Source organism: Paramormyrops kingsleyae, chromosome 23, assembly GCF_048594095.1.
Source record: "Paramormyrops kingsleyae isolate MSU_618 chromosome 23, PKINGS_0.4, whole genome shotgun sequence".
In the NCBI taxonomy this organism is placed as follows: domain Eukaryota; kingdom Metazoa; phylum Chordata; class Actinopteri; order Osteoglossiformes; family Mormyridae; genus Paramormyrops; species Paramormyrops kingsleyae.
Genome location: NC_132819.1, coordinates 11,096,239 through 11,371,738, shown reverse-complemented (window position 1 = coordinate 11,371,738; position 275,500 = coordinate 11,096,239). Strand labels below are relative to the sequence as shown.

The window sequence follows — 275,500 nt, the reverse complement described above, 5'->3', positions numbered from 1 at the left end:
CCAGTGCGATCTCTCATTTCCTCTGGACTGACAATTACATTTTTTAATAGCTCTAAAAAAAAAAACCAACAACAACAAGCATAGTCTTAATTCCAGTTTGAACATGTCTCAAGACAAAAACAATATTTTCCACAAATCCATCAGCAGTCAACCTGTTTGGGCAGGATCAGAGTGGAGCATAAAGCACCCAGTTTCCAAATATAACACATACGAGGCTAATTAAGGAATGTATTTGCATCAAGAGACAGAAAACACCAGACATACACATACAGCATATTCTTAAAAAAAAAATCCTCAATGTTTAGTAAACAAAATGCATTTTCCATTTCAGCCATTCTTCCTTACAAAGATGCTTTATTTTAAGGGGAGTTTATATGTTTGTTTTTTTTTTTTAACTCAATAATTATTACATGCATTTGTAATTTAAATAAATTTCCATCTTTTTATTTTAGGAAAACTAAACTTACAAGCCATTGTCTGAAAAATATGTATAATTTCACAAGTTTGTGTAATTTACCAGCTCAACCTATCTTAAAGATGCAAGTTACCAGCAGGTCAAGTGTCAAGTAAATTACCAGCAGGATTAACACTAGATACAGGAGTAATGTGGAAAAAGAAATCATACATGGACATACCAACATTCATTAACAAGTCAATCATGATGTTAATAATGACAATAATAATAATAATTTTATTTATAATGCATTTAAAACAAACCTCAAAGTGCTACAGAGTTAAAAAAAAAATCATGTCCATAGAAATGACATTTTGAAACTAAATAAAATGAATGTAAGATGACTACCTAATTATGTAAACGTTATTTTAAAGACAGTTGAAATTAAAATAAAAATAGGCAAGATAATGATGCTACCGAAACACATCTCTGCAGTGTAATCAATGACATGCATCCCAGTCAGCAAATTGGCCACTTTCACAATCAAAAGTAACAACGTTTAACAATGTTAATTACCAAAAAAACGACAATCATTTATGATTAAATATAGTAAATAGGGGTCCAAAGCACACAGCACTATAGTTTTTGTTAGGGCTTTTCTTATTCTTTTTCTTCCCTAAAATGAAATGGGCAACCTAAACTGTAAGACCTAGACCAACCAAATTTGGTAGGAAGATGTTGGTCCTACTCAGACCATAAACCCAAATCAGACAGTCAAGGGGGCAGTAGCTCCCCCCTTTTACCTTCGTGCAGATATCTCCTGACCTGTTAGTGGGGGGGTCACAATTCTTTTGTTCCCCAGATACAGGAGCCCATGCCCGACGAACTTGCCAAACACACTACCTAGTGTGCCTACCTCTTCCAACCAAATCAGACAAATGTGGTGTCAGAACAAACAAACCCCTGAGTGGGGCTGGGCGATATCATATCAACATTATATCGTACATGCACAATAATCACCGGGGCGAAACATTTGGCCAGACACCAGCTTTTCGGTATTATACGGTATTATTTATGCCCACGATTTGGTAAGAAGATTGGTAGTACGGCTAAAATATTAATGAGATGCATTTTGTGACACCCAAAAGACAGTAATCATAAATATTTATTAATATCTTAAACTTTTTGTACGGTACGAGCAACAGCCACACCCAAACTATACCGTGTCACACCCATCTATATCAGACAGATATATCTCATGCATGCTTCAGCCAATCTTTACCGAACTTAAAGACTGTGGGAACTGTGGAAGGACCCTCCAAATTTGCCACCAATTGGTCAATAGGGGGCACTATAGCAATTGAACATATATCTCTGCACCACAACTGACATTTTCCTCATTTCTTTTTGAATATCATATTGATGGTCAAAATCCTTTTCACATTCAGTTCTGTGACTCAAGCCATCCAAATACATTTACTGCTAAAAGACAGCCACTTCCATTGCCCAGTGATTCAAAAACGGTATCTTTCTATTAATCCTACACAATGTTGGGCAAGCTACTTGTAAAGTGTAGTGAGCTAAGCTATCAGTTACTCAACAATAAATTAAGCTTCACTACACAAAAGCTACCACCCATAGAAATATAGCAAGCTAAGTTACATAAATATGGCAAAAGTAGTTTACTACATCAGAAGCTACTTCACGTTGTACCAACCTAATGCCAGATCAGTGCAAAATGAGTCAGATACACTGTTAAGACATTTATTAAAGAACAACCCATGATTTAACACAGTGTAGACATTGTGTTATGTGAAGCATCGAGACATAAATAAAAGCTTACTTTTGGGAATAAAACAAAAAAAAAAGTTATTGGCCTACTACAAACCAGGGGGGTATTCCATGACAGAGGATTTCTTGCTTAGCCAGATAACTTCTTGGATTTAAGGTAGTCCAGGCTAAACTGACTTTATTTTCATTCCCTTACATTTAGCCCAGACTACCTTAAATCCATCAAGTTATCCGGCTAAGCAAGAAATCCTGCTTCATGGAACAGCCTTCAGTACTCTAGTAAACAAACTATTTATTACCAAATGAAAGCTACTGTGTAGTGTTCGATGGGCAAGACATGGCTATAGGTTTAAATCAATTTAAAAATTCTAGGGAAAAGAAAAACCATATTAACAGCCATCTTATTTCCTCAGGGCCTCCCTTAAAGAGAAAACGTCTTCAGACCCCAATTAAACAAGTCGACTGAAGTTACAAATGAACTTTGTGTTTAAGAACCGTGTTAAACTGTGTTTACGGACGACATGCAACACCATGATTAATAAGCATGGCTCAGAGAGTGATCACTGGGACAATAGCAAATGAAATGGTCCAAACTGAAATGAGAATCAAAGTCCTGAATTACATGTTTTAGTGGTGGGGGGATGGGATTGAAGGGGAGGGGCGGGCGAGGGGGAGAGGGGTAATGGTGCTTGGGTGGGCTCTTATTGTTCTAACAAGTGTTTGTTTACACGGCACAAGAGAAGCTTTTCAAAAGTGGCATCAGAAAGGCGGTTTTTCTTTGGTCTGAAAATATCCTTTCCTATTCTATACTCTAACTACACACTGTGTAAAGAAGTGCTTCCTCAAATTCATTTTAAAATGTTGATGCCATCTCAAGGTCAAATAAAGTCATTAAACATTAGGGATGGAATGCCTCTTAATGGAGAGGGAATCTGAAGTATATTATTTCGTGTAAAAAAAAAAAAGATAAAACCTTTACAATCTGCTTCACCAAATTTGAAATCCTACCTCTCAGGACCATTCTGGGGACAGAGGAAACGACTGGCCATAAATCGTTAATAGGGGAGCTGCAACAAAAAACTTCATCTCATGATCTCCTTGGCAAACCCAAGGGAAATTCAGCACATTCTCTTGCTTATGGTTCTCGCCTACCCTTCCTACCATTGTACTAATTTTATGAGCATTTCTACGGTAATGTCAGGTCTCCATCCTATTACAGCAGAATTTACTGCTGTCTGTAACCAATGAGAGTCAGTACTCCAATTTCCATCAGTACTGATGTACTACCTCTATGCCATGGATGACATCCCTTTGGACCCTTCAGTCACTGCTTGTAGTTATTATAATTCTCATTATACGACTATTCTTCTCAAACATGTTGGACAATATTTTTTAAAGCAAAATAACAGAGGCTGACAAGCACACACTTCATGGTAGGTAATGTGAGGGTTAGTGCATTTATATTCTGCATAAAGGAATAAAGACACCCTGCAGAGAGCAACAAATTACCTTGGAAAATTTACATTCTGGAATCATTAAACAAAACTGAAGAAGTGTTTTGTTTTGTACTTGAACATTCAAGGTAATTTCTTCTTTTGAACAAATATTATAGATGTTATTTAAAAGGTCATGACAGACGACAGATTTTGGCTTTACTTTGTGTTTATCAGATGTGGTCCTGGTAATGTTAATCATACCTTAAGGGCTGTATGATGTATTTCACCAACCTCAACTAAAACTGAATTAGACAGACCCCTTCCAGAGCTCATGTGCTTAAAGTAGCAGGAATCAGGCTATACTGACAACTATGTCTGCACTGACGAAAGTCAGTCTTTTCCCCCATCACTTTAAATCACATTTCCTTTCCCACTGATTCATAGTTATGGTTACCCCGCATGTTCCAACAGATAAGGATTTCATAACACTTGATGCATATTTTCATTTTTCCAAAGTATACTGTACATATCTTTTATTTTCCTAAGAAGTAAGTAGACTGGTAATGATCGTCGTTTTGGTAGGGAGCCAACTGTCTTCTTATCCTTTAAGTGCTGGTTACCCATATTTTTGTAGGACGGATATTTTCCATATTCCACAAGGCAATGAGCTAGAGATAACAAACATTAACTATTAAAACTTGGTATTAAGGCATCACTACCCCCTACTGATAACAAATAATAGCAGGTTAGAAAATTGAGGGTGTGATCTTAATATTTTCTCATATCTGTTTACTTTGGAAAACACTACAAAGGCGCAGAATGAGAAGCACCTAGCAGACGTGTACTATTGTACAGAAAAGTGCACATTCCGCATCACCAACTTAGGCACTGTTTCACAGGCTTGTAGCTACAGAACCCAATTAAAGGGCAACATTAAACAGTTCAAATGTCAGTTTTTACTTTGAATTTTAGGAAAGTGATTTTTTTTCCTTATGAAAATGTAGAAAGCAACACTAAATTCAGATTTCTGCCTACAACAAACACAAAGTAGCAAATTTCTGAACTGTTGCCCATTCTGATTCTAGAAACATTTACAGATTATACTGTGGGAAAAGAAGCTGATATCTGTATGATTTAGAAATTATTTGTAATTATTCCATGCAATATTATCAACTGATCACTTAACCAGCCCCGCTGAGCTATATGTGCTTTGGATAAAAGCTTCAGCTAAACAGTGCTAGAGGTAATTAATCATTATTCAGTATTAATTTAGCATGTCATTCTTCATACAGGATAAAGTTTTTTTTAAAGACTATAAAAAGTAACTTGACTTTGATAAAAGGTGCTTAATTTTGATAAAGGATTATATCTTAACAGCCTTATCTAAATAGTCGTCATCAGGAAATCATTATTTATGAATCTGAACAGAAATGTGATATGATAATCTCAGACATGCCTGAACACATTTTCTGCAAATAGTGAAGTTAGATCCAAATCACTTACATATTCCAGATGAGCATGCAAATTTAATAGCAGCTAATGAAACCCCGGACCAACTGAGTTACACAGACTGCATTTTTAAGTTTTAAGGTCGATAAAACAACCATATAACACCGAACAGATGGGTGGCTAGTTGTGAGCTAGCTGTTTGTATATCCATAAAGTAAATGAAAATTAACATGAAGCAGTGCATAATAACGCCATAATTCTACAGTTCCGTTTTTGTGCTGCGACAAAATATACTTAAAATATCCCTGAGAGAGGTGTACATTTACAAACTGAACCAGCTGAAAAAAAATGTTAAAAACATGACAAATGAAAATGCTTTCCTTTAAATAAAAACCTCTCAAGAAGAGCAGAAACTGTCCCCCTTGCAGCTGCAGCCCCAGACACTGCCCTCTGCCTGGCAAACTGACCATCAAGCACAACTGTCCACACAGTCCCTCCCCTTCTGGAAGACGTGGTAGACGCTGACCAGCGGAAACATAGAGAGCGCTCCGATGAGTGAGCCTGCCTGGATAAAGACCCCACACCACAGCAAGGCAGCGTGTCCCACCTCGTGAAGCAGGGAACCAATGGCCACCTTCAGGTATGAAAACGTCCCCGTGAAAATAATCCAGGAAGTCACCTAATTGGGTGAGAAAACATCACAGTGCACAAATTACACAGTGGTCACGGAGGGTTTACGTAACTGCAGCCAAGTGTATTCTAACTGGGTCAATTATATAGTACGGCCTGACCGATCATGACTTTTCAAATGCATTATCAGATCTATAAGGATACGGATCCATATAATTAGTATTTTAACATGATGTAGTCCTGCTTTAATAGGGCTATTATGTATACATCATGTACTCACCACAAGAACTATCCCAGAAGTGCTCCCCAAAAGTGGAGGACAGGGACTGAGGGCAGCTAGAACCAAGAGATATATCGGAAAGAGCCCCCCTACAGCAGCCAGGACACCTAGACCTATGCTAGACCTACAGGACAGCATGAAGGAACAAGTTACATTATGTAGAAAAAAAAAAACTATTTAAAAACACAGTCTAATATTTCCAAAAGCAATCAACAAAGAGAAATAAATATGGTCAAATATAGCTGTAATGACACAAACACCTGACGTATTTATAGCAAACGAGATGTATCTCTGTTATGTACCTACCTGCAGAGAACAAACATGGCCACAAAGCAGGCAAGGGGGTTGGCAATGTTTCCAAGGACGACAGAGAGGTGATAGGTCATTGTTCCATATGGGAGACACGAAAAGCTTTGCACTGAGGGAAGAACTCCATTGGAAAGAGCGTTGGATACGCCCAGCAACACGAGTAGATAGATGTTATTTGGAGTCCAGAAAGTTCCTTCAGGGACAGGATTTACCACAGCCACCTGGTTGTCAGTCACTGCCATCCCTCCGTTTTGCAATGGAGAACGCTCCTCTGTGTCTCCTTTAACTGGAACATCGGGAAGTTGGAAGTCCGGCGCAGCTGGATCAGCTGTGCCCCTCACCGTCAAGGCCAGGAACGAAAGGCCAGAGATTCCCAGCATGACAAACATAAACCAGAAGAAATTCTGAGCAGGGAAGTTTTCCTTAAGGTAGTGTGGCTTCAGGGTGCCATTTGCTGCAGTGCTGTTCAGACATTCCAACTTCCCGACACCTTGTCCCAGAGCCACAACACAGGGGAAAAGGGCACTGAGACCCTGCCCAACAAAGAAGGTGCGGATAAACTCGGGTGGATACCTATACATGTAGGGCAGGAAGGTAACATTGGAGGTGCAGCAGACCAGGGCCAACACAAACGCCAACAGGAGGTAGGGCACTGAGTGCATCTCCCCCAACACACTAACCTCCCGGAACCAAAACATAGCAAGGAAGGCGGAAGCCAGTACAGCCAACGCCTGAATGACATGGATGACCAATCGCTCATTGATTCTTCCTGGAGCAAAATGGTGCATCAGCGACATGCTCACTGGACCGATATTTCCAAAAGCAACCAACAGGGACAGGTAAGCAGGCAGGTTCCAACCTATAAACAGGTAAATAAACATTCATTTACTTATATTTCTGCATGATAAACTACTGGACATTCTTGTTTACAAAGACGAATAATTCTAGACTATTTTTACAATTAGTTTTAATACTGAGGCAGTTTGTTCTGACAATTAAGCCAAGCTCCATTGGGTTCATGGTTCATATTCCCAGTCTCATGTTTCTATCATTAACAAATAAAGTACAATTATATTTCTACATTTTTAAAACAGGTTCAAATATTTTTGACAATGGTAATACTTACGTTCAGGGAGGACACTGACCACCACAGGAAGCTCGACCCACAACGAGTTCACTGAGACCCAGGAACCCATTCCAAAAAGAGCCACCAGAACATGAGTGATAGGTGTTTTGTTCCACCAGGAATCCATCACAATACCTCTATATGGAGAAAAGAGCAGGTCTACCATGAACACAGAACTGCTCCAGCTGATTTTTGGATGGAAATGTACCGCTAATATTTGTCAAGTGAGCACCAGATATCAGAACATGCAAGGAAATCGGAAGTGAAATATTATTTTGTCTATGGTCATCAAACAGTGCACCCATAGGTCCCTGTTCCTTCAGATGACCTCTCAAGGAATATTTCAACAATGTTTGTAGTTGTTTTCATACTGTTCTACTTAAACTCTCTGTACTCAAAACTACACAAGTATGCTGTTGTTGCTTCTTTAAGAAAAAAAAGCTGAAAAGATCAATTGTGCCCAATACTAGTCCCATGACATGGTCATATCATTAAACTATTCATTTGTCATGTGACTGTTATACATACAGTAGCTACACACATAACTACTCATAGGAAAAAAAATTATATTATCTGATATTATCTGATAAGTAAGCTATAGGGCATATTCTGAGTTTAAATCTGGTCCTCGCTTGTATCATAATTCAATCAGAAGATAATCATGTTTTCTATCTCACCAACGTTCCAAGTTGACATATGCGAGTTACTATGACTACCATGGAACAGCCCTGAGATATCAGGTGTACCCACCACATCGGAAAGGATGAAGAAACTCTATGGTCTCTAGATATCCTTTGTCTTCCAGAACACTGTTCTGTATTTATCTTGCTTTATCCTGATTTTTGCCTATGCTTAATATGTGAAGCTGCGGAGTGACTTGACCCCTTCTTATCCTGCAAACGCCAGGACACAAGGTATATTTGCAAACCCAGCGGTCCTCCCAAACCATAACAGGATAAGTCTGCTACAGCCTATTCACACACACACACAAAACCCAAGACATTTTAAAACCACTGAATTTTATTTGTGGAAAAACAAAACAACTGTAAAACAGCAAGGGACATGAGCAAAGAAAGTCTAAAATCAAGGACTTGATTTCACAAATCCATGGCAGATAAGACTGGAATTAAAAGAAATGCATATACAAATAAGCAAAACAAACACGTGAATACATTTACAAATTACAATCCAAATTAAACATTTGATTTTTGTCAAAAACAAATGTCTAGCTGATACAACTGAAAATAAATGTGTCACATCCAGAAATGGTGTTTGACAGGGGATGGGGCAGAGGAGGGGCAACGTCACTTTAATTGCACAGAACCGATTTAGTTATTTCACATTTAATAGTATTATAGGAAGAAATGCACAAATGACACAAGCAGGTGTCATTTATTGCAGCTTCAATGTGTAGTTAAAAAAATAATAAAATACCACAGAGAATGGTTCATAGAGCTAACAGGCAAAGGATGGAGTGTCATCAAAACTAAAGCTCTCCCTATAGTCTCTGTAATTCTCTACCGTAATCTCTCTCAAATTAATGCTGTCGTGAAGTCTTGTTTGTTTGTAAGGTGGCGCACTTATAGAAATAGACTGTGATGAAACCGCTCTTGCATTTTGCCGATTTACTTTCTCAGTCACCTGCCCACTGGCGTCTTTTTGATCATCTCTGGTTGCCCCATAACGTCCAATCTCAGGCAACACATTTTTCAACTTTGTAACCATGTCTGCCAGAGAGAACCCAACTTGGGTGAGGTCCTTGTCCTTACCAAGCATCATTTTCTGGTAATTTATCTCGCAACGGACTGCTTCCCGTTTCTGGGCAAGACTGGCCTGGTTCATTCTCATCAACAGGCGGTCGACATCCTGCTTGCTTCTACAGGGTCCTCCATGTCTGGTGACAGCAGCTAGGATCGGTGATTTGCTAGAGAGTTCAAGTGGAGTTTTGTTCCATTCCTCAGTATCTTGAGACTCAGCAAAATTCACCGCTGGCGCTGAAGTCAACCCATAGGGATAGGCGTGACCATAGGGATAATCTCCCATCAGATGTGACAGTTGGCAGCTTTTCAGTTCTAAACATTGTTCTATGGAAAGGTGTTTGTTGTCAGTTCCACCCTGCAGGAAATCCTTCAGATTACTCTCTGTGATGTCTGTGATTGTTTTCACAGTCTTCTGCAGACACTTCCGGATTAAGGAACTCAGGTCTCTCTCGGGAGTGGGCGTGCAGTGCAAGAACACTTCCGCAAAGTTACTCTCCTGCAAAGGAAACTGAGAGAAGATGTTTCCAGAGCTTTCAGGCAGCAAGAGCGAAGAAGCATCCTCACTCCACTGAACAAGCTTCTGATGAAGATTGTATACATGCCGGTGGAAGTTTACATACTCTTCACTGCTCTTCAGAAGCTGCCAATATGGACCCAAGATTTTGCAGTAGACAATTGCAAGTACGCAAACAAGAGCCTGAATGAACATGTCATTGGCATCATCTTCGAGGCTTTCCAGAATGATGTTTGTTCTATATGCTGAACTGGACTTCAGATCAGACAAAAATGCCACGATGTCTGTGTAGTGATGAGCCACACCAGTAGCACACTCAAAGTAACTAATAAAGCGATTGGACCGGCATGCAGCCAGTTTCGGCCGCTTGTTTCTCATTTGACAATAATCTAGCCACTGCCCACCACAGCTATACTTTGTTTCACTGAGCGGACTCAAGAAGTCGCATACCATGCGGATGTAACGTGTTGATGCACTTTCAGAAAAGTTCACAAAATTCACAAACTTTGGGTTCTTGTCCCGACCAAGGCTTTCACCAGTAGTCAAACAAACTTCTCTCTCAAAGGTAATTATCTGCTGCTCAACTGCTTCACCTACAGCCAGGAGAAAACGGGCGTTGCAGTCAAGAAAATGCAACGGCGGAGTCACTGAACACAGATCCACTTGATATTTATTGATTTTCTCATTGAACTCTCTTATGATATTATCCTCTTGCAGCATTAAAGTAAAGTGTTTCTGCAGCAGATCCTTAGAAACCTGCTCCGCTTCATTGGTTTTAACTCCATGAACACTTGACAACTTCTGAAGAATTAACATAAACAAATCAAGGAGAGTCAAAACCTCTCCTTTACTTTCGTTCAGATTTATAGCTGTGTCATTCTCAACGTGCGTCTCTGTTTGACAGTGTTCAATACTTGAAGGGTCATGTTCTTCCTTCACGCTTACTAAATTCCTTGTCTGGTCTGGATAAAGAACACTATCTGCCTCAGATCGTACACTGTTCATTCCAAGTTCATCTTCAGTAGTCATTGATAAGGGTGCTTCATTTTCATCTCGACCAAGTACAGATTTTTGATCTATTGTTGAGGTTTCTTTTCGAAATACACTGTGTGCTGCTGGCTTTTTCACATTTTTCGTGGATTTTGAAAAAAATTGGTTCCTCTTCTGTTTTGCACTGTATGGCTTAGTTTGCAAACTGGATGGACCACTATGTAAAACAAATTCAGTCTGAAGAAAAAAATCTCGCAACCAATTGGAGCGATGTCTGTTTCTTTGATATAACTGATACTCGGGTCTTATTTGTAAGAGTTTTCTTTTTAAAGCTTTGTAGGTCTTATCAACATTATCTTTACTACAAAATTTATGATTGAAATTCCTCAGCCAAGCAAGTAAAACCACTAGATCCATCTTTTCTCGTAAAATAAAGCTGTAAAGTTCCATCACAAGGCCATTTGTGATATCAATACCTTCATCTTGTTCAGAAAAGTCTGACATTTTCAAAAGGTCTGATCTTCTAATTCCAGCTGTCTCACATATTGGACCAACAAATTCAAAATCAGCATTTGACTCCAGAAAACTCTGCCTTGCCTCCCCATTTAAACTCATGGATGTTTCAACAGTCCTTTCAATCAAGGCATGAAAATCTAATGAATGGTAAATTGGGAAAATCTTCCGAAGCCACTTCATAACACTTCCCCAAGAAACCTTCCTATCTTCTTTTAACATGCCCACTTGAATCAGGAGCTTGTTCTTGCATGGTGTGCCATCGAGTTGGAGTCTCTCTCCACACTGGGGTCCCAAAAAGTCTTCAACAAGTCTCAAGTAACTCTCGTCTCCTAGAATGAAAATAAAAGTGAGAAACTAGGAAAGTACTTCTCTACATTAGAGAAGAATGTGTGTTTACATGCATGGAAGGCCATAGATTCATGCAGCATTTCAAACCTGAAGAGTAACAATTAATTATAAAAATGTACATATAAAATATCCATACAGCTTTCAAGTTAAACTAAATTTGGACATAAAACAAGGGGCTAACTGGAATGATTTGTTTTACCCAGGTGGCTTTCGTAAACACGCTTTAAAATAATCACAGTTTAAAACATTTTGGATTTGAAATGTGTAGAAATCATTAAATTTACTCACTTAAATCAGAATCAGAACTGGTTACAGACTGGCCTGTATCTTCTGTGAAAACAGAGCCATGTTCTTCCTCCATTACTGTGGACAAAGATTGGTTTGCATTGGAGGTAGGTATAATAAAGTTCTGGAAAGCCATCACGATTGCTTGATTAGTCACGTGGAAGCACTTCACATTGGAAGTGAATGAAGTACAGTCGGTCAGTATTGTAAAGCAGAACTTTAACATCACCACAAGATCACTACAATGCAACTACATCTTAAAGGATATTCAGTTTGAGCATATAGCAACTATAAGCTATTAAACTGTGTGTCTCTGGAGTAGCCTAGCCCCTCTCTGTTATCATTCTGACTTAAACTAGCTTAGTTAACACAGTACTTAGTTTGTGAACAATATGTGTGCATGCAGTAGGTTTGAACAATATTGGAAAAATTTCAGAATGTGATATTCATATATAATAAATACAGTGATACCTCAGTTTTCTAACTCATTAGAACTCGAATTTCTTAAAAGTCGAACCAACCAGTTAAAAAATTACCTAGAACTCGATCTGAATCTCAGAAGTCGAACTGTGAACGCAGACCTAAGATAACTTGTACGCGCGGGGAAATGAGTCACGCGGCGTCTCTCAGTGGAAACAAAGGGTAACGCTTCAGTCTTTGCCTCGCATTCGCTGTGATAGCACCGTGCATGTTTACACAAGCTGAATACATATATTTAGACAGTAAAAATACTGTCTATCATTCTCTAAATGTAACAGTAATTATTATATAATAAAATACATTTTAAAATAAAGATTTCTTATTAATTATTTTAATATTAATAATAAACCATTAATACATTTAATTATAATATATTGTCCTGCCGAGCGGGGACGGAATGGAGAGGGGTTTAATTACAGGTAAGGCAGGCAAGACGCAGACGGACAAAACAATGACCGGACTGGGGAAACAAACTGAAACGCGGACGAAATACAGAGGAGTAATGACAACAACCAGAAGGAGCTGATCACACGAGGATTCCACACTGAGTTAACAAGGGGGCGTGGCACACGGAAGGAGCGGACGATCGGGGCAGGAAACATTGTTTGGATAGATTTATTTTCTTACTTTACAAATTACTGGTTTGATAAATGTGCTCAGCTGTGTTTAATACAGTATATGCTCTAAAAAAAAATAACAAATTTTGAGGCCGGGAACCAATTAATTGGTTTTCCATTATTTCTTATGGGGAAAATTTGATCAGAACTCGCACTTTTTAGGATTCAATCCGGAGTTTTGAACGGATTACGTTCGAGTTCTGAGGTACCACTGTATATCCAAATAGAAATTTTCATTATCTATCAATATAGTCTGTCAAATAAGTTGCTGTTTATCTTGAGTTGTGCCAGACTCAAAGCAGCAACGACACATAACGATCACATAACGATCACATAACGCATCGCAAACTGGTGGTTTTCCACTATAAATCATGCGAGCCATAACTGCACTGACATGGCCCCGCTTACAATAAGGAATGAAAGCATACTGAAACCAAACTGAGCTGGTTGCATCACTACCATTTGATTGGTTGAAATGCACGGAAATATTGGTGTTTGGCACATGGGTTATCTGAAGGAAAAAGGGTATATTTGATATATTATTCATTATTAGTAGCATCGAAGGTATTCATTCATTCCCGATAACTCTTGGAAATTTGAAACATGAAAATTTCTCACTTCCTACTTAAAAAGTACTGAAGAACAGCTAAACGGAATTGATTCATAATGCAAACTGACACATGCAAATGCTAATTCTGCTAGCAATTAATGCTTTCATAACACAGATTCTTACAAATTAGAAAATTACCACATATTAAAAATAATGATGCATACCATGTGAACAGTAAATTAGCGTCTTCTGTTTTACGTCAGTCTCTCTCCAAACCCAGCAATTCTTTACCCGAACTGACACTTCTGCAGTGCAAAACTGAAGCGAGCTGGAACTGCACTATATAGCTAGTTTCTCTTTGTCGTACAGCTTGGTTGTTGTATGGCGGTCACTGAAAAAGCATTAAACCGCTTGTACAATGGCTACCACACATTTAGTTTACACATTTGCGCTTAAAGACACCCATGCTTACGTATCGAAAATGCATTTATTAGCAGCCGTTAGTTCAAAATTGATTTTTGCGGCACCATCACCTGCCTGCCCTCCACAGTTAGGCTTAAATCTTACAATTTGGATTTTGTCATTTTGTTCATCTGACTTCCTCTCCCAGTCCCTGCAGGATGCCCCCCCCCCTTGAGCCTGGTTCCTCCCAAGATTTCTTCCTGCTGCAGAGTTTTTCCTTGCCACTATCACATTTGACTTGCTCACAGATAGCAATAAGACAGGATTAGCTAAAAAAGCATAGGTTTGACTATTCCATTCTTTTAATTTTCACACAATAACCTAAATGATTCATGTTTCTTTTTTTTTTGAAGTACCATCATATACTGGGGTGAAATGTCTTGAAGGTATGATGGTAGGAATAATCAGACACTGTCCAAGTCAAATGCAAACAAAAAAGTAATTGAATGAACAGTGGAAGTACTGATAGATAAGGTTCATCTGCATTTCATTCAAACTTGCTAAAATTAAGTCAGAAAGGCAAACCAAACAATAAGGAAAGTTAAAAAGAACTTATGCATAATTGCAGCTACAATGCCTCACCTGACAAAAAGCAGATAAATACCAAAAATAAACAAAAAGATATATAATGTGTAACGAGTAACAGTAGCTTTATGGCAAGACAAAGGGGTAATGCATAGACAGTGTAGCAGACATCTCCACTGCAGCCCAAAGCTTCAATGTCCTTACACCTCACAACCCTCTAGTACCATGTCTCATACCCTTAATGACCCGAACACCTCCAAACTCATGAGTGTAGCACGTGACATCACACTGTACCATCCACAAGCAAAGACCGTCATCCACCATGCGATATGTTAACCAGCTACCATCAGATGCCACCAGACAATACAAAAGGGGAAACTGATATTATATGGATGGGACCCACAGACACTGAAAGCAGAAAGGTTACAACACCTGTGTGATTCACAGGTGGCTCATAACCTATCTAGTCCTTCAAATGATGTGGGTGATGCCAAAGCAAATGAAAGCAACTAAAAACCTGGAGACTTATAAGTTCTTTATTTCTGGCTGGGCAAAAAAAATCTACAGAGAAACACGTGTAGATGAAATTTAGGTGTAGTCATGGGTAAGCAGAAGCATAAATCATATATTATATATACACACACACACACTCATACTCACCTACATACAGACATGTAACACACTATATATGTGTATAAAGTAAGAAATCTAAACCCAACCATTCACAGTAATAACTTCAGGTCAGGATAACGTGAAATATATGCGACTGACTATATTATTCATATATTTATTCATATATTACTGGAACACATAATTCGGTACCTGTTATATTTGTCAGTGGGATCTCCATTGTATCATTATAATCACCCTTTGGCGTGTGGCTTTCATGTGGGACAAGGGACAGACTGAGGAGTTGTTTCCATTGGTGTTCCTTTCTTGATGTCTGTGATGCTGACAGACTCTTCACACTGCGGCATCCAAGGTTCACGGTTGGCGCCCAGTCAATATTGCGTCTGTCATACGTAGAGGATGGTTTGCCTAATGTGAACAGATAATGGTGTTTAGGGAGTTTTTATGTCATATTTTTCAAACCACACAATTTTATGTAGTCAGTTTACCTCAAATTGTGGCACAAAAGCCATCAGATGAATAGCATTCACAATGGGTTACATCAGCTGTCACGACCATAAACAAAATGAGAGGCATGAGATGCAAAGATGTTAAGGCATGCTTCACTTTCCTGTATGCCGTTACAGACTGTGCACAGGGTGATGTAAATTTAGTCATCAGGGATGTCCGGCGCACTATTGATGCGCAGCATGGATTTTTTATGTCCAGTATCGATACAAATAATAATTGGAGGTGGGGATATAATCTTATCACTAAGATTTCACTTTAATAACCTCCACACTTAGTAACAACTAAGACTTGGACTGTGCATGTGCAGCCCAGATTTGTGTCTCTGGAGGACATTTTGGGTGCCAACTGCGCATGTGCAAAGAGAAATTGACTAGGTGTATCCGTTGTGTGGCAGAATAAAAGTGGTTGTAGTTATGGACATCTTTGTTAAGCAGCTGTGTGAGGAGGTGCAGAAGTATCTGCAAACACACCCATTACTCAAGGAGCACAAAGATGTATTCCAGTTAACGAACTGACAGAATGAAACTGCTCAAACACTGGGCAAAGAACAAAATTTCTAATTCTACTGGCATAGACAGAAAGCATATTAAAAACTTAAATTAAAAAGCCTACTACCTGTTTTTTTTGCAATACACCTGCTCAATACTGGTACAGTGGAATATCACTGCTGTACACATGCGCCAGCCGCGACCATCTGCGTCCATGGATAAATGATGTACACAACAAGCATGTACAAGCAGGCGGAAAAGTGAAGTATGAATTACGTTTATTAAGCCAATGTTCACTAGCTAAAGAAGCCCAGCACGATTATGGAGGAAAACAAGCACATGGAAAAAGTAGTAATCATCTAATATTTACTTATTCTTACCACTGACAAAGTGATCTCCACAAACTCTGCCGCCGTTAATGTTCTTCTCAGTGAGATCTTCTCTTGAGATGTTGCATAACCATTGTTGGCGGCGCAAGCTGGATAAAACTTCGTCTCTCCTCTCTGGGTCGCTGTTTTTTATAACTTTGGGAATCCTAAAGAATCCCTTGCCTTTGTCGCGAACACTGTTGCTGTGACAGCCGACAACAGCACAACCGACCATGATGAACGCAACAAAAGAGCACGGTACACATGTAGAAGTATCACGCACTAGACGAGAAGCTATGCACCAACATGGCGGATGACTGCCTTTGCTTGTTTTGGATGGCGCGTGACGTCAGGCGCAACCCTCCTGTCGTGATGACGTCCCCCCTCCCCGGCGAATCATTCCCCATGTGAAAATCGAACAGTACATCGGCGGTCCTACATTCAATTTCAAGTAAACCCTCGTTATTTATATTACATACATAAAAAAACTTTCCCTTTTACTTAATTTACTTTTTTTTTTTTTACAGAAATAGCTACTTAGCCCGATAGCAATTAGAAGGTAGCTTTCTACCTACATCTGTAATTATTACTGGAATGTTAACGTTTCTGCGAAGGTTCACTTATCACACAACATAACTTTCTTGTTACGTGTATGCACAATATACATATTATACGGATGGATCATAAAATACAACAAGATAGTACACAGTCCTTACCGTCGTGAAGTCTCAAAGTAAAACAAAAATTAAAAATTGCGCCCCTTTAACCTTAAGAAAAACAGCCAACTTTCTTTCCCAGCACATGCATCCTACAGGAAATAACTTCGTGTCCCACGTCGCTGATTGGCTAATCTCATCCAATAGTTGAAGCGGTTGTTTGCGCTGCACTCTGGGAATTTGGTAGTCGGAAAGAAAACAAAAACTGTCCGGTATGGTTGCCTGTTGTTAAAAAGAGCCCATGCATTCGCTTGAAAATAAAAATGTATCTTTAATAAAATATATTAAGTTCACTACTACGAATAACAAAGAATGGTCTGTATATTTGTACAGCACATTGATGTGTAATTTATATTTTCTCTGTCGCTAATCCTCCGATTTTTCGGAAAACAGCCTTTTGTGTTGTAATTATGTAGAATTTATCTGATATTGAATCTGTTAATAACCGTCTCTGTCTGCAGATATGGAGGATTTATCTGCTACGGGGCATCAAGACACAGGGGGAGATGCCTCGCCGAAGGCTGGGGGTAGCTCCTCTGGGCAGAGAGCAATGTTTCGGATGGATCGTCACATGACTAATTCTGGAGAAAAGAAGACTCCAAAAAAGGAAACCGCCACATCCAAAGATTCCCAGAAAAAGAAGAAGAAAACAAAACTGTACAGACGACCAAAGGTCAATTACACAGTCCAAGAGGGTGAGGACATGCTTTTTGTTATCTCCAACATAAACAACTATGACAGCATATGGAAGCCCAAGAGGAAAGCCCGTAAGAGGAAGAACACTTCAGGTGGCAAGACCAAACTCCCTCCTGCAAAAATAAAAACACAGATGGCAAAACCTCAAATGAAAAAAAAGGTGATGCCTGGCCAGGAAGCTGCACTCGTACCAGTTCGACATTGTGCAGAAGGGGAGGATGACAGCTGGAGCAGGAACCTGCCTGTGGAGCTTTTGGTAAACATTTTCCAGCTGGTGCTCAATCAGGAGGGAGCCATACCTTTTCTGTGCAGGTAATGTACTTAAGTTCTTGTAGTCAGCAGAGAAAAATTACAATATTCCACATTGTTTTATACAGAGTTTCTGCTGTATCTTTACTGTTATCTGCAGTGTGATATATTACACTTCTGAACTTGATATGCTTATAACAACATTACTGCCTCATCTTTTAATGCTGAGTGTGAATAAATGTAGCGTAACTCTTCTGTTCTTTGTTTCTAATTGGTTCCACAGGGCAGCCAGAGTTTGTCAGCTTTGGAATTCTGCAGCTGCTAATCCCATTTTGTGGCGCCGTGTTTCGATTGGCTACTGCTGGACGGAGCCTGGTAAGACCCAGTTGCCAAAAACAGAAATGAAGATCAAGAATACTGTAAGCTGGTTAGCCCAGAACAGGTCAGTACATTGGGTACGTTTCAACGGCACTCACCATGCTAGGCCTTCAGTTCTTCTTTTGAAGGCAATTACCCTCTTTTGGGAGGGCATTTATTAGCCATATTTACTAGCCATGTGGGCCTTTTCATTAGTATGGCAAGTACATGTGTCTGCAATGACATTCATGAAGCTTTCCTTAAATTTCAGTGTAGCATATTTGTAACCTTAATTAATGTTATTATCAGGGGTGCACATAACATACAGCTGAAACCAGGGACGATATGCATAAAACTTCTCAGAGTAAAATTTCTCTCTTAAATGCGTCACATTCCTCTGCTGACTGCCTTGTCCGATGTGACGCAGCATTTACGGAGCTTGCAATAGCCTCCTAAGCTTTTTTTGTCCGTGCTTGTAACAGCTGGGTCAAACTTTCCTCGCACTACCTCCTCCCATTCAATAAAGGGAAAATAAACAGTGTATCAGTACTTTAAACAGTTTCTGCACCCAATTTATGTAACATTATTTAAAAATAATTTTGCATTTTGTATTCTTTTTGTGTTTTAAAGATTTGCTCAACTCAGGGATTTTGCTCTTTGTCACTGGAAAAAGCATGTGGACTATGTTGTACAGGTCAGTATAAAAAGCACTTTCAATATCAGATGTGCTTCTATCCAAAGCAAACCCACTGGTGTATTTTATAAAGCTTGTACATTTTCCTTTTTACTTCTTGTAATTCCGACCATGATTTATCCAACAGTGTTTCCTTGTGGGGGGAAAAAAACTAATAGTAAATGTCCTATCTGCTCGGTCAGGTTGTTTCTCAGTTCTGCCCCCATCTTACATCGCTCAAGCTGACTTACTGTACTGGTATGACAGAGAAGGCCTTTCAGGACCTTGGCACCTACTGTCCATCACTGGAGACCATCAATGTGCAGTATTCAGAGGTGGGACTGAAAAAAGTTTCACTTAAAAAACACTCACTGTTTACTTAGAAGCTGTTTATGTGGTAACAGAATTGGTTTATTGTCATCTTTGAATTTTGGTGGGTACATTGAATTATGGTGGTTATATTTCTAAAACATTGTCTTTGTGATGCAGTTTCAAATAGATGGTCTGGTTACTTACTTGGAAACATTCGGGAGCCGATTAAGAAAGATTCTCTTCACCTATGGATGTAAGATTGACAGACTCCTCTCTGTAATTGCAGTAAGTTGTGATTCTGATTTTCCTCATGGTGCACTTGACTGGTTCAATTTAGATACTAAGCACATCTACTTTGGTGCACCTTTGCACTCCTTTTCAGTATGTTGTATACGTTTTGTTACAGAAAGGATGTTGCCCTGGACTGACCTTACTAGAAATAAACACAAAGCTTGATAGTGGATTCTGCCAGCTTCCCATATGCATCCCAAGCTTGCAGAGTTCATGTCCTCAACTACAGGCAAGCATCAGTTGATGATCTCCTTATGACTTTCCATCCAGGGTGAATAAAAGAAAAATATAATATTTGTGGTTTATATTTTGACTGGTACTAGATTTTCAGAATGCTGAATGTCACACCTGTGATGAAAACAACCCGGAAAGCTCCAAGAATCTCAACTGGCTTTCCCCAGCTGATAGAGCTGTGCTTGGCCACTTCCTCAGTGTCTTTCATGACAGACCAACACTTAAACAGTGTGCTTCACGGTTCCCCCAATCTGCGGATCCTAGACCTTCGTGGCTGCACTCGAATCACCACTGACATCCTGTCAGTACTGCCCTGTGAAGGTAACTAGAATATGTTTATGATTTTTTACTGGACTAATGGACTTAGGTGCTTATTATGTATTATTGGATGTGGTAAAGGAAAATCTGGATGCACAAAGAATTTGGCATTTCTAGTTTTGTGTCAGACAGCTACAGTGGAATTACTTGTATCACCTCTTTTGTAGCTGAGAAAGCAGTTTTCTTTCCCAGAAGTTATGCAATGCATCTAAACCTCAGACCAAACAGTAACATAGTGTAACTAGTACAGTTATGAGGAATAGTATTCATGTGCCTGTTGAGAATAAATATGACTGCCATTGAGGCAAAAAAATGAACCAATTTTCATTTGCCCATATAGGGCTGGAGTGTCTGTACTGGGGACTCTACTTCAGTAGTAACAACATGGTGTCCTCCAAGAAAGGCATCCACCTTCTAACACAGAAGTGGAGCCGCACACTGCGTGAACTGGACCTCACCTGCCAGCCTTTCTCAGAGGAGGACTTGGAGATCGCCATGGCCAACCTGGCACATGGCACTGGAGCTGAACTACTCCAGTCTCTCAATCTGAGCTCGACAAAGGTCAGCAAAAGTGCTCTGAGGTAAGTGGCCACCAAGAACTCCGCTGCTACAGGGGCTTTAGAGACTGAATTGCTTATATTTTAAGTTTTAAAAGTTTCTTCAAAGTAGCTGTATATTCTGCATAACGAAAAACAGAGAAGTTATTATGATTAAAATGAGAATATTTTAAAAAGTAATAAAAAAAATAAGTGTATTTAAAAAAAAAAAATCTCTATTATTTCAGGGCAATTATAAGCCAGTGTACGAAGCTGAAGTACTTGAACCTGACTTCATGTCGGTACCTTCCAAGAGGTCTGAAGAGAGTTTACAGATGTCAGGAAGACATTCACCAGCTGCTTGATAAAATTGTATAAAGAGCATATGCAACACACCTAGAATTTATTTCAGGATATACCATAATCCTACAGCAGTGATAGCAACACCCTTTTTTTCCCCCAATGAACTTCCTTTTTGTAATTATTGTGATTTCTAGTAACATTTGACGAGCCGAGTGTAAACAAAGCAATATTTCTGGGACATGTCACCAACGGAAAGCGGAAAGTTTAAAGGCAGCCTTTAATTAATTGTTAAGAGAAGGAGTCTTTAATTGTTCGTACCTTTAGTCAACATGTTTGAGTCTTAGAATGGAAAAGACCCCCTCGAATTGGGGACCAGTGACATGGGAAGGATCAGTATGGGTGTGAATTTCTTCTCATTCTTCAGTCATGCACAACACCCGAAAGACAAGGACCAGCCTGAAATTCACCCAGAAGCAAATCAAAGACATTATACCAGACAACAACAAGCTAAAGAATAGTCTGACCAATCTTTAAAACCAAATGGGTGCTCATAGCAACAGAGAAGATTAAAAGAAATTACATTTCTTCTTGGTTAAATTTAGTTTGGTTTAGTCATTGGTTTAGTCATTCTCAATCATTGTAATATACAGCTCTGTAAAAAATGAAGAGAACACTATATTTAAAAAAAAAAAAAACTACATTTTAAAATCCTGGTTCTGCTAGCAGAACGATACACAGCACGTCAGGCTTCTTCCAGGCTCAAAGTTTCCAAGACAGCAGTACACAAAAACAAGATGAAACAAGAGACACTGGCAATGTTACCAGAAACCAGCCAGGTAGAGGGCAGAAGCAACTTTCTAATGCCAGATATGACCGTCAACTTATCCAAGGAGTGTCTCATAAAGGAGGATGATCTCAAGTGACCTTCAAAAGCAATGGTCAACATTAAGAAATTTGAAGTGCATTGCTAAGAAAATTCCTAACAGGCTCCTACATGCAGGACTGAAGACCTATAAAGCAAAGAAGAATCCTTTCATTAATGAGAAGCATGGAAGAGCCAGGCTGGAGTTTGCAAAAAAAAAAAAGTATATTTTACGCAGGCACATAACCATAAATTGAGAAATGAGTGAAACTGAAAACTTTGCTGTGGTTCTCAATTTTTTTCCAGAGCTGTACAGTGACTACAGCACAATCAATTGGCTGTGAGCTCAGCTCTTTGGTTGTTAGTTTGTCATGGATTGTAAACAGTCAGTGGGTTCACCTGTTTGGACTAACTCATTAAATACAATTGTATAAATGTGTGTGTCAGTGTGTGGCGGGGGGGGGGGGGGGGGGGGGCTTTGGCTAGTTATCCTTTGTTCTTTTGCAAATGTCATATGTGAGTTTCTGTGTTTCAGTGTACCATTCTTAATATTTTCTTGAATAAATGCCAGAGTTTTTTATGCAATTATTTCTCACTAACTTTTGTTAGAGATGTTTGTTGGAGATGTTCAAGTCTAGAAGTCTTACCTACCCGTCCCCAATCTTTATATTGTGAAATACACATGTGAACGAAAAATATAATTTTTTTCTGGTCACATTAAGCAATGTTAATGGTTTTGTTATATATGTTTGGTATTTTCCTGTGCCTGTACAAACAAAATTGGTAAAGGAAGAATACACAATGAAACCAATTAATTTGCGTGGTTCATTTTATTTTTAGAACAATGTATACCAGCTATAAAGCTGCACACTTCATCAATTAATTAACTTTAAGCAATAACATGAGAATAAGTGCTGCCTTGTGCCTATGGCCAAATCACAGCCATGATATATTGGAGTACAACCGCATGACTTAGAGGTTGTTGTTGCTTTTATACAACAGTTCATCGAGTGGCATTTATAGATTAATGCTAATAAGCCACACCAGATAATACTTTGCTTGATTTTTTATTTAAATGGCAACACTTTACTTGACTGCACAAATAATATAGTATACTATTACTTATGTATTAATTAACCATAAACTAAGTCCTAGTTACATACTGATCTCATGTTAAATCATCAATAATGAATCGTGACTCATGTTTTATCCCAAGCAGTTACTATATTTGTTACTATAAACCCATGTGAACCAATGAAGGAACTACTGAAGGAAAAAGTCATGAATAACACAAGTTAAATACTGATCTGATATTTGTTCATCATTAATGAATCATGATACATCTTTCATTTCATCCAGTTACTATACTTTTTACTATATCTGTTAATTCTGTAAAACTTCGTCAACTACTGAAGGAACAAGTAATGAATAACATTACTTACAGTAACAATGAAATACTCATACTTGTGTTTGTTCATCATTAATGAATCATGACACATTTTTTATCTCAAGTAGCAACTACCTGTATATTTGTTCATGATTTTTACTTCAGTAGTAATTGAATCACTACTAAGTTTTTGTGTCCTTTCAAGTAAAGTGTTCCCATTTAACCATGTACAGGCCTCCGCGAAAAAAAAAAAATGTTCCCACCAGCCAACTGTTGACTTGCCAAGCAGCACAAACATTTCAACGCAACACAGGTCACTCATTCCCAACTACATTGCACCATTTAAATTTGACTATGTAACTATGTTTTTAGATACACCTGTAAAGCAACATACATACAGATACATCTGATTGAACTGTTGTATAATTGTGAATAATGTCAATAAGGTAATTAGACCACACAGTCCTGATTCCACCCCCAGTGTTATTGCTAAATAGTGAACAGATACATCAATAAAATGTCACAGTTATCCATTGAAACCCTGCAAGTAACAATGTAAAACTCTTCCCATCTATCCATGTTCTGTAACCACTTGCCCAGTGTAGGGTGGCAGACAACCTGGAGAAGCTGTGTCAGGGAGCATTGAGACACGATGCATTCCAGTCTAACAAAGAACGTGCTTGAGACACCAACCCCCATAAAATGCATGTCTATAGGCTGTTAGAGGAAGCTGGAGTACCTAGAGAGCAAAAAGCACAAAATACGGGAAGAGACAAAAACTGGGGAAGAACAGGGTAAGTGGCAGAAATCAATGACAAACCCTGCAGGCATCAGGCCATTTGCTTTTCATTGCCATAAATTAATTACCAGTAAAATCAACCAACTAAGCATCCACTTTGATTAGTATTGTTATAGTAAAGAAGTAAATAATAATAACATTATAATGATTCACCCATACATTTTTCTGTCCCTGCTTATCCTATTCAGGGTCGTACTGGGTCTGGAGCCTGTCCTGGAGGCTACAGGCATAAGGCAGGGAATGATGCGGGACAGGGCACCAACCCATTGCAGGGTATATACACCATTCGTTCACAAAAATGAACAAATAATAAAAAAAATTAACAGAATATGAGCTGAACTTAATTGAAGAGCGAAGACAAGAGCAGAAAAAAATGCCCTATATTTAGGTTAAAAAAAAAAACTTTTTTTTTTCCAGAAAACCAGTAATAAAACAAATGTTCAAAAACCAAAACATTATTCCCATCCCAGGCTAATTGAAGCTAAAAACTATTAAAAGCATCAGCTTGTAAATTATGTTGTAATGATCAGATTTGGCAAATATTGTACTGTAGAGTCTTTCTGACTTATGACTGGGCACCATCCTCACAGACAGGGAATTGGTATATACAGTACAGTGTACCAATTTCTAAGCTTCAATTTCTAGGCTTCAATTTCTTAGGCTTCAAAAAAGTTTTATGCAACATATATAGTAATTTTGTAATTAAAAAGTATGAAAAATATTGTGTTTATTTAATCTAATGGAAATGGTGTAAGAAAACAAAAGTCATAATCTCCTGTACATTGCATTTCTATTTGTAATAGTAAATTTTGGTCTGTTTTTTTCTATTGCTTTTTTAGCTATAGGCTGTTGTAACAAGTAAATTTCCCTGGTGTGAGATCAAGAAAGCCTCATCTTATCTTGTCTCGTCTCATATTCAGCCAGGACTGCACTTAACCTTCTACTGGCTGAAGCCAACAGATATTTCACACACTTGACAGACGTTTTACACATTTTGTAAAATTGTCTCGTTGGTCATTACACTTGCAATTTATCAATTATACCACACACTGTACTTTTCTGTGGCAACTATCGTACAGTGCGCAGCGCATATTGTGTGATAGTTGCCACAGAAAACTACAGTATATGGCCTAAGAATAGCACTGCCAGGCGTACAGCCACCTGAAAATTTTTTATATATAGTTTGTTCCCTGCCGATATACATAGATCTATTATATTTTACATATATTTTTTAAAATGTCAGTTATATGTGCAAGTGGTCGTAAGTCACATAGGTCGGTGACAGTCTGTATTGTATAATAATTCCAATAAGGACAAATGATTTTCTTTTTAGATTAGGTTTAAAAGTGTTACAAGAGACACTTCATTTGGGGCCAATACTAATATTAACAAATAATAATTCACTTCCTTAAAGGCAGTAAAAAAAGGCCAGTTTCTGGATCCCTCACACATCGGTCTATTAATTGCAAATAGGTGAGGTTCTCCTGAGTGTTGGGGTCAAAAAAGCCTTTAGTGTCATCGCTGGGGTCAGAAAGGATCAGATTCATTTCCTCATCAAAATACTCTCGCTCATACGCCACTTGTACCGGAATTCGATGACTGTTCACTGGGTCAATTATGCCACCAGTGGCGATCTGTGCTTCCAGGAGCCGAATGCCATGATCCTTGACGATCAGATCCTTCTTCATGGCCTGGAACAGGGAAATTGTGTTCCCCGTGTAGGGATCAGTGTAGCCTGTCACTGCTCGCTCTGCAGATAGCAGCTTGCTCTTTAATTCTGAGCCAACCACCCTTGCATCTACACCCTCTTCTACGGAGAGCTTCCTGTTCTTCACTGGGTCGATTATGAACCCTGTGGCAGCTTGTGCTTCCAGGAGCACCAGAGAAGTCCCAGGAGTGAGGAGGCTTTTGCACTTTGCCTCATAGATGCTCATGACCTGTTTTGTGCCCTGAACAAACACACCTGCAATGCAATTTGTTCCCTGCAGGTATTTCCGCACAGAGTCCATTTCACTAACTTGATCGACAGTGATTTTCCCAGCATTCAGATCATCGAGCAACTTTTTGTCAATGATTTCAGATTTGAATAGGTCTTCGGCAGTGATGTTCCTTCTTAAACCTTTAAATTTTCCAATTTTGCTTCCTTCCTTAGCTGTTGTAGTTGTTACCGTCTGTGAAACTGTTGTCTTCTCTGTAATTATTTGCAGAAGCAGCACTGTAAACTGCTCAATTGTAATTACCCCAGATTTGTACTGCTCAACTAGTTCCCTCCTTTTCTCTTCAACTACATACTGGGAATACAGCAGCTCCCAAAGAGACACTTCTTTTCCTGAAAAGTGACCCCCTGCTTTGGTAGTGGTGGTGGATTTCAGAATGCTCTTGGTTTTCTCATCAACGAAGAAGTACTGTTCTCCTTTCTTTACAACAACAAGCAAGCTAAGGCCAGTTACTGGATCTCGCACACATCGGTCCAACAACTGCAAATAGGTGAGGTTCTCTTGAGTGTTGGGGTCAAAAAAGCAATTAGTGTCATCGCTGGGGTCAGAAAGGATCAGATTCATTTCCTCATCAAAATACTCTCGCTCATACGCCACTTGTACCGGAATTCGATGACTGTTCACCGGGTCAATGATGCCACCAGTGGCGATCTGTGCTTCCAGGAGCCGAATGCCATGGTCCTTGACGATCAGATCCTTCTTCATGGCCTGGAACAGGGAAATCGTGTTCCCCGTGTAGGGATCAGTGTAGCCTGTCACCGCTTGCTCTGCAGATAGCAGCATGTTCTTTAATTCTGAGCCAACCACCCTTGCATCTACACCCTCTTCTACGGAGAGCTTCCTGTTCTTCACTGGGTCGATTATGAACCCTGTGGCAGCTTGTGCTTCCAGGAGCACCAGAGAAGTCCCAGGAGTGAGGAGGCTTTTGCACTTTGCCTCATAGATGCTCATGACCTGTTTTGTGGCCTGAACAAACACGCCTGCAATGCAATTTGTTCCCTGCAGGTATTTCTGCACAGAGTCCAATTTACTGACATGATCGACAGTGATTTTCCCAGCATTCAGATCATCGAGCATCTTCTTGTCAATGATTTGAGATTTGAATAGATCTTGGGCAGTGAGGTTCCTTCTTAAACCTTTAAATTTTCCATTTTTGCTTGCCTCCTTCACTGTTGTAGTTGTTACCGTCTGTGTAACTGTTGTCTTCTCTCTAATTATTTGCAGGAGCAGCGCTGTAAACTGCTCAATTGTAATTACCCCAGATTTGTACTGCTCAACTAGTTCCCTCCTTTTCTCTTCAACTACATACTGGGAATACAGCAGCTCCCAAAGAGACACTTCTTTTCCTGAAAAGTGACCCCCTGCTTTGGTAGTGGTGGTGGATTTCAGAATGCTCTTGGTTTTCTCATCAACGAAGAAGTACTGTTCTCCTTTCTTTACAACAACAAGCAAGCTAAGGCCAGTTACTGGATCTCGCACACATCGGTCCAACAACTGCAAATAGGTGAGGTTCTCTTGAGTGTTGGGGTCAAAAAAGCAATTAGTGTCATCGCTGGGGTCAGAAAGGATCAGATTCATTTCCTCATCAAAATACTCTCGCTCATACGCCACTTGTACCGGAATTCGATGACTGTTCACCGGGTCAATGATGCCACCAGTGGCGATCTGTGCTTCCAGGAGCCGAATGCCATGGTCCTTGACGATCAGATCCTTCTTCATGGCCTGGAACAGGGAAATCGTGTTCCCCGTGTAGGGATCAGTGTAGCCTGTCACCGCTTGCTCTGCAGATAGCAGCTTGTTCTTTAATTCTGAGCCAACCACCCTTGCATCTACACCCTCTTCTACGGAGAGCTTCCTGTTCTTCACTGGGTCGATTATGAACCCTGTGGCAGCTTGTGCTTCCAGGAGCACCAGAGAAGTCCCAGGAGTGAGGAGGCTTTTGCACTTTGCCTCATAGATGCTCATGACCTGTTTTGTGGCCTGAACAAACACGCCTGCAATGCAATTTGTTCCCTGCAGGTATTTCTGCACAGAGTCCAATTTACTGACATGATCGACAGTGATTTTCCCAGCATTCAGATCATCGAGCATCTTCTTGTCAATGATTTGAGATTTGAATAGATCTTGGGCAGTGAGGTTCCTTCTTAAACCTTTAAATTTTCCATTTTTGCTTGCCTCCTTCACTGTTGTAGTTGTTACCGTCTGTGTAACTGTTGTCTTCTCTCTAATTATTTGCAGGAGCAGCGCTGTAAACTGCTCAATTGTAATTACCCCAGATTTGTACTGCTCAACTAGTTCCCTCCTTTTCTCTTCAACTACATACTGGGAATACAGCAGCTCCCAAAGAGACACTTCTTTTCCTGAAAAGTGACCCCCTGCTTTGGTAGTGGTGGTGGATTTCAGAATGCTCTTGGTTTTCTCATCAACGAAGAAGTACTGTTCTCCTTTCTTTACAACAACAAGCAAGCTAAGGCCAGTTACTGGATCTCGCACACATCGGTCCAACAACTGCAAATAGGTGAGGTTCTCTTGCGTGTTGGGGTCAAAAAAGCCTTTAGTGTCATCGCTGGGGTCAGAAAGGATCAGATTCATTTCCTCATCAAAATACTCTCGCTCGTACGCCACTTGTACCGGAATTCGATGACTGTTCACTGGGTCAATGATGCCACCAGTGGCGATCTGTGCTTCCAGGAGCCGAATGCCATGGTCCTTGACGATCAGATCCTTCTTCATGGCCTGAAACAGGGAAATTGTGTTCCCCGTGTAGGGATCAGTATAGCCTGTCACTGCTCGCTCTGCAGACAGCAGCTTGCTCTTTAATTCTGAGCCAACCACCCTTGCATCTACACCCTCTTCTACGGAGAGCTTCCTGTTCTTCACTGGGTCGATTATGAACCCTGTGGCAGCTTGTGCTTCCAGGAGCACCAGAGAAGTCCCAGGAGTGAGGAGGCTTTTGCACTTTGCCTCATAGATGCTCATGACCTGTTTCGTGGCCTGAACAAACACACCTGCAATGCAATTTGTTCCCTGCAGGTATTTCCGCACAGAGTCCAATTCACTGACATGATTGACAGTGATTTTCCCAGCATTCAGATCATCGAGCACCTTCTTGTCAATGATTTGAGATTTGAATAGGTCTTCGGCAGTGATGTTCCTTCTTAAACCTTTAAATTTTCCAATTTTGCTTCCTTCCTTAGCTGTTGTAGTTGTTACTGTCTGTGTAACTGTTGTCTTCTCTGTAATTATTTGCAGGAGCAGCGCTGTAAACTGCTCAATTGTAATTACCCCAGATTTGAAATGCTCGACTAGTTCCCTCCTTTTCTCTTCAACTACATACTGGGAATACAGCAGCTCCCAAAGAGACACTTCTTTTCCTGAAAAGTGACCCCCTGCTTTGGTAGTGGTGGTGGATTTCAGAATGCTCTTGGTTTTCTCATCAACGAAGAAGTACTGTTCTCCTTTCTTTACAACAACAAGCAAGCTAAGGCCAGTTACTGGGTCTCGTACACATCGGTCCAACAACTGCAAATAGGTGAGGTTCTCCTGAGTGTTGGGGTCAAAAAAGCCTTTAGTGTCATCGCTGGGGTCAGAAAGGATCAGATTCATTTCCTCATCAAAATACTCTCGCTCATACGCCACTTGTACCGGAATTCGATGACTGTTCACCGGGTCAATGATGCCACCAGTGGCGATCTGTGCTTCCAGGAGCCGAATGCCATGGTCCTTGACGATCAGATCCTTCTTCATGGCCTGGAACAGGGAAATCGTGTTCCCCGTGTAGGGATCAGTGTAGCCTGTCACCGCTTGCTCTGCAGATAGCAGCTTGTTCTTTAATTCTGAGCCAACCACCCTTGCATCTACACCCTCTTCTACGGAGAGCTTCCTGTTCTTCACTGGGTCGATTAAGAACCCTGTGGCAGCTTGTGCTTCCAGGAGCACCAGAGAAGTCCCAGGAGTGAGGAGGCTTTTGCACTTTGCCTCATAGATGCTCATGACCTGTTTTGTGGCCTGAACAAACACACCTGCAATGCAATTTGTTCCCTGCAGGTATTTCTGCACAAAGTCCAATTTACTGACATGATCGACAGTGATTTTCCCAGCATTCAGATCATCAAGCATCTTCTTGTCAATGATTTGAGATTTGAATAGATCTTGGGCAGTGAGGTTCCTTCTTAAACCTTTAAATTTTCCATTTTTGCTTGCCTCCTTCACTGTTGTAGTTGTTACTGTCTGTGTAACTGTTGTCTTCTCTGTAATTATTTGCAGGAGCAGCGCTGTAAACTGCTCAATTGTAATTACCCCAGATTTGAATTGCTCGACTATTTCCCTCCTTTTCTCTTCAACTACATACTGGGAATACAGTAGCTCCCAAAGAGACACTTCTTTTCCTGAAAAGTGACCCCCTGCTTTGGTAGTGGTGGTGGATTTCAGAATGCTCTTGGTTTTCTCATCAACGAAGAAGTACTGTTCTCCTTTCTTTACAACAACAAGCAAGCTAAGGCCAGTTACTGGATCTCGCACACATCGGTCCAACAACTGCAAATAGGTGAGGTTCTCTTGCGTGTTGGGGTCAAAAAAGCCTTTAGTGTCATCGCTGGGGTCAGAAAGGATCAGATTCATTTCCTCATCAAAATACTCTCGCTCGTACGCCACTTGTACCGGAATTCGATGACTGTTCACTGGGTCAATGATGCCACCAGTGGCGATCTGTGCTTCCAGGAGCCGAATGCCATGGTCCTTGACGATCAGATCCTTCTTCATGGCCTGAAACAGGGAAATTGTGTTCTCCGTGTAGGGATCAGTATAGCCTGTCACTGCTCGCTCTGCAGACAGCAGCTTGCTCTTTAATTCTGAGCCAACCACCCTTGCATCTACACCCTCTTCTACGGAGAGCTTCCTGTTCTTCACTGGGTCGATTATGAACCCTGTGGCAGCTTGTGCTTCCAGGAGCACCAGAGAAGTCCCAGGAGTGAGCAGGCTTTTGCACTTTGCCTCATAGATGCTCATGACCTGTTTCGTGGCCTGAACAAACACACCTGCAATGCAATTTGTTCCCTGCAGGTATTTCCGCACAGAGTCCAATTCACTGACATGATTGACAGTGATTTTCCCAGCATTCAGATCATCGAGCACCTTCTTGTCAATGATTTGAGATTTGAATAGGTCTTCGGCAGTGATGTTCCTTCTTAAACCTTTAAATTTTCCAATTTTGCTTCCTTCCTTAGCTGTTGTAGTTGTTACTGTCTGTGTAACTGTTGTCTTCTCTGTAATTATTTGCAGGAGCAGCGCTGTAAACTGCTCAATTGTAATTACCCCAGATTTGAAATGCTCGACTAGTTCCCTCCTTTTCTCTTCAACTACATACTGGGAATACAGCAGCTCCCAAAGAGACACTTCTTTTCCTGAAAAGTGACCCCCTGCTTTGGTAGTGGTGGTGGATTTCAGAATGCTCTTGGTTTTCTCATCAACGAAGAAGTACTGTTCTCCTTTCTTTACAACAACAAGCAAGCTAAGGCCAGTTACTGGGTCTCGTACACATCGGTCCAACAACTGCAAATAGGTGAGGTTCTCCTGAGTGTTGGGGTCAAAAAAGCCTTTAGTGTCATCGCTGGGGTCAGAAAGGATCAGATTCATTTCCTCATCAAAATACTCTCGCTCATACGCCACTTGTACCGGAATTCGATGACTGTTCACCGGGTCAATGATGCCACCAGTGGCGATCTGTGCTTCCAGGAGCCGAATGCCATGGTCCTTGACGATCAGATCCTTCTTCATGGCCTGGAACAGGGAAATCGTGTTCCCCGTGTAGGGATCAGTGTAGCCTGTCACCGCTTGCTCTGCAGATAGCAGCTTGTTCTTTAATTCTGAGCCAACCACCCTTGCATCTACACCCTCTTCTACGGAGAGCTTCCTGTTCTTCACTGGGTCGATTAAGAACCCTGTGGCAGCTTGTGCTTCCAGGAGCACCAGAGAAGTCCCAGGAGTGAGGAGGCTTTTGCACTTTGCCTCATAGATGCTCATGACCTGTTTTGTGGCCTGAACAAACACACCTGCAATGCAATTTGTTCCCTGCAGGTATTTCTGCACAAAGTCCAATTTACTGACATGATCGACAGTGATTTTCCCAGCATTCAGATCATCAAGCATCTTCTTGTCAATGATTTGAGATTTGAATAGATCTTGGGCAGTGAGGTTCCTTCTTAAACCTTTAAATTTTCCATTTTTGCTTGCCTCCTTCACTGTTGTAGTTGTTACTGTCTGTGTAACTGTTGTCTTCTCTGTAATTATTTGCAGGAGCAGCGCTGTAAACTGCTCAATTGTAATTACCCCAGATTTGAATTGCTCGACTATTTCCCTCCTTTTCTCTTCAACTACATACTGGGAATACAGTAGCTCCCAAAGAGACACTTCTTTTCCTGAAAAGTGACCCCCTGCTTTGGTAGTGGTGGTGGATTTCAGAATGCTCTTGGTTTTCTCATCAACGAAGAAGTACTGTTCTCCTTTCTTTACAACAACAAGCAAGCTAAGGCCAGTTACTGGATCTCGCACACATCGGTCCAACAACTGCAAATAGGTGAGGTTCTCTTGCGTGTTGGGGTCAAAAAAGCCTTTAGTGTCATCGCTGGGGTCAGAAAGGATCAGATTCATTTCCTCATCAAAATACTCTCGCTCGTACGCCACTTGTACCGGAATTCGATGACTGTTCACTGGGTCAATGATGCCACCAGTGGCGATCTGTGCTTCCAGGAGCCGAATGCCATGGTCCTTGACGATCAGATCCTTCTTCATGGCCTGAAACAGGGAAATTGTGTTCTCCGTGTAGGGATCAGTATAGCCTGTCACTGCTCGCTCTGCAGACAGCAGCTTGCTCTTTAATTCTGAGCCAACCACCCTTGCATCTACACCCTCTTCTACGGAGAGCTTCCTGTTCTTCACTGGGTCGATTATGAACCCTGTGGCAGCTTGTGCTTCCAGGAGCACCAGAGAAGTCCCAGGAGTGAGGAGGCTTTTGCACTTTGCCTCATAGATGCTCATGACCTGTTTTGTGGCTTGAACAAACACGCCTGCAATGCAATTTGTTCCCTGCAGGTATTTCCGCACAGAGTCCAATTCACTGACATGATCGACAGTGATTTTCCCAGCATTCAGATCATCGAGCACCTTCTTGTCAATGATTTGAGATTTGAATAGGTCTTCGGCAGTGATGTTCCTTCTTAAACCTTTAAATTTTCCAATTTTGCTTACTTCTGCACTTGACATTTTTGCTGCCTTCTTCGCAATTGTTTTAGGGAGGGCATCTCCATTAACTCCCGCTGTCACCTGTTTTTCCAGGTCGATATTCTTTTCATCCAACTTTTCACTAATAACAGACATCATTTCATTCAAATTAAGCAACAAAGTTTCTTTGGGTATTTTTTTTTAATGTGCGGATAAAAATATATTCTAATTGATTTCAAGCTTTTTGTGTATGTTTAAATCATTGAAGTCTAGTAGTATCCTACATTACAGCCATCTCCTCAGTTCATTGTGATTATTACTTAAATTTACTAAATAAATTTTGCTGTATTTCCTTGATTGCTTTTCCTGGTCGTTTTGTTCTCCAACAAAATCTGCAATTAACAACAACAACAAAAATATTAACAACAAAGGTAACCTTACAGTATAAGTAAAATAATCAAATTATATTTGTCACTGCATTGCATTGTTATCTTTCAGTTATAAAAAAAAATATGCTTGCATGTATAGTTCTTGTTTTATTGTGTGCTTGGCTGTGGTTTGTCTGGTAAATTCCTAACATAAGATGGTATGTCAGTACTGTATGTCAGATGGTATGTAATTATCTTTTATATGGAATTTTCTGATTTGTTTGCTTGTTATTTGTAGCCACTATTGTAAATCCATCATCAGCAGGTGCCTCCTTTACCAAAAATATGTACACAACACCAAGGGCAAAACTGAGTATGGGTTGAACATTAGGTGGGTAGAGATCTCCATCCATTTAGGGGATGCATTGGCTGGTTTTACTCGGGGGTTACAACCCCCCAAATTTATGCCATTTAGGCACTTGCACAACACCCTTCTACAGGCTCCACACACTTCTACTTGCTAATTGTTTAAATGTTAGGGAGTGGCTCATAAATTAATCTTTTTAGCTAGATGATTTGTTTGACTGAACGTTTCTGGGGAGGGGCTGGGCCAGTATCTGATAAGGCCAGAGGTCAGATGGGATTAGTTTTACCCTGGGGGATGTGATGTAACTGGAAAAGTCCGTCATTTTATTCCAGTTCAAATCTGCCATGTCTGCAATTATTATAAGTATAGGGTAAAAATTCAGGAACTAATTATCTTCTTTATTTCAACAAAAGCTGACCTCTTTCAACCAGAACATGCCCCCCTGCCTGCCGTCCCCCATTTCTCCTGTACTGGTTGGAGTCCTGGTTCACTCCCGTGGAAGCATGACTTGTAGGCTGCGACTTAAGAGCTGTGAATTTGTGGGTGCAGCCTACGATCTGCCGACTCACACAGACCTGCTCGCAAGCCTGACTCACTAATGCGCTTTGAGCATGTACGCTGCTTTTATTACAGCAAGCCCATTTTCTCTGTTTTCTATACTGTTATCATGCCCGAGTTGGGCAGCCAGTTGACCTTGGACCCCTGAAGTGTTTTTTCTCCCTAATTGGGAGTTTCTGGTTTATCTCCTCTATTTTCTTATGCCTTCTATTGTCCCCTACTGGCTTTTTCTTTTTTATGTACTATTCTGTATAAATGATGTAATACTAAATTGCCATACATCCCTTCTCAAGTACCTTGGGGCAACTCTTATGAAACGTGCAATATAAAAATGAACTGAAGACTTCAATTAAAAACCATTACATTATATTATCTATCACAATCCATTGAATTGATCAGAAGATCTACCATTAAAGGCGGAAACGATACTAATCTATGCACGTTGATATTTTTGTCATTTTTAATTATTATTGACTATATCAGGTAAGGAGCAATTAATTATGCTTATTTTCACTGTTTTTTCTTCTCCCTTTCCACTGTAAACGTTTCCACAACCTGACAACATTTTTTATATTTCCTAATGCAAATGCAGAAACTGTTTTCTTTTTTTGTTTTTGTTCCTTCTCAGTGTCATTAAAAACAGATTCTGACCTAGTACCCAAATAAAATCCTGTGAGTCGTTCCAGAAGCCAAATACGGTTTGAAGTTAGATGCCAAACAATTTGAAAATTCTTGCTTTCTCTAAAGATAAAAAAATCCCACTGAAATGTTTGATGCTTCTAACAAAACACAGGAAGGAGAGGAATTCCACACATTGCTGAAATAGCTACCTATCAGGACCCACAGGCGCTGAGCTCCCTGATCACTCAACTTGGTCAAACAAATGAACGGAAATAACATGTGTGATCACAATCATTTCTTTATTGTTTTTAAAAACGTATACTGAAGGTTGTACTGAATTCAGAAATAAATAGTTCCAAACAATATGTTGCATTGACTGATGATTGGCTGTATGTGGACTAATGTAAATTAGATACATGTTTCTGATAATTCTTTTAAAATATTTGACTATTGAATACATAAAAATGATAGTTAACAGACCTAGTTTGTTATTTGTTTTTCTCATTAAAATTGCATGATCTCAGACCAAAACCAGTGTTATATATAGTTTGTATTACACAAAAGCAACATATATTTAACCCCATTCAACACTTGGAGGGAGATGCCAAGAAAACATAAGTCATAAGTTTTAGTAAAGTCTAGTTTAATTTTTTTGTGAGCCATACTCCACCTATAAATTTGTATATTTCACTTAATGTATTCCTTACAGAACAAAGAAAACTTGTAATGTGAAATTAGTTAGTTTGCTCCTTCTAAGTAAATGTAAACGTTCTGTGGTAAAGAAAAGACGGCAGCAAACAGCTTCCCCCAGCACAGTGATCATGCCCATGATCAGTTATGTGAATATGAGCATACCTGGTCTCCTCAGTGAAGATCTTTTTCCAAATGAGCCAGCAGGGACGATCTGGCAGTGGCCAGAAGTAGCAACTGCAAAACTGTGAGTACAGTCTGCTGTCAGATATAGTGCTCTTCAAGCTCCTCCTCCAAGTGAACACCCTGCTCCACTCCTAGACATTACAAATACGTTTCGGCAGTTCCTGAATTCCTCCTGCTTTCAGCACCCCCAAACATATTTTTCCTCCTGGCCCACAAAGGTAGATGGACAGTCTTTTGTTACAATCCTGGTAATAAGGATATTTATTTTAATACTATAGTATAAATGTTGAGAGGCCATTGTTTGGGTGACTGGGATCCTTCATGATCTTGCTGGCCCTGAACCTACATTGTTTTATATAAATGTTCTGGAGATTGGGCAGTCTGTCTGCTTGTGTGTTTCGCTGACCACCCACGCCTCTGCAGAGCTTTGCATTCTTGCTGTGTGCTGCTCTCAAACCAAGGCGTGATAAAAATTACCTTTTTATCCAGTTATACTCGGAGAATAATACTTCACTCCATACTGATTGCTTGTGTAAACAATGTTTCACAATAGAAAAGATCAGAACATTTGTTTCAGACCATAAAATATAAAAATAACAGTTTTAAGTGGAACTGGAGTTCACTGGCTATAAAAATATCAACACAAATTCTTGACAGTGCACACACAATCTTTATCTAATTAAAAGTGCCCAGTTATTAAGCAAGCAAGAAACAATTGATGGATTGCATGAGGTCAGATGTGTTAAGCATTTCAGCCCTGTTTTGTTAACAAATTTCTTAAATGTATATTTACAGAGTTTGTGCAGACATGTACAGATGAACCTTCTCATTGTAGACCTTTTTTTTGACCTGGACTCCCCAGTGAACTAAAAACAGGAGGCTGTGGTTTTCCTTTTAAGCCCAACCTTAAAATTTTCCATGATTGCGTAACAAGAACCAGTAAGGTGAGAAGTGAGGTGGGATTCTTGAGGAATATGAGTACATGTCCATCACGTCCATTAAGCCATGCGAAAGTAAGCTTGCAGTTAGTCCTTTTCACAAATTTCACACTGCTTTCATCCCAGCGTGTCTTTACTGCAAATAAACATACTGTCAAATAATTCAGTGTTAAGTTTAAAGTGTGATGCAAATCAGTATCCTAGGAAAAACTGTGGAGAGTCTGCCAGTGGAAGGTCACAGGCTGTTCTATAAAAGCTGGAGCAAAACGTGACATGATGGGTAGCATTTTACATTACAGTAACTGCACCTTCGTAATGCCTTTATAATGAATTCATTGAACATTCATAAGTAGCATGTAAGTATGCCAGAATATCCTAGCATACCTTAGCAACTTTAATATACACTAGTAACAAATGTTGTATTCATACAATCATATACTGTTTGTTATTAATTTATATTACAGCGGTAGCATGGGGTAACTTTGCCTTGTGCATATGGATTACCTTGTAATGACTGGGACGGCTGATGATAATGACAGGGGGAAACAGGAAAATCGGAATTTGTAGTCATCGGTGGAGTGCTGAATATGGGAGTTTTTTCAAAATGACAATAGGGATTTCCGAGGTGGTGTGATTTTTGTGCTTGTGAAATTGCCAGGAATACCGTTGCTGCGAGTGCAGGAAGCAAAATAGTTCCGGATGGTTGGTGTGGCTTATATGCAGCAGACGCCAGCAGGTGGGTGGACCCTATATCCATTTCTGACTGAGAACTGGTCGCACCTATCTGCGCTGCAAGACTTCAGCCAGACTCGAGCGTTATGTGGAGAGCTTAGGTGCAGCCAGAATTGGTGGAGTGCCACACATGTGGTAACTACAGCCGGAGAGACCTTGCCCTATCAGCCTGCCATTGCCGGGTCATCCTGTTCATTTTTGACTCTTAACCCAGACATTGTCTAAGAAAAATGCACAAATCTATCCTCCCCTCACATTGTGTAATTGTGTGTAACATCCCTGAGGGCTCAAGCAGTGTTCGAGCCAGAGATGGGTCTTTCATTTACAGACCTGGCACTGGGGTGTCTTGGGTGTGTGTAGTTTTTAACTGCGTGTAGAGTAAACCAGTGCTCTTGGGAAGTTGAAGTGTTTGCATATTTCTATCCACTGAGTGAGTCTGCTGGTGTGTATCTGTGTGATATGAATGGCTGATGGTGAGCCATGAGACTGACCTTCCTTTTTTCATATACCCCATGTGCTGTAATAAATACTTTGCTACCACTTTACAATAAGCCTCCCTTTTGCTAAGTATAAATGGTAGTAACTCATTAATAAAAAGAAAACTGTGCTATAACTTGTTTATAATTGTCTATGAATGATTTCCAAAGTGTTACAACCTAATTATAAATCCGATTATAAATCATTCATAAACCCTTTCTAAGGGTAGTCTTATTGTAAAGTGATACTAATACTTCTACTATTATCAGTAATAACTGTGCGGATCCCAGCATTTTTTGAGTAACCCAGACCAAACTGATTTAACAAAGGTGGTGGTAGCAGCTATACTCCATAAGTATTACTTTTAGCAAAACAAGCATTATATCTTTAGAATTTAGCATGACAGCTTGTTAGGTGGTCTGATGTCTCAAAATATCCTTTGGTGTGATAGCTTGTGCGATGGGCTGGGTACTCTCATGCTATAACCTACTTGGCAGCAACTCCCGCCTGTGACCCTGTACTAAAAAAGCAGTTATGGATGGAAGACTGGCTGAAATAAGGAATTTGGTCACAATTAAACTGATTCCAATTGGACACAGAATCTATAAAGTGTCAGCGAATGTGACATACAGAGGTAAACAGTGAGTGTAGTTTCAACACGGACAATCATGCCAGGAGCAGAAAACAGAAGCTTAGACAGTTCATCTCCTGCCGCAGTTTCCTGTTGCACCTTTATGCAAGATATATAACTTACATTATTTCAGTAAAATGTGTAGCTACATATAAATGGCTTTAGGAGTCTCGTGCTACTGCAATACAGTAAAATACATTGTTACTTACAAATATAATAAAAGTTGATAAATATGACCGCTAAATAAAGAAACCACAAAGTCCATTTATAATCTTTACAGTTTCTAAATACGAAGCTGGGACTGCTTGAACTGTGAAAGCAGTGACCTTTTCTGAGAACCATGTGAATCATATATCTCTCCTATTAGACAGCATGAAAAATGCACCAAAACAACAGAATATTTGCACTGACTGGAACATTTGAGCCTCCACCTAGGCCCTTATCTCTTCATGCATTGAACACTTTCTTAGATAGCGGTCAAAGAAGGAGTGGTTCACATATTTTTCACAGTGTATTGGTAGCTGTCAAACCACTGTATGTCAACTGGAACTCTGATGGATGTTGAAAGCCAGTGTGACCTGATTTCCTAATACACAGTTCTTTGAATTGATGTTTCTAAATTGGCCAAAGCGTGTGTGTGATCCAGCGCGGGGGTGGAATTCCATCCAGGATGTGCCCTGTGAATGTTTTTCACCCACAATCCCGTTCTGGGTAAGTGGCAGGAAGATGTACATGGTAGCTGGCGTTTCTTAAAGCTAGGGAATACTGAAGTATGCACTGTCCATCACTACCTTTACTTAAATTATCTAAAGTATCAGCATTTAATATCTCCCTACCACTACAACAACATGCAAACATAACACAAATACAAACATAACACAAACAGGCTTAAAAACACAAGCAGGCTTTTAAAACATATTAAATTGAATTAAGCGAGCTGGTGGTGAAATGTGATAAATAAATGGAATGACTAAGGTGATCCTAATGAGAGGTTTGGGAACTGAAGCGGTGTTCATCTAGCCACCCAGCTAAATGCCCAGATAAATAACTTTAAACATCCCGTTTGACAGCCAAAGACTTTTATACAGTACTGTATATATAACTGTATATATATGATTTAATGTGATCCAAATCTAATTTAAGTTGACGTTAACATCCACGGTCACTGTCTGCCTGATAAAAGCAGCACCATCAGTTTGGAAGCTTGTAGGCCTGCTAGTTAGTAAGTGCATGATATCGCCAGTTTTCTAGGTGGTGGGCTTATGTACCAGGGCTAATAAAACAATATAACGATAGTGAAAATTATAGCTTGAACCACACATCTTTGATACTATATTACTTAGTATGAGACTGGAGAGCATTAGTTTAAAGTGGCATTTGTGAAACAGACTGTTTTACAAAAGCAGCTGCAAGTTAATGTGAACTAATGTATGAATTTCAAGCCAACCAACATCATGACATCACAGCCTATGCTATACTTGCCTGAAAAATGTTACTTGTATTACTTATTATTTTTTTATCCAATTTCATTGTGTTAAACCTAAAAGGATTTTTAGAGTTATGCTAACTTCATTTTATGCCTGAAGGTCTCCCTGTTAGACATCACGCTCCTTTCAGGTTTGACTAGGTCAAATCAGGTTGGGGAGCATCTACTGGTACAGCGTGTTGCTGCACCCACCATATGACGAAACACCTTGGGATCATGGTTAGTGACCCCCCAGGCGAGGTCCAATCCCACCCTCCAGAAATGGCCATCTTTCGGCCACAACCAGGTGTTATGTGAGCATCCCTTTGGCCTGGGCCAGCCGCTTGGTTCCTCAACATTGAGTATCCCGTGAGTTGGATCAACCTCAGGGAAAACAGCCACATGGCCATAGTGCCGTAACTGTCGTTCCGTCACAATGCAGGTAATGTGCCTCATTCGGGAATTCCTAAGCAACTGCTCATTCGCCATAAAGTCAAATCAGCAGTACCCAAGGATTTTCCAAAGAGACACAGTATTAAAGGAGTCCAGTCTTCGTCTCAGCTCACTGGATAGTTTCCATGTCTCACAGAAAAACAGGGAACGCCAGGATTCTAAAGACTTTGACCTTTGTCCTCATGCAAGATATTGGGAGCCCCACACACCCCTTTCCAGTGACCTCATGACCCCCTATGCTCTCACATTCCATCTACTGACTTCATAGGAGGAGTCACCAGAGACATGCATGTCACTGCTAAGGTAAGTGAACCTCTCAACACAGTTGACATTCTCACTGCAGACAGACACACTGCAGATGGCTGTGCTCTAGAGGTGATTGGTTTTTCTCTAGGACACTCACAAACACACACTCACTCACACCAGAAGATCCCACCATCGTCAAGATCAGTGAATCTCTCCTCACCAAAAGATGTCCCACAGCCGCTGGACCCCAAGACCCTGACCAACACCCAGTCCATGCAAGCGCTGAACAAATTAGGATCAGGAACACACCCCTGACGAACCCCAGGATCACCTGGAAAGAATGCAGAGGTTCTGCCCCCACTCTGCACAGCACTTATTGCACCAGTGTACAGGCCAACCATGATGTCCAGCAACTTTGTGGGGATCCAGTGAAGTCTCAGGATGTCCCACAGGGCAGCTCAATCAACTGAGTCAAATGCTTTATGAAAATCGACAAAGGCTGCCAAGAAACTCTGCTGATATTCACATATGTTCTAAATGAGAACCCTCAGAGAACCCTTAAAAAAGTAATAACATGACTCATCTTCCTGTCCCCCCACCCAAGATTAAAAACAACTATAGTTAGCTGACGTGAAGGAGAGAGAGAAGGGCTGTGTTATCAATATGCCTAGTTTACAATGAGATGTATCTCAGACTCTCACATATTGGAGTAAAATCTTCAAATAATGGGCCCCATATAAGGGAAAACTTTTGTGGAACACCATGGTTGGAGTAGCGTGTCCTTTCAAGTTGAAGGAAGGAGATCATGTCAGGTAGCCATTTATGAAGAGGAGCAGTGGACTTCCACAGCTTCACAATACCCCTCTTGGCTATTACTATGCCAAACTCTAATGACAGCGGGTGCATATTAGGAAGAGGCGTAGCAAGGATAGAGCAGCTGTGTTCCACTCCCGGTAGGATCCTCCTCCCAAACATCCAGGAGTACCAGCAAAAAGTATCCTGCTAGAAATTTGTCACTTTTGAACAATACAAAAAAATATGGGCTGGATTGATCCTCTGATATCTTACACAAAGCAGTAAGATAGTTGGATGTATCTTATGAAGTTTGACCTTGGAGTAGTGCATTCTGTGTATAACCTGGAATGATATATGTTTTAGCCTGACATTTATGGTGCACGAATGTGTTTTTGTGAACTTTCCTTCCTACAGTATCATCCTCAGATAGCATGCCACCAAGGCCATCTCAAAGACCCACACCCACACCGGCCCTCCATGGAACAGGTTCCCCACTCCTGCTATATTTGTTACTATAATGTAAGGAATCCACTTGCAGAGTCTCATTTCAGCAAAATGGTGGTTTATTGAACAGCAAAAATAATATAATGTAATACAGCGTAGACATACACTGGGTACTGAAATTAAGGACAAATTATGGACAGTTCTTTGCCCCAAAAGACCCTCTCCAACAAGATACTGTGTGTAGGTGTTGTGAGTGAATTTGCATATAAAGGGTGACCCCCTGGACTGTGAGGAGCCTGAGGCAGGGAGGGGGCAGGACAGGATAGAGACTTTCTGACGATGGATAAATCAATGACTTCCTTATCACCCTAGTGGGGAAGCCCCATTCTCTCCCTGACTTCCTCCATGGTCATAAATTGCTAACATTGTCTGTGTTCAAATGATCAACCAAGAACATTGGGACATCTTTACTACTTTTCCTTACACTAAGTATGTGTGTGCTGTCATTGAAGTGTTACCAGTAAAGTGTGTGCCATTTGGGGCAAAACTTTGATTGTGGTAGATGTTTATGAGTTTTGAATGCAGTGCTTCATTGTACAGGACATATGAGGCGTTTTGCCCTTTGGGTGTGTGACTTGGTGATTTGTGTTACGTATTCTGAGATCATGCATGGGCAGTTATAAAATTACAGTCATAAAATAAACTGTAAATCCATTGCAAAATAATTTTGTAAGTTGCAATAGGAAAGCCGTTACAACAACCTTTATTGTTAGGAATCAAACCAACACCCCTAGTGTGGATTAAGAATCACACGCACACATGGGAGCATGGAAGAAAATGCAAAGACTCAGGAAAGAACAGGGAGATACTGAAATGCTCATTAAGATCAATCCTCACAGTGAATTGTGGGGGATTGACCAGGCTTTAAGCATGGGGTAGTTGCTTAAACAGAAATGAATTGCAGACGCTTTTGCTCAAGTAAACAGAAGGGGGGGACTGATGCTGTGCCTTACAGTATGACATATTCAAATATCTATGAACAAAAACTTTTTTCAAAGCAATGAATATCAGTGAAAATGGCATAGGAAATACACAGTACTGTCTACTGTACATGGTTAAAATGACTGTTCAGTAAGGGAGGGATCAGCAGGGAGGTGGTGGGGGGGGGGGGGGTTAGGCTTGGATATGGCCACCATCTCAGACCATATCAACGCCACAGGTTATGTTCTCCCTGGATAACAATGGAGAGAACGTCATCTGGAATGCCTTATGTAGGCCTGGATTGCTCTCACATCAGTGTCCCTACAGACCCCATTCATGGCCTGGAGAAGCGGCATGTGGTTGGCTGCCATAGACCTTCCATTGCTATGCAAAAAATCATTCCTCCACAGGATTCAGAACGGAGGTGTAATTTTTTGTTTGGGAACTTAATTTTGCTTTGCGTCATTTGTGATGCTCGCTTAGGGCACCCTGTGGGCTCAGACGGGCCCTGAGTAGAATACCCAGTGAAACGGCCCTGAAGGGTACCATCTTAATAAAGATGATCATCCTGTAGCACTGATCCTATCTGATTCATATAATCGCTGCATGCCTGGCAGACTTCTCATCATGGATGACAGCTCATCAGCTGAAACTCAACTCCAGGAAAACAGCTATTCATCCCAGCTGATCCGACGCCACACCAGGATCTTGTGATCTCCCTGGACAACTCTACGATTTGTCCTTCGGTTACTGCCTTTAAATTAATTAAATTAATTAACCTTGGGGCAGTCATAGACAATCACCTGTCCTTTTCCTCTCACAGAGCTAATCTTTCCTGCTCCTGTCGATTTCTTCTCTTCAACATCACAAGGGTTCGTCCATTTTTTTCCACACAGACCACTCAGGTACTCATCCTTTGTCACTTCGAGACTAGATTACTGTAACTCACTCCTAGCTGGTCTGCCCCTGAGCACATTCGTCCTTTACAACTGATCCAGAATGCAGCTGCCTGACTCATTTCAACCTTCCCAATTTTTCCCACTTGCCACAAGAAAGACTTTAGAACAACTTTCATAAAATAAATAGCCTGTTCATATGCACAAAGCCCTATAGTCAGGAACCACACCAACATGCCTAATCGTGAGAAATTCCACTGAATCGCAAAGGTGAACAAGGTTTCTATTGTAGCACTGTAGCAGTGAAAACAGAATGAGAGCAGACAGGTAGAACATGACTCATGAACAGGACAAGTTCTTTTATTCCATAATCCTTAAAAGGTCAGTGGCAAATCAGCAAGCAAGGTGAGACAGAAGAAATGTGGGGGTGGGTGGCACACATTTCAGTACCACACTAGCATATGGTGGGGGCAGTACCCAGACATCAAGGGACAGGTGAGGAACAGGTAAGCATGTACACAAGTACAGAGGATGGAGATGTAACAAACACAAGCTTAGCTCACATAAAAGCGGAACAGTAATTAGCTAGTGATAGTGTGGAGTGGCGCATAAAGGGACATGAGATGACACATTACAGCTTAGAGATATGGGCTAGTCCTGCACCGCCTGGAACATTCATCAGAATTATTACATAATTCAGTCATTACAATATTATTATTACCTTAATCATTACGTAATGTCATTACGCAATTGGCAGGTTTGTGCATGACACAGGAAGTACACTATTTGTTCAGTAACCCAACAATGTACACATACCCTCTTTGCATCTGCAGGAAACCCACAAAGACATTGGAATTAAACCCATTTGACTCACCCATACTGCCTTCTTTTTAGATCATATTATGCAAATATGTTGTTCATGACATCAGAGCCATCATTGGGGCTATGCAACCAGGGCAGCCCCATCTCGTCCCGCACTCTAGGTGGCCCCGCAACAAAGGGAAAGTTGCCTAAATAATGATGGGCAATTTTTTTCATTGATTATATGTAGGTACATTAAATCCTAACATGTTATTTTGTCTAAATATTAGGCCACATGTATTTATTGTGTAAAGTTTGGCACCTTGTTTTCTGTTCAGTATACACAATGAAATTAATGAATACATTTATTGACATGGGCAGAACCTAAATTCAAAAGTAGATGTTCCACACAGAGAACATTATGCGAACTGTGGCTGTGAGTGGGTTACAGCTAGTGCTGGTTACTCAGTTAAAATCGGCGGTTATGGAAGTTTTTAGTTTCCCAATAAAGTACAGCAGAACTGAAGAGAGTGTAGTTGGTAAGACTAAACCTGTCTGTCAGCTCTGTTATACGGAACTCGCATATGTTGCCAGTCTTGCTGACTTCTTTGGCAATGGAAAGTAGTTAAATCCCGCCCGAAAAGTCAGAAATGTCGCTGGGTGACGACATGCGGCAATTACCATATTGGTGATGTCACTGCACCATATTGCCTAGTGTCAGATGGTGTCAGTCCTTCACATCTGTTTGCTTCTCTCCTGCTCTCTGTGTCTACATACAGAGATGGGCAAAAATACATCAAAATGTATTGGCAGGTTTGTGCATGACACAAGCAGTCCATGGATATTTGTAAGTGTATCAAAATAAACTATAAAATACAGCCACCAAAGAAAGTATCCATCCATTTTATGAAGCCACTTGTCCTGTTCAGGGTTGTGAGGGGTCTGGAGCCTATAGGCGCAAGGCAGGGAACCACCCCGTGGGGGGGGAAACACCCCGTGGGGGGGAGGGGGGACCCACCCATCTCAGGGCACTAACCATTCACACCTCTGGGTAATTTGGTAATTCCAAATTGGACTGTGGGGGGAATCTGGAGTAGCTGGAGGAAACCCCATGACAAAATGGGGAGAACATGCAACCTCCACACACAGAACCCTGGTGGAGATTTAGACTCAGGTCCCAGAGGGGGGAGGCGACAATGCTAACCACCCAATGAGCCGCCCACTACAATATGTTGCATGAATAAATGTGAAACCAAAGAAAAGATCAAATATCTTGAAGTGTCATGTGAATCAACTAAAATGTCAATCAATCGAATGAAAATAACAAACTCAGAAAGAGTTTCTTATTTTTTTGTAATTTTTTTGTAAAAACTGTTTCCCCTTTTCCACCACAGATGCAAACATATGCAAACAAGTTAGTGTCCCTGTGGCATTTAAATGCGGTTTTACCAAGAAATCTGACAAGGCTGAAGAAAACTATAGGCTGTAAGGCTGTTTATCACTGCAGATATGCATCTATACTTGGTTGAAGAGAAAATGCAATTTAGTTCAATATAATTGTTATGAAATGATAGTTTTTTTATTATTATTTATTAGGGGTCGAAGTAGCATTCATAAGTCCTACATTCATAAACTTTATATTAAGGTTTTCAGGCACCTGAGCTGCAACAGATCGCTTCCGGCATGAGCACTTCCACCTACAAAATCTTCTCTCCATTTTGTGAAATATGCAAAACCACTTTTGCATACTAGTCCATGGATTTTTCAGAAACAAATAATTGCTGTTGTTATAATCCTTGACCTGACTACTTCACTTATCACTTCACACATTTCACAAGTTTTTTAACCGTGTCCTATTTTGTCTTTGCGTGCGCGTGTGTGTGTGTGTTTCTGTTGATTATGTTTATATTACATTGTGGGGACCAAAGTCTATTTTGTTTGGTTACTCTTGGTTATGGTTATGGCTGGGTAGGGGTTAAGGTCGTCTTGTTGGGGTTAGAGTTCTCCGCAAAGAAATGAATGGAGATTCCCCACAAAGGTATAATTACAAACCGGTGTGTGTTTTAGTGTCAATTTACGTGAAATGCTACAAAGCACGGATGGATACTAAAAATGGCAGCAACCGTTAAATATTCATTCAGGATGTCACTCCTGGGATGGGTTCCAAGTTTTGTGCAGATTGACCCATGGGGGGCGCTATAACAAAGAGCTGGCTCTGCAGTCTAAACCTTCAGTTGTTGACAAGTGAAATTTGTGGGTACTCTTCATGACACTGGGGTCACACACAAAAATTGAGTTCCCAATGGATCCTTCACAGTCCAACACATGCCAAGATTTTTAGAAGGATGCTGTCTGTCTACAAAGGCCTCATAGGCCACATCCTTCAAAGGATGCAGCCCCTGAATTGGGACACAAATAAAGTCGCGTCAACCCTGTTCACTCCAAAGCACCAGTTTTTAACAGCAGTGGTGGATCTGCTGGACCATCAGCATCCCCACCCAGTAAAAGGCCAGCTTAGAAAGCAGCGATGCTAGGAGGAGGAGGAGCCTGTGAGGATGGAAGTGGTAAGAGAACAACAATATATACAACTGGCTGAAGTGCAAACCCAGCTCACTGTGCTCCAGCAGCAAGAGACAAAACGAGGATTTGGCTTCTTAAACAAAATATAGCTGATATGAGACTGTTCATTCTGATGAAGGGTTTTAAAAACAATTTGTTTTATATATTGGTACTGTTAAGCTAAAACATATTTAATTTTTTTTCTTTTAGTGATTTGTTTTTTTCATAAGCATTACACTTAAATAATATTATAGAAAACAATAAGAATATATAGATTTTATTTGTAAACTGTTTCTTATTTCAGGCAAGAACTCAATTTTTTTGGTAGAAACTGAACTCTTCAGATGCCCAAAATACACCCCCGTTTTGAAATCTATACTGCCATGAAATGGACAAATGTCAGCTTATATGGTTAAAAGACATTGTTAATTAAACTACTTCAAGAGAAAAGTGTTTATATTTTCTAATTGCAACTACACACTTAATACATTGGGTTTTAGAACAGAAAAAAATATGACAGCTATATGCAATTTGCTTTTTTGTTTTGATAAAAATAACTTCACAACAGCATACACCAGTCATGTTCTGATTACTTCCAAGTTAGCTTTTATGTAATTTCTGCATGAAATTTGCTGTTTATCCACCCAAATCCACTGCACTACATAGTATCAACATAATCCTCGTTGGTACTAAATTAATATATATTTTAGCCCAGGGTTTTGAAAAACCTTAATCCCGATTCAATGTTGGATTGGATTACAGAATACAAGTCAAAATGATCAATATCAGAAATTTCAGAGATTCGTTTTGAAAAACGCAATTTTCTGATTTGATTTTATACCTTGCTTTTAGCAAGCAAGTCCACTCTTTCTATTATCTTGGCATGCCGGGGGGTTGGGCACCCAGTTGAACTTGGACTCCCAGTTCCTCTCCTCTGTTTTCATCTAGCTTTCTTTTTCTTTCTTTCTTCATCTTCCCTGTTCCATGTTTTTGCATTATTCTGTTTTACTGATGTTGTAATGTAGCACAACACACCCATGTAACGCGCCTTGGGGCAATTCCGCTATGAAAGGTGCTATATAAAAAGAAACTGAATTGAATTATTTTTGAAAAACTGGCCCCTGATTTATCAGGTTAAATCCTCACATACATGGTGTTTCAAAAAGAAATACAAAACAAGTTGATGCACCCTTTTAAAACATGTCACACATATTATTTTTATTCTCGCAAAACCTGCATACCTTGAATGTTTTGTTTGATAGCACAGGCCTGCGATGGAAAATTTCTTTCCAAAGTTTTCATTGATCCTTATGTTTTTCAAGGCGCTGAATCCAAAAATGGCATTTTCCCACATCACGTAAGGTTTTACCACAAATCAGCATATTCTACTTGGTCATTTGTTTTATTCCCTGATGGGGAATACTTAAGGACCTTAGCATTTGAGAATTCGAGCTGATTCAACTTTTGTCAAAGTTGAAATACAAGGACCATGAGTAGACTATATGCAGGGAGTTAAAAGTCGTATCTATGCTTTTGGGACAGCAAGGAGGATACACCAAGTATCCCTGTTTCTTATGTGAATGGGACATTCGAGACAGAAATCAACAGTGGGCAAGAAGGGACTGGCTGAGGTGAGTGGCTTTAGAAACTGGAAGTAAAAACATTGTGAGGGCACATCTCGTAGACCCAAAGAAAGTACTTCTGCCTCCTCTCCATGTCAAACTTGGGATCATGAAGCAGTTCGTGAAGGCTCTATCAATAGAAGGCGAGTGTTTCAAATACCTCAGAAACAAGTTCCCAGCAAAAGCAAAGTTGATAGAGGGAGTATTCTTCAGTCCTGACATTCGCAAACTGATGAAAGATCCACAGTTTGAGACAAAAATGGACGTGGTCACCAAATTCCTTGGCAACCATAAGGACCCAAACTTTGAAACTATCGTTGAAAATATGTTGACAAAATTAGAAGGACTGGGTAGTTAAATGAGCCTCAAGCTGCATTCGCACCACTCTCAATTAGACTACTTCCTGGAGAACTTGGATGCGGTGAGTGAAGAACAATGCCAGTGGTTCCGTCAGGATATCAAAGACTGGAATGTTTGTTTGCAAGGACCGGTCTTACTGTGCATAAAAATATGTAGAAGAATCATTTGCGCATTTATAAGGAAGCTCTGTCTATGGCCAAATCTGTTTGCTACACTAATCAAATCAGGTTAAGTGAAGGAAATATTAGAACTCTTTTTTCTACTGTAAATAACATTCTCTGGCCACCTGATATTCTTCCTCCTCACCTGTATTCCACAGAACAATGCAACATTTTCATGACATTCTTTAATGCCAAAATTGACATCTACCAGACACTGACCTCTCCAGCAAATACTCTTCATGGTGCATTGAGCCATGAGTTTAGTTAGCCCTTCTTGTTTTTACTATCTTCTTTCAAACTTCCAGCTGGTTCTGAAATTTTCAAAAATTCAAAAATCAGAATCTTCCACTTGTCAGCTTGATCCTATTCCTACTCCCATAGTAAAAGCATGTCCGCCCTCTCTTATTTCATTAATTACTGGTATTGTGCATTCATCCCTTTCTTCTGGCCACGTTCACTTGTCTCTCAAAACAGTTTAAAAAAAAACTGTGGCAGACCCCAGCAATTTAAATAATTTCCGACCACTTTCAAATTTACCGTTTATATCAAAAATTCTTGAAAGTTATTCTTTCACAGTTATATGCACATCTTGCCGACAATAGTGTGTTTGAACAGTTCATATCGTCCTTTTCACAGCACTGAGACAGCACTGATTAAAATCACAAATCATTTATTAATGGTTGCAGATTGAGGTATGGTAACCATACTGGTGCTGCTTGTTTTGAGTGCAGCCTTTGATACAGTCGCACACAGCATCCTGTTAGATAGACTGGTTTCTCACTCTGCTCAGGTTAAGAGTTTGGGCATCATCCTTGACAGCACTTTGTCTTTCAGACCACAGATTTATAATATTAGCCGGTCTGCAACTTTAATGAACAATCAAGGTTATTTCTAATTCAAAATTTGCGGAAAACCTGAGCAACTGAATAGAAAGACACCAAGGAATAATGCCTTGCATATTCTGCAAGAATTGCACAATGAACAAATACTGTTCCACCAGCTCCTTATGGTGCTGGCAAAACACATTTTCAGGTTCATTTCATCTTCCTACCAGATTTTTCTCTTTGAGAGTTATTGTTTAACAGGTTGAACCAGCGGTGAAAGTGCTTTCAATAAGTTAACACACAAAATCTTATAAATCACTGGGCAAATGGTCCCTCCTTACACGCGCACACATATTCAAGCTGCATGTTCTGATCAGGGTCATGGGGCTGTGCATGTTATGTAACTTATCTGATTTACATAAAAAGAAAGGAAATATGTTAAAGCATCTCCCCTCTCCTTGCATGAAGTTTCAGATCAGTTACGATGAGGTGCCATCAAGTCAAAGCAGAATTCGGGATATTATAAAGGTGAAATATTTCCAGACCGTTTTGTCTTCAGTGTGGTTTTTCCAGCTTCCAAATGGCAGGTTAGTGATTATGAAGTTATGAGCCTGTCCATGTTCTTACTAGTAAGGTAATAAACTCCATTTGGTGCAGAATGCTGCCACAAGAGTCTTAACCCGGACTAGGAAATGTGCATAGCAGTCCAGTATTGACCTTGCTCCAGTGCACAGAAACATATACAAGTGTGAAAACATATACTTTATATAGTTTACCAAAAAATAGTGATTATATTAAAATCATCTCTGAAGGGACAGTGCTGTTAAGGAAAGGAAGAAAAGCAGTTTAATGCATCCATTAACCGATAAACTTAATATACCCATTGTGCTGTCCAAAAATGAATAGCAAAAGGAGAAAGGTGGTGAGAGCCATTTCTCTAGATTTATGGTCTATTATGTTCCCAGACCTTACTGCTTATAAAACTGTTTTTGAACTTCTGCCAAAAGCAATCCCGATAACAAGGAGTGGTCCTTGCACCCTAATCTCTAACACCTTTCAACAACTGCAATGGAAAGTTGATTCCACACTTACAGAATATACTCCAGAATATACTCTTACAGAATACACTTACAGAATATACTCCAAAGTATAAAGAACTTAGAACTTAGGTTCTTTATACTTTGGAGTAATGAGTCACATAATCACTATATATATATATATATATATATATATATATATAGATGGATAGATAGATAGATACTGTACATAGATAGATAGATAGATGTTTAGAGATGAGATGGGAAATATGAACTTCAGCCAGACCTGCCAAAAACTGGCCGACATTTACTACACATTTCACAAAAAATTATCCATGCCAACTTTTGAGCATTGCTAGCCAAAATCCTATACTTACCTCAAAGCTCTGTTCAAGGAATTCAACGCTCTACATTTATTATTAGGCGCCTCAGTATTTCTGGGTGAGTTTGATGAATCTGCTTGATTCATATTGCATGTTTTGGATTCACTATATACATAAACTGCTGGTAAATAATATTTTATTGTTCTGGGCCTGTTCAGACCAGCCTTTTGTGCCTCACCTGGTTTGGTCATCTAATACCTTTGGTATGCAGTATTGTTGATAGCATGAATGCATTCTCAAGGCACTCACCGTGTTCCTCATGTTTTTTGGTTTTGCATAAGAAACTTTATTTACCAATCTAGACAGATCTACATCTTCACTGGAATTTGTGATGTTTAACAAAGTACATGTAACTTCTTCAACTCAGAAGATTATCCATTATAACAACTTTTGTAGTTATCAGACTCCTCAGATTGTTTATTTTCTCCTGGTATGTAACTACATCTACAACCAAAAGATACATCAAACCTCTTTTAGGTAAATCATTAACAGTGAATTTATAAGATAAGAGTAGAGTCAAATAAAATGAAAATACAATCTCCACTTTGCCATTTAATTTTCAAAGTCTATGGGCAAAAATCCTGCCGAAAGGATAACAGTCTACAATTTTTTTTTTATTTTTTGAATGGACTTAGGGTATTTTGAGGGTGTTGAATTCAAAAATCACATTACTTTTGCTGAATTGGTTTGAGTTTTTGAGATAATGGACATTCATGAAAATAATGCATTCCCCCAATGCGACTTGTGTGTGCAAATGCAATAGCTTTTGGTCATAGGTAATGAAATGAATGATGAAGCTTTGAAGGTGTCTGAAAATAAAATTAGAGTAAAGTTCACATGTGCGTGTTTGCATGTTCATTTATTGCTGTTGTTACTGTGGTGGTGAGTATTTACCCAGATCAAATCTGCCAAGTCCTTCCAAAGGAAGGGCATCATGGGAACACCTGTCTGTAGTTTGGCCAAATGTAGTTTGGCCAGCAGAAAGGGACTTCCAATGCTCGTTCGACAGCTGGCAAATTTTTGAGCCACTGACAACAATTAATAAGTAATAAATATTGTATTATTTAATCAAATCATACATAACTTTTTCCTGTCACTGTTAGATATTTTTTTATTTCTTTTCTGTAAGATGTTAGACTGTTTACAGTACTTACTAGTTGCAACTAAAATTAAAATATTCTTGCAATTCTGAATGCTTTTGAAACGTGTTGTGTTAATTAATTAGCTATTAAATATCTCAGAAACTAGAGCCAATCTGGCAAAACCGAAGTCATATTTTTAATCGGCACCATAAACTTAATATAAAACTGTTCAGACATCGTTGGCACAAAATCACTGTATACCAATGTAATTTAAATGAAATAGGACCATTTTGCATTTAAATTTTCCATTCATTTAAGTCATATGTGAAAAATTACAAAATTAAATAAAAAACCTTTTTTGTGTTTTCATTTCCTGCTTTACTTTTTCAGTTCACAACATGCAAATATATGTTAATTGGAGCAGGCAGTGGGCGGGGCTATGGATCACTGCTGCGCTTTCTCAGTCTGTTTGTGGATTCCATCATCCTTCTGTTCCTTGCGTATGGTCGCCCATATCACCCAAATTAATGGCAAAGTCTCACACGGTCTAAGGTACTTATTTGTAGCTTCTGATTCTCATTTAGATTCTTATTCAGTGTCTTTTTCCATGGCTTAAATTATTCCCAGCTTCCTTAGCGGGGAATGTTCACAGTGGCACATGGTGCACAGTTTATAGTTAGGACATTCTGAAAATACGACATAAAAAATATGAATAGAATTTTGAAGCTGTACCATGCATATTTATGCAGGTTTTGCCATTGTAAGGAAACACTGAAATTAGCCTGGCCCAGAAAATGAAAAGACAAAAAGGTTTTTTATTTTTCACGTGACACACATGAGTGGAAATGCAAATGGTGCCATTTCATTTTAACTTTCATTTTGGCAGGAATTTTCAGATAGACTTAAACTAAAAGGCAATTTTATGATTTTCATGTTATTCTTTGCGCAAAATGCTTCCCATAATTTTAGACCCATCACTTTATTTACACAGCCTGTTTTTGGGCTGTGAGACGAAAGCACAGAATCTGGAAGAAATCCACACAGACACATTCATGTGACAAAGCTGGAAGTGTGAAGCACATAGAAATAGTAGCAGAGCTAAAAGAATAAGCAAAATGAACCCATCTATTTTTGTGGGTGTAAATACACATGTGGTGTATTTATGCTTTCCACCTAGATTTGGTTACATAGTGACGGTCAAAAATCTCACTCCTATTCCAGTACAGGGTCATGGTGAACCTAGAGCTTATCCCAGAAATCATAGGGTAAAGCAGAAGACACCCCCCAGGACATGATGCCAGTCCATTGCAGAGCACAGTCTGGAGTCCCCTAGGTGCATGTTATTGGACCATGGGAGGTAAGTGGAGAATATGCAAAGAAGCTGGGAATCAAATGCCCAAACATGGAGGTGTGATGCTACAGTGCTAACAGGTCAGCCACCATAAGCCACCAAAAACATTCAATTAAATTTAAGGCTACTCTAGTGACCTCTAATGGGCCATGCTGGTACTTCTCTTTAGTGCCCATCAGATGTGGTATTTTATGTTCATTTTATGGAGATGTAGCCAGATGTTTGCTGTTTAGATACAAACACGTCACTGGTTCATATAAGGCTTGTAATACAACTACACCTGCCTTTTAAGTGCATTTAAATATAAAGCAACATTTACCTCACAGAGAGAAATTAACATTTTGTTAATGGATAAGCAACACAGAGATTGTTGAAGATGTAAATATCAATATCTTATATATTTGTGTTAATCACAACATGACAAATATATGTTTAATCTTTAAAGCACCTTAGTTTATTTACATTATTATCATAATCAAAAATACACAATATTTTTGAACATGCTTTGTCATATCTCTTGATGAGTAGATACACCTGCAATTTTGATTACATTTATTGCCCTAAATACATTTAACTAGGTAAAGCAGAAATCGCTTTGTTGAAAGGATAATATTGAAAAGTTTCCTCTTGCATCCAGTTTAAAAATATGACCATATTAGTAAAACATGCCAAGCAAAAATATATATTTAATATTTTATCAAAATATTATGACAATTTAAATAGAACATGATGATTTACAAAAGTCAAGTTCAAATAAAAAGAGAAAATTAAGAGAAAAAAAGACATTGAGAAAATAAAGACTGGCTAACACTGGGCAAAATGGCAAAGCTATAAGACCTTTTTGGACTGTAATATTCAAGTAGGTGAACTACGTTTGCAAAATAAAAGCCTACATTTCCATTTTAGTCACTGGGTTAGCTGGATGTTTATTTATTTATTTTTAGAAAAAAAAGTTGTTAAAAATGCACACCAACCATGTTTAAAACAAGACAGATCTTGATGCTAAAAGATTTAACAGATGCCTTCAAAAGTTTATTAACACTATACCCTTCTATGGAGCTGAATAAGGTGGAACCAAATCACATTTTAGGTGGAGTATCTCGACCAAAGACAGCACAGCAGGGCTGTTCTTGGCACTTCTGGGCAAAAACAACTGGAGCAAACATCTGGTCATGTTTGTTACAGTCTTCAGCCATTACATTACCCACTAACCCCCTTGATAAAATGATTTTGCTGGGTGACCAAAGAACTGGTATTTCTAGAAGCAAATCATAAAATAACAATAGCAGTAAACCGAGTAATGGCGGTTAAACAAGGGACCTTGACTAGAGGTGATTTGATATGTCAGGTCTGTGGAGTAGACTGAGATGTGTGACAGCCACAATGCAGAGGGGATATCTACTCATAACACGAACATCACAAGCTGGATAATAAGCCCAGTAAAATATGACTGGTATGTTTTGTGGCGGTTCTTTATCAGGCATCGCAACATCACACTCCCTCTGTAACCGAAACGTTTCATGCATGTCAAATACTATGTTCGTTCATGGCCAAATATGTTAAGCCTCTAAATATGTGTAAACAATGTTTCCATTTACAGAGTTGTTACTTAACCCAATAGTATAAATATCAAGCAAGTAAACAGATGGTTGAATACTTGCAAAACTCTATTAAAAAAAAGGTTAACTGTTGTCAGGCTTTAGTGTAAACCACCAAGGAAACATGTCAGCTATGGCAAAGTCATATTCCATTCCAATGGCCCACTATTCAGCAGTGTTATTCAGCAGTGTTATTCAGCAGTGTTATTCAGCAGTGTTATTTATCAGTGTTTTTCAGCAGAAGAAAATCTATAGGGACTCAAGAGAAAAAAGTGACACAGGACCTTAATTATCTTATCAATAAATGAATTGCATGCACATTTATTATTACTAAAGAGTTTTTATTCTGTATTTTTTTTACAAATAGGTAAAACATATATATTTATGGGCCCCAAGCAGTAAGACACATGAGCTGAAAGAGATAACCAGATAAATGTTAAGCCTCAAATAAATTTTTGGGTATTTATTTATGAATCACCTCTAGCTGGATAGGGGTAAGCACATTACATTCGAGCTAATTAGTGTGTAGTTGATCCAGCTGCACTGTACATTTTGGACACCAACTGGAAGAAGAACAAAGTACTCCAACCTCCACACTTGAGTTCAGAGAATTCCTGCTGTTCTTACTGTATAAGCTGTAGTGAAGAGGTGTGAAAACTGCTTCCAGAAAATGCTGGATTCTCTCTCTCTCTCATACAGTGTGTATATATATATATATATATATATATATATATATATATATATATATATATATATATATATATATATATATAAAGTGGCGAATTAAGTGTTGATTTAAAGGGTGATAATACAGTTCAAACAGGCACAAAAAAGGGAAACTCTAAGTACTCATGGCAGTGTTGCATGTCAGGGAAAGCCTTCAGGAGGCTGCATCTTGCAGCATTTTCCCAACAGTGTTAAGCTTTAAGTCTGAACTTTTTTTGTTAGCTTTTCTCTACCATAACTTTACTGAATAAAGCAAAAAGATCAGATGTACAAATTCAGAAACATAAAGCAATATATTATGGATCTGTATCACACTACTGCTCCTGCATCTAACTTGGTTAAGTATATAGACTACTTCCATTACATAACTCAAAAACAGAAGACAAGATATTCAAATACAAATAAAATAATGAAATGCAGACAATAAACTCAGTACAATTACTACAATTTATAAAATAGTATTATTAACCAGTGTTTAACACCCAACCAAAGTTAGCTGCATTAAGAAATAAAATGACAAAACAAAAATGAAATGCAATAAGCAGTATGGTGGTTTCACTGAATGTGCTTACATAATAGATAAAATTGTATCTAAAAAGAATTATTCAAATTTATCCCACAATGCAAAAATAAGAAAGCAAAATGAGAAGGCTTTAAACTTTGAATATTTGTACAAAATGAACCAGGGACTATGTCATATTAAAGCCAAGAATGATATAATATTTACTCAACACTGCAATTTCCCAATATAACAATATGCAGAGCAGAATATATATGTATTTGCCTAAAAAATTATGCAACTGATGAGTGCATCGGTAATACTGGAATCAGTGTTCCTTGTTGCTCTGAGCTGCAATTCCTATTCAGTGCAAGTAACAAAATGGCATTTGTTAGATCATCCAGGTTTAGCCCACTGTGAGGCCCACAATCATATCGGCGACCATAGCTAGTGGAGCTATAAGGGGAAGAGAAATTCATTGAGAAACCAGAACCCGTTGCATCAAAACTACCTCGCCTAGAGCCTGACCTGGAACCAGTCCTGGATCCTGAGCGGGAGCCAGAAGCTGAGCCTGAAGCACTAATGCTGTATGGACTATATAAGCCTTTGCTTGACTGGGAGGAGGCCTCAAGCAGACGCAGGCCAGTACCTTCCTCAATCATGCTTCGATCCACTGCATCTTTGTAGGATATTTTCAATTTTGTTTTGGGACAGGTCAGATATTTGGAGTAAGCACTGACATCTCTTAGTTTCTGTGCGGTACGTGGGTCCAGGGTACCCTTCTTAATAGCATCATCCAATGAGACTCTGCCAGTTACATCTGGCTCAATCAATCCACCAGTAAGGTACTGTACTTCCAAGAATCGCTGACCTGCTTCATAGTAAAGCCAGCCCTTCTTCAAAGCTTGAGCAGCAGACATTTTTGTTTTGGTTCTGGGATCTTCAAAACCATTGAAGGCTTTTTGGGCTAGGTTGATACGGTCAACCATAATTTTGTCAACAAGTCCTTTGTTCACAGCATCAATGACTGAGAACTTCTGCCCAGTGTTGGGGTCAATGATGCCACCTGTGCAAGCCTGGGCTTCAAGCAGCCTTTGACCAGTGATGTTGTCCACAAGGTTTCGATGCATAGCCTCAGTGACAGAAACCTTTTCCAAAGTCTCTGTATCCAAGATTCCAGCAACAGGCCCAGATTCTTCAGTAGGGTCATTCCAAGTAGGTGCAGGAGATCTGACAGGCGGGACAGGGCTCATGGAGTAAGATGAAGTTGATCCAAAAGATGAGGAGCGGGAACGGGAGCCACTTACGTTTCCAGATAACATGTCAGCAAATTCTGTGATCGATAAAGCCCCAGTCCGGTACTGATCCAGTGACGACTGATCAATAAGGCCTCGTGAAATTGCATCATCTATGTCATACTGCCGTCCAGACCGACGGTCAATAATCATAGATTTTACAACACCATCAGAGGATGAGATAGTAATTTCTTCCCATTCACATTCTTGCTCTGCTAATTCCATGTAGGTTTGATGGTCAATGAGCCCTTTGCGATATGCCTCATACACTGACATTTCTTTGCCTGTCTCTGGATCTACAATAACTACTCTGCGTTTGCGGACAGAGGACTTGGAAGAAGTTTTTCTTTCACGCTTCTTCTCCTTCAGAGGCAGTAGAGCAAGGCCAGTTTCTGGGTCTGTCATACACCTCTCCATCAACTGCAGATAAGTCAAATTCTCCTCTGTGTTTGGATCGAAAAAACCTTTAGTGTCATCTGATGGGTCTGTAAGAATGCTATTCATCTCCTCATCAAAGAGGCCTCTTTTGTAGGCCATTTCTACAGGCAACCGATGACTTTCCTCTGGGTCAATGATTCCCCCTGTGGCAATCTGGGCTTCCAGCAAACGAACACCATGGTCTTTCAAAATGAGATTCTTTTTCATGGCTTGGAACAGTGAAATGGTTTTGCCTGAATATGGATCTTTGTAGCCAGTTACAGCACGTTCAGCCGAAAGGAGCTTGTCTTTGAACTCAGGCCCCACAATTCCTAATTTAACAGCATCATTTACTGTCAGCTTCTGGTTCTTTATTGGATCAATTACATATCCTGTCGCAGCTTGAGCCTCAAGCAATTCAAAAGCAGTCCCTGGTCTGATCATGTTCTTCTTCATGGCTTGGTAAATTGAGAGACACTCTTTACTGGACTCTACAAATACCCCAGCAATACAACTTGTACCCTCAAGATACTTCTGGAGTCGTTTGGTAACTTCTTCTACAGTGATAGCACCTTCATTGAGTTGACTGACAGTCTCCTGGTCTATGATTTGAGAAAGTAATAGCTCATCCAATGTGATTTGCTTTCTCAGGCCCTTGAACAACAATTTTCTGTCTGCTAACGACAGCAAATGCAGACCACTATCTCTATGCACTTTACATTTCTTAAGCAGTTGTGCATAGGACACACTCTCTTCAGTGAGTGGATCGATGTATCCTTTTACATCACCATTGGGATCAGAAATCCTTTCATTTGTTTCCTTGTTGATGTATCCACGCTGCAATGCAATGTCAGTTGGTAGGTGAAAGTTATACTCAGGATCCATAAGACCACCAGTTGCAGCCTGAGCCTCCAGAAGTCTGAGAGCATACTCCTCTGGAATAAGGTCTTTTTTCATGGCCTGGAACAGTGAAATTATTTTCCCACTGTAAGGATCCCGGTAGCCAGTGACAGCTCTCTCGGCTGAAAGAAGTTTATCATGTATCTCTGGGCCCACAACTCCCTTACGGACGGCCTCATCAACCGTTAGCATCTCATCTTTCACTGGATCAATGATGAATCCCGTTGCAGCTTGGGCTTCCAGAAGCCCAATAGCAATATCAGGTTTCATTAAGCCCCTTTTCATGGCTTGGTAAATGCTGATCTTAGCAGAGGAATCACATGCAACACCAGCAATACAACCTGTGCCAAATAAGTACCGTTTTACTGTTTGCATTTCCATGATCTCACGGATAGTCATCTTTCCCTCTTTCAGCATAATGTATGTGTCTGAGTCAATGATGCGAGCACTGTACAGTTCTTCGATGGTAATTCTTCTCCTAATAACGTCACATGACATATTTGCCTCACTTCTTGTAATTATTCTTTGTTCAATTATTTCAATAATTATGATGGTCATTCTTTCTTTTGTAATTTTCCCTGAGCGGTATTCTTCGAGTATCCTGGACCTTTCCTGTTCAGGAACCAGATCTGAATTCATGACTTCCCAAAGGGACATTGACTTTCCACTATGTGGTATGTCAACAAGAGTGTTCGCTAAATCCTTCTGGGCTTGTTCTTTGCTAAACTGGTGTGTCTTTTTTGCAGCAGTGGAAATCTCAGCCATTGAAAGAGATAAAAAGCACATGCCAGTTTCAGGATCCCTTACTGTCTTTTCTTTCAACTGTTGGTAAGTGGCATTCTCATTAGTGTTGGGATCAATGAAAGCTCTAGTGTCACCAGATGGTTGAGAGAGACTTTTGGCCAGTTTTTTGCTTATGAAGCCATGCTGACATGCAACATCAATGGGCACACGGTGGCTGTTAATAGGGTCAATTATTCCTCCTGTGGCTATCTGAGCTTCTAAGAGTGGAATGGCATATTCTTTCAGAACAAGATCCTTCTGCATTGCTTGGAATAGGGAGATTTTGTTACCTGTGTATGGGTCTTTATAACCAGTTACTGCCTTTTCAGCTGACAAAAGCTTTTCATGAAGCTCAGGACCAACAACCGCGGACTTAACAGCATCATCAACGGTTAGTTTCTGATTTTTGATCGGATCAATAATGAATCCAGTAGCTGCTTGAGCCTCCAAGAGTGCAAGGCCTATGCTTTGTTTTAGTTGGTTTTTCTTCATGGCTTGGTAAATGCTGACTTTTTCTTTTGAAGGCTCAACATACACACCAGCAATGCTATCAGTGTCCTTCAAATACTTCTTTACAGCATCAACTTCTTTGGGGTCCATTTTACCATCTTGCAGCTGGTCAAAAGTGTCTTTATCAATAATTTTGGACTCTAATAAGGAGATGGCAGAGACAGGTGACCTTAGGCCATCAAACAAAGCCTCTGATTCTTTCTTAGTTTCTCTTTCATCAATAATAGTAATGACAATCTTAATTATTTTTTCGATAGTCACTTTACCAGCTCTGTATTGCCTGATGAGCTCAAGCCTCTGCTCTTCTGTTATATATTCTGAGTTTATGATCTCCCAGATGGTTACCTTTCTTCCTTTGAAGGGTCCAGACTGTAGCTCCACTAATGTCTGATTCAAAGCGTCTTGTGTCTGCACTTCAGAATAAGCATGTTCTTCTTTTAACTTCATGGCTGCTTCTGACAGTGGTAGCAAAAGAAAACCAGTCTGGTTATCTGTAATGCATGAGTTTTGAAGCTCTAAGTAAGTGACATTTGCCTGTTTGTTAGGATCATAGAAAACTTTAGTCTCATCAGTCGGTGTGCTCAAATACTTGTTCATTTCATCATCAAAACAGCCACGTTTAAAAGCCACGTCAAGGGGGATGTGATAACCCTTGACTGGATCAATAATTCCACCAGTAGCTAATTGTGCCTCAAGCAGACGTACACCCTGGTCTTTGTTTATAAGGTCCTTTTTCATCGCCTCAAACAAGGACACAGTCTTTCCAGTATAAGGGTCTTTGAACCCAGTAACAGCTCTCTCAGCAGACAGCAGCTTTTCATGCAACTCAGGACCAACAAGACCTGATTTAACAGCCTCATCAACAGTGAATTTCTGATTTGAGATTGGGTCTATCATAAATCCAGATCCAGCTTGAGCTTCCAGCAGATTTAATGCAGGCCCAAACCCCAAGATGCCTTTCTTCAAGGCCTGATAGATTGGAATTTTCTCATTAGTTGATTCAATAATTATTCCAGCAATAGAGGTTGTGCCTTTTAATGCTTTTTTAATATGTTCAAGCTCAGAGACTTCTTTAACAGATGTTTCACCATTGTGCAGCTTGTTGTATAAATCTTTGCTGATAAGTTTAGAGTCCAGAAGTTCAGAGATAGGAACAGGAGTTCTAAGACCTTCAAAGGCAATTTCATTCTTTTTCTCTTTGTTCTCAACTACTGTGATAACAATTTTAATAATTTTTTCCACTGTTATTTTTCCAGTCTTGTATTGCCGAATTAGGTCCCTTCTTTGCTCCTCTGTAAAGTATTCAGAGTTGATGATTTCCCAGATGGTCACTGTCTTCCCCTTGAACCTTCCAAATGGAACAGAGACTGTGGCTTTGCTGAATACATCCTTGGTTTCTTCGTCGGTGTAAGTTCTTTCATTTTTTGCTGCCTTTTCTGTAATGGGTAGGAAGAGCAAGCCAGTTTCAGGATCTGATGTGCACCTTTGCATTAGCTGCAAGTATGTGAGGTTCTCTTGAGTGTTTGGATCGAAGAAGCCCTTTGTGTCATCAGTAGGATCTGACAGAATTTTGTTCATCTCTGCATCAAACTGACCTTGCTTATAAGCTGTCTCCACAGACACTCTGTGACTATTGACTGGATCTATAATTCCACCTGTAGCTACTTGAGCTTCAAGAAGTCTGATACCTTGATCTTGTGCAATTAAATCTTTTTGCATTGCTTCAAAAAGTGATATTTTAGAGCCAGTGTAAGGATCTTTGTAACCTGTGGCTGCCCTTTCTGCAGATAACATTTTATTATGCAGTTCAGGACCAATTAAACCCTCTTTTACAGACTCATTAACAGAAAACTTCTGGTTTTTTATTGGATCTATCATGTATCCAGTGGCCGCCTGAGCTTCAAGAAGCAACAAAGCTGTACCAGGTGCCATCTTGTTCTCCTTCATGGCCTGGTAGATGCTCAGTTTTTGGTTAGGCTGAATTAAGACACCGCCAATGCTGTGTTCTCCTTTCAGACAAACTCTCAGTTTGTCAGTTTTGCTGAGGTCTTGCACAGTTGTTTTGCCTTTCTTCAACCTGTCATACTCTTTTTTGGACAGCAGTCCAATTTCATATAGCCGACTTGCAGGGACTTTCTCCCGAATACCCTGAAATGCCAAATGTGGCTCTTCATTCCTCATCGGATGGCCTGGAACTTCCCCAGAACCATTGAAGACCTTCTTTGTTTCTATCTGTGCTTTTGCAGTCAACTGTTCATCAGGAACCACATCAGTTTGAATCTCAATTTCTTTTGTATTAGATGCTGATGTTTTTTCAACGACCTGCAGCTCCTGCAATTTCTCACGCAACTTTTTGTTCTCCTCCGCTAGAAGTTTCTCCTGCTCCTGCATTTTCTTTTCAAGTTCCTGCATCTCTTTCTGCTTGTTGCGCATCTCCTCCTCTGCATCTCTTTGCTTCTTTAGTGCAGCGTCCATGGTGGCCTGCAGCTGTTTCCTCTCTTCCTCCATTTGCTTCCTTTGGCGCTCTTGTTCATCTTTCAGAGCGCTGGCCTTTTTAACCTCATCCTCAAACTGTTTCTCCAGCTTCTTCCTCTCCTCCTCAATGAGTTTCTCTTTTTCAAGCAGCATTTCCTTTTCTGTTATGAAAGTCTGTTGAAGAATTGTCTTTTCCTGCTTAATTTGTTCCTGTTGAGCATTAGCCATCTATTGTAAAAAGACAAGAAAATAAGACAATTTAGACCCAATTATAAAGATGTCACTCACATAAAATGACCAGCATTTTATAATTTACATGAAGCTGTCACATATTTACATTTAATATTTACATAAAAATTAACATGAAAATTACATTTTCAGTGCAATAGGCATGTTTATGTATTTAGAATATATTTAAATATGTATATACATTGTGTGGTTATTATTAATGTAGAAACTGGTGCCTATATAATATTAGCAGTGTAATTCAAATAAATACATAAATGTATGCCTAATAAGTTAGCTCCCTCAGAGGGTTACATTTTATTAATTCAATGTAGATTTCAATGATAACATTCTGACATAATACCTCTTTTGACTTATTTTGTAATTCTGCTGCCTCCTTTTTTAATTTCTCCTTCTCTTTTTCAAGATCAGCAATTGCTTTGCGAAGGTCGTCTGCCTCTTTATTGCTCTGTAACCTCTGAACCTCCAATTTCTGCATATCTGTGAGTTTTTCAGCTGTTGCACTCTCTGTTTCATGGAGACGAGCGCTGATGCTATCAGCTTGTTCCTTAAACTTCCTGGCCTCCTCTTCAGCTTTAGACTGGGCGTCACTAAGCTGAGACACTCTCAGCTTCAATTTCTCTGCCTCAGCAATGATCTCCTGCTGTCTCAGACGCTCTACTTCCAAGGACTTCTGAAAACCTTCCGTCTCTTCTTCCAGGCGCTGCTGCATCTGCTGCTTGTCCTCAAGCAGCTTCTTAGCTTGCTCCTGAGCCAGATCCTTCTGCTTTTGGAGCATATCTGCCTCTTCTCTCAGTTTAGTTGCCTCCTGGATAGCTTGCATTTTCTCCTTGAGCATTTTATCAGCAAGTGCTCTCTCTTGTGTAAGGTCAGACTCTGCAAGCAGCCTCATTTGAGCAGCCTCCTCAGCCTCTAAGCTGAGACGGGCTGCTTCTTCAGCCAGATTCTTCATCTTCTCTGCTTCCTCCTCCAAAAACTTCTGAGTGCTGTCCTTGTCTTTTTTAATTAGCTGCTTGTTCTGTTCTTCAATCTCAAGCTTTTTTTGGAAGAGTTGTTCCATCTGCAGCTTGACATTCTGAAGCTCATGCTCTACTTGGGCCTTCTGCTTGATTGCATCACTCACTTCATCCTTGAGGCGCTTTAGCTCCTCATCCAGAAGAGTTTTCTGTTTATCTGTCTCGTCCAGCTGTATCTTCACCCTTGATAATTCCTCTTCAACTTTACCCTTCTGCTTCAGTATCTTTTCAGCAAGCTTTTTGTGCTTTGCCATCTCAGCATCAGCTTGCTGCTTCTGCTGCAGAGCTGCAGCTTCAGCCTCTGCTCTCTTTGAAGCCTCCGTTTCTGCCTCCTTTCTCATCTTTTCCGCACCTTCCTGAGCTTTGGCTTTATTGACAGCTTCCTCCTCGGCAGCTTGCTTCTGGCATTCTGCATCCTCTGCTTTTTGCCGAAGTAGGGCAGCCTCTTTTTCCGCCTTCTCTTTGGCCTTCTCTGCCTCTTCTGCCAGCTTCCTGGCTTTCTCAAACTCTTCCTTCAGCTTCTCCTGAATGAGTTTATCTTCTTTTTGCTGCACAAGCACATCCTGTACTTTCTGTTCTGCAGCAAAGCATTTTTCTGCAGCTTCTTTGGCGAGAGCAATCTGTTTCTCTGCCTCCTTGTCAGCATTCTCTTTCTGTTTGTTAGCTTCAGAAGCTTTCTTCTTGAGGCGTTCAACTTCCATCTGTGCAGCCTTCCGCTGGTTAGCAGCCTCTTCTTCTGCAGCAGCAATCTTTTTTACCTTTTCCTCTGCCTCCTTTCTCAGTTTTTCCTCCTCCAGGGCTAGCTTGCGAAGCTTCTCTGCTTCTTCTTCTGCCTGTAGTTTACTCCGCTGACTTTCTTCTGCAATGCTTTTCAGTTTGTTCAACTCCTGCTCAAGGTCCGTCTTGCCAGCTGAAGCCTTTTCAAAGTTGATCTTGAGAATGTGTATTTCCTCCTCAACTATTCTCTTCTGGTTCAAGGTTTCTTCTACAATTACCCTCTGCCTTTCTATTTCAGTATCTGAGGATTTTTTGAGTTGGGAAACTTGGTCCTCGATGTCTTTCTTATGTTGTGCTGCTTGGTCTTCCAGCATCTTTCTCTGGTACGCTTCATCTTCAGCCTGTCTTCTGAGCCTTTCATTTTCAGACTCCTTCTCCTTGAGAGCAATCTCAGCTTCAGTTTTCAACCGAGTTGCCTCATTAATAGCAGCCAACTTTTCTTTGAGGATCCTCTCAGCTTCTGATCTCTGCCTCGCTGCTTCTTCCTCAGCCACTTGCCTCTGCTTCTTTGCTTCTTCTGCGATTGATCGAAGCTTTGAAGCTTCCTCTGCAAGCTTCTTCATTTTTGCTGCCTCAGTCTCAATAAGTTGCTTGCTCTTTTCAGTGTTAGACAAGGTCTCCTGCTCTGCTTTGGCTTTATGCTCAAGAAGACTGTCCATTTCACATCGCACTTTTGCCAATTCGTCTTCTAGCTGTTTCCTCTGTTGCACAGCTGCATTAACCTCATTTTTCAGGCGGCTGAGCTCATCATCTAGAAGCGACCTCTGCTGCTCGGCATGCTCATAGTCAGCCTTAAGACGGATTAGCTCCTGCTCTGCAGAAAGCTTCTGCTGGGCTGTTTCTTCTGCTATTTTCCTTTGCTTCTCCAGCTCTTGTTCTGCCATCTCCTTCTGCTTCAGGGCAAATTCTTCAGCTTTGGCCCTCCTTTTTGCCTCCCGCTCTGCATCCTCTTTCTGTCTCTCGGCTTCCTCCTGAGCTTGGCTCTTTTTGAGGGCTTCCTCCTCAGCTTGGAGTCTCAGTCGTAGAGCTTCATTAGCCTTCTGCCTCCACTTTTCCAGCTCCTTCTCTGCCATTTCTCTGGCTTTGTCTGCACCTGCCTGCTGTTTCTTAAGCTGCTCGGCTTCTTCTTGCAGCTGCAAAACAGTGCTGTGCTGCTGTTTCAGTGACTCTTCCAGTTCTGTTGTCTTCTCTGCCAGGGATATACGTTTGCTCTCTAATACTGTGGCTGCGCTTTTTTGAGCTACATCCTGGGCCACTTGGATTTGTCTCTCCTTTTCTACTTCGGCCTGCTTCATCCTCCTCTCTGCTTCTTCAGCCTGCAGCTTGAACCTCTCCAGGTCCTCCAGGGCTTTCTGCTTCTGTTTGGCAGCTTCCTTCTCAGCTTCCGCTTTGCGCTTCAGCTCCTCTTCCGCTTTACGCTTCATCTGGGACTCCTCATTGACCTGCTTGCGCAACTTTTCTGCCTCCTCCTGAGTGGTCTTCCTCAGGCGCTCAGCTTCAGTTGCCCGCTCCCTTAGCTCACTGAGTTCTGCCTCGGCCATGGATTTCTGCTTCGTCGTTGTCTCTAGCTGGATCCTGATTAGGTGAATCTCCTCCTCAACCTTGGTTCGGCTCTGCAGGGCCTCCTCCACCTGGTGGCTCTTAGATTTTATCTGCTGCTCCGAGAGGTTTTTGAGCTCATGCAGCTCCTGCTGGATGTTGTGCTTTTGCTTCTCTGCATCCACGGCCACCATTTCCCTTTTGGTGACCTCTTCTTTCATTTTGAGCTTCAGCTCTTCAGCTTCTCGTTCTGCTTTAGCAATAGCTTCTGCGTGAGCCTCCGCTAACTGCTTCTGTTTCTCTAACTCAGCTTGCATCTTTGCGAGTTTCCTCCTCTCTTCCTCTTTAAGTTTCTCGGTAGCTTTCTGTATTAGCAGAAGCAAACAGCAAATAAAAATGTTAATAAAATGGGTTAATTATAAGCTCAATAAATTACAGGTAACATGTAGCTACAGGCAACGTAAAATATAAGCTATCCTGCACTGGAATATTATCAAAGATGCCATGTGACATTCAGTTAATGCATGGAAAACAGAATGAAACATTACTTATTACACAACACGTTCCACAACACATTAGGGTTTACAATGTGAAGTCCGTTTTACTTTTCTGAGAAAAATCTCCTCTAAGGTACTGCCCTCAGTGTGAGCTGTTGTCGAGGATAAATGGCATATATGAAAATACACTAATAAAAAGTCTATGGCAATGATTTTAAAGACAAAAATGTCAAATTAGAATACATTATAAAGTGTTAAAATTTAGTTTTTCTTTATTCTTTGTTTTTAAAGAAAATGCTGAATTGAATGAGAGGAATTTGAGGTTCTGAGCTAAGACGCGATCACCTAGCCAACCCCCAATCCTCTGCCTTAGAAGACACAGCTGAGTGATGCAGCAAAGAAAATAACACGTGGTGGAGGACGACCCAGCTTCACAATCCCATAGCCATGTGTCCTTAGTATGAACCAAAGGTGGTAGCTATTTATTAGTATTGGCTCACCAAGATAGTGTAAACTTGGATTTTATTGTCAAATATTCACCCTAATGACATTTACAGTATACATCTATGGTTTATGTTTATATTAGGGTGACCAGGTACTCAATGTCAGGGAGGACACTTTGAGCTAGGACAGAATTTGTAAACTACCATTTCAAATAAAAGCACCTGGATTTTATTTACGTTCTTGCTGTGTGCTGGTTGGTCAGTCTCCTGTAATCATGCAAGTGTCACTAACATTAATGTGAACCAGCTGAATGAGTCTTTCAATCAAGGAAACAAACCAGTCAAAGCACAAGAAGAGCTGAACTATTTAGCCAAACAGAGGAGCCTTTTAGTTTTTAAGTAAGTTTTGTAAAACCTGAAGTAGTCTCCTCCCTGACATGGAGTATCTGGTCACCACATTTTTTTCAAATATATGTTTTCCTGGTTTGAAAATAGACAACCAGACTGGCTACAATAATGCATGTAACAACAATGTCTGAACCTGACAGACAAACCACATAGCCTCATGAGATGCTGTGCCAAATACATGAGGCCGTTTGCGGAATACTACGTGACGGAGCAGATCATGTTGAGGACCCAAAGCAGGGATTGAAGCCTGGTGATGAGGAATGGAGGAGGTTGATTCAAAAAGAAACTGGTGTTTTGTGGATAATTTACCTCTTTAGCGCCCAAACAAGATTAAAATTCATCATGAAAAAGCACTGGCAAGCATTTTAGGAAAGCAAACAGAAAAAACGGTTAGAAAAGAAACGGGGAAAATATACTAATAAAAAAATAGTGTCAGCTGGAAAAAGTAATTCAGGAAGACATGACACTCAGTTCTGAAGCAGACTCGGTGTGAGCAGTAACACTGAAATCCTATGTCAGTGGGCCAAACAAATAATACATGTTGTTTTCAATTTGTAGAAAACAAATAGTAGGCTGTGAGCTGTAAAGAAAGCTAATGAGAATTCACAGAGAACACCATTAAACAGGCAGGTAATGGTGTTACTCGGAAAGAACATGGTCCACTGCTTAGATATTCTATATCTAAGTTATAATCTGTCATAAATGAACGTGTGGACACTGGGAAATCAGGATGGTGAGTTTGCTTCAGGCTGAAAGGATGCTGCCGCACGTGCATCTGCAAAGGCCCAGTGCCCAGATACGGACTGGCCTGGCATCTCTACACTAACGTATGCAGTGAATGGCAGACAGATACCACTGAATAAAGCAGAGTGGTGCCAGGATAACGGTAAACGTCTCTTTGGCTACAGGTTAGCGCTGTGCTAACCGTGATGAGACGGGATTAGGGTTTGGACAGGCTTTGTAACTCAGTTCAATCAACCAGAATCAAATACTCATATCTAGGCAAATATATTCTCTGTCAGTTCAGAACCTCTAACAAAATACATTTAATATTGTATTTGTAATCCCTTATTTTAATTGCTAATTTTTAATATGTCATCTAATTATTTAATATAAATACAGTGATAATTTTTCCCAGTCTGTCCACCAACATTCTGTAATATGTATGCATGATAATATATATTGCTATCCCTACATTAAACCATAGGTGTGTGATTCGTTTTACAAGGTTAATGCTACTCTATCCTCCGGGAGTGTGTGTAACTTACCTCCTCATCCTCCAGGCGGCGCTGTGAGCCAATAATGAACTTGATGTACTGGCTGGTCAGAGTCATAAGCTCACTATAGCGAGTCCGCAGTGTAACATACTGAGGATAAAAGCATTAATTAGACTTTGCAGCACATCACAAGTATCTAAATAACGAGTATCATCATAACATGTATTAAATCCTAATAGGTACCTTTTTAACCTCTGATTCCAATGAAACACAACACTTACTTCCTGAATGATGTTGTCTGAAATTGACTCCATTTTGGTTTTCTTCAGGGGAGAAGCCAAGGGCTCAATCAAGGCTTTGTAAGCTATCAGCTGAAGCTCATAATCCTGAATCAACAAGATTTTTGGATTGAGCATTCAAATCAACTCAAAATATCATCGAACAGCTTTCTCTGTCATACTTCATGGTCCAGCACATTTCATTTTTATTATATGAAAATGTGAAAGCTCAAGTGCCTATATTCCGGTACTCAGTGTTCTACAGTGAAAATATTGAATGCATTGACTTCCCACAGTCTGCATGGTTACCTTGATAGCATCAATGTAGGCCTTGGCATGTTTCTGACACTCGTCCACCTTTTCTTTGTTTTTCTCGATTTCTTCCAAGAGTTTCTATGTGGGATGTCATGGATACAATGAACACTTAACTTTAAACAACAGTAATGGGTAAAGAATATCCATCCATTCATTTTCTGTAACCAATGAGCTATGGGCGCAAGGCAGGGAATAACCCAGGATGGGGCACCAACCCATCCCAGGGCACATTCGCACACCATTCACTCACACACCATTCACTCACTCACACACCATTCACTCACTCACACACCATTCACTCACTCACCATTCACTCACTCACACACCATTCACTCACACTTCATTCACTCACACATCATTCACTCACTCACCATTCACTCACTCACCATTCACTCACTCACCATTCACTCACACACCATTCACTCACACACCATTCACTCACTCACCATTCACTCACACATGCACACCTATGGAAAATTTGGCAACTCCAATTAACCACAGCATGTTTTGGGACTGTGGGGGGAATCTGGTGTACTTGGAGAAAACCCTAGGACAACATTAATCATTTCAAACTCCATGTAGACACGCAGAAGTCCGGTAGAGGCTCAAATCCTGATCCTAGAGGTGTGAGGCAACAGTGCTAACCACTGTGCCACTGTGCCAGCCAGGCTGAATAATGTCTTCTACTTCAACATCTGGTCCTTCTATTCATTGAGGAGCAGAGATCACAGAAGGCATCTCACCTGCTCCTGAGAGAGCTGCTCCCGGAGTGCCTCGCTATTCCCGATGGGTACGGCCTGAATGGCCTCCTGGCGCCGTTTGGCGTCAGCGGTCCAGAGCATCAGCGCATCGTAGCTGCCACGGTAGGAGCGCATCTGGCGGTGGAGGTGCTCCAGCTCGTTCAGCCGCAGGTCGATCTGGGCGAAGACGGCCTGCCAGCGCTCCTGCAGGGTGCATGCCTGCTGCCGGTAGCGCTCCAGCTCGGCGTCGTGCTCACTGTGCACCCGCGACATGTGCTCGCTGACCACCGTGGCCTCGCGCAGCTCCGCATCCAGCTGGTCAAACAGAGGCTGCTGTTCCTGTGCCTCGGTCTGCATTTTCTGCATGGACACGGAGGGGGCGGGGCCAGAGGGGTGAAAAATCTGTCATTATTATCAAATAACCTGGAGGAGCGAGGCCACCATACCCCCCCCCCCCCCATGAATACTACTGACTCTAATTTATAACCACATTTATCATTGCTATTATCATTGGTTTATACATACATATAAATAATATAATAATATATAATAATATAAATAATACTATGCAATCACACAATGCAATATGATCTGGTATAACTGGTATTTATATAAATTAGGGCTGTCAAAGTTAACGCGATAATAGCGCGTCAACGGGAATTCATTATAATGTGACAATTTTTTTTTGATGCCATTAATGCGTGTTGAGCCGAATGGCACCTTGAGAAAAATAACGAACAAAGAAAAAGGTATTTTGAATGGCAGGTTCAGCTTCAAAACTCTGTCAGATGGGTCCATCGACAAGACCAAAGTTATTTGCAATTACTGTCGATGTGAAATGAGTCACCACCAAAGTACATCTACCATGCAGGCTGCGACTCTTCTCAGAACAATAGACGCATTCGCATTTTCATGTCTTAACGTATTATGATAATACTTTCGTAAATATAAATAATTTATTTATGGGATAATATTATTTTTCATTTAGGTATTTCTTTAGCTATATGTGAATGAGGCGGTCTGTCGCGCGCTTCTGTGTTGTCTTAACTGCATAATTTACATCTTCCTCAAAGTTATTCTTTACGATAGTATGTCTCCAGTCACATGGTATGCTTTCCGGAGTTTTCTTCAGTGTCCGAGATTGGATGTAGGCTTTTTAAGTTAATTGGGATTCCCAATTTTTTCATATACTTTTCGTAGTAAATTGTCATCATGCCTTCCCAGATCTTCGTAAAATTATTATATTTTCTCCGATTTACATATTATAGTCAGCTGAGATCGGAGTGGTGAGGACATTTTGCACGGCTCGGTCAGCACAATGACTAGAAGTGAAGTGGAGAGTGAAGGGCAGACAACTGCAGAGCCAAACAAACTTGGGTGAGGGTGAAGACTATCGCTACAGAACTGAACAATATTGTGATATTAGTCACTTTTGCGCTGTTACGCATCCAAGTGATTTAAAACTGAGAACCCCCACCCCTGAAATTGTATTTCTTTATTTTTTGTAAGTACTTGAAGTTTTGTTTTTGTGTTAAATGCATATATACCGATATTGCATTAAAAAAACATCTGAAACCCTCTTCTCTATCCACTGGGGCTCTTTGCAAATCTTGGGTCAGACATTTAGGATAAAATGGCTTTTTGCTTTAAAAAGGTTGCCGACCTCTGATCTATACTTAGTTATATGACTGAGTAATATGTGTTTAGCAGATCTGTTGTTGGGCTTGAGTTTTTCTTAAGTGATGAAGGGTTTCTGATGACCTTTGGACGATCTTTGTTGTTGTTTATTGTTGGTAATTGATTTCAAGTAACAAATGCATACATTTGCAAAAAACAATCATGCCTTGCCAACTCTAATATTGAGGAGGTTCGATTCATTTCCGGGGGTTCTGAGTTTGTTTGGAGTGTTCATATATGAACAAAAAATGCTGAATAATTGCTCTGAGTTTGTTTTGAAGGTTGAAAGGGACCAAGTTTGGAAACACCATAACTCTATCATGTTTTCTGAACTTAATCCTGCTCAGTCTTCAAAGAACCATTTTTTAATGAATCAGAGACCTTTTAAGTCTGCTAGAGTAAAACAAACCAGCATAGTGTAATCCCACAGCAACAAATTTCAATGCAACACTCAGACATCACAATAAACAGCTATGTTGTGATGTGGAGGCCACACAGTACCTTCAGCTCATTATGGTCGGATTCCAGCTCCTTGGCATCCACAGGCACCTTCTTGACCTCACGCAGACGGCCCTCGTACGTTCTCAGCACCTCATCGGCGCCAAGCGTGCTGCGGATCACCACCTTTATGGTCTTCAGTCTGCCAAGAGAAAAACAAGAAGAGGATGGGGGAGGGGAGAGGGATGTTACCACTAACCCTAAGCCTAACCCTAAGCCTAACCCTAAGCCTAACCCTAAGCAATGCTGTCGCTTTTACCGTGAAACACTTTATGTCGTTTTTAACATGGGTAAACAGGCCAAATTTCCTCATGGAGAGCAGGCAGTAAAAAAGCCCTGGATGAGACTCACTTGTCCAGGTAAACAGAGGACAGGCTGTAGACATGGTCCATCTTCTTTAAGGTGATGTCCAGCTCAGAGCGCAGAACGGGGGCGGAGCTGGGCTGCACAGGGGAAGCCAGCACCTTCTCCGCCTTTGGCACCATCAAGTCCAGATTCTTCTTGATGCCCTGCAGTTCGGTCTGAACTTTCTAAGAAAAAAAAAACAGACAACGTCAACGGCAATATAAAAAGACGAACCAGCAAAGAACAGCATGTGTTAAGAAACCCCAAAGTCGGATAAAACATTAATCATTTCATAGGTATAATGATCAGCCCAGAACCCGAAGTACCCATGGTTGGACACGGTGCTGGTTCCGGTCAGTGGGTCTTGCCCGCCTGAACAGCGTGGCGTGACAAATGGCCTCCAGCAGGTCGAAGTGGAAAAGCAGCGAGAGCACGGCCAGCAAAAGGAGCCCCAGGAGGGACAAGAGGAGGCGCAGCAGGGAATCGAGCAGCGCTCCTATCAAATCATCAGTGGGATCCATGGAGACACGGCATCCCAGAGGAAGGACAGGGAGCTGGGGCTCTCTCTGCTTTCCCTCTGCTCTGCCAACAAGCTCAGGAAAAAGGGCTAGGCAACTGAAGCCACCCCACCCAGCTCCCTTTCCTGACTCCCTGCCCCCCCCCCCCCCCAACTCTGATGGCAGTGCCAGTCAGCAGCTCCCATCTGCTTGTTGATTGTTCTTTTCACCATTTCTTGTCTTGCTCCTTTGTTCTATGTCTCTGTCAAATTCCTCTGCTCATTCTGGCCCACTCTCTCAAGAATGAAACAAAAAATTCAGTCACCCAGACAGGCAGTGTGGCCTTCAAAACCAAATTCTAAATCCTAACTTTTGCCGGTATTTATTTTTTATAATTACTCACATTTTTCAATTGAAAATGAAACAACACCCACAGTCTAGATGTGCCGATGAACACGGAATGATGAACATGCAGAGCGCCCTTTCCCCCTATCAGGCGAGCGGAGGCGGTTCCCAGGGGACGGTACCTCCTGCTCGGCCGCCTTCTGCGTGCAGTCCCTCAGCGGGTCTTTCTCCATGGCCTGGCGGATGCGGCTGACGGTGCGCGTCTCCCACTCTTCCAGCTTCAGCCGCAGGTCCTTCAGCTGGGTGATGTAGCTCTTGCACGCCGACTCTTCCTGCTCACCTGGACACACAAGAGTGTGTTCAAATCTGCTCCCGGAACAGAGCCTCAGTGCAAAACTTCCCCAAGTCAGAATATATCCATTTGTCATGCTGATAATAACAATAATACTTCATCCCCGTGGGGAATTTGTCTTTTCATCTTTCCCACTTGGTTCTCCATAAGACAAACAGACACATACAGAAGTGGGAATGAGTTTTGGAGTCAGGGGGTAGAGCAGAGTGCAGAGAAACTGAGGGGTGGGGTCCCGCTCCCACCTCACCCCCAAGTGCCTGTATCATTATTCTCAGAATCAATCTACATAAAATTAACGTGAAATTAGATATTAGTTTCACACCAATCAAACATTTATAGTTATTTCTTTGAGCTCCTGTCTGCGATCACAGTATATCAAACAAGCAGCAGTATGTCAGGGAAACAGCACTTTTCATTTCAGGCCCAGAAATCACGCCATGCACTGGGCAGTTCACACCATTTCTGTTAATATTCAGCATCAGCAATCATTGCAACTGAATTCTTTTAAAAAGACAGTCGATTCATTTACGTTCCGACAAACAACGTCATCCAAACCTAACTCACCACTGTGGCCAACCAGAGACACTGAAAAGTAAATGTCACATTTACATTTCACTTTTTTTTTTTTTTTTACCAAACTCAGAATATATAAAGATCCACTAAACAAAGCCACAACAATGTTAAGGCTCGTATTCCTACAGTACATAGATAGAAAAATGTGTCTGATGAGTAGAATTTTGTAGAATATAACACAGGCTTTTGCATTCGTAGAAATGAGATCTGCTCTAGTCAGTAAAAAAAAACAAAAACACGAGAGCACTTCGGAATGAGATGAAAAGGCAAAGCGAAGCTCCTCCTGTGGGACGTGGTGATGCACACCTCTCTCCACGGAGCACAGCAGCTCATCATAGTGCTGGGACGCCTTCTTGTAGCTGCCCTCCGCATGCAGCCGGTCGTCGGGCCCAAACAGCTGGCAGTGCTGGCTGTCCCGCAGGAAGTCCTGGTAGTGCAGCTCCAAGCTGCGGAAGACCTGCTTATACTCCTCAACCTTCAGCGTCTTAAACTGGACAGCAGGTGGGAGGGAGAGACGGGGAGGCAGAGAGTCCGAAATGAGCCCAGACGGGAGTACAAACAGCTTTAAAAAGAAAGATCTGAATGTCAGAGAGCTGACGTCAGAGACGTTTTTGCTGCTTAAGACTCTATCTACTTATTCCGGGCCACCTCTATTTAAAGGTGCTTCACACTAATATTTAAAAAACATCTGTGAAAACAGCACATGACAATTGTTTTTTCCAAGAACTATTTTAAATTTCTCAGAATCGTTAATGAAATTAAAAAATACACCCCTCCGATTTATAATGCTGTTTTTAAAAGCACATGTTTTTAAATTAAGTCCTTGCTTTTGCCTGCATGACGATGGGAGGCATAGAATTACTAGAAAAATTCATGCTTGTTATGTTGGTGCAATAGCATGGAAGACTGCTTGAAAAACCCACGTATCGCTTACTAGCTTATTAGCATGGATCACTGCTGAAAAATACAATGGAAATCGAGGGGTGTGGCTAAGGGTGTGGTTAAGTTGGGCTGTGGGTGTGGCTATGAGTGGTCATGGGTGTGGTTAAGTGTGGTCATGGGGTGTCATCGCCAACCTCTGATATACCTGGAACAATGGTGCCCACCCAACACATCCAACATCCAAATGAATTAATGACAGGATGAGATCCTGGTAACATCACATATATTAGCAGCGCTCTCCGTGCTGCATTTTAGAACCGCTTCCAAATGAATTAATGAAGAACTAAATGACTATACCCACTGGGCCCGTGAGCTGAAGCTGAATAAGCAGTTTTAGAGACGGGCGATTATGGTTTCTCACCACGATGGTGTTCCAGGAGTTGATCTGCTGGATGTCCCTCATCAGGTACTGCCAGGAGAGAAGAACCTTCATGTCGAGATGTAACGTCTGCCACAGTGCCATCAGCTTCTGCACGCTGGTGCTAAGCCTGGGGGGGCACGAGCAAGGGGTCAGCTTCGTATGGGCCGGACCAGAGGACACCTGCAGGAACCGGGGCGGCAAGGCTGACCCAGAGACAGAGTCCAAGGCCTCGCTGTTCGGTGGAGGGATGAGGAAGCAGACAGAGGGGACGACGGCCTCGTGCCCAGAGCTGTTCTGCACCTTCCACTTGTGGGGCTGTGAGTTGCTGAGAAGTAGACACTCATCACCCCTGTGAACTGTGATCTGGGACGGGGGAGAAACCACCAGGTAAACTATGTGAGCGCCTTCAGCGGACCGCGTCACTTCTGGAGGATCACTAAGTTAGCAGTAATGAACAATCACAAAAAAACTGTGATGTCATCAGCAGCACTGGCAATCACAACAAGAGGATGTGACTCCCCCCAAGTTCAGATATGTCCTGCAGCCCATAATTTCATCCCATGGCTAAATATTGATTATAGATCCACTTTCAAGAGCAGTGACTGCATCTCACCTCCATCTGTTTGAAGTCACAGCAGGCTTGGAGGGTTAGGTGGTCTTTCAGAGGGCACGCTGGGTTGCGTGGCTTGAGCTGCACAATGGTCTTGGCCCGATTGCTCAGTCCTTCCACCAGAGTCTTGAACTCATTCAGCTGCTCCTTCTCTTCCTGTGGAAGGCAGGAGACGGCACTGAGCACCAGGCTGGCCATGTGGCCGTGGAGCTCTAGAGGAAGACGACGAGGCGGCACGTACCGCTGCGTCCTGCAGGAGGTCCTCCAGCCGCGTGACAGTGATGGAGCGCTCGCACGTGTACTTCTTCCTCATGACATCCTGCATCTTCTTCATCCGGTTTTCGGCCTCGTGGACGTCAGAGAAGAACTACACAGAAACAGGGGGGAAAATAGAAGCCGAAAGTGATACAAAAGCATTTCTTAAAATAGGACATATTTTATTAATGTTTTCATATAAACAGAATCAATCATAATTTTAATAATAATAATTCAATCAATCGATTCATCCATCCATCCCTCCGTTTTCCATACCCCTTTCCCTATACAGCATATGTAAATAAATAAGCAAATAACATCACCACTAGAATACAATAAAAACATGAGTATGGATACTTTGGTGTTTAAATGTAGGTGTAAAATCTAATGCTGAATGCAGGATAAAAAGTGTACATTTGGTTCAAGGTCCAACATAGAGGAGCTTTCAGTGAACCCAGGGGCCTATTTTGGCAGCCCAGGCTCCCAGTCTACCTGAAAGTAGGCGGAGTTCTCCCTAAGGTGGGTCTCGATGCAACAGCACAGCTGCAGGATCCAGCTCCACTGGGTCTGCAGAGCCGCAATAAAAGCCTTGGGGAGGACAGAGGAACAAGGTGAGGAACACGGTATGAGAGCTACCAGCTTTCAGCCATCCAGTGTTCACCTCACTCACATCCACGGTCTTCCTGCCCGGGTGGCTGTCCTTCAGGAGCTTTTCTCCAGTTGCCTGCATAGTGTTGACCTTCTTCTCTCTCAGCTCCAGCTCACGCATCAGACCCTGACCCAGGATAGAGCAATAATATGCAAATGCTACAAAGCTCCTCAAAGAATACTTCACAGAACCGTAAGAGTCAGCTAAAACATGTCCTGTGGCATATGTCATATTTGCCCGCCTGGTTTTCCCTGTACAGGGGGACCCATCTTGAGAAGTCATACCGAGTAGTTGTCTTTCTTGGTGGTCATGTTGGTGTTGCGCTCACTCCAGTCGTAGTTCACCTCCTCCTCCTCTTTCTCATTTAGCCAGATGAGCTCCTTTGTGGCGGCACTGACAAAGGCTTGCAGCTGGTCCAGGTTGCGAAGACGGGCCTTGGAGGAGTTCTGAAGCAGAAGAAGACACTTGTCACCTCTCCACTGCTTACTCTCTGCAAACTGCATAGTATAAACAAAAGGGCATCTTTGGAAAAGAGTGCAATTAAAAGCTGGCACTTACCAGCAGTTTGGCATAATGCAGATCCAGTTTGCCAAGGTATTCTCTGTAGGAACCCTTAGTCGCTGAAGACAGCCGACTCTGGAGACAGCAATAAAACAATTATTCCTCTTAAAGTACAATGAAGCTCAATCACAACAATTGTTGAAGGACTTCAAAACATAACTTAGGAAAAGATCGAAATGAAGATTGGGTTTAACAAAAATGACTCATAGATTTTGCAAAAATGTCACGCATACTCCTGTGTCTTGCTGTACCTCGTCAGCATGTGCCCGCTCGACCTTGGAGCGGAAGTCCTCGATAGACTGGTGTAGGCCACGGTGGCTGCCCAGCTGGGACTCCACCGAGGGAAGGTCGCAGCCCCACTCGGCCCCATCCACATGCCGTTGGTTGTCCTCTACCCAGGACATCAGGTCTTGGATGTAGCGAAGAGTCACTTCATCCACTTCCGGCTTTGCCCTCATGTGGTGAGGCTGGAGGGTTGCGGTTATGGGAATCTGAGCGCTGGTCACTCCTGACTTCAGACGCAGGTTGTATTCGCTGCGCAGGTTCACCAGTCGCTCGTGCAGACGATACACTCTGGTGATAAGCATGAGACACAACAGCTATCGTTTAACACTTTACACATTATATACACTTTAGACACTACATACATGCAGAACTGCAAACCTGAAATTCAAGAGCACACATAAAACAACATTTGATGTAAATACATTAAGTGTCCAGTTCATTAGGTACACATTCTTGATAGTGTATACAGCATGCTCCTACAAACCGCCAATCATTTCATTGCAACACCATACATACAGTACAGAGGGAGGATTAAAGGCTTCAGTTATGGTTTGGTTAAACATTGGAAAAGCTAAGACGCTTGATCTATGTAATTTTAAATTTGATGTAATTGTTGGTGCTGCATGTGATGTAAAGTTTCTCTGAATTAATTCATTGACCCTCAAAGTTATTATGGTGGAAAAAGTTGGTCCAACCTGGTTCTACCTACGTGTACCTAATAAAGTGGGTCCTACCCGATAGCTGTACCTAATAAAGTGGGTCCTACCCAGTATTAGCTAGCTGTACTGTACCTAATAAAGTGGGTCCTACCTCGTATTAGCTAGCTGTACCTAATAAAGTGGGTCCTACCTCGTATTAGCTAGGGGTATCTAACAAAGTGGGTCCTACCTCGTATTAGCTAGGTGTACCTAATAAAGTGGGTCCATCCCAGTATTAGCTAGCTGTACCTAATAAAGTGGGTCCTACCTCATATTAGCTAGGTGTACCTAATAAAGTGGGTCCTACCCAGTATTAGCTAGGTGTACCTAATAAAGTGGGTCCTACCTCGTATTAGCTAGGTGTACCTAATAAAGTGGGTCCTACCTCGTATTAGCTAGGGGTATCTAATAAAGTGGGTCCTACCTCGTATTAGCTAGGTGTACCTAATAAAGTGGGTCCTACCTCGTATTAGCTAGGTGTACCTAATAAAGTGGGTCCTACCTCGTATTAACTAGGGGTATCTAACAAAGTGGGTCCTACCTCGTATTAGCTAGGTGTACCTAATAAAGTGGGTCCTACCTCATATTAGCTAGGTGTACCTAATAAAGTGGGTCCATCCCAGTATTAGCTAGGGGTATCTAATAAAGTGGGTCCTACCTCGTATTAGCTAGGTGTACCTAATAAAGTGGGTCCTACCCGGTATTAGCTAGGTGTACCTAGTACTTAGTATATATGTTTCTACTGAATGTGTTTCCAAGATTAAACCTGATGAAGCAGGTCTCACCTCCTGTACATCTGTTCTGCCTGTAGGTGGCGCCCGTCCTTAAGCAACTGCACGTCATTAAAGAGCAGCCGGATCATCCCCTCTGCCTTCTCCAAGTCCTTCTCCATCTCAGACATGTGCTGAGCCGGCTTCCCTGCATTCAGCTGCCGGACGTCCTGGAGTACAGAACCAAGCGATTTTAAATGCTGCTTAGACGGTCACATGGTCACACATTTTCTGACATTTATATTAAATACATGAGTAAACGAAGGTGTCAATTAGTGTAATGCTTAATCAGACAATTACCAGAGGAACTTTCTGTCAAAACCATATCAGACAACACCAATCATCACCATGTTAACAACTCCCAGCTGCCTCTTTCTGAGCAGTCGCTAGGGATTCGAACATGTTAAAACTGGCAGCCCTCCGTTTCCAAGGCGATGGATCCTCCCCTCTAACTCACCGCCTGCAGCAGGGTCTCCACCTGGTTCAGCTGCTCCTCACACACCCCGGACTCCATCTGGACCTTGCTGACAACCCGCTGCAGGCGCTCCAGCCTGAACAGATTCCAGGAAACAGAGGCCACAGCTCAGAGCATGGAAGAAGGTGCTATGCCGTACAGAGAACAGGCACTAAGACGCTCGGAGCGTGGAAGAAGGTGCTATGCCGTACAGAGAACAGGCACTAAGACGCTCGGAGCGTGGAAGAAGGTGCTATGCCATACAGAGAACAGGCACTAAGACGCTCGGAGCGTGGAAGAAGGTGCTATGCCGTACAGAGAACAGGCACTAAGACGCTCGGAGCGTGGAAGAAGGTGCTATGCCGTACAGAGAACAGGCACTAAGACGCTCGGAGCGTGGAAGAAGGTGCTATGCCGTACAGAGAACAGGCACTAAGACGCTCGGAGCGTGGAAGAAGGTGCTATGCCATACAGAGAACAGGCACTAAGACGCTCGGAGCGTGGAAGAAGGTGCTATGCCGTACAGAGAACAGGCACTAAGACGCTCGGAGCTTGGAAGAAGGTGCTATGCCGTACAGAGAACAGGCACTAAGACGCTCGGAGCGTGGAAGAAGGTGCTATGCCGTACAGAGAACAGGCACTAAGATGCTCGGAGCGTGGAAGAAGGTGCTATGCCGTACAGAGAACAGGCACTAAGAGGCTCGGAGCGTGGAAGAAGGTGCTATGCCGTACAGAGAACAGGCACTAAGACGCTCAGAGCGTGGAAGAAGGTGCTATGCCGTACAGAGAACAGGCATTAAGACGCTCAGAGCGTGGAAGAAGGTGCTATGCCGTACAGAGAACAGGCACTAAGACGCTCGGAGCGTGGAAGAAGGTGCTATGCCGTACAGAGAACAGGCACTAAGACGCTCAGAGCGTGGAAGAAGGTGCTATGCCGTACAGAGAACAGGCACTAAGATGCTCAGAGCGTGGAAGAAGGTGCTATGCCGTACAGAGAACAGGCACTAAGATGCTCAGAGCGTGGAAGAAGGTGCTATGCCGTACAGAGAACAGGCACTAAGATGCTCAGAGCGTGGAAGAAGGTGCTATGCCGTACAGAGAACAGGCACTAAGACGCTCATCGCACAGCACAGGGCTGCCTAGCTTAAGGCACGGATTCAATAAAAACAAAATTATTTAAAATGTGGGAAGAGATCTACAACACTTTTAAACATGGATTATTGGAATTATTCTATGCAATACTGTCAGTATCATGGGAATATAGGGTTTACATACAGTACTAAGTTTTTGAAGAGTTACTTTCAACTTGAAAAATATATTGTAGTTTCGATACATAATTCCTAAAATGCAGTAATAAATTCAATGTAAAATTAAGAAAAAAATGCTGAATATATGAAAATGTATTAATCCTTATGTACAGTCAGACATTTACATGCTAGCAAACATACTGAGGTCATTAGCTCTCATAAACACATAAAAACAGCTGAAAACTCACAGACCCCGGCGGTGAAGCAGATACTGTAAACGTAAGCTGTCATGTGTAAGAGTCATGGCCGAGGAGCACAGGGGACCAAGTCCTTCTGGGAAATGTCAGACTGTGTGGAGGACACCTTCCAGCCTGAGAGGCTAATGAGGGCTGCCTAGCTGTCTCTCGGATGAGAACTGAAAGCAAGGCTCCTCTGCAGCCGGTCTGATTAATAAGTACCAAGCTCATAGTGGTCTTGTGACATAATCCAGCCCTGCCAAGCGTCACACCCTGCTTCTTGTGATATGGGAAATCACAGTTTAATGACACGGATAAAACTAAAATAATCACTGCTTATTTTAGAGCCCACAGTAGCACTGTCAGCAACATTTGCATATTTCCTTCTCTTGACTGTGCTTACAGAGCCCACAATCGTCTGGGTGCTCAGCACTGAGCCTGCTGCTGTGACCGCGGTGCGAGCGGCCGAGGGCGCTATCGTACGGAGGGAACCCTGCGGACTTTGCGTGGGGTGCGGCTGCACGTCAGCACTGAGCCTGTAAGTTTTACAGTGTGTCTTCATAATTGGTTACATTATCAATATGCGAATGATTCCATTTACTCAAACATGTCCCTTGAAGGACCTTGTCCTAGATGTAAAAGTAAGTCGACAAATTGTTAATCACTCTCCTGCTTCTTTGTGAGTAGTGAGGCAGCGCTTTGGGAGGTCTGAGGTTTTAGCCTTTGCTGTTGACTCACCTCTCAAACTCTGTCCTGAGAAGTCTCTCTCTCTCCAGGATGGCCACATGCAGACGGCCCCATTCCTTCTCTATGTCAATGTGGTGGTACCCGGGGGGTACCTTGACCTGGCCGGCATCCACAGCGCCCTGTACAGAGAGGAGCCCAAGCAGAGCCGCTGAGTCTTCCTGGCTTTCTTGCTGTCCGACTGGAGTCAGTATCACTCGGGGCCCGTGACTCACCTCGAAGGACTTGTAGATGTGCCGGGAGCGCTTTTTGTCGGCCTCCTTGGCTGGGAGCTCCGTCTCTTTGAACTTTAAGAACTGTCGCCACAGAATCTGCAAAGTTATGGAGGCCATAATGAAATGGGGCTGCTTTCCCATTAAATATCATGGGGGCAGCATCCAATTAAAGACAAAGGGTTAAGTAAAGACCTTTCGGTTGTTTTTACTGAAACGACAATAAAGCGAGTGGATTATAATGGACTTAGATTAGTCAGTCCCATAATGACAATGGTGAAGTGTGGTTCATGCCTGTGTGATACAGAGGGGTCCGTGCTGTTTGTCACCTTTCAGAAGAAACCGTCAGCTTGTGCAGCTAGCCAGTTTGCTGTAACTTGTTTTTATGTCACATAAATATGACTGAATTGTTAATAATTCTATTCAATATTAATTGATTTTTTTTGTTTTCCTCTTCAGTATCATGAAGTAAACAGATTACTTCGACCAGATTTCTCTTTTAATGTTGACCCTAAACGTCACTGCGCAGCATTTGTCTTTTATCCCTACAAAACAGCAAGTTCCTGTTTGTTTATGAATAATTCTCTGTTTTTCCTAAAGGGGAATTCTAGGCTTTTCCAAGATTCCTTTGTCCTGTTCCTTGCCCACATTAGACTTTCAAATGTAATATATATTGAGTATATATTGAATATGGTGATAAGTGAAAATGCCAGTAAGTATAGAGATATTAATGAGAAACCAACACACCAAGAGCAGTAGAAATTAATTCTAAAATGATACTGAAAGAGATTCAATCATAACTCATCGGGTGGCTATTTTGATGCATGTAAAGATTAGTCATATTCTGATAACTGGCAGGCCAAGGACTCTGACTTTTTCATTAATCCATCATATGCTCCTATAAACTCACATCAATTTCCTCATAGCTGGAAGGGAACTTCTTCTCCTCAAAGACAACGATGTGGTGACGTATCCATTGGAGCAGGAGGGTAACCAGGTCGTGGTACTCCTGCCAGAGCAGCTCCAGCTCCTGTGGAGGACGTTGGGTGTTAACATTAAGTGTGTGTGCTTTTCATAGCTTGCTCCCAGTGCCAGGGAACACAAGACGAAAGAGTCCGAATCAGCACTAAGGAGGGCTTTGCAAAGCTGGACCCAGCTAAACATTAGACAGCAAAGCTCACATTGGCTCTGACGCCTTCCTGGACATCAGGCACGCGTGGCATGACATCATACAGGGAGGAGACGTAGGTGATAATCGACTTCTCATCGGGATGTGGCACGTCCACATCTGCAGAAATGAACAGGGGAAATATCCTTCAGCTCCTTGTAATCAGGAACCAGACTGAGATCTATGAATGGGCAATTGCTGAATCCTGGTAAACAAATGTAGAGAGACAAGTAAGGTGGCTTCTTTCAACATGAAGGCCATGAACAATTTTTCAGCTGAGGCTTTGACCTTGGAGGCCTCAGTCCTGAATGGATTGCGTGTGTCTACTCTTATGGCTTGTTTCCATGGCTGGACATCAAAAAGGAGATCAAACCCAGATTTGTCAGCACCCTCACCCTCCGGGTCCAGCAGGCGTGTGACCCCTAGTTCTTTCTCAGCCACGTTGAAAGCCTGCTCCAGGTTCTCCACGTTGGTCTGCTGGTACACCTTGTTCATATCGATGAGCTGGGGTCTGGGGACACAGAGTCAGAGGGTGTTGGACAGCGGATACAAAGGTCCAGCGAGGTCAGCGTGCACACGGAGTACATCATCAAGCTTATTCAGATCATAAGTGACCACATCTGCATAATGCCGTCCGTCATAAATAAATTCAACTATTAAAAGTCCTACAGGGTTATTTTGCAAGTTATAAGAATCCTCTAACTGTCTGTTCTCTCTGTAAGTATGCAGACATCGGCAGCTCATGGCAGGAAGCGGCCTGCAGACCACTGACGTGTCTCCTGGCAGGTATGTGGTAAAGAGCCGATTCCAGGAGAGGCTGCTGGGAAAAAAATCCTTAAAATGCCCAGAAAGTTCCTGTAGCTCTTCAGATTTAACAAACTCTCAGATGCGCTATAATAATGCAGATAGAATGGCACACAGACATAGGTACTGTGAATTGGCCCCGCTTCAAGCCCAATAAAAAACGCTTGTTGAAAACACCATAGGGTGTGGCACAGAGGGGAAAAAAAACCAAGCCAAATAATAAAATAAGTAACAGGACGTAAAACATTCGTTCCGTTTTGAAAGGGGGAACTCTACTATTAATCATGAGAGACAAGAAAGTTAAAAAGTTTATTCACACTCCAGAACATGTGAGACTGCAGTGCAGGATAACACACCATAGGACAACCAGGGATGGATTAATGCACTGGCAAACATCAGGGCCCTCCCCTGCCTCAGGAGAGACGCAACGCTGTCCATCGACTTTACCTTTTCCGGGGGCCTAGGCAAAGCTTTACATGCCCCCCAACTAAGATAACTGATGATCATTTTGCTTCCTCCGCAGTTCAGGGGGCCCAATTAACTGTCTATTCCGGCTTTGGCTGTAGCCAGCCCTGCTGATGTCAGCCTAAGGTCCCCCGATAATCCACCCCTGAGGATAACATCTAGAAGTACACTGCCCCCCCCCCCCCAGCCTTGCCCCCGCCATGCAGATGCCTATGAAAGCACGTACAGCTCCCTAACGCGCAGGGTGCAGTATTCGCCCGGACTCCTCTGAACACGGCGCAGGGTGAGGGACCCCTCCCGGCTCTGAGGGATTCCCAGCTCCTGTTCCGTGCCGTGGGAGCCCCGGCTGGAGCGGGCCCCGAGGCTGGAGCGGGCCCCGAGGCTGAGCGACTCCCAGCCGGAGTCCAGTAAGGCTTCCGACGGGATGTCGTCGCAGAGCATGAGCACGCGGTCGTCCGGCTCGGCCGGGGAGCTGGAGGAGCCGCCACGCTGGCGCCTTCTCTTCAGCTTCCTCTTCAGACTGAGCATCATGGTGCATGGGGCAGAAGGACAACAAATGGAGAAGCGGCACTTTCTCCTCCTTTCTCCGCTTATCTGTTCATTCTTTGAAAAGATTCAGTTTAACATGTGCTGATATTTCACCGAAGTCCATAAAGGAGTTCAAGTCTCCAAAGTGATATCCCCCATCTTCGGGACTATATATCCGAATTCTCTTGAGCAATCCCAGAACCTGTTTCAATCCTTAAAGGTTCTGCAATTCACTACGTCAAATCTGTGTCCTTGTTAGTCCTTTGGGTTCTGAAGATATTGGTTACACGACAACAACAAATCGGCTAAACAATTAAAAGGGAAACAAAAAAAGAAAAACGCATCAATAAATTCATGAGAGGACGTCTTCGTGCCCAAGGATTGCAGACTCTGCAGTCTTCTGCTTTTAAAATCTGACAGTCTGTACGTGTTCCTGGCAAGAAGCCTTAAGGGGAGCTAAGGCAGCTGGGCGTTCTTACAGAACTCCTACCCTGGAACCGCCACGCCCCTCCTGTCATTTTCATGTCCTTGGGCCACTGCTCATACTTCCACCTTCAATGTTCCATCACCCTTAATTAGCACTCATCATTAAGCTTCTGAATCTCCAAGTCCTGTTAATCCCTTTTTCAAATAATCTCAGCCGGCCATAAATAAATGTAAAAATGTATTAAAAAATGTATTAAAATAAATGCCATTATAAAAAAAAGACAAGTAACATTGTTGTTAGGAAACCTTTGGCCTACATGAGACGGCAGGCCCATATTTAGATTAGTGGAAGGTAGCTGAGGCATTAGGCTCCTATCACATGTGCACAGTGATAGATAGGCATGGTGTGGCTCAGGTTAGGATGCTGTACCTGTGATCAGAAGAGAGAGGGGTAAGGAGCACACGCTGATACAGCATGTTGCCACGCCAAAAATGTGACGAACCATCTCAGGGATGAGAACCCGAGTACAGCCGTGCAGCAAGTGATACCTCAGCACCATACTAGTTTGAGTGGAATGGAACAGTGTGAAGTTTTTGCCGGCGGTTGGAGTGCCAATCCTGCCACCAACCCCCAAAATTTTCCCTGAAAGTTGGAGGACCTGCTTGCAGGATGGGATGTAGGTTAACGTTGTACCCAAGACAAAGCAATTGCAGGTTAAGGGTCTTGTCAAGAGTCCAACAGAGTAGTATCACTCCTGGCATTCATGGGATTTGAACCAGCACCCTTCAGATTGCCAGCACAGATCACTAATCTCAGAGCCACCACTCCACCAGTCGGAAGGTCGATGGTTCAAATTGCATAGCTGGTAGAGTAATTTTACTGTTGGGCCCATTAACCCAACTGCTCCAGGGACTGAACTGAAACCCAAATTACAGTTCTAAAAGAGCTGTCTCATTGGGTGCCATTTAATTAGTAACACCTTTGCAATAATATAAAATGCCAAACGTGTTTAGTATCCTTTTTGGAGCAAATGACTACAATTGCAATTAATAGCAAAATGGCAAAAACAGAACATTATGAGTCAGTCAAAAAATGACCACACTTAATAAAAAGAAAACATCTGTTTGGAAGATATGTGCAGATATGTTAAACATGCTTGTCAGTGGACTTGTGTTATGAAACCAATAAATTAGCATAATTTAACAGAATTAAGCAAGCATCCCAAGACTTTCTGTGAGCACTGTATATCATTTGGATAAAAATTTGATATAAAAAAAAAAAAACGGTAACAGGTTACTTGATGGGGAACAAATAATATAGTATTATACTATTATTTATGAATTAAATAACCACAAACTGACATATACTGATCTCATGTTGATTCATTGTTAATGAATCGTGATGCATATTTTATCTCAAACAGTTAGTATATTTGTTACTATACCTCTTTATTCTGTAACACTTTGTGAACTATTGAAGGAACTACAGAAAGAATTACTAAGGAACTAGTGAAATACTGATGTCATGTTTGTTCATCATTAATGAATTGTGATGGATCTTTTATCTTAAGTAGCAACTACAATATATTCATTCATAATTTTTTCAGAATTTGTACTTCAGTAGTAACTGAGTTATTACTAACTCTTTGCAGCCCATCAAGTAAACTGTTACCAAAAAAATAGATGCAAGAAAATCATGACACTTCACTGGTGGACTTGCAAGTTGAGACACTTATAATATGCACATGTCCACAATGCAGTGATATAGTAATCCTGCATACTCCACTGCAAAATAACCCCTGTGGTTTTACTTATTTTAGTGCAACAACAAATGCTGCACATATAACATGGCAATTGACCACCACTTGTTGTTTTTGGTCTAATGACATTCTTAATTTCTTAACTTCTGTAAGAATTTCATTGTAAAAGTAGATGCGCCAGTGTTTTGTTGACTGGTGAAGTCAGACTAGGATTTTGAAAGTGCACTGCAATACAAGACAGCTTTTATCAAATATATAAACAAATGAAACCAATCAGAACCATTGACTTATAATGATTATTTTTACAGATTGTCATTATATAATCCTTGTAAAGTTGCCAAATTAGTGGAAAAAATTCTTTTTTGCACGAAAGAATTTATGCCTACAAGCGTTGGCAGGTATGATGACACAGATATATGGCCCTTCCACATTCCGGTAATAAAGGTTCCTCACCAGCATTTCGTGTAGACTATTAGGGGAGCGCCTGGGGGGGGGGGGGGTACACCCAATTCTCATGAAGGTAATAAAGGCATTAGAGAACTGACAAGCTTTTTATGCACCAGTGACTTTGTAAAATTCTGTATTTAAGGGCGATATAAATAGGTCACTCAATCAAGATACTATTTATAAAAAATAAAGCAAAAGCAAACTCCTGAGACTTCTGAGATAAATAAAAATATAAGAGCAGAGTCACTTTACTATAAACTATTTAAGAGATATTTATGATAATTGTTTAATGTTTTGTTTCTTTATAATTACATTCCCTGTTTCGCAGTCTTGGAGTTTGGCAAATGAGAATTTCACTGCAAACTGTACTAAGTATATCTTAAATACAAGTCCTAAATACTGAAAAATATCAGGCAAGGTTTCCTGACTTCCATGCTGGCTTGGAGGCAGGACATTGCTAAAGCTTCCGGTGCTGTCCTCCACATCTTGCAGATCGATCGCCTTTCCCAGCATGCTGCTGACTTTGGTTCACCACTGCTCACCTGTGCTTGTGGATGATGGCATTGAAGAGCCTGCCATCCCTCCAGCTGACTGTGAAGTTGTCACAGCGCATGCCCTGGTAGCCCTCCACCATGCGCTGGGCCCAAAGCAGGAGCTTCTCCTTGGCGGTCATGTCATCTGACTGCCCATTCACTTGGATGTCAGAGATCTGCAGGCACGATAAGGACCAACGTCAAAAGGGATGCCAACATCTACAGGGGAAGGTCAAGGGAATGACAACTGCTGGACGGAAACTGAGCTGCTGTGTAACACTGGCCAATTGCATAGTCATAACAATGTAATAATAATGTACTGCGTGAAATCAGCAGAGGCTCGGCTGCGAAGTGCAGTCTTGCTAATGGGGGTAATGTTTACACAAAGGTCTGAAATCACTGAGTATAGTTGTGGTAGAAAAAGTCTCATGAGCAAGAATTGTCACAATACAAAGAATGCACTGATTATAGACATGACCTCTGAAACAAACAAAAAAAAACTCAGACGCCTGTTTGAGATTTTTAATGTGGGCAAACCCAGATTATGCTGTTTACAGTTTTAATGGGAGGAATAATTCTCAGATTCGATTAGCTGAATGTAGGAAAACTGAGGAGTCTGAGGTCTGTCTGCGTCAGCCGAAACAGCCACCGCCAGCAGCTTAGCGAAACCATCGAAGGCACCTCTGTGCAAAGTGAAGCCTGACTGGGTGGGCTTCTGGAAGCCCCCCAAAACACAAAAGGCTCGCAGCAGCACCAGCGAACCAGCAGCAAAGGCCTTTAGTCATAAGATAAATAAGTGACTCACATGAGAATAAAAGCTGCTTTTATGTTGTGGGTTGTTTTTGATTATGGGAGGAAATATGCCGGGTGAGTCACCGCCCGGGCTTCCTTCTGGCGGTGGGCAGCGTGACCAGGCTTCCCGCTGGAAACCTTTTTTTTTTGAGTTTCTTTGAGTCTTATTCATTCTGAGGCTTATTTATTTGCCAATCGGTGGCATAAGAGAACCAAGAGCAGCCCCCACCCCCCACCAGAAACCAGAAAACCACCGACTGCACGCACGCACTGTGACTCACCAGCACCCTAGGGCCTTAACTATCTTTGGGAAAATGTACGCAAATGCAAATTTCCCTCCTCACTGGAAAATGCCCATTGCTTTAACTTCTCCCTTGTGACATGTTGCATAGGCCAGGAAAAACCGTTTCTACTTTCTTGCTGTGCTGTTAGAGTTCCTACTGATGGTTTCCAAAGGCGGCCAACATGTGATATTTCAGATTAGCCTTAAAACTGCAGTAGTTTCTTCCAAGTTTTAGCAGATAACATGCCACAATAAGCTCAACTCCGCAAATGTTCCCAAAGTTCCAAAAATCTGCCATATCACTGAGTGATCTGTTGAGAGATTCATGGTACACAATCAAATAAATAACAGGAAAGGAAAGGTCTGAGGGCTGGTCTATAAACACACACACAGGACTACCATTCTTGCAAGTCAATCTGCTGAAAAAATTAAAGCTAATTTTGCACAGGGGCCAGAAATGGCCGCAGGGCTTGGCAGGGATGGCTGTTACAGGGGTGTGGTGCAGCTCCTGCATCCTTGTCCCTGTTGTCAGGAAATGCTGACTCACCCAATGGGAGGCAGCTGTATCCAACATTCTCAACTTTACAACGGGCAAAGTAAAGGAAGAAAAAATTTGGTACGTTCTCTAAGCTGAGTGTTGAAAATTTAGTGTAATACCTTGCAAAAAGTGAATAATGCAAGAAAATCTTTTGCCATGAGAGTTTGCATGAACAATGAGGAGAAGAAGAACATTAAGTGGAACTAAAGGTGGCGGAGACAGAGTCTGGCACCTGGAAGTGAAGGATGATGGTCCATATGAGCCCGAGGGTCAGCTTGGGGTTGCCATCGGCAATGTCATCATTCCTTATGTTCACCAGCTTGACCTGTGAGTAAGACAGGCACTTAATCCCTGAGACACTACACATGACATGGCAGCGAGTAGCAGCACGTAACGTAAGGGTATGCGTTTGAGTAAGGACACTGTCACTTTAAAAGACTACCTGACTAGCAATGTTCTGTTCAGACTTCTCAATAGCTAAACGCTTGAGAACAAGCTGATTCCTTACATCCTGTATCGGACTCTCGGGTGGGGCGTCACTGCACTTGAAGCACACCATACCTGTCGGTGTTTAAGGAAGTCCAGTGCAATCTGCACGTTCTGCAGTTTGTGGAAGCGCATGCGGCCTTTCTCTCGGGGCTGCGGAGAGAGCAGAGGGGGAAAGGTGAGGTGAGGTAGAGGGATGGAGCTCTGCAGGCATTAAGGGCAGAATTCCCAGATTGTGGGGGGGGGGTATGCTGCTTGGGCATGGCATGAACACAGCCCTGCAGGTGGGTAACAGGAGAGCCTGACCTTCCCAGACAAAAGAGGGAGAGGAACGAATACAGCGAGGTTTCTGCTGTTTTTGTCTTCAAGTTTCTTGGAAGAATGAAGTTATGGCTAAAATATGCATTTTTCCCCTTAGAAACTCCTAGCTGTTCCTCTCTATACAGCCATATACCAAACCACAGTACACCTCATTCTAAAACCTATTAATCTACAGGTTACTTTTAGTTGAGATAAAAACTGTCCTAATCATTCATGTACAATGTACCCTTAAAGAAAAGATCCACCAAAATCCACACCCAATATCACCTGACTTATCTTTGCGCTATATGTAACTGTACAGACGTGGCACAGCACATGCACTACCTCAGCCAATCACAAGATGAACTGCACTATGAGTCGAGCACAGATTGGCTTGCTGTGAATGATGCCGTGACCTCAGTTATGGCTTTATGCTGTTTCTGATGGAAAGACAGATGACAAACCATGGCCAAAGTGGGGTAAATGGCCAAAAGAACAGGAAGAACATGGAAGGTTTAGCTTATATTTTTTATATAAGTGAAAAGAGTCTTTGTGATCTTTTTTAGAATTTTATCATAAAACTAAACTAACGGGCATTTTCTCTACAATGACAAGAAAGCAAGGTAATACTCTGGGTGACCCTCTTTGCCAGAACGAGTCATAAAGACTCATTCTAGATATTTTTATTGCGTTCTTATAACTTCATGTTGTTCAGAAATTAAAATAAGAAAATGTACATGTGACGGTACAGAGTGACATCATGCTCAGCTCAGCCAATGGAAGTGACCCATGCCATGCCAATGAGCTCAAGATTCAGACCCACTCACCAACCGCAAGTTCCTGATAACGTCACGCTCCCGCGGCTAGCCCAGTAAGAACAGTGTAAGAGAGGGGGCAAGGGTGAGAGGGGCAACAGGGTGGGAGGGACAACATGGCGGAGGGGGCAACAGGGTGGAAGGGGCAACAGAGTGGAGGGGGCAACAGGGTGGAAGGGGCAACAGAGTGGAAGGGGCAACAGGGTGGAGGGGGCAACAGGGTGGAGGGGGCAACAGAGTGGAGGGGGCAACAGGGCAGGAGGGACAACAGAGTGGAGGGGGCAACAGAGTGGAGGGGGCAACAGGGCAGGAGGGACAAGAGGGTGGAGGGGGCAACAGGGTGGAGGGGGCAACAGGGCAGGAGGGACAACAGGGTGGAGGGGGCAACAGGGTGGAGAGGACAATAGGGTGGGAGGGGCGACATGGTGGGGCAACAGGGCAGAGAGGGCAACAGACCGGAGGGGGCAACAGGTCAGTGAAAAGGCCAGCAAACAAGAGGCAGAAAGGGAAAATAAGGAGTTAAAAGTACACACAACACACAGAATGAAGGGAAAAAAGTTAATGTGTTAATGAAACAAAGCCAGGTACTCAAAGGTACCGTAATAAAAAATAATCAAGCATATGTTCTGCATATTTGCCTACTACTCATAGGTTTTTAACAATCCCTGGGAACAACTCATGCACTATAAACCCAGTGCTTTAGTGTTGCAGGCAGTGTCGCTCATTCTTAAGAAGTATAAGCAGCAGCCTGGTGCAGAGGTGGGAAGGGGAGGCCGGGGAGGCCGAGGAGGGTGGGAGCTGAGGCTCGTGCTGCCGCAGCCCCCGGGCTCCACTCACCAGCGTCTCCCCAGACAGCACCTCCAGCAGGGAGATGAGGTTGTGTCCATCTCGGAGGTCTTCGTACAGGTCAGAAATATGCCGCTGAGCCTATAAGGGAAAGAGATGGTTATGGGGTTTGTACCACCACTGATGCAGACTTAAACAGCGTGTTACGGGTGCACACTGCAAATTAATGCATACACTGCAGCCACCTAAGCTTGTTTAGCATGTATTAATACAAAAGACTAATAAGCAGAAAGACAAAAACCCTGCGTCAGTTTCTAGATGTCATCATGTAGAGTCAAAGGCAGGGCACCGGGACTGGGACGGCATAAACGCTGCCGCTGGGGGCCAGCGGCAGGAGCAGACTGTCCTCAGTCAAGCCAAACGCTCTTGGAATGACTCGCTGGCTGTACATGGCTATACTTGCAAAGTATGCGGTTATTGAACTGTGGCTATTAGAACAGGGGGCAAAGGATCGTTAAGAAGTTAAGGAACTTAAAAGCAGTTTTGAGCATAGCAGCTAAAACAGGAATTCAGGGCTGACAAAGACGTATGAGCTGAACGTGCCGCCTGCACAGGCAGCCCCTGTAACCTCTGGTTCTTATGGAAGGATTTATAACCAGTGGGGTGTCATCTGCACTTAACACAGACTTTTGGGTCCACTGTAAATTCCTCTGTTAAAGACAATACCAGTGCTGCAAGTAAAGCAAATGGTTGTGTTATCATAGAGAGGAAGAGTGGTTTCTGTCTTTGCCTGAAAATCATATGCAAAACCAGCAGGGTACACTCTCTGTAGGGACGCCGTAACTCGGAACAAACTACTGAAAGGCCGTGTCAGTCTGAACACAACAGAGGCTCCATTTTCGCTTCATGATTTTCAAAAGCACATATGGCACTCAAAAGACTTAAAAGACGTTCATTGTAGCATAATCTGAAATGTACAAAACTCTCTCTCTCCTCTAGTGAGAAGTGAAACATTCAATTTGTGACCAAGGTTAGCAATTGAACAGAAAATAACAAGGCACACAAAGACTAGAATTCTATTCTGTAGCATTGAGGATACAACAGTGTTACATCAAGACTGAAAAAATCACACAGTCCTTGTGACCAGTTCTTTCCCATAATGCCTCAATGCTTCTTATGAATTAAACCACTGAAACATAGCATATTTGTATAATGGTATGTTTTTCTTAGTGGGTCAAATGGAACTTAGTTAAAGGGGCATTTGAGCACCTGAGGAAGCAGGCAAAGAGAGACAGAGACGAGGCACTGGAGGGGCCCGTACAGAACCCACAGAACCCAGCGGGGGGCATGCAGATGAGAATGCGAGCCATTCAGCGCTCTGTGCAGTCCTGCACACAGAGGTCACCTACCTCAGCTCTCCAGTGCTTCGGGGAGAAGAAATGAACGAGAGAATGGAGGAAAGATGAAGAGACAGAGGTATATGCAAAGAGAAAAACAGAAAATGGATGTTACACATGGAGTGGAAGTGAAACAAAAGAATGAGAAAATCAACAAGATAGCAGATGCAAAATAAATACGTTTTAAAAAAATAATAAAAAAAATCTGATAAATATGAATGGAGCAGCATGGGCTGGACAGCATGACAACCTCCCACCTCCAGGGCGGGGGCTTTGGATCCCGTCCCTGACTTTGTCCCCATTCCTCCCACAGTCTGAAAACAGCAGCTGTGTGAATTGGTCTTAAATTGTGCTTAATGTACGTTGGTATGAGAGTTTATGCCCTGCAATGGACTGGCATCCAATCAGGGTGTCTCACACCATGTGCCCTGCAAGGGACAAGCACCCAATCAGAGTGTCCCATGCCTTGTGTCCTGCAATGGACAGGCATCCAATCAGAGTGTCCCATGCCTTGTATTTCCAAGAAGAAGCTCCAGACTTACCCCTGAATCATGGAAGTTGGATGAATGGATAGATGGATAATAAATGCTCTTATGATGTAATAAAAAAATACACTTAAACTGCATGACACTGCATTATTTCCCATTCTTATATTCCTTTTTACTGGTTCTCATTGTAAACAGAGCTTTATAGTCCATAGAAGTAATTTGTCTTTCACTACTGGGGACACAGACACATGTACCAGGTGTAGGTTCAGAGGTAACTGGTGTACCAAAGGGTTGATTTTACTGCCTTAACTACCTTTAATAACATTTCGTAATACATGGTGGCTTAGTGGGTAGAACCACGAATCCCACCGCTGCTCTGTTGGCGGCAGCTGACTTGTTCTACCCAGAAGGGCTTAACTGGTGACTTTAAATTGCCTGTAGCGTGTGAATGTGCCCCCCCCCCCCACAAATCCCTGAACAAAAAAGGTGGCTGAAAGATCAATGGATGTCTCTTAATGAAAGTTTGTTAAATTGGTCACTTAATCAACATCAGTCTACTGGTTACCTGGGACCCAGTCAGAAGACTGCATATGCCTGCTCACGGCCACCATAATGCAATCACAAATAATGGGGACAAATTTCATCAATATTTCCAAGTGATTTAATTAGTATTTCCCAGGATAAGGCTAAACTGAATAAATTGTCCCATTAGACAGAAAGCATGATTTTGCTTTCAAGAACCACATGATCTTGGAATTATGCTGTTTTTTCCCCAATGTAAAATATTCAAAGGAAATATATTAATGGTGAGCAAAGAGAGTAAAAGCTGCATCATCCTGGAGCCATAAGTATATTTATACCTGTATATACCATGTGCTTTAATGAAAAAAAATAGAAATTTAGAGTAGTTGGGAAAGATTATTATATTTATGTCAAATGTCCACACATTAGCAGTGTGGACCAAGGTCTGATAGCATCTGTTTTCACTGCTCGTGCTCAAATGCCTTCATACCAGTGCAAAGACACTTGATTAAGGCCGACAGCTCTGACTGCGAGGGCACAGTGCCCAGCCAAATACAGGGACCCAGTGCCGAAAACGGTCCAAAAAACCCAGGGCTGGCAAGCAGTGATCCAGGAGGTTCCAGACAAGAGAGACATCCCTTACAAAAAAAGGGCTGCACTTTTCTGCAAGGCCTCAGGATCACTGGTCTCTGTGTGCTGAATGAATCCTCCAGATAACCTTACTGAACACACACAATATGCAGTATGCAAGATAAAGACAGAGAGAGGAAGAAGAAAAAGAAAAGGACACTTTAGACGTAGAGCTCCTAAGCACCGTAGGTGATTCTGTATGCAGCTTAGTGCCTAATTTAAAGATCGCACTTCAACTGGGATTAGAAGCCGAGTCAAAAATAATGGGCAGCCAGTCTGCATTGTCAAAAAGCACTTTGATAAGTCAAGAGTTTCTCCCAGGAGAGTGTAGCTGTTGACTCCAAAGGATGATGGATGACTGGATGAAAGGAGCAGGCCCTTACTTTTGTAAAACACTTGCTCCTCTACTTTTCAGCATGTTTCCATTGTGAGAGCCCCACAGGGGACTGTGCTACAAGTGACTGCACTGGGCAGGAATAAAGCAGGATTGAAAGGGAATGAAACAAAGTTCTGCCTCCCTATTGACTCCAATGGAAAGATAAATCCGTCACTGAATATTACCCACTGCCAGCACAACTCGGGTAGATTTAGGAGAGATTATGTTGCTTCCACCAGACAAGAGTTTGGTTTATAGCTCCAAACTCCCAAAGCACACAATAACAAGGGGGCACTATTACAATCTAATTTATTAGCTGATACCTCAATCCAAAGTCACTTGCAAGTTCTTTCCTAATTCTACAGCTGTATATTTTTACATTTTTACTGGAGCAGTTCAGGTTACCTTCCTTTCTCAAGGGTATTACAGTCAGTCTCCTGGATTTGAACCAGCCATGTCCATGACCACGAAGGGACGGTTTAAACCACCTCATTGATTTTTCAGCTTGTATCCCAGAGACTCAATACTTCTGTTTTGTTCATTATGATGATTTTTATACCATAACTAGTGTTAACTGGCTGATTGGACAATTGGGCTTATGACATATTTACTCAAACACAACAAAAACTCATCTGTCAAATAGTGCTCAGTCCGATATTGTCCAAGGGGGAGGTTAGGAATACATATTTGTCTGGCTTGGTCATAAGCCTAAGATTTATGTGATAGAAGCAATTCAGCGAGTTAAAAATTCCTGCTCATTCCTCCAGAACTGAAGAGCCATGGTGTCTGTAACCCAGATGTGCTACCGTCTGTCTGGCTCTGGGACCCAGGAATCTGGTGCTTAAATCTGGAGCAGAAAAACCAAGCCCAGATGTGGGAACCTTACTTTCTCACGAAAAACAAACTGCAGCAAATCATCGTAAGGGTAGCTCAGTAATGAATGTAAACCGCTGAAGGATGGCACTTGTATAGGCAGGATAAAATGACCTTCTGACAAAGCTGAAGGTGAAGCTGGCAGTAAAAACAAGTCCTCATCAAGTCATGTTTACACTAAAGCTGCAGTTACCAGAGTACTGTAAGTGTTTATGCTCTCACTGAATGGATTTGGCAGACTCTATACCAGCCCTCTACCATCTGCCCTGGAGGATAACCACCCTGCCTCAATCTTTCACCTCTAACTGTCCTTAAAGATGCTGTGATAATTGAGAGAGGAATAAAAGAAAACAAACAGGTTTAAGTCCACGTATCTGAAAAGTTGTACTCATTGGAAAATTAATACTTCAGAAGACATACTGTGCACCCTTTCCCTGAATAACATATATTAAGGGTATACTTTATACTTAATACTTTTTAGAAAATCACATCAATTTAGTTTGCATGCAAAACAGTTTCAAAATGCATCTCAGTGAAGCAAGAGGTTAACTAGACTATAAACAGCTATGAGTATAAGCCAAAAATTACACTTGGATTCTAAAGACTTTGGATCCAAAATATAATATTCAGTAAGAGTAACTTAACACTATAAATAAGACAAAGCATTTCTCTCATTTTAATTTGGCAGGACAGTGACAAAAGTGGCTTCCTGGCTTCTCGCCTAGAAAAAAACAACAAAAACAAGGAGGTGATATATAAAGGAGGTCAAATTTAAAGGAGCACTGCTGTCTGGCCTGCTATGGACTGTAGCCCAGAGCCCTCTGCTGCCTGGGTTAGCCCCCAGCCCCCCTGCAAGACGGAAGCACTTCATAGCAGAATATGGACATTTACTTTTGAGCTGAAATACTCTGCTTTCTGATTGGATATAAAAATGAGAGTGGGCAGGACTGAGGAGAATATGACGGCACTGCCTGCTATTGTGTAAAAGCAGACATGCCTTACAATTCTACAGCATCAAATGTAGATACCATGATTTGCAACAGTTTGCTGTGGAACATCCTCTCAAACAACCTAAATATAATTTTAAAAAACATTTTAATTAAAAGTAGAATAAACCACCAACGAGGGGCTGCGGTACATGGGACCACAGGCTAATTAAAATCATGACTCACAGAGCTGCCATTCAGTGGTTTGTGCTCAGTCAAAGAAAAGGCTGGAACACATGTGGTACCACGACAGGGCTGGAAACACTGCCGACAATAAAAATACTACACAGGGACACTGCCAGAAACTTCAGGTAATCTATAAAAATTAATTACAATTAAACGGCTATTTAGCAATCAGAAAATATTAAGATACATATTACTTTGAGAAGTATTTTGCAAACCACAGAGGGAAAATGTTTGCTGCACATAAAGTGAATGGTTTAAATACTAGAACTTGTGGCCATAAGTGGAAATTAGCAGGAGAACATTTTAAAATTAATTTGAGGAAGCACTTCTTTACACAGCGTGTAGTTAGAGTATGGAATAGTCTTCCTGTTAGTGTAACGCAAGCTAAAACCCTGGGTTCCTTTAAGTCAGAGTTAGATAAGATTTTAAGAACTCTGAGCTATTAGTTAAGTTCTCCCCAAACAAGCTTGATGGGCCGAATGGCCTCCTCTCATTTGTAAGTAAGTAAGTAAGTAAGTAAATAAATAAAATCTGAAATCCCTGCCTGAGGAAAGTACAGACTACTGTACGTAAGTCTGACCTTTTCAAAGCTTCTTTATAAATTTGCCCAAGTTCAAGCTGCTTGGGGTAGTTTATGGACAGTCAGTGAACAGACAGCATTCAGGCCAGTAGGGGGCAGTATGTAGGCCATGTAAAACTGTCCTGCTCCTGAAAGGTACGCTTCTTCCCCCAGCTGTAAGCGCTCAGCAAACCAAACAGGTTTTTTCGCCCGTTGTTTCCCTTTGAAGCTGTGCTTGGCTGCAGGGATGGTGTTGCTCGGGTGATGTGGGTCAGATGGGACATTTTCACTCTAAATGCGACACTTAAACCCAAATGTCTGAAGAAGGCGGACTGCCATGGTCTTGCAGGATCCTGTGAGCTTTCACAAACCCTATGCTGGCTTTGAGCTTGTTTATTTTGAGAAACAGCTCCTACCATACTGTTGCGTTTAAGAATCTGAAAACATTCAGTCTTAATCTTCAGTCTTAGAACTGTATATATTTATGGTTCCACAAATATATTTTTCCCCTTTCAAAGGTTTTTGGAATTGTTAGTCTCTTTGAAAGTCCAAATGAAACCCATAATCGTCAAGGGAAAGTGCCTCTCTGTCGGTGAGAGTGGCTTTGCGCTCGCCACTGCTTTCCACAGCCTGCCTGGCGGCTGTTCGTGCTACATGCCAGGAAAAAATCCATCCGTCCATATTTTTCACCAGCAAAACACTGGCAACATGCTTTGAGAAAAAAAAAACAGATTTGGGGAAAAAAAACTGCTTGCACAAACTTTTAGTTTATGGCAAACCTAAACGTGCCTAGTATTATTTCATCCCCAATTTAATGTCTTACATTTTGTTTTTCCAAATTAATATGCATAATCTTAACATTATCAGGCAGAAACGCAATGTAACACATCTAGCAGTGCAAACAAGCAAACATGACTGTTAAATTAAGTTTATTTTATATATATTCCCTACCCCACCAAACAGCAGGCCAAAACTATAACAGCTATAACAAGTGAATTGGGTTCAGTGAATTGGCTATGCTTTTCAAATGTCTGGCCAGTAACATAGTAGAATGACAAGTCTCACTGAACTCTCCATTAGTACGGGGTAACCCTCATTGATTACAGAAAACACTATGCTCAGAAAACACTAAGCCCACTGCCAAATAGCTCAGCTGACAAAGATGGAGGAGGGGAGGTCCTAAAAGTATGGTTTACAATGCAAAATGCCAAGTGAAAATGGCATTTGGTTACATCTAGGAGGTTTCAGAAAGTTTATGGCAGGAAAGCTGTCGCGCAACACTGAAAGGGACCCTTCAGGACTCAGACCGAGGTGGCCATTGTAATGCGGCCAGGAAAACCTTCTACTGGCAAATAGAATGAGATAGTGAAGTTACAAGTCAAGAACAATAAAGCCATCACATTATTATGCGAACTGCCCTTCTGTATAGAAAACAAAAGGCATGTGATCAGAGTGATTCAGTCAGCATAATGCTGTCATAAAAAACCATGTTTTATCCAATAACACAATTTTGTTGATATATCAAAAACACTTTCAGGTATGTCAGCCCCACTTTATCCTTATCGGTTGTTAATCTCTATTTTGCCACGTACTTAATCCTTCTCTTTTAAATATGAAGATCTTTGAGAGGTCATTTCCTGAGGCTGCATGACCGTAACACACTGCTGAGGAAGTCAAGCTTATGTAATCAGTGATCAGCAACAGGTGTGTGACTGGAGCCATATAAACACACAGCTAAGGGTCTTTGGTATGATGGTATCACGTGGGAACTGTCCACCGTAGGGTAAAGGGACATGCGATGATATGAGCTCCGTTGGATAGTGCAGGTAATCGAGAGAGACTGAACATTAATGTTGAACTGGGTGGCATCAGCTGAGGAAGGCGATGCGACTCTACCTTCATCAAGTGCTTGTTGACCCATTTTGTGAAGGTCTTCTTCTGCACCCTGTCTCGTTCATCTGTGGGAAACACAAGGAAGAATGGCATGGTCAGCAAGAGATACAGCATTCTCCTCTGTGACAGCGCCCAGTTTCGGAACAGCCAAGAAGAAGGACATTATCTATATGCAGACAGACAAATTGGCTAAATAGGACATACATGAAGCAACAGAGCAAAGATTAAACTAATGGATGCTGTGGACTGAAGTAAAAATCTCTCTGAATGAATATCATCACCATCTCAGATGTTGTAATGCCTGTGACCATTTAGGGCAGAAATAAAAATGGTAAATTAAAAAAAATAAAGACTAAAATCAGCTTTCATATCCTAAACGCTATGCATTCTTGCCTGAACACACTTTGTGAAATGCACCCTTACAACAACAATGAAGCAATTACATCACAATGGTTATGGCAGGTAGTGGCCTCAGCCAAAGGCACTGGGGCACTTCAGCAGCCCCTGATTTACCAACAGCACACGACGATCCAGTAACCAGCTAAACCTGTTAAAACTCCAAATAGTAGTATTTCTGTGAACTATTTCAGTGAAGCACACAGTTACCCCACAACCTGTGCAAACACAAACACACACACGCACGATTGCATGCACACACACGCATTGCAGTGCCAGCCCAGGACTGTAGGAGTTTTAGGGGTCACCCCTGCACCGCTTGCTTTACTCGTGTTTTATCATTTGTGCAAAGTGCGAGTTGGTGGCTGATTCTTGGAGAGCCCTCTCAGACCCACATTAAAATAGGTTGTCTGAAACGTTTCGTCAGCCAGAGAGATACAAGCACATGCCTCAGAAGACTGCATATGCCTGCTCAAGGCCACCATAACGAAATCACATATAATGGGGATAAATTTCATCAATATTTCAAGTGATTTAATTAGTATTTTCCAGGATGCAGCTAAATTGAATAAATTGTCCCATTAGACACAAAGCATGATTTTGCTTTCAAGATCAACATGATCTTGGAATTATGCTGTTTTTTTCCAATAGGAACTATATCAAGGGTGAACAAAGAGAATAAAGGCTGCATCATCCTGGAGCCATAAGTATATTTATGCTCCAAGACAATTTAACAGCTCCACATCCTCAAAATTGAAGAAAATGTATGTAACTTAACTGAAACAGCTTTCACAGTGTGCCCCAGCATCGAAATGGGGCACTCACACGATCCACAGGAGAGGGACAAACAAAACTAGCGCTTGCCAATGGGGTGCCCAGGCGAGCGTCAACGCTGGCGCCCCCTGGCTGAGGCAAAATGAATTGACCGGCAAGGCTGAGCCCCCTCAGAAGTTAGTACCCTAGGCGGCCGCCTATGTCACCTTTAGGACTAACTAGCCTTAGGGACAAACATCAGCATGAGTTTCTTACATCAATCACAATTACAGACAATCTCATAACCATGGAGGACATCACAGGCATGCAGAAGGACACAAATATGGAAACAACCAGGCCAATATATACAGCAGAGTTAATACGCCATCAGGAGCACAGACTGAACATACCACTGGTCAGCCTGGGCGAGGGGCTCTGCATGTGGTATTAGGCTCGCATGATTGGGGGAAGGGGAGCAATCAGAGATTTCGATTGGTCAGCTTTCTCATTCATGGAAAAGCATAAGTTTACAGTATAATGCCTTACATGCCCAAACTGACCAATCAGAATGTCAATAAAAAAAGGTTTTTGTGATTGGCTGAATACTTCTCGGGTGGGCGCAAGGAAAATCTGAGAGGGCAATGCCCCTCCTCCCCTCAGACTCGGCAATAGTGTTTAACCAGAAATGCTCCAGTAAAATATCCAGCTGTATAAATAGATAGAATTCTTTGTGAGAAAAATAGCTGAGCAATAAAACAATAATAAATCAAAGTTCCAATGGCTTAAATTTTAATTTCACCCTAAAGAAATCTGATTTACACAGCATACAGCAATGACCACTTAAACCACAAAAGCAAACATCTCTACTTGAAACACCAGCCAGCAACATAAATCAATGGTAAAAACTGAGCCGCTGGTCTTTTTTAACTACTGTACCAGTCTAATTTAAAACAGAACACCACAGGAGAACGGGGGCCCTCTCCCAGAGTAACCATCTGCAGATAACACCAAAAGTGGTCACACATACTGGATTTCATTACACGTCCTTCAATTTCCAACCATTTACTAGTTATGCAAGGTAAGGTTGATAATCCCTGATTCCTGCACTATGTTTTCTTTTTGCAATAATTTATATTCAGAAAATAAGGACATTTTTACAGAGAAAAGAAACAGTTCAATTTCTTCAATTCTATTTTTTTTATTTATTTTTAAAGGGTTAAAAGTTAGACACAGTTTTAGACATATACTGAAATACTTTCTCATTGTGTGCATGTTTACAAATAAACCAATACAATTCAGTATTAAATTCATCCATATGTTACTGCCTTGATGATGCAAAGTTTTGATTGGCTGTGCTGCGTTCCATCAGCACAGCAGGTAGCCAATAGGGAACATTAGAGTCATGTTTAAGGGCTTCCCCCTCTATTAGCCTCAATGAATAGCTGTGTGGGGTAACAGAATGGTTGCATAAATAATTTGAACATAGAGAAAAAAGTCTTTTCACACAAAAACTAGGTTAAAAAAAACATTAAGATGTAATATGCACAGCAACATACGTATAGACGGTCACTTTTCCAGATAGAACTTAATCACATAAAATCACTATAGCCACAGCTGTAAAGTCAGCCACTTTTCTAGCTTTAATGAACCATAAAACTATATTGCAAGGGTACCTTTCCTCTCATCTGTCGCCTTCAGCATCATCTGATAATATCCTTCATCCAAGGGACCTTTGTCTTGCCCCAGACTGTTGGCAGAAGGGCTCCTGTATCTCTGCTGTGAAGACATCCTGTCCCCCGAACGCAGTGACACATTCACTTCCTAAAAGTGCTTCTTTCTCTCTGCTCAGCGTCCTGCTTGTTTAGCATCTAAGTCGTCGCTGCTTGTGAAACAGCACGACCATGAAGTCATGTGGTGTACTGAAGAAGCAGCTTCTGGTCCAGCTCAGCCTATAATTTCACTCTCTCTCTCTCTCTCTCTCTCTCTCTCCCCTCCTGCTCTCTCTCTCTCTCCTGCTTTGCGTCTCCCTCTTCTGTCACTATTTTTGCCCCTTTTGCTGCCAAATAGCACCTAAAAGCTACAGTTCAATCTCAGCCTGCCCCCAGGCCCCAGCCAGGCCTGCTCTGGGCTGTGACTGACGCTCTTCCCCGGCTAGATGTCCCTCACTGTGGCTTGTCGTGCCAGCAGTGGACACACTATAAGCTAGCCAAAGGTGGCATCGTAGCCAGCGGGGGGTGTAGCAAATGCAAACAGGGCAGCCGGAGGAAGTATGTCCTCACCAACCAATAAACAGTTCCTAAAAAAGAGCCAGACTCCTGTGTTTTTGTGCAGTTATAGATGACTTTTCTACTCCACATCAACACACCTACGGCTGCCACAATATAGGACCAATGAAGATCCATTAAAAAAAAAAACAGTATAGCTCCTCTATGCAACTCAGTTTCCTTTTTCTTTATATGACACTAATTTTAAATTCATTTATATTATCATTTATTGTGCGCTACCTCTTAGGTACATATTAGGACGAAGAGCCCGAGGACCTCACGCAGTTGGAAATTCACAAAATCCAGAAGCTAAAAATAATGGCTTAATTATTACAGGAAAGACAGGTTGTTAAACCAGGGAATAGTGGAAATCTATCATCATCTGTTCTGCAAGGCAACAAGATTTCAATAAACCCCTTTGTTAATGGGCCCTGGGGCTCAAAACGTCCTCAAAAGTCCAACGTGCGTCACCATCCAGCATGCAGCAATGGTAGCTAGGGATCTGTCTTTGTCTTACTTGAGAAACACATCTGGCTGATGGAACTGAGAAATGAAAATCAGCGAAACCTGTCGAGCCACGTTGACCACAGCAGCTGACGAACCAAAGGGGATGTAAAAAGCGATTGGCTGAGGAAGGCCGTATGAAAGCAGACGGAGGCTCAGTGCACTAACATCATCACAAAGCTTAGGGTCTCATATCACCTATTGTTGTTACTTCCTCCACTTTGGACCACTCACCAGATAACATCTAAATTCTAAATAGCATAAATTATATTGTATTCCCATTGTACTGACCACATTTGTTCCTAAAAACACCACTAAAATGCATTTCACACTTCATAGCACGGATCCTATACAGTAGCTGCTCGTTATGGTGTTCTACAGTCGCTGTAATGGGAAGAATGAACTTCAAACAGGACCACATGCAGGACCCCTGGAACTCAAATACAAAATGGGTTTTGTCTCCCGGTGCCTCACATTCATTCATAAAATGGACTGAAAGCGGAAGAATCGCTGAGTCTCTAGTTTGGGCCGAGTGGGTTCTTTTGGACGAGGCCATCACAGTCAATGCTACTAACAGGAATGGAAGTTATACAGTCATTTTACCTCAAATTTCCTTAGGAGCGATTTCCTGCCTTTCAGTTGCGGTGAGGGATGGACAAAAATAAAACTTAAGTAAGAGGAAAAGAAATAATGTTTCAGCTGAAAGCCAGAAGTGCAACGTCAATGCTGTGGGTGAACCTGGGATGGATGTTCCAGGGGTCACAATGGAAACGTCACGAAACTGCCTTTGGGCAGCTAGAAAACAACCACCACTAAAAAGCTAGATATTAAAAAGGACAGATGGACAGAAACACAGATAAACAGATGAAACATTTGAACAGGAAGTTACTTGCTCTTTCATTTAGTGTAAACCCTATACTTTCCTTCCACACTCAGTGTAAGGCCAAGTTGCATGTAATGCTACCAAGTACATACAAGCTAGACACCTGCTCAGGAGTCTGGTGTTGTAATGAGAAACTCAGCGGGATCTCCCAGCATTCCACATGGGACCAGCAGCCTGCGCTGGGGTCCCAGCACAATGACTCATTGTGCTTCACGGTGCCGATTCTGTTTTCTCAGACAGGCGCTCCGCAAGCAGCACGTCTAGGTGGCCAGCAAGGCTGCATATCTGCCTCCTACCTGAAACATGTAAACGAGCTACAGCCACCATTAAAGCTGCTCACCAAAGACCTACAAATAATGGCTACAGGAGGCTGGAGGTCACATACACTTCTGGGGCCAGGTTTTTAACAAGGACCCCTGTGAAGAATTCCTGTCTAATGAACATCTGCAATTCATTCATTTTTAAAACTTATCTGAAGAGCATGTTACAGGTAAACTTCTGTTCTGAAGATTTAAGAACAAATGTCCCTTTTCTTAATACCACGATAAAGGTGTAAACCGCAGCAGTAACAATGTTTTACAACAGGCTCAGCACGTGTCAGTCTCAGGTCAGGGAGTTACCAGCGTGGCAAAGATTTATGGAGGTTAGTCAGCATTTAAAAACGCAGAATTGTGAAAATGAACAGCCCTTTTCATTTCTCTCCTCCACATCACCGAATAAAGTATCATCCAGGACTGCTGAGTCCTGCGATGTGCAGTGCACATGCTCGTGAGCAGACACGGTGCACATGCGCGTGAGCAGACACGTTGCACATGCGCGTGAGCAGACACGGTGCACATGCGCGTGAGCAGACACGGTGCACATGCGCGTGAGCAGACACGGTGCACATGCGCGTGAGCAGACACGGTGCCCCATCGCAGCTGCAGACGCCCCTCGCAGTCAGGAGAACAGGCATCATCACGGCACTGTCCCTCCTCACCATTTTCACACGCTAAATTCAGCCAGTTCTAAGCTCATCACCCGACCAGTCGCACTCTCCTGAGTTCAATAGCATTTACCTGCATAGCATATGGAGTCTATCACCTTCCTCCTGATTTAATATTCATTTCTAAACTTGAAGTGCAACTGTTGCTTTTTTACAAACAGTAATAATCTGACGTATCCTGGAGTGACGGCTGTATTTAATTGTTTACCCCCACTCCACCCCCCCCATGACTGTGACTCATGCTGTTATTAGAATATATATATATATATATATATATATATATATATATATATATATATATATATATATATATATATATATAGACATCCCATAAAAATAGGCAAATGGAACATAAGTGATAAATGTGTTCTCCCAGACTGCGTGCTACATACCAGGAGGTGCCATGAAGTTCTTGTGTTCCAGCTAAGAGCCGAGTGCCTCCTCACATCTCTACTTGCCATAGGGGCCTGTTTGTATGCTGACCTAAATGCATTCACACGTGAGGAATCTGAAATGTTCCCCAGGTGTTAAGGCACACAGCGTGTGGACAGCAAACCTTCTCTGGTGAAGAGTTTGTTACGGACAACAAGGGTTTGACTTTTTAAAGTGCTTCTTAATGGTGGTTAATCCCCTGAACACTGGCCTGCATGTCTTAACTAAGTCAAGCTAGAGGACGTATCATACACCTTTCAGAATAAATATAGAGCAGTTATTCTGAGTCCTGATCTTGGCTAGACGTAGTCAGTTCAAGGTTTTCCCTCTTTCTTTAAACCAGTTACTCTTTCTAAACCGAGAGTGATGTTAGAGTGGTGTAAATAAGCCCAGTGGAGCTCTTAAAGTTAATGGCCAGCCCACACTGAGACCGGCCAGGATTAGGACTAAGGATCCTTCATCAAGCAGCTATTAACATCCAAACTTGGGAATAGGCCTGCTATTTATCATGTCACGTTGGCTATTTCTGCTGGGAAGGTGAAAAACCTCACTTGCTAATGCTCTGCCTGAGCCTTCTACGGCTTGTCCAAATTGGCCTGCTGGACTATCCAGCCCTTCCTACCCTGTGTCACTTTTCTCAGAGAGGAAGCCGACAGAAAAAGAGATCAAACCGGCATCAGTTTTACTTTATCGGCCTCCTGGTGGCAGCAGACACGCACTCTAGCAAGTACAACACCCTGATCTGGGGCAGAGAAGGAGGGAACCCTAATGCTCCCTACTAGATAGGCCATACAAGGGAATATGCGTGGTACACGTGAGCAGGGGCGGGATACATAAACATGTGTGTACTCAGTACCGTGCCCTGGGACCAGTGTCAGTAAATCATCACATTGTACAGCACATAAAAAAGAGGAACTGCACTCCTATCCTGGTAAAGAGAGAACAATGGCACCTTGGGCGGAGCATCCAAATCCGGTCTGGATTAATGGCACTACCAAAGCAGACATGCATGGCATTCAGACAGCTCATCAATGTCTGTTTGCAGACACTGCTTTGCAACATTGTTTTCAGACTAAACACAATGCACTGGCCCAGTTCTCTCAGACAGTCATGGTACTCTTTTCATTTAATCAGAATGTGTTTGAGAATAAATCCATATGCATAGAATCAGTTTGATAAATTACCTCCCCCTGCTGGTTACAGTGCCACACTCCAGTTAGGCTACTGTATTGCAATAGAGTAGGACTGAAATAACTGTAGTGGCAGTGGTAGAGCCGTTGAGAGGGGTGGCATCAGCTCTCATCAATCACCCAATCAGATTGGCCTCCAATGTATCACCCCCCCCCCCTTTGAGTGATATCAATCAGAGAACACTGAGCACAGTTTTCCAGAATTAACATATGTGATGTAACAATAATTTTAGTAGCTCCCCGAAGTGCAGATGCATCACAACCATTATTACTATGTAATATCTAAATAAATATGTAATTTTCTTACTTTGTGCAATTAGAAATCAGCGACACCCTTCATTTTGCCAATTTTACTGAAAATCATCTAGAAGTCCTTGTCTGCTGGACAGCTGGATTTGGATTCTACACTCATAGTACCCACCAAGTCATAAATCAAGTTATAAACATATGGCGTGCCAGTTAAATACTTGAGTATGAGTAAAACTGAAACGTGAGAAGGTTTCCATGACAACGACCCAAACACACAGACAGAAGCTGGCAGACCACGCAGACTGACACTGTATTTTTAGACCCAGAGTAAAACCCACAGGAGGAATGAACTGCCAGCTATTTCCTTTCTGTGACAAAGGTGTAGTCCCATCATATTTGACTCATACAAGTCTCTAAGAGCTTGCTACTAAGTTTCCTGCATTTTATTGAGAATTAATATCAATTACTTACACAATTAGTACAAAGCAGCTGACATATACACTATATGTGCTCACGATGAGAACATGGTCACGAAAGTGAAGATAAACAGAAAATATGCAGCCTTTAAAATATTTTACGATTTCTTTTTTATGCCAATGTTACAATCATAAATGCACCCATAGCAGGACCAACAACAAGTAAATATGCCCTGCAGAAGCAGTCCTACAGCTCCCATTGTGGGCTGATATATCCCTTTATTACATCTTCCAGATGTGAACAAAATAGCGTCTGGTTTTTGGCAGTCAGTTTGTATTCACGTGGTGCTTTAACACAGAAATCCCACCCCCAAGAAAAGAGCCGTTTTTTCAGTCTTAAGAGGAAGTTTACATGTCTCTAATGTCACTGGAGGCGCTCCAGGTGCACACGCTGATATACTACAGCTTATTACAAAGTGCCAAATTGGATGCAAGACAGCAGTAGGTAATGAAAATATCATACATATGATGCCAAATCTACCACGCAAGGGTTGCATGCAAAGACCACGTCAGAAGCAGGGAGAACAGGCAAAAATAGGGCCGTTTTAAGAAATATCTTTAAAAATTGATGCCTTAGGATAATTCAACAAAACTTGTCTTCTTTTAATAAGTAGAAGGTTCCTTCGAAAAAGAACTGGTAGAAACAACTTGAAGTTTTATTTTTTTAATAAATACAGAGTAGGCGCAAAACAATGCTATGCGCACAGTATATCCCAGCATTTATTTAAATGTAAAGTAAAGCAGTATCGTTTGCTATAGAAGGCACAAACTTCGCAGCCGAGTAGGTCATCGCAATACTTCAGTAGTTTCATGGCCGATTCCAGATGCTAACATCTAAAGGGTTAAAGCAGCAAAAGTCTGACACCCGCCTTTCCCAGACTCCACCTTCCACGTCCATACTCACCTGCGCAGCACATTTTACCCACCAAAAGTGCGCTTCTTTCTTGCAAGCTCATCTCGATCACATAACTAGCCCGTTCATAAAAAAGGTCCTGATTAAAGATGTCATACCGACGCTTCCCTCCGGGAGGCGCAGCAGAATTGCCCGCCATCTCCTAAAGATACAGTAGCGTAAGAAAACTCCAGGCTCGCGCGCCGATTCCTTCGTGGGGCGGCGTGCATATGGGAGGGCAGCCGGTCTCGCGGCAGCGTTTTGTTTTTCCCGAATCTGTTCGTTATTACTAGAGAGGGGAAAAAACACGGAGCTGGATCCGGTTTCAGATGTTGTAATTTCTTCGCATTTGAATGCCCTGCCTTTTCTCCTTCGGGCGCAGACACGCTGCGCACCCTCCCTCTCGTGTCGCCGCCGATCGCACCGAACGCTATTTTTATTTGCGCTGAAACGCGAGCTCTTCGACCAGCCTGACTTAACCTCAGGGTTTGATCTTTGTGTCTGAACAGCCACCACGGGCGAGGTTTCCCGTGTGATCAAAGGCTACCTTCATCATGTTACTCCAATAGACACATAATCCACCTAACGTAATGGGTACATTAATATAAACGTAACCGTAGCACATAGTAATGGTTATAATTATATAGAATGTCTAAATAATTATTTGTATATAAATTTTATGCACAGCACACACACATTTATATTATATAAAAGGTTTTTCGTGAATTTTTAAGGCTTTAAACATATCACAGAGATGCGAGTTCTTTGAGTACATTGAATTTCAGTGTCTAGTTCAAGAATCTAGTTTTTCCAGATGAAATTTCACATGTAAAACCTGCCACACCTGGATTCCATGTTATATACGGGTACATGGGTGCAACCAAGATATTTTAAATATTTTAAAAGACACGCCTCCCTGCCCTGGCCTGGGTGTTTCCTATATTTACATAACATGCTTATTACTACGATGCAAACCTCAAACACCTTTTATTAAATAATAAACATATACTTAAGCATATGATACAAGCGATACAGTACAGTGTTAACTTTTGACTATTAGAGTACTTGCGAACTTTGTCTGCATATTAAAGATGCAGCATTTATTAATTATTCACGCATAATTAATGTATGACAATAAAAAGTATTCACGGACCTCGTCTGACCAGCTTTTGTTATCGTAATCCTGCATTTTTCTTATATTGTCATTCAGGTTTAACTTCCTTCATTACGTGTTTGTAATATTTAAAGAATCCAGCGGTACCAAGTCTCTTTGCCAGGAGATTCTTGTCTCAACGGACATAAACAGAGAATATATATTTCCGTAAAGTCAGTGTGCTGCCTTTCCCGAAACACGTAACAGGCGTTTGTATTGCTAGGGGACTGAGCATGGAGCAAAAACTACTGATCCATTAATCGTATTAGTGCTCTTACAGTTTTTGCACATTTGCCATTGAGTTTCTTTGGATCTCATTTTTGAATGGGAGGTCCAATCGATAAATTATAGAATAAATTCGAATATACTGTATATATATATTTTTTCATAATTACTAGTTTTTTTCTGCCTTAACAGCAAAGTTTTGAACAGCATCAAAACTGCTAAAGAGGAACAGCCATCTAATGTGAACAAAGTGTTTGACATAATAAAATCTTGGGGAAAAAACAATGGACTAAAGACTCACTCCTCAAGAAAAGTCAAAGGGATTGGAACTGCATTATGCTCCAGCATACAATACAAAATGAAATCACTTCCAATGGCAGAAAAAAAGAACATTCTGGATTATAAATAAGAGGAACTAGCAGTGTTTCAGAAACACTGAGTCACCAAACAAAACGTAGCAATATAAAGATATCTCCCACCAAGCACACTTGGAGCAAAGCCTGCCAGATACCTGCTAAACATCTGGCCTCCAGGCAACGTTTGAAGGAATGTCAGATATTTAAAGGTGAAGCGGCCGGGAGTCAAGCTTTGGCAACCATTTTTAACAAGGAGAAGTTCTTCTGTTTTGTTTTTCCTTTATTAAGCATCTGCTTTTAGGGTGTGGCAGCAGACTCCATTATCCATCGCGTGAAGCTGTCACACGGCATTCAGAAGCCTCCACCATAAAGGATTAACCTGCTGAGCAGAGAGATGGGATGGAACACAAGTTCACGAGCTCAACCATTATGGGCTTCAAAACAAAATACATCAAACAAACTTCCCAGGCCTAATCCTCACACATAGGCAACGCAGCTTAATGGTTACATGTTACTTGTCAAGCTTTCTGATACCCCAAAATACAGCCTGTCTGCCTTGCCTGTACATTAATTTGGACAAAAACAGATTCTAAATAAATATAGGTAAATATACAGTAATTTGGCTTATTTACACACTGGCCCGCTAATTCTAAGAATTCACACTACTATATACACTAATCTTGATTTAATTAGTAAATCTTGATTTACTAATTATTTCCAACAGAAAATGTCAGATGCATTGTAATAAAGTTCATAAAATCATAGTCCTGAGGCCAAGCCACAGAAATATCAAAGTAGAAAAGTGCTCCTATACCACCATCTCTCCCACTTCTCAACACATGGCCTGACATTTACTAGTCAAATCATATCCTTCAGGACTTTGACTGAATGGCTTACAACAGAGGAACTGTATACCCTTCAGGTGTGGTAACCACGGGCAACAGTCAACAATAGAACACATTTGACCAAACATTTGCTCATATCTATTATATACTTTTAACCTTGACAGCTCTACTTGCTCTTCTATTAAAACAGGTGCAGTACAACAGGGTGTGCTTTTGTACTCGTAAAAGCACATGGCTCCTGTGTTGTTTGCCAATTTACCTAGAGTCTGTGTTTTTAAGGGGACATCACTCACGCAATCGCTGTAATGACGCTTATAATACATAAGCAGAGTTTCCCTTTGTGAAGTTCAACCAGGGGGAAAATGTTAAGCAGCCAGCACGTTAAGCAGTGTTATGTGGAGTAATGAAACTCCTTCCAAACAATCCAACAAAACTGGAACTTAAACAGTTAACCCCACACACAGTGGGTATCAACAGGAAAGCTGGGAGGGAGTAGAGAGAGAGAGAGAGAATTGCGTGCAGAGTGAAGTGTTGAGAAACAAAGTGAGCTGAGGAGCAGCGAGACACGACAGCTGTAATACACCACAGACTATTAAACCGCCGATTCGGTCCTGCTTCTAAGAGCGTAAGTACACCCCCACACGGCAAAATCCTCCGCTGCGCCCTTACCTTCCACCGCCTGCCTCCTGCGTTTCTTCCACTGCCAGACAGCAAGCAGGGTGATGGCATGCCCCAGAACCACCAGGCTGGGGAACGCACTTTCTAGGGTATTCGCCGACATGGGGACTACAGCTCAGCGGGTCGTGTTGCCGGCACGGACAGGTGGGCGGGGAGCAGCGGGAGGTGAGGATGGAGGAGGAGGGGGGAGCAGGGGTGTGGCGCCGGTCTGGGCTTTTAAGTTCTGAAGGCTATCCTTCTGTCGCCTCAGGACCGAGGCTGAGGAGCTGCCTCTCTCGCTGGTTCCGTCCCTCGGGTTACTCTCTGGCAGGCAGAACCTGTCCGGCCACCTCCCCCGCCCCCAGGGGCCCTCCCTCCTGACTCCGTTCCCCCACCTTTTCCTGTTTCTGTTTGGCTGGCGACGACGGCACAGCGGCACACGGATGCCAGTCGAGCTTCAGGCGGCTCGCGGTCGCCGTAGCGGGCCGGGCATCTCTTCTTTCCGAGGCAGAAGGCGTCGGCTTCAGTTCGGCCGGGCAGATTTAATAAAACATGAGGCTTCCCTTCGTCATGCGCAGTGTCTCGGCCTCGGAGAGGCAGCCCCTGTCACCGCAGTAAGTACGATTCCGCAGATTCTCTCAAACACTACTTGCCTGTTGGTTCCTAAAACACTTTCCCTGGCAAGACTCTTGTCAACACCATCCTTCATTACTTCTTTCTAAATGTATTTCTTGTTGAGCAGACTTTTAGTCTATTTTTGTCTGTCTCTGTCTCTCTCTCTCTCACTCAGTTTGTAAACCTAATTCTTCCCATATGCCTAAGCTCTATTCCCACTCTTTGTGATTCCCTTGAAAATCTTCACAGACCTCCTCGCCTTTTCGTTGTTTTGTGCAGATGTTCAGTTACGTCCATTTCACTGTCTGTCTTCCACTGACTGAATGTAGCGTCTTTTTTTAAAAACCTTTATCGGGACAAAGCACACGGTATAAATGTACTGTATTTGCAGCCTTGTTCTTTAAAGAGCTCGTGACAGCAGCCCGGTGGCGGATGCCTGAGAGAGAGCGGATCCCAAAAGGAGAATGACGTACAGCCCATCACACGCTTGGCCCTGTTGCCAAAACTGCACGAGTCAACAGTTCACCACCCTCTCTTTCTAGTGTAAAAAATGTTTAAATATTTACATAAGTGTATCATTTACCATTTCACCCAGCATAGCGATGTCTTATTTTATCTAGATATTCCCTGGATACATTTCCTTGTATTAGATATTTCCTATCTTTTATCTTTCTGCCCATGACCTTGTTTAATCTGCTAAACTTAGCCGAGAGAGAGAGAGAGCGAAACAGAGTCACAGTTTCTGTAAAGTCACCCTTATGACCAGGCAAACAGTCACACCACACCTTCAACAGCTGCAGGACTATAGACACGTGGAGCACCTGCACAAGCGCAAAGGACAGTGCAGACAAACCCCAGCTGCAGAACCATAGACATGTGGAGCACCTGCACATGAGCAAAGGACAGTGCAGACAAACCCCAGCTGCAGGACCATAGACATGTGGAGCACCTGCACATGCGCAAAGGACAGTGCAGACAAGCCCCAGCTGCAGAATCTGTTTCTGACAATGTTAGCGAGGGAGATGAAAAGCTGATTTTATCAGCTACAGCCCAAACCACTGCGAGTTGTCTAGTGGGCAGAAGAGTGTAGAGCACATAAGTTCTTCTTGCCTGACAGAAACACCTGAGGCAGACTGGAAGGTCTGATTCTGAAGCAGAGGAACGTGGGCCTGGACTTGTAGCAGTGTAGAGATGTGACAGAAAGGGGACAGTGCTGGGTATCTCAGCTCTACCTACCATCTCCCTGACCGCTATGAGACGGCACTTTCCCTATAAACGTACCACGTATGGCACTTTTCTTGTGTCCCGGCTTGCAATTAATGCACGGCTTATTAAAGTCACAAATAAGCACAAATACAATGGTGTAAGGCCAGAAGAGCAGAAACTGAAATTACCAGGCTGCATATACTGTAAGTCTGGCTGCAGCACAAGTTCAAGAGATGGGGAAGACAGATTGAATGACCATGAAATAAAGATGGACAGGACAGATGGACGGCTCAGGATATAGAGACAATGCAGGCCACACCCACACAGGTACAGAGATCAGGTAATGCTGCACCACACCCATTTCAGGAATGCCTTTAGGAAAAATGGCAGCTTAAAGATCAAACGCTTTCCCACGTACACCTGCCTAATTGTTGTGCATGTGACATTTTTCTTAAATTTTCCATATTCCATGTAGCACCAATCCCTTGATATACCAAGTTATATTTTCACAAATAAAGTCTCAGAACATACCCAAGGGTGAATGTGGAAGTCACTGAGTGAAATGTTTTTTCTTTCTGGTTCCATAATGTCTGTGAGCACAGCTGCCTGGTGTTTCAGTGACCCAGTGGTCTCAGAGCAGCCCTGTGCCCCTCCCAGGTCCAGCTGTGCTAGAAGCTCCATGCTGCTGTGCAGGATCACGTCACACGCCTTTGTACCTCATGGAAGTGGCAGAGCTACATCACATTGCCCCACCGCTGAAAACACATCCCTCCGAAAATGAGAAAAGCATATGTGTATGGTGTCACCGGCCAGGAGACGCTTCCGACAACGGGACGGCCGCAGAACCTACCGTCCAACGGGCCGAAACACAGGCAACAGCAGAGGTCCATGTCGTGGTGCCCCTCCTGGCCTTCCCAGCAAGCTGTGCCGCAGCTCAGCTACGACTGAGCGCCTGAATGCTGATCAGCAGCAGAAGGGCGTAGCACAGAATAAAAACGGCAGGAAACTCAAAAAAAAAAGAGGAAAACTACCCCAGACGTGTGTAGTCAAGTGCTCTCCATGACGGAAATACTGCCCCGCTCGCGGCGGCTGTTTGGTCACCACAATCCAAAATGCAGAGGCGCTTCCAGATCCTCCAAACACCAGCGGTCATATTAGATTTCTATAAAGATGGAGCATAGCATTCTAAGCTGCCAGTGTCCCTCACAAAGCTCTCTCTGTCCACAGCCGGACACAGCCCAGGCTGGGCTCGCGTGCCACTGCTCTGTTCGACAGCTGTCTGCATAATACACAATTATTTTGATGTTTCGAGGCAACTAACACAGACTCCACAGACTGTGTGCAAAATGCTGATTGTGTCGTAGATGTGACACACTGCTTTCTGTATAATGTATTTCGTCATAATTATCATTCTGCTTCTGCCTATGAGGATCTGATTAACAACTATATAAAAACACATGACCAGAAAAAAGGCAGCTGAAGGGATACACAAAGGATGCGCAATTTTTCAACTCTATTTTTAAAAAGCTAACTTCACGAAAAACATCAATAAGAAAATCATTTGCTGTTTGATTTATATAGTCAAATAAATATAACTATGGCACAATTTCTTCTTGAACGGGAAACACAACTTAATTTTTTAATATTCTCATAATAATTGCTAAAAATTAGATAATTATACAAGTGTTATTTTTAGAACTTCTGCATAGGAATAGCTCATGAGCATTTGTTGAACCATGAGTGAGGCAGCCACTGCTTTCAAATTAAGATATTATAATAATATCCTTACAGTTAGAATAGTTTGGTTGTAAAATGATGGAGGAAACTGTGAACTTGGTGATGTGGTTAATCTTGATCCTTCAAACCAGTCACCAGTCACATGTACTCACACACACATACTGTGACCAGTTCCACCAAAAATCACTGCAGGTCAATAAGCTCTCACAGCTAGAGGCCTCCCGCCACTTCACAAAGATGGAAAAGGTCCCACCTGACGTAATATCATGGATCTTATTTCACTGGATCTATGGGAATCTTTTTCCAGAAAAATAAGTTCCTACCTTGAGCGTGTTGAATCATATTCTCCATGACAGCTGTACCCTAAAGGACACCACAGCCCGTCTGCGGCTCCCCCCCCCGCGTGGATTCCCAGGCTGAGAGCTTCGCTTGGCTCTGCTGGATTTCTGTGATCTCCTGTGTCTGAAGCTGGGTGCCCACAGGCCCTGTTTTGTTATTGCCCACTTTGTGTAAGAGTGACAAAACTTCTCCTAATACTTGTTTAAAAAGGCAGGAAACAATGATGTGTGAGGTGATTCAGCGCAGGCTCTCCCAGGCCACTTAGTCATCTACATGCACATGGGCACTTATCAGGTGGCTAACTAGGAAAATGAGAAATCCTTGTCCCTTAAATGGGAACCTGTACATCGACTGCTCACAGGAAGTACACCCCCTTACACCTCCTAACTGATGAAGGAGTACTCCTTGCTCACAGGAAGTACACCCCCTTACACCTCCTAAATGATGGAGTACTCCTTGCTCACAGGAAGTACACCTCCTTACACATCCTAACCGATGAAGGAGTACTCCTTACTCACAGGAAGTACACCTCCTTATACCTCCTAACTGATGGAGTACTCCTTACTCACAGGAAGTACACCCCCTTACACCTCTTAACTGATGGAGTACTCCTTACTCACAGGAAGTACACCCCCTTATACCTCCTAACTGATGGAATACTCCTTACTCACAGGAAGTACACCCCCTTACACCTCCTAACTGATGGAGTACTCCTTACTCACAGGAACTACACCTCCTTACACCTCCTAACTGATGAAGGAGTACTCCTTACTCACAGGAAGTACACCTCCTTACACCTCCTAACTGATGAAGTACTCCTTACTCACATACTCACAGGAAGTACACCTTGTTACCGATGAGGTCCCTGTTTTTTTCAGGGAGACTTTTGAGTGTCTGGCCTTTGCGAGCTCCGGACAGCTAAATTATAAGCATGAACCACATCGCAATTAAGGCCATGAATACATCCTGTGTGGATTGAACATAACAACTAATAAAAATGAGTCAGCACTTATAAGACTGCCTCAGCTCTCAGCCTGGCACGTCTCCAGAGCACCATCAATGGAATTTTAAATAGGAATAACGGCAGAAGGCAGACATCCTCTCAGCAGGTGGCAGCATGGTCTCTCAGCAAAGGGCTGGGGTGGGGGCCTGGACATCACTCCTGTAATCATTTATTACATCAATTATAGATGTATAGATTATTATTTATATAGAATATTATACAAATTAAAGGTACATAATGTCTGGCGATTATAATTCATAAAGATATTACATGTAAAATACTGTGAATGTTTGATCAGATCTTTCATCCAGGAAAGGAATGTGGCAATCCTGGATCCCTTCTCAGAATGCTAGGGGACAAGGCAGGGGACACTGTGGACGGGATACCAGCCACATGTACTCACACACACAACTGAACAAAGCACTGTGCTAAATGAAAGTAGAATGACTGAGTGAAATGCTATAGTTTGATTTGAAAATTCAACATTATAACGTTCTGTGAACCATTACCCATCCAGGAGAAGTCCTGACTTATGCTTTGCAGCCACAAAATCTAAGAATTCTTAAATGTGGGTAATTTAGAGATTCCGCTCTGCCTAAACCTGATCAGAGTAAGCAGAGCATCCAAACTCCACAAGCTCCTTAACCCTCCCATCCTGCATATGAGGTCACACAGTTATCTGTCCACTGAACCACAATGATGCCTTCAAAAATTCAGGGTCAGGATAATCCAGAAAATATCCTGTGGGGTATAACAGAGCATTGGCGCATCACAGGGGCCACCATGGACGTAAAGGCACAGATGTACATGTTACAAAATGGTAAGATCACATGCGTAAACAGAGAGGGACTCACATGCACCCACACATAAACAGCTGGATTCACATCAGTAAATCTGAGGAGGCAATGTGACACTCATGAGATCACAGGACTTCCACCAATAGCAAAAGCGGCTGTGAAGCACCCTAACAGGCCACTCATTCTTCTGCTCGCTCAGTGCCCTCTTGATATTTGCTGGCTATGAAAGAGAAGAAGCAGGAGACCTGCATGCCTGCATAAACATTTGCAGCATACATACATTACTGCAGCCTCAAGTCACTGTTGGCAAGCTCACGGATCATCTGACTGCAAATATTCCCCCAACAAACTCACGCAGTTCTGATCCTTATTTGAGCATATTGTAGTTGACAATGCCAACAAAACACTTATAGAGCACAGGACCATCCCTCGCGCAGGGAAGCAAATCTATTTTTAGAAAGCTCTCAGCAGAAGAGCCAGGCTTTAACAGGCAATAGAGACTTTGGGGACTAACAGCATGCTTCACCATTCCCAAAGCTGACACAGTGGGCAGAAGATGTGACTTCCCACCCAATGCTTCGGCTGGATAATACACTCAAGCAGCAGAAATGGAGGAGATAGGGCACTGGCTCCGGGAACAATCATTGACTTAATATAAGGATTCTGTTATAGATCATTTACTTCAGAGCTGTATCTTCCTAGTATTCTGTTAACAATAAGGGTGCTAGGCTCAAAATATAGGATTCATGGTGCCTCAGTAGCAGTGCTGTGGTCTGCCAGCCCCAGGGATGGGGGGCAGAATCTCATCTCTGTTTTGTGTGATTGGAAGTCGCATGCGTCACAGATCACAGCACCACACAAATCAAATCAGGAGAAGATGAATTGTACTACTGTACATATGCTCATTACAACAAATATTTTCTTATTTCTAATATTGATGTAAAATCTTAGTTACTTCTCAAGTGACTCACTGAAATCTCACATATAAATCACAAATTTGTCTTTTGCTTGTGGTTTCTACTCAGAACAGCAATTTAAGGACGGTCCAAAAATGTCAGCTATGACCAGTAAAATTTTCCTATGGTAAATGACTCATAAGCAGCTAAAACCCAAATAAAACCCGCGGAAGATGGCCACAGCCTGAAAGAGAAGCAGAGAAATCACAGGGGAGGACAGAAGCAGAATTGGAAGAGAGAACTGGAAGTAGAACTTGAATGCTTTCAGACCTTCTGTGGTGTTTGGGTGGGGCCTTTCTCCAGCATCCTCCACCTGCACGTGGCTTTTAGAGAGCTCGTCTTCCACAGGTTTGAAGTCAAGGGAGGCCCCCACATGCTTCTCAAGCTGGAAAGGGAATCCTGTCTCAGTGTGCAGATTCTGTTTTTGTGTCTCTTTACATTTCCCAAGAGATTCTTCCTCCTGAGCTTCAGTGTCAGGTGCTGCTGCAGTTGTCATAGGTGCTTCAGGTGGCTCAATGTCACAGTTTTCAGGAATGATCATTTTCTTTGACTCCCCAAGGACTGGCAATGCATCTGGGACAGCTTTAGACTCCCCCAGTTGCGCTTCTTTCAACACGGATGTCTCTACCTCCTGTGAAGATGCTTCAGAAGACTCAGTGATCTCTTTGACTTCAGCAGACTTCATTTCAGTCGTATTTTGGATTTTGTTGGTTTGTAATACTTTTGTCACAACACTTTTGCACTGCTCCTTCACTTTGTAAACGAAGCTGGTATCACTATTTGTGGATGCTGATGACAACGTTAGCTTGCTTTTAGTTCCTTTGGAGGCATCTTGAGCCATTGTATTGGGAAATGGTCCCTCTTTCTCTAACTCTCCCACCAGCACTAGTGGTGCCATGCCAGAGCTTGGCTTTTGTTGTTCGGAAACAGGCACAATTAATTCTCCAGGCTTCTTTGGCTTGTAAGCCTCCATGGTCACACTTAAACAAGCTCCTTCTCTAATCTTTGGCATTTGCTTGCCAGGTACCATAACATTTATTTGTGCTGCTCCAGAATCAGTGTTTTCTTTGGCTAGAATAGGAATGTCCTGGTTGATCAGCACCATGTCTTCATCTACTGTGAAACCGTCTCCAGGTGATTCAGACTGTGGTGACACCATCAAAACTGCCTTGTCAGCCACTTCCACATCACATGTCCCCTGGTGACTGCCTACCACGGGACCATCAGCATGGAATGCCTCCAATTCCAAACCACCAGTAATAGGTTTTGGACATACTTTACAGGCTCTGTGGATATCAGGTTCAGCAGATTTTTCTTCCAAATCATTGATGGCATTGCCCTTCATCTTATTTGTTCCTGCTGTACCTACTCGTACTTCAGACATCAGTGGTAATTCAATGGTCACTGGTTCTGCAGGCATCTCTGGCTTTATTGATGAAGTGCTTTTTTTCCGAAGAGTTTTTCCATCTGGTCTGGGACTCTCTTTATGGAGTCCAGAAGTAAACCTCTCCACTGAAATTTCTTCTGTGTCAGCAATGGCACATTTAACAACAGAAAGAGAATGAGAGGTACTGACTACAGGATTTGGTTCAATCGTGTCTTCTCTATGATATCCTCGTCCACTTCCTTGGACACACTGATCCTGTACATCCAACCCCCTTAAGGATTTAGATGTAAACAGATGACCTAATTTTGTGGTAGCTTTATCTTCTGCTGCATTCTTAGATTGTTCTTCATCCAGAGCAGCATCCCTCCTGCGCTGTTGGTAGGCCTGCCGGTAGGCCTGCCGGTCTAGTGACTCCTGGCCTTCAGAGTGAGTCCTTCCAGCAGGCTTCGGAGTATAAGATGTTGGGCCGTCTATGGACTGGGTACACACAGCTTTGCTTCTGATATCCAAGGTAGTTGCTGGTCGACGCACTCTCTGCAAGGATGACGGGACAATTTCCGGAGGAAGTCGGAGGTAATTTCGCAGATACACGACGCCTTCGTTGGTAAGGTACCAGTAGAAGTGCATCCAGGTAAAAGTCTCCCTCACATAGCCTCTGGACTTCAGGGATACCATGGCCCTCAACACCTGCAGATTGGAGACCCCCTGGATTTCAGAGTGTTTACTCTGGGGCCGCTTGTCCTTCTTAGCCACCAAAACTCCATCTCGAAACAGCAGTTCATAGATCGCCCTTAGGCTCTCCAGAGGCATTAACATTCCGGCAACCATTGTCCTTGCACAGCTTGATGGACAACTAGAAATCTACCGCAAAACACAATGTCTGAAAAGTGCAGGAGCAGAACCAGCTGCCACGTACTCTGAATTTGCTGAAAGCAAAAAGAACACTGTTCCTTGTGCCCTGATCGAAGATAACAGTAAAATTCAAAAACACAAAGCAGTCCTCAAAGGTAATGAATATACAAATGTAACCTCTCAGGATGAGACTGGTCTCAGAGCAGGCACTGGTCTAGTGAGCCGCGTGCTGCATGGGGAGGGCCACAGCAAGCTCGCAGCTCCTCCTACCCAGCGCTCCAGTGGCAGAAGAACTAGCAAGAGGAAGGAGGAGTGGCAGGGTAACAAATGAGTATGCAAAACTGAGAGAGAGCAAACTGGGAAAGCCCAGTGGTGGACCTCTGCACACACTCAACACACTGAGTAGGTTAGCTCGATGGCAATGTATGACATACATCATACAGCCAAATACACACCTACAGCCACATACGGCGGAATGGGGGCGGCCTCACAGAAAAGCAAAGGCAGCAGGAGTCCACCTTGCGACTTCAGGCCCCACGCAGCCCTAACAGGCATCTGCTGGCCTTCCAGCACTAAGCGCCCCCTGTTCCCGCACTGCTGACACACTGACAAATTTAGACTTCTGCAATAACCCCCCCCCCAGCATGCACTGTGCCGTAAATAACGTGCCTGTCCTTGTCCAGAAGCAGGGACAGGTGGATCACACTACAATGCGTCTGATGAAGCCCCCAGAGACCATATTTCACCATGTGTTACTCTCACCTCGGGTATTTCGCAATGACCTGCTGTAAAAATAAATCAATTTTAAACTTTCGCAAACAGTTAATTTCTGTCATATGGGAAGGTCAGCAACTGTTGTTAGAAGGTGCACCACAGCATTTAGAATTAAAACATTATTCTGCTCATCATTTTATTGATGCATAATTATTACTCTATTCAGTTTTATTAGTAACACTTTACTTGAGGAAGCACAAGCAACTTAGTAAGTCAGTTACTACTCAAGTACAAATCATGAACAAATATAGTGACTGCATGAAATACATGAACCATCATTACTGTTTAATGACGAGCGAACACATGATCAGTATGTAACTAACACTTAGTTTATGGTTAATTAATACTTTAAGTAAGAGTGTACTACTGCATTATTTGTGCTACCGTTTTATTTATATATTATTATATTATCAGTAACAAGAATATGCTCTAGAGGTTTATTTTATACAATTAAAAATATATTCAAACATATACAGCTACTGTACAAATACAAAACACTTTTTATATTTATATATAGGGATCAGGTACTGAACAGTCTTCATGGTCCTGCATGCCCCACAATAATACAATAATCAGATAAGTATATTACATTAGCGACCACAATGTTAGTCTTTGGTACAGTATAAGCTGCAACCTGCTGCGGCAGAGTGTTCACATGCAGTCTTACCTCACTGAGGAGGACTGGCATTTGGAGCCCAGGACTTATTATAACTGTGGAATTAGTATAACTTCACTCTATTTAGCACATAAAACTTTGACATCTAGCATATAAATCACCTGCCAATGTGTCCATGTGTTGACGAGGGAGGAATTAAATAAAAATGAAGCTGGAGTGAATAATTCACACACCCTCTGAAGAATCCCACAAACACACACTTCCACGGCGCTTAAACAATACCTTCACACTTCTTTTTTTGGCACAAAGGAAATACTGATCCCGAAGAAGAGATAAGCATTCCCAGCGGAGAACAGACACGGTCATAAATCTGCCACGGCACACATAGATTCTTAGCACAGTGGTAAACATCTGTTATGTCAGTTTATCTGGACAACTGCAGCGTCAGGTCTGATCTTCTCGACAGCACAATGGCTGTGGCAGTACGCCGAGCTGCCCGCTGATCAATGCCCGCTGATCGATGCCCGCTGATCACTGCCCACTGAATACACCCTGGGAAGAGCAGTGTCAGGAGGCACCAGCTACAGCTCAGAGCTTTCACCCTTATTAATGTGCTCTACAGGCAGTCAAAGATTAGAAGCCAATTCAAGGAAAATATTTATTCCAAATTATAATGACTTTATTTGCACATAACTTGCCAGCTTTTCGGTGCTGACACTGAACAGTGTTTGGCAGTCAGGAACCCTGGGTAACTAGTGAGCAGAGTTCAAGCAGAAGGTTAGGCTTTGGCTCTGAGACATGGAAAATGACATGCAACTCTGTCACACCTGCTCTGTCTTTCAGTCGGGTCACCCTCCTCTGAAGCCAATGGCCGGACACCTCTTTCAGTCCCACTTTTTAGGAATAACTAGCATTGAAATTCTGATGACAGCGATGGGCAGATATAAGATTCGATGCAGTGACTGTGGCTGAAGCACCGGTGTATCCTCCGTCATGTCGGCTCACAGTGCCCTCCTGCTACTGGTGCTCAGCAGAGTCATGTTGGTTTGGGTTGGGGGGGGGGTCACAGACCCAAACCAGGCCCAAATATGCAGAGCGTAGGGAGCAGCCTCTGCCCCGATGAATCAGCAGATTCCCGGAAAAAGGTTTGCAATGCATTGTGGTCCATCATTTACTTGGCTGAAATGTGGAAATCTGATAATAATAATTTGAGAGGCATGGACACCTATGCCATCCATCCAACGATCCATGCATACATTTACTGTACCTGCTTGTCCATATGTATTATTTTAACAAGCAGTTACATACTGCGGTGGTTTAATACTTTTTAGGCATTTTGCATATTGCTAAGAAGGTTGGCTTGGATTATTGATTGCCCATCTGAAATGCTAACATTAGCAACCAGATTCAGTTGGGATGATATTAAGAACATGACAATAATTCAGCCCAGACTATTAGTGAACTAATGACCCAGAGAGCTCAGTTAGCTTGCAGGAGCATCTTTAAGACAAGCCTCCAGTGCACATGATTATGACTGAGCTGCAGGATATCCCCAGTTTTGCTTATTCATCCCAGAACTAACACAATCTAAAGCAAGCCATTCAGCTTGCAGATCTCCCATAAGCAGAGAGCAGCCACAGTGCCGTGCTGAGCGCACTCTTCATAAAGATGGCCTGGCAACCACCAGACAGGCTAATAGCTGCTGAGTCGGCATGGGCAGGCACATCAGCGGGAGACTCGCATGCCAGTCCTCCACGCCGCAGACATCTCAAGACTCAAACAGGACTGATTCCATGACGGGCTCACTTCTACATTAGCATGCTGAGATTAGGCTGGCCACATGTAAGATGAGGTCAGTTGAACAGAGTGGTCAATGGATTCTGCCATATCTGCACAATTGTTCTGCAATAGTTCTGGGGGTACCTTGAGAAGGAACCTGTGGTCAAGCTCATTTTGATTGGGTAATCAAAACTGGTGACAAAGTTATAAATACCAATAAAATGCGCAACAAAACATTCATACTCGATGGATAACCATCTCTCCATTTTCTGTACCTCCTTGTCCTATTCAGGGTTGCAGGGGGGGGGGGGTCAGGAGCCTATCCTGGAGGCTATGGGCAAAAGGCAAGGAACAACCCAGGATGGGGTGACAAGACACACACACACACACGCATACACAGATTTGTAACAATCTTTATGGGGAATCTCCATTCATTTTCATGTGGAAAACTGAAGTACCCGGAGGAAACCCCACATCAATTATAATTATGTCAATATCACATTATTTTGCTCCTCTGGGCATGAGGTTATTCATACTGTGTTTCTGAGATAATTTTCACCTTCAGAACATCTTTGCGAATGCAAAAAAACAGGAACAGACTGAATGGCAGAGGGTATCACTTGTGTACTGCAATCCACAAACAGGCTCTGCTTTGTCCAAGAGGCCATTGTGTCCACATGAAATGAGGCCCTTTCGTCTGGAGATACGTCGCATGAGGTACTGCGGAGGCTATAAAAAGCCACTGCGGATGGTTCAAATGAGGGCAACAACAAATAGTAGCGGAGGAGATTAGACCTGGAACAGATGTCTACTTTTAAACAGAGAAAGAAACACCATAAATTTCTGATGGTGTTTGTGCTTCAACACATTTCCACTACATCTAATAAACATATAATCAATGGGCTCTCCATGACAGGAACCTCGACTGCAGTCTTTTCAAACAATATTTTGGAGGACATGTTTAAACCGAAAACACAAAAGCAGCTTGTATGTGGTGCTTAGTCCTGACCCCGTACTACTGTCACAAGTGTCACGGCAGGCATGGCATGCAGCTGCCTGCCAAAGTGCTGACCACTGCAGGCTTCCTTCTGAGAGGCGCCTGATGAACCGCAGAGCACGGCTGAGCGGGAGTCTGGGAGGCAGCTAGCAGCTGTCCGCAGGCCGCGTGCCCCGTCTGCCCTGAATAAGTGTCACAGGAGACCCTGCCGGCTAAGTGGCCCCTGAATGCGGAGGCTCGCCATTGATATGCTGTAGCTAAGGCTTTCCTCGTGCTAATGCCGCTTTAGCAGCTTATCATTCCAGGGTGTCTCCTGCACACGGGAAACGTCTTACAGCCGGTTTGAATTAAAGCGAAGCTGTGCACACGACGCCCATTTCAGTACACAGTCCGGGAAGAGCAGTGACTCAGCACCTCCCCGGGGCCGTGTTCAGCAACCTTCAGCATCTACACGGCTCTTCCCTGTTTTTGTCTCCAACTGTCATATCGGTTGATATGGATTTTAACTGTTTTGTGAATGTTGGCATCGGTGAAAATTGAATACGAATGGTCTGCCAGAGTGAGGTCATGGCCTGGAATGATTACAGCTCTCTCCAGTGGGACTCCTGGTTCAGGTTCTGGCTGATTTATGCCCCACTTTGGACAGCATAGTGCTACTGTATTAGAGAGGGCTGCAGCCAGGCCCAGATTCTGTCACATGACTTCCCCCGCAGAGTCATCAGGGAGCTAATGGGGTTACCTATATAAATGAGACTGACTCCAGTCTTTTGAGGAGTTGTGTGATGGTGTTCCAAGTTCTTCACTGCTGGCTGTGGAAATGTGAGTGTGTGTGTGTGTGTGGGGGGGGGATTCTGACCAAGGTCATGCCATGTTATGTATCTGTCGATAATGGACAGACCCTTTGGATGGAGCATGTAAAGTCCAGGTCTACCGGGGGTCAGCTTCCAGGGCACAGTGCATGCTGGGAGATTTACCAGTGAGTACAAAGTGCAACAGGAGGTAATGGAACAGAGCAGTAAGTCAGTTTTCCAAATTATGCTGAAATCCATTTTTATCTTCCTCCTCGTACGACACGCCTCCAGTCTGGGAATTATTTAGGAGATGCTTTTTTTTTTACCCAAAGCAGCATGCAGTGTTACTGCGAAAGCAGGGTCAGCCTGTGCCTGGAGGACTGTGCCAGATTTTGCCCTGGAACCGTTACTGTTTTGCTCTGTCATAACTGTGACGGGTGCATTCCAGCCGCCCAGGAAGCTGGGTCGCTACAGCCCTCAGCCGGGTCCAGTTACATAAACCAGAGACGTCATAAAATTGAAGATCACAGCCGGCCATCAAGAAGCAAGATCAGCAGTCTTCCTGAAAGGCCGGGACACACGGTGCAGTGCTGTGACGAGAGGGAGACCACACCTAGTGACCTATACAGTGTTCATTTAGTGCGTGGGAGCCACGACAAGAAAACGATAGAGTAAAGAGTGGGAAGGCAAGCAGGCACTGACTGACATTAGACAATAATCCCACACATCAAACTCCCATTTCTCAGTAAATAAAACTCAAAAACTGGAATATTTAATTATCTTAGCTTATCATAATCAGGGCTGTGTATCCCAGGCAGCACATGGCACAAGGCAGGGGTACACCCTAGGTGAGATGCCAGTCTATCACAGGGCACAAGATGGGGGACACCATGGATGGGATGCCAGTCTATCACAGGGCACAAGATGGGGGACACCCTGGATGGGATGCCAGTCTATCACAGGGCACACGGCTGGGATACACCCTGGATGGGATGCCAGTCTATCACAGGGCACAAGGAATGTTTTTTTTTACCCACTATATCAATTCAATTAGGTTTATATCCTCTGTATTTGATTTTCTCTGGAAAAGTGTAGAACAGTGTAGTTGAGCTATTGCCAAGACAACATTAAACTGGAAACTGCTGAGCCTGGCCTGTAAATTCGAGAATCATCCCTCTCACATTCAACCCCATAGGGTCAGACCCCCAGCCCCACCCCCACCCAAAGCTTACTTGCACATATGGAAAGCCCATAAAATGTGCTATGAGAATAAGGACAATCAAACTGGTGTTCTGAGCTACATGAGTCACGGATCAAATCAGCTTTTCCTGTCCAGCATGGAAAGAAATATGAAGGCACAGGTGGCTCATATAAATATGGAAAACCTGAAGGAGAAAAGACTTTTTAACTCACTGCCTTGCTGTTTCTCATATAACTTATACTGTAGAAAGTTCAAAATCACCCAGAGGCAGAATATCTGGTGCACATATGTGAATGGTCCTTTCACTGCTCGTCATACAGGGATGGACTGGCTTCCACAAAATGAAGACACTGCCCTCTGCAGCTCACTGGGTCGGTGAGAGGAGACTCAGAAGGCCTCCACTGGAAATTATTTTGAGGAAAGAAGACTCAGAATATAATTAGAACATGGAAAAAATCAGAACAATATACAAATTTTTTAAATCGCTGCCAAACAGCAGTCAAATGATGAGTGTTTTTTAGAAAAAAAAAAACACTTTGGGGTTCAACAGAACCAGAGAAACACACGCTGCGTATGCTGAAGACAGTGTCTTAAATGAGGGCTGTGTAAATAGGAAAAGGTCCCCATTTTCCCACTGTGAGCAATATATCTGCATGACCCAATTTTGTTTGCTTTGCCCTCGTTCAGCTTGGAGACTTTGTGTTCAGTCAGTGTTCCACTAAATATCTTTCGGGTCGGAACAGTAAGAATGTCTCTACTGTGAAGCCGGCACGATTAATGCACCTTTCACAGACAGTGATTTTCCCGAGCTAAAGCAAACGTGCCAGGAGCCAGGAAGCTGAAGACATTAATTACAGACTAATCACCAAAATCCAATTAAAGAGAAAAGGGAACTTTGGCCAAGTTGGCTCGAGATGGAAGTTCTGCACCTTCATTTAACGTCTGCTAGCTTTAATGCTCTCTAAACAATAGGGATTTATTAGGTATGCATGCCTTGTCTGCCCGGCAAGCCCATGTCATAACTGCATCTGCAACTGTTCTCCATAATATATGGTGAACCCCAGATGAGAACTGGAGCATGGGGGGTGGTTACCAGCAGCACAAAGAGATGTTTTTAACACTCTCCCCCGCCCCTAAAAAAACATCAGCAGTAATCCCATGAATCTCAGCTCCACAAAGCCAGAACGGCTACTGTGTGCTCCTCCCTTTGGCAATAAAAGTCTGCCTAGCATCCATCTCTGAGCCCAGTCTGGAGAATGCCCTGGGCACGGCCTCTAGCTTACATTTAACCTGCTTCACATTCGAATGGGGCACCTCCTGCACGTAAAAATGTCATCACGCAATGCGTGAGAGCGCAGGACAGAGCAGGGATGGCTGTGCAGGAGTAACAGATTACTTATCCAGCCTGTCAGGATCTCAAAGGAAGGCTATTCACCGCGGCTTGTAAATAATGAGCTATTCATGCTTCTCTTTTCGTCAATGCTGGACTACATTTTAATTCTTTACTTCATGGGCTGAAGTTTGTATCACATGAACTCCTTCCAAGTCATTAGAAGCAAGTTGGCATTATGGGAAAGGGAGGAAAAAAGGAGAAAGTTTTGGCACTGAACACAGACAGACACACATGTTATTTATGTTTACAGGCTGTTAGGGATCTATTCCCCCATCAGGTGCTTAAGTCAAAAAAGCGCTTAAAAAGTTGTGCACGTTTGAGTTACACATATTCTCCCCTCTTCAGCATGGACACGCCCACTGCATTCAACCTGAAAAGGAAGGTGCGGCCGTGCAACAAGTATAATTAATTCATCAAGCGACAAAAGAGGATTACGCCCTCTATGATTTTGGCAAAACGTGGATCATGAACTATTTCATTTACATTCACTGAAATCCGCAGAAAGACTTTTATTTTGAAAATGAAAGCGGTAGGCTGCTTCGCTTACACTTGGTCACTCTCAGGAACATGAGAGTCCTGCGACATAAACTGAATTTTTCAGTGAAATAAAGTGTTCTCACTGTCATGCTCCACAAAGAGCAAGTTGAGGGAGGTGTAAAAAGAATTTCCCCATGAGGGACAATAAAGGATTGATTATTATTATTATTAAATGACAAAAAAGTAGCTATGCGCTTTTGTGACTAAGGGATCAGTTCCCCCAGGTGCTTTACTCAATAAGTGGAGTATATTTTAAATATAATTTTAAATAAGCAATATCCATCCAACTCAAAAGTTGCCATTTAAGCAAAAGGAAGGACTGGGAGCAGCTCTGACCCCCGAGGATTCCCAGTACGTTAGAAACTGGGATCCTTGGAAACACCGGCCACAGCATAATAAACTAAAGAAAAGGAACATCCCACCATAGATAGATTACAGCAGCTGCGAGGAGGCAGAATCCTACTTCCTCTTGGGCTGCTGATTCATATTTAGCGATACCTGCGTGCGTCTGGTTCATCTCAATGCCACCCGGAGACCCCAAAGAAGGTGATATTAGCATGAAGCACATGGCCTCCTTGATATCCACCAACAGAAATCATCAAAGAGCACAGACACAATACAGACACAAATAAACAGCTAGTGAAGGGCCACCCGCAGCTGTGATGGATTATTCTCATGCACAGTAATTGATTCGTTTTCTGAAACATTGGCCATTGTACATAGCAATCAGCCATATCGTGAGGTCTCTTTGATGAAGAGTTTAATATTACATTTGTGAAAATCATTCACTCTCTGACAGCTTACATTGGGTCTGGACACAGATAGTGCACTTACAGTGCCAGCTTTCAATGCTTGAAATGAACTACTCATAACCACACCTCCACACAAGGACACGCATGTCCTTGGCTAATGGAAGTTCATGTAACAACTCAAGGAAAACTTCAAGGAAGACATGATGCTGTGGATACAAGAAACACAAGTGCAGCCTGTTCTCACGCAAACATAGTGCACACTCGTGTTACAGAGTATGTTGTGGTGAGATTCATTCAACTGTACCACCTGCAAGTCACAACTCCACAACATAAAGTGAAAAGAAGCCGCTGAACAACGTTACTATTAGCAGTTTTGAAAATTTGCCCAGTAGGGTAATGCCTTTATCCCAGGCGATCATAAATCAGACTGTCATCCAAATATCCAAAAAACATACCATAGTAATCCAGTGTTTTATCCCTGAGGCCAAAAGGGGTTAATTATTCCAAGAATATAATCACCATGACTCAAGGTTTGACAAAGGAATTTACTTGATGTGTCATATCCACACTACAACCGCTTATTTAAAAACTACAGCAGAGAGACACCAAAACTTGGCCAAATTTCACTTCTTGATTTAAGATAAAGAAAAAGTTTAAGAGCAGCATGAATAAAATTGTTTTTTTTTCCCAATGTAGAAACTCATAATTCAATAAAAATGGTATAGATTGACACATGCACAAGTGCAATTTGTAATAAAGAACTTTATGTTTTAAAAGTTGCTGCAAAGGGCACCTGTGCTGTGGAGATGGCATGCAAGGAGCTCTGAAGCAGCAAACCTCCACTGAAGAGGAAGCTGCTGAGACACCGCAACAGAAATGTGGGCAAGCAGATGACTCACGACATAAATGACCTGTTTTCACATTAGATTACAATATGGTTATGATGTTACATTCAAAACAACAGGAAGTCCTCTGTAGCAACAAGGCAGGGAAGACGCATAGAAACAGCGAACGATGGATTTAAAAAGCAGCAGCATAATTAGCTGCTAGGCAACGCACACTGAGAGGAAGGACGCATGGGAAGTGAGTCAACAACTGGACTTCAGGGTGTGGTCACACTGGTTTCCCTGTTGCCTTGGCAACATGATTCAGAGGGTTGGCATAGTTGCAAATGTGATGGTTACCTGGGAAACCGCTCTACAGCAAATTATACAGTGGCCAAAGCCTTATGCTAGAGGTCTAGGAAATATAGCCTGGTTGCCAAGAAGTAACCACAATTACTGTAGGCCGCAGAATGCAAAACTATCCTATTAACAGAAAAACATCAATCTGTTAAAATCATTCATCTGGACACTGTATACAAAACTACTTCTTGTCTCACTAAAAATAAAGCTTTTGAAACTCATCACAACTTTGTACATGTCTTGTAAAGATTCATACCAATTAATGCTTTTTTTTTTTTAGCTGAATGGGTTCCAGTCATGTCACTGGAAATTCGTCATTAGCTCCAACTTTGGCTTGTTAGACGTGTCTGGCTCTCAGTGCACTATTTAAGCTACCAAGGGGCTCCTCTCCAAGTGTGAAATGCAGCAGCAAATGGAATCGGATTGGTCCATCCAACTATGACCCCGGATGTCTCTAGAGGAGGATGAGGAGAAAAATATTGCAATAAACTACAGGAAGCCCTTGTGTAAATGACAGATAAATAGTATACTGGAATCAAGTGCTTCAATATAGATGTAGTTATTACTTAATGAAGTAATTTATGTCCCAGAGTACTTAGGGCCACGTATAAAATAGTTGGGAAGGCCTAGCTGGCCATCATTTTGGTTTAGGCATGTTTATCAGTAACGATGACTGTTCCCATGGAACAATGGCTAAGGTGAAGTTGGCATATACAGTATCTGTCAAAAGTTTGGAAATGCCAAGTCAACTATAAAGGAGAACGATAGTGTTGGATCACATGACCTGGTCACCTGACCTAAACACAGTAGAAATGGTTTTGGAGGAGACAAGATCTAAAAAGGCCTAAACAGACAATTTTATCATGCATAATGCATAATGCATTGAGGGCTCCACAGAGATGGATACTTCGCTTCAGTTTCTGTGCATAAATCTCTCATTACGCTACATGCACTTTTGAGAGTAATGTGGCGCAAAGAACAGCCAGTGGAATAAAGACCAGTGGAAAAAAGTCATGGTCAGATGACTCATCCTCCACTCAGCCCTGGACAAGCAAACAGCAGAACGCCAAAGTACAGTAAGCCTTCACGCTAAAGGGCCTGGCCCTCAGAGTGACGGCTTCTGGCGCCTCTGTGAGGACTGCATTCTCCTGCCATAGTTTAGAACGTTTAAGATGGTTAGATGGAAAAGTAAATGCCATTCAATATAACAGCGTTCTGAGGAGACAGTACTTCCATTCCATTTGGGGAGTGACCATCTGTTGCATGTCGCAGAATGGTCTGCTAAGCATGAAGGCGATGTTTACTATATTGTACGATGGGATTTCTCACAAACCATCCATCCAAATCTCTCTACAAATTAGTATAATTCTTAAGATGAAGACTTACATGAAAAGCACCTCGGTTTCTTAGTATACTATGCCTACATTTTATGTTTCAATCTCAGGTATAATTTCAGGTACACAAACATGCCTTTCCTGTGTTCCCTTGTCTTTAAAATGGTATCTAGACATAATGAATGTTATCTCTGAGGGAAATCATTCCTACTTTTGGATTCATGTTAAACAGCTCACACAATCAAGGAAAAGGCCATCATTTACACAGAGGCAGAGGAAGGAGGTACGTACCCTTAATTTCATTCTCTGGGTGGGATGCCGTTATGCTGTGGGTGAGTATGATTCAAGAAAATATTGTGGACTACAAACAAAAGCTGCTTTGAATGACCAGGATGTCTTATAGCTAACAACTGTTATAAAGGTGTCAAAGGCGCTGAATTCAACCAAAATAATGCCATCAGCCTTAAAAATGAGACTGGGGTACGAGACACACCCCTCAAAGCCTTGCTCTTCTGTGGACTGACACTGCTGATTAGTGAAATGTAAATACCTGTGACCTTCCACCCAGCATAAGGACGAAAACATGCTCAGGTCGATTATTCCATGTGTGAACCCCTCAAGCAACAAGACAGCAGGCTGCTATTAAACTCAGAAATAGTTCCCAAACCTCAGACATAACAGCCGAGCTATCCCATGTCCGTTCCATTTTATCAGTATCTTCCCACAACCCATTCCAGTCCATAACACTGGAAAATTTGGATAAGTGTGGTTTGGTCTGGATTAAGAGTTGGGAGCAGTTTGTTAACATATGGCAGTGCCCATTCTGGGGGAAAAAAAAACTTGAAAACTTGAATGCATCATAAAAACACAATAACAGTACTAAATTTCTTGGAGAAATAGACCTCATTAAAGATTTAACAAAAATGCTGCTTCTTGTATAGTGCTATTAAATTTTAAAGAGCCTTTCACACAATGACTTCTGCGTGAAATGCGCCGACATGGCGCCTCACCTCTGCCACCCAGCCCCGCCCAGCCCCACCCAGCCCCGCCCACCGCAGCACTCAGGTGTCACACTGAGAGGCCGCGCAGTAAAAATACTGCATTCCAGCCCCACCGCGGATTGCATGTGCATGCTCGTCTGTCAGCGAAACGCACTTTACGAGGGGATCGCATAAGCTGTTAAACAAAAGAATAAACTTTAATTAAGTTGGTTAAGATAAAAAAAACACTTAAAAACAATTACACAGAAGCCCAAGCCAGCAGACCTACATCTGAGTCTATGAAGACTGAAAATGGGATTAGGCAGCATTGAAAATAAATGTGTCACATCCTAGAGCACAAAATAGGTGTGTGAGTCAGCACATCATGGTGGGGAGAAAGCAGAACATACACAGGCAGCTTCAGCAGAGCTCAGAACCCCACTGCCTGCTGCATCAAATCACATAGCCTTTTACTGTCAGTTCACTGTATTTCCATAACATACAAGGGAATAGAAATTCTCTCTCATCTTCGTAGTACAATATAAAATATAAAAGTATAAAAAGTGTAAACATTTAAGATCAGTCAGTAGGGCGAAAACAGCAAAAGGCCAGTAACAGTGATGTAAAGTGAGGAGGTGCATTTTTGGAGCAGCTTTTGAGATGTGCAGCGGCACATCTCCTGCTGTATCTCCTGCTCTTACACCGCCTGCTGTATCTGCAGAGCGCCCCTACTGTAACCCAGCATCACACTCACAGACAGCTTCAGCAGACCTCAGAGCCTTGCCGCCTGCTCTTTTATCAGAACAGGCTGCAGCCAAGCTCTCCGACACTAGGAAACCTGCAATGAAATTTAATCACCAATAATGCAGTGTTAATCATGCAGTAATAATGGGTGGCTAAAAGCACGTAGTATTACAATAGCAGGAAATACTTTAAAAAAGAAAATGTTTGGACTCACATTACTCGCATTAACAGATGTCTTTTTATCATTTCTAGATCATTTCTAAACAGAGTGCATTGTTACTGTAGTTTACAGCCTCTGCAACAGCACCACCTGCTGGAGGTTTTGCTAAAATAATTGACCAAAAACGTTATTGCAGCGTTGCCATTCTACTCAGACGCTCGGCATTCTATTCTAAATTCTAGTTAATGGTGCTGCTGGTTGGCTTGGTGTAAGAATATAATGAGTCTCCATCAGGCAGCTGACTAAGAAAGCAAAAATGCCCAGAGAGTCTCATGCAGGCTGGGACAGAATCCAGCCATAGCTGGCTGTTTCTGTTTACCATTCAAACATCTCACTTCACGTCACATATAGTGGTAGATTCTGCACAGTCACCCGGGACGTGTCATAGAGCCCCACCCAAACCAAAAGACAGATTATTGGCTGGCATTAATTCCCAGAGCCACGGTGCTCTCTGATTCTCAGCACAGCACACAGAGGACAGCACGGCACACACAGGACAGCACAGAACACAGGACAGCACAGCACACACAGGACAGCACGGCACACACAGGACAGCACAGCACACACAGGACAGCATGGCACACACAGGACAGCACAGCACACAGAGGACACAGAGCTGCCGGTACGACAGCACAGCCGCTGGGAGCAGGACAGCATGGCACACACAGTACAGCACGGCACACACAGTACAGCACGGCACACACAGTACAGCACAGCACACACAGGACAGCACGGCACACACAGGACACAGAGCTGCCGCATCACATTCTCACCTGCTGCCAATCCACAACAAGCAGAGACCTCATAAAACATGCATGATTACTTGTGGGCCACATGCGGGGCCGAGGCCCTGATCAGTCACGCCCCGTCGGGCCACACTCTGCTTCACCTGACTGCTAGTGCACCTGTGACTCGTGAACTTATTACCTGCTGAGTAATCAGCCCGTGCTGCTGCCTCTTTGTGAGGTTCTGAATGTCTGCACCTTTCTGGACATTTGTTTCCTGATTATCCTCTCCTTTTCAGTGACTTCTGCCTGATATACAAATTTTGCCTCACATCTTGCGTTTCGTTTTTATTACTATTTGCAGTGTCACTCTTTGCTGCTGTAGGATCTACATTTTGAGCCTACAGATTCTGTATTACAATTAGGATGGATGGAGTTAAATATTAACTGACTGGTTCCCCCTTCTTTCCTTCTTGCCTATACAACATGCTGGTTTTTAACGTGGAGTGTAGCAGGTGTGGAAGCACTTCGGTCAGTAGCGAGACCCACGCCACCAGAACCACCTACACGAGTCTGCTCTTCCTCATTGTTTCTGCCTTTGGAGGTCACTGCAAAGTTAAAGTAGAGCAGCCCTGGCTACTCGAAACATGTAAAATTAAATTAAAACTATGGGAGTGTGTTAGCAGGCTCATTCAACTAATAAACGTTCGTCTCTGATTTTACTATGTTCCACAGGCAGGCTTACCTCAAACTTTTCAGTAGTGGTGCTTTGGTCAAAAAAAAAAAAAGATTTCTTTTACCAGTCAGATTTGCAGCAGAATAAAAAGCTATTGTACGAAAATGGACAGAATTACAGAAACAGCCTTTTGTATATAGGTCTTCATGCCCAGTGACTCACACATTTGTCTATTCCCACTAAACCAAGAGACACCTTCATTGACTTGGCCAATCATTCCTAGTCTTTGGAATAATGGATCCCTTCTTCTCTCTCTCTTGTCCGGCACTTTCTTGTCACATCCATTCTATGGTTGTGTAATGATATTGTTTCAGTGTAATGAGGTACCATTATGATCTACAGGCCACCAAGTCAAGTTAAAAGTCTTCTTATGACTAATTTGCATCAATGAAGTGATGAGATCCATGAGGGTAGTCTCCACCAAAGGGCCTTCACAGAAAGGTGACGCCCATCATAATACAGACCTGCCATAATACAGACCTTGCAGGGAAATCTGTGAAGCATCCTATATCATTTTCCTCCAGCTCAGTGCAGACTTAACGATCATACATTCAGCTCCAGCCTACCAGGGATAATTACATAATACATGAAAATGGTTTAAATTATTCAGTGTGATTCTATACATAGTGGGTGATAAATTCCACATATAAATTGTGGGATTAATATAACCTTAGCTGAAGTGATGTCTGACATGGATTCTTCCTACTTTTATACCACCATAATGAGCACCACAGATTTACAAAGGCTGTGTGTTGAATTCCTACAATAAACCTTGTAATAAAATGGCCTAACCCTTTATCTACTTCTTACATCTTCCAGGACGTCTTTGATTGGTTACTTTCCATTACTTTGCTTCAGCTGAGGCACAAAAAGTTCAGGTTTTTGTTAAAGACAATCGCAAGGCATAGCTGTGTTACCCTTAAGGTGCCTGGCTCTCCTCTGAGGCAAGGCCGTCTGAACCCTGCTCATCGAACACTGGGCAAAAAAAACTCATTAGACCAACCCTTTCCATTACAGCAACTTTAGCGTCATATAACCACCAAGGAAACATTGAATTTGAATACCAGGAAAGTACAGTGTATTCCAGACAATCAGGGTGAAGGTTTTATTTCCGTAACAAACCAGCTCCCTACAAGGCCTATTTTACAACATGCAATTCTGTGCTGAAATGACCTAACACTTAACTGTATCTGTTTGCTTATCTTTTAGTACATTTAACAAAATATTTATTACATGTATTGTTACAGCAGAGGCTCCATCTCGAGCAGTAAACAGAGTCAGCACTGTGAATACCATGTGATTACGGATCATATCGTAATGTGGGGAATCTCGCTTCTAACTGGGCCCCGTTAGCAGTGTGTCATTTCCTGTAAACAGACTCTCCCCACAAAACACCAGACGCATGGCTGAAATCCACCTGGCAGAGACAGGGCATTTTGTTAAAAATGGGTCTTATATTCACCTGCATAGAGGTGACAGGAGTCACATGGGCTAAGCCACACCCACACACTGCATCTCCGATGGCAACACTGCCATGAGGTTCCTAAGGGGAACCTGCCCTGAGGGCGGCAGCCATTAGGGGGCTGACAGCGTGGGCATGCTTCTAGTCCTCATACTTCTGTTTCTCATCAGTTTGCTTTATGGGAAAATGTTCTTTATTCTGCCTTACATTGGACTTTCGGTTTAACAAAAGCATTATAAAAAGAACTTTGTGAGACTAGTTTTGATTGCAATTCATTACACGCAGGAAGGAAGGGTGTTTAATCGTCATAGGAAAGCATTGTTACATTTATTTCTTCCAACTGCTGATCCTGGTCAGGGTCATGGGCACACTGCTTTCACAGGTTCAGAAAGAAATCCAGTTACTTTATTAATTATACACATCTCTGTACCAAGAACATGTGCATCACATGTCTAGGAGAAGAAAAAAATGTTTCATATCAACACAAACTAAAAGGACACAAATGACCGTCTGGTATTAATTTCATATCTCATTACTGACTATTCAAAGTAGGCACTGGATCACGCAAAACATCTGCTCCAGCAAGAAGTCAAGCATCCTCAGTTATGAAGGACAGACAGCATTGATTCAGTACAATAAAAGCAACATTTCCATCTGTTATTTCCCAAAGAGAGTACCACTCTCCAATTAACCTATAGCTGACTGTCTGCATTTCTCTCTGCCACCTATTGGGGGCATTAGATCCCTCTTCACCACATGTCAAAAAATAACCATGCCAAAAAGAGATTTTTTTTCAGGGAGGCCAATTTAACCTTTAACCAGGTTTAATTAACATGCAGCCGTAGCCCCGCCCACATCACTGCTGGTCACTCTGGTACCTGAATAACCTGACATGTACTAATGACCTGCACATGCACCAAAAGTTTACAGGCACAACTGCGTTCAGCAGAGTACAGCGCACCTGGGACTGCATGACCCATATGAGTCTCATTAACCACTGATGTGCAGCGGTGCCTGACCCCATACCAAAATAAAGCCAAATAATCCTTTCAAAAATCACCTCAGAGAGATTCCACAAAATTCAGAATAGGAAAGGCTGCATCAGTGAGCGAAACCTGTAGTGGCCTGCCGTGTCCCACCCCGCTGAATGAAGCCTGCAGTGGCCTGCCGTGTCCCACCCTGCTGAATGAAGCCTGCAGTGGCCTGGCGTGTCCCACCCTGCTGAATGAAGCCTGCAGTGGCCTGGCGTGTCCCACCCCGCTGAATGAAGCCTGCAGTGACCTGCCGTGTCCCACCCCGCTGAATGAAGCCTGCAGTGGCCTGCCGTGTCCCACCCCGCTGAATGAAGCCTGCAGTGGCCTGCCGTGTCCCACCCCGCTGAATGAAGCCTGCAGTGGCCTGGCGTGTCCCACCCCACTGAATGAAGCCTGCAGTGGCCTGCCGTGTCCCACCCCGCTGAATGAAGCCTGCAGTGGCCTGCCGTGTCCCACCCCGCTGAATGAAGCCTGCAGTGGCCTGCCGTGTCCCACCCCGCTGAATGAAGCCTGCAGTGGCCTGGCGTGTCCCACCCCGCTGAATGAAGCCTGCAGTGGCCTGGCGTGTCCCACCCCGCTGAATGAAGCCTGCAGTGGCCTGCCGTGTCCCACCCCGCTGAATGAAGCCTGCAGTGACCTGCCTTGTCCCACCCCACTGAACGAAGCCTGCAGTGGCCTGCCGTGTCCCACCCCGCTGAATGAAGCCTGCAGTGGCCTGCCGTGTCCCACCCCGCTGAATGAAGCCTGCAGTGACCTGCCTTGTCCCACCCCACTGAACGAAGCCTGCAGTGGCCTGCCGTGTCCCACCCCGCTGAATGAAGCCTGCAGTGGCCTGCCGTGTCCCACCCCGCTGAATGAAGCCTGCAGTGGCCTGCCGTGTCCCACCCCATTGAATGAAGCCTGCAGTGGCCTGGCGTGTCCCACCCCGCTGAATGAAGCCTGCAGTGGCCTGTCATTTTATGCTATGTCTTAATTGACAGCACAAGCAAAAATGGGAATGTTTTTGATTGTGATAGCATTTCTCAACAAAACAGCCATAAAAACGTCTCCTGTTTGCGAAATTCCAACTGCCTTGGCAATAGATGAAAATAAAGTTTGTGGAGAAATGGGTCCCGGGCAGTCCTTGCCTGCTTAAATTCCAGTGGCCTGTGTTTCCATGGAGATCCACACAGGGGAATTTCACTGCACGGGGAAATTTACTGCCCCTTTTTCACATTAGTCGCCCAGCTTTGTTTCAAAGGGGGCTCTCCATTAAACTTCACCTCAGCTCTGACCCCGCTTCTGCCATCACCTACTTTCCCTCAGATGCCGCATTTCTGAAAACGCGCCCAGCGTGCAGATCCTCAGCGGCGGCGTCACAGGTGGCGTGGGCACCAGGCACCGGGCCCCGGGCCCCGGCTGACAGGGGACACCTACGCAGCAGACTGTCACACAGCACTCTATGTGACGCCAATACACAAAGATAGCCTTGGCTGAAAAAATTAAATGAAAGTAAAGAGAGGGTGGTGAATAACAATTCCATTAATCTTTCAGAATATAGGTCAGACAGGCTTGTTTTTAAGGCAGGAAAAGAGACGGTGAGGAATGTGGCACTATCCTGCGCTCAGTAGCTGCAGCAGTAAACGCTCGCATTCCTTATAAACCTTCAACTTTTAAAAAACCACCACCAAGACCCAGAGAAATGATTAATGACCTGTGGCCTGTACTACGAAGCGGGGTTACTGGTTCATCGGGGTAATTTGTACGGTTTAAGGTACCGCAGCTTAAATGGACTTCACATTCGTTCACTTACACTTTGCCTAGACTACCTTAAATCCGACAAGTTACCCCGATAAGCCAGTAACCCCGCTTCGTAGTACGGGCGACAGGTCTTCCTCTAAACAGGAGCTGCAAGTTATAGCTAAGATATCCAAGGAATAGAAGGTCATGAAGGCCTGTGTGGGCATCTGGGTCTCAGTTACCCAGAATGCCTTGTGGGAGTGTCCCCAACTATAACACACTATATGATCACCTTCATTTTACCATAAAATAAATGTTTTGTAAATACAGTGTCATGTTGTGTGCACTGGTCTGTCACTGGAAAAGCTTCCTTCTACTTACGTTTTATAAGGGATTCCGGTTCCAGGTCCACCTTTTCTCTCAGGCTTAGCCATTTGACAGCTCATGCTGACACACCCAGTTTGGGATGAGGAGGAAGACAGAGGCTAATATACTTAGGTTTCAGTGCTACAAACTCTGACTCTGGAGCATAATAAACAAAACAGGACAGACTTCTGCCCTCACTGTACCCTTTCAGCAGGAATTGATTATGATGTCACAAAGGGGAGCATCTCTTTCAGAGTATTTTACGTTCCTGCAGGGAGCAGTGGAACCACAAAGCTGTCACGTGGACTCAGCCTTCGCAGCTGCATTGCAGTGGTCCGACCCGGCAGCAAACGCAGAGAATTTGGCTGAAGAGTAATAAAATGAAGATTGTTCATCAAACTAGGCGAGGCACTACTATAATCCTACTCCACTGATACCAGCAGCATCCTCAGACAACCCAACCCTCTAATTTCTATTTAATGAAAATCCCTAATGTGTTTGCTTCCATTATGAATGGTTTTCTGTTGGAAACACTGCATACATTTTATATCACAACTTCCTTTATGCTACCTTTTCAATAAATGTGGGCAACAAATCAATTTTCCAATTTTGCTGAACTGATCAGCTAATTAACCTTTCTAAAGAAGGACACAGGCTGCTCATTTACATTGAAATGGTTTGAGTCTTGAATCCCATAAATCATGCCTCTGTCCAGGATGGTGATTCTAAAGTCCACAGACAAAACTCTGGAACAGCTGCTGGAGTCCAAATCTAAGTGCCCCGGATATTCAGGTGATTCACATCTCCTTCACATCCCAAAACAGGATTTACGCGCAGAAAACTATGCATCACTGTTAGCACTGACTAAAACAGAAACAAATCTGCAATGTAATGGAGGTCAGACAAATATATTCCTGATGATCAAATCATTAAAAACAGCAATTCCACCCTGAGGAGGCACTTGGATGCCTCATCTTGCAGTTCCTTCCTCTGCAGTGGCCAGTCTATCCCATTTTTCAGCCTGGAACCCAGCCATGACCCCTAGAGCCTGAAACCCAACCCTCTGTATGTGTATCCCAATCCACCACCTTCTGTCTGCTGGATCAATGTTCAGAGTCAGTCCACATGCTTGCAGTCAGCTACTGGAACTGGGGAGAATCACCCCACCCCCAAACCACCCCCTCCCCGCCTCACCAGGCATAAGGAACATCCAGACCATCATTTCTGATGAAGAAAGCACACAATGTGCTGAAAGAAAACACCATTTGATGGCAAAACATTGATTTTTGTAGTAATATTTACACATCTACACTCACAGACATTTCCACCATGCAGATTATCTGTCATCTCCAAGGTCACACCAGACAGCTCCGTGCACAGAACTCAAATCAAAGTTTCTTGGTTTTATTTTCTTATTTGATATTTGTTTTGGTTTGCTGTTTGACAAGCCCATGTCCGCAGTACTGACTGCACTCCTGGTGAGAGACGCGCGCAGTGGTCCTCGTTCTGAATGCCAAGAGACGGCCCATCTATACCTGGAGACGCTGAAGTGCTGAAGATGCACAAGCATTTTTTTAATCTTGTAAACAGAAATCTTTGGAATTTTCACCTTTTGGACTGAAAATTGCAGCACTACAACATGTAGAGTCATGGATGTTGATAGTGGCACAGAACTTTCCTGGTCTTCAGATAAGTATCTTATCTCTCTGTTCTCCCCCTGCTGAGATAGACTTTTACTGCAGGTTCGAATAGAATGAGGCAAAGAGAAATATTTGCCTACCAGAATCTAGTGTCATAAACAACCTTATGTCTGCAAAAAAAACTGAGAAAATAACATACTACTTCAGTCAATAAAAATGTGCAAAACAATTAATTGGCCCTGTTTCGCATGTTCTGCTTTCCATGAAACACGCTGTGTATTTCCAGTGAGATGAGGGGAACTGGAAAAACGCAGGATAAATACCCAGACAGACCAAATCACCCCCCCCCCCCCCGCCGCAGGAACACTGCAGCACGTTAGGTAACGATGAGCGGAGCTGGGGCTCAGGCAGACACCCCCCTCCCCCCCATCCGAAAGGCGCTGCACTCTGACACAGCCTGAGCCAAGTGGATGCGATATCTCCCAGCGGTAAGGAGAGTGAGCGAGGCCTGGGCAGGGCTGGCGTTGCCGCGGCAATGCAGCACTCTGCAGACGAGCCCCGGCTGCCGCAGCCTCCTGCTCTCTGTGACACGGCGGCAGAGCACAGCGAGCACCGGGACGGCTCCGTGACTGACAAGAGCACCACCTCCTCACCCCGGGACCCCGCCGCATATTACAAACCATATCCGTCCCAAAGAGACGAATGGCAAACGTGCTCGCAGTGACTAAACACCGTCCTGTCCTGATGCGGCGCACGGGAAGCGGGCGTACCTTTGAGGGAGGAGATCTCGTTCTGGATGGACCTGTCCGGGTCCATGCTTACGCAGCTCCTGCCTCCTGCAGGTCCCGCACACGAGCTGCAGCGCCGCCGGCTGTCCCGATGAGGCGGAGCGTGCTCCGTTCTCGCTGCTCCGCTCTTTAGGGGCAGCTGCTCGGCTGCTTGGCTGCTGACTTTGAGAATCTCCTCTTCCTCTGCCCCTCTCTCTCCCTCCGCCCCCCCCCCTCTCTCTCTCTGTCACACACCCTCACACACTGCCTCACTTTTGCTGTGAATGCAGAATGAAAGAGCACAAAACAAGCACCCCTCCTCTGCCCCCTGCAGGCTCCAGCCCCAGCCAGCCACGAGCCCCCAGCTGGGTCTCCTCCTCGCAGCACCTTGTCAGGGGGGGCTGTGCCTCAGATGGGACAGCCCAGCTCTGGGTGGGGGAATAGCACGCAGATGCGGGCGATGGGAAGGCGCTCACCCGCACACTCACCTCATCTTCAGAAGGAGCAAGCACACAACACCCTTATTCACTCCTTATTTACTCCTTAGAAGTAAGGAGGGATTGGGTGAGGATCCGATATGTGTGACCTGTCTGTTTCTTATATGTATACTTCTGGTCATTTTTAAATGCTTGATCACCAAGTGGTAAAATGTAAATATATTTAACAAAGAAAGTCCCTACAGAGGTACAGTAACGTCACCAGACAGAGAATTTGGGTTCTCCCCACCCTGATCATTTTGGCAAGAACTAGGCTTTGCATCAAGACATGCTGACATATACATGGTCGATGAAACAATAAATATTCACCCATGCTGCTACTGCCCTCCAAGATCGATATCTGTACTGTAACTCAATCAGAGAGTTGCGTCACATTTTACAGGAGAAACATGCACATACAGAAACTAACTTAACACTGCAGCAGTTTATATATGTAAATAAAGTACAAATAAATGATTCTACAGAGATACCGAAGACCAGTCTTTTTTTTAATGACTGCTTCATTAAGCCATAACCAATTAGACTTCAGCATTTATTAACTACTCTACCAATCCTTTTACTCAGACGGAATCAGTATCGCCAGCTGTTCCTTCTGAAATAAAAACAATATAGTTCTACAGTATGTAACACACAATAGACTTAAAAAAAACTTAACACTACTCTTTTCTTTTATCTTTTGCTTATAACACAAATGATAAATCAAAAATAGAAAGCGAAAATGGTGAACTGTGAACACTAACGTTTAAAATAAAAAAAAAAGAAGCTATGCTTAATGGGTTTTCTGGCTCCTAGATTTTTGCTTTTTTCTGGACCTATGCAGAGCCATGTTGGATGTTAAATCCCCTTCTTGCAAAAGTATGTCGAACTTGGCAGCCTTTTTCTGACTGTGTTTTCAAATGCAGATTTTTTTATTCTGTCCCTGACAAATTTGGCATCCAGGATATCAGCGGTTTTCATTAAAGAGAGGGGATAAATGGGAAAAGAAAAAGCAGCTCACATAAAGAGGAAAACAGGAAAACAAGCAGAAAGGGACACATCTGCCTTCCATGTCGCATGGTGTTTAAAGAGGCAGGGCATCTGCCTACATGGTGTTTAAAGAGGCAGCCCAGGTCAGATTCAAGCCTAAAGCAGCTTGATTGCTGCCACTCCAGCAGCTGCATGATCATCACCACCACAGGGGGTCTGCATTTTATGACTCAAAATATATTATACATAGTTCGACAGGTATGAGGACAATAATTACATGTTAAATGTCAAACCTGATATCTCATTCCATACAGTTTGTACCATGCTTACAATTCTATTTAGCGATGAAAACGTCATTAGTTTGGCTCCTGTTGATTGTCTTTGCTAAAATGTACTGACTTGTGTTTACCGTGTGTGACTGACATGGTTGGATTTGGCCATTACAGGGTTATAAATTATCCGCAGTATGAACCATATAGCTGGTAATTGCTACAGCCTTTCTTTCTCAGTGCTTTTCCAGACACTCATTTGTGCAGCCCTCCTGTTGCATTACAGTGATTACATCTGAAATGAGAGTGTGCATGAGCTTTCACACTCCATATTTTTGCTCTTACTACAAACCTATTCCCTCCAGCATTCTGTCCACCACATGCAGGCACAAGACAGTACAGACATGCTGAACTGGTCTGAGAAGCCTTTAAGTTACTACAATGAGCTATCTGCCTCAGGGGTGCGCGTAAGCAATCAGCCACTCTCTGGGATGGTCAGGTACTCCAACCCAGTCCAGCAGCATCGAAGGATGCCTTTCTGATTCCATGAGAAACACAAATTATATGGCGAGACGCTGATCCGCTCTTGTCTTGGCCGTTCAGGCAAACATTCCGCACGTCTGAGGTCACACAGGCATGAGATCTCCAATGAAGCATAGGGCTTATAGGGAAGCTGCCTGCGGCACTTTTGTACATCACAGGCAGAAAGGCTTCATGAGGTCAGGAGTCTGTATCACCCAGAATCTGGCTGGCCAATGCGAATGAGAACAGTTCTGCTTCTCCTGCAGCTCGACAGGAAGTCGCCCCCATCCCGTCCTCCATGGTGGGATCAGCAACTCCTTCCCAGTTGTTGGTGCTCAGACACGAGTCTGTTTCTGCAGTCTCGAATGGCCTGGGATCTAACCACAGGCAACACCCAGACCACTAGCAGGGGCTCCACATAAATGCGGGCATCATTAGAGGGTCCTGTGAAGCTGGATTACGTTAGGCAACAACTTGAGCTGTTTTCAAGCTTTTCACCACATTCCTGAACATTAAAAAAATTGTTTTAGGGCTAAGGTTTTGATAAGACTGCCCATCCACCATTGGAAATCCTCTAGCAGTAAAAAAAACATGACTTCCCTAAAACTCAAAGAAATAGCCTCTGCATGGTCACGTTCATAATAATGTTATGAGAGGTGGTTCAGAATCATCTTTGACCTTCAATGTTATCTAGTTAGAATTATGGGAATGTTTGAGAACAAATTATGCAAAACTAAGGATTTATACTAGGGCTGCACAATATCACTGTCAGCATCATCGTCGCAAGGTGTGCATGTGCAATAATCACATCGCAGGACGTGCAAAGTAAGGCAAATTAAATCAAACACGTCATAAGTTTTTGCTCCTTGATACAAAAGGAAAACTGACACTGTTCTCATTTTCCATGATAATCTACAAGAGAAATGTGTGATATAACTGACTGCGATTTAATGGTTTTTGGATAGTTTGTTGTTAGTGAGTTGTTAGTATGGCTGGGGGATGTGCAATAATATTATTGATATTGCATATCATGAACATGCAATTTCACATTACTGGGCCTACCTTCATAAGTACAAGGTTTTTTCAAAACAACGTTATCTTGTAATGCAGTTCTGTTTTTTGGAATGTTGGTGATAAGATTCACTGAGCATTGGGGGGGGGGGGGGGTAAGTTTCACCAAAACATTTTTATTCTGTCATAGCTTTGCAATATTAATGATTGTTCTTTTTCAAAATAATCTATTATCTATATTACTTGTATGTGTAAATATCAGTTTAAAGGTTATCACCACCATTTATGCATGAGCTCGCTATACGCTCTCCAAGCCAATCATAGTCACTGTCATCCTTGCTGTTTAAATCACTCATAGACAGGCTTGTGAGAAATGTATGTTTTGAATTCCATTTTTTTTAAATAACAAAAATAATCACATTGCGATATCTGAAATATTCCAGGAGCTGACAGTATGGAACAAAGTCCCTGGGTTTCCCAGTGGCTGAGCAGTTAGGCTCATAATTTACTTGGTCCCCCTGTCTGTCCCATACAAATGCTCAGGTTTCCCAAATGCCTTCCTCAACACCATCACACCTCATCACGGCCAGCTACGTTTCCACCCACGTGCAGCTGCTGTGCTGACGGAAATATCAAGATGTTTGTCCACAGGATGGACAGATTCACGTGTAACTAATACAACCACCCTAAAAAAGCAGCAGCACACGTACAAGGAATAGGCAGCCATTAAAGATGGGGGAAAAAATACCTGATGATTCATTTTAATGTCATATAAACAAGAATAGTTCTCAGAAGATGGATAAATGACAAAAAGCTAATCAAAGCTTTATGAAGTATTTGTTATTCTATATTCTAATATTATTCTGCAATTGTAGTAAATACTTAAATCAATCACACAATCAACAGTTCTAAATAAAATCAATAAGATCAAAGTACTATGTAGGAATTTTCAGGTCTCAATAAGTGGACCTTCATTCTCTATGCCGACAAATTAACAAGACTCCAATATAACAAGAGTCACACCAGGAAACACTGTTGAACATTTGTCCTCTGTTCTGATTTGAGTCTCTTCATCTCTTCAGCTTAAGGAGGGGCATGTTGTGATTTTATGCTAGATTCCTGCCTTTCTTCTTAAGATAGACATCACATATTGCTAAACTCCCAAGCACAGGGAATGAAAAAGTTACATTTTATCAAAACTCAAGTTCTCCAAAAATGCTTTGAGCTGCTGCCCACGGCTGTTTTCCAGTAAGTTTATACAGTTTCATACTTGTTTGATAAAGCAATCAGGACCCCAGGAGATCAACTCATGTTTTTCACTGTCCATGAAACCCAAAGCTGGCATTTTAGTTACAGGAGAGCAGAAGGTTCATTTTTCATGATCCTCTTTTATAAATCATAAGGAAACTAAAAATTTGACAGAACAAGAAGCTGTGGTCAGTCATTTTAAACTGTAGACTCCTCCTTTGTTCCGACTTCAAAATCCACGAAACACCTTTCCAAGTCATCTGCTAAAAAAACTCAACCTAAGTGAAGGAGCAGTTCTTATACTTTAAAATAAAATTCCATGCAGACGAATTACTGCTATAGATCACAAATCCAATTACCCATCTTGCATCTATCACAGCAATACTTAAAAAAAAATTGTTTCTTTTTCTGGGTAGAAACTACAAAACAGTGAATGTCTCCCTATAAACGTATCAGGGCAGAGGCTCAGACAAACTGATCTTTCTTTTCATTACTCATTCTGGTTTTAGGTACCTAGGAGTGAATGTAACTGGTTCACCTAAGGCTTTGCGGGCTGCAACTTTCACCCTCTATTTGGCTACAGTATATAACATTTGCTTTTCAAAAATGGGCTAATTTACCATTATCTCTTGGCAGGATTAATATAATTAAAATGAAGGTTTTACCCAAATGTTATGCCTTTTTCAGTGTATTCATTTTTTTTTGCCTAAAACTTTCCTTAAATCTATTGATCAAATTATTTCCTCATTCATTTGGGGAGGCAAGACCCCCAGGATTCGGAAATCATTAAAACATAAATGTAGGCTTAGTGGAGGTCTCTCTCTATCCAATATGATGTTCTATCATTGGGCAGCCAACATTCAAAAGTACATCGATTGGCTGAGTGAACCTCATGCAGGGTGGTGCTGACTGGAAGCTCAGTCATGTTTTTCTGCCCCCCTCCCTGCATTATTATTGTCGCCTCTTCCTGTATCCCTGTCACAGTACACAGATAATCCTCTTCAGTTGGCCTCTCTTGAAATATGGTATCAATTTTGGCATCATTTCAAATTTGTTTCTGCCTCTGCTCTGCCCTCATTAGGTAATAATTATCTTTCTCATCCTTCACGTTTAAACTCAGCATTCCATATATGGGGTAAAAAGGGCATTCAAAGTTTAATATGATAATATGTTTGTATACCTTTGTGATGTTCTTTGTTTAGCTAGTACAACCCTGTATGTTGCTATTTAACAATAACATGATAAAGGGAAAAAAATAATAAAATGAAATTCCATTTTCATGATTTCTTTCCAAAGGAGACCATCTCACATGCACCTTGATTAGAGAACTGCCCTGAGGAAATCATAAACTACAGTGAGATTTCTGTATTTCTGCTCTTTTTCTCTCAATCTCATGACTGGTAGAGCACAGTGGAGAGACTAACTGCTTAAGCTCACAATTCCCATAAATCTCCGCTGGATCTAAGAAATACATCTCTGTCAAAACACAGTTTATAGCAATAAAACGAACGGCACAGATGCCAACATCAAAAATAGTAATATTATACTTGAACACCTGATATCAAGCTCCTCAAAATTATATTTTTGTACTTTTTGTAAGTAGGAATCAATTTAAAGTAAAGTATCAGTCATTCATTTCATTAAAAAGCAGATAGGATGAGAAAAAAAATTACCATTTACCAGGGGTGTAACGAAAAACTGATCTGAATTTGGTCCAACAGCATCAATTCAGATCCCCCAATCCAAATTTAAAAAAGAACATCCAAGAAAAAATCTATTAAGCCATCACAAATTGATACACCCTTTGCATCACTATTGCTGAATCACTGTAATATTTACTTCACCTATCTAACTCTGGTTTTGAAGTGCAACATTATTCTAGTGACATTTTAAAAAACATTTTTGCCTCTAAACAGGTCACTTAAATACATGTAATATTCATATAAATTGTATCCAGTCAGACCTGAATAGAACAGCATTGTACTTGAATTAAATCATATAGAATTATTACTGAATTGAAACATATGGAATCTTTACATGCTTAAATGCATCTTTTTTGGATCATAATTATCTACGATGAAGAGATACATGCTTTACTGGTCTAGGATTCAACAAGCAGTAATCTCTGGGAAATTAGGCATTATGACCAACGTTTCCCCCTTTTAATTTCATTCAGTTATTCTAAAGTGGACATTAAAGCATAAAACAGGAACATGTCACATTGCATTTTAGTCTATCCTGAAAATAGAGAAGGACCTAAAATAATGTTTACATTTCTATGTACACAAAAAGGTTAATGATGTAAAACCAGACTAAAGTGATTAGCATTTCTGACGGCCATTAGCATTGTTGCTAGGGGGGCAGAGTGCAGCATAAGGAGTATCAGCTGACAGGGCTAAATTAGTGAGGGCTTTTGGGGCTTGATGGGGGCAGGTCGCTGGGGGGCCTGAGGGCAGCTGCAAACCTGGTGTGGTATTCAGAGCCCCGGGGTAGGCCCAGGCATGCAGGCGGGGATTCCCAGCAGTGCTGCTCCAGACGCCACTGCAGTGGAGGTGGTATTGATGTCTGAGCTGGGAGGCTGCACAGAGCAGGGGTCTGGACTGCGTCAGCCTCCATGCCCCACAAAATCGGCACACGGCTGTCTAACTGACCAAAGGTTAGAAACTACCAATTTTTAATAAGTGCTTATCTGCTCAGGCTATCTACAGAATAGCAACTGCATGGGATGCCAGTCAACTAAAGGTCAATTTTATAGTTTTTATTCTTAGATTTTACATGAAGGGCAGTCTTTCAAAAGTGATAGAAAAACAGGGTAAGGAAAAACCCACAGGAAGGTGTAAACAGAGTGAAAAGCTATAAAGATCCAAGGCCAGAATTCCATCCATCCATCCATCTTCTGCACAGCTCATTGATCACACCTGCATTCAATCATAGAGCAGAAACCTGGCAGCGTTGGTGAGATGGTTGAGTGTTGGTTCTCCTGTGTTTGTTATGTTCATCAAATCAGTTCCAACTCCTCGTTTGAAATTATCCATGACAGAGTCAGTATGGTTTGTATCCATCCACCCAACTTGTAAACCATTATGCTGGTAAGAGTCACAGAGCCTATTCCAGGCATGGTGTACAATGGGGGGGGGGGGGATGACAGTCCACTGCAGGATGCGCACACACACAACCATATTCTATGTGGAATTTTGAGATGCCAGTTAGGCAAACTGCAAGCCATTTAAGGTGCAGAATGAAACTGGAGCACCCTGAGGGAACCTGTGTGACATGGGAGAACATGCAAACTGCACACACATGCAGAGCAGCACAGAAACCTGAACCCCCAGCCTGGAGGTGTGAGGATTCGGTGCTGCCAGTGAGCCAGGCACAGCACTGCTGACTGCCCTGTAAAGCACCACACTGTACCATGGCCCTTATTTCAGTCGAGTCCACAAGAAAGCCTGGGTGAAAGATATCAGCTTATTTTGCAAACAAGTCAGCGACTGAAATCTCACACATATGGCAAATTTCTCATGGTACTGTCCTGTGCACGCAATAGGCATCATCACCTTGGAAATGTACCCACCAGGCTAACATAATTAATCAAGGTCCTTCAAAGAAGTGTCAGTTTCCCAACCAGACTGACTTGAACAAATTAAAAGACCTATAATACGTTACTTAGTGTCTCCGCTTCAGTAGAATGAACAATGGACAAAGCAGACAGCTGCCAGCCTCCAAAACAATTACTCAAAGAGGAAAATGGTGTCCAGTGGGCCTTACGGAGAAAGAGCGGCGTGGAGTTACGCTGTTTTAACTACGAGTAATTCAAACAATAAAAAAAATCACCAAGCATCATAGCTTGCTTAAATTTAGACTCACTGACAATAAAGACTGTGCTGGTTTGCAGTGGTGCTGCAGAAGCATGCAGTGCCCAGAGGTTAGAGGACTGAAGCCATCCTCTGTTAAAAAGTTGCGACTCATTCATCCTCAGGGGTGGCGTGCAGCTCACTGGGTTAGGATCCTGTGCTTGAAACCAGAAGGTCACTGGTTCAAATCCAAGGCTCAGCCAAATGATTTCACCACTGGCCCCTGAGCCCATATATATAGTGCAGCCAAAAACTGGTCAAAAATGAAATTTTTCAAGAAAAAAAGTGTCACAAATGTTACAAGAAAAAATCTTTTATTCAAAATATTTTATGGTATTGTTTTCAAATTCTTTAATTTATTGCCTTCAAAATATTATTTGTACACCTGGCCATTGGACTTGAATGAATATGTAACAATGGGAGGGGTTCCCAGTCATAATAGAGATCATTTAACACGACACATAGCAGCAGATGATTCAGATAGGACACTTATTGGCTGCCCTTAGTTTCTACAAGTAGCCCTGGTGGTCATTCTCCACACAAGCTTTGCAGGGTGAGCCGAGTTTCTCAACATGGCTAAAACTATTGAAATACCCAAAGCATTGAGAAAAAGAGTCATAAAATTTCACAATCAATATCCTCAATTTAATTTCTATTTTGACCATTTTTTCACAGTGTAAAAATTATTTTTGGCTACACTGTATTTCTCTAGCTTGCCATCTAACATTAGCTCGCTCGATTAAGGTTGATATATCAACTCAGCGACCTTGTTTTATCCCAAATATGCAGAAAAGGTAACAAATTATTAGAATTCTCTGATAACATTATACTATTACATTTTTACAAGAAAAGAGTTTTGTTAGATTAGTTAAATCTGTGCCGTTTTCAGCACTTTTAAACATTTTTTGTTACGATGGACCTTACACTTAATGTTAAGTTAGTGTAAAAAATTATGTTATAACTCAGTGCTACATTCAAACTATTTGCATGGTGCAGCCAGTTATTTCTGAGGAGTACATAAAGTGGAAGGTAGGGGCAGTTTAAGTCCACTGTAGGCTAAGATCAAACGTACGCTTAGCTGGTGCAAACCACTGCAGGTATTTTCTTTATTGACTTGATCCTTGCGTAATACAGAGCATTTCCTGAATGTTGCTGTGATGTGTTTTCAAAGTCTAAGGCCATCTAGAAGAATTTTTTGTCAATTTTTTTAATTTTTTTTAACTGAGGAAGCACTGGTATGACTGGGAGCAGCTCAGAGAGATACAGGCCTGCTGGCTGGGCCTTTGCAGTGGCACTGGTATGACTGGGAACAGCACAGCCCAGTGAGATACAGACCTGCTGGCTGGGCCTTTGCAGTGGCACTGGTATGACTGGGAACAGCACAGCCCAGTGAGATACAGACCTGCTGGCTGGGCCTTTGCAGTGGCACTGGTATGACTGGGAACAGCACAGCCCAGTGAGATACAGGCCTGCTGGCTGGGCCTTTGCTCCACTGAAGCTTGTCTGCAGGATGACCTTTGCCTGACTGTTACCTGGCATTACCACCTGTGTGCCCCCTGTGGCACCATGACCTGCATAAAAATGACCTAATTTTTCATTCAAACTTTGCTGTCTGAATCTGCCAGCATCCAGCTCACATTATCGATTCATCGGAAAACAGATACAGGAAATGTATCGCAGCAAACTGGTAAAACGTTACGCTAGTAGATGCCAACAGGTGACATTAATGACATTCAATGGGCTGTACAGCCGAGTAACGCAAAGCATATCCCACACACTGCAGGGCCAAATCGCATTTGCAGAATGGTCCTGCAGCTTCTGCAGCATAACGGCGCCCTTCCCTCGCTTGTCACGCCAGGCGCCCCCTTCAAGTAGCCTCTGCCGGAGGCTCTGGCTAATCTGTTCCAGACCGCTGGACTTACAGGGCATGCTGATCCCACGAAACGCCCAGCACTTGCAACAACACAGCCAGGACTTGATCCCTCTCACAGCTCAGTCCTCTCTCCTCCGTAAAAGCATTTTCCAAAAGTGTTACCTTCTGTTTACTGAAGGCATTGCTTTAAAAAGACTTTAAAGATTAGTGTAAAGGCAAAAAATGACAGTAGAGTAACGCAAAACCATCAACTCAAATGGTTCAAGCTGGTTTTAACTAAAATGTCCTATTACCATTATTTCTAGAAAATAATGGTAATAGGACAGACAGCACATCGGTAAATGTTTATACTTATCTGTGGATGTTTTTCTGTGATCCCTGAGCTACCTGTGGCTTCCCCAGCATTCAAGCCTGAAACCTCAGAATTATAATGTCAAAGCTGTAACAAAGTGCAGAACTTTGCAGTGAAGTCAGTAACAAATCGCCTCCCTGATGGTCAAACTGCCAGACATACTGCCCAGCACTGTAAGCAGCTCACAACTGGATCATACCACCCTACCGATGCATCTGGGAAGAATTCTGTTCATTTATTTAAAATGTAGAAAAGCAGAAAAAGCACGTAGTGTTACAGGAAATTATTGCGCATATTACATGCATCCTTTCGTAAGACAAATGAGTCCAGGACCACCCGGAGAAAAGCCTGTGTGTGCCTTTAAAAGATACTATTTTAGAAAGGACGAGGTTATGTTGCATGAAACCAGAGCCTAGGCAAAAGACTGAAAAAGTATAGGAGAACTTCTGGGGAGGGTTTCAAACTGAGCCATTGGGACTAATACAGGACAGTGATTCACCATGAAAGCAGGTCCTATCCTAAGCAAAAACCATTGCTTATTATTTCTATGAATGATGAATACAGAAATACACTGACAAATCAATTTTTGAAGGTCAGCGTGGTAAACAGAACCTCATAGCTGTTCATCTTCCCAGACATGCTCTGCCCTGATGGGAAAGGTCCTTCACTCACTGTCTCCGGGAAGTGGCGGGCATGAACTACTTGGGGGAGCGGGAGGGTATTGTCACTTCCTGTGTGTCCAACTCTCCCCTGTAAATATCTGGTAAAACACCTGTGATCTCACTCACAGTCTTATCTAAAAACAGAATAAGCAGACTATCCAGGCTGATCATGGACCAGTTACAAGCTCACAATTAAAAACTTCACTCCATAACAACATAGTGGATTCATACATTTTCTATTCCAAAAGGGCACAACTGGTTCAATAATAGTGCTGGTTCACAGCACTAAAAAAAACAAAAAATACTTCAGGTGGCACAAATAACGTAGTAGTAGTAGTACACTCATACCTGATGGATTGTTTAAGTACTGATCCGAAGTTCCTTCATTAATCAATCATGACCGTTCATGTATTTCATGCAGGTACTATATTTGTTCATGATTTCTTCTTGAGTAGTAAATGAATTACTAAGTACTTTTTGCCCCCTCAAGCAAAGTATTACTAAAGCTTTAGATGACCGACAATGCAAAACAGGACTATATTTATCTTGGTTATTTTAAGCAGTTATGAACCTATTTCACTCTAAGGAAAACAAGGAACCCCTTGGCTTTTGGAGGATCCCCAAGACCTGTCACTACACACCTCTGCGTGTAACCCAGCCTGATGGGGACGCAGGAGGGGCATTCGGCAGGAAGTGCTGCTGGCTTGACGCACGAAGCGTAGCCCTGAAAGCTGACCTCCTCCCTCCACTGCAATCTTTGGCTCACCCCAACGGAGATGCACTGCTGGAAGCCAGATGTCTTTTTCAAGGCAGCAGGTGCTACAGATCCTGAAGAAACAGACTTCGAACCGGATAGTCACATGTTCAGATCCCATCAGGGATCCCACGCCCTGGAGCATGGTTCGTAACCCGAATTTCAATAAACTGGCTTTGATTAAACTGACGGCGGGAGTTGTGCAGGCTACAGAGTAAACATGTTAAGCGTGTAAATATCCGGAATTCACAGCAGATGGGATACCAGAAGTGCAAAAAAGTGTGGGACATTCTTCACACCTACGGATCACACTATTACAGACTGTCTGACTTTTTCCCTGGTGTATTTATCCAAAAACATAGAAAAACCAACCCCAAACTAGTGTTACCAACTGCCAATAAACCAGCAGAGATGTTTCTCACTTTCGATTACATTAAAAAATGAAACACCCAAAATGGTTTCAAAAACATGTCCAGAATAAAACCTGTTTACAATACGTTTACACATAATCAGCTGGGGAACAAAAGACCTGGAAAAAAAACAAAAGGAACAAGTTCCTTTAACAGTATACTGTATTAGATTAACACATCCAAAACTGACCGGCAGGGTGTCACAACCCATGATTAATGACAAATTTCATCATGTTCCTGCATATGTATTAGAGGGACTTTCCATTCAACACAAGTATGGAGTTTAGTAGGCAGTATCCAAAAGAGGCCCAGGGGAAGATCAAAGCAGGGACTAATAAAGCGAGCGACTAAGATGCAGGGGAGACTATGGGAGTGGAGCGACACCACGCTCACACAGCAGAATGAGGGGGGCATTATCAGTGAAGTCCTACCACCTCCTCCATAGCCCCTGCTCGTAACAGCGACCGCCACACCCGCATCTCATGTACAAGGAGTGTGTACGATTGCCCCTCACCCCCCAAAAAATCCTAGTGGAGATGCAGAGCTGGCTGGGTGAGGAGAAGCTTTCTCTGGGAAGGACAAGGATCTGACTAAAGCAGGAACGTTAAACAAGGTCCTGTTGTCACAGACACAGGATTCTGCCACCAAAGGTGTGGCCACATAGACGGCCATGCTTCAGCGAAACCTCACGGCTGCGTCTATCTGCCTGCCTGGGAACTGGGCCGGTATTTTTAGAACTCCCACCCATTTCCAGATTTTCAAAATATCAACTCATTCACCAACGATACTCCAAACTTGAGTGAAATGTGTCTGTGCTTGATTGTTCTCTGATTTGATCCTCAAAGCCTGGTGTCTTACACTACAAGAGTAGAAAATGCTTTTTCCCAAGACAACCTTGGAAGCATAAATGAAAGCCAAATTTAATTTTAAAACATTATCCAAGGAAGGCTTTGTGTGTAACAGGGTGTGGTATAATGCATACTTTGGCCTCTGGAGATGCCTGCAAACTTCATGCACAGCTATTTATGTCAAACACATTCATTATGTGCCAGCAGTTACTGAAAATTAATTAATTTGTTTTATTTGACAGGTGTGACATCATGGTCTCAGTCATTTTTTGGATCATTCAAGCTCTGCTTAAAATTTCCTAGTCATAAAAAAAAAATCTTCTTGTTAGAAAACTAACTATACAGCCTTCTCACACATGAAGAAGGAAAGAACACTGTTTGGCTATCTGAGGATTGCCTTCAGATGTCACATACGACTCCATCACCAGTTACCCATGGAACCTACCAGTAACATGACCGGTCAATGCCACCCCATCAGGGTATCACTACATTGCACGTTCATACTACACCAATGTGCTGGTCAGTACAGAACTCCTGCACTTAACAGCCAATGGCTGCCCTGCAGGCATCATGTGTCCTGACTCCTGTCATTAGAGATATTCCTGCAGAGTTGTGGCCATGGTCATTACCTTTATACTTCTCCCGGACATTCTCATAAGCCTGAACGTAGTCCTGCTCCTCAGTGCGACCTGCCTGCTTGGCTGGGTTGTATAAGGCCATGTGCGTCTCCTCGTGTCCTGGCTCCTGTCTGTCCAGGTCCGCTCTTCCCACCGGCTGCGGCAGCCTTCTCAGCCCGCTCTGCTTCTCCGAGTGTGGCGCTCTCTGCCTCCCGTTCAGCTCGCTCGCTCCCTCCCGAAAGCACTGCCTTTCATTCCACACCATCAGCGCTGCCTCCGCAGCCAGGGACGCACCAGCATAGCAGCTGGCCCCGCCTCTTAAAGGCACAGACGCCGCATGCCTCGGGCAACACACACACACACACCAAAACACACACACTGGTATTGCACAGTGTCTCAGGGCTGCAGGGCTTCTGGCATACAGTAACAAAATAAACCAGCTCCTTGAAAACCCAAATGTCAGGCACAGTATTTGATTTTTGTGTGGGTTTGGGTATGTATCACAGATTATCAGATAACACAAAGTAGAAGCTGTTCAACGGACCAGGATGAATTTACATTAGTAGCAGCGGGTTTTCATTACAGTCACTAAAAAAAACTATCAGAACTTATTTTTAAAAATCTATTGCAAATTTAAATAGTAAAATAAAACGCATACATTGAAAGTCATATGGACAACTCGGACATTTAAAAACAAACTGTACTTGATATTTTATATTTATCTATGGGAATGTAACTTATTTAAAGACTAAGTAAGACATGTTATTTAACTAAGCCTTTTTCATTACACCAGTCCACTGCAGGATTACTTGCAAATCTGAAGTCAAGGAGATATAGTCCCATCCCCCCCCCCCCTCCGTATTCCACTGGTATTTACTACCAGTTTCTATGGCGACCACATTTGGATAGACAGTGCAGAAGACTAACTCAGTTTGATGAGAACATAAAGCATCAGACCTTGGTAAACCTCCGTATGTACGTGTATATTAAAGGAAGGAGGTCGCTGTGCTGGTGGTGACGCCAGCGGCCTGGCTGCCCCCTGGCAGCCCCCTGGCAGACCTCGGCCACTCTCTTAGTGCCATAGCCAGTCGTCCCTTTCCCACATTCCTGCTCATTCCTTCTCTATTGACCTCTTCATGGACCCCTGCGGGTAACCAAAACACAGTAAGGCCCAGACAGAATGCGACCGGATCTAGATAGTCAGTGCAGATAAGGGGGTCGAGCATATAGCCTGGGTTAGCTGGGTTCAGAATTCAAATTCTCATCAATCCATCCAAGAGCAGAAGCAGCACAGAACAGTTCATCGATATACAAAAAACCCAAAAGGCCATTAAATAATTACTAATTAAGCTGTTGTAATTCATTTTTGGTCTATCATAGTTGCATTTACTTACTTCACTACATTGGTCTGTATCCCAAGTGTGAGCAAACTATCTTAACAAAGATACTATACTAAGAACACCTTTAATTATGCATATTTGACGTTAATAAATATGATCCCTCTGCAATCTATGCACATGTTGACCCCTAAAAGAATAATTTGTCCTGTCCTGTTAAACAGGAAAGTTAAGCATCAGAAGCTTTTAATCTTTAGTGATCTCACTAATACCTGTATTGCTTTTAGCACAGAGATCTTCTAATTGTTATCTTAAGGACAGCTCTAATGAGAGGTTAAGACTAATGAACAATAGTTATAAATCCTTGTGGTAAAAATCTGAGCTGGAAGCCACAAGGTTCTTTTTGACAAATAAAAAGAACAGCAACTGGGAGAAGGGAGGCAGTTTCACACTCTTTCCTTTTCACTCAGGCAGTGCTGGAGCCTTCAAGTCAAATGTCAACTGCAGTATTTCTGGGTCGACCACCTTAGGGGGGAATTCCACCAAGAAATGGAGTCATTTCATTTAATGGGAAACAAACCAGCCACGTGCAATTTTATGAAACTCTTTTGTTTCCTATAAAAATCATTTTCCAGAGTTACCAGGGTTTAGTCCACAGCTCCCCACAAATCATTGGTGCTACTAAATGAAGAAGGAGATACAGTGTATAAACTCCTTTAAAAGGAAATCCACCACCAAAAACTGAAATCATGAAACAATGTAGGGAATAACTACGATGGGGTGATAACTGATTACAGCAAGTGCTAAAATGATCTTTAGTTGATTCACTTTGATAAGCACAGATTCTCACGTCTTTATGTACCTTGAGTAACAGCCACCTCTGACAATTAAACGTTTAATTGTAGCTGGTAGCTGCCTGTATGGCTGCCTACGTTGCTATGACACACAGCCTGGAGCTCAGTCTGGCTTCCTCTCGAGCCAGCCTGCACTCTGGCAACTTGTCAGGCTTTTTTAATCAGATCCTCATTTGCAAATCCTCCCATTCCTGAATGGCAAACTAGGTAGGCAAAACGAGAAATAAACAGATTATCTACCAGAGAGCAAGAAGCAATCAAATCGTAATAAAGTCTTTTTCCTGAACATAGGACTAGTTTGCAGGAGATGCATGTGTAAGTTCTATACCAATTTATGCTTTGCTGAACCCCACAAGGCTGATCGAACATTGAAACAATCATGTGACTCCCCGCAGGAATGACTGAAGGAAGTACAGCTCAAACATATGGAAGAATTATCAGCAATATGTCCAAAGCCCTGGATGATTCTGGTTTTGGCAAGTCATTTAAAAAATGCATTCATTTCCTCGAACTTCTAAAATGAAACAAAATAGTTATACTCTGAAAATTTAAAACTATCATTTTAAATGTGAATCTAAAAAGTACTGAACCACTGAAACAATACTGTAGCACTTATTTGGTTACTGTCGTGATCAATGATTGATTAAGTCTCCCATTTGTGATTAATTAAAGTAATTAAAGAGAGTTACAGTAGATAGCTTTGCCCCCCCCCCACCCCTTCTGTGGGGTTTACATGTTCTCCCAGTGCTCTGTGGGAATCCAAAGACAGTTTGGTGAACTGGCACTTATAAATTGCCCACTGTGACTGTGTGCATGCAAACGCGAGTCCTCTGATGATCTGGTATCCCCTGCCGTACGGCCTATGCTGCCTAGGATAGACTCCACGCTCCCACATGACCTTGTACAGGATCTATGGTAAAATAAACATAGCATGTGGCATTTTGAACAGCCACGGAAATGATCCCTAGGCGTTGTCCTATCGGTTGTGAACCCAGGATGAGGTTGGTGTGAAAATAGGAAAACTTGCCATATTGGGTTTCAAAAATCTGGACCTGATTCGACCCCAGTTGGAGTTCAGTGTCACAGCCACAGCTATCGCCGGGAGGCCTCCAGCCATCGCATCCAGAGATGCCCCCCCCCCCCCCCCAGCGAAAGGGCCTTCATGTGCACCCCAGCAAAATGACCTTCCAGCACACTGTGGAGAAGCTTCAGGATCTAAACGACTGCATTGCTGGCAACATGCCTCTTCAGCGAAGCCTTGGAATGGGGGGTGGGGGCGTTTCCCCCAAAGATAACACCAACTCACCTTCCTGATCAGAAACCGCTCCTTCTCTTCACTGGTGTCTCTGACTTCAAATGCCCCCCTCTCCCCTTTCAGCTGTAAATCTCCCACAGCCCCCAAACAGCATTCTAAGCACAAACCACTATCGCTCCTAAATGTAAAAATATATATTTGTTACCTAAACGTGGCATGTAATGTAAGAGTGTCAAAACAGTCGGAGAGTGCAGGTCACGCGCATAAAATAGCTGCCGAAAGGTAAAATCAAATAAATTGTCATTATAACCAAAAGCTGTGACCAGGATGGTGTTCAGCAGAATATTATACAACCAGACAAAACAGATTTACAGCCCAGACACCAGTGACTGTGCCCCTCCCACCCTGCATGTTAATGAATATCCAGCATCATCTCGCTACGGGGAAACCGAGAGAAAGACAACCTGACAGCACACAGTGAGGGAATGCTGGATTACAACCAGACCGAAACATTCCTGCCTGCCTGCCCTGCACCCAGCCTTCATCTGTGCGAGGAAGCCGGCCGGCCGGCCGACCGCCGATGAACCTACAGAGAATACATGCTGATAGGAGGTCAATACACAGATGCGGAAATAGTGGCACGACATCATAATACTGGTGTCAGAGTAAATTCTTTAGTGTTATTTCAGTTTCATTAACTGCACTCCAAATACAATTATCTAGTGTGACTTTAACACAGTAAAAAAGTCAATCATAAATAATCTGGAAAAATACAATAAAGTATTATAAAAACTGTACTGTAAAGGTGAGTTTGTGTTTAAGGTGTTAGAGGCCTTATATGAACGCAAACAAAATAAATTAATTATTCATAATGTTTTGCTAAATGACCCCTTGTGGGGGCTGTGAGTACTGCATGAGCGCTAATAGGATCCAGACTGTGAACTCAGCACTTCAGAAAACTGCTGAAAACTACTGATGTCACTGCTAACATTAAACAGAACTCCTCCAGGCTTTAGCCTGAAGAGGACTCCTCATATTGTTGCATAATTACACTGATTTTGCTTCCAATTGCACCATTTCCTCAAATATACATGTTGCAGCATGTTAATAATTTCTCAAAAATGACAAATTACTTTCCTCTGGAGCCTCTGGTGTTTTTCAAAGTTCTTATTTATCCACAAAAGGTCATTAAAAACAATTTGAGACAGAGATCTATAAGAAATGGTACTATTCCAAGACCAGAATAAATAATTCATTGGGTCTCATAATGTGCTTAGCAGACGACGACAGAGAGTAGATATATTGCTATTATTATTCTGCTACAGCACCTGCTGATGTTAAACTCTTTAATTCCACAGTTCATGGACGGCGAGGAAAGAGACATTTTTAAAAATAAAAAGTGCAATGTTTTTGCGAGCAGAATCTGGATTGCACTTCTCAAATAAAACCTCAGTAACATCTCCTTTGTGAATTTGGATGCTGCTCAACGCTAGATAAACATGTTTAAAAAGTTTCACTGGGGTAAAATTAGTGTAACAGCATGGTTTCCTCACTTGCTGATTCATCATGGCTTGTGGGGTAGTTGACAGTCCTTTCCACTGCTAATTTAACACAGTGCGTCTGTTGCATTATGGAGGATTAACAAATAAGCCCAGTGCGCTGAGGAACCTCCCCCACGCAGAGTGTGCCACTTCATACACATTCCCACTTGTCATTCAACATCTTTTAAACTGAGCTAGTGGTTGTTTATTTGAGCAGACCACCCAATAAGCACCAACCCTCTCATTCAGAAAAGTTGGCATGGCATGTCACATCATGTTTTTATACATGCCTGCCATTCCTGCTTCTTCTGGCGGGAGGTCAAACCAGCATCATTCCCATGTGTAAGTCATCAAAGCATATCAAGCCACACCTTCGAAGGAATGATCTGGAACCATCCCCCCCCCAATCCCCCCGCACCCCCGAACATGGCTCTGCATAGGTCAGGTCACCTCATAGGAGCAGTGGGGGCAACGGCCTGGGTCAAAGGTCACCATACATTTTCCATGACACTATTTTTCTTTCTTAATAGCGCAGAAAGCTCAATGCAATATGTGAGACCCGGAGGTCACCAGTTCCCCATTATCCTACCTCTCTCCATGTGGAGCTGCAGTTTGTCATATTAGAACCCATAGTCAAAATGTGAGTGACATCAAGTTAAAGCTGCCTTTCTCTGTGGTCTGCAGGATGGCTTTAGCAGTAATTAGCATCATTTCACACTGACCACTGCAGTGTATTCAATCTAAGACTGCAGCTATGCTCATTACGTTTGTTTTGACTGCACACAGTACATTCTCCCTGCCGTTATACATGCCAGGAAGCTGTGCCAAGTCGCAACCAAACACCATCCTTGGCATGCTCCTTCAAGAGTAACATTGCTGGGGAGTAACTGGGGAGCATCACGACGACCCTCCTTGTTTATGAGAGATGCAGAATGCACAACAAAACCATTTTGCGTCATCTCTGTGTGGGCGACTAGATGATGGACGAGGACAATTGTCACCATCAAACTCCTTGCTTGTTACATTTCTTCCAAGCTCATTGTAAACAACATAGAACCTCAAAAGGACTGTGATGGAACAAAAACTGAAGCATGTTTACAGACACACCAGCGGCTCATGACTACGTTGTCTGTGAGACGCCAGCTTCCCCCTTCTTGGCAAAGACTTTCTGAATTTGTCACTGTGCCAGTGTCCTTTTTTAAAAACCACGAAACCTGTCAGGTTACGGTGATCCAGAGCCAACCCCAAAGAACAGAGCTGTATCACAAGCCAGCCTAATGCACGATATTCACAAAGAGTCACACAATGGATTCAGCTTGGGGTCAGATCTGGCTCTAGTATCTGGGCCTCACCATGTATTTCTAGACTGAGGGGGAAAACCAAACAGCGTCGAGGAAAAAGCTACACAAACGTTCATACCTAAATATGAGGTGTGACAAAATGATGTCTAAATGTCTTTAAGGTGAAAGGGCATCAAGAGAGGCTTCAGGAGGAATGATGTAAAACAGGGAGCATCCCTGACTCAGCTCCTCACAGGGCCCTCCGCCACCTGCTGGCCAGCTGTTGTCCACATGGCAGACCCAGGGCTCTGTCCAAGCCACCCCACGGCAAGCCAGCAGCAAAAGAGCGTGTGGCAGCTCCGGGGAAGCGCTGAGTCAGGGCGGCCGGGCAGAGCCAGGGAGAGAGGGGTGGGGCACAGAGCAGACTGCTGGCTTACATCATCCTCAGCCCACATCAATGACAGAAAATAAAACAGCAGATCCCGTGCCTTGTGGTTTTTACACCGACAGGGTTCTCTTCAATCACAGGCAGAAACAGTGTGTGTGTAGCTCTGTCCTAGCAGCACGAGTTACATGTAATCTAGCATCACTGATTTTACCCAGATATTGCTGTTCATCTCTAATCATACTGGTGTCTGACATTATACTGATATCAGTGCCACCAAAGCAAGGCTATTCAAGAGATTACATTTGCATTTATTACCTGAAATCATATGACTGCATCTGAATGTTTGTCAATGCAAAATAACTGGTCATGAAATACCCATAAAAAGATTAAACGAAATTTAGATCCAGCTGCAGATTCAATAATCTGCTGACAGAATCCACAAACAAAGGGGAAAAAACACAAAAGGAAATACAGACGCTCTTCTACTTACGAACTTTCAGACATACGAACGAAGAGGACTGTAAGTCCAAATTATGTTAGTTGGGCTCCCGTTTCCTGTCCGCAACATCATTTTTTTTTCCGCTCGCCAGTTCCGCCTAGTACAACTTCTGGCCGCTACTCCCGCCGCGCAGCAGTGTAGCGTACGTACTCCCAGCATACTAGCTCTTTGTACTTGCGGAAACCCTTAAAATGATGTTGAATAACGACTTACGAACATTTCAAGTTACGAACGGCCGTTCGGAACGTAACTCATTTGTAAGTAGAGGAGCATCTGTATATAATATCCTAGAATGTTTTTTCTCCAAAATAAAATGTGAATTCTTTAGGTAGCAATTAGATGTCTGTTATGAGTAATTAAAATCAGTGATTAGAAGAACAATGTGCTCCATAACCTGAACACTCATAACATTGCTGTGCTAACGAGATTACCGGTGACAACTATACTACACAGCAAAATACATAACCAGGAGGAAAAGAACTTGCTAATGTTTTTTTTTTTTTTTAAGTAGCACAATATGATAGATGTATGTAGCCATCCAGCAAGTGGAAATATACCTTCCAACAACTTGAAATATAATGGCAATCATCGTAAACCAGAACTGCCACCAGCATTTTCCCAACAATCTGAAATAGAATTCCAAGGTGCACTGCTTGTTCCATGCAAAGCTCTCCGCTGAGATCTACACAGTCTGAGCTTGAGAGAGAAACAGAGGCCTGTATGACCAGATATTCTCGTTCATTCTCACCTGCAGTTCAGCAATATGTGAACCTGTGTCATCTCATACTAATGACTGATGAGACAGACCTAGTTTGTTTTGGGATTTGTGGCTCTCATAGGAAATCTGGTGGTACTTACAGGAATGTTATAATCGAAAACCATTCCAGAGAATTGAAGGTGACATTGTTATCACATGTACTGCAACAGAGCTACTCCTTGGGCAACCATTTTCTCCGGAGTCGGTGCAGCTCGTTGCTCATGATTTACTCTCCGGATGACCGCGGCACGTGCAGCAGTTCACACAGTTCAGATCTCCATCTGTAGTCAAAGTCTCCAAAGCTGCATATGACATTTGAACATCTGTGAGCTTAATATGGGCTTTCAAAAACAGTTTAGCTCTGGTTTTTAACTTTATTTACATTTATTTATTGGGCAGACACTTTTGTCCAATGTGATACACAACTGAAGGAAGTTTGAGGTCTGAAAGCCATTTCAGGCAGCTTTCAGCGACCCTGGGGCAGCTGTTGGGGTTAAGGGTCTTTCTCAAGGGCCCAACAGTGATACTGTATACGCTACTCACCAGTTACAACCGAAACACACAAGTCATACGTTAACCACCACCTGCAGTCAGAAACCATGCTATCCACTACTTACAGTCAGAAAACATAAGCCACATGCTAACCACTGCCTAGAGTCTGGTAACAAGCCACATGCTAAACACTAGCTACAGTAAGAAAACAACTGGCATGCTAACCACCAGCTACACTCAGTAAAAATAAGCAGTATGCTAAAAACCAGCTACAGGCAGGGCTCAATGCACTGGGTATCATGTCACATCACTCCCATCACCATCATTAAAATTACCTGTGATTTGTCTCACAGTGGTTCTTCACTGGGCTTGCACCAGACCAGATGGCCATTGTTCATTCCCTATCATTAGGTCACTAAAGTTGACCTTGCTGGCCCTTGTCACGGTCACTTAGGTCTTTAGTCCTGCCCATACCTTCTGCATTCAACACATCAGCTACAAATACCAAATGTTAGCTTACCGTCTAAAATATCCCATATCTTGACATGCACCATTTTTATGAAACAGTCAGCATTATTCGCTTCACAAGCAAACGATCATAATGTTTTGCATCATCATATAATACATACACGCACCCTCACAGTCAGTGAACGCAAGTCATAGGCTAAACTATCGTGAAATATTCTCATAGCAGTCTCTGAAGCTCAGACTGTAAAGACTTCATAGAAAGGTAGGTAAATACCTGCATACAAATGCACATCTGGCTGTGCTGTGGCCTTACCTGCTATGCGCACGACAGCCCGCTCTGCGGGGTCCAGCACGTCCCCTGAGGTGGACTTGGAGCGCTTCACCCTGTGGTGCTTAGTTAGGTTCCAGGGCAGGGTGTCTCCAGCATTCGGGGAGCCCCCCCGTTCACCAGGGCCCAGCTCCGCCACCTGCTGGCCATTCTTCCTATCCTTAACCTCTGACATGGTCTGTGGCAGAAACAATGGAGGGATGTGGAGTTTAGCAGGGGTCAAGTACAACAGTGGAGCAGGACATCAGATCCTGGTAAGGCTCCCCTTGGCATGCAACTTCACTGCCATTTAGTTAAAGGGAATAAAAGAAAACTATTAATACATCTTCCTCAAGTATATTTTCAGTTCCTAAAAATCACCACAATTCTTTGAGAAAAGACATAATAATGTGCTGGTATGCTCCACCCCTTTTCTCCAAGCCTGTACTGGATAGGCTGCTTGCTCACTGTGTGTGTGCTGACAATATGTAAGATCTTACCAGCACAAACAGTAATACTCAGTGATGCTGCAAAAGATTGTAGGTTGAGTTATTGCTTTGTTACCTCAAGTGTGGAGTGGCAGGTGGAACCATATAATGCAAAATTAATGAGAATATTGTTCATAGGAAATTACACTACACATGAGATATATTTCTTGAAAATCTGGAATTTTGAGAATGGTTTTTGGAGTGTTAAATTCCTCCTTTGTCCTAACTGGCAGATAAAGCACATTCATTTTTGTAAAAACAAGTGATCGGCTTTCAGAGCAGACTGACGTCAGGGTACTCAAAACCACAGGCTGTTCATCAATCCGACAAAAAAGGGCCTTCATGCCTGATCAGCTCTCCGTTTTATTAGGAAAAACATGCAGCCGAGTCCCAAGGCTCACTGAGGCCTCAGATGAACAGAGATTGCGGGAGCAGAGGCGTCCCAGTGACACAGCGAGCTGATGACCTCATTACCACCGTGCTGCGCCTGGCCAGAGCCCATGCCAGACTGTGAGCAGCTCGCAGTGCCGCCACAGAACACCTAGCAGCCCAGTGGGTGCATCTCAGCTGTACAGCCTGCTCCTCTGGAGGCTTTAAGGGTCTCTGTACCGCATAGTCTGTTAGACTTTAATATGCAAAAATCTGACATCACATGAGAAAGCCATTAGATGAGGTTAGGAGAAGGCTATAAGCTTGAGCTGTCTTCTGCAGAACCCAGACACATATCAGAATGGAAAACAGGTTATTCTTTGGCATAAAACCCAATAGTTTTCTTTCAGCCAATGAGACATGTTTATCAGTCAGGATTATCTAAATATCACATCAACTAAATAATTCCTATAATGCAGTCAATTAATTGCAGAGAAGAGCAAAACATATCTTAGCCCAGTTTATAAATACTGATTTCTAAAATTGTGTTACATGAAAAATTCTCTATCCGTTTCTTTCATAACAGTGTCTAATCTCCATTGTGTGATCTTAATTTTTTTTTTGACATATATTTTATGCAATAGACTTGTTGTTTGGTAGATTGTTGTTTTTTGTTTTTATAGATAAAACTATTCCAATGCAAATATATAACTATTTACTCTTATAATGTATTTTACTTTGCAGTCACAAGCTATACAATTACAGAAAATCCCCTATATAGGAACCTTCAAGATGCAAAAGATGCAAATGTGCATGTCCAATAAATTAAAATTAAGATTTTTTTTCTTTAATCTGGCCTTTAACCAATTTACAAAAAATGTGAATACATATTCATGATACAGTAATGTAGGCTCGCGCGCTAACGGTTAGCCTGATCAGCTGACTGAAATAGTAAAAAAAATAACTCATTTGTCAGTTCTTAAAATGCACCCGAAATCAACAAAAACAAAAAAAATTTAAAGCCATTCATTTCTAAAAGCAGTTTCTTCTGTACAGTACAAATAGCACGTTTTCGTTAAAAGTTGAGGATTGGGGGGAGGAGTGAGAGGTAGGTGTTTGTACTGTATGTATTCTTGATAAAGTAACACAGGCTTGCTCGCCAGTCGCAAGAAAGATCAACTGACTGAAAACAATGGAAAAACAGAACTCTTAGTTGGTGTTTGTTAAAATGCACGCGAAACCAATAACAAAAATACAAATATTAACATTTGCTTATGTAAATGTTTTTTACAGGAGTTGAGGAGAGAGAGGTAGGCTAGGTGTGCATGTGTAGAGCAGGCTAGCTCGGTAATGGTAAACAGCGAGATCAGCTGACGAAAAACAATGGAACTTTGGTGCTTGCGAACCCACTCTTGGAATGGAACTGGTTCGTTTCTTGGGGACTTAACTGGTATTTCCCCAGATTCACCTTATTATTTGCTCAATACATTTAAACAACAAAAAAGGTACAGATTAAAAATGCTAAGTGTGAAAATTAATACTATTAAAGTAATTGAAATTCTGCCCTCTGGCTGATAACATTAGTTGTGAGCTATTCAGTGCAAAGCTAAATGATCCTTATTCACTTTATTGGGAAGTTGTCCAAATGAGCTCAAAGTAAAGACAATTATAGTTGCGTATCCAAGCAACCTGACAAAGCTGGAGAGAGCATGTTTTCTTGAAACAGTACCCAGACAAAAGGAAGCCATCAATATTGGCACATTGAAACAGACATTAGCTGTGCTTTAATAATAATAGCCTCCAGTTCTAATGTCATTTGGTGAAGAAACATATGATATGAACTCCATGAAGTACTCTCAGTTGGCTGATCATTCTTAGGTTGTTAAACTTAAACCCCAATAGAACCTGGATACCTCATGAACATGACTAAATGGGAGACTCCATAAGTATTAGAGGTGCACCAATCCGATATTCAGAATCCAATACTTACTTATTTAGTTTTCGGCAGTCTGTAAAAAGATAGCCCCTCTTTCTTCTTAAATCGATTTGTACAATTGATCGCACATCAGCTCGTTCCCATTATAGATGTGTTTTTGCGGAATTCAAGCTGAGCACTAATGCTGCGACACAGTCTATTTGCCCCTCGGTGGGTGTGAGCACAGTGATTCCCACCTGCTGTGATGTCATGGGCATACCCTCTGCAGCAGGTGCAGAACAGAGCATCAGATAAGAGGGTGGTGAAATGCGGCTTGCATGCTAGCAAAGCAAACTAACAAACATGTCTGCAGTCTAGAAGTATTTTACGCTTGAAACAACAACTAGGAGCACATCGATTTGCAATATTTGAGAGGTGGAAGTAGCGTTCAGTGAAAAATCCTACTAAACAAAGTGCATGCAATTGTGCGAGACAAAGTGAGTAATATGAAAAAAGCAATCAATAATTTGGGAGGGGCTGCTATCACCCCAAAGTGCAACTGATGCTGTTGCCAGTGGAAGAAAAACTGTGGGGCATTTTAAGCATTCACATCTTGCGCATGCTCTCTCGGAAGATACTGGAATTGAACTGGAAATGCTACAAAATGCTTAAAACAAGATGGTGGAAGAATACATTATGCATGTTTCTAGTAGCCTAATTAATGATTTTTTTGGCATACAAAAATTTTATTTGTATTTATTAGTTTAAAAAGAGCTCTGGTATTGGATCGGTACTTATATCGGTCAATACCATCTGTTGAAGTATTGGGATAGTATAGGCACTGACAGAGTGGGACTAGGATTCACAGGAACCAGCTTACACAGGAAGAACACTGACCGTCTCTGTCCACCTACAGTATTAGCAGGTATGTGATACTAGAACTGCACCACAAAGGAGCACAAGTGGACTGGCTCACCGCTGGGATCACTACAAGTAATAGTTTGACGGATCATACACTGAGCCATAGTAAGGAGCATGCAGACTCAACATAACGCCTATGTCCAAATCCTGGGATTCCCTCAGACACCCTCAAGGAACATATGTCAGCCGCTGTTGTCTTCATGGGCATGCACACCATCTGAGCCGTCCCCTAACCTTCGCGGCTGGGCACAGGTCCACCTTAGAGCGGATCAGCAGAGAAGCTGAGAGCCAACGGGACGACAAGGCCTTGGCTTGTGACTCTCAAGGTCCCATATGAACAGAGGCCAGTTCTGTCTATTCCGCCTCAAGATAAATTACGAACTGGGTAGCTGAAAAGGTAAACAAAGGTCAGCCTTGTTGGCAAATAATTACACTTGATCCCAATTCACACATCTCTGTGTAACCCTTTAGGAAAGCCATGTAATATTACATATATGAATTAATTATACAAATGCTGTGGTTGTTTTCAGTTGCATCAGAATATCTACATTCATCTCTATAGTTACTTTATGGTATACAGTAAGCAGTCCCACAACATTAAGATGAAAACAAACAGTACAGTGGCCTGTACTACGAAGCGGGGTTACTGGCTTATCGGGGTAACTTGTCAGATTTAAGGTACCACAGTTTAAATGGACTTCATATTCGCTCACTTACATTTTGCCCAGACTACCTTAAATCCAGCAAGTTACCCCGATAAGCCAGTAACCCCGCTTCGTAGTACAGGCCACTGGGAGCACAGGCATAATGCTAAACCGTGCGATTTAACTCCAAGGAACTCCTCCATTTCAGCACTTCCCCCTTCCAAGGAAGTGCCATTTTATTCCGACAAGCATTCAATTACCTAAATCTAGCCCCAAGGTGATAGAGTAACAGCCATAGAGGTGTGAAGATATTATTACATCCAACATGCAGTCTTTTAAAAGAGGTCAACAACGGCACGGGCACAAAGCTGAAAGAATGAATAAAAACAGACATCACAAAGAGAAAGCTAACAAACCGAACAAATATCCTCCTCAACAATGTACCTTGGTCAAAAATGTATATAGAATTAGGTGGTGCAAATGAATGCTCATTCATTGTAACACATTAGACCGTCAATAAACTTTAATATAAGGAAGTATTCCTAACAACGGCATGGCCACCTACTGTTAACTTACCAGAGATGTCAGAAGTAAATGATTAAAGGAAGAGCATGTCGGTACATTACTGCAATTATTTCCAATTTTCTTGGCTCGACGGCCTTCTGCATTTGCTATATTTGCTGTTACCCGATTTAACATTCTTACCCTATCTAATTCAAAACTCATCCTTCCTCTAAAAATAAAGCCAAGCAGCTAAATATAAAGGCTCTGACGGCTGCCACTAATGGTTGAAACATATCACATGCACGGATGCTCAGACAGGAAAAGGTCAGCCACTCCTCTGCTGGACACGTGCACAATGCACCAAACAAACAACAACAACAACAACAACATCATGGCAAATGAACGGCAATTCTAACAGCAAATCACCAGTTCAAATGCATCAGCAAATTAAAGAGTTCCTCAGATCCAAAGAGGTCAAGTCTGTTAACTTTGGCTGCTTCTTAAAAGAAGACTCATAAGGTGTAATGACACTCTGCGCCACCTACAGGAATGTCATAGTCATTGTGATGACTAAGGTCAGGAAATTGCTTCTGCTGTCTCTCAGAGAGAACTGAGAGGCTGAGAAGGAGCTTCTGCCCCCAGGCCATCAGACTACTTAACACTAATTGACAGTAGTAATTAAACTTCCTAACTCATGCACCAAGCACTAACTCATGGAGCCAAGTTGCACATATCTGGTCTTCTTTCTCTTACCACCAGCATAACTTAACTGTTCCTTATTTTTTAAAAACATTGATTATACTGTAACTTTGTCTTACTGCTTTCAGTATTCTTATGTCAGAGTTGATCATCTCGTTTTTCACTGCAGGTTTCAGTTGGACTCTGCACCTTGCATGTGACAAATAAAACCACTGAATCCTTGATGCAGTTGCCTGTCTTTGGCCGCAGTGCACCCTCCCTCAGAGACCACCCTCAGCAAACAGGGGGGAGCCCCAGGACACAGTGCACCCTCCCTCAGAGACCACCCTCAGCAAGCAGGGGGGTGCCCCAGGACACAGTGCACCCTCCCTCAGAGACCACCCTCAGCAAGCAGGGGGGTGCCCCAGGACACAGTGCACCCTCCCTCAGAGACCACCCTCAGCAAGCAGGGGGGTGCCCCAGGACACGCCCATGGCGTCTGATGATAGTTCTGCAGCGTGTCATACATACGGCATTGGCACTGCTGTGGTGAAGAGTGATGGACGTTCACATGCTATACTCCCAGGTGCTACACATGGTCTCATAAACTCTGCGGAATTCCAATCCAAAATCATTTCATTAAGTTTTAAGTCCACTAGGGGATGTACTAATTAAGAGGTGGCCACTGTCTTCAATCCAACACATTACTCAGTGACAACACTCATGAGAACTGTATGGTGCATATTCTATTAAACACTCAGAAAAGTACCCCCCCCCTCCCCCCCAAGTATGCAATCTAAATATTAAATCTAATTTGCATTATCCTTGCAGTAATATCTATATATAAATAGTGCATTGTAATGATTGTTGTACCTGAAAGAAAAATGATCATTAGCGTTTTTCTTTTAAATTGACAGAGTACACATCAGTGCAGCCAAATGTTTTGGCAGAATGAAAGATTATTCCAAAACATGTAATACGCGATGACAGGGTGTTGATTTGGTCTGGTCATTTTGAGTGCGTAAGAACATTTTCATTACAGCATTAATCTCCCAATTGCATACCATTGCTCACAGAGTTAATAACTCTACAGCCTCTGTATTAGTCTGCAGCTATATATAGTCCAAGGCTGGAACACTGCAGCATAAGAAGAGGCTGAAAACGGTATTCGTTCTTCGTGCATCAGCAAATCATTATACTTATCGAAACGCTGTCGTCTCACTTAAACACCCCGTTGTATTTTTCCTGACATAAGAAGCGGAGGAGAGATAAATCAGTGAAAGATGCAGCGAAAAGCATGACATAACAGTTTGAAATCACTGACCGATCGTGGGTCCAGCCGCTCCCCCAAAAAGCTGCCAAAGGGCTATGAACGCCGCTGTCAGACGCACCTGACAGCGCGGTTTACGTGTACGACTCGGCCGATGGAGGCGCACCGGCAAAACTTAGCGAGCCCCAGCCGGCGGCTATGTTTATAAGGTTAAGCGGCCACTCCTATTTGGGAGGCAGGCTTTGGGAGATGACCCGAAACGCGGATCCTGCAGTCCTGTGCTAGAGAACGTGTGCGTATGTATGTATCACACACAAAACCGTCCTCGATCTGCATTACAAAGCATGCAATTCATGGTTTAACGTCATGCAACCACTGATATATTACGTCGAATGCGATTATTTTGGATTATGATGTTGAATTGCAATGCACGCCGAAAATCCATTTTTTATACTATAGCTACAAAAGCCGGGCAGTGAATATAAGAATCCATGTTTCAGTGACGTTACTCGAATACATTGGCTGGAATAAGCAGATGCTGCATCTCTTCCTCTATTGGGTCTCTTCTGATACCTGCATCCTAATCGAAAACGTTAATACTTATACGCTAATTTGTTTGAGGTGCAATTTCAAATACAACTACCTTTAGCAATATTTCCCCTATAACATTACATTTCCGATGTATACTGTATTCACGGAAGTGTTTTTTTTTCTTAAACTACGAACGTCATGCTGCTTTCACGTCACAGCTACGTGAAATACTGCTACGATCCTGCTTAAATGCTGCAGGAAAGTCACCCAGCATCCCCTTCAAAACCGTTAACAAACCATCCCCACATATGTTGAAATGACATTGATTCCATATCAGACAAAAAGGTTGAAACAACGATGATCTTCAATCTTTTACTTTATATCAACATTGAATCAAGGTTTTGCCACCATCAATATTTCAATATTGAAAATCTGACCAAAAATCAAATGTTTCAACGCTGATAATTTAACACTGACTATAATTCAACGCATTTAACTATAATTCAATGTTGAAACAATAGCATGATGCTATCTGGGTCGCTACTACTCTGCATTCCCGTTAAATATAATTTACCTGCTGGCTGATGCATATATTCAGCAACATAATTACCATAGTTTTTAAATGCATAAATTGGAATAAGTTTCAGAACACTGACACGATGCTTCATCGGGGGATTCACACCACCCAGTAAGTAGTGCAATCACCTCCAATGCTCAGGACTCGAGAATCTCCTACAAACCTCGAGCAGCTCCCTGCCCCTTCAAACCAGGGTTATAAATCAGGGCAGAACTCAGAATGATCTAAGGCACCTCAGCTCCTCTACAGCACACATGCCATGGGAAATAGCAGAAGGCAGGCTGCTGTAGTTAGCAAAAAAACAAAAGAAGTGCACACAGTTAGCAAGCAAAAGCAGAATAGGAGCTACACTACAAAACACCTTATGCAGTCCTATTGTACGCAAGAAAAAAAGTCACATCTTTTAATGATGGATGATTTACAACACAATGCTGCAGCTCTGTGTATGGACGGCCTTCAGCCAGCGACGATCCCGTTGAATCAAACTGCTTATGTAACACCTCAGCCTCTTTGAAGTGCCTGCTTGACTGATGCTTTGTTTTTGAGCCACTCTGGTTTGCTGCCCATGTCCAGGCACTGCGTTCAATAGGAGGGCTGTCCTCCCGCCCTCCAGATCCGTGTTGTGAGCTCAAGCTGCCCAGCACCAACAGCAGCCAACTGCGGGGAATGCTGGCCCGATGAGCCGGGCTTCCCGTCCGAGCCTGCTGAACTTCCCGTAAATCTAGTATGGACTCCCAGGACTCCTGCTGAATCGGAGATGGAAGGAGTCTTTGAAAATGATTTTGAAAAAACTTTCCAAAAAGGTTTTCATAATATTGGCATTACTGAGTCCTCTGCTGTGCCTTGTTAGTATTTATGCTAAATTACCACCGTGTGAGCTAAGGTCTGCTGAGGGATTAACTGTCCTCTAGCTAGGGAAACTAGAGGCAAACGGAAAGGATACTTCAGGATCTCATGGCCGGAGGTGGCATGCAATATACAGCTGTTAATACTTCATTACATAACAGGCAAACCCCTGATTTGATTTCATCCACTTTCTATATTTGTTTCCTCCCAGACTGAGCTACTCAGATCACACCAGCCATCAAGAAAAGTCCACACTCCTACCAGTTCCATCACCCACTGTTATTAAACTGTCATTAAGGTCTTATTGGGGTCTCATTGAGGGTCATTAAGTGCCATCAAAACCTATCAAGTAAATCCAATACAAAAGCAAAACACATGACTGAACAACTTATCCAATGTAGTGACAGAATCAAGGAATCAGAGGGAAAGAGGCAGAGAGGAAACTTATGAACACACACACACAAACGCGTATCTTTGTGGGGACCATCCATTAATTTCTGTGGGCATAACCCAATAACTATGACCACTTTAACCCCTATCCAGCCCCAAACCTAACCATAGGTAACAAAACAAGACTTTTGGCATTTTTAGTTTTTTGATTACAGTCAGAGATTTTTATAAGATTGAGTTTCCCCTTGTGGGGACCGAAGCAATGGTCCCCACAACATCATAATAACAGGTTTTTATCAGGTTGTGGGGACATTTGGCCCCCACAATGTAATTCACACATATCACAGAAAAAGACACAGCTAAGGGCACAAGATGTGAAGTCACCATGCCACCCAATAAAATTACTGCTGAATTTGAGCCATCACATTCCGTGCTATTTGTACTGCTGTTGTTTTACAGTCTATCTGAGTGCTTAAAGCACCCAGTTATCATTATGCAGATTGTTCCCGTTTGTCCTTCTTGCGGGGATATGATTGTACATGGTAGCCCCTTAAGTCTGGCTTTGAGAGTCAGCACTGTAGAGGTAGTACCTTACCTTGTGTTTGCCTGCTCTAACCGATGGTTCCAATATTTTCACTGGCTTTGGAACTTTTTTGCTCCATTGTTTCATGGCAGCCGAAGCCTCTTCTCCCATAGACGGCTCTGTGTCATGGGACGGCACAGGTGCAGGTAGGCTGCCCTTTGGCTTTGGATTCTTCTTCTTCTGAAATCAAAGAACAGGATAAAAGAACCTCAACACATGCCTCTACTACAGTAATACTAACGCTGGACCTGCTATCAGCTCTTACTCTTACTCCCTATGTATTATATATACTGTACATACACTATATTGCCAAAAGGATTTGGACATACAACCCCTCAAAATCATTGACTTCAGGTGTTCCAATCACTTTCATAGCCAGAGGTGAATAAAATCAAGCACCTAGGCATGCAGACTGCTTCTACAAACATTTGTGAAAGAATGGGTCACTCTCAGAAGCTCAGTGAATTCAAGCGTGGTACCGTGATAGGATGCCACCTGTGCAATAAGTCCATTCGTGAAATTTCCTCGCTACTAAATATTCCACGTCATAGAGAACTTCATGGAATGGGTTTCCATGGCCAAGCAGCTGGATCCAAGCCTTTCATCACCAAGTGCAATGCAAACGTCGTATAGTGTTGTAAAGCATGCCGCCACTGGATTCTAGAGCAGTGGAGACATATTCTCTGGTGTGATGAATCATACTTCTCTATCTGGCAATCCGATGGACGAGTCTAGGTTTGGCGGTTGCCAGGAGAGCGGTACTTGCCTGATTGCATTGTACCAAGTGTAAAGTTTGGTGGAGGGGGGATTATGGTGTGGGGTTGTTTTTCAGGGCTTGGGCTTGGCCCCTTAGTTCCAGTGAGAGGAACTCTTAATGCTGCAGCCTCAATTTCATACTCCTAGCTTTGTGGGAACAGTTTGGGGATGGCCTGTTCCTGTTCCAACAAGACTGCACACCAGTGCACAAAGCAAGGTCCATAATGACATGGATGAGCAAGTCTGGCCTCAACCCAATAGAACACCTTTGGGATGAATGAGAGCGGAGACTCTGAGCCAGGCCGTCTTGTGAAACATCAGTGCCTGACCTCACAAATGCTCTCTTGGAAGAATAGTCAAAAATTCTCATATACACACTTCTAAACTTTGTGGACAGCCTCCCCAGAAGAGCTGAAGCTGTTATAGCTGCAAAGGGTGGGCCGACTCCATATTAAAGCCTATGTATTAAGAACGGGATGTCATTAAAGTTCATGTGTGTATAAAGGCAGGTGTCCCAATACTTTTGGCGATATAGTGTATATAAGGATTTATAAGGATAAAGATTTCCTATTTTGTCGATTAACTGCATTGTTCTGACGTTTAATAGCAACAGATTACACTCAAAAAAACGCTGGGTTGTTTTTTCAACCCAAATGCTGGGTTGAGACTGCTGGGTAACAAAGTTGGGTTGATTTAACCCAATTTGGGTTGAAAATCAGTCTTGATCTATAACCCAGCATGCTGGGTTAAACGTGTAACCCAACTTGTTGGGTCAAAATAACCCAGCGTTGGGTTAGTCCCTTTTTTACCCAGAGCTGGGTTACTAAAATAACCCAAATTGGGTTGTTTTTAACCCAGTAGTTTTTAGAGTGTACATAATTCTGTACAGGTTGAAAAGAAATGCTTTCTTACCACCACTTAATATATTCTAGTCATTTTTATCCATCTTTTTTCTGTACTCACCTATTCAGGGTCTCAGGAGGTACAGAGCCTATCCTGGAGACTTTGGGCACAAAGCCGGGAACAACCCAGAATGGGGTGCCAACCCATCACATGGCGCACTCACGCACCATTCACTCGCACTCACGCACCATTCACTCGCACTCACGCACCATTCACTCGCACTCACGCACCATTCACTCGCACTCACGCACCATTCACTCGCACTCACGCACCATTCACTCGCACATGCACACCTACAGACAATTTGCTAACACCAGTTCACATTAGCATGTTTTTGGCATGTTGGGGGAAACCAGAGTACCCAGAGAAAACCTCACCAAAACACTGGGAGAACATGCAAACTCCATACACATGGATCCGGGGCAGAGACTCGAACCCTGGTCCCAGAGGTGTGAGGGAACAATGCAGGTCACTGCACCACCCCATTAGTTTTTATATTTATAATAAACCTTGTTGCTAACCTACTCTTAGCCATACTAATAACAATCACAATTTCTAATATTATCTATTAAGTTTGTTCTATACCTACACATAGTAAAGAGTTAGGCCTACCAGTATATAATCTAGATTGCAACGAGGATATGTTGACTCAAAGCCCAAGGTATGTATATGAATTTCAGTATGCAGCCCTGCTTTCATATAAGTAAAATCAGGTGAGATTTACACTAGGAATCCAGCTCTGAAATGCACCCAATGTTCCCAGTCTTATGTTCAGAGGGGAAATGACTCGGCTTCCTCATTGCCATGGACAGACAAAGCGTGTCCTTTGTGTCTTGTCTCATCTTGTACCATCTCTTTGGGTCTCACTCCAGCACTTTATCAAACCCAGAATGCTGTCAGTGGGCCTCCAGCGCCACCCAACAGTAGACACACAGACCAGGCCCATGTGCCCACACAGCTGCCAGCTGTACCTTCATTCCAGGATGGAGCACTGGCTGCGATTGCCCACAATGTGGCGACATGGTGTAGCATGCGTGGGCAGTGTTGGTAGCTTACTAATGATCCAAATTGAGCTCATGCAGACAGGGCCCTGATCCAATCCCGGCTGGAGTTATACACCAAACACGTAGGATGTGGTGCAGGGCTTTCATCCCAGTAATTAGAAATATTGAGCTGTTCTGCTTCTCATTGGCTCAGACAGAGGGCTACTGTGAACCACACTGACATTTTATAGAAATTTATAGAAAGCTCCTCTGCAGCAGGGTTAGCACTCTGGGACCAGGGCTCGAGTCTCTGCCCTGACTCTACGTATGTGGAGGTCGCATGTTCTCCCTGTGTTGTCATGGGGTTTCCACAGAGTTCTTCGGTTTTCCCCCATAGTCCAAAAACATGCTGAGGTGAACTGGGATGACAAAATTGCCCATAGTTGTGACTGCCTGGCGATGAGTTGGTGCCCCACCCTGGGTTGTTACCTGCCTTGCGCCCGTAGTCTCTAGGATAGGCTCCGGACCCCCCCCCCCCCCCCCGAGACCCTGAATAGGACAAGAAGTTATAGAAAACAGATGGATGGATCCTTAGCAGCTTCCATACGTACAGCTGGTGCAGTTATCCTCCTTTAACATATGAATACACCTAAAAAGGTGCCATACCCTCGTTAATAGCACTGCATACAACATAGCTCAGGTTTCATTTAGCGGAGTATGGATATTGTGCAGGAGTACTGTGCATTGCATGGTCCTCCAGCACCCATGTGGTATGTGGCATTAATGCAGCCATGCCCCACCACCAACCCACCATTTTCTACCAGGAAATCGAGACATTGTCAGCAAAATTAAAAACTGTAATGCTTAGATTACACTACTTAATTACAAACATTATTACTCCTGTTAATATTACTACTACTACTACTGTTATGGATTCAGCATTGAAGCTGACTTTTTAGAATGTGGACAGAGAGCATCCCATCAGCAGGCTAAAGCTCCCCCCGGAGGCTGTTAAATGAATAACCTTTTGGATCAGAGAGGGACCGAGTTCATTTTACTGGAGATTGTGTTACTGTAGACTGAAAATATAGACAATATACTATGTTTTATGTCATTCTTATAAAATAGCTACCTGGCTTAGTTGCTTCTTCTTTGACGATTTAGTCATTTCTGGGAAGGAAAAGAAAAAGGTAAATTAAGCATGATGCAAAGTGATTTTGCCTTATATCCACTGTGTGAAAGTACTATTGCTTACATCATGGGGGAACCAACTGAATCAGGCAAATGAAGCAGGGAGAGAAAGAGAGAAAATAATTACATTTCAAAGCATCATCATAACATTGTAAAGAGAAGTGAAACAGAGTTGTCTTATTCACTGAGAAGGGTCTTATGGGAATTGACAATGCGGAGATCAAACAGGTTTAATACTCAGCATTCACTTAAAGAGTGTCCAAGCAAATAAAATAAAATAAGTCACTTAAAGATTGTAAAGTCATAGATAGGGTGAAGTTCTGCTTATGATGTGTGATCCTACGTATACTATTCAGTAACATAGAGTGATACAGCCTGCTAAAGTCTATATGGTGACTTCCCTGGAGTGTAAAGCTCTAGAAAGATTATTCTGTGTGTTTATGAACTGGACCAGTTGAAAGCTGACCACCAATGCATCCCAATGAGTGAGAAGTACAGTGAGAGCGGAGAGCTCCGTAGCATGGGGGGACGCATGAGTGCATGATCACAGTCACAGGAAGGTCAAAGGTCAGCAGAAGAAAACCTCCTCTAGGCAGAGGTAGAGGAGACACATGAGTGAGGAAGAACGAGAGGAAAATTGATTTTGACTGTCAGGCTGAACTTGTAAAATGCAATGTAAAATGATAAGGAATTAATTAAAAAAGGTTTTTACAAGTATTAAGTTCCTCTTGCAACTAATGATGGCATTCAGCATGTCATGGCTGTCTTTGCAGAGCATATATGTACCTACACTCAGGCATCCATATGTGTTCATATCCCACCTAAGCCTTGCAGAAAAGAACAAATGATCCTACTTCTCGGTAATATTTATGTCTGCATCTGAGGTATATGGCACAGCCATCTCACATGCAAAGTAAAGGTTCATTTGTTTCTAGTGATCTGTCAATGATCCTAAAAGTCCTTCTTACTGTATAAGCTCTTGAAGCACATCTAGCCAACCCACACCAGAGGGAAGAGGCAGTTTTGGGAAATTGGAAAAACGTTGCCTGGGAAACCCACACAAGCTTAAAATAAAACTTTTTCCGCAGGAAGATCATTTCTTGAATAGACTGTCTCATGCATTAGGGATATGTTCTGTAGAAGATCCCCTTCATGCCACTGGAGAAACCAGAGATGAACATACCTGTGAGTCGTCTATCCCCGAGGAATGCGGAGTCGTGCTTCCAGGCAGCACAGCAGAAGAACACAGCCCACACCAGGAGGGTGGCCAGTATGAGGGACAGCACCCAGAAGAAGCGAGCTGCCGCTGGGTCCGAAAAGACCCAGTCAGTGCCGGGCGCCATTATGACAGATGTCTGTCTCACTTTCACTCCCTCGCTCTCTTTCTCATTAGTTTCCACCCCTGCCCTGTGTTTCTCTCTCTCTATGGTCCTTCCTCTCTCTCTACTACGCTGAGTCCCGTATCAATCTGGCTGCACTGCCTTAGCTGAGGAGGCAGCGTGAGCAGATGGGCGCCAGCTGAGTGCGACCCAGGCCTCCCTCAGCACACGTCAGCTCTGGCTGGCCGCGCCTCTTCCTCAGCAAGGAATGGGAGCTGGTAGCCACTCCCAGGGCACAATTCGGAGAATTACACAGGCACCCTCTCGTCAAACAGGCGCTGCAGGATGTCCTGTAAATGTTTGAGAATTTGGGGGGTGGCCAAGGGTTACAAAATAGCTCCTCAGGCTAGCCCACATCTCCATGCAGGTATAAGGTGCACTAGCTAGGTGGGTGGGATCTCCATTTGTAGCGAGACCCAGCCACCTGGGGTGATGTGTAAATACAAAGGCTCTCATTCTTCTTATGTTCTTATATTATTTGTGTTGTTTATTCTTGCTGTGCTTCCTCACTTTTCTCATTATTTGTGTTATTACTGTTGTGCTTCCCCATTTTTTCATTATGTCTGTCTATTGGATTGGTTATGTGAACTTATACATAAACATACATTTTCTAAAATGCATTAATTTGCATATCGCAAATTTTAGCACATTCAGTGTGCGTCTTCAGTCAAAATAAATATTTGATAAACAATGAGCTAAAGAAGTAACTGAGCGTTTTCTGCTTCGTTCAATCATCACTGGTACCACACCAACCCTCCGTAAATCAACTGCCAAAAAGCTGAAAACAGGACATACTGCAGAAGAAACAACCTACATACACAGCAGCAGAGGAAATGACGGAAGCGCCGCCTAGATGGCGGTTTGCGGCGCCGTATTTACTCATCTGTGACTCACTGGTCACGGCCGCTCAGTGTTTCCATTTTTACCCAGAATCACCGGCTTCTTCAAACCGCCGTTTCACTCACTCCAGGATAACCAGCCTGCGCCCTCACGGTGACAGGCACGAAAACCGAGCACCGCACATATATAAAACTTAACCAAGTATATTTCACACCTTCAAACTTCATGAAGAAAAGCTGCAACATAAATGAACGACGACAGGGGTCACCAGCAATGGCGGGCCTACAGGGAGGCGGGCTGGCACTAGCGTCCCGAAATCCGATAGGCTTTCCCAGACTGTTCCCCATTTTCATTGGCTCTGAGTGTTGTCATTTGTCAAAGGCGGGACACCGATTTTCAAAAATGTCGATACTACTGATTTTCTTTTCGATCCGATACCAAGTAATACCGTGGTTGGTATCGCCGATTCGGTGCCGACCCAACACTGACGGTAAAAAAAAATGGGTGGGGGGTGGTTAGTATCGAGCAAAATGTCCTTAGTGCTTTGGTTTAAACTAGTCCATTATTATAAGCCTTTTCTTTAAAGGCATAAAAATGCGTCCAAAAAGTTACTTGCAATTATAGTAACATTTTCGTACTCTCTGGTAGTTCACTCTTAGTTAAAATCCTAATAGTCTTTTCATTGTTTGGTATATTAATTGTGGTAGGCGAAGTGATCGGCTGAGTGCCTTATATAAATAGATTTATTTGATTTATTCAAAGTTTAGAAGAAATTAGCGAAATATATTTTACTATAACTTTTCTGGACAAGCACACGAGTAACAAGACATAACCATATAATTACTGTGCAATTTAAAAAATGTTTTTATTTTCACTTTATAGAAAGAAGGCGGTGACGGCTGTAGTATTTCCTATTCCGGTATACCGCTCCTTTTACTGTTGTCCATCCATGCCCCTCCCCTGAAAATAAACTAGAGCTGTACAATAAGTGTGAACTATACTATGCCTATATATTCATTATTCTAGTGTTCATCCATAACATCACCCAACTCAAAGGACACAAACTCTGACTCATCGCCATACTGTTTCACTTGCATTAAGGTATTCACCTTCTGTATTTACAAATCGTGTTTCTGCTTCATTTATACTCACTGCACTGAACTATACACTTTACTGTTATTTATTTATGTCTTATGACGTATATATTCGGGCGGGGTATTGTTGTACAATGGTCTGTATTTGTCGTCTCAAGAGTGATTTAGTCATATTATTATGTAAATGCTGCCATCTAGTGGGAAGCATTGCCTTCTTGATATTGATTGTTCAATTTTAAAATAACACCAAGCTGTTCCACCTGCATTAAAGTTTGCACCTTCTATGTTAACAAAGCATGTGTCCGGTTCATGTATACTTCCTGCACTGAACAATACACTTTTTTGTTATATTTATCATATGGACAAACATTGGAACACACCTCTTAATCACTGAACTTTGGTGTTTCAATCAGACCCATTTCAAGTGTGGTACTGTCATAGGATGTCACCTTTGCAATAAGTCACTTCACTTCGTGATATTCCACGGTCAGCTGTAAGTTGTATTATTGCAAAGTGGAAGCATTTATGAGCAACATAAAGTCAGCCACTAAGTAGCAGAGCACATAAAGTATGAGTGTGGGGTCATTGAGTACTGAGATGCATAAGTGTGTAAAAGTCCCTAAAGCTCTTTTGACTCCATGGCATTAACTCCAGCACAAAAACGGCTGGGAGCTTCATGGGATGGGCTTCCATGGCTGAGCAACTGCATGCAAGCCTCACATCTCTGAGCGCAATGCCAAGTGTCGGATGGAGTGGTGTACAGCACTCTGGAGCAATAGAAACGTGTTCTGTGGAGTGATGAATCACACTTTTCTGTGGAGTGATGAATCACACTTCTCTGTCTGGCATTCTGGGTTTGGCAGATACCAGGAAAACATTACTTGCCTGACTGCATTGTGCCAACTGAAATTTTTGGGGAGGAGGGATAATGGTATGGGGTAGTTTTTCAGGGGTTGGGCTAGACCCCTTTGTTTCAGTGAAGGGAACTATGCTTCCAACTTTGTCGTGACTGCCTTTTTTTTGTTCCGGCATAATTGTGCCCCAGTGCACAAAGCAAGGACCATAAAGACATGTTTGGGTGAGTTTGGGGTGGAAGAACTTGACTGGCCACCCAATCAAATTCCTTTGGGATGAGCTGGAACAGAGATTGCAAGCCGGGCCTTCATGTCTAACATCAGTGCCTGACCTCACAAATGCTCTTCTGGATGAATGGGAAACATTCCCACAGACATAAGCTTTGCTTTGTTACAGCTACAAATGGGGGACCAACTCCATATTAATGCCTATGGATTTAGAATGTGATGTCATAAAAGTCCCTGTAGGTGTAATGGCCTGGTGTCCCAATCCTTTTGTCCATATTGTGCATGTTAAAAGAGCATGATTCAGCCTCATATACAGCACCCTCCATAATGTTTGGGACAAAGACACATTTTTCCTCGATTTACCCCTTTGCTCCACAGTTTAAAATTTCAAATCAAACATTTCGGACATGATTAAAGTGCACATTCCAGATTTTAATTTAAAGTTATTTTTATACAATTTAGTGCACTAAATTAATCAAGCTGGTACAGGAAACTGGTCACCACTCCCAACAAAGAATTGTAAGAAAAAAACCACCACAGACACAGCAGTGACTCAACCCCCCCTGAGTTTCACCAAAATTGTAAATATAACTGCCAATAAACACGTGGTGTGTGTGTTATAAATGCACTAATAAAATTTAGAATTGCTTACCTTATTTAGATTAAATTGACTACTCATTATATACATAAAATATACTGTTACAGCCTGCCTAGGTAAGGTGATAAGTTAAAGGCTGGAACGGCACATTCATAAGTAACTAAGAAAATTTATGCAATTGAAATAAGCTATGTGTTCAGGGTTGGGTAAAGCCAAAATGAAAAACAAAACATATTAACTAAATAAACTTCATGTGAAACAAATATATTACAAATATACCTACAAAGTCCCTTTCCTAACTAAAAACTATCAGCAGAAAAGGTAATAAAAAGCCTCTACCCCCCCCCCCCCACACACACACACACACACACTGTAAAACTGATAAATGACGAGTGTTTAGAATGAAAAAGACCTAAAACACACACAGTAAGGGCACAGATGGGGCTACGATTCCTACAGAAGGTTTAATGAAGAAGGTGAGCTAAGTGACATCAGCATTGCATGAAACTCCCCTGCTGGTCCTCAGTTTAACCTCATTTCCCATGATAAATGTAACATTAAATCCACACTTAAATGTGCATCTTTGTAAGAGTCATTCACATTGCTGCCCTCTGATCCAGCTTCTTAGCAAAGAGCCAGTGCTAGAACTCATAGCATTCTTCATCAGCACTCAGTAGAACAAAACAACCAGTAAACAGATTGTCTTTAAACTCAAGCTGACCGGCATGGAGTGTCTCCCATTTCAGACACTGCATCTTCTTCCCCACCCACCAGTCCAGAGCCGCTGTCACTTTTCAGGCATCAGATTGTCACCTGAATTCCCAAGCTGCTCCCTTCCATCTCCAGCACTGCCTCAGCATCACAAGCACTGCTTCACCATCACAAGCACTGCTTCAGCATCACAAGCACTGCTTCAGCATCACAGGGACTGGCCGCAGCTACACCCAAGCAAAATATATAAAGAAAAGGAAATAATTCCCCTTGCTGTGTTAAGACTCTGGCCAATGAATAGCAATGCAACTTGTTGGAGCCCAGGAGGAAAAAAAACACCAGCGATGAAGAAGTTGCCAATCACTCTCCACAAAGGAAAAATTCAAAAATAAAAAATTACTTGACTTTCCATAGCTACTAATCCAGCGTAGGATCTTATTTACTGAGCCTGGAATCTATCCCAGGAAGGACAGGGCACACCCAGCCTATACACACATGCACACAAACACACACACACACACATACTGTACACACAAGTACAATTTAGAGACACCACATCAGGTATGTTTCATATCTTTGGAACATTGGAGGGAGGTGAAATATCCTAAGTACAGTAAAGCCATGCAAACACAGGAAATCACGCACACTCCACACACAGGAAATCACGCACACTCCACACACAGGAAATCACGCACACTCCACACACAGGAAACAACACACACTCCACACAGGAAGCCACGTGCACTCCACACACAGGAAATCACACACACTCCACACACAGGAAACCACGCACGCTCCACACACAGGAAACCACGCACACGCCACACACAGGAAACAACGCACGCTCCACACACAGGAAATCACGCACACTCCACACACAGGAAACAACGCACACTCCACACAGGAAGCCACGTGCACTCCACACACAGGAAATCACACACACTCCACACACAGGAAACCACGCACGCTCCACACACAGGAAACCACGCACACGCCACACACAGGAAACAACGCACGCTCCACACACAGGAAATCACGCACACTCCACACAAAGGAAACAACGCACGCTCCACACACAGGGAACCACGCACACTCCACACACAGGAAACAACGCACACTCCACACACAGGAAACAACGCACACTCCACACACAGGAAACAACGCACACTCCACACACAGGAAACAACGCACACTCCACACACAGGAAACAACGCACACTCCACACACAGGAAACAACGCACACTCCACACACAGGAAACCACGTGCACTCCACACACTGGAAGTCACGCACGCTCCACACACAGGAAGCCACACACACTCCACACACAGGAAGTCACGCACGCTCCACACACAGGAAGCCACACACACTCCACACACTGGAAGTCACGCACGCTCCACACACAGGAAATCACGCACACTCCACACAGGAAGCCACACACACTCCACACACTGGAAGTCACGCACACTCCACACACAAACACACAGCCACAGCCCTGGGGCGTGAGGCCATAGGGGCCCCCAGTACGCTCAAATATAAATCAGGATAATAGGAAATTCTTGGCTTATTTTTTTTACAAACAGCAGGCTATCCAAGACCAATAATAAGATTGAAGTCTCTTTGCATTTACATTTTCGTTAAATGGCTGCAGCTACTAAAGCTTTTCTATTGAATTAAATATTATTAATATTAAGGTTCTGCTACTGCAGGCATTATAATGTAATTCAGGGCATCTACTAATACCACCTTCTCACTAAATATATTAATGCACAATACACACTCCCTGAAGTCCACTTTTAACTGTTTATTTCTCAACATTATTGTAATATTTAACTGATACAGTTGCAAAAAAAAACTGTACTATCTGCCAAACTATAGACACGGCAGCAACACTTACAGTGAGCTGGGAATGCATTGTCATGCTGTGGTATGAATGTCTTTTCTTGTTTCAAAGATCTTGTTTTTCTTGTGTCAAAGATCTTATTTTCTCCTCTCTTTGTGAGGAATTCCTATTTTGCACAGAATACATTGTTCTTCACACAATCTTGCAATCAGAGATGGGATCTCGCTGCGCTGTGTTACCTGGGAAGGCATCTCCACTGCTCCGAAACCTAATGGCATAAGCAGTTATGAAAATAGTTTTATGTTTAGGAACTAAATGACTTGGGTTTTATTGCCTGCATTTATACATTTTGCCTGAACTGGAAACATAAAATATTTAAAAAATCTAAATTATGAAGCATTAACCATTCTGTTGTTTTTTCTTCTTTGCATCCAAAAGTGTAAATTTTACTTGAAATGTTTTTGCAATAAGTCTTTCATACTATATTATATTTATAATCCACAGTCTTCATAAAACCCAGATATGGTGCTCTGGAAAATACATTTAGAAATAGTGTCTGAATTATTACTGAATCAACCTGTTGTAACAAGTGTATCCAGTCCATGCGGGATTTTGATTTGGCTTTAGAGAAAAAAGAAAAACAAGCAATCACCAATTATTGCTATTCGGTCATAAAAAAAAATAAAATGATCCTACAGACAGGTTTTTATGGAGTTTTATTTCGCAGAAACAGGAAATTAAAAACTGGCAGCATTCTCTCCCTTGTCCTGTGATTCATTCCTTTGCCCTTAGACAGGGCAGACTAATTCAGGACTGTTTTTTTTTCCACTGGCAAACACATTATAACATTCATTTCATTTTACACGCGGATATATTTTTAAAGTGCTGGAGAACCGACAGTCCCAGCACTGCACACATTATAGGTACAGGGCACACATGATAGTTACAGGGCACACATTATAGTTACAGGGCACACATGATAGTTACAGGGCACACATGATAGGCCCTTTTTGTCCTGTGTTTCTTTTTTATTAGATCTACAAACAAGTCTCTTATCTTTCTTATCATGCTCATCAAATGGCTTCAAAATGAATTCCTAGTGATCTAATTGTAGACTGTAATTGAAACCAATTGCCCATGCATTTATGATATTTAGCTAGTTATCCGTTTGACCTAAAACTATTTATATTTGTGTTTCCAATACAGTACCTGAATATTTTTGTTTCCTACATTAATAGTCAAATAGCTACTACCATCAAATGTTCATGCAATATACTGTACATCTTTTAAAAACACAAAACATGAAGACGTGACTACTCGACAGTAAGGGTGTAAATATTGATTGCCCCGCTAGAGGGAGCCAGCGCTCCCTAGCATGGTCGCAAAGGGTATACATCAGTGCTATGACTGAACATGCAGTTTTTTCCTATTTAAAGCATTTTAACGTTTAAGTAGTTATGCTCCTTGCCAGTGGTTGCGTTTGTAGCAATTATAATTTGTTTGCAGCTGCTCAGTATGAACACATTTTGCCCCAAACCACTTCTTCCTCCTCCAGCTTCCTGCCCTTGCCCCACGGTAGCTGTATGGTCAGTGTTTCCACCGACTAATAAATCTACCTCTTAGATTTAGCTGGACAGACCAACAGACACTCTGCACTATGTTCACATTGTGCCTCCCTCCCTGAAAATTTGCATCAGTAAAAATACAGACATTTACCACAGGGCATTTTAAGACCAATTTAAGTTTTATTTCAAGAATTTTCCCGCGGTGAACTTATCTGGTGTCAGAGAAATGACCTTTAAAAGTGAGTCGTAAAGTAGGGAACGTTTGTGGGTAAGTTCAGCTCTTTGGCTTGGCTTTGGGTCTGTATGCTACCAAAGGCCCTTGAGACAGAGGTCTTGCGCACCTCTTACTTTCTGTAATCGAGGGATTTAATCACAGTCAAATTTACTGTTTCAATATGTATCTGTTACTGGAAAAACATGCATGTTTGCAATTATATGATCGCGATCAGCTGACAATTTCTGCCTTTTACCGACGTGGCTGCTTTCGCGAACCTGGCGTATTAGCCAGCAGCAATTTGCATGACAATTATCTTAAGCATTTCGGGGCTCTGCAACATTAACATTTTGTCAGAACGCATAAATGGGCGATGTTTTCAAACTCAGGCATAGCTTATCATTACCCCGCTGATGGTTCAGTGACTTTGCGCGGCGATACGGCCACGTGTTGCGGGGATCGTTTACAAGTATGATGCAGAAAGAAATAATAAATAAACTTACAAACCGCACTTGTTTATGACTCAAACCGGTTGGGATGTCTTGTAATGAACTTCATTTATGGACATGTGGTTCACTAGGCCTGGAAATCTTGAAACTGTTCATTCAGCCGTCTGATATGTATTTATATATAAATGCGCTTCGTGATCTGAGCCGTGTTCTTACGTGTTCGCTGTAAAATGTCTTTGGTTGTGTTTATGAAGGCCACATGTACACTGTGACTCATCGCAGGTCACCCCTGGCAATTATTTATGATTGCGGTTGAATATGACCAAAACATGGTCGTGTGCTTCATAAAATCGAGTTGTCAGGCTATTAGCGGTTTAATAGGCTGATTGATGGCAAATGTTTCCGAAATGTCTCAGGTGTGCAGATCAAAACGTGCATACTTAAGTTGTCAGGTAGTGTTATAGTCTTATTTAGAAAGAAATATAGCAGTATGCAGAATAATATGAATATTTTACAGGCAATTCCATCCATGACCAGTAAAATCTGGCATGTGATGCAAAATGACCGACAATGCACGAAGTTCAACATGAAAAATGTTACGAATTTCTATATAACATTCGGATCGGAATCAACTACCCGTTTTTCTGTGCAAGCTTGATCCGCACTGCATATTATCCTGAAAATTAAAAAGAATTTATGTTCTGAATCATTTATGACCAAGAATGTTTTACGTTTCAGTACATTCAGACATTCGGAGACTTTCACGGGAATGCCTCAAGGAAATGTATCAGTTGCAGTCTGGCACTAAAATAAATATTTAGCAAAATATAATCAAAATAAATATATATTTCTTGTGAATGGGCGTAGTGTATGGAAACCAATACCGCGCTTATATTTGGTCACATGATTTGTGGGAATCTGTCATTTAAACCGTTTTCCCATAAAAACTGAACACACTAAACCACCATCTCCATAAACTGCACATAACATCATTTTGGAACTTTTGCATGGTTTAGAGTAAACAAGCAAATGAAAAAGTAACGCAATCACAAATATTTGTTATGATTGATCATTCCTTCTCTGTAATCAACATTTTCAGAGATTAGTTCCTAAATCAAAATATATTTTCATATGCAGTGACCAAATGGTGTTTTGCCTCTGTGTGTAGAATGTGAACACATAAATCAAAGCTTTATGGCAAAGGAAGACTGAGGACAACAGCTGGCCTTAACACATGATAGTAGGGTATATCAGATACTACTGATGTAGGTATTTGTGTATGCAATCCAGTATTGTCCTATTGCATCTTCATAATCTGTTTCATTTCAATCATGCATATATTTTTCAGTGTATATCTGGAATCATGGGCACTAAGTTGATCGTTTTGGAGGAAATTTCAGAGGAAATGATCAAGTGCCTGTTGTGGATCAGCCAGCCAAGGCTACAAGCCGGTAAATTGAAGAGAGGAAGCGTGACCATTCCAGAGCTGAAGAGCTGCTGCTTCCCGGGTCGTACTGGACAAAAGGCCTGAAAACGTGGTCATACGAAGCAGTCTGTAGTCAATTCAGTGAAAGCCAAACAAACCACTGAATCTTGCCTATGTGGAGATGAATTGTTCATTGGCATGTGCTTTTATGTCAGTCTATGGTCTGCCGCAGACCCACGTGCGACTTAGACCAGATTTACCTGGCAGATGTCGGAAGTGGGTGGCTGATGGGGGTATTAAGACATTCCTACTGCAGTCCATCTGGGCACAACAGGCTACTCAAAATGAACCAAATATACCAAAGTACACAAATATACAAGTACAAAATATACGTCCTTACCAACAAGAATGGCCTTGTTTATAATTGAAACATGTATTCATTATATGTGTATATTGGGGAAGTTTGGTGAAAGTCAGAGGACTGTTTCTCAGTCAGGATCTGTCTGTCCAGGCAGTGAGTAGCTCCTGAGAAACGGATTCTCAGTGAGGCTGAATCGCTTGGCTAGATCCTCGACTTTTACCCACAGCAAGAAAATGGGGGAAAGAAGGAAGAGGAGTGAATGAGGAAAGACAGGCAGACAGAGGAGTGGGGCATGTGCCTCACAGCAACACAACGCCGTTTTGGCATCCAGGGGACAAAAAGCCAATTCCACTACGTTTCTGGCGACGCAGACGCTAGCTAGTCAGCACAGGATATGTGCCTGCTAAAATAATGCTTTTATGTTTTTAAATGACAAAATTTGTTTTCTGCTGTTCTGTGGTGGGAGGCGTGAGGGCGCTGAGCAGAATTTTGCCCCGGAACATCCAGGGCTGGCCCTGCAGTACCATTCCTGAGCACTTCCATTGTCTCCAAAGGGAACGCAAGACGACGAAAGACTTTAACATGGATGGTAATCTCCAAAACATGCGCAGTAGAATGACCATGAATCCAGAAAGTTTATTTTGAGGATCCTGCTGGCGAGTGTGCTAAGATCCGGGGCCCTCCGGCCGTGTGGCCCCCTGGGGGGGTTGGGTACCTGTGGCATGGATGAACGGTGCTCCATCCTGCTTGACTCTGCCCCGTGATCCCTGCATCTTTCTGACTCATAAATTTCGAAGTGCTACGGGCGCACAGGCTAATCCCCGGCGGCAGATTCCCAGACGAGGAGACGGCATTCCCACGTCAGCTCTTTTTTTTTAACAGATGAAACCAAGTGAATAATGGCCAGTAATCCGACTTCTTTGGTTCCAGCTGGCAAGCATCGGCAAAAACAGGAATATACATATTTATACAGTACTTAATTTCTTTTTTCTTCTATTTTTTGGTGGTGGATAATTGATGCATGCTGGCATCAGTGTTCAGTATGTGAGCACTGTGAAGGTTTATTGAGCGAGTTCCAGCGTCTCGTATCGCAGGGGGAAGCTGGAGGTTCAAGAAGAAGACTGGCTGCTTATTCATGGATGCACACTCATGCTCACAAGGGCTTCAGTGTGAGCTGACCACTGTCTCCTATGTACAATATTCCAGTTGATCTCTCAGTGAAAACGCTAGGATAGCAAAGTCCCAGGATATCCCTGGATATCCGCCCGTTTTAATAAACTGTTTTATTATGCAACTTAAAGAATGTTTGATCGCACCCAAGAGTCCAGTGCTAGTACTGTAACTCAAAACACCATTCACTTCAAATTACTGAGCTTCTTTAATCTGGATGTATTTTTTCCCTCATATATTTTGTAATAAAGCAATAAAAATAACGGCTTGCATATAGGATCACTTCTGTTTCCAGGAATTATATTTGAGCTGTTATTATATCTGTATTCAACCTTGAGTAAAGACTACATGAATAAAACATAGTTTATCTTGGTAAATAATCTGTCTAGCATATTGCAAAACATCAGACTTCCATGCTGGAACATCACATCACATCTGCATTCTCACTTTTGGGTTAATTCAAATATAATCATGCATCTGGCCAAGATCGTGCAAATTTTGAGTTTTGATTCAGGGTGAAATAGTACAAAAGTACTTCTCAGCTCATCAATAACCCATTTGAACCTGAACCCAACGTCATGTGAGCTGTCCTTGACTGTACAGGTGGGGCCCACAGTGGAGAAGTGCACAATGTAAGCTTCATAGAGTCTTTTTCAGGAACTCCACCTAACAGTACATGGAGTGCAGCAGCTGTTCAGGAGTGGTGTGGATACTGTGGGTGATTGTCTCAAAGGTCTCCTAGAGCAGTGTTTCCCAATCCAGTCCTTGGGGACCCCCAAACAGTCCAAGTTTTTGCTCTCTCACAAGCTCCCAGATATGGACTGTCTGGCAGGGAGCTCAGAGGGAGTAAATCATGGACTGTCTGGCAGGGAGCTGGAAGGGAGCAAAAACATGGACTGTCTGGCAGGGAGCTGGAAGGGAGCAAAAACATGGATTGTCTGGCAGGGAGCTCAGAGGGAGCAAATCATGGACTGTCTCGAAGGGAGCAAAAACATGGACTGTCTGGCAGGGAGCTGGAAGGGAGCAAAAACATGAATTGTCTGGGGATCCCCAAGGACCGGATTGAGAAACACTGTGTTAGAAGGTCCATATCTGCCAGATTTCAAATCTTAATCAGTCTCTATACAAGCCAGCCCCCATTTCTGTGCTGTCCTGGGATTAGCTGTTAGCTAAAACCCACATTTGTAACTGAGAAGGCAGACATCAAGTAAAGGTAAATGTACCTAATGCTAATGTGCAGATGATTGTTTTCCAGCACTAACCAAAATCAGCAGTGCTTGAGAGATGGAGCAAAACAGCTACTGAAACTCAATGGCATGGTTTTTAAATTAATAAACATTTGAAGAAAGCCGTTAAAGGAACGTGGTTCTATGGTGTTTTTAATTTTATATATTTACATCCGTCACAGTCCCATATGGGAAGCCTCGTATCTCTAGGGTTGGGGTTTGCACATTCTCCCTACCCTTCCTCAGGTGTCCTTCCTCAGTTCAGTTGAATCTCTAAATTACATATAATACCCCACAGTGAACTGCCATCCCATCCAGGGTGTCCTTCACCTCACGCCCTTTGCATCCTGGAATAGACTGCAGGCTCATCCTGACTGTTAGGGAAAATGGATGGAATAAAATTATTCATTGTGTAACATATTACATTTTGTTGATATACAATAAAAAGTTATGGAGTACCATGGAGTGGCTAGCGGTTATAAAGAAAGATATAACTCAAGGAATTCCACACTCACATGTGTTATTTTCGCCAGTGTTGTCATTCCAATCCCTCTGACCCTGACCAGGATAATGGGTTGGCAGATGGATGGATGACATGCCAATCGCACATTGCTTCTAAATACCATGGAAACCACAATGCTAAATTGCTACTATTAATATAATCCTTATTCCGAAAGACCACTGTTTATAATTATTTCATATTTTTACTATAACAATTATTTCATTTCCAATGACATTTCATCTATTCCTGAACAATGTACATTGATGGAAAGTAATTGGAAAGTTTAGTGTTCATTAGCGTTCAATGAATTTAATTAGCAGTCAATAAAATGATCATTGAATAAAATGTCCATTGGAATGCAGTATACGGCAAAGGTTGGTAAAGCAGGAGTGCCTAGCCATACTGATGTTACAATCTTCAGTCAGCAGACACGGTTCAGACATTATTTTCCTAGCGGGACTTTCGGCATCCCAGAGCACGGCAGCGAGCAGGTGCCCATTTCACCGGCTGAGATGGATGTGTCCATTTCTCTGCACAACCTGAATAAATCACAACACAAATAAAGCTGTCAGTAAGCTTAATCCCGTCTCTCTCTGCGGCGAAGGGTCTCGTTTGTGACCCATCCACCTCAAAAAACACACAACATAACAAGATGGACTTTTGCAGGAGCTCACGTGCCTGTTTATGGCCTCGGTCAACTGAGTGTTGTGTGACGCAAATGATTAAAGAATGTTATGTGGTCTGAAACACACAATAGGCACCATAAGAAACAAAGCCGGCAGCCGACTGTCGATCTCTGAAACTATATTACATGTGTTCTCTACTGTCTGTGTGAGCCCCCCCCCCCCCCCCATGGGGGAATGCTCTGTGATGGAATGGCGTCATGTCTACCATGTCCCATTCTACAGTATACCTTCTGGGACAGCCTCCAAGATCATTGTAACCCTGTACAGGAAAAGTTGTGTCGAGGATGAATGGATGGGTGGATGAATGGATTACACTCATTTACTCTATATCTTAAGCAAGGAGTGACATATCACGTATGTCAAATATGCCCATTTAAAGCCATTAACATGTGACCATTTTGTTTAAAGAGGAATTTATACTTTGTCCCAAGTCAAGAAATGTGGTGGAATTCTACTGGTGTGGAGCAAGAACATCTCCCCACTCCTGGTTTGTTCCTACAGGTCTGACACGTGGTATCAATTTAGACAACAACCAGACGAGCAGCCGACCACCATTACTCGCTGACCACATCAGTTAGCTCAGCAAGAGGAATGTCCAACAGGCAACTGGCACAAGTTACAACCAGCCAACAGGTCAACCACAAGTCACTGACAAGCCAAGCAGACACGTTCTTAGAAACCAGAAGTGCAGCCCTCTGTGAAATGTACACCTGCTGACAGATTAGGGTCTATTGAGCAGAAGAAAACAGGAGACGGTCAAACTTTATGGAGACAGGCGTAAGAAAGGTGACGGCCACTGACAGAGAGAGCTGAAGAAGCAAAGCTGACGTTTAACTGTAGACGGATTCCCACGGTCAAATGACCATCCGACCACCAAGCTGCCAGACTGGCCTCCAAAATCTGGCCCAAACCGGCGCTGGCTGGCCTGCCGCCACAGAGCAGAGTCACATGCACGCCTTGCGTGTGCTGCCGCCTGCCAGACCACAGGAAGCATAGAACAGAATGAGCGAGTGGATGTTAGCAGCCCTGCGGTATGCATGGGGTGTTAAGAGTATAAGCATGAACCCCGGCACTCTGTGCATCCATATATTTTTTTCAATATTTTTCTATTTCTTTGTTCTTACTGTTGCTGTGAGATTTCATACACTACACGTTAAAAGCAAAACATGACAACAACAAAAAATCCCGCATTTTTTTCACATACCTGTCAGATGATCATGCCTGTGTCACATGATTCTTGGCCCTTCCTCACGTTCTCCTCCCCTCCCCCCACAAACTCTACAAACAAAACCCTTCTGTGTTCAGCAATTACCTTAATATGCTCTATAATATAAATTTGCCCTCATGTTATACAAGCACATACCTACTGTGTTTCTTGTATAAATCCAGTGCAAAAGCAATTATTTCCATAGCACAAGCTCTTTAAAGAACTATAATATCATCCACCATTCTCTGGATTTCTGAACAGTTACATAATCCCATTTTCCTACGCTTACAGCATGTTTCCTGGTTCTTGGTGTACCTCTTTAGACATAAACCTTTGAAATAAGCCTGAACAGTATGTGATTTCTGGTATGGAGAACAGAAAAAAGTAAGAAAAGAGAATGTGGAAAAAAAACAGAAGCTTTCTCAAGACATTTAACATCAGTTTAGGAAAAGTAACCCAGATCACACATTGATACAGACACTCAGCTCCTTAGTGAAATGTGGGCTGCCTATTCTTGAAACGTTGATTTTCTGTGTAAGCTGCATAACACGCATAATTAGATCTGTACCAGATTAAGTCACAAAACAGCTTTATGTTACTGATATTTTTTGGATTTCACAGCATCTTAAATTTATTCAAAATACTTTCGCCACAGGTAATGTTTGTCAAACATTCACGACACAGGAAATAAGCTTTAGAAGCGACCTTTACGCAATCCACGCAAATTTAGTTTTCCCTTATGAATATTGACGAATTAAAATCATTTAAAAATTTAATTGATAGACAGATGACGTTCGTGAAGCATTTCCATTTCCATTCATGGCACGAAAGTAACACCTGTTGAATAAAAACGTGATGCGGCTGAATTCCTAAATGTAAATAACCTACGAGGCTGTTTCAGTCACATCTGTCACACACATTAATGTGCATTAAACATCTGAAGTGTCCTGAGTCAAACCTGGTAGTCTGTGCGACACCGAAGCCTGCCATACTAACCTAACAGTGCGCCTGACACCTTTCCCTCTGTCCACTTCGACAGAGCACTGACCCCCCCGAGTCCGTGCCCCCTCAAATGTTGGCACCCCAAATGGTTTAGGTCAAGGTTTCTCAACCCAGTCCTCGGGGACCACCAGACGGTCCACGTTTTTGCTCTCTCCCAATTGGCAGGGAATTGGGAGAGAGCAAAAACATGGACCGTCTGGTGGTCCCCGAGGACCGGGTTGAGAAACCCTGGTTTAGGTTATCTGTCAGGCTTTTTGTTATTGCCCATGTGGCTGTGCCCTGCGATGGTGCCCCATCCTGGGTTATTCCCTGCCTTGTGCCCATTGGCTCCGGACCCCCCCTTGACCCTGAATAAATGATGGATGGATGGATGGATGTTCATCTGTGCACTACATTCTTGCTGCTGTATGCACCAGCATTTCCCTCTGGGATCAATGAAGCCCAACTTAATCTTATTTAAGCTGATAGTGTACCTCGATGTACCCGCGGGTATTGCTCTGGTTACCAACCCAGCTCTTCGTCTCCATCCTCTTCCTCACAAAGCAGTGTGCTCAGCAGTTACCGCAGCATGCGACTGTGATGAAGATTTCATATACTTTCATCGGGATAGCAGCAGAGCAAACGTTACGCGTCAGTCTCCATGTCTTTATCGAAAGCGAAGAGAGTCCAAAATGGGTTAAAGTGCGGTTTACTTTCAATTATGTCGAAACCTCAGTATGTGACGGCTCTGCTCATTTAATCAAAGCGAGTGGAAAAGTGTGCCAAAGAATGGTAATCCCAGATTTTTAGTCCATTGCAGCTGCTTTAAGAATTAGCCAAACCAAACTGTGTTTCCACTGTGTTCAGCTGGCACAGGAAAGGAATACTTTATTTTAATGGTTTTTTGCTCAGGTTTGAGACGCATGTTGCCATGAGTCATAAAGAGCACATGCGACTCTGCAGCTCTTCACACTTGCTTTACTTCCAGTAGGATGACGATTAAGCGGTTTGCCCAAGGAAACGGCCCTTGGTCGATAATATTACCTCAAGCGTCTTAGAAAAACATTTTAAAAAGCCAGTGTCCTCCCCTTTCGCACTAATGGAATAAACATCCAGGCAAGACGTATTTCCAAGTAATTACTAGCACCGTGAAAATAGGGGAAAATAGGATGTACGGAGATTGCAGGCTGCCTTAGATTTTCTACGGGACGCAGAGGCCCGGCTTTTCGGGGCTTCATGTAAAACATATCGAGTATCTCTTTTATGACCTGTGAAATGGTAACTGTAGTGTGCAGACTCATAAATTTTCTTATGAAAATGACTTTTCCTCTGATTTACAGGTTTTACTTCTTTTGTGAGGCTCAGTAGAAAGTCATGATCAGATCGGCCATCCTCTCCCGGCTTTCTGTTCCTGGTGATTCCCGTCACACTGCACTGTGGGGAACAATCGCGGCTTTCACGGCACATATGCCTCGCATACAATAGCTTCATTTCCTCTTGCTGCCTCCACAAGCCGTCACAGGCAATTACTCCTTATAAACACATTTATTGACGCGTATAATGATTGTTTTACTGAGTAAAAGCAGCTTAATGAAGCCCGGCTGTGTAACCTGAAATGTGCACTTGACAGCGTTAGCAATCAATAATGAATTAGCGCTGCTTGATGGGCGATTGTAAGCCCATAAGACACATTTTTCTGAATCCATTCATTCATATTCATTCTCATTGCACAATGAACGGGGGTAGGTTAGCATTTTAGATCTCAGGAGGTGTGTGAAAGCACTGTTTCTCCGATTAACGTCATAAAACCCAGGTTCCTCGCTGGAATACAGATCCATCCAAAAGAGCATCCAACGTAAAGACTGCTTTGCAACCTACAATGGATGTCTTGTCTAAACATGGAGGAATTAAAGGAACTAAAGCTAATTCAAATAAATATTAAGTAATCTAATGGAGTGCATTAGGATCACAATGCACAAGTCACAAATCTGCATAGTTGGTATTATTTACCAATCAACAAGTAGCTGGCTTAAGTATACAATGAAACGTATGCCTTAGGCTCCGGAAGGACTTACCTTACTCACTCTCACTCTGTATTTGTATATAGAATTCGTACATGGTTAAAATAGCAGTTAAGCTATGTATTTTTTGGTTTTTAATTTTTTCTTTCACATTTTGAGAAGAGAGAAAGAAAAAAAAAAAACCTAAGAAGTGCCGTATTCATGCAACCTATATTTCTCGATTTCTTTTATTTTATAAACAATTTTCTTGTGTTGTCTGCTGGTATAAACACACTCAACCAGAGCTGCTTTCCTTATATTACTCTCACATTGACTCCTTTAAGTCACTGCAGGAGGGTAACTAGGATGTGCTCATTAAACTGTAGATGTGCAACAATGAGAGGCTGTAATGGGTAAAGCAAGTTTGCACTGGGGAGCACTTTGAAAAGATGGACACCTCCCACGTCACCAGGATGCACGCAAGATTCATTTTGATTTATGCGTTTTCGAGTCTGTTACGTGGAACAGGCTTCCTTTGTACTGGACAAAGGGTCCCACGGCCATGAAAGATTTACTACCAGAACACGGTGATATTATCTCCTGCGGCTGTATCTAAAACAGAGGAAAACGGTACCTGGAATTAGGCAAATCTCACAGGGCAGAAAAAAGGAAAGTATTTTCAGTGATGACCTTTGGCCATTGGGAAGCTGTGCGCGTGAGCTGAGGAGCCTATGCTTTAGTAAATCTAGTCTGTGGGCTGAATTTTCAAAGAAGTTCTGCATGTTGGAAAAAAAAAAGATGATTTATGTGATACTTTCATAAACTAGCTGGCTGTTTGGGCCTCACGTTTTCAAAGGACACTAGTTACTATGAGTCAAGCTTAAATTGGCCGTGGTATCCATTAAACTTTGGCAACTCGGGGGAATAAATAAATTGAGCTCTGAATCTTAAGCGAGCAAAAAAAGTTCAAACTTATGTGAAAAATGTGCAGAGAAAAACTTTTGAAGTGGAAACTGTAATATATAAGAATAAACACGTGTGGATATATTATACATGATTGCTGAGTAATGGATCCCGGGTTTGCCAATTAGCTAATTTTATATATACATAATTACCAGACCTCATTAGACTCCCATGAAATGCACAATCGCAAGACACCAAACACATTTTCTGGCTAATATTACACACACCTAACTGCATTATTGATTTACTATTAACGACACCAGGAAACACTCAGCGCTGCACTGTAAATACTCAAATGAAATTAGCAGGTCGGCTTTAATAAATAAGATTAGCAGGTCTTTTACAGACTTTATTAGACTGATGCGCTGTTCACCCTTGGTGTGGGTTCCAGCAAAATTAGGCGTTGCTGTACAAGAAAGAATGTTCTAGAAACATTCAAAAAAAAAGAACACAGTTAAAAAAAATAAATAATTCCCAGATACCATACAAATGGTATAAATGTGGCTGCTATGTGTTTGCATATTATAATTTTAATGTTTATACATTCTGAACACAGCGGAAGTACTGAAAAAACTTTTCATTTTTAAGAATATTTAAGCACCTACTCAGCACTTTGTACACAACAGAATTGCCATGCTTAGCCAAAGGACAGAATTTCCACAATGTACATTAACAGCAAAAAGCAGTTTGAAGTAATCATTTTAAGTGCTGAGAAAAAAAAAACATACACTGCAGCCTATGGATGGTTTCTGTATACATTATTCTCAAATGTACATATTATTATAAACATAAGGGCTGTATATGAAACTATCTCCATCAGAAAAAATATGTTTATACAAATGCCCCCATTTCTTGGCTCCATTTCGATCCTTTGGTTTCCTGTATGACATTCTGCACTCCCCCCCTAAGTCGCAGTGCTGGGCTTATCAGGCTTCTTCCTGTCCTCATTTCTGATGGGTTATCAGGCCAGCGCTGTTTCGCCGCAATTCACCTTCTCAGAATCAAGATCACAGAGAGCGATGCCGCCGGATTTGTGCGCCACAGATGGACAGCCGGGGCCCGCGAGGTTACTGGGACAGAGGAGCCTGGCACTGAGGGGCGGCGGCCTTGTCCCAGCTGGCGAATCGGCGGTGACGGGGGCGTGGCCTAGCCGTAGACAGGTGAGCGCTGTGCTGGTCCTGTGCCTGGGCCCGTAGACTCTTCTGTGACTTCCTCTTTGAGTCTCTCCTCGTAGAGGAACTGTCCTGATGTTTGGAACGTTGTTTCCCTGACCCTGAGGGGGCGCAGAGATATACAAGTCTGTTTGGTTAAAGTGAACAGTGAGCTGTTCGGCTTGCCACTACATGCCATGTCACCATGCATCTTTTATTCTATACAAGCTGAAAGTAATATCTCACATAATAAACAGTTATGTCTGTCCATCTTCTTTAACCACTAATCCACCCCAGGGTCGCGGTCAGCCTGGAGACTGTCCTAGGAACCACAGCGCACAAGGCAATGGACTCCCTGGATGGGATGCCAGTCCATGGCAGGGGTACTCACTCACAGACTGGACAATTTAGAGACCCCACTTTACCTAACCGCATGTTTTTGGACTGGAGAAGGTAACTGGAGTATCCAGAAGAAAGCCACACATGTACTGGGGGAACCCCCTGACTCTGTACCACTGTACCATAACAAATATATCTGTTCATTTTCTCCTCTATGTGGATCGGCGTTCATGTGACCCGTGCATGTGACACAAGCAGACAGGCCAACGTGTGGGACACGATGAAGAACCATTCATTGTCTCTCAGGCCGTGCACAACAACAATTTCGATAAGCTTTTGAAGTTTTTAAAGAATAGCTAAGTTTTGCTGCCTTGCGCAGGACAAGCAATTCATTTGTCTCATATTTCCAAGCACTTCAGGTCACGTTGTTCAAAAATTTCAATTCCACCTCCATCAGCTCAGCTTAGACAGGGCCCGCCAGCGCTAATTAATGCCTCTCAAATTCCCGTGGCATACACGCGTGCACAAAAACACGCACACGCGCGCACGTTTCATCCCCCGTTCCTTGGGAAGCTTCCCGTAGAAGACGCAGAACACATGGAGCTGCCCTCTTTCCAAGTCTTGGGCGCGAGGTTAATGAAGTCCAGATGGTGCAGGATTGATGGAGATATAGGTGGGGAGCAACTCCAGTTTCAAAATGGATGAAAGTGGGAGAGAGACGGAAAGACAGCGAGGGAAAGAGTGACTGACAGGCCTCCCTGTGTTCTGTGTCTGCTGAAAGATATTAAATATAGTGAGAGAAGAGAATGGACAATGGAGCTTCTCTGTATGGTAAAATCATAACAGGGCTGGAGGCCTTGCAGCTGGAGAGGTGTTGCTGACATTATCATCTGCTAGAATACTGTGCAAAAAGAGCGTTTTGAGGGCACATTTCAATCTCAGGGTCAGCTCGCCCGCGCCATCGCACTCTCGTGTGTCATTTCACACATGAAAATTAGGAAAAGCTGTGTAAACCGCGGTCAGATCTCTCCATACGCCAGGAGCGTCACGTCCAATTACATCGCTCGTGTATTATCTGGATGGTGTAAAGCAACATTTCACAGCTATAAGGGGAAAAACCCAGCTGAACTTATTTTATAGTGCCATGCAAATAAAACTGCACATATTTCTGATGATGTTGTTTAGTGTGATTTATGAGATGCTGGGCACCGCAGGTATGCCTCCCCACCTGTTTGTGCCAAGTTTTCTAAGGGGCTAAGAACCCCAAAATGTATTAACATGCTGCTGATTTTTTACAGAATATTTTCCCTTCTTACTTTCTCTTCTTCCTACAGTGATGGGTTGTGGAGTCATTTGTTAATTTTAGATACAGTACCTCAGTCAGAACTCAACCCAATGTAGACCCCAATGTCGCCTCAGAAAAACACAGATGCTGGCAAACACATGTAACATCAAGCAAATGGAGGCCTCCTGGATGATATCCTGCGTGTCCGACATGAGCACAGACTTAGAATGAAGGTCCGTTTGTTAGATGCGCCTACTGTTACACAATGACTCAGGGCTGGCTACTGCCACTGCTTATTCCAGACTTAAATGGGTGAGTACTGGAGAAATAAACATCGTAAGGAAATGTCGTTAAAATAAAGAAAACAAGACCTCTGTGGGATAGGAGCATAGGCTGCGTTTGGAGTGTCAATGCTCATTGATATATTCAATCCAATCGGATGTTTTATGTAAGCCCTTCAAAATGGCTCCCTCAGTGTTGTGTGTGTATTTGGTATGTATTTGTTGAGTGTGTATTTGGTATGTATTTGTTGAGTGTGTATTTGGTATGTATTTGTTGAGTGTGTATTTGGTATGTATTTGTTGAGTGTGTATTTGATATGTATTTGTTGAGTGTGTATTTGGTATGTATTTGTTGAGTGTGTATTTGGTATGTATTTGTTGAGTGTGTATTTGGTATGTATTTGTTGAGTGTGTATTTGGTATGTATTTGTTGAGTGTGTATTTGATATGTATTTGTTGAGTGTGTATTTGGTATGTATTTGTTGAGTGTGTATTTGGTATGTATTTGTTGAGTGTGTATTTGGTATGCCACAAAAGCTGGTGTTCAACTGCCGGTTACATTAATCTAACACTGGATATACTTGATCCTTTTTTCATTTTTAGAAAAGCCATGTCTTTACAGTTAAAGTGCAGTAATAACAGTTATTATATAATTTTTCCAAATAGCATGTGGTATGTTTTTACACATTATAGTAGGGAAGTTGGGCGGCTTATTGAACGGGACCATGTGACCAAGGGAGCTCAGAGAATAATTTATTTGGGGATTCCCCTTTCAGGGCGGACTGGACGTCCAAAAGCCTCCTAAATAAATGAGTGTAAAATTTCTGTTTGGCTGGGGAAGTAAATACAAGAAAGACATTGCGAAGACCTCAGAGCCCCAGTCTGGGGTCACAGTCAGACAGCAGGTCCCAGTCATACAGGGAATGAGGAGAAGGTGGAGTGGATCAGCGTGAATGATGACAGTCACTTGACTCACTCTCTTGATGTGGACAGTGTCCCCCCCACTGAGGGGAGATTCTAACTTCCAGGGTGTTACACATCACCATGCCCTGGCTGAGCAGCAGTTTTCAGCTTTGTCTGGAATTTTACAGCTAGATGGCATTCCTCACCAACTCTTGATCATCGCCGCTGCTAAAACGCAACTGGCTTAACGGAGCGCCTCCGCAAAGCCGACACTCACGCCTGTGCTCACTGCTGAGGCAGAGCACTGTGACCTTCTCTGTCCACTACTCATTGTGCAGGCATGCAAATTATTACCAAGTATTTTCTCATTCTACCAACAAATCATTAGATAAGTCCATATTACATAAGCAGGAACACAGTAGGGTCATCGGCAAGTTCAAAGCAAAAGCAGGACTTACTGCCATCTATAAATAATTTATTATACAAAACAGCTGCCCTAGTGTTTTGAGTAAGCGCTGCATTCCAGTGTGTCCTTCACACTGGAAAAAAAGTCTTCAGTTATTTTTATTCCACTGTCTACCCCTTTTTCGCTTCCACTGCTTATTAATATATGGTCACAGTGATCAGAATCCAACCTTATCACAGAGATATCAGTCCATCACCTAGGACACACACAACACATGCTTGGATCAATTCAGTCAAAAATGTCATGTGAGCAAGAGGCTTTGGAAGATGGAGACAGACCGAACATACACGTAGGGCTGGGAGTGGATTTGGACTCACAACGAGACGAGGCGCTTACATTTATGCTTTACGTAAACAAACGCAAATGTTCATTTGTATGTTTACATTTAATTTATTTAGCACACGCTTTTATCCAAAGCGACATACATTTTTTGGAGAAAGCAGGAACAGACTTTGAAGCAACTGGGGGTTAAGGGCCTTGTTCAAGGGCCCAATGGTGAAGCCACTCTGCCAACCCTAGGATTTGATCCAGTGACCTTCCCATCATTCGAACAAACTGGAGGATGACTGGCATGAGGTGCTTTAAGAAAAGCGGGCAGTGTGCTAATCAATGTACTCTCAGTTATTCCATGATGGATACCAGTATTGAGTGTCTGGTGTTTACCATCCAGGGAGTGGTACCTCTCTTCCAGTAAGGCCACTTAGAAAGCAAGTCATGTATCACGTGGGTTCTGCTGTTCCTTGCCAATGATGGACAATATGAGTCAGTAGCTTTGTATTTCTCCATTTGGCTCAGGGCTCTACGATATATTGCCGTATCAATTTCAACTCTTGATGCTACAGAATAAATGTAATCACAACCAGTACTCTACAAGATTAGGCATTTGACTGATGGCCTTAAAATTCATCAGCCGACAGCTGTAGCGTGCAAGAAAAGGCAGCGTTCTGTAAATAGAGAAAGTATTACATCTACAAATCATAACTACAAACATACTATCTTGTTGGAAGTTACATGTGCAGGAGGTCCTGGAGAGCAACTTAATCAGGTCTAATCACTCAGGTCTAAGACAGCATCCCATGTCTGTGGTTTGTGGTTCAGGAAAGAAACGTCAGGAAATTATTAAAGCAGAAAGCGATGAATAAATTAATGTGAGCCTGTCAGATGTAGCGCGTCGGAAGGGGGCTGGACTTTGGCATCTTCTATATTGCTTTGGCGATTGATCACCATCCGAGTGCTTACATTCGCCTAATGAAACACAGATAAGCCTGATTGGTCTGATTCCCTTTTTCAGAGGAGCGGGATGGATATTTTAGGGCTCTGTAGCCTGTCCCTGTGGTGAAGATTTGTCTGACAGAATGTTACTTTAGGCTGACGTCCCTTAAATGTATGAATGATTAAAATTCTTCTTTGATAAAAGTAGATCTTTTTAATATATATTTTTATATATACAGGGCTAGGAAACTTATTGTGTTAATGCACTATTATTTCTTTTGATTTAATTGCATGCAGTACTTTGTTACCCAAATGATTCCCCATAGTATGAGCAAAGATTTTAGAGATAATAGGGACCTATAATATTTCTCCATGGTTCTAAACAATGCAAGAGGTTAGGTTCGGGCAATGCACAGAATCCCAGAATTCAAAGCTAAAATGAAAACATTCAGTTAGTGCCTCAAAGGTTTATTTGTCTTAAAAAATTGCCAGACAAAGGCACACATAAAAATCTAATGTGCAGTATTTGTTTTTTTTTATTGATGGATAATACCTTAAAACCTTTCATGTTATTAAGTGCACTTTCAGTGGTTGTCAGGCTTTCGTTTTTAGAGCCATTTGCCAAATAGTTTTAGATTCTATCACGCGGTTGGAATTAAACAGTGTGTCAATCCGCCAGCTGAGTACCTGCGGTTATATGTGCATATATGTGGTAAATGCCTTTCAATGCCTTTTTGAAAGCGCTGAAATTCAGCTTGCACTTGCATTTTTGTTGGAAATAAATAATCTGCTAATCAGAAGTTTAAGTTAATCCATTAAACAAATATTAAATTAAACAAAGCTATGTTACAATGAAATACAGTATTTGTTTTTTTGTATAGAGCAATTGATATTACCTTAGTTTTTAGATATAGAAATACACACACACACATTTATATATATACAGTATATGTTATGTATATACTTTTTTACATTGATTTATAACCTACACACACACACACACACACACAAGTATATATATATGGGTTATGTATATTGCATGTTACCATGACACAACCTATACACATGTATGTATGTGTGCATGTGGGTTAGTTTATGTTACATTGTGAAGACCAAATGTCCTCCATAATGTAATAAATACCTGTTATTTTGATGTGAATGTCAATGCAATCAAAAAGCAAAAAAAGTCTCATATTTTGTTTGGTTACTTATGGTTAAGGTTAGGGCTGAGTAGGGGTTAAGGTCGTCATGTTGGGATTCATTAGAGTTTTTGCCATAGAAATGAATGGAGAGTCTCCACAAAGATATAATTACAGTACAAACCTGTGTGTGTGTGTGTGTGTGAGTGGGTATACCTTACCCTTATGGGGACACAATGTCCCCACAACATGATGAATACCCATTTTTTCCCCTCAGTTTCCTGGTCTCCATAAGGGAAAACTCAATTTACTGTAATAAAAATCTGTGACTGCAATGAAAAAACTAAAAATGCAAAAACTCCTGCATTTTGCTTGGTTACTTATGGTTATGGTTAGGGCTGTGTAGGGGTTAAGGTTGTCATAGTTAGTGTTTGCATTTTTCCCATAGAAATTAATGAGTGGTCCCCATAAAGATATGTTTACCCAAGTTCTCAGTTGGGCCTGCAGATTGAGGAGCATTTTCCTGATCAAAGCTGAAGATTGCTGGTGCTAGCAGAATCTGATTTCCAGAGACTAGGTTAGTCTTCATTGGGGGCCTCACACATTAATATGATACTTATTCACAGCAACTCTATCTGGGCCTGTCACTCTGACTGGGAGTGCAGCATTTTACTGGGGTACTGGCACTAATTATATTAACATGATTACAAAAGAGCAAGGTTGTGCCAAATTACGCTAAAACTATGCTGCTAAATGTCTGAGGGCTCAAAATAAGTGATCTCTTTATGTATATCACGTTACCCTGACACAACGTAAAACACTTCATTAACACAGTTTGAACACGGAGAGTCTCAGTCAGTCCGCGTGTCCCTGTGGTTCCTCTCAGCGTAACGCCATTAATCCAGAGAGCACTGCCTTTCCCGACAGAAAGAGGCTTATGGAAAGGGATTTAAAAAGACACTGTGCTCATTATGCTTTAAAGTGCTAATATTGGGATTAGAGGGGTCATTATTTTCTCATGCACAGGTTCTCAGATATTAAGCAGGATTTGTTTCTGGCTTTGAAGCCTAATTTTCTGACAGCTTAAAAAAAATAAGACGTAACCGTAAGACGGACTCCTGCAAGAACAGATCCAGGCAAAATCGGTACAAGCGACAACCTACAAATGTCCATTCATTTTCCATAAAAATCACTGTTTCCATTCTACAAATACACAGGGTTGAGAAAGGCACCAACCCCACTGAACCGTTCACCAACAAAAAAAAATAAAAATTATAAACCAAAGTTGGTAATGACAGTAGATGCATAATGCTTAGGAAGCAAAGTTTTGAAATTAACAAATTAGAGAAAAATGGGCATCCTGTACTGTCATTTCATTAGGAGATGCTCTAAAAATAGGCCTTCGTCCTAGCAGAGCTCCATTAAGTCAGCCCCCCACCCCCCACCCCGAACATGGCTGGGAAAGCAGCGCCTGAAAATATATTTTTGTAGAAATGTAATACTGTAGCGAGATATGTGAACTAATCTAATTTAACCTCATTTAAAAGTTCTCTTCATATCTGGACTGAAATGAAGAGTTAATTAATGTTCCAGCTTTAGAATACAGTATATAAAACTTGAGTGTCAACATTAAGCAGTATAAAATATTCTTGCTTACCACTTACTAAAGTACCGTATTCTTAGTAAACATACGGCAAACTAAGTCCACTAGGGGAAGGTTTACGGTAAATATCATTTATTTGCCTACTAACCATCCAAACCATCACTGACTTGCTGAGCTCAATAATCTGAGGCCCTGTTGATGCTTCACAGAAGATGAAGTGGAGACCTTGGGACACAGCACTGCACTTCCTATCTCCAGCTTATCTTGCCATGTTTATTAACATAGTCATGGAAATATTGATGGGCATTAACGAGTAAATTAAGTTCCACATTAGTCTGAGACCCTCTCAAAATTCCAAAGGGGCAACTTAAGGTGGAAAGTTCCGGTCCAGAAAGTAACAAATCCAGACCAAGCTTTTGGTTCAACCAACCAACGGAATACTCTGTGATTGTGACTCTTTATACTCAACTGGCTAGTTGAAACAAAAGCCTGGTCTGGATTTTCACTTTCTGGACTTGAACTTTCCACCTCTGCAGGCAACTGTTGTCAGCTTTTTGTTTAGATACTTAAACCAAAAGAAGGTTCGAAGGGGGCAATTTCAAAGGTCCCCTCAAATCTATGCCCTTAAATGACACCATCACATCACAGAGCTGCAGACAGCATCACTAGCTGCGAGTCTTATACTCTTTGGACCATGACAGCTGGCTGCCATCCAGGGACTTTCTGCCAAAGACGGCACGGGTCTAACGCGCTAAAATGTGTGCACAGCAAAACTCACGACAAGGTTCCATCATTTCGAAGAACTGAACTGGCTACACGTGATGTTTTCTTTTGAAATTTAAAAGACTGATAATTTAAAAAACTGGTCACGTTAATCTGTCTCTTCCCGCACTCACATTCATTTCATGCCACCTTGTAATGTGCCAATGAAGACACCCAGTATGCCCAGTATTAACAAAGGGGGGGGGGGCAATTAACAGATCGATTTTTAGGATCTAAAGCAGGGGTCACCAACCTTTTTGAAACTGAGAGCTACTTCACGGGTACTGAGCCATACGAAGGGCTACCAGTTTGAAAAGCCCTCCTAAACTTAGTGTATAATAAACATGTTTTAAATGCTTTTTTAGATATTGTCATTTTCAAATCTATATAAATGCAAATGTGATTAAAGAAGAATAGCAACAGGATAAAATTAAATTTTAGACGCTGCTCACTGGTGAGTTGTGCTATTTTTAGAACAGGTCCGCGGGCAACTCATATGGTCCTTGGGGGCATCCTGGTGCCCGCGGGCACCATGTTGGTGACCCCTGATCTAAAGTGTCTTTAGATCCTAAAAATTGAATACTGCAGCAGCTAGACAGATGTTATTTGTGGCTTGAGCCTGTAAAAGTGCCCATACATGCCCTGCCATCTTAAAAGCAGCTCGTCTTCATTCTGCTCTGCCTGTCAGCTTATAAAATGTTGACGTCACATCCAGCTCTGTCAGTAAGGGGCTGATTAAGAGGGCCACAGCTACTAGGAAAACCAGCAGTAAGAAAAATAACTAATGATGTGCAATTCCTTACTCCACATCACCACCATACTGTATAAACAAACATTTTTGAAACAAAACCAAACAAAACGATGCTCTGTAAATACAAACATGCCAGGGTCCTATTTATTGAATTAACATTGAACTACAAGGCAATTCTTCATTTTCAATGGATCATTTTATTATTAGAACTAAAAACCATTTATAAGTGGCCAGAGTGGAAAGTAGAACTTAATTGCATTCTGTTCCCAAAATGCAGCAGAACAAAAAAATACAAATTAAAATACAGACATTGCCCAGAAGAGAAGATGATCATACAGAAGATGTAGTAAGTGTTGAAAGCAAACACAGAAAAAGCTCTGTGCCATAGAAGATGGGATCCTCCTTATGTTCATTGTACACCCCCCCCCCCCCCCCCCCCCACCACCAAGACGAGACCATCAGCTGGCTCACAGCCCTCTGAGTTTCGAGGTCCACAGCCCTCGGGTAGCTGTGCAGGATAACTGATGGAAACATCACCACCCTGCAAACTTATCATGCGTGTTCACTGGTGTGACATTTATTCCTTTGTAAGGATACTCAGTGCAGATCTCTGCTGAAACAATTAGAGCATATCATTTCATGTAGACATTTTATAGAGAAAAATAAAAGCTCTACTTGGGGGGGGGGCTGATCCAGTCCCTCAAGTCAATTTGCTTTCAGTGAAATTTTCATAAGAGCAACACATTCCAAGAAATGCTTATAGAGACGTTACGCATGTTTTCACAGCCCAAATGCTGCCACAAACATGCCGAGCCAAGCAGACCAGGCGAAGTGGCTTCTTCTGAAGGGTACAATACCCCCAGATCCCTTAGCCTGTAGGGCTCGCGGTGGACCTTAATGGCCGTGTCCGAGCCCCATTCGTCTTCCATGTCAGCTTGGGATTCCGCAGCTTCGAAGGCATCAAGAGCCTGCTCCCAGGAATGCTTCTCAAGCAAGGAGGGAGGCGGGATTTAAGGGAGTGTTGCCGACAGCCCAAAATTGAATGGCTCATTTTCTAACTCTTAAAAAAAAGCACTACAACAACAAAACAACCAACAACCATATTCGGTTAAGAGCCATCGCTGACATTACTCGTCTAGGGTTGAGCCTGTGATTTTCTCGTCTCCACTAAATCCTCAGGCTTGTTCTCACAGTCAGTCGAGTATTAGCACTGTGGCACTGCGCCAAACACCAGCATCATCCCTCTCCAAGCTGCCTCTCCACCAGACCTCTTGTGGTAGCCAGCGCTATCAGGAGAGCGCTGGGAGGTGTCATGCACTTTCCTTTCTCTTCCCTTTTTGGAACCTGCGTTGGCACGTTACTGGACCGTGAACCACAGATGTACTGCTTGGATGTGTCTGGATCAGTGTTTCCCAATCTGGTCCTTGGGGACCCATAGACAGTACAGGTTTTTGCTCAGGGAGGTGGGAGGGAGCAAAAACGTGGACCGTCTGTGGGTTTCTGAGGACCGGGTTAGGAAACACCGGTCTGGATGAATGGCCTCCTGGCCTGTTATCTTCCTCAGCGCTGCAAAAAACATCATCATGTTTCCTGCTTTGTGTTCTTCTAACAAAAATCAAGAGTAGAATATGTCATTCTCAACAATGAATAATTTTTATACCCATACATCCATCATCCAGACCTCAGGGTTGCAGTGAGTCTGGACCCTATCCGAAGAAACATGGGGCTTGATGCAGGGGACACCCTGTCTGGGGCTCCAGTACATCGTTATATCTACAAAGTATCTTGCATGTTTTGGAAACTGCAGTATGACCTTCTGTTACCTCGGCCATCGGAAAATGAAAAATTTTGAAATGTGAGCCTTTGCAATTAAATTATACAGTGAGTATGCTTCAAGCGATAAACGTCAGAATTTTACAATTCGGGAAAATTTCTCCGACACCGGCACAGGCCACAGGCAAATGCAGGCAAGCAGACGACAGGCCACATTGGATACTGTTGCACTGGATCCCTTACGCAGTGTGCAGGTGCTGCTGCAGCCACACAGTCCAGGGAGGGTGGTAGTCTTTGCAAACAAAAAAAAAAAAAGGGACTTCAGAGCAGACGCAGGCCTGAGCAACCGAAAACATTTATTCTGTAACAGAAAAAAAGAGGGATTGGGGTCCTGTCTACATAGAGACCCTGGGAGCTGCAGTGATGGTCACAAGCCATGACTATGAAACGTGCCACAGCCAGCAGGGAATGTGTCTGAGCGCTTGACAGTTTTAATAAGAGCCAGTGAGGACATCTAGCCAATCACTGCCTTCTTGTTTTGGTAGCTTTTCTTGTGTTGTTTTTGCTGCTCAGAGCGTGTCCCCTTTTATCTTCACCAGATGTCAGAGGAAGCTTCCACTGCGGGCTGTTATACTCGCCGTTTTGCTGAACCCAGCAGGACAGTTTCTGTCCTGAAGCTCTCCAGGCGATATCTACCGGCCTGCTGTCACTCAGCCTGACAGTCTCACGGGATGTGCAGCAGCCTTCGAAGCCTTCTGACTCCAGATGCCAAAACGTCGCGTCGTGGAGCGCATAATGGTACGCTCCGACTCGCGGGGGGAATCCGCTCACCACAAGCTTGGCACGGACGCCCCCGACATCCTGGAAGATGTTGACGACAGAGGGTAACGCGGAGCACCGGAACAATTACAAGACAGTGGTGTGGTTTGAATTATTCCTTCAATAAACAATTACAAGTCGTTACAGGCACCAGTGAAGAACTGTGGTTTAGGGAAGAGCAGTGACCAGAAGACACCAAAATACCTCTTGATATAGAGAAGTAATATGATTTTAAAACACCTTTTCCAGCAGAAAGCAGTCGGTCCTTTCACGCAGCCCTCGGAAGCCCTATGTGTTTTACTGTGCTACGGAGCTAGAGCCTCCACCTAAAATCTACCAATGTGAGGAGTGTTTCATACACTATTTTCATGGTGGCAGAAGAGCCATGACCTCAGTCGGACGGCCAACGAGCAGAAAGGCAACGTGACTAGACCAGAGACGTCTGGAGCTGTTCTCTCACCCCCCACAGGAAACAACGATGGTCTGTTCCAAAGGAGCTCCCAATAATGACCGTGTCGCCTACAGATGATGCTCCATACTTCAAAAGCAGGCAGAAAGATTTCAAGTTCTTGGAGGCATAAGACAGGGCACCAGCATATACACAAATACTCTGGCAAATTCAAACAGTTTTCAAAAAGACAGCTGATCAATAAAACAATATAAACGGTCTGGCCCCATGGAGGTAATGCATTCTTCCTGTCCCCGGGCTTGAATGGGATACATTTTTCACCTGCTGCAGAGCTAATGCGATATTTCAGCCCCTCCTTTCCCTCGACACCCCTAAAGCACCAAGGTGTTGTAGACCATAAAAAAACACATCCAGTTTTACTATTTGACCAACACAGAGAGTGTGACTCTGGTATGCATTTGCAGTTAAAATCACTGACAGATAAGGCCCTAAAATATGACTGCAATTAAATAGGATCTGGAATCATGGAAACTGAGCAGCTGTGTTTGGAAAAAGAACCTGCAGTACATGTGTCTCTCCCAAAAATGTTAAAAAACATAAATAAAACATAACTCATTTTAATAATATAGGCAAGATGTGGCTTTGCCCATATCCTCCTTCCTTCACAATTTACATTAAATATTATATTGATTTTCTTATAATGAATGAAAGGAATTCAACCACACAAAAAATGTAAATATGGCAGCTTCAGCTAACACGGTCTTCAAAAAGCAGGTCTAATTAGCCTGCTACCCTGGGGTACAATCTGAAAGCTGCTTCTGATGGACTTTTCCAGTGAGCTACACGCCCCCGTTGGGACCCGATAAGCATGAGCTCGTTTTCTCAGACAACTGGAGCGTCAGGGGTGGATGTCCGCCTGGCCGGCCAAGGCGTCCAGTGCTCACCCAGGCAAAGACCCATCAGTTACAGATGAACGCTGCCCCAGGAGTCCTTCAGCTGGTGCAATTTGTTTAGGCTTCACAATAGTCTATCTAGGTTCCTGCTCATTGGGTCTTGCTTTCTTTGGAAGATATCGTGTTGCTCGTGCTCCTATGGTACTTACACTTCTAACTGGTAATTCATTGGAAGTTCAGCCATGCTGTTCTCATGCCTGTCTGACTGCTTGACAGCTGTACGTTTGTAATGTGCCCTTTGCCCTTCCATTTCCGTTGCTTTAGGCAAAAGCGTCTGCCAAATAAAATACCATGTTAATTGGTTGTCAACTACGATGTTATTAGCACTCCATAAATGAGATTACCACACCTACGGATTCCGTGCTGGACCATCACCGTTCATCGTTTTGCGCATTTTCACCAAGGCGTCTGCCAAAACAGACATGCACGTAAACGTCCTGTAAGGTCAGTGACGTCTGAAAGGTGCGTCTGACACGAAAAATTTATAGACTATAGTTTTGCAAACGAGGTCGGCTCAGCGTTGGCATGCTGAGCATCAACAGGGTGAGAGCTGAACTTTGCTAAAACCAGAAACCGTTTAACCGTTTAAACATGAGTGCAGGGAATCCGTGACACACCGCATAATCGGAGAGAGCGGAGGCCTCGAGACGTAATGTAGACCAGGGGTGATATGTCTGGGTTTTTATTGAATCCCTGTTCCCAGTGGAGACACCAAACAGGGCACTGGGAGGAAACGATTCAGCTGCATTGTGGGAAAAAGACTCTCCTGGGGACAGGGAATCCCCGCGACGCTACTCGAACGCTTTGACGTCCTTGGGAAATGTTGTGCCTGTTCATCGAAGGGCTACTCAAGAGACAACACAGACCTGTCTGCTCCGTTACGTGGGGATAACTGTGTGCTACCACGAATCTGCAAACAGGAACCACCACAAGGAGTGGAACAGGACAAAACTTTTGGGCTAATACATTAGCAAAACTGGCTAAGCATATTAGCCATGTATTTCCTCCTGTTGATAACTGGTTATTTATATCCAAAAATACAGAAATCACACTATTTAATACTGTTTTTGACAACGTACCCCTAGTATAAGCTGAAGTTAAAGGTGTTAAGGGTTAAGCTAAACAGTGGGACCTGAATACTGAGTTTTAGTACAGTATTTTAAAATACTTTCACTTGTCAAACTTCTAGACGTAGCCATATTTCCAGAGATTAAGAAGGTCTTAAATGTTTTGGGGCATTAATACTGTTATGTGATGTATCACCTGGGATGTAACCCAGCTCTTCCGCGCACTGTACTGAAATCAGCGCTGCACACATACGGTAAGGCCATAATCATAACAGGGCACTAGTGAAATTCCTTATGCACGTGCAAAAAAAAATAACTGGAAGCATGAAGAAATGAAAAACGGGCTGTGAGAAACGTTCCCTATTAAATGACTACTCACAGAAGAGGAGCGCTACACTCAATCTGCACGTACAAATAAACACATACGGCCATACATGTCAAACAAAGAAGTGCATTAATTAAAAGCATATCATTATTAAACCTAAATTAAACTTTATTAGCTAAATTCCAACGTACAAAACTAAATAGACTGAGATTTCCTTTTATATTCTGATGGATCCGACAAATTCAAAACACAATAAAAGTGCCTTTCAACTTAGGTAATGTTTAAATAATGAAGCAGGCTTGTTACAGAGCATGGTAGCCAAATTAAGCTTTTCCTTCTGTCAGGTAGGTCCTCAACGCTGGAAGTCTGGTCCATCCTGCGTCACACTTACCTTTTCGGCAGTGTCGTTTGGGCATTCTGCACCTCCGGGACTCGGCTATGGTGGGGCAGGGTATCGAGTCCCTGGGGGGCTTTTTGACGATGGGCCGGGTGCGGGTCTCCAGGCCCCATTTGAATCCACAGGTTCTGTTCCTCCGGGTGCAAGTGCCCCAGTCGCTCCACGGACCAACCTCACAGCCATCTGTGGCAGAGTCAGCAGGGCGGGAAGGTTACTGCACGGGGCTCAGAGACAACAGCTACGTGTTTGTAATAACCTACATTTACTTTGTTACCGGCACTTAAATAGTAATAGCTTGCAGAGACATAGAGTCTTTTTTGCTAACATGTTGCATGTTGGTCGCTTTAGATATTCAGTCATAGACACTGTAAGTCCTACACTAGACTTACAACAGCATTCATATCAAAATCTTACACAGATTAAAGGCAGTAATGAGCAGGAATCTGGAGGCACTGAGGAGCAGATTAGCTGCTCTCAGATACAATCAGTGTGTAGCTTTAGAATAAAAAGGTCAACGGTTACATTATGGATTGTTATTAATTTCCATGAATGTCAATATTTATGCATTCATGAACACTGAATAAAACCTTAAAATCATCTGTAAATAACGAGGCCTCTTGTTAAAGGTACTTATGCCAGGTGCGACTTGCTCAATTGGAGCTTCTCTGGTGAATTTCCAAATGTGCAAATCTCAAAAATAAGTTTAAGCACCATCAGCCACATAGCTAGCTATGAAGGTAATAAAGATTGTCACTCTGAATTTATTTGTCTTGCCTCAAGGTAAAAGATGTTTGGCTACTGAATTTGTCCTGGTGAATAGGAGTAACGCAGTCTGGTTTCTTCAGGACGCTGAGCTGCATCCTGCTGTCTTGCAGTTGCTAGTTTATCAGGTATTACTTATCAGGTCCTTTGTCTTGCACATACATGCACATTTACTTTCTCTTGCCCTCACAGAAAACAAATTGTCCAGATATGACAATTATATCACAGATATACATTGAACATCAGTGTGCATTGTTCGAGGAAACAATTGCTCAGCGTTTGATGTGAGTTACTTTCTGGATAAACAACAAATGTAGGGTTTATCCATTTCGTATTTCGTAAATTTAGTAATATGTTTTTTTTGTAACTGATACTGCTGTACTTCTGATCATTCTTTTATTTGCACAGTATTAAAAACATTGTTAAATTTTATTTTAAGCTTGATTGTTTTAGGCCTAGTGTTATTTCAGTAGTTGCACCAGTAGTTCTTGAGAGCCCCACCCACTCCTGCATATGCTGTTATTCATCATAACTGAGGGAGTGGAATTTAGAATTTATATAATTTATAATATTGATTACAAACTTACACTTACATTTTCTGGCATATGATAAATGATGTTTATTAACATAAGAACATTTTATGATGACTAAACTTTGATATTGTTTTATTCTTATGCTAACTGGAATGTATTTAAATGCCATACAACATTGGGAAGCTTATTCCAAGCTAAAAATCCATTTGTGTAAAGAAAGGCTTTCTTTTAAACTGCCCCCCCCCCCTACAATTTCCTGTTAATTTCTTATTGATGTTGTTGTTGGCTGTGGGCTAAACTTAAAGGTCCAGCCTCCTCTGTCTCCATTATTACACACAGTTTGTAGGTGAGGTCTTATTCTGGCACCGTAAAGCCTGTGGGTGCCAGTGCTTCCTTTAAGCTCAATAAAAGCATTTTCTTTGCCTTTTGAAGACAAGACACTACCTATGTAAACATCTGCATTTTTCTCAGGTAGTACACTTCCACAATCGAATGTGGAGCATACAATCCTACTTCCGAGTCAATTTCCTCTTGATCAGCTAGTATTTACTTTACTGTCTGTGTTGCTTCACATGAATCACTTAAGCATTGTGTCATGTTTAACTGGTTCTAATCTATTTCCATACAGATTAGAAAAAGTAATGGTCCTGTAACAGAACCCTGCATTACACCACATAATAATGACCCTGCTGGAGGGGAAACATTTTTTATTGACACATTGCTTCCTGTTCAGAAAGCCATTCTATATCCAAATGGTCACATTTTTTATTTAAATGACTAGTTTTAACAGCAGTCTTTAATATGGTGCTTGATTAATCTTTTACTAAGATAAATCTAAATAAATGTAACCAAAAATCATAGCACCACCTGGCAGATAACTAACAGACAGAAATTTTCCATCCAGCGAAACAGAGGAAAAACTCCCTTTTCCAAATCCATACAAATCTCTGAAATGCTATTGCTGAACAAGTGGTCTGGTACTTTGGCCTGAAATCCAGCCTCTGCAATTTACCTGTAATAGAAGCAAGGCTAACTTGTCTGCATTTGGCAGGATATGTTTTACTCCACTTTATGAACTGGCAATGTATTTGCTTTTTTCCAGTCTGCAGAAATCTGCTCCCATCTCTAATGAGTTATGGAATATAACAGCTATATTCAGTGATACAGTTTTTGTGGCTGTCTAAGTTAATAGGGCCTGTTTTCACCTCTGAAACCAGGAACATTTCCCCTTACCGCCACACTCCATGCTGTCCTCCAGAGGGGCTAAACCTGCAGGGCACTCCTCAAAGCACCGGCCTCTGTGCAGGTACTGCCCCGCCCTGCACTTCGTGCAGAAGTCCTTGCTGAAGCAGAACTCACAGTTCTCTAGCCGACACCCTGCAGAAGAAGAAGGCCCTGCTTATCAGCCAGACTTTACATCGGCTTTTCCATCTCTCTACTCCATACATCTGATCGTACATGATGATGTTAATACTGTTTGGGAATCGATCAAAATCTGCAATCTGTGTGGTAAGTTTTAAGGGTGAGAATTAAGTGCTGGAAAAAGACATCGGATCGTCGTTAAACGCAAATCGACGTGAATTTATTAAAGTATTTGATCTGAAGAGAAAAGAAAAAAAACAAAACCCAGAGTTTTTGCTCTGAATAAGAAGCTTAGCTTTATCTTCAAGGATTAAGAACATAAAAAAGCTTAACTAAGCTCACGTTTCTGACGTCCGTAAGGGTTTGATTAATACCGCAGTATATGAGCACCACCCAGCAAAACAGTCAGCTAAAAGTAGGAAAGGAAACATTTTTAAACCTGATTATAAAAAGCAGCAAATCATTCCTGTTGTATTGCATAGGAACATCCTTTCCCGCTTTGGGACTCTCTCATGATGTCTCTGACAGACTAATAAGAATTAATTAGGTTACAGAATGGCAAATGTAAGCAGCATGATGCAACTGAAACCATATGATTCTGTGAGTATCATCAGGAAAACAGACCCTTTGCCTTGCCCAGCGACTGGGGGCATCTGGCTGGCATCCCCCCCCCCCCTTTAAGATCACTTTTTCCCCCTTTGCTGCACACAGCTTTCATGTCGGCGGTCCGCAGTGGCCCCATCGCCGCGTAACCGTGAAGGGCCGGTGGCGACTCGCACCCTCGGCTGCGGTTTGGACGGGCAAGCCGTGCAGGCGATTAGCAAATGACATCACGGGGCAGCCAGCACCATGCTCGCTGGAAACTTCCCCCCCACCCCCCCCAGCACCTGCGTCATCACCCTTTCTTTTTTTTCTCACAGTGAGTCACCCGCAAGCGCACACCAGTTCAAGGAAATCCGCAGGGGCTTCTCTCGCTAATAAGGGGTAATTCACCAAGTTGCTTCCAGAGGGTTGTGCAACATAAATGCTAACCTCGAGCACTGACATACAGCACAGTGAAGTCAGAGGGGAGAAACCGCGCTTCCCTCCCGCCGGGCCGTCTGAAAGGGTCGCTGATGTCACCTGCTGGAGGTTCCGGGCGCCAAGCCTGACGACTGACGTGCGGCTCCAGGGGGCGCCCTGGCTCCGCTCCAGGCCCACGGGCCTCAGATTCGCCCACAATCGTGGACAGACCTGCCCCTTGCTGCGCCCCCGCCTGCAGCGAGGAGAGCCGTAATGTCGCCCCCTAGCTGGGGAACAGTGCCGACGCTCCACAAAGTTTTCTTTTGGCCGCAGTCAAGAGCTGTGATGGCGACTGATGGAATGAGCCTTGGAAACTTGTGCATGGGTGACAGCGAGTCACGTCCGCCCACCTTTCACTAACCCGGGTCCCATCAGCATAAACCCGAGAGCGACTGACAGCCCGCGGTAACCGCAAGCTGCTCAGGGTATCAGAGCCCCATTTCACCCATCATTAGCGCCCATTAGTGTCAGGAAGACAAAGAGCTGAGCTCAGAAAATCTAATCACATGCTGCATAAACATTGCCTGTCCTATGCAAACACCGTAGTTTACAAAGACGATGATCTTTGGTACCGATGTCCGAAGGTGGCGACACTTTTCCTAGGGGTCCCTGACTCCCATTAATATTGTTACATGAATCCCCCGAGTTTGTTCTTTTTTGCTTTCAGATGAAGAATGGCCAGAAAGAGCCTTTGGGGAATAACTGGTGCACCTTCAAAATATCATGTCATAGTTTAAATGGCTAGTGGTTTCAAATTCTGTACCTACCAGCGATTGTTTCTCATGCTAAACTGTAAAATGAATTACGCACAGTAAATAAATACAATAAAATTATTTGTAAACTAATTTGGAACTGTGGTTATAATCAAAATTTGGCTTTATAATTTGCATATATTTGCAAATAAAGCAGGTATATTTGTATGCGTATTTATTTATAGTGTCATTATTGACTATTATTAACTATAAATTAACTTTATCAACACATGATGCAGGAGAATGTTTTAAAAGTCATAAATAAAATCTCATTTTCCCACTCTGGACTAGCATCTAATTTTCACACTCTGGACTAACTCATAAGTTAACTGGCAAACGAGTTGGCAGCTTAATGGTCTTTTTGTCTTTATTGACTGGGCTGTGAAGTCACATCCTGACAGGGATGGATCCAGACGGTGCGGCCCACATGAGCAGGCCTCAAGCAGCACCTGGGGGAATGGGACACCTCGCTCTGGCCCATGGTACCGCTCTTCATCCGCAGCGGAGGGGACACATCCGTTATGCCTTTCAGCTACTGGGGAGCCTGAATCCTGGACCCTGGGTCCTCAGCAATGAAATTTTCATGAGGAATCGTCATATTCTCAAGTTAGGAACCCACAAAATTAATCTCTTCCTACTGAACCACCCATACAAAATTCCCTTTGAACACATTTTGTATTTTAGATATAACAGCTGTTTGCCTGCACAAACTTTCAGAGAATTTGTTTATAAATAATCACGCTCTTACAATCACAGCCGAACAAGACCGAAAGCAGGAATGCTACTGGATGATCTCCAGCCCTGAAAATAATTACGTTTTCTCATTTTGATCATGTTTCTCGAATCGCCTGCTATTACGCAAATGGTAGCGATTTACATTCGGATGTACTGACTTGCGCATATAATTTTTCTGGAAAAGAATGGAATATTCAAATTCCCTCTTAATGGGATTGGGGCAAATCTGGGTCCTTATGTTAAAATAGAGCGATCGCGGGATAATGCAGGGTTTTTGCTGAGACAATGGCTCCATTCACCGTTTTTGCTTGAAAAACGGAGGATATCAAGGGGCAAAGCTGGCAAAATGGAAAGTAAAGAGCTCAGTGTAATTTTTAGCTGTGAAGACATAACAGCTTTGGTGTAGCCCTGGCTAATATACGTTAGCTTTGCGCGGTATGGAAACTACATCCATGGCAACCGTTTTGTCACTGCCGGTCTTTTGCGGCTTTCAAGGGCTGTCTGACTTTCAGAAACCTCCAAATGGAGGGTGGAGAGTGAATCCCCGGGTCGCCGTTTCACATGGACCGTCTGGACCTGTCTGTGCTGTCGGCCCCCTGGTCTGGGGCCCGCTCCCCGGTGTCCTGTTGACTGGACCCTGGTTCCCTAGGAGGCCTCATTTCAGCGTCTGTCAGAATCTTGGCTGTTCCTGGGAAACGGCACTTTTTCATTTCACACGAAAAGCCGCAGCCAATGAACCAGGCCGTCTGCAGACCATAAAGGAGATCATTTCATGCCAGATTTAATGTTAAAAATAAACTAATAAGTGAACAAGGGGCCATGCATTTTACTAATTGGAGTACGCTTTTATTTTTTGTTAAGAATGCATGAAATCTTTTCCCCTCCCTTTTGTTTTTTAGACCAGAACACATTATGCTGAGGGTAGAACTGAATGTGTCTTGAGGTTTTGTCTGTTCCATGTTACAGGGGCACACAAAGCTATGTAGCCCAATTAATTCATTAGAGGGCCTTTCTCCAAGTGTCAGCGATGGAGCGCAGGCCGCGAGGCGCTCCGCAGACACACCAGATACCTTTTGGAAGCGAAAACGATCTAGAGCTACTGAAATCTGCCATGGTGTGTGTGAAAAGCCAAAACGCGTCAACCCTTCCGGCGACCAGAGGAATCTTACTGGAGCAGATGCTGAAGTCCGGCCCACGCAGGCCGTAGAATCCCGGCGGGCAGGCGTGCAGGCACTCGCCATATTGCCGCATGCCCTCGCGGCGCAGGAAGAGGAAGAGCCGCGGCTGGCAGGTCAGGCAGCCGTTGTCATTGGAGCAGAAGGCACAGCCCCTGCAGATGGGGGAGGCGGCATTGCTGGCTGCGGAACAGAGGAGAGCGGCGTTGGTGCATTAGCAAGCGCATTCCTGCATGACATTTTGTGAGCTTTACTTAAAACAGGTATAACTGATACACTGTATTTATGGTGAGTGAAGTTACCCACAGGGCACACGGCTGGGGTACACCCCGGATGGGACGCCAGTCTATCACAGGGCACACGGCTGGGGTACACCCCGGATGGGACGCCAGTCTATCACAGGGCACACGGCTGGGGTACACCCCAGATGGGACGCCAGTCTATCACAGGGCACAAGGCTGGGCTCCACTGTGTGCCCTGTGACAGATTGGCATCACCATTGCAGATAATTTCATGTGTTTGTTGCAGTGTCGTTATTTAATTAACTTCAGCACTGATAATAGCAGAGCTCCACCCTTGAGTGGTAAAGCTGAACCCCACGACACTGACGTTATATAGACACATACAATCAGTCGATGAGATAATTGTGCTGCTCAGATTGTCTCCAAGGACCCGGTGAATAATGACACCTCAGTGATTAAATACAAATTTGTTCACTCTCTTTTCCAGGAAATTTCATTTCGCATAATTCACAGTCAATTTCACCCCGCCCTGTGCAAAGAAGAAAAAAAAAAAACACACACCACACCACACACACACCACACCACACACACACACACACCACACACAGAAACGTGCAGAATGCCATCCAGGATGGGAGGAACATTAACAAAAAACTGAGTAAATTGTAGCACCTTCAGTACTTTGGATCTATCAGTCATGAGCATGATTATGTGGAGGATAAGCAGGGGCTAAGGGTGTAGAATGATCAGAAGAGTAATTGTTTTTTATGGAAGCAATTTTCAGTCGAGAAAAAGAGGAATATTCGGCGTGTCCGGGCTCAGCTCCTCGTCCATCCTCCTTTCATCAGCAGGACAGTGAGGCTCTGTTCAAGCCCAGTGATGCTTGGCTGGCTCTCCCAACGCGTGGAGGCCACTGGCACCTCTCCCCAACCGCACACGCACAGAAGTGTGAATCACGCGCGGGATTCCTTACAGCCGCGTCACCGACCCTCAGCTTGTGATGAATCACTGAGTCATCCGGCTTTACTTGAACCAAAGAGATGTTGGATTATGCCTCAGAAAGAATCACTGTCAGCAAAAATGAATGAAGAAATACTGAATTGAGCATCTTGAAAATTACATAAATTTTTGCAGACATTTCTATACAAAGTGACATACATTTATTTGTGAAAGTTGTGTCGAGGACCAATTCTACTGACCCAGGGATTTGAACCAGTGATCTTCTGATCATAGGTGCAGCATCCTAATCAACTGAGCCACACTACATATTAAAATCCATTAATGGGATCAACAGGAAACTAGATTATTAATTGCTTGGCCTGAGAGTGCCATAGATATTAATAAGGCAGAAAAGGGTCATCTGACCACCCCGAATAGCCACCCATGTCAGACCCACCCCCTCTGAGTTCTGAGAGGACATCACTCCATGACACCCACTAAAAAATGGTTTAAAGAAGACGCTAAAAAACAGTTAACCGTCTATTTAGCTGAACCAGACACCTTCTTGAGGGCCAGCAGACACGCCCGAATGTAAAAGCTGGCCAGTCGGGCAGCATTAAGGCGTGACGCTCAGATTGCATTTCCTCGCAGCCGCCGTATCATGATTCCGCCTCGTGTCCATTTGTTACGCTCGTCTCCGCGGCGCTCCGGCTACTCCCCGCTTCATCTTGTCACAGATGCCTCCGGCAAATCTGCAACAGCAACGCAGAGTACTACAATGCACAATGTCTGGATCGCACGAGTCCCACATCCTGTAATGATCTGTGGAAAAACAGAGAGGATCTACAAAGGGACTAGTAAGGCCTTTTACGCAGCTGCTATTATAAGATTTAGTGTCGGGGTCATGTCTAGGGGAGGAATTCTCAGCAAAGCCACAGGCTAAGCAAGCAAGGGGCACCAATTTGACAATTCACCGGCCTCACTGCAGCTCTCAGCTAACCCACCCAGGCAGAATCCTGGGAGCCAGTGGGACACACTGGAACAGAAAAAACCATCTGCTCCGGCCAAAAAGATTCACGGATGAATCCAGCTTAAGCATCAACGCAGGCCGATCGCTTAAAATAATCATCATGCGAGGCAAACAGTAAAAGTAGAGCAACTGCGAGAATGCAAAGCTGCGAGTGACACTCGTAATTAGCTTTAGCTAGCCTAACCCCGCAGATACATGGCTGCGTCGAGTTTGAGAAACTGTACAAAATAAAACACGCCGACCACCGTGTATCGATTTCATCATGTCTAACATCAAACACTAAATGGCTACACTCTCGCTTCATGCTATAGGGTTGCCTAAAAAAGCTGTAAAACCACAGCGCCGTAACAAGTAAACAAACATCATTATAAAATCTTTATTTTTTCCAAATAACAACTGGAGAGCAAATCAAGAATCTGAATCAAAGGGTCCCGCTTAGAGGGACTTAGTTTCCTTCTGCGGCTCAAGGCCGAAAACCCAATTTGGCCCTGGCGTTTAGGCCTGCGTTGACGTGCGAGCTTGTAGAAGTTAACGAAGTGTCGGTGTGTTGTGACTGATGGCAGCCGGCCTCCAGATTACATAAACTGTCATTCGCACACAAACAATGTTATGCCGCCAATTAAAAAAAGACATCTGGACCATATGGGTACTTTGAGTCGCTTTGCTTAGCTTGACCCAAGTGCATAATTTGCTAATTAACATCAATGCCAGTGTGTAACATGAAAGTCAATGATTACAATTATTCCATCGCAAGGTGTGGGGTTTTTTTTCTCGCTAAAAAATCGCAGCACCTTTTCAGATTTCAAAGCCACTAGACGGAACTGTCTGTCATTGGAGATTAGCTACCAGATGATCAGCCAACTATCAGCACTCCACAGCGTTGACCAGACAAGTACCCTCCCCCACACTGTGTCCGTCGAAAGTCCTCATATGCACCACATCTGAAAATGGCAAGCCCTTCTTTTTATTGGCAAATCCCTACGCATTATTTTGAGTTTATTTTAAATAAGGCTTATGTTTTTTTCCTGTTTCCCTCAAAAAAGAAAACGCAATTAGCAATTTCCTAACATTGTTACAGCATGCGGGGTGAGGTGTGATTTTATGGCTTGTTTTTCATGCTGGCTTGTTGCACATCTTGCCATATCGACTCCTGATGCATAACCCCCACCCCTGTCCCAGTAAGAGAGTCCTTTTTTCCTCAGACACTGCTGGGGGCACCTTTTCCATTCGCTAGGTGAGGGGAGCGAGACAGCGACAAGGCGACCAGCAGCAGGGGAGCCGGGGAGGCAAGCAGGACTGACTCCGCTAGCTATGCGGTGGACGTCTACAGCAGAGCAGCCCCGGGTCACTCTTAATGCCTCGGGCTCATTATGGGTTGTTTCAGGACATCCTCCCATGAGTCACCAACCAATCTTTGACCGTTAAATTGAACCTAAAAGTGAACCACAACAAAATAAGACTATCTGATGTCTCAGTATGACTTTTTTACCCCATGGCTGTACGAGAAACACAACATCCACTCTAATCGCTGGATCGAAGCGTGTTTGTTTAAACTCTGTGAGACATGCATGGGACCATGAGGCAGACAGTGGAAAGATGAAAGAGGCAAAGAGCACAGAGCCCTGAAATGGCCCTTGTTTACCATGAGTTGCTCATACAGTCTCATTCACCTTATTTTCATAAACATCCCCCATTGTTTACAATCATAGAAACACTCCAACTTGTAACATGCTTTGTGAATCTACTCGGTGAGGGAAATAAAGTGCATCAGATTAGGGCGGCTTGAATAGACCCGTGGATCAATGTGCAGCCCCCTTTAAGACTGCAAACGCGGCACAAACAGAGCGCAGGTGGGAAGCTGGTCTTACGTCTTGACCTGCCGTGGTGGAGGAAGTGTCGTCCGTAACAGGGTGTCATCGTCCACTTAGGGATGATAAAACGCAGGAGGTCACATCTCACACCAGATGACAACCGTCGCTGTATCAGGCACGTTCAGATTCTGCAAGTCATATCCGTTTAAATAGGGAGGCCGCTGAACGTATAACCCAGACAACAATGACCATCCACCTCAAAAATGACCCACGCTTTATATAAAGATACGATGGCACCTGACTGAACGATGACAATAGTGAAAAACAGAACAGCTAAGACAGACTACATAGAACATATAACAATGACATTCTGATGTGTTTATTTAATATTATGGGTTCATTCAGGACATCACATTAGGATCAAAATAAAATCATGACAATCACAGAAACTATATCCTTTTACTGTGCTGTCAATATCAACTCCACAGTCGAAGACAAAATTGACTCGGAGAGCATAGTACTTGATAAGGCTGCTTTTGAGAGTTTACATTTCAAATTGGCCGAATTAAAAAAGAAAAATTATATGATTTTATATGATTATTTTCTTCACTTGTACTTCTCAAGATATGTCAGAATTGCAATCAGGAAAGATCTGTTTTATTAGTACAGACACATTAGGCATGCGACCTTCGTAAACATCCTGCATTTGTTGTCTAAGAAAAAAAAAGGCAGTAAAATCAGTGAAATTTGCAGTAGTGTTAATACAACAGGAATGCTGGGAAACATTCAGTTAAAATATGAAAATTGTGTAACGAGCTCCTGCTGTACAGATGTCGTCCGTTTCGGTGGAGCGCTACCCTGAAATCGCTACATTTTCCAATCCATTTGCCACATCAAATGAAAATGGGAAAAATATGTTTGGTAGAGTTTCTCTCGGCCTGCTTGTGGTCCCTTGGGAGGCAGTTGATGAAATGTCAAAACGCACGCTGGTCCCGTCTGCCACGCCGGTGCAGGGCTGCAGGGAGTGTAAATCCTCAAATCGGTCATCCCCACAGAGCGGAAACCGGGGGGCGAATCGCAACTGCGCCGCGGTTCATGTGAGGAAAATGCCGTATCCTGCTTGCAAAGTTCCCCCCCCCCCCCGGAGCGTGAAGTGGCTGGTGCTTATAGACATACACGGGGGACGGGCGATCAAAACAAGAGGAGGATCATATAAACAAAACATTGAAAGGCGCGCACACACACACAGACACACAGACACACACACACACACACACAGACACACACACAGACTCGGTACATAACTGACTGGGAGGCCAGTTTGAAAGCAGGAACTCCGGCATTCTGGGAAGTAGGCTCCTCCACATCCCATGCCTGGTGAATGGGGCTCGGCAAAACTGGGCAGCGAACCCAGTCAACTCGGCGCAGCCAGGCTGCCCTGGCGATCACGCCTCTCGCAGGTGTGAGAGATGAGTACGCCTGCCGTCTAATTTGGCAGAAAATCAGGGCGGACCTCACCTTCTCCCCATCACAGCTGGAAGCAGTCAGGATCAGGTTATATTTCTACCCTCCGATTACTGGAGCAGAAACGCACATGTTTACATTTAAGGCTAATCCTTCAGCTTTTAATGAACCTGCAGCCCTATTCTTCTGAGAAAGAAACGGGTCCTATTTATTTATTCAGAGTGCTGGTGTGAAACAGAAAGCATGATACGGCCTCTGTCCCCTGGTGGGACAGTAGGTTTCCTCAGTGGGGCACCTGGTTTTTGATAAATTTGGGGACAAAGGGTTTGTAGCATCAGTATCAAGCACTGAGCAGCAGGAAGCTGTCCCTTTGTTGTTTCCATGCTAATGGTTCTTCTCGCCCCCAAACTGAACAGCCAACTGAACCCCCGCTTCCTCTAACACAAACAGGTCACATTCATCTCCCTCTCTGTCCTTCTGCTTTAGAGTTACTCAGTAGCTTCTGCTGTCTCACACTTGTTCATCAAACATGACACACGCTACTCACATGAATATCCTCTTACAGCTGTGTCAGCGGAACGCGAACCTGCTGCTGTAAGGCACTGGAACACATCCCACCCATTCTTTCTGCTGATCCGTCTAGGCAGACAAGGGATTCTGTCCAAAGGATAATACACTGCTTTTTATGGACCAGAAAAATGAAATTCCTGAAAATTACAAGACTCATGAGCCCTAACATGGGTGTGTAATCCTTGAAATTAAACTTCATTGTAAACAATAAAATGTTGGCAACATACCACTACAGTGATGCACTACAGCACACGGATGAACTGCAAAGAAATGACAGAAAGTCTGCAAAACTACATGTTCTCTCTTTCGCATTTCTGTTCAACCCACAGCAGGCTTCCTGGGGATGATAAGTGAAGCGTTTCTCACTGAGCCCATCCATTCATCCGCTGACTATTTATCCAGCACAGGGCTGTGGGGGCGTGAGCTGCAGCCCATGTCAGGGAGCACAAGGCACAGAGCAGGGAAACGGCCGGCATGGGATGCCAGTGCATAGCAGGCCTCGCACTGCAGCCCTTTTAGAGACACCAGATCATCTACCTGAATGCCAGTACGTAATGGAGGGAGGCCAGGCAAGGATAGAGCATGCAGACTCCGCAATGCACAGAGTGAGGCAGGATCCAAACCCTCCTTTGTGGGGGTGTAAGGCAACAAGCACCACACCATAGCTGAGTCAATAAATAAAATTAGTCTGCCAATCTGTTATGATGTCACATTATATGCGGAGCCCATGTTAATTAACTACAGCTACCGATTGACGGCCCTGTGACATGATACAGATAGACGCCCAGAATCCCAGCAGCAGAGACACCCTTCCTTTCCTGACATCTGTCTATCCTGGTCCTTTGACGAGGGTTCCAGCCAGAGTTGGGTAATTCAGGTCCAGAGAGTAAAAGTCCAGACCAGCGTTTTGTTTCACCCAACCAGTTGAGAACTCTGTGACTGTGACTCTTTATGCTCAGCTGGTTGGTTGAAACAACATCTTGGTCTGGACTTTTTTTCTGGACTCTCTGTACCTGAATTACCCAACTCCGGTTCCAGCACCGTGAATTAATACTTCCACAAGCTGCAGCCAGTAGGTACGTAAGTATGAAAGGGAAGGCGACTGATGAGATACTTGCCTCATTCATTTTAGCAGCAAATCAGGCAACAGAGGTTCTCACTTTGACAGTTTAATATAAAAATGCATGCTGATGTAGCTCCTAGCTTTAAGTCACAGTAAGACAGTTTTGCTATCACAGGAGTGGCAGAGGAGAGAGTACAGTACTATGCAAAAGTCTTAGGCAGGCAAAGAAAATGCACTAGCACAGCTCATACAGCTAGTCAATCTGTCACTGACTTTTAAAACCAATTTATTTAATCATTTAATTGAGCTGTTGGTGAAATTTAACAAAATCATGGAACGGCTGAGGTGCCCCTGAGGAGAAGTTTGGAAACTGAAGCGGCGTTCATCTAGCCATCCAACTAGATATAGTAACTTTTTAGAAAACAGAAGAAATTATTACTAGTTTTCATTGTCTTACTCTTAATTTGCACATGTTCTAATGTTAAATTGTGTTTTTTGTTCTAAGTAAAGTACACTTGCTACCCAGATAAACAGCTTTAAACATTTCTTTGGACTGCCTAAGACTTTTGCACAGTACTGTATGTCTTTCAGATCTTTACTCCACAGCTGATTAAATTCTTTTTCTCTTGAAAAATGATGACAAGAGCTTAATTAAGCATGTCCAAAGCTCACAGATCGGAAATGAAAAATCCAGAGCAACTCTCTTGCTCTTTTGACTATTTTAAGCAATTTCAAGGCATTACATGAGTCTATTTGACCTTTTTCAGATTTTTCAGGCTTCTTACCACCTGGGTCCCTTATTCTGTGCTGATGTTTCGAGAAATTTCCATCTGCCCCAACTACAGACAATTGTTAGCTCATTCCACAAATCTCTGTGTATCACTACCCCTTTCTGTTTAAACATTCAGCTACATTTAAGACATAGATTTTGAAAACAAAATACCTGAAATTCATAACTTTTAGAGCATGAAAATCTACAACAAATGCACTTTTTACAATATGCAGTAAAAAGATAAAAACTAAGTTTTAAACCTTTAGCCAAAGAGGATTTTCATTATTCTAAGCAAAAAGCATTCCTCAGAAAAACAGGTACCATCCCCAACATCCTAAATCTCATCCAATCAGCTTCAATTAAGCTCATCCGACAGTGATAATTGTCCTCAGGAAATTAGATGACCTCAAATGGCCTCTCATATCCAGGTCCTTTCAGGAAGAGCTGTTTAAAATGGCACTAGACTAATGTTATTCCACTCACCAAGCTTCATATTACACTCTCGAACATCACTTCAATAGGCTCACCCAGCAGGAAGTTTCATATGGGCTTAATGAATCCACAGGAAGAGAACCCAGACTGATCTGGTGCTGACGGGACGGCTCCATGTGCAAAAATCGTCTCCGAGGCCGTCAACACCAGCCTACTCTACCCCACCCCACATTTCTTCCGGAATGGAGAAAGTTAAGCCACAAAAGTTGTGGTGCCTTCCCCATTTCCCGTCACAGTTTTGCATTACAGCATGAGTGTGAAGACCAGCGTTAACTACTAAACCTGAGAAAACAGGGCCTTTCAAAAATGCAGAGCTGCTGTCCTGCAAAGCATGAGTCTCTGAGCGACAAGCGAGGACGGATTCTCAGCTTTCAGAGGGTACCTGTCGTTTCCCAGCTTGGTAAAACAAAGATTTACATCATGAAATCAATTAGTCAAATTCTCAGCGACAACCTCTATCCCAAGCAATGTTTAATATTACAGAAAGTTTAATATTTATAGATGCAATTTAAGTCAAATAACACAAAGGTCCTGCAACAGCACCTCCTTGGGGACTTCAAGCCTTTCACCCACAAGTTCAACCACAACACATCCCTTGCGTGGCGATTCAGAGAACGAACAGGAAACTCGTCTGTGAAAACTTCAAATCCGAACATCTGGAATTAATGGCGGGGGTTCACACAAGCAAGAACCTCACCGTGTGCTACGTTCCTGAGAGATGCATGCCAAACCCACGAGGAGCAAGCGGAATGACTGCTCTACGTCAGTACGGCACCTTCTCCTGCACCCATGTCTTTCTCACCATGGACTGTGAACTTTGACCCTGAGATGTGCAAGATGAGACCATATCCAAGAACTGGCATTCCAACGTCCTCCACAGCGTTCCAGGGGAATTCCGAAGAATCTTCAAACACTCTATGCACTAACGAGGTGACCAATCGAAATCCGAGAGAGAATCTGCTAGACCAGGACATATCTAAGGGAAACCTGCTGCTTTATAGTCTCACAAACGTTTATAGCTCCTTGTCCCTTGGACACTTGCCGATTTATATGTGCAGACAGGGGATCATCGACCTGCAGTGATAGCCCAGTGTGACTCGCTCTTGTGGTCTCCTAGCCAAAGACAAGTCTGCACCAAGCGTGTCCTGTTTTGCCTCTTAATGTCCAGACTAGAAGCTTCCAGCTCATGATCAGATATTATACTGAAGGTCACTAATGATGCAGTGCTGCATGGCCCTATTGAGATCCCATTTTCAGCATTATCACCATTGTCCTACCCATCATCATCCTGCACCTCTTGTCTGGAGGATAACATCATAGTGCAGTATCACCTGAAAGGCCTCACTTTGGCCGGCATTCCTCTTTCCCAGGCCACTGGCCAAATGACTGTTATACCCAGGATGTTAATCTCCTGGCTAGATGTCCATAAGTGAGATATCCATACTAATCACTGCTGAATAAAATATCTGGCAACACTTTCTATGAATACCATGTCTACAAGAATCTATGAACACATTCATAACACATTATAATGCATTCATAAACTATTACAAATATGACTACAAATCTTTATTAAAAGGCATAACACATTATAGCCATGTTTATTATGCACTATTAATGCTTTATGAAGCCCTTATCTACATATTGCAGTACAAAGTCTCATACTGACCATTATAATGCATTATGAAGGTATCTGTAGTGCATTATAGCTGAGAGCTTCATTGGAGCTTATGATTATTTTATAATCAACACTATAATGCCTTATGACTGTCAATGGAAGATGCTGTAATGCTTTATTTATTGTTATACTATTATAATGCATTATGAAGGTATCTATTCCGTAAAATCCATTATAGATGACAGCTTTAAATAAAGTGTTACCAATCAATCTAAATACAGGCATTGCTGCCTCACACCTCCAGGATTGTGGATTTGAATCCAACTGCAGTGCTTGTGTAGAGTTTGTAAGCTCTCTTGGTGTTGCAAGGGTCCCTTCTGGGAATTCTGCTTCCCTGTGCAGCCAAAAACATGCAATGAGAAGATCTGGCATTTATTAGCTTCCTGTAGCATTTCACTGCACTGCAATAGACATGTACTGTACCCTGTGCCCCAGTACAGACCTCAGGCTAACACTATACCGGACAAGCAGCTGGAAGGTGGATATATTAAATATACGGCCAGTTTCCCAGGATGGTCTTAACTGATGTTAAAAAACTGGATTAGAAACCAAATGGTTGCAAGGCCTCAAGGAGACTCTAAGGTCGTAAAACTGGATTCACCTGTTATCAAAGCTCTATGTAAATTAGTCAGATTAATACAATTGAAAATACTTTATACTGGTGATGTACAGACATATTTTTTTATTGTACCGTTTGCTATAATTAATTTCCAACAAACTGAAAATTGTTCATTTTGATTTTTTTTTTTTTTTTGATGAACATAGTGATACTTATAGTTAGTTATACTTATCTGTTTTAAGTAATGAGACACCTTAGGTTCAAGTGAGATTCAACAGACATTCATTACCCCATGTGTGCTTGTAGGTTCAAGGAAGTTTTAAAAGAAACATCATTAACAAAATTCTGTCATGGATTAATTGGATCCGTTTCTGCTCTAAAGCGGCGATGGACTGGAAGGCCTGAGCAGCTCATCATGGAAGAGATCTGCTGAGTCACAGAATGTCACACAGAATGTCACAGCTGACATAGGTGCTTCGTCATCAGGAAGAACGGCAACACACGTTACAGGTCACTTCTTCCTGGGAAGCATTTGCACTTGTGTCCTGTTTTTAAGTTGTCAGCAGGTGGCATCATTAAGCAGGGAATGAGAGGGGGGGCACCCTCCCCTCCCCTCCCCTCCCCCCCCCCCCCCCCCATAGACAGGAGCGCTGTCAGCGCAGGCTAGGAGAGCACAAGGGCATTTAAATACCTTTCCAGTAATATAGGTTAGCTAATCCCTTTTGCCGTGACTCCTAAGGATGACAAATTCTGACAGAAACAGCACTGGCATCGTCAGAATCCATTATGGCCATAGGTGACAGCATTAATAGATGGTACAACATGACAGCTGTCACAAGCTGCCAATACCTGTCATCACTCAGTGTGATGACACATTAACATGAAAGGGCTATGATGGCACCATTGTAACAAATTTAAGGAAAGTAGCATCAACTCAGGTTCTGTTTTAATTAACCATGTGTGTGTGTGTGTGTGTGTGTACAGATCACTACTTCATGTAATTGACCCTATGATTCATCCTGCGGTTTCCTTACTGCTGTGAAATGCCTTTGATTCCTAATATTAGGACACTGAAGACACCATTTATAGACTACAGCTTTTAGATAGCCAGACTAAATAAATCTAATTCCTGTCGTAAAATTTTAAATGTTTGTTTAGGGCTAATTTCACCTTCAAAAGAAAACAGATCCCCTTTGTGAAATCAGCATGACCCGCACGTGACTTGGAGATGCCAAAACAAGCATAAAGTTATAGGAAATCAGAGATTTTACAACAACAGTCCAACACATTTGCTATGGTATGTTTAGAAGGACAGACTCTGGGCTCTGACACGCTCGTTTTCTTGGAAACCCCATCTTTAGCTGCTTCGCTCCTGCAATCACGTCTCGACGGCATCCCGCTCGTGCAGGTTCACTGGCCACTCACACCGGCTCGCCTCGCTCAGCCTCTGCCAGAAGGTTTGATCCCATTAAGAAAATTATGTTATGGAGCATCTGAGATCACACTCAGCCTGGTGGTGGGACGAGGGCAGCCAGGAAAAGGAATGATGCCAGCAGCCTGTGGTGATTTCCTGATTACTGGCAGATGGGCCCTGAGGTACAGGGAGCTGGAGGCAGACGAGTCCGAGACAAAGGTGTCATTTACAAGCCTGGGGACACGCCGTGAGCATCACCATCACCCCCCCTAGAGTGGCACCATTCCTCCACCACTTTTCAACATTTTCAGTGCTTTTTTCCTTAGTGCTGGAGATCACTACAGGTTACTCTCAGGACAAGCAGTGGTAATACTTGGCAAACATCAAAAAGAAAAAGAAAAATACTGATTACAAGTGTGCTGTGAGAAGACAGTAAGATTTTTGCATCTGACAGGGCAATAGAAGCCTGCTTGTTTAATCAAAGTGTCATTATTAAGTCTAGGGCATTTATTTCCAGAGAGTGAAACTAATGACAGTTACCACATGATTAAAGAGCAGACAATATTCACCCAATCGAGCTCGATAAGCCCAGTGGTATGTTGCTGCAGCAACCTTAAGAGCAGCTCTGACAGCCAAAACTCTGGAATGATCACCCACCACCTTGGTCCTAGGGTCACACACAAATGCTGACAGTTGAGCTTTATTGAATTCTTACCGTCATGTAAAAAGATTATGATAATGTAGCAGTAGTACACTCTTAATCTATGAATTAGTACACTCTTACTTAATCTATTAATGAAGCAGAAACTAAGTGTTAGTTACATAGTGATCCAATGTTTGCTCATCATTAATCGGTCATGATAGTTCATGTATTTCATTCAGTTACTATATTTGTTCATGATTTGTACTTGAGTTGTAACTAAGTTACTAAGTTACTTGTGCCCCCTCAAGTAAAGTGTTACCAAAATTAATTCTGGAGGTGCGTTTGTACACTAAAATGTAATAATTAAATGTAACTGTATCTCCAGGGACAGACTCCAGGCTTGTACTGGATAATCAGTGTTGGAAATAGGATAGATGTGACTGTTTAAAATCCCTTACAAATCTGAGCCCCAATTGTTTGTTTGAATATTTGATAGAAACATATTGCATCTGTAAGCTTAATTCACCCCCGCCGTGATCCTGTACTGGATAAGCAGATGGAAGATACTTGGATATTGAACTTGTAACAGTGAAAGATTTCTGCATCTTGTAAGTTTTATTAGCCCCAATGTACTGTATACAAACCCTGCACAAACTCATTAATGCAGAGACTGGCAGGGACACAATGTGCATGGTCCCATATTACCAGGAATGAGGACCGTCCATGTATGGGAGGCATTTGATTAATACCTGACCACCACCTGAAATGATGCACGACCCGACTTACCATCTGTATAATGCATTCAAAGCACTAATCAGGCACCAAGGCTAGAGAATCGGCACACCGTGGGGTGACTGACATCACATCCAGGGTTTGGCACTACAGCAGCGGTCCAAAACCCTGAACTCGTAGAACTTCAGAGGGTTACAGATGTTCCTGCATCTCATTTCTTCACTCATTGGACATAACTAGGCTCTGACTGACTTCTAAAGCTGCTTGACCCTTTCTGGAGTATTTCTGTAGGTGTGTAACTGTAATGGTAAACATGATGGACTAGGACACTGGGCCAAATGTAATTATGGTCAGTTATTAAATGTAATTACTTAATAGTTCAGAACCCCAGTACTATGATTGATTTATCCTGTTTAACTTGAATACATTTTCTTTTCACAATTGTCGAGGGACCTACATGAACCCACATGAGCTCAGATATTACTTTTAATTTTTGTTTCCATTAATATACACATAACAAGCCTCTCAGAGGAGCAGACCTTCAAAACTGTAAGCAGATGCAACATGTACTTGATCTGTTTTATAACAACTAAGTTTACTGATTTTCCTCACTGTGCAAGATTGTGCTGTGATTAACTCCCAAACTCCGCTGACCTTTCCAAATGATACATTTTTAAAGGTAACGATGGTAATCCATAATATTATGACTCATGAAATAATACAGTGCTAAATATAATTATGGTCAGTTATTAAATTTAATTACTTAATAGTCTGGAGTCCTTGTACCATGGTTGATTAATCCTGTTTAAGGTGAATATTAAATTTTTACGACTGCTGAGGGATGCAAACTAACCACATCCATTTCACCTAACACTTCAGTTTTTATTTTCATTACTGTACCTATAAAACTTCTTAACCGACCTAAACCTTAAAACCATAAACAGGTGTAACACTGACATCATTAACTTGTAAGAGCCCAATCAAATGGTAATTTACAGGGTTTTTTTGAACAGAAACTAGCAAACATGCCCAATGCCCCCCTTGGAACGTTATTGCAGATGCTTGGCTTTATGCTGGCCGCAGCGCTCTATGCTTATTTAAAGACACAGTACATACTTTATGGCTAGGACTCCAAGTGGCGGTGCCCCAAAGCCCTCGGGGTGGACCGGTACCCCCAGCGCCCCCCCCGTACCTCATCTCTTAAGTGCTGTACTGAAATAATCTCGCCAGTCTTAAGCAGTCGCACATGGCGTTTTAGGTGTCACTTGGGCGTTCATTAAGCCATATTATAAAACTTGCAGTACTTTGGAGACAGAGCGCTGGGTATCTCCGCTCGGTATAATTATGGCATGATTAAGAAAATACTGGATAAAAGTATGACTTCGAATAAGACAAAACACTTTACAGACTGGATCCTCCTCTAAAATATAACATCAAACAAAAATCCAAAACAAATACAATAAATCAGTCACATATTATGTAGCGGATGATTTACGCATCAATGAGCATTATTGCAAAGCAGTTATATTACAAATATAACCAGTTATACTTATGGTTAATGATGTATTTATTCTTTGATTTGACCTTCATGACGGCAATTTCCATAAAAGCGTTTTCAAGCTCAGGCTTGCCGTCTCTGGTACCGTGCGGTAAAAATGCAACAAGTTTTCACGCTATTAAGCATGTTTTACTATGTGCACCGCGGGCATTTCCATCTCCAAATTACGGGCGAACAGCCTGCGACTGCTGCCTCACTGTCAGCCCCATCAATATATTAACGTCGCAAACTCACCCTAATACATAAGAACATGTCCTGCGCGTATTTTATAATAGTACAGCATCAAATATTCATACTTAGTGTACCTGTCTAGTATCTTCACTTCGGATGGCTTGTCCCTGATACCTTAAAATCACTACATCATCGCCTTAGCTTGAAGGGTTCTCTCATGAGAACACGACAAGTTGTAATAATTCCAATTAAATTTGATAAATGATTTGCTAATATGACTAAACAAGCACTCGCGTATAATGACCTCCTTTATATACCTGGTCACAGCTGCCGTGCACATTTCCTCTACATCAGCAACACGATTTCTCCTAATAAAAATAAACGAGTGTATATCAATACAAAATCATTTGCAGGTAGACTATACACACGGAATACTTCATATAGACCTACTTATTTAAAGAAGCAACTTTTTCCCCCTCGTTCGATGCAGATGTACAGTGTGTGCGATACAACGAATCATACAGTGAATCTTACACTGACCTCTTTTGCTCCTTTTCCAGTGGTGCGGCTGACAGTGACTATGATCCACGCAGTTCAGGACGATAAGAGCCAAAGAGAAAAGTCGAAACTGCATCTGGACAGCTGTGCCTGAGCTCTTCACACCCGAATCACAAGTGTCAATATTACTATAATTTTCCGCTCTTCTTCCTCCTTTTATACGTAGTTTTTATGCAGAAGTCTTCGAAGAAAAAAAAAATCAGATCATATGCGGATTCCAAAAAGTCACAGACGAGCCGCGACAATTTCGTTTAAAGTCTTTAAGGGATAACATTTTATGAGGCGCGTAAAATTGTCCTGGATGTCCCCTCGTTTGCTGTAAAACAAAAGGAACATGCACATATCATGTAGATTCTAGCAACCAAAAGAATTTACCGACTTGATGATGATTCGGCTGAGTTATTGTCCAAAATTTTGCGCTGCATTTAAAACCACATTTTAATCGGGTAGTTACAGGGATTCAGATCATTGCAAGCGATTTTCTTTGCGCACTGTTTAGCACGGCAGATATTTTAATTGCGCAGATTGAATTACCTTTATTAATTAGAGGCGAGTCCGCTTCACTAAGCTGCAGCTCCTTCTGTAAAACTGCGAGCTCGGCGCAGGCAGCATCTCTCCTGCGCGAAAGTTGGTCAACAGATCTGTTTGGAGTACAACCTTTCCCCTCAACCACTCGTTTCAAATAACCCTTTCATCCTCCGATCTCCTGATTGAAAGCTTGTCCTTATTTAGAATCGCGGTCACTTATGATAACCTACAATTAAAACCTTATAGCAGCTTTATTCGCAGCAGACAAATGGAGGAACAAGCATCCTGATTTTGAATAGTTTACATCTGCGCTCGGTTGAGGTTAAGTAGTACCATAGGTTTTCATAGTTTGTCTTTTTTTTAGTTGGGCGTTTGTTCGTCTCACATGAGGATGTGGGGTTCTCTTAGACGACATGCATGTTTTTAAAAACCCCCCGTGGGTCTTGACTCATACTTTTCCTCTCCTTTGCAGAGATTTTTGAAAATGACACGCGTTTCATTGCCGGTCGCCGCGCTCCCCGGGGTCCTAGCGCTCGGTGGGGCATCTCAGCCCTGCATTCATCCAGATACACAGTCCTAGCGCAGACTAAATACCAATTTTTACACCGCCAGCTAAGTTTTCACCTCGATTTATCATCATCTAAAAAGGTATTACGTACATGGATCCACGAAAGAGTGCCAAGTAGTAAATTCTGGGACAATTAGTAGCCTATGTGTAATATTTCCCTAGTGTCACTGTCTGATATTCTCTCAAAATTTACATTAAATTACAACGTCTTTGTAAACGGAAACAGCTCAGACATTGGTGCGTATCATTTGCTTGTTTCTGAGTTGGCATGTAAACCAGTTCTGAATAATGCAGGGATTTCTGTCGGCCGACTGTAACATATCCATTATTTTCCCAAAGAGCCTGATAACAATACAAGAGGAATCAAATATAAAAGCTGCTGTATTTGGTGAATACGTATGAATTAAATGAACCAGTTAAATAAGTAAAAGAAAAACAGCCTTTAAAGTAAATTGAGAATATTGCCATACGACCATCAGTACGGAATATTATATATAAACCAATTAATGACTGTAGATACAATTAAAGGTTTTACACCGTTACTCCTTTACAACTAACACGAGCTTAATGCAAAGCCGGAAGACGTTTTAAATCTTCAAATTATTTTTATTTTTGTAGTACAAGGTTAAAATTGCTTTGCCAAATTTGGCCACTAGATGTGGTGCTCAATCTTAAGTACGAAAGTAGTGTTAATTTCTCGTTTCTCGTAGCCTATTAAGTAACACACAGATGTGTATATATACACATACACACACTTCAGTAAAAAGACACTATATATAACAAGTATTAAGGAAGCGCTTTCAGAAAACCAAAAGGGTGACAATGACAGACATTTCTGACCGGTTACTGTCATACTTGAATTTCATCCAGAAAAATACACCAAGCCACAGAACATATCCATCATTACAGAGCAAGGACATACTGCATCGCTAAAAATGAGTCTTACATTGGAATTCCATTTATTCATATAAAGAAATAAATCAAGGAGACGTCAAACCAGTTTGAAGAAATGTTTATTGAACAAAAAATGACCTGGTGTGAGAAACTACTGTCAGATGTACCAAAAATGCAAGCTTCTGCTGCCTGGATGGTCTGGTGGGGGTGGGGAAGGGGGGGGGGGGCAAAGTTCTTCATCCTCATTTACTTAATTTAATAAAAACCAGAATCTTGGGCGGCCCAGTTTGGAGTCTGAAAAACATGACAGGAAAAACAAGATGATAATTCTTTATCCGCAGAGGGGAAAAAAAGAGAAGCTTTTCTTGTTCAGGGCTAAATTTGAAATTTGAATCAGGATTAAGTGTTGCCTAAAACATCTTCAGAATCAGTACAATCACTAATGAAAGCAGCCCTCGCTGTGTTTAATTAGCACAAACATCGCCTTCTTCACTTTTCAGCCATTACAAGATACCCAAAGCCCCTGCAACCCACACATTAAAAAGGCTGCAACTCAGGGCTGGGGGGGGGGGGGGGGGGGGCGGGGGGCGGCAGCACAGATCTGTACTGGGTCTCTGAGAACTTCAAAAAGCATTTCATGCACCAAAACTAGTCTTCAAACTTTACAGATCCATGCAAAGCAGCACTAAGCACGTTGGTTTAAAAAGTGCGTGTGAGAGAGAGACAGTTTTATTTTCGCCTGCTGACTGTCAGCAGAGCCCAAGTTCTGAAGTATCACTGGCAGTGCGATAAAAGCTTTAGTTGTGTGAAGCAGGGACACCAGCAATTCTGCACATTACCCAGGGCCCACTGCAGAGCTTTCATTTAAGAAACAGGACTGATAAGCAGCAGGAAGACCTTCCAGGTCGCCTCTCAGGACTGCAGTCAAAACGAACATTTAATAATAATAAAAAAAAAAAAAACGACACTCGCCTCGTTTCGATTGTTGTGGTTCAGTTTCTTCTCGATGTTCATGGCCAGCATCTGACTGCGGAAGGACAGGCTTTTGGTCTTCTCAATCACCTGCTGATAGGGTGACACGGCGTTGTTCCCCATCACCACGTGGCCCTGAAACGCCGAAGGGAGGCACGTCAAGACGAGTCGTGCAGAGGGTCCGTGCGGTTGCCACGGTTGCACGCAATACCAAAGTGAAGCTGAGGAAGAGCAGGCTTCCCAATTCCATGGAGCACCACCTCTGTGAGAGGGTAAGGCCCGTCTGGCTCGAATTAATCTACTACCACTGAGACTCTTTCTGGAAAAAAACTTTAGACGTCTCTGTACTGTATCCTAGCATGCGTTTCCCCATTATACTCGATTAAGCGTGTGCGTGCATCCACACAAGCCCATCCTTCGCTGCCCTCCTAGGAAAAGACAGAAAACGCCCTGCCAGGACCTAATCTATTTTCCAAGCTGCACCTCTCATAACGAGAAGGCTAGACCCTCCAAAATGGAACATCTCAGGGAAAAGGAAACAGCCTCACCAGTTTGGAGTCTATTTTTGCGTCCAGCCTGGCATTGCGGATGAGGTTGACGATCCATCTCTCTGCCTCGTCGGGGGTCATGTTCAGCTTGTCCGCCAGCATGCTGAAATGTGAGAATCGCCGTGATGCTGGCGTTCAGCGAGACAAGACCAAGCTACTGCCCTCAGCTTTCAGCAAAGCCTACATTTAACTCAATATACACTGAGCTAAGCCATTAAAAAACAAAAAAGAAATTGTCTCTTTAGACCATCACACAATTTTTCCCCACATTATTTAATTGTAACATTTTTTCAAAAAAAGTCTCAAGTTTGTGAGAATGACCCATTTCAACATTTGTTTAATGGTTTAACTTAAACTTATGATGTACAGATAACTTCAGCTAATAATTAAACAGGATATATAAAAACTACTTGTACAGCAGTTAAAACAGCAAAAGGAAAGGCAAGAACACACATCTACACACAGAGTCTCAGCAGAACATACATGCATAACTATGTGCAACAAGGCTGGAATCTTCACATAATTCTGAATCTGTCCATTTCCATCTCTGTTATTCCCCCCTTTCCAGAAACAGAGGGGCGGGGAGGAGATCTCTGACAGCACCATGCCAAGCTGCTCTCACACTCATTTTCCGACAATCGTTCCCTTGACTGGTCGATTCCCGCCGGGATAATAAGAAAGGTCATTTCACGGTGGTTTGGGGCGCGGATTGTTTCCACGAGCTGTGAAGGCAAGGCACTGGGCAGGAGTGTGGGACACGGCGAGAATGCCGGGGGGGGGGGGGGTGCGGCACTGGGCAGGAGTATGGGACACGGCGAGAATGCCGGGGGGGGGGGGGGGGGGGGGCGGGTACTGGGCAGGAGTGTGGGACACGGCGAGAATGCGGGGGGGGGGGGGGGGGGCGGCACTGGGCAGGAGTGTGGGACACGGCGAGAATGCGGGGGGGGGGGGCGGCACTGGGCAGGAGTGTGGGACACGGCGAGAATGCCGGAGGGGGGCGGCACTGGGCAGGCACTCAGCCGTGGGGCAGCTGTCAGTCTCGCTTAAAGAAGATAATGCCAAATGGGGGGGGGGGGGGGGGGGCAGTGTCCTCAAGACTCTAAGAAGAAGGTGGGAGACTCTCAGCACATCCCAATATTTAGCAGAGCGAGACCCTGACAAGGTAACCGAGGAGATATTAACTTAATAACAGACCAGTCACCGCAGGAAACATGCACTGGCAGTTCTTCCAAGTTACACACGGCTTCAGGCGTTGTAGGGCTGGTTTAGAAAGGGGGGGGGGGGCGGCGGGGAAAGCGGTGATAACCTCCACAAAAGGTGGGCAGCTGTGCGGTACCAAAATGGAAAAACTAAATCAAATTAAAGGAAAAGACAACAGATGCTCTGTGAAACGTGGACGGTGTTTCCGAGCTGGATCTCAGGATGTGCATGACTACAGGTCTTTGCAATGAAGGACAGGATGGGCTTGGAATGTTTAAATTCCCATTCTATCCCACCAAATGTATCCAGAGAAAGTTTACAACAAAGCAAAATGGCTCTTTGTCTTTCAGACTCTTAAGACACTGCTTTGAAAACATTTTACATGCTCTGCAAGATCACTTGCACATTGGTGACTTCAAACAAGTTCGCTGTGATGTCAGGACCAGGGCAAAACCCGCTGGTTTAGAGCACTGGTGAAATGCTCACTGGGGACCGTATGAAATGGCCGACTACCAACCGTGATCCATACCAGGAAGGAAAACATGACCAAAAAAAAACAAACACTCATTACCTTATCCATATTATATATATAATAAAAAAAAAAAACACAAAAAAACAAAATGGTGTGGATCTAACCACAGTGAATAGTTTAATACGTATATCTAATTTCCTCTAAGATTATTTACTTGGAACAGTATTGTATGGAAATACCGTTTTCTCGTGAGAATGGAATAATTTTCTTGAGATTGAGAGAATGAATATTGTTTTCTCGTGATAAAATAATTACAAGGATAAACACAGTACCTAATGCTTATCATATTACAGCCACAGTGGGTGACTGGGAGTTATCCTCTTTGGAATGGCAGTAGAGTCGGAATATATTGATCAGCGCAATCAAGGCTTGACGCAGGCTAAAGTAGTTTTATGCCTTGCTTTTGAAAATATTAACATTTGTGTTCATCCACGTGAGCCTGATGTCACTGTGTAATATCGCGTCTCGTAATATTTGATTTAGAGTTTCCTCAGGTCTTTCAAGTCCGTGATGAAGGGATCCATACTGCAACTTATGAATAACACACGTAATCTTTGCTGTCACGATACCATCTGTCCATTTTCTACACCCAATTGTCCTATGCAGGGTCTTGGAGTTCCAGAGTCTATTCCGGAAGCTACAGACACAAGGAAGGGAATAACCCAGGATGGGGCACCAACCCATCGCAGGGCACAGTCACACAACATCCACACACACATGCACACCTACGGGCAATTCGGTAACTCCGATTAACCACAGCAAGTTTTTGGCCTGTGGAGGGGAAAACAGAAGACCGAGAGGAAAATTCCAAGCAGAGCAGTTGGACCCTGATTCTGAAACATCGGAATATTTAACCATGTGTTGCTGCTGACGTAAGACTCGGGTCATTCGGCTGTCAGTCAGAACCAGCCTTTCCTCCATCCTGGGGCTGGTACTGGGTTCGCTGCCCTTTCAAAGCTTGCTTAAAGTGCATCATAAATGAGAGCTTCATAAAGCATTCATAAGGCATAAAACACATGGCTATAACGTTATGCCTTTTTATAAATAGTTATAGCTGTCTTTATAATACCTTCAAAATGAATTCTTAAAGTATATATTACACTTTGAGTAAAGCGTTACCGGAAATTATTCTGTAATCACGAGAATACAATAAAAAAATATAACTAAAAGATAATAATCCATGGCATTTCTCAAATTCTGTAGCATTCCGTAGCATTGTACCCACAGAGGTTAATACATTAATACCATTTACCAGTGACCCATAATAGCCCAAGGTTAGATGACTGCCGGCTTGTATTAAACACAGAACACTTTTACAAATCAAATTCAACACAGAGGAATGCCCCATACCCCATGATAAAACCTGCAGGTCCTTCCCCCTAAGGTCTAACAGGCTGTTCTTATGTGCCTCTTCTGTGAACAAGCTTTGAAAGGGCAGCGAACCCAGTACCAGCCCCAGGATGGAGGAAAGGCTGGTTCTGACTGACAGCCAAATGACCCGAGTCTTACGTCAGCAGTAACACACGGTTACATATTCCTATGTTCGGGCACTCAGAATCAGGGCCCAACTCGTCAGCTTGGAATTTATATTGATTCTTTGAGAAACCAGACTAGATGCACAGTCTCCAAGTAATGCAATTATACTGCAGAATTACCCTTTTCACACAAAGGTACAATTCCAGTGACTGCAAATGAGCAAAATGTAAATGACAGATAGCAGTGAAAGAATGAATCAGCATATAACATGCCGCCAGGCTTCCTGAGGCATCCAAGTTCGACGCCTCATTCTTTGGGTCGAAGAATCCACATACAAGACACACGCAAAGAGGAGGAGCCCTTTTCGGGTTTCACTGTGTAAAGGGGGCTTAAGGTAGTCTGGGCTAAATATAAGCGAATAAAGTCCATCTAGCTCAGACTACCTTAAATCCAACAAGTTATCTGACTCAGCAAGAAATCCTGCTTTGTGGAACACCCCCAAAGAGTCCCCCGTAAGAGGCAGGCAGCACCTGAAGACCCGGCCTCAATGCGACGCCAAAAGCTCCACTGGAAGAACCAGATCCAATAATGCTATAAGGCCGATTGCGTCTTGCAGAGTTCATTTCGTAAAAGGAAATCAAAACCGTAGGAGACTTGCCCATTTTACATAGCGGAAAGCCAAATGATTAAAACAAGGATACAAGGCAGAGTAAAGGAAGGTCTGGAGACAATCAGGCTACTGGTCGTTAGCTCAAATCCTGGTATTTTCTGCCCCGCTTTTAACATAACACCGCCCCACACATGTCAACACAAACTGCATACAAGCAAACCACCTACCAAAGAAGAATCTTATTTTGTCATCACAGTATCATGACTAACAGCAGGCGGCCGACAAATCTTGATTCATGGCCCTTGAGGTTGTACTAACTTCCCAGCATTCAGTGTGATCATCGGACTACAGATGAATCTCAAAATACCCCGTTTGCCTCCAGGTGGTTTGGTACCCAGCGAATGCACCGATAACGGCAGCAGCTTTCAACTCGACCGCTAGCCTACCACAGGTATGCAGTTCCCTGATGAAAATAATGGTTTAATCAGACCGAAAGAAGCCACACATCATAACACTGTGTGTGTTCTCTGTCTCACCTCCAAGACCGATCTCTTCCTATGGAACAGTTTCAGATACAGGTTTAATATTACAATTACGCTTCCACCACTCACTAATGCAATTCCACTAAACTAAAAAAACGAATAGCAGCAATCAGCATCCAAACATATGGGCAACCAAACATCCCTTCAATATCCGGCAGTAAAAGCCAGATTGATTTTTCCTTCTTTAATGCATAATTAACAAAAACCACTCAAAAGCCCACAGCAGATAAATTACTGAGCCAACAGCTTTCAAGTTAAATATTTAGGTTAACACACATCTTGCTCTATCTCCTCTAACCCACTGGCCTGCAATAATTGGATTAGTGCTGCAGATCTCAATTATGAAAGTACAATCATATTTAACACCCTTTGGACTGTTAAACATTTTGTCTAACAGTTACTTGGTCGGCCAGACTGGGGGACCCACAGAAGACCCACCAAAGCAGACAAAACCAAGCACGGAACCTCAAAGCCAGGTCTCAGAACTGCCAAGAACTGCCCACTACAGATGCTGTGCTGGATGGACCCACCTTTGGATACTATGATTTCTTGAAGGTACAAAAAAAAATTTCAGGGCCCTCTTGACATCTAGATAGGACTCACCTGATGCTGATGCACTGGTGGATACGGCAGAAGGTCTCAAAGATGAAGAGGCGAGCGTTCTCAATAAAGTCCTCCAGACAAGCCACCAAGAAGAAGTCGTTCACCAGCACCTGCAGGACAACAGTGACGGAAATGAGCCCAAAACCAGCGGAACTCCATTACAATGCCAAGAACGACATGCACGGAGAGAAAGAACTAGGCTCGGAAGGTTGGACATCATTGTTCACATAAAATTTGAATCGTAAAAAATATTTCTATAAATCATTGGCAAAAATTCATGTTCGAATTTTTAAAGATTCATGTAGGGTACTATTAGTATACGCGTCTTTCCTTATTTTTGTTGTCCCTAAATGGGGCCGCATACTTCAAATGAAATCAATGTAGTTTTAAGAAGCCTCAGCACATCACCTGTGCAGGGCCCCCAAGGCAAAATTTTTTTGTTCAGATCCCACCCACGGTCCACGATAGGATCACATAATGTGACACTGTGGGGTTGATCAGCAAGACCAACCATACAGTCACCGGCTTGCTTTGAAACCACACAATTAAAATGACCTCTATACCTTAAACTGTTAAAAGACATAATGCATTATTTCTTTAATCGCGTTAATGCATGCAGTATTTTGATACCCAAATGGGAGAGTAGTATGAGCATAGATTTTAATGGAGACCAATAATATTCCTTCCTGGTAGCAAACAATGCAAGAGTTTAGGTCATTATGTTGCACAGAATCCCAAAATTCACACCTAAAAAATCCTCTATTCTCCAACCCCACCACTGTGAGAGGAAAAGTGCAGATTGATGATCGTTTTTCCCCTGAAATAAATGTAAATAGCTGTATACAGTCTAAGATGTATTTAAGACGAAGATGCAATCTAATTCGCCAGGCGTCTCTCTGAGTTAGCATCTCACAAGAAAGGTGTGCTGCCGGGTTCAATTCATTTAAGAAAAATTGCCAGACAGAGACATGCATAGGATAAAAATACCACACTCTGCAGTATGTTTTATTTTGTTGAAGGCGTAGAAGTTAAAATCTTAAGATTTTTCATGTTATTACACTTACATTCAGAGGTTATCAGGTTTCCACTTTTACAGGCATTTGGTAATTTCATTTTATATTTTAGATCACATGGTCAGGATTGAATAGTGTGGAGTACATGCAATTATATGTAAATATATATTGCCAGTGATTCACCAAGGTGTGCGAATAAGTAATTAACATCCATATTTATAATACATTGAACTTTTGTTGCCACCTGCTCATTCTAACCTTTTTGAAAGCACTGAAATTTAGCTTGTACTTGCTTGCAATGAGTATTTTTTTTTAAATGAATGATCTGTATGACAAGTTTAAATTAAACCATAAAACAAATATTGAAATATGGGTCAACTTCAAATTTTTTTGAAAAATGTCACAATGAGTTTGTTTTTGTAGAACAATTGATATTACTATAACCTTTATAGATATATTAAGTATGTCCATTTCCCCCAAAATTTTGCCAAAAATCAAATAACTTTTTTGCATGTAACCACAATAAACAATCAATAAACCCATATTTCAATGCAAGATGATTTCTTAAAATGCTTTCTCATGTTCTCATCTCTGTAACTCTTGCCCCGGATTTATTAAATGTTTTTGTTTTAATTTGTGGATTCAATCTATGCATATTCATGATTGCAAAAGTTTTAAATGTTAGGTGCGATTAATCGCAATTAAACCACAAAACACTGTGTGATTAGTTTTTTTTCCCCGATTCACAGTCCTAATAGAGTAAATTAATATGTGCATTCATGTATTCATGTTGTAAGTAGTATATGTCGTAACTAACATTTGTCATGGGAATGAGAGCTTCATTAGCATGTAAACATAAGTCTCAGGTAAATCGATTTCTCTTTGCTGCTGCTAGAATTAGAGTGAAAGAGGTAAAAAAAAAAAAAAAAAATAGAGCAACTTCCATGTCCTTTATCAAAATGATTAACACACTATCTACAATATGTTTATTTGCGTAATGTATGCGGGTCTACTGCATCGAAAACATTCTGTATCTTCAATTTTTTTTTTTTTACCCTCTGGAGTCAACAATGCCACGTGTGGAATAGAATCAAAATCTCACCAACAAGTTTTGTCCTAGAAACATGAAACATGAAACATGCCCCCGGAAACCTTGAACGGACTACTTTTAAAATATATATGCGGCTAAATATGTTTTAGAGCTTTGTGAGGAAAATAAAGAACAACAGAGTCAGGAAGCAGTGCCGATCACCCACCCATTTGCAAATAGTGCTATTCATATGATAACAATATGGTAATCTGGCAATTATTATAACCTGAAAATGCCTGATTTTTACGCCTTTAAATAAAAGCTCATGGCTGGATTGTGTTTACAATAAAAGAGGAGCTACAACTTTTTATTTTGTGATGTGGGATAGTTTTCACTGAGGAGATGCATCTATTCATGACAGGATAACTGCAAATTCAGATAAACAGTAAATTTTGTTATAGTTTAGTGGGGTGTGCCATTTAGGCTAACGCAGTGAACGACGTGGTATATTTCGACTCAAATTTTTAACTGGCATAATTATGAGCGAGTAAACAATAAAAAAGGTGTGTTAACAGCGTTTAGGTGTGTTTACCCTCCTCTACATCCCTGATTGCAACCAGAACACTCTAATCATTTTTAATACTGTTATGTAACAGTCTAGGGTTTTTGAATCAACCCATATTACTGTATATGTAATACAGGATTTATATTTGAAAAGGGAACAACAGTGTTTGAGATTCATGGTATGTCAGGTCCATTTGCCAATCTCTCCTTATTCAACCATGCCGAGGTAGTCAGATTTTCATCTTCATTCTATGGTGCCTTTAAAAATTGTCAAAGTATCCTTTGACCATATTATCTACTCAGTGTTGTGCTATATGTGATACTTAAGTAAAACGGATCAAGCCAAGACAACGGACAGCTGCAAAAGTTTCAGTGTCCGTCTTTGCAGTGTCTGTCTCCTTGGCAATAGATCTGCTCTTCTCTGATTGGTTGCTGATTAAGTGCCTTAATTAGTTGCCCTGTTTTTCACTTTGTTGCTTGTTGCTGGGAACAATGCTCAAAACGTTGCCCAATGTATAATCACCCTAAGGGATCAGTCACTAGGGGCAGACTTCTGTGAATATATTCTGCTAGTCAGATTGGCTGAAGCTGGTTAGTGTGAGGAGTCTGGAAAATGAGCAAATAGACAGATTCAACAACGTTAACATTAGATGTAGCATGAAGCATAGGCAGCATTTCATTGCGTGATGATGTTTTAAGTTTTATCCTCATAGACCTTTGACATTTTATCAGATATCTTATCGTCAGGTTTAGATTGTTTTTCTTGTTGCCGCTATTTTTTTTCTTTAACTTGTGTAAGAAATGCTGTAACTAGCTGCTAATCTCTGCAGATTTCCGTGGATCATAAGCAATAAAAGGTAGAACAGGCTAATACCGGCTGGCTGCCGTTTCTGTCCAGTGGGTTGCTAAATAAACAAAAATGTGTTATTTTATATTATCGTCTCCTCGTCATTTTCCAGTAGCAGTCTAACGTTACAGGTTTCACCTTTCATGGCCAGTTGCACACAATGGGCTTAGGGTACTGCGCAATGATGGGCTGGGTCTGTAGTACTATTGTATAATTAATGTGTGAATTTCTTCAAATGAAGAATCTGTTATAAAAATTGTAATGCTTTTTTTTTTTTTTTAATGAGTTTCTGTGGCCTAGGAAGAACAGAGGAGGAGTTCCCAAATGAAGGTCAAACAGCAGCAAACAGATACTGTTGTGTATAAGCAACAGAAACTCTGCTCCTGTTCAAAACATATTTTAATTATTCTGCTGTGTTATCATAAGTTAATTAACACTGTCACCGCATAGTGTTACTTTAACAAACTGCACATATTTATGCTGCCAAATAGGACAATGTTGAGTCCATCTGGTTCTCAATTCCCCACGGATCACAAATTACCAGAAGTTTAAAAAGACAACAAAATAGTAACGACTATTTCAGTGGCTTTTTCAAGGTTTCTCTGGTACTAGAACGCAATGGACACAATCACCAACACGCCTTGACACATCCTCACATCCTCCGGCCTCGGGGTCTGGATGGAGGCCGGGGCCCTTCGGTGACCTTCTCATCTGCTAGCCAGCCCCCCCCCCATCACACAGCGATTCCACCAGGGCAACGAGAGCAGCGGCAACGCGAAACTGCGGCTGACAGACCCCACAGAGTTCCAGGAGAGAAGAGCCCTTACTTTTCTGCTCAATTACAATAACCCAATTTGTGAGCCAGACAGAATATCAACACATTTGCATATATATATATATATTTTTTTAACAATCAGTCCATTGCAGCACAGAAATTGATGGACAGTTCCATGGTGTTTGTCACGGGGAGAAAATGATCATGGTATGAGACACAAACACTAAATGAAGCCCATCGATCGAGACATTTGCCCAGATTTCTAAAATTTATGGCAAAATATTACATTACAGATGTGTAGGAAAGTGACTTCCTTGCAAATTCAATGCGTGACATCAATACCAGCATCATATGTTATGCACATGCAGTTCTTCATACTGTATAGACATTATAGGGACAGGAACTTTCAATACTGATACTTGACTGGAAGTTAATGGTAAAGGCAAAGTACTGATAGTATGGTAGCAAAAGCACGGTACCTGGCATAGAGTAAAAGTGCCCTTTAACAGGCTCTCCCCAGCAGGTTAGTTCTATCACCCCAGAGAGCACCAGCAGGTTGCTGGATCAAATTCTAGCACCCCCAGATACTAGGGCTGAAACGATTACTGAAATAATTAATAAAAAAAGGATTCATAAAAATCCATGAAGCAAATTCTCTGCCTCGATTATTCATTTTATGATGCACGGAAATTATGCAGACTGCAGCAGTGCATGGACAATTTTAACTGGAGCACCGAAAGCAGCATGGAGGAATGGAGGAGAACCACAGCAGGTTAAGAGCGAAACGAAAAGACGAGCGGTAGCAGAAATTAGGACTGCTTGCTTAGGGCAAAAATCACAATCATGATTATTTTGGTCAATATTGAGTTTGCGTTTTTTGCTTTTTGCACAATTACTCATTGACTTTGACAATACACACTTACCGAACTAAAAAAAAAAAAAAAAAAAAAAAAAAAAAAAAAAAAAAAAAAAAAAAACACATTTCTTTTTAAGCACTAATTATATCCATCACAGAAAATGTAATACTGAGTTGCTTAAATGCATAATACTGAGTTGTTAATGGCATTAAAATTCACATACTATCTACTAGCATTGGTATGGTAAAAATAAGAATATCTTGAAATACTGATGAACACAGTCCCTTCATAAACTGGGGGACCTTACTGTTAGCAGCTAATTATGCTAGATGCTAGCCCCAACAGATTACTGTGCCAACTACAAAATGCCATATTTTTACATATATTTTGACAATGTGGTTTCTGTACATTTTGGACAGTTGTGTGGACAGCAGAGGTGTGCAATAAACTTCAGATTTTGGGCAGAGTAATATTTTACGTGCACTTTTTAATGCTATTTTCTAGATTATGTGACCTGATTTTAACCTGAACACAACCAAATTCTCTCTGTTCAGAGAGACTAAATAAATGGGAAATAAATTCTCTTTTTCAGTAAACCACAGTCTCTTATGGACAACTTTATGAGGATGCCTCAACCATGTTCACCAGTGACAGCATTTTGAACATGCACATGTTGCATCTGTTTACACTTTGTTCTAAAATGCATCTTGGGCGATCGCTTTGCAAGCGGACAGTGTTAAATACAAGTGTAGACGACCACCAAGATGCATTGTGATCTGATCACTCTAACCACTTCCCAAGGTGGTCTGGGGCACATTTCATCACATCTCGTTTGTAGTGTAAACGCTAATGTGTCCTGATGCGTACCCCACAAAAATGTCACAATAACTTTGCAGGGCAGTAACAAAATCTGAACACGTGTTCAGCTATAAGCTTTGCAGATCCATGATAGACACGTGTAAACGGAAAAGTGTCTTGATTGTCTACTTGTGATCCGATTGAAAAAGATGCATTTTAAAACCAAGTGTAAACTGGGCCTACGTGTTCGCTTTTTACATTTTGAACTTTTCAGTAAACTTTTACTTTGACAGTATATACAGATGCAATATGGCAGCAATATGACTGTACTTTTGTTGACAAAATTAGCGAATTTGCGCAGCAAAATTTTGACTTTCATGACACGAAAACCACTATTTGTTTCTTCAAAGACCCGACTGGCTTAAGTTCATTCTCACACTTCAGCAAAATACTTATTTTAAGTGAATACTAGATTATTCATTAAAATGAAAATTGATAGAATACTCGATTATAAAAATTAAACAGTTGCAGCCCTAATAGATACACAAACATAGAGGATCACAGCTTTGCGGCATCCAGTAGGATTCAGAGGACTCACCAAACCATTCAGCTATTTTTATAATGCATCTAGAAGCAATAACATTGCACTAAATTAGTAACTACAATGTAGTCATTAAAATGGTTATAATTACATCCAAAGATGCTTCTCCTTCATTCACTTTGGTGAATGTAGCCTTAGCCAGGAAGAGTTGATGTCATCAGACGGTATCCAATGATCATTGGGTGTTTCAACCCTGAACCGCAACACCCTCAACATTGGTGGGTCAGCAGTGGTGGCCAAATCACTGCCCATCAAGTCCCCCTGGCTTCCAGCTAAACTCCTCTCTCCTGCTCCATAACCAGCAAGAAGCTCTCTCTGCTGCCTCCCCCATCCTGCGAACAGTCATCTTTCTCTCCCTCCCCGTCACCCCAATGGCTGTAAGCATCCTCCATACTGACTGGGCGGGGAATCCTCTACAGCCGACCTCGACTGGGAAGAGCCATGCCTGCCAACCTTTCCCCCTGCAGTTCTGCAAGAGATCCTGGTATTTGGCGCTCTTTCTCTCAAACGCTTGCTCACAACCCTCTTCCCATGGGACTGTAAGTTCGATGAGGATGATCTTCTTTGCCTCTTCAGACCACAATACTGCATCTGGCCTCAGGGTTGTCTGGACAACCGGAGGGAATTGCAATCTTTCCCCCAGATCTACCTTCATTTCCCATGATTGGGCCTTTTGCAGCAGATTGGTTCTTGTGGTTACTGTAATTGGTGGTTTTTGACCCGCTCTTACAAACTTAATTGATGGTATTGCTCTCCCATTTGGTTGATGTTTCTTGCGTCTCTCTTGCTCCAGGGTGTTAGCGAGTGTCATGAGCACCTTGTCATGGCGCCACCTGTATCTACCTTGGGCAAGTGCTGTTTTACACCCTGACAGGATGTGCGCCATGGTACCCCTGTCCCCACAAAGCTTGCACAGTGGATCCTCTCTCAAGCCCCACTTGTGCAAGTTTGTCGGGGTTGGGAGTGTGTCATACACCGATCTTAACAAGAATGAGATACGGAAAGGTTCCAATCTCCACAGATCTCCCCATGTGATCTTTCTCTTGGGTAGGTCCCACTTGGTCCATGCTCCCTGGGACGCTAGCTCCACTGCCCTTGCCCTTCGTCCTTCCTCCTCCAGGTTCCGTACCTCCTCCTGGATCATAGCCCTTCTATTCTTGGATCCAACCTTTCCCCATTGCTGGATATGGGAAGTTCCAAGACCCTGTCTTCCTGTGCACGGCGTTCCCATGATGTCACGTAGCTTCAACATACTTTCAGCTTGTGCAACAGCTGAGTCAGCTGCCCACTTACGTCCTGACCTTGTAAGAATACCTGCCTTCCTGATTTGTTCATCCTGGGAGTCTCTATATGTCATTATGACTCTGCACTTTGCTACCTTAAATTCCTCCACCACAGATGACAGAGGAAGTTGGAGCTGCCCTGATCTTATGTAAAGGCCTACTGAAGTGAAGCTTGGAGGAATTCCCAGCCACCTCCGGAGATACTTGTTGATCTTTCTCTCCACTCTTTCTACGCTTGTCATGGGAACTTCATACACCGTTAACAGCCACATGAGCCTTGGCAGCAATCCATGTTGGTAAAGCCATGCTTTGAACTTCCCCGGGAGCCCTGAATTTTCGATCTTCCTCAGCCATTCCTCTGTCTGCTTCTCTGTACTGCTGATGTTGTTCTTGTCGGTAAGTGTATCATCGAACCACTTCCCGAGGCACTTAATTGGATTTTCCTTTATCGATGGTATTACCTCCCCTTGCACATACAGCGTGACTCTGTTTGTCAGTTTGCCTTTCCTGATCACCATGTACCTGGATTTCTTTGGCTTAAACCTCATTCTAGCCCACGTTGCCATGTGGTCCAGAACAGTTAGTACCCACCTCGCCTCCACATGGGTTGTGGTCGTCACAGTAAGGTCGTCCATGTAACCTCTTATTGGGGGTTGTCGGATTAAAAAATAAATGAACATTTTTACTTTTCCTGCAGACAAACATGTTTGGTGTTGCTTCAATTGCAGAACCATTTAAGACTCAAAACAATATCAAGAGTATGTGTCTTTTTTAATAATTCTAAAAACATCCAACTTTAAAAACTACACTGCCAAAACTCTTATTACAAAAGCGGCTTTTGTTGGCAATCAAACACTACCTTGCCGGATATGTAGCATATACATTTATGCAGTTGTGTTTACTTAATTCTCTTAAAATTGGCAAGAATTTCATGGGCCTGCACTAAATTAAATCAAGAAAAAGTGACATTTTTAAAATAAAAAAAAAAACCTCAGTCTTCAGAATATAGGCCAATTACGTCCTTTTCCAACTTTTTCCTCTTCTCTAAACGTTAACATCCAGAGTGCTGTGGTTTTGGTCACACTACACCAGATACTAAAATTCCACCTAGGTAAAAATTAAACCCATGAAATGTTAATTATGTATCAATTTTGCAACAAAAATTGTCTTTCAAAAGTACATTCTTAATCAACCCAGGTCCTACTACAATGTAAATTGCCATTTGTATATCATCATATAAAATGTCTTATAGAAAATCCACACCAGGTACTCACTATCTCTCTAATTCATGAAAAGGTGCAGGGTGTCACCATTTTTCGTGCAATGTAAGGACCTTGAACATAACATTTGCCTGCCCAGTGACAGGAAACAATCTTAATCTAATTAGTGCTTCTTAAATTGTGGGACACATTTTCTAATAAATGGTACTTTAGTAAAATTCTGGTCAGTTACTTCATAGTTATCCATGGAAACTAAGCTTTTGCCCAAACCATACAAATTTACTTGTAACCATTCATATAAAGTTTAATTAAAATAAAGTCTCCTTTCACTATAAAAAGTAAATGAAACAGTTACACCAGCAGTCGTCAGATAGAAATGCAGTAATCACTTTGGTTTTGCAATGACCGAGAAACAGCATCATTTACGGAGTCAATTATTACTGTCAACTATGGACATATTTTGTAAACGAGTAGATATTTTACTACTGGTTTCCAGGTTTCTATGCCAACTCAAAAATGAGGTGATGGTTGACAAAAATGGTTGACAACAGATTTGCCAAAAATTAAGCTCGTCTACTACGAATTTTGCCACTGAAGCCTCGAAACCTGCAATGTACTGAAGCCCTTGGGAATCCAAATGTCAAACCTCGACAAACAGACAAGCAGCTCAGCTCCCCAACTCAACTCAAGGGCTTCCTGAGCTCAGTCAGCTTTTCCTGTGAGTGGGGGAACCATTCACTCAGTAGCAGATAAGATGTAAGGACCTCTCTCTCCCCCCCATCCCCCACGCACATACACACGCATACACGTCACGTACACTCACACTCTGATCAAAACCAGCACCCCACCATAAACCCCTACTTTCACAAGCGCCCCAAAAGCCCCTAGCATTCTGCTAATGAATCTTTTATTGAGGAGTACCCTCTACATCAGTGTTTCCCGATTCAGTCCTCGGGGACATGAAGACGGTCCACATTTCTGCTCCTGGGTGCAAAAAAGTGAACTCTGTGGCAGGGTGCTGGGAGGGAGGAAAAGCACAGACCGTCTGTGGTTCCCTGAGGATCAGGTTGGGAAACACAGATTTACATAGAAGCCACATCAACTGGCGGCAGCAGAACGGCGAGGGGGGTGGGCTCACAATTTCAACCACTCATTACCAATCTGAAGTGACCGAATACTTCTCCCCGCTTCAAAGATCGATTTGAAAAGGCGCGGGGAAGGGTGGGAGGCATTTAATGAGAGGAAAATGCAAAGAGGGCAAGCTGACAAGAACACATACGCGACAACTAATGAGGCCTGGGTTAGGGGGGGATGAAAAGGGAAAAAGCCTCACAGCTTACTTACAGTTATAGGCAGGGTCAAAGGTCCATGATGCAGACCATGTGTGTGTATATAATTAAATAAGGGGAGCGGGATATGTACATAGACCTCACGCAAATGAGGTCCTCCCTGACTGGCTGCTCAGATCCTGTAAGACGATATTCACTGTCCCACGGACAGTATGTACTCTAATATCACACACTTGGTTTTTTTGTGGTCTGCTTACCCCCCTGACCGCTCCCCCACCCCCCCCATGTAAACCAATATGGAAAAATGTTATAAAAATGTAATTGTTCTTGTAAATGGTCATATACTTCTACAGATGGAGGGCAGGAGGACAGAGTTAGGCCGTGTTTGGAGGGGGGGGGGGCGTCCGCACCCCAACGTTTACAGCAGCGTGGAGGAGGTGCAGCTCTCCGGCTTACCGACTCACACTCCCGCAGCTTCTTCTGTGCACTGTCGAAGTCGAAGTTGACGTACAAGCACTCCACAAACTCCGTGATGGGGTCCTTGTATGTGTAAGACTCCTGACGAGAGAATAAATTCACAAAATCTCAGTGTCCATGCAAGTACATTTACTTAGTTGGTGCTTTTATTCAAAGCGACATAGAATCAGGGTCAGTCAGTCCCTGGGGCAATTGGGGTTAAGAGCTTTGCTTGAGACCCAATGGTAAAATCAATGGGCCGACCACGAGGCTTGAAGCATCCTTCTGATCACGGGCACAAAGCCTTAACCCACAGAGCCACACGCCATAAAAAAAGGATTCACCTCGGCTGGTCCGGGGCTTGAACCCAAGACGTTCCACACACCAACTTAAAGGCATGAGGCAGTAAACACAAGATCTCTGACCAACCACAGCGGTGAGCAAACAAAGAGGAAGCCATTTTTACAGCTCCGTGAGCCTCTGGACACTAAAATCATTGCAGGAACTGTAACTGAACCTAAACACTGCTGACTGGACCCACTCCAAAAGATCCAGCAGCTCAATCATGCAACAACTGAGAGACCAGAAAAACAAGCCTTCAGAAACACTTTGCATACCGACTCAGAACTTTAAAAAGAACCTGTATTAATCATGCCATTTGAAACCAGAGGAAAAGCAGATCTCATCAGATCAAAGGGCTGCAATCCGGGACCAGGAAAGACAGGACCGCTTGGAATGTTGTGTAAAGAAAGATTTTTCTAACAGTCATCAGCAATGTTATAGGGGATTAGGGTGCGTCTCCCAGTCAAAAAAATTACAAAAAAAAAAACAGCCCCACAAATTGTTACCATGTTCTGATTACCATGTCCTGCTGCTCGTTCACTCACAAAACATCTGTACAGCCATCGCCCTCTTGGATTAGCCCATTAGGCAGTCGGCACGCTAATTCCCCCATTTAAATGACCTATGGCAGGAAAGCTACGGGGTGGGCGATCGTGTGCAGATGGCTGAGCCCCACCTGCTGGATGACCTTCACCAGGTCCTTGAGAACCTGTCGCCGCTTCCGAACGTCCTTGTTGGTGATGACGGCGGTAGTCAGGTAGCGCAGTATGTGAGGGCACATGGTCTGAATGGCATTGAGGTACCTGGGAAAGAGGAAACGTCACCTATGATACCAAACATTCGTAATGCATGAAAACCACACTGATGTACATCCATTGCCCCCTCAGATAAGTCCATTATGGCACTTTTCTACAGGCATACAGGAACCGAGCCGTAACGCACCGCGAAGAGAGACTAGTTACAGCACGTTTCCAGCTCACCTCGGTTATCCACTGCGGAAGAGTCGGCTGAGTAAAGGCGTCGCTAGGTTTGGAGAGCAACAGTATCGTTGACACTTATTAACTGCTGACACCACGAACATCAAGAATTACCGCTAACACATATGTGAGAATCGCTGTCTTGGGGTTAGCGTCAAATACGAAATTAGCATTAGTATCAACACACTGATGTGCAAGACTAATAATGAATAATATACAGGTTATGGCCTTTTTCCTTCGGATAACCCATGCATCCAGGCACTGATCACCAGTATCTTTGTTCGACAAAATCAGATGGTGGTCATGCAACCACTTTTAAGCAAAAATTGAGCCTTGAATTATATCGTCATGATTATCAATGATAAAACATTGCTTTATAGCGGCCAGACCTAAATTGGATGCGATTATTTTACATGCTATGTCACTGACCTACTCATTTGAATGAAGCTGAATCCCATTCTGCCAATTAATGGCAGAACTGAGGTTTCCAGATCTGCATCAAACTTAACTTGAACCAGTTACATGTAATCATATTAATGTGTAAAATTGATTTCATATGAGCTTAAGCGCTTTGTCAGCCATTAACTACAGATATGAACACAAACTGTCACCCCAGTCAGCCGAGCTTGAAAGTTGTCTAGAGAACAGTGGGTGCAATATTCTCCTTGTCTGAGGAAGACAGCGCAGCTCCGATTTCACAACGCAAAATTAAATCAACAAGGATGCCCACGTGCAACATCCACCCTGTGCTACAGCGGGCATTGTGTTTCCCATTTGTACCCATACTGCAGGGCATCCTATGACAACGACTATGCGGTTGCCCTTGGAATTAATTAGACGCGATACACAGTGAGATTCAGCTATTGCCTTACTCTGAAGCCTTGTTGTTCGGCTTCTCAGATCGCAGGAAAAAAAATAAAAAAATCAATGCTGGAATGCAAGACCTGGGAGGAGTTGAAGTCACAACACACAATGTCCCGTCCATTTGTATTGCTGGGATCTGTTCAATATCGCATTTGCTCTCACCGTGCCTCATAGACAAGTGGGCATTTCGTAATACAACCGGCTTTAACAGGTGACTCGGGTGCACGTTAAAGTACCCCAAGAATGCTTTCATTACAAACAAAATGGGCTAAAATTAGCAGGGCTGAAGTCAATAAAGGTTTGGCCAGAGATAAATTCGACGTAAGCGAATACGTTCGGCTGCAATGGCAGAGGGCAAATGGCCTGCGCTCGGACAAAATCCAAAGCTGGATGGACGTTGCATCACAGGGGGGGGGGGGGCATGGAGAGACGTCACCCAAAAAATGAAAGACTTCACACCGACAACCAGATTCAGGATTTTTTTTTTGTTTAAATTACACCACATTTACCACAGCAAAGTAGTTAGCTAAGCAAACAAACTGTGAAAGTAGCATGTTAAAAGCGAAAGAACAAGACATAAAACTGTTCCACTAAAATGATCGATGCAAAGACAATACCTTATATCAGATGTACTGGCAAGCAACTCCATAAATATATGATACAATGTGTTTCTATTCAAAATAACTTCTTGAAATAAAATTACATTATTGAAGAGCTAGTAGCATATTACAAGGCTCCTAGCCACATCGGCCTGCTGATAGGGGATCACATTTTCCCCTCGGTAAACGATAACACAGCGAAATGCAGCCTTACAGGTTTCACAACAGGTGAATATGGCTAATTCTGCATTGACCGAGTATCACTGTGCCGTTACGGGGCTGCGAAGGGCGGATCTGAAAGTAGTGCAAGGTTATGGAGAAGTTTGCCCTGTGAGGGCCAATAGAGGATGTGATGCGGGGGCAACAGGCCAAGGGACCGAACGGCAGACATGCAGGGAACTCGCGGGTGGCGATCGCCCAACTCAAACTAGCAGAAAACGTCAAGGGAATCTTTGTGTTATACTCATTCACTTGGGCCGGGGGAAGAAAAAAAAAAATCATTCTTTGTAAACAGGAATCAAAACATTCTTTTCTGAAACGTAGATGCCAATGTCATGGTTTACATTAAGCACAATTTGGTTAATAACATGAAACCGAACTCCAAAACACATTAAAATAGGTGCTTTGATAGTGGACCACAATAAAAGCATTTCCTTTCAGCACGGCATGTGGAATCAATAGCTGGGGATGCAGAAGATGCTTTGGTCCCAAACGCACGAGGCGCTCTGCGCTGGCTCTGAACTCCTGCACCGGCCACGGCCCCAACCTCTTCCCCAGCACCCGCAAATCCTGCTGGCTGTTTAAACCTGCCCACCCCACTGCGACTGACTGAAGAGCTTTGGCGGAGGATGCTTACTGTGGCTGGTAGAGGAACAGCTCGATGATGTTGTCCCGGCCTTTGGGGTGGTTGAAAAAGACAAAGAGGGACCAGTGGATGAGCCAGGTCCTCTGCTGCAGGGACTGGAGTGGCGAGCTGACGGACTTTCATGGAGGAAGGGTGGAGAAGCGGTTACCTTCCCAGCATGCAACACTGCCATTCCCTGCTGTCTCACTGCCACAACTTACAACTACAGAACAGAACGAAGATGCTTGGACGAGTCCACTCGCCAACCATTGCATCAACACCTAACAGCATGACGCAACGCCATAAAGGATAACTTTTCTCCTCAGGCTGAGAAAAAGATCCATTCCAATAAAAAGAAACTGAACACAACCCCAAAAAGGATTCTGCAGATCTGGTAATAAATGCTCAGAGTTAGCAAACAAAAACCTACAAAACCAGAAAATACAGGAAACCCATTATCAAACAAATTTCTATACACTTAATTGGAAAATTAAGAAAAAAAATGATTTATGCCTTATACAAACCAAATGAAACAGGCTTAAGTCCACTTAAAGCCACACTAGGCTAGGCTAACAATAATCAGCAATCGGAGAGCATTTACATTGTTGTCGATGGTCTCCCTTAACCGGGTGAGGTCCTCCATGGCCGCCTCCCAGTTCTGCATAAGTATTTCTGAGGCCAGTTTCCCCCATAAGGAGCTGAGAGCGTTTCTGTCTGTGGAAGGAACCTGTGACAAGCAGCCAATCAGCCAGAAGAACAGACACCTCACAGGCCTAACTGAGGTGCCACCCTTTACTGGGATTAAGCAGGTTCATGACACCCTTTACTGGGATTAAGCAGGTTCATGACACCCTTTACTGGGATTAAGCAGGTTCATGACACCCTTTACTGGGATTAAGCAGGTTCATGACACCCTTTACTGGGATTAAGCAGGTTCATGACACCAAAGTACATGTAACATTAGCTTGGACATTCACATGTGAGGTAATGCCAGGAGGTGAGAGTACCAAAGAAAATCAGATGCAACAATAAAGTCAGTTTTTCACACTGAGTGCCAATAATAATATTTAGTTATAATATTATGACTAAACATATTTTCCCAAAAAACTGGATGCAGAATTATGAATTTACAAGAGTGTAACTCCGAAGCATGACAAAGTAATGTTTAACAGTACAAGGAAGACTGTAGCTAGGCAGTTGTTTGCCATTTGGTCCAAGAACTGGAGAACTTACCAGAACACGGAAGAAGTAGAGATACTCAGCAGCTCCTGAGTAGTTTCCACACTCGTACTGGAACTTGGCATACCTATACAGAGTATCCAGGTACTCCTGGCGAAACTGAAATACACGATTCGGAATGAGGCGAGATTTAGCTAAAAGATCACTACTGGCTCCTCAATAATGATGGTATTTAACAGCTCATCATCTCAAAGTTTCACTAATGTTACTTCCTCAACCACATTTAAAGATGCACAAAGGCTGCTGACGTCTATCCGACACATAACAGAGCCTCAAATTTCTAGTCTGGCCATGTACTTGGGCTTGCGGTTGGACCGCTTAGTCACGAATATTACCCAATCAGGCCTGCAAACGTAAACACCAAGCATTCGTTAAACCAACACATGACGCGACGTAGAGGGTGTGAGTGAACATCCCAACAGATCATTGACTTCACAAAGGAACAAACAGAAGGTGGGCGCATAAAGAACAGATCTGTTGGTACTTACGCCATGCTTCTCAGCCAGATAATCAAACAGCATCCTTCCATCTCTAAAAGAGAGAAAACATCCTTGTAACTAAAGCTGAGACTTCTACTAAATCATAAATTGCACTCAACATAAAGCACAAAACCAATTTTAAAGGACAAAAAGCAATCAAGAAATACAGCTCTTGAAAAAAATTAAGAGACCACACCAAAATTTGTAGTTTCACTCTTTTGTCAATGTATGGGTACACGTCTGTGTAATACACATTTTTCTGTAAACTCCAGCCTGGCTCTTCCTTGCTTCTCATTGGATGCTTTTCCACCGCACCAAGTACGGTGCATGTGGTACAGTACTTTAACTTTACCATTGACTTCTGGTGGAGTACCAGCACCAAAAATGCCAAACCCGCTGGGGTACGTCATTGGTATTTTGGTGTGGGTCTTCCTCCACACACACAGACACACACACAGACACACACACAGACACACACACAGACACACACACAGACACACACGATCCAGATGAGACGTCAAGAGTACAAAGGATGAGAAAAAGTATTTCGCTGAATATACTAACACAGAAAATAACATGCTTCCCTAGCAATGTGATTCTGTTATAATTATAGCAATGCAATTTTGTTGTAATTAATACTGGGGCATTTATAAAACAAAAATTGAGTTAATAAATTTCTCTCAACGGCAAGGATGAAAATGATTACGATTGTCTGAGGTAAACTTTAAGCATACAAGAAAGGAATAATTAAAATTGCAAAGCTGGCCACGTTTTTTTCAATAACAGTGTAAAAGAGTAAAAATATTTAAGCGAAACTTTAAGCTCCTGCATTATAATGTCCATACGGATTTGAAAGTAAGAAAAAGCCTGATCTTAATCTGACTAGCGATGTAACAAATTGGATTTGTATAACATGCAATATTGGTATTAATACTGCACGTCGTCCAGTCCGATACTATACTATACCCATTATTTGAATTCAGTACAAAATACCCCGTCTCACACTGATGTCATTTGGTACCGGTACCAGTTCTTACACCAGTCAAAAACCAAAACCATGAAATACCGTACTTTTGGTACTTTCTCAAAGTACCAAAAGTATGGTAGCTGATACAATGCAAAAGCGCCCACTGATGAAGATCTTCTTCCTTGCTTTATGGGACTTCCATCCTGCTTCTAGGAGCCTGATACACACTGTCCTAGCCGTGCACTTCATACCACTCGATGTCTCCCATTCCTCTTGAAGATCACTTGATGTCATCCTGCGATTCATATATCTGCTGAATAATCTGCCAGTCATCTCTGGCATTAGAGAGTCACTTCCGCCATCGACCTGGCTGGTTTAGGGGTGTTCCCAGGGTCTCCTGCTTCAACTGCTTCTTGCATACTGTGGTCTTATAAATTTTGAGCCTGGAAGTCATGTGCCACTCAGAGTAGCCTTCTGCCAGCAGAACCACGATTAAACCAGGATTTAACAATACAAATTAGGAAAGAAAAAAAATATATAGAGTGGTCTCAATTTTGTTCCAGAGCCGTATATACACTCAGAACTAAACGAAAGCGATCTGCTGCTGCTCATTAATATTTTCTAACAAAGTTAGAAACGTTGATTCTAAATGCATTCAACAGAAAAGGCTCATGGCCAGAAGACTGGGGCATCACAGATTAAAAGCTCCTCACCTACAAAGCTCAGAGCAGCTACAAAACTATATATTTTTCTCATCTTAAGCTCAGATGTGGCCAAGACAATATATGCTACTTTCATGCAGTACTATACGGTGAATGTCGGCTTACAGTTAAGTCAACCTGCATGAGAGGGCTGGTTCGCCCAAGGCTGACTTCAGTTTGGCAGGAGAGCTCACCTGGTGGACTGCATCTGCCTCGTCGTCTCAGGGTCCTCAAACATCTTGACGATGGGCTCAGTCTCAGACTGCAGCTGCTTGAGTTGGGCCACGACAGTGGTCCTCTTCTCCCTCAAGGCTGCGGGGGGGGCGGGGGAGGGGGACAAAGGTCAGGATCAGCCCTGGGCTCGGAACGTAACACCTTAAAAGCTGCCCTCCTTGGAAGAGGTAACGGGCAACAGCTCACATCTCACCAGATGACGTACAACATAATGAAATATCAAAACAGGAATACCTAATTATAAATCTCTAAAAAGCTCTGGGCAATTTTTTGGAGTAAATTTTACCTTCAAGACTTCAGAGGTTTTACACCACAGCTGGTCCAGCTTATTTGCAGAGAGACTAATCCTGACGGCCTGACAGGGAGTTCACACTATATTGCCAAAGGTTTTGGGACACCTGCCTTTACACACACATGAACTTTAATGACATCCCGTTCTTAATACATAGGCTTTAGTATGGAGTTGGTAACAGCTTCAGCTCTTCTGGGAAGGCTGTCCACAAAGTTTAAGAGTGTGTTTATGGGAATTTTTGACAATTCGTCCAGGAGAGTATTTGTGAGGTCAGGCACTGATGTTGGACAAGAAAGCCTGGTTCACAGTTTCCGTTGTAATTCATTTAAAAGGTGTTCTATCGGGTTGAGGTCAGGGCTCTGTGCAGGACAGTCAAGTGTCTCCACACCAGACTCGCTCATCCATGTCCTTATGGACCTTGCTTTGTGCACTGGTGCGCAGTCATGTTGGAACAGGAAGGGGCCATCCCCAAACTGTTCCCACAAAGTTGGGAGCATGAAATTGTCCAAAATGGCTTAAAATACTGCAACATTAAGAGTTCCTTTTCACTGGAACTAAGGGGCCAAGCCCAACCCCTGAAAAACAACCCCGCACCACAATCCCGCCTCCACCAAACTTTACACTTGGCACAATGCAGTCAGGCAAGTACCGTTTCTCCTGGCAACAGCCAAACCCAGACTGGTCCATCAGATTGCCAGACAGAGAAGCGTGATTCGTTGTTCTAGAGTCCAGTGGCGACAAGCTTTACATCACTGCATCCGACGCTTTGCATTGCACTTGGTGATGTAAGGCTTGGATGCAGCTGCTCGGCCATGAAAAACCATTCCATGAAGTTCTCTACACACTGTTCTTGAGCTAATCTGAAGCCCACACAAAGTTTGGAGGCCTGTAGCTATTGACTCTGCAGACAGTTGCCGACTTCTGTACACTGTGCACCTCAGCATGCGTTGTCCCGGCTCTATGATTTTACATGGCCTACAACTTCATGGCTGAGTTGCTGTTGTTCCCTATTGATTCCACTTTGTTATAATACCACTAACAGTTGACCGTGGAACATTTAGTAGTGAGGAAATTTCATAAATGGACTTATTGCACAGGTGGCATCCTATCACGGTACCATACTTGAATTCACTGAGCTTCTGAGAGTGACCCATTCTTTCATAAAATGTTTGTAGAAGCAGTCTGCATGCCTGGGTGTTTGATTTTATACACCTATGGCTATGGAAGTGATTGGAACACCTGAACTCAATGATTAGTAGGGATGTCTCAATACTTTAGTGTATCTGCTTTAATGTCTTCAGATGAAATAGCCGTTTCACTATTTTAAACAAATTTGTTTTGGCAACACTTTACTTGAGGCCATATTTTCGTAATTTATAAGCAAATTCATAAATAATGAATTCATGAAGCCTTATAAACATGGCTATAAATATTTATCAAAATGCATAACATACCTTTTGATAAATATTTACAATCATGTTCATAATGCCTTATGAATGCTTTACGATGCATTATGAATGTGTTTATAAATTACTAAAAGCAAAGTGTTACCTTTGTTACTTAGTAATGACTAATAAGCCAATCCAACAATAAAGAAACAAGTTGTTCATGGACAAATGGACTGTGGACAAAATGAGGTGCCCCCCCACCCCACCCCCCCAATCAAGGAAACATAGGGTGGGATTTTCCAGGAGAATGTGCTTCGCCGTCTGGAATGAGTCAGCCAGTCAGAGGTAAATCATGTGGAAGGTCCCTCCAGCCAGAAGACTTGGCATTTCTTTCTAAACCTTGTTTAGTTTACTTTGCCAAAACCCTGACTTGTGCTATCCTGAGTGTTCTCCAAGATTAAGTCACAGCACTTGTGCCACAAAGCATTCTCTAGAAATATAGACATGGCCACAATGACCACACAATTTGACACTGCTGGGTCGAGCTGGAGTTACAAAATGTTTGCTGATGATATTATATACTGTCTATTAAATTCCCATTATAATTAAATATCTTAAATCCTGCCTCAGATGAAAACATAGCAGAATATACAGCATGGGTAGACATGATTAATTCTGTATAGCATCTCTGCTAAATAACTCACAGTTTGGGATCTCCTTGTCAGGGTACAAGTTTTTGTACACATCCATGGCGAAATCCACCATGTTGGTGTCGCTGAGGAGATCCAGCTTCCCCTGCAGGAGCTCCTTCTCATTGTATATCTGATTGGAAGAACAGAGGCAGGAAATTAAAGGATACTGCAAGTTTGGACATAGTATGGGGATGCATTTCAGCACAGTCACAAATCAATGATCACCTACCTTAGACGGCAGAAAGGGCGCATGCATAAAACGATCAGCATGGTAAATATTTTCAGGAGGGCACAAAATGATCACACTGTCTGAATACGCAGTAGGAAAATCAAGGTAAAAATATTACATTTTTAAAAATTCCAGTGCTTATTGGATACTATTTATTCACCAAATGCTACTTGAACTCCTAGAAAAACAAAGAAAACGCTTAAATATACGTGTTTGATTCTGAGATTATGAGATGTGTACCAGCTAATTTAATACCTGCACAGCTGGAGGGCATGGACAAAATTAACAGAAACACCTAACAATTAGGAGTGTAACGGTAAACATATTCGTAATGAAAATTTTGGTTCAGTATGCATAAGTATCGAACAAATACTGCAAATGCTGAATCTTTGTGTTTGTGTGTTTCCCCAGAGCAACATTCGGAAAGGGGCGGATGAAACCGCACCACTACGCATGTGCACGTATGTCCTAACGTAAAGCTGGAAGTTGTTAATGTGAATACAAGTACTGCACAGGTATTTTTATAAATGCTGCATCATAATGGATAATTATTTTGTTATGCTTTGCATTTTTGAGACAATATTTGTGTTGTAAAGTTCTAATATGAAGCTGAAAGCTGCTAATGTGAATACAGTACAGATCAGGTACAGTTAATTTCTAAATGCACCCCTTAATGGATATTTAATTTATTTACTTGACAGAATATTTATTTTGAATTACTTTTAAGTCAGTGTTTTTTATTATGTTTTTTTTATTATTAGGTTACAGCAGTATAGACAGAGACTTTTTACTTAAGACAGTCATATTTTGTTCATTAAACCACTGTTTAAAGAAATAAAGAAAGAAGTTTATGTTTTGTTTCTTTTACCCCCGCTGTACCAAAAACGTACAAAATCATTACTTCAGAACCGAGCAATGTACCAAGCCATAATTTGTGTGTATTGTTATACCCCTACTAATGATATACTGACATCGACGACCCAATATGGAGCAGAACCACCCATTAGAGCTGGAGTCCCTGATGGAATGCCGCCAGACAAGCCCTGAACTGCGTGTAGTGGGAGATTGGACCAGCCTTCAAGAACAAAAGCCTCCAGATCTTTGAGGGATGAAGGATGTGGAACTCTAGTCTGTACTCTGTGCTTGTGAACTTCCCATAAAACTTCAGTGATACTTGGATCTAGGGATTGGAAGATGTCTAAATTCATTCTTGTGCTCATCTTGAATTTCTTTAGCAGTGTCTGAGGACATTATCATTTTGGAATATAAGAACACGATGAGGGATGGACTACATCAGGGGTCACCAGCTCCGGTCCTGGAGGGCTACTATCCAGTAAGTTTTCTATCCTACCCGGCTTCTGATGAGCCACACTAGTTCTCAGGCAAATACCAGGAGCAGGTGTGGCTCATCAGAAGCCAGGTAGGATAGAAAACTTACTGGATAGTAGCCCTCCAGGACCAGAGTTGGTGACCCCTGGACTACATCATAGGCAGCATCTGGTCCTGTAAATTAGCCATATATATCTTGTTCATTATATGACTTTGCACAGCAGCAATTGGACCTTATGACTCCCGCAAGATGGCTGTCCATACCAGCAAACATTGTACTTGAAGGCATCACTTGACTTTCAACAACAAAAAAAAAAAAGTATGAACGATTACTCATAATACAATATTATTCAGGTTCATCAGACTACGTATTTCAACCACTGCCCCCCCCCCCCCCAATTTGGGACGTGTAATCCATACACTAGTTTGTGTGTCTGTACATTTTCCTTGGCCATAAGTGGTTTCCAATGGAAGTCATGCCTTAAACACCAGTTTGTGCTTTTCATTAACAGTTCTTGTTGAGCATGCATCACAGAGGTCCTATAAATTCTTTAGTCATCCTTTATGGCATTTAGCAACTTCAGGGTTGTCAACTTTGGTCAGCTGGTTGGAGTGAGATTTTCAATTTGAGACTAGTCTGCGCACACATTTAATGGCATGTAACAATTTTATTACCTTTTAAACAGTCTGTAGGGTTTGAAAACTACCCCGATGCTTCTGATGTAGCTAATGTTAGGTTTCTAATGGAATAATATAGATTTGCTGTAAGTTTACGTGAGTGTGGGAGTCTGAAAAGGTGAGTGTCATGCCAGATGCGTCACAGTTGGCATCCCTAGCAACTATTGTCAGTGAGCTTCTACCACTGTTTCTCTTTCCGAGGTAGTTTGTCCGAGTCTAGTCTGTTTTTATGACAGTTATCCTTCACAATTTTTAATGACTAAAGCACATCCAAATAGATATACAAACCAAACAAAGCAATAAGCTTTAAAGCATACTGCTGATACATGACTATTAAAGATAGCTGACTGAGACAACAGCTAACTAGGTGCAACATTTAACTAACCGAATATGAGGCTACTAAAACGTCTACCCCGATTTAATACGACTTTAACTGAAGAGTCGGATCTTCACACACCGCACCCGATATTAGATATATTCAGTGGCTCCTAATTACCATACACAAGGCAACAACTATATATTATAATAAACTAATCCCGACAAGGGTGATCAGCTAAACTATGGTTATGAAGGACAACTTTCCAATATTGATAGCATCGATCAGCGAGTCTGATGCGCATTCTCAATACTCAGGCCTAGTGTACCCGGCACCCAGGGACTCACATGGTTGAAAGCAAATCAGCTAAAGCCGGACAACCAATAAGCAAACTACTAAACATCAAACTGAATTTTAACTCAGTAATACATTATATACATACCTCTTTTACAGAAAGGAATTCCAGCAAAGGAAAAACTAAATGCCGGTCCAAAAAATGAGCGATCTTGGTAGTAAGATCGTACTCCGCCATATTTAGCGCTTGTTTAATAGTAATTCAATACGTAAAACTTTATTGGCAACACGCAGAACACCGATCTTGCGTACTTTTACTACGCAGTGTACGTAGTCCAGCTCCCTTTGCTTCACACAATGCTAAGCCTGCGTAACCTCACTACGCAGTTCGCACAGCTTGCCGGAGCTCACAGAATGCCCACTGCGCATGATTTGTATGAATTGCGTGCTCATGTTTAACACACGTTTTAACAAGTAATGCGTGTTTATTTTGCAATGTTTCTCTTAAAATAAAAGGGATTATTTTATATATTTATTTTCTATAATAGTTAAAATGTCAAATTAATTAAAAATGAATTATTTCTAAACATAACATATAAAGGTCCCTATCATAGATCACGTTAATTCTAGCCAACTTAACTTAGTTGACTCTCCTGAAATTTTCATGAAATTCAAAAGTTCGTGTCAGTTACTTGTATGTTGAATATACCAAATAATTCAAATGATTTCTTAGTATTTTATTTGTTTTATGAGAACAGTACAAAAGGTTCAAATCAGTTTAAAAAAGGATTACAAATACAAGAATGAATACAAACAATGAAGATGTCATTCGTAAAGAAAGCTTTAATTTTGATTAATCATTTCTATTTTGTACTCTTAATTTTCTGATTAATTCAGACTTTTAGTGTTACATATTGTGTTACAATGCAAGATAAAAAGCGTATATCTATAATTCTCTACCATCTGAACACAATCTGTCCATAAATGGAATTCTGTCTTCTAAATCTACATCTTCTTCTAAATATCTCATTTAAATTCTTGTGCCTGACATTAAAAATCTAAACCTTTTTGGCTGAATGATTTTAATGTTAATATTCAACATTCGTCTGCTGTTTCAGCAAAAATGCTGTACGCTATACAAAACCAATCAAGGAAAGTCTTCACAGATTTATCTTATAAACAACATTTGATCTGAAGAAGTCATTATTGTCTTTGATACAGATTTTTATTTTTTATTTATTTAGTGGAGTAGGAAGTGATTATACACACAGACTAATTTCCTTGTGTGTTCAAAGGTGCTTCCTGAATATGAATATGAGGGAAGTCAACCTATAATTACCATTTTTTTTCTGCTTGGCAATCAGCATAATCTGAGAATAAAGGGACCGATCTCTGACATAAAAGGTACCCAGGAAGTAGCCATTACAAACAAAGATGCCTGCAATACAGCAGGGCGCTCACTTCTTAGGTTTCAAGTTTCAAGTTTCAAGTTTTACTGTCACGTGTGTATGGAGGGACACGGTGAAATTCTTGTGCAACGGCTATGGGGGGTGGGGGGGAGCGTGGGGCAGGAGAATTGGGGGACAGGGCAAACAGTAGTGCAATACAAGACAAGACTGCAATATAAGAATAAGTAAACATAGTAAATAAGTAATAAGTAGCATGGCATGGGGATGAGGATGTGCAAATTGACAACCGTACAGTATATGATATTGATAAAATGCAGAAGTGCTATATGAACAATGCGATGCAGTGGTGGACAGATGCAGGTCATCAGTTGTTTAGAAATCTGCTGGCTTTCGGAAGGAAACACCTTCAGAACTAAGAGGATTTGAACTCATTTTTCATACAGAAATTTCTATTACCAGAGTTTAGTAGTACATTGAACCAATTTTACAATTATTGTTTTTTCTTGGTATTTTTTAAACTAAGTGAAATAAAAACATGTACATGAAAATAAGACTAGTTCCTGATGTAACTCACTGTAATTTTGTTATGAATTGTTTGTGTATTTCTATCCAAAGGACTAAATTTTATTAAACAGGGTGTTTAAATCAGCAGCGTTCATAATGTGAGACTCTTGGTGCAAATCGTCAAAGTGATCTTGCATAAAAATCCTGAAATCTGACTGTCTGCAGAGGCCCATAGGAAATGTGTCATGTTTTATTCATCTAAGCGTTGCTGTGTTGCTGGGATTCGCACCTCAGTTCTCCTGTCAGAAAAAGGCCGCGGAGTGTTTTAACAGCCCCTTGTCCTTAGTGGTGAAATGGGAGAGCAGAAAGATGGTTTTTAACTTCCCAACTTTTTTACCATCTCGAGAGAAACATAAATGTCTTTGCTGATACCTCAGCTGTGGTGACGCAATATTTGGTAGTATTGTCAGTAATCTGTATAGATCCTTTATTATCGTCATCACAAAACTTAATTTATTGTTATTACTGACTCATTAACTTGTGCGGCGACGGATTACAAATGTCTGACAATAGCCTTCGGTGTGTAACATATTGCATCTTCCCAAAGCTGGGTAATAGAAGGATAATTGCTATTCAACTCGTGACACTTTGACATTTAAAATGGTTTCGTTGTAACAGGATGTGTGGGAATCTGACTGTGGGAGAAAAGGTGCAGAATGACCAAAGCTCAGGCTTCTGCTGCTTCCTGTGATAATTCTTCACTTGTTCATCAGCTCACCGTTTCTGCGTGAGACGTCGGCAGAAGCTGAAAACATTAGTCAGCCTTGTATTGTTATACTTTACTCCTACGTTTGTTCTCTCACATAATAATTTTTCCTTCCATTATACCATAAACCAAAAGTGGAACAAGAAAGCAAATAGGAGGCCATAATATTGGTAACATGAACAATACTCTGGACAAAATCTGTTTTTTGTAGGAGATATATATATCTCCTGTTGGTTAACTGTAATGAAAAATCTGCATTGTTTGTCCTACTTTGGCTCTGATATAACTACACTCCACTTTCTTCTGTGCTTCTGTGGATTTTGTTGGTGGCTGATTATTCAGAAGGAAACGTCAGCTGATACCTGCGCTCAGTCTCTCCCTGAGAACAAACTAGAGGAGAAACAAACCCATGGATAATGCACACAAAAATATATAAGCAGAAATACAGTAAGTCTCATCATTTGTTCTTTCTTTAATTTCATAGCATTAGGCTGATTTTTGTGGTTGTATTGAACACGACTGGTATAGATTTTGAGTGTAATCCTATGCTTGGTGAGGTTTACGTTGAGCTTAATATGGAACAGTTAACATTAAATACACTTCTGTTGTAAATAATACAGGCTTGGTAATAATTCTGGCCCATTATGAGAAATTTGACTAAAACATCAAAGCCCTTTCCTTCCTCGTTATTCTGATTATAGGCGCATTTCAGCGTAGTTGCAGGAGGAAATGCAGTGGTGGTGGTTTATCATTTCCTGCTGCAGTGCATGTGACTCAGGAGAAGAAGATGGAAGATCGTACAGCTGTTGTTAAACATTTTCACCATGGCCACCACTGAAAGGCTAGACAGCTTCATTACCTTTGCCTCATTGTTACAATGTCAATTTGCACTAAGTCTGATTTGTCACAATAGAGGCTCTCCCCTGAGCATAGACAATTTGCATTTTCAGCAACACAGGAAAAGTCAGGGGTGGACTGGCAACTCAAAGCAGCCCGGGAATTGTTGTCAAGCAGTCATGGGGGGAGGGGGGGATGTTCCCTCTTGGTATACTTTGCTACTGACTGTGGATATATTCTGCTTATCCCTGTCATGTAGACTATATAATACCGCCATTGGATTGCAGGCCTGGCCCTCACAAAACCGGCTGCAAGACATGGACACGATCCAGTGACCTGAGACAAAGACTAGACTCTATCCAGTGAGCTGAGACGAAGACTGGACTCCTTTGGTACTGTGTCTCATCGAAGAATCCTTGGGTACCTCTGGTTTGACTTTGTGTTGAACGAGCGGTTGCTCAGGGAGTCCCAAATAAGGCACATTACCTGCATTGTGAGGGAACGTCAGTTACGGCACTACGGCCATGTGGCGTGTTTCCCTGACAGTGATCCGGCTCGCAGGATCCTCATCGCTGAGGACCCGAGTGGCTGGACCAGGCCAAGGGGACACCCACGTAACACCTGGCTGCGGCAGATAGATGATAATTTCTGGAGGGTGGGACCGGACTGCGTGCCAGCCTGGGGGGTCGCCAACTGGGATCCCAAAATGTTTAGTTGTATGGTGGGTTCCCCAACGTGATCTGACCTGACCTAGTGCTGGAGAAGCATTACTGAGGGAGGTCTGGGAACAAGAGAGTGAATTATCCACATACTGTGCAAACGCTACATACTGCAAAGTTATAATCTGGGATAAAGGAACTGCATAAGCAATATCAGACTTTCTGAAGCATCATGGTCTCTTTTCAATGAAGAAGAATCAGTTGAAATTTCATATATTTATAGATGTCTCCCTCTCAGTTCAGCAGGCATGCCTGTGCAGAAATTCTAACCAATTGGTAACCATAGCAGTAAATAATGTTGCAGTAACTTATTCAAACTTTAGTATTAGTTTGGTACATCAAACATGAACACCGAACTAGACTGAACCTTATTACACCATATACAAGCTATTTCCTTTTTACAATTCATGAAAATCTGTTAAATAAACAGAGAATTAATTTCATACTGCAGAATGTAAAGTTATCCTGTAGGTATGGATTTTTAGTTCAGCTTCTTGATGGGCTCAGTTGATTATAGATGACAGAGTGGAGTACAGGCTGTGATACTGGTCCTTTCTCTCCATGGTTACTGGCTGGCCTAAAATAACTGGAAAGAGTGTCATGCAGGTGAGGG

The 275,500-nt window shown here is 42.5% G+C and overlaps 6 protein-coding genes and 1 long non-coding RNA gene across 32 annotated transcripts; 2 read left to right on the top strand and 5 right to left on the bottom strand.

Annotated features, from left to right (window-relative positions):
- Positions 1–5,409: 5,409 nt before the first annotated feature.
- On the bottom strand, positions 5,410–17,355 carry slc52a2 (solute carrier family 52 member 2). Of its 5 annotated transcripts, XM_023803943.2 has the most exons (6): positions 17,175–17,355; positions 15,285–15,500; positions 7,416–7,552; positions 6,287–7,148; positions 5,981–6,104; positions 5,410–5,749 (listed from the first exon to the last, which is right to left on the bottom strand). In XM_023803943.2, the coding sequence occupies exons 3-6, from the start codon at positions 7,540–7,542 to the stop codon at positions 5,540–5,542; spliced, it is 1,323 nt and encodes a 440-aa protein (XP_023659711.1). In that variant the 5' UTR covers positions 7,543–7,552; positions 15,285–15,500; positions 17,175–17,355; the 3' UTR covers positions 5,410–5,539. The 5 variants fall into 5 exon arrangements, with proteins under 5 accessions (XP_023659711.1, XP_023659712.1, XP_023659708.1 ...); XM_023803944.2 differs by lacking the exon at positions 15,285–15,500; XM_023803940.2 differs by lacking the exons at positions 5,410–5,749; positions 5,981–6,104; positions 6,287–7,148; positions 7,416–7,552 and adding exons at positions 8,414–11,524; positions 11,832–11,906 and having other exon boundaries at positions 17,175–17,309.
- Positions 17,329–21,880, top strand: fbxl6 (F-box and leucine-rich repeat protein 6). Of its 2 annotated transcripts, none has more exons than XM_023803946.2 (10): positions 17,329–17,386; positions 17,636–18,182; positions 18,403–18,561; positions 19,107–19,170; positions 19,353–19,484; positions 19,639–19,746; positions 19,868–19,981; positions 20,076–20,307; positions 20,645–20,885; positions 21,089–21,880. In XM_023803946.2, the coding sequence occupies exons 2-10, from the start codon at positions 17,638–17,640 to the stop codon at positions 21,216–21,218; spliced, it is 1,725 nt and encodes a 574-aa protein (XP_023659714.1). In that variant the 5' UTR covers positions 17,329–17,386; positions 17,636–17,637; the 3' UTR covers positions 21,219–21,880. The 2 variants fall into 2 exon arrangements, with proteins under 2 accessions (XP_023659714.1, XP_023659715.1); XM_023803947.2 differs by having other exon boundaries at positions 17,368–17,489.
- A 936-nt stretch (positions 21,881–22,816) lies between these two features.
- On the bottom strand, positions 22,817–36,282 carry eppk1 (epiplakin 1). Its single transcript, XM_072705582.1, has 2 exons — positions 36,176–36,282; positions 22,817–33,798 (listed from the first exon to the last, which is right to left on the bottom strand). Exon 2 carries the CDS (start codon positions 33,563–33,565, stop codon positions 25,592–25,594), a length of 7,974 nt encoding a protein of 2,657 aa, XP_072561683.1. The 5' UTR covers positions 33,566–33,798; positions 36,176–36,282; the 3' UTR covers positions 22,817–25,591.
- A 20,490-nt stretch (positions 36,283–56,772) lies between these two features.
- On the bottom strand, positions 56,773–183,436 carry pleca (plectin a). 21 transcript variants are annotated; one of them, XM_023803869.2, is made up of 39 exons: positions 183,409–183,436; positions 182,159–182,281; positions 180,917–180,954; positions 177,155–177,322; positions 167,433–167,625; positions 101,469–101,530; positions 94,965–94,979; positions 93,607–93,696; positions 92,782–92,817; positions 91,730–91,807; positions 91,401–91,493; positions 89,565–89,731; positions 84,988–85,103; positions 84,606–84,712; positions 84,335–84,454; positions 83,428–83,523; positions 83,207–83,334; positions 80,989–81,082; positions 80,547–80,701; positions 79,030–79,351; positions 78,776–78,853; positions 78,502–78,663; positions 78,239–78,343; positions 78,061–78,156; positions 77,555–77,680; positions 77,317–77,469; positions 76,912–77,066; positions 76,704–76,830; positions 75,707–75,890; positions 75,392–75,412; positions 74,658–74,815; positions 73,640–73,818; positions 73,292–73,430; positions 71,117–71,473; positions 70,368–70,451; positions 70,062–70,166; positions 69,832–69,930; positions 64,227–67,580; positions 56,773–63,865 (listed from the first exon to the last, which is right to left on the bottom strand). In XM_023803869.2, exons 1-39 carry the CDS (start codon positions 183,419–183,421, stop codon positions 57,551–57,553), a joined length of 14,211 nt encoding a protein of 4,736 aa, XP_023659637.2. In that variant the 5' UTR covers positions 183,422–183,436; the 3' UTR covers positions 56,773–57,550. The 21 variants fall into 21 exon arrangements, with proteins under 21 accessions (XP_023659637.2, XP_023659638.2, XP_072561669.1 ...); XM_072705574.1 differs by lacking the exons at positions 177,155–177,322; positions 180,917–180,954; positions 182,159–182,281; positions 183,409–183,436 and adding an exon at positions 174,270–174,389 and having other exon boundaries at positions 56,774–63,865; XM_023803870.2 differs by lacking the exons at positions 75,392–75,412; positions 92,782–92,817; positions 94,965–94,979; positions 183,409–183,436 and having other exon boundaries at positions 182,159–182,345.
- Positions 114,201–116,095, top strand: LOC111839702 (uncharacterized). The gene is made up of 2 exons (XR_002837167.2): positions 114,201–114,339; positions 114,732–116,095. It is a non-coding gene; the product is annotated as an uncharacterized lncRNA (long non-coding RNA).
- Positions 183,437–201,558: 18,122 nt separating the features above from the next.
- Positions 201,559–240,027, bottom strand: LOC111839753 (R-spondin-2-like). Its single transcript, XM_023803978.2, has 6 exons — positions 239,517–240,027; positions 238,965–239,298; positions 223,281–223,469; positions 219,434–219,577; positions 216,900–217,088; positions 201,559–202,543 (listed from the first exon to the last, which is right to left on the bottom strand). The coding sequence occupies exons 2-6, from the start codon at positions 239,056–239,058 to the stop codon at positions 202,338–202,340; spliced, it is 822 nt and encodes a 273-aa protein (XP_023659746.1). The 5' UTR covers positions 239,059–239,298; positions 239,517–240,027; the 3' UTR covers positions 201,559–202,337.
- Positions 240,028–241,074: 1,047 nt separating this feature from the next.
- Positions 241,075–270,913, bottom strand: eif3eb (eukaryotic translation initiation factor 3, subunit E, b). The gene is made up of 13 exons (XM_023803980.2): positions 270,801–270,913; positions 267,819–267,936; positions 265,395–265,512; positions 263,542–263,584; positions 263,048–263,152; positions 262,416–262,541; positions 261,827–261,951; positions 259,207–259,333; positions 258,189–258,290; positions 247,456–247,565; positions 242,493–242,595; positions 241,945–242,079; positions 241,075–241,266 (listed from the first exon to the last, which is right to left on the bottom strand). Exons 1-13 carry the CDS (start codon positions 270,888–270,890, stop codon positions 241,228–241,230), a joined length of 1,341 nt encoding a protein of 446 aa, XP_023659748.1. The 5' UTR covers positions 270,891–270,913; the 3' UTR covers positions 241,075–241,227.
- Positions 270,914–275,500: the final 4,587 nt, after the last annotated feature.

What these genes read in the sequence shown, in the direction of transcription:
- slc52a2 (XM_023803939.2), bottom strand. Translation starts at nt 16,693, where the DNA reads ATGGTCGGTTGTGCTGTTGTCGGCTGTCACAGCAACAGTGTTCGCGAC. An exon ending in CCCACTGACAAATATAACAG is followed by an intron (nt 11,907 to 15,284) that starts GTACCGAATTAT and finishes CTTTGTCCACAG; the next exon opens with TAATGGAGGAAGAACATGGC. An exon ending in CAGTTCTGATTCTGATTTAA is followed by an intron (nt 11,525 to 11,831) that starts GTGAGTAAATTT and finishes TTTTCATTCTAG; the next exon opens with GAGACGAGAGTTACTTGAGA.
- fbxl6 (XM_023803946.2), top strand. Translation starts at nt 17,638, where the DNA reads ATGGAGGATTTATCTGCTACGGGGCATCAAGACACAGGGGGAGATGCC. An exon ending in TCAATGTGCAGTATTCAGAG is followed by an intron (nt 19,485 to 19,638) that starts GTGGGACTGAAA and finishes TTTGTGATGCAG; the next exon opens with TTTCAAATAGATGGTCTGGT. An exon ending in GTCAGTACTGCCCTGTGAAG is followed by an intron (nt 20,308 to 20,644) that starts GTAACTAGAATA and finishes TTGCCCATATAG; the next exon opens with GGCTGGAGTGTCTGTACTGG.
- eppk1 (XM_072705582.1), bottom strand. Translation starts at nt 33,565, where the DNA reads ATGATGTCTGTTATTAGTGAAAAGTTGGATGAAAAGAATATCGACCTG.
- pleca (XM_072705568.1), bottom strand. Translation starts at nt 122,593, where the DNA reads ATGGTTGCCGGAATGTTAATGCCTCTGGAGAGCCTAAGGGCGATCTAT. An exon ending in GTGACTTCAAACAGATGGAG is followed by an intron (nt 77,067 to 77,316) that starts GTGAGATGCAGT and finishes CCCCCGTCCCAG; the next exon opens with ATCACAGTTCACAGGGGTGA. An exon ending in GCTGTGCTCCGTGGAGAGAG is followed by an intron (nt 75,413 to 75,706) that starts GTGTGCATCACC and finishes TTTACTTTTCAG; the next exon opens with TGTCTCTGGTTGGCCACAGT.
- LOC111839753 (XM_023803978.2), bottom strand. Translation starts at nt 239,058, where the DNA reads ATGCAGTTTCGACTTTTCTCTTTGGCTCTTATCGTCCTGAACTGCGTG. An exon ending in CTGGAAAAGGAGCAAAAGAG is followed by an intron (nt 223,470 to 238,964) that starts GTCAGTGTAAGA and finishes TCTGTTCCGCAG; the next exon opens with CCAGCAATGCCGCCTCCCCC. An exon ending in GGACTTCAGCATCTGCTCCA is followed by an intron (nt 219,578 to 223,280) that starts GTAAGATTCCTC and finishes CTTCTTCTGCAG; the next exon opens with GGTGTCGGCTAGAGAACTGT.
- eif3eb (XM_023803980.2), bottom strand. Translation starts at nt 270,890, where the DNA reads ATGGCGGAGTACGATCTTACTACCAAGATCGCTCATTTTTTGGACCGG. An exon ending in TGACAAGGAGATCCCAAACT is followed by an intron (nt 265,513 to 267,818) that starts GTGAGTTATTTA and finishes CCCCCCCCGCAG; the next exon opens with CCTTGAGGGAGAAGAGGACC. An exon ending in ATCTGGCTGAGAAGCATGGC is followed by an intron (nt 263,153 to 263,541) that starts GTAAGTACCAAC and finishes CGTGTATTTCAG; the next exon opens with TTTCGCCAGGAGTACCTGGA.